Below are 267,842 nucleotides of genomic sequence, written 5' to 3' on the forward strand. Positions count from 1 at the left end.
ATTGCTGCTAGGCCACCAGACAGTAATACTTGATAGGTTTGATAGAAACCAGTTCCACCACAGAATCCCTTTCTTCCCCTTAGTCAGACATTTGTCTTTACCAAAACCCAATAACACACTGGGAGCTATTTTTCAAATGGTCAATAATTCTCTGCTACAGATAGTATAGACTTTCTCTAGAATCCTAGGAGTCTGTCTTGTAATTTTCCTACTGGGACTTACCATAAATCCCGTATCTTCCACAATCAGAGACACCTCTAATAGCATAGGCTCTGCTGATTCATATGGCCCAAGTAGCAGGAATATTTGTACCCAGCCTGGACCTGCTGCAGAGCCTTTTACTGCTCTGGGCCCACACAAAACTGGAAGCCCTCTTTGTCACTCAGTAAATGGGTTGGATGAATATTCCGATTGTGATATCCCAGTGGAACATGACGCCTCTGAAACCTGAAGAGATTACTAGGCACAGTGTTTTCTTCTTCGTGGTAGAAAATTTGAAATGCAGTAATGTGTCCTTTATTTTGGAAGAGATGTCCTGGAATGTCCAAGACTAGGGATCAAAAACATTTTCTATATAGGGCCAGAGTAAATATTTCAGGCTTTGTGGGCCAAACAGCCTGTTATAACTACTCAACTCTGCCATTGTAGCACAAAAGCCACCACGACAATATATAAGCAAATGGGCATGACTGTGTTCCAATTAAAACTTACAAAAATAGGTGGTGAGAGAGATTTGCCCTAGACCACTGGACTCCTAAAAACTTCACAAATATGGTAGGCCTGTGATGGGTTTCTCTACCATTCTCCAGAGAACAAATGTCACTTTTACTCTTCCAGTCCAATTAACATGATATTATGGAAACAATGGACCAATGTGATGTTCTGAGGAGTGTCCAGATGGTCCAGGTCACATATGCAAATAGCAAGAGAGTTAATGTAGTCCTAGGGCAAAACCATAAATGTATACAATGATCCATTCCATGCAAATGGAAACCACTTCTTTTCTTCCTTGATTGAAAGTCTGATTGATAGGTTTTATCCCATCGGCACCCTCAGTATCAAGTCCCATGTATAATCCTCCAGCTCCTGTATATATTGATCGAGTCTTTGCCACTCTTTTGGCCTATAGTCCCTTTCCTCCTGCAGCAGGCCCAGCATGTCTCTGGGTAGTGTACAATGTGAATTGATCCTATTTATAGGTCTGGTAGCCAGGAGGGGAGGTGGGGATACATCTCAAGGGGGCACGTGTTTCCTTGCCAGGCAGAAGCCTCTGCATTATCTTCAGGCAAGGAGTGCAGTGCTAGTTTTTAACAGGGAGGATTAGGTCACTTCTGCAGGTCCAGAGAGTTGAGGGAGATCTGAGGATTCAAGATTTCAGATGCATCAGTCAGGACCCTAACCTTGGGGTGGCAGATCTGTCAGGGTTGAAAACTCAATCTTTCTTGGAGCTCTGCTTTTCTTAGTTAAGTCTTGGGCCCAGTCCTAACTTTTTCTGCCATCTGGCTGTATCAGCAACATCTGAGATATTGCCCCTGCCAGTATATTCCTGGCCTCTAGTATCACATCCCAATTCAACTCCGGTAAAAGTTGTAACAATGGCATGACTACAACATTCCAGGGGCTCATTGCCAGCGGGCCAATGGGTGGCCCAGCTCCTAAAATCCCATTTTACAGACCCCTTTCTCTACCCTGCTATCACAGATAGTCTTGCCCATGAAACACATAGTGAGACCCTGAGATTTTCATGCAGGACGTTTAGTAAGGAGTGCTCTCCAGAACAATGCCTGTGAGCAGTCAGGGAAGCAGGATTGGGCAGAGGGAGAATTTGAGCTATGATGCAGTTGCTGAAGCCTCAGCCAATCAGGAGCTATGGAGCTGGAATGCCCCTGATGGGTTGTCTCGATTGAGGCAAGAGGATCAAGATTTTGTATCTCCCACATTGACCAGCACTGGATATGAGCTGCTCCCGGGGAGTGTCTCTAAACTTGGGTGAGACAACCTCCTTCAGCCAAGGGCAATTCCTGCAGAGGGAGCCAACTATAGGCCATCAGAGACCAACACTTCTGCCATCTGAGTGCTTTGGTCTCAAGGGAGACCTGGGTGGGTAATATACCACAGCATCTTTAATAGGAGCTTTATCACCCATTTTGTGTCCATGGGGGAACCATTACCACACACTGGAGACAGCAGAGCAAAAGATGGCATGAGCCCGAGTTGCCAAATCAATCCTGGATAGCTTATCTCTAAACTTAATAAGAAGACCTTTCCGTTTAAGACACTGTAAGGTATTCAGTTGCTGGCAACCAAAAGAATTCTAACCCATGCATGCATTATCTCAGTTAATCCTCAGTTACTCTCAAGTAGGTATTATTACTCCCATTTCAAAATTAGAGAATTAAAGTTCAGGGTAACTTCTCCAAGGTCATACAGCTTAGAAATTGGTGGAGCCTAGTCTAAAATATCACACTATCTAAATCCAAAGTCCATGCTCTTTTCCATTTTAGAAACATCTATGTGATCAAACTGGGAAGGGGATGTGACATCCCCAGATCTGAAAGGAACAGTATCCTGTGTGTAGCTAAAGATTCAATATTTACCAGAAGAGCTGCCCTCAGGAAGCTTACTGTTCCCTGAGTGGTGGCTGCAAAATCCTATGTCTATATCCTAATTGCCACAACCTATAAGTGTGACCTTATGTGGAAAAAAGGTCTTTGTAGTGGTCATTAAGTTAAGGATCTTGAGATGATGAGAATACGTTGGGCTCTCTGTGTGGGCCCTAAATCCTATGGCAAGTGTCCTTATAAAGGTCAAACAGTGGAGACTGACAGAAGAGGTGATGTGACTATGAAGGCAGAGCTTGGAGTGATGCAACCTCAACCAAGGAATCCCTAAAGGTACCCAAAGCTAAAAGAGTAAGGACCATCTCCTCTTAGCACCTTTAGAGAGCACAACCCTGCCAACACCTTGATTTTGGACTTCAGGCCTCCGGAACAATAAGGGAATAAATTTCTATTATTATGCACACCACCAAGTTTGTGTTACTTTGTTACAGTAGCCTCAGTAAATTCATACATCTGTGACCATTCTTTTATTCTAAACACACTTATATCCTTTCTCATATAAAGGTGATCAGTATGCCTTTCTTCTACATTTGATTGAATATATTCCTTCTGTGGTAAATTTCTAATGGAATCCTTTATACTTTAAAGACAGAGTGTAAACTTTTTCCTTAGCAGATGTTGAGCATCTGTAGAGATGTGAATGAATGTTTTGCTGAGAAGAAGGTACACAGCCATTTTATTTACAATAGGGTCTCCATAGGATCCAAAGAACATTAAGAATTTCTGAGAAAGAGTTGGGCAAATGGAAGAATGAGAGGCACCTGAACTCTGGAAGAAGCAAGAACAAAGACTATAAAAAATAAAAGATGGGGTTTCCCTGGTGGCACAGTGGTTGAGAGTCCGCCTGCTGATGCAGGGGACACAAGTTCATGCCCCCGTCTGGGAAGATCCCACATGCCGCGGAGCGGCTGGGCCCGTGAGCCATGGCCGCTGAGCCTGCGCGTTCGGAGCCTGTGCTCCACAATGGGAGAGGCCACAACAGTGAGAGACCCGCGTACCGCAAAAATAAAAATTAAAAATAAAAATAAATAAATAAAAGATGAAGATTCCAGTATTTGGAAGCAGGAATAACCCAGTGCATCTGGTTAGAAGACTGGAAATCCATGTCTTTAGAAATAAGCTTTGGTTTCCTCATACATGCAGGTGAGGAAGCAGGAGTTACAAAGGCTTTATAAAGGGGACTACAAAACGAGAAGTCCAGACAGCCCCAAGTCCAAAGGAAAGAGAGTGCTTTCTCTGAATAGAGGGTTAGGAGGTTAGAGAAATTCAGATTTCTGTAGTTGAATCTTGCAGGTGATTGAAAAGGGTATATTCTGTTTCAATGACAAAGTAAAATGTTGTCTCAAGATCTATTTATATTATATTGGGGGGGGAAAAGGGAGAAAAAGCAGGTTACTAAGGGTAAAGAATGGTATGAACTTAAGTCTAACTGTAAAAAGGAAAGGAAGGGACATTTTCTGAGCCTGTCTTTATGAAAACCTATGAGATGAGATTTAGAGGATTTGCAATAATTCTTAGCCAGAATCTTGGCTGCCAAAACCCCAAGCCCCATGTGACAGCTGCTCCACAGGTACCATGCAGACTGCCTGCCAGGTAGTGAATGGGCTAGAATCGCCTGCTTTATTCCTCTATGAAAGTACTTGAGCGGTTGGGCTAAACATGCGGAGATCAGAGGGAAAAGTGCTGTGAGAGCAGCTCTGCTTCCCAGAAAACTGGAATAGAGTCCATGTGACCCTCCATAACAAAATTACAAAGTGTTTTGATACAAATTACCTCACAGGTGTTTGCAGCTCAGGACAGCCTGCTCCTCTGCCAGTGCTGAGAGAAGCAGGTGAAACAGGAAGCCTAGTTTTCTGCATATAATTTACAATCCTAACCACAAAAAGACATCTATGGGGCTGCACCCTGCAGGCCTGCAAGCCTTGTAATTGCCCGGCCTTGAGACTGAGGAAAGAGCCCGGAGACAGTGACAGAGGCATCAGTGGCTTATTGGATAAGGGGTCTTACACATCCAAAACAAAGGGTCCACCGCGTCCGTCAGACGGCAGGCAGGACATGGCAGCGATCTTTGCTTCTTGGGGGAGAAGAAGACTACCACTTATAGGGGGAATTGACGTCAGGTTGGCTCATCACTTACCTGGGAAACCAGCAGCTGGGGCAGGGGGCAAGCATGTAGGCAGTTACTGATTAAGCCTTATGATTCATAGGATTGGATAGTCACAGGAGTGAAGCAGGGGCTGGCTGAGCAGGGGACACACAGAGAGCAAGAGAACAGCCATTTGGAGGGGCTGACCACACGCTCCATCCCCACGCACCCTGCACGGCCCTAACCATCTGGGTCTGCCCCTCTTCCGCAATACCCCTGGGGTCAGGTGTGTAGAGATGCACTGCAACCAGGTGCCGCAAATGCAGCACACACACCAGCAGCTAAGGAGTATCCATAGGAAGCCCGGTGCTTATGTCAGGTGTCCATGAAGTTCAGAGGAGAACGACAACAACATCTCACTGTCGACCCAGAAATCAGACTCGTTTTCAGTGAGGCCACCACTGCTGCCCAGTAGGAACAGATTCCCTCTGCTCAGACTAGGGACGAAATGTGAGATGTTTGACAGGCACAATACCGGGAAGGTCATGACCGTTAAGCGAACTACAAGCAGTAACAGCGTTCTAGATGACACCACCCCCGCCTGTGCTCTTGTCCTGGCCGGCAGCACCATCCCACCTGTCCGCCCTCAGTACCCATAGCCGGTGCCGAGGCCGGGAGGGGCAGTGTAACAGCAGACCCCAGGGTTAACACAGCGGTGCCTTTCTCAGTAGGGCCCGGATTAGTTACCTCCGTAGTCTCGGCTGGGGCCCAGCAGAAGACAGGTGAAACCAGCAAGTCCCTTCCTAATACTGTTGCCCACAGGGCAGCAAACTCAAACCACCGGGGACTTACCTGCCAGTCCCAGGGCCTTTCCGTGGTGAGTTCCCCTGGGCATAGATCCTGTGGCCAGGGCAGAAGCAAGTTATTGTCCTGACCAATAGCTGGCAGTGGTCCTTCCATGGTCAACAGTTGAACTTGGATGATGTGGACTAGTTGCCTCTGGGTTAACATGGCGTAGGCACTGGGACAATTGCTCCTGGGGTGTGTCCCTGTGTTGGGAGCCTCAATTGTTGTTGAAGTTGCCCATTCCTCCTCTCCATTAGCCCGGCAGCGGTGTGGTCTTAAGGCAGGTGGAAACACCAGTGTATGGTATTTTTATCAGCCCATTTCTGAACTTCATGGCCAGTAAAGTGGGTTCCTTGGTCACTCTCAATGTCCATGGGCATCCTGTATAGCGTGCATAGCTGTTCTAGACCACAAAACGTGTTTTTTCTTGTTGATGACTCGGGTAGGCCTTTTGTAATGTCTCCCACCTGTTGTAAGGCACTGTAGGCTGCATACGGCTGCTGTTCCATGACACTGTATCCTGGCTCTGCCCACTTCCAGAGCTGGGGCCAGAAGTCCAAGGGCACTCTACTCTTTTGCTGTTACCACAGACCCCAACCAAACCCTTCCAGGTAACTGACCACGTTCATTTCACAAGCCTGTCCCTGAGTTAATATCTCTGAAGCCTGTGTCAATGGCTTATTGTTTAGGGGTGGTGGGCTGGGGCTATGTTTGTCTTACCCGACCAGATAACACCCAAGTATTTGACAGATAGTCCAGGTCCTTGTGTTTTGTCTGTATTCACCAGCCACCCCCATGCAGTCAGATGAGCCACAGGCACAGGGCTGCTACTTTTAAACTGGAAAAAACTCTAAGGTTAATGGAATATCATCAATATAATCGGAGAGAAAGACATGGTGCTCAGCTGCCACAGGACCCCACATGCTAGTGGACAGCCACCTCCGGGGTACCCCCTCAACTTTCCATTCCCAGTCCTTAGTTCCTGACATCTTGGTGCTCACAGGAGTCTCCTTGGTCTCTTGGCTGACTCGCCAATTGTTAGGCTGCACCAGCAGGACTGCAAGCCTTGTAGTTGCCCAGGCTTGATACCAAAGAAAGAGCCCAGGACAGAGACAGAGACATCAATGGCTTACTGGACAGGAGATCTTACACATCCAAAACAAAGGGTCCTGGAGCAACACCCTACTGTGTGTGGCAGACGACAGACAGGACATGACAACAATCCTCACTACTTAGGGGAGGAGAAGGCTACCATTTATAGGGGGAATTGACGTCAGGTTGGCTCATCAGTTACCAGGGAGACCATCAGCTGGGGCAGGGGGCAAGCACATAGGCAATTACTGATTAAGCCTTATGATTCAGAGAATTGGATAGTCATGTGAGTGAAGCAGGGACTGGTAGAGCAGGGGACGCACAGAGAGCAAGAGAACAGCCATCTTGAGTGGCCTGACCATACAACATCCTTCACAAAACAGTAACCTGGTCCTTGAAATTTTCACAGACTACAGGCTTTCCTGCCACACACCTAGGATATAATTTCCAATAGCTCATTTGCAACTCATTACAATCAATGTTTTAAGAACTCAGGAGAAGCAAAATGCATATATGTATAAAATAAGCCACAATTTCTAAGAATTCTGCTCTTCTCCTCTGAAACAAATACAGTGTTTCTAAAATTTATATGACTAAAAAATATTGAATAAAAAGGGCCTAATTAAGTTTTTTGGTTTTTTGTTTTTCTTTTAGGAAAAATCATGTTAGAGTCTAAATTCCTTTTTGCAGAGAATTATCAAATCAGCAGAGGAATAAAATGTACTAGCCATTTGGCCATGCAAGTTACATGATGTAGAAGCACATTTTGTACATGAGTAGTCAATATAGCACAAAACATTCCTTATCACATTACTTCATCCTTCTTATCTCATGTTCTTTGCAAGTAGGCAGCAGCAGCTTGAGAATGGCCTGTGGCACCTTCTACGGTTTGCTGCTCTCAGACCTCCCATCTCTCATCTCACCCATAAAGTCCAGTGATGACTTTCCATGTAGGTCTAACAACAAATGAAAAGAAGGCAGGATTTTTCATTTAACAAACACAGAAATTTCTGTGTGTCAGACATAAATACTACCATTGCTCTTTACAAACATTAATTCATTTAATCCTCAAAAAAACCTCTGAGGTAGGTTCTATTTTCATATCCATTTTACAGATGAGGAATCTTGTCATAGAGCTAGTTAGAGTTGGGGGCCAGGATTTAAATGAGTTTGTGCAATCAAACACGGCACCATACTGCCTTAAGTAGCAGTATCATAAAGGTGAATGCAGAATTATCATATAATACTAAGTACTCTTAGGTAAGTATTTATTAAAAATGGAGACAAAAAGTTTAAATAAATAGATTTTTAAATGGAGGAAGGTTATCTAGAATGTTCATGTACACAAGTTTTTGTCATGGATTGCTAAAATTATAGTTTATGAAGCTTTATGGTATATATACAACAGTAGTGTTAGTTAACTGATACAAAGATAACCACCACTCAAATATGCATACATCTTTAAATCATCAGTTAAATTTATTTCCCTGATTATAAAAGTAATAAATGTTCATATCTGGAAGATTCAAAAAATCACATGACAAAAAAAAAATCGCTCATAATCCCACCATCCAGAAATCATCATTGCTGATATTTTCATAAATATAGTCTCTAGTCTTTCTATATGTATATTCAACCACCTGGGTATTGACTTACCACTTATTAAATGTGGCTCTTTGTGCCAAAGTGATGCATTATTCAAAGAAAAGCCATTTACACTTTTTTCAGTGCCTCAGTGTATACTAAATATTCTTTAAGGGTTGTAAAAGTCATAAAACCAATACATTAAGATTAAAGAGTACTTTTAGAGTGGAAATATACTCCCAATGATACATATGCTAGAGCATTCTTAAGAACTCAAGTATTTAGTCTAATTGAAGTCACAATGGTGATATTTTTCAAAATATGATATTGTCATTAATATCATTGCATTACCAAGGAGCAAGTTTTAGCATCAGTAGGATGAAAACAATGCTAGCTTCTTAAACTTGTGCACAAAATTAACTGGTATCACACCTCCATTGATTCATGATTATCTTCTTAATGAATGGATTCTAAAGCTTCTCTAAGATAGGAAGGAACAAGACCACTGAAATGAAACATTGATTTATGATTATTCTAATACTGCTCAGCATTTGTAAAGTAAACTGTGTCCACAAAGCATGTTATAATTACTAATTCTGAAACACTTTGCTGAGCTAGGTGTAGAAGAATTCTTTCATATAGGCGCAAAATGAACACTATAACTCAACATACTAGGTTGAAATTTTGCATGGCTACACACTATGATTTCCAGCATCACAAGTGGCTTAAGGAATGTCTCAACTGAGAATGGACTCCCACTGGTGGCCACAATGTTACAGCTTTGAAGTCAGCTTCCTCTTGACTGTACCAGTAATTCTGCCATATGGATTGTCTAATGGTAGCAAGACCTGTAGAAAAACCACATGGTAAATTCAGAGGCATTAAAACAGACCTACCCTTTTTTCTACAAATCAATAAGAAATCAACAACAAAAAACAACTTGCTAAACAGGAAAATGCATAGGCCCTACAGTAGTTACTTCAAGCAAGGTAATACCTTACTTTTCTGGCAATAGTTGAGACCTGAGGCGATTTTCCAGAAAATTAAAGAGTTTTTTGAAAAATTTTAATCATCAGGATATAAATGTTTCTCAAATTCATTACATTTCCCTGCTTTTTAAACAGAGTGTGGTGAACATAATTTGGCCTTTGCTTGATGACTCGCTCTGAACGCCAATCATTGTCAATGCTAAATACTGCCGTGCCCTCAGGAACATCTGAGGTCCTCAGGGCTCTTAGCCCAATGCTAAATGGCTCCAGACAGCTGTGCATTTACAGTTCTTCTGTCTTCCCACCCTGTCATTTGTCATTTCTCTGCTGTTTTCAGTGTGTCCTGACTCACTGAGGGCTTCTCATATGTTGCCCTCACTATGTACACACTTGCTGAGTGAGGGCCCAAGAGTGGCTCCAGCCAGCCCCAGAGAGCAGACACAGACGTGGGGACAGCTTGTTCGGTCACTCGGGTGCCTTTATGCGGAGCCCTGGCCCAAAGGGACTCGGGCCTTCCTGCCTCCAGATCTCCAGAGGAAGCTTCGCGTCTTACTTCTTGAGCAAAAGACACTGTGGCCTCAGTCTGCTGGCACACCTTCGAGCTAGGATCACTGCAGGCCCGAGGCATCAGGGGGCCCTGGGAGACCCTCCTCTCTCCATCTGGGCTCCTGAGCTAAGCACTGCTCTATTCATGATGCCTGACCCTTTCTCTGTTTGGGGCCCATTGGTTTCACCTTTGTTGAACATGCCCAGGTCCCTTTCCTGCCCTTTAGAAAGTAATCAGTCGGGACTTCCCTGGTGGTGCAGTGGTTAAGAATCCACCTGCCAAAGGAGGGGACATGGGTTCGAGCCCTGGTCTGGGAAGATCCCACATGCTACGGAGCGACAAAGCCCGTGCACCACAACTACTGAGACTGCTCTCTAGAGCCCACGCACCACAACTACTGAGCCTGCTCTCTAGAGCCTGCGCACCACAACTACTGAAGCCCACGTGCTCTAGGGCCCTGTGCTGCAACTACTGAAGCCGAAATGCCTAGAGCCCATGCTCAGCAACAAGAGAAGCCACTGCAATGAGAAGCGCGCTCACCGCAACTAGAGAAAGCCAGCGTGCAGCAATGAAGACCCAATGCGGGAAAAAAAAAAAAAGTTCTGGAAACGTATAGTGGTAAAAAAAAAAAAAAGTAATCAGTCAAAAAAGTCTTTACATTCTAATTAACAGCATTCTGGGAATCTACATCCTCTCCTTCCTCTGAAGTAAATAGTGCTGCCTCTCCTTTCAGCTGAGTGGACAGCGAGTGGGACCAAGATTGCACTCCTCTTTAACTCAGGGCCCTATACCAACTACACCTGGCAACCGAGCATGACCTTAGTTACCCAGCACTGCTCCCCAGCCTCCAGCTCCAGCTGTAGTGGTACAAAGCCTGATGGAGCCCTCAACATAATTTGTAGAACAGAAACAAGGTACCTGGCCAGAGGGGCTGTGACTAATAAGGCTCCTGGATCAGCAGGCCCAGAATGTAGGACCTTTTGGACTCCCTTCATTGGCCATTATCCACCAAAGGATATGAGCAGCAGGGCCATGGTAATAGATAGTCCCTTCCTATCTCACTCTCCCTACACACTAAAAGCAGCCAATAGAATGGTGTTTTTTAGCATTCTAGAAGCCCATGGGAAGATGGATCAAATAGAGAAAACCTGCCATTCTGAGAGTGGTCCAAGTGGGGAAGGGACAGTTCTGATCTCCCAGGACTGACCACAGCAGGCTACCTGTTGGGACTTCAGGCTGGCTAGTCAGACACACTGACTTGGCTTAACCTTTTGCATGGCTGAAAACAAGTCAGGGTAAGTGCTTTCTTCAAGGCAAGGTTTCCTTTCAAAAAATGAACTTCCTCATCTTGCCTGCTGTAATTGCAACTAGAAACACAAATATCTTCATTTTTTGTGTGTATATTGTATTCCACTTAAATTGACTACTTAAAAGTTAGAGATGATAGAAGAAAATGAAAATAGAATCTTTCTTTTCCTCCTCATCGCTTCATGATAGAAGAATAATGGAGCTGTGTCCTTCTGTGGCAATTTTCGGAGAAGTAGATCTCAAAGCTATTTCCTTGGGCACACGCTGTTCTTTATTTGTCTTTTACTGTCTACAACTTCCAACCTTCCTTTATAAGTATTCATCCACTTCTAGCATGCTCCAGCCTCAGATAGTGAAAGGCCAGAGTCTAAGAGGGCTCTAAGCAGTGGCAACTATAAATATTCCAAAAACAACAGCTGTTAGGAGTTGTGACAGGGGATAGTATCATCCCAAGTTTATAAAGAGGGGTAAAGAGTGGGTGGGGGGAAATGTGCTTTAAATATGTTTGAAGTTCTCTTACCTCTTCCCTGTTGATCAGTCCCATCTGGGACATGTCTATGGTAAAGTAGTGAATGTTTGGCAGGCTGATTTCCATAGTTTCTATCTGAAATCCACAACAATATGCATTACATGGGGAAACTGTGAATCTGTCTCTCTTACTCCTTCCCCCCAACCCCCAACTACCCACTAGCTCATTACTCAGATTCTACCTGTCTCTGAGATGTTCCTCTGATGTTCCTCTACTGCTTGACACTGTTCTCTCCTGCTAGTACTATTATTAAATGATGGACCCACTCTTCTCTCTGTGTACGAAATCCGTTTCTCAGAAAAGTAAAATCTCCTTGGGTCAGAAACCTGGGACATCTGCAGCATCCAACTGGCCTCCTGGTGCTGGCTCGTCAACCTCTTAAATTCCCCCTCCATCCATTCCCTCCTCTCCAGGCTTGTCTCTAACATTTGCAGACCCTGGAGTAAGACTACAATTGGACGACCCCATACCAGATGTTTAAAGATTTAAAAGTTATGAATCAAGCTAAAGCACTTTCAAGTGAAATATATTCTGTCCCTCTAACTTGACAAATATTCCTTCTTCACAATCTGGAAGGTCAGGATCGAATTTAAAATTTTCTGATTCCTTGCAGCATCATGCCAGAACCTGGCATCATGGGAAGAGCCAGCCATCGGCCCTGGCCATCCCATCTTCTCTCTTGGACTCATGTGGGTGGTTACCCCAGCTTGCATGTCAAGTCCCATTCATACCTCTAGCAAACATTTGCCCCTTTTCTCACTCTCGGGCTTAAGGGTACACTGATGGCATGACCTGCACTCTAGGGGCTAGATCTGGGGAACAGGCTTGCACAGGTTCTAGGAGAAGTCTCGGGGTTATTTGGGCAGGATATTCTGGGATGTAAACATCCAGAGAATGGTCTAGAAGGGGAAGCATGGGCTCCTGAAGTGTTTGTTGCCTTGGTCCCATGGACTCCTCACCCAGCGGAGAGAGGCATAGCTAGAGGAGGGCTTGGAGGGTGTGTGTGGGCCGTGGCAGGAGTCCCTTGTGCCCAGGTCTAAGGATGGCACTGTTCCTCTCCATCCCATCATGGCCTTAGTTCACATCCTCATTGCCAGTTTTCTGCCACAGCCTCCCAACAGTTCTCCTTGTCTATGGCCCATGATCCCTTCAATCTATCACATGTCTTTCAGAGTGGTCTTTCTAGAGTGCAAATCTGGTAGCGCCACACCTTGCTTAGATCCCTCAGTGGCTCCTAAGAGTTTTCAGGGTAAAATACAGACTCTACAGAGAAGCCCACAAAGGGCTTCCCAATCTGCTTCCCAACTCGTCTCTAGGCACATGGAAAGGCTTTCACTCCTGGAGCTTCACTTGTGGCAGAGCCTCAGCAGTAAATGACTGTTCCATGCTGCTTCCTGTCTCCACCCCTACCCGCTCTCTCACCCTTGAGTATGAACTCAGATAACCCCTACCTGTCCCTTAAGACTCAGCTCAAATACCTCTTCCTCCAGAAAGCCTGGCTTGCACTATCCCCTACACCGGAGTTAGGTGACTTCCTCTGAATTTCCATAATATTGTATTCTTTATTGAACTGTTAGTTTACTTATTTTCTCCTTTCACTTAATGATGAACTGCTTGAGGGTAGGGACGATGTCTAATTTATCTCTGATTTCCTCATGTGCTGACAGAGACATAATAACCATTCAATAATATCGAATGGATGGATGGATGAAATCTCTCTGCATTTATCCTTCATTCTCTGGCTCTCCTGAAACATAGACCCTTGGGATAATTACCCCTCTTTCAGGGCATTTGAGTGTCCTAAATTGTGCAGGTTGAAGAGACTCAGAATTTTCAACAAAACTAAAGAACAACAGCAGTGGCCTGTGTTTTCAGGTCAGAAAGATTTTTACATTTTTTTATTCTCTTCTCACTTGCTATAACAAGCTTTTGAGCAACAACAGATGTCATTTTTCATGTGTCTTCCACTTTCTTATTTTAACTCTCTTTCTCAGAGCTGACAGGAGACACAAGTTCTCTCAGTCCTCGGAATGGCAAGTGACAAAACCTACCTCAGGAACCTGGCTCAGGGAGAGCACCTGGATGTCATAGAGGGTCTTCTGGATAGAGGGCGAGTACTCGCCTTTGTCATAGGGTCCAGCAAATTTCTTCAGGAAAATGTCCCTAAGAGTGTCCCTAAAACACAGAAAAGAGAACTGAGGGCTCTCACCGGGTGGTCTTTGGGGAACGTATTATGAAGCTAAGAAGTGGTACCCTCTCTGTCTGTCTCCCCAAAAACAATTTTATTGCTGGTTTTAGAGAGGATTAATATCCTGTAATACCAAAAAGAAAAAAAAAAAACCCTAACTTCCCATTTCCCTACACACACACACACACACATGCACACAAGTCAATAAACCTATTGAGCATAACTAGGTTATCTTCATAATCTGGCACCAGGGCCCAGTGGGGCTTCCAGGGTAAGTTTCCCTCCATGCTTGAAGAATTTTTGAAGGGACTTCCTAGTATTCTAATCTGCTTGGCTTGGCCCGTTGCTTGAATTGCTGCATTTTCAGGGGTATTACCATGTCAGGCTGTGTGCTAAGTATTTTATGTAATTACTTCATTAAATTCCCTCAATATACCTGAGGCAGGTACTATTATTATCTCCAATTTAGAGATGAGGAATCTGAGCTAAAAGTTAAATGATCTACTCAGTCCCCCTCCTTAGTGGGAGGCCCAGCTTGTACCCCGACTGGCTCAATTTCGTGCCATTTTCAACATAAATACATCAGACTTCTGCCCATGGGGAACACTTGAAAAAAGGAGAAAAAATATTGAGGTGAGGTTCTCTTCAAGCATTTCCAACTTATCACATAATAAAAGGAGTGGAGTAACACTCTGCCAGTGGGAGGAAGCTACCAGGGGGCAGATTTCAGCTTATCACAGGGTAGAAGTTTCTAACAATTAGAGCTTCAGCAAAGGAATGAGATACCTGCTCAAAAAGCAAACTGGGATTCAGAGGCCTAATCACTGATTGTTGAGGATGTTAAAATAAGAGTCATACCTTACAATGCTAAAGAATTTATCATTTATAAATGCTTCTGTAACTTCATCTCATTTTGAGTTTAGCCTAGGGTGGTCACTTGTCCCAGTTTGCCTGGGACCAAGGGGTTTCCTAGGACATAGGACTTTCAGTGTTAAAATCAGGAAAGTCCTTGACAAACTGGGACACGTTGGTCAGCCTGGTTTAGCCCTCTCTGCATCTGCCATGAAGTAACAAGGCCATTATCCTCATTTGATCCCGTGTTTCTTAAAGTGTGGCCTTTGGTCCAGCAGCATGAGCATCACCTGGGAGTTTGTTAGAAATGCACGTTCTCAGGCCCCATTCCGGGCCACAGAATTAGAACCTTTGGGGTTGGGCTCAGTGACCTGCAGTTTAATAAGCCCTCCAGGTGATTCTGATACACAATCATGTTTGAGTACTACTGATTTAGTCAATTAAAAAACAGAGGATCAGGGAAATCAGGTGGTCCGCTCAAGGTCATTATATCTAATAGCATCTTAGCTAATAGTGCAGATTTACTAACTCAAAGTAAGACCAGTATTCTTCCTGTTATCCATCAGAAGGGATGTCTTCCAAAGGGGAGGCGGAATTGAATGGCTTCCAAGTTTCCCTTTCAGATGGAAGACTCCATGAACTCTGGGCCCCTGGAAAAGAGGGCGGACACTACCTCCACCAGCGCCAGGCCCTAGCACTTGTTCATACCAGGTGGCCTCAAAGTCCACGTCTCTGCCCTGGTGGTAGCGCCACTTGCAGTACACTTGGGTAGCAAAGCACCGGTCCTTCACCTCAGGGAGGGTGGTGAACTGGTCCCTGATGAATCCTTCAAATCCGGACTGGGTTGTTTTCAAGATTTTGAGGTCTTTTATTCCAGAATTAATGACTGGAGGTCCTGTTTTACATCAAAAGGTAAGAGGGGATGAGGTCATAAAGAAAACAGTGCCTTCTTACTGCCTAGCCCTGAGGATCCTGGTCATTAAAACATGGCACATTACATTTGTACAAAGAGCTACATCACTGCCTGTGTTTTCTCTCTCCCTGTCTCCTCTGAAGTCCATATGATGAAGACGGTGTGCCTTGCCCTCTCTCTGAATTCCACAACTCCCTGCCTTCTCATGCCCTAGGAGGACTGAAGGTCAGAGGTTAAACGTCCATGCTGTGTTGAAGCCCACAGGAACAAATACCTTTTTCTCAGCTATGTGCAGAGGTATCTTCTAGGCCAATTACCTTCCACATTTTGAGCTCCATCTCATTCAGCAGGCAGTCATGCTGGAATGAGTTAATAAACTCCTCAAAAGCAGCTCCTCTGCCTGCTATTGTGACGTCCTTTACTGGGGGTGGTCCTCATGTGGATTGTCTACACTGCTGATGGCTCCAATCACCACCAGACCCCTCAGTTTCCTTGCGTTTATGAACTCAGCAACACCCGAAAATTTCATGAATAGGTAGCATCATGGGCCTGGATGAGCCTAAATAGAGACTGGGAAGATGAGGTCAGTGACCCATGAGGTATAGATTGCCTATGTGGATACTCATAAAGGTCTTTGTTTTTTGGCTGAACTGAGAAGGCGCAAAGTTGGCTTGTGGGGACCTGGGCAGGGTGGGCAGAGTTGAAAACAATGGAGGAGATGACATGTCTCTCCGGCCGTCCCTACATTACCTCATGAGGTGCATCAGGGAGGTGAAGGGGAGAGAGGCATAATCTGAAAAAGCTGTTTACTTATGCCTGGCAGTTCTAGGTCAGGGCCCAGATGACAGGTAGGGTACCGAGTTAGTGAGGGGAAGATTCTCTCTTTGTTTTTCTATGTGGAACACACTGTAGTTCCAGCAGTTTGGTGAAGCCTGAAGAACACATGGCACCAGGTGACATGCTGGGAAGCCCCAGGGTACAATGTCTGTGGAAAGCAGCCTTCTTCCCAAGGAGGAGTGGCAACTGGCACAGCAAATGCTGGGCAGAGCCAGTGAGGCAGCAGTTGTACTCAGTGGATGCAAACTTCTCCCTGAGCACGTGTGAGACAGCCCTCCAGGCTGGGAGAAGGTAGGAAAGTTTGGCTGCAGAGGTACAGCAGTTTTGTAATGAGAGAGCAACAAGGTCAAGGTCATGGGAATTAACTTCACCATGGCCTTATTTGTATGTGCAGGCTGGTGAGGCCAGGACACTCAGGGGGCACTTGGGTGCAAACTCCCAAAAGCATAGTCAAGGCAGAATGACTTAGATCACCTCTTTTCAGTCTTGAAATTAGTCCAGACTAATATCTATGCTTTTTGACCTGTTGAATCTTAAGCCAAGAGCTGGAGGTATCAGGCATCACTATGTTGTGCATGGTCTTAGTTGAAGAATAAGAATGTAACCCACAATCCTCAATTAAAATCCAGGGCAGGGCTTCCCTGGTGGCGCAGCGGTTGAGTCCACCTGCCAACGCAGGGGACACGGGTTCGTGCCCCGGTCCGGGAAGATCCCACATGCCACGGAGCGGCTAGGCCCGTGAGCCATGGCCACTGAGCCTGTGCGTCCGGAACCTGTGCTCCACAAAGGGAGAGGCCACAGCAGTGAGAGGCCTGCATACCACACACACACACACACACACACACACACCCAAAAATCCAGGGCAGCTCTTAATAATCCAATGGTTTACATCATCTTGTGTGATTTCTATTGCTGTGGTTAACTCAGGAGCTGTGGACTTTCAGAAGTAGGTAAATAATGACTATATTTTGATATTTTCCCAACCACATGTGTGTGCCTACCAGAGAGAGCAGTGGCCATAGTTAGTGGTAGATTTGCTGATTAAATATGTGCTGATTAAATAAGCTGTTCTGGTCACAGTGTTCTAGGATAATGTGGTAAGAGAGAAAATGGTATTTTCTCAATTGGAAAATACTGAAGTTCTCATTGGAAGCTATATCTGAATCAGGATCAAGAGAAAGATACCAGCAATGATTTCATGCCTTAGGTTGGCTGGGTTTATCAGATTCTAAGTGTTATCAAGACACGATTCTGCAAAATCAGCATTTCTAACAGTGTACAGCTGACCCAAGTGAGTCGTAAGTCTCAGACCCAAGAGAATTACAGAAGCAATCAATAAGTATCCGTTAAATGAATGAATGAGTGCAGTAAAATTGACTCACCTTAACAACTTAGCCTTACAACTTAGTGTCTTTTTCTTCTAGACAGTTCTCCTCCATCAATCTTTACCATTTCCCTTCCTGATCTGCCCCCTCCCCTCAACCCTCACACACAGACAGTGTGACAGTGTGAGAAGGGGAGGACATCAACACTGAATGAGAAGGTCCTGACTGCCAGCATGCGTTCTAGTCATATGGCTAGACACTGGCAGAGGTGGAGTTTGAACTCAGCACCCCATTATGAGATTTCATGCTTTTCTTCCCCCTTTTTGGATCACTCCCCATCCTCAAAATGTTTCTTCCTTCCTTGAACTCTCTCTTCCCATTTCTGTAATAAAAGAGGACTTTCCAAGCGACAAGAAAGTTGACACCGCCATTCTGCAATGTGCATTCAGGGCTCAGACAGAGCCCCCAGTTGAAAAATATCATCCCCGTTGGTTTGAAATGAAGATTGAAGCAACACTTTTAGAAATGACCCCATGTGTCTTGAAAACATTTTATCATTTTAAAAATTCCTATTGAAATACCAAGACCCCTTAGAGGAGTGACTCCTTAAGCCTTTATAAACTAATATCATAATTTCCTTCCAACAGTAATCCCTTCTAGAAAAAAAAATCCTATAGAAATGAAACTTGAATTTGCAATCAGAAGTGGGGTTAGGGCAAGTAGTGGGAATCCTCGAAGGGGGATAAAGAGAAGTCAAGGGAAACGAAAGGCAAACGTTATCTATTTCTGCTTTTCCTATACAGCTGGCCTTGATCACCAGCATCTATGTGAGCCAACCAGACTTTGAATCCTCAGTAGTCTCAATCATAAAAGGATTTCCAGATGCAGGGTTACATATGTTTGAGTCCACAGTCTTGGGACTCAGGTTCCTTGAATTCAGCCTTAGTACTCTCCATGCCTCTCCTCCCCTATTTATGGGCAGTATTTCCTTGATAGAATTACTTAACCTCTCTTTACCTTAATTTTCTCATCTGCAGGAGAAGATAATCATAACTATTTCCTAGAGATGAGAGATGTCTAAGATAATACACATAAAGGACTTAGTAACTTAGTAAAATGGCTGTCCAGGAGGAAATGCTCTATAAAATTATTTTGATGATTTTGTCCTAATTGACCTTTTCTTCTTGAAGTCAACCCCCTGTAAATACTTCCCATGTTTCACAAAGGCTCATTGGGTCTGAAAACTCCTTCTGACATGCCATCCCTATCCACCTCCAGCCCTGTGATGAGATTTATTGATCTTTGGGGAGTGTCAGTCTGCTAGCAGCTTTGAAATGATCTACTTTCTTGCTAGAATCTGAAAACGGAGAAAGCAGTTGCATTTTCTAATGTGTTTTGACCTCAGTTTCACATGGAATAAAACATCTCCCGTTCTCAAAGACAGTTCACTACTGCCACAGTTTAGGCAGAATGCAAAACATCTACTCTGGTGTGCTCATCATTCTATGAACAACGACAAAAACCTATTCTCTTTGAATTTGAAAAATACATTTTCTTGGCACGCATCAGACACCCTGGATGAAATCTGGGAGCTTATTTTATCTTCTCTGTTGGCGGTGCCCCAGCTTTCTGAACACTGGTAAGAACCTGAGCCTTTCAAATTCATGGGCCCATCAACTAAAAATATGATGCTTCACACATTCTTAAAAAGATTCCAGTTTAGACTAACAAGAAGTAATTCAACCCAAAAGACTGTCCTTTTCTAGGTTACTTCCCATGAAACCACTTAATCAGCTCTTTTTTGCCTTTCTGCCATGGTTATGGAGTAACGCAAAAGGAAGATTTTCACATTTTATTTTGCTAGAACATAATCTTTTCTAACTTTCAGTGTCCTCCTACACACTTAACAGATTGTGGTTTATCTCTCAGAGAAGCATACATCCTACCCCTTCAGGTCTCTAAGGGAAAGAAACTGCAAATTAATAGAAACTAAGCCTGATTCCTTACCTACGCATCAGGTGTCACAAAGCACAAAGCTTTACTGAGCCAAGAAAAAAAATTCCTGTCATGAAGGGGATAATTGCTTCCACATTTAACACCTCCAAAAAGGACACAAATAGCTAAAAGGAGGATATTTTAAAACTATATTAAATCATTCTTGTAGAAAACCTCAAATTTGTAAAGTGCTAGAAAAAGTGAAGATCAATTAAATATCATTTGCCTTTGAGAGTCCATTTAGCTCATAGAGGTAGGATGAAAGCTCCCTGTGTGCAATTCTGGATGGGGAGAGATGACGTCCCCCAATAGAAAGAAGTTAACTGGGTTTTTGTACAATGAGGTGATGATCAAGATGATTTTTAAGCCATCTTGTGCTTGCCAAGAACTTTTCTTTTGGAATAACTGAAGACTGTCTTAGTCTTGATATCAAAATGACACAAGCAGCCTTTTTGGCAGTGGCCATCTCTGTCCTGAGTCTCCCACTTTCCCCACCTCATTTCTTCCATCTGCCCTGCTTGACACCTCTTAAATCTCTTCTCCTCCAGGACTTTAGTTTTATCAACCCTCTTCCTAAATTCTTCCTCCTACCCCTACTCGTCTCCATGTCAATAGATTTTTTTTTTTCACCACTACAAGACAGTATCTCTTATTCAAAATCTCTATCTTCCATTCCTCTATTTGGTTATGCTTTAGTTGAATTTTTATAATTAGTGTCAGATTGGGAGAAATTTGATGCTTAAAGAATTATGGGGGCCTCCCTGGTGGCGCAGTGGTTGAGAGTCCGCCTGCCGATGCAGGGGATACGGGTTCGTGCCCCGGTCTGGGAGGATCCCATATGCCGCGGAGCGGCTGGGCCCGTGAGCCATGGCCGCTGGGCCTGCGCATCCGGAGCCTGCGCTCCGCAACGGGAGGGGCCCCAGCAGTGAGAGGCCCGCATACCGCAAAGAAAAAAAAAAAAAAAAAGAATTATGAATTATAATTCAAATTGTGTGTGTGTGTTGGGGGGAGGTGTTGGGGAGATTCTCTGCTTAGTTCAACTAGTTTAAATCAGTGACTCAACCATCCTAGTGACTTTAAGGCTTGGCTAAGCTTGTAGTTCACAGAGACTCACAGAGAAACACTTTGGAAGATCGAGGTTCTATATAACACCTACATCAACAGCCTGTACCACACATGCAGAGCCTAGCTCTCCTCTTGGAGCAGGGAAGTCACAAAAATAACACCAGCCCTCATCTCTTCAGTGAAAAAATTTCTCTCTCTCTGCCAGATTCTCCCATGGAACTAGCAGACTTTGAAACAGCTAAAAGAACACTTAATGATGTAGCTTTAAAAGATACCCTAGGAAAAAAATAGTGTAATGGGAGTTTTATAGCAATTCTCAGGGCCTAAAGTGGGTGCTTCAGATTCAGCAGGCTTTCTATAAATGTTTGTTCAATTAATAAGAATGAATCCAGTCCACCAGGAGAAACCCAGTTACATATCCTGATGGGAAAATTTACAGGCTGAATGGGTGATTAAGTACATGTGTTTGAGGAGGCAGAATTCTGACTATCCTAGCCAGCCCCCCACAAAAAGCCCTACTTAGAGGTTTGTAACAACAGCCTTCAGCATGTGAATTGGGGTGTGTGTGTTTGTGTAAGATGATTATTTTCTTTAGTTAAGCCTATGCAAGGGCATTTCTTATGACAGTGATTGTACACTGAATCACCTCATGATATCTGCAGTTTTAGCTCCTGGAAAATAAGCAAATTAAGAATTAAACTTTGTTACCAAAAATAAACGGCATAGACCCCTACTCTCCAAAGAGGGACAGAGTACAAATGTCATCTTCAAATAGACAAAACAGGAAGATACACACACTCAGGAATGTGTGCACACATACCGCACACACCCAAGGCAGCAGATGCCTCCTTCCCTGCTGACCCCTGCCAGCCCCCGCGGGAGGGGGGGAGGTGCTGGACTCCAGACAAGTCAAGCTGGAGCTCTGGGAACACTGCCACAATGATCACAACACCCTGAAGTTTCCTGCAGAAAGAGAAAGCTTTGGCCTGATTCTGTTGATTAGTTTCCACCCTGTAGCAGCCAGGTGACTAGAATTCAGGCTGATGATAGCTCCTGCTAATTCCTGGAAAGAACAAGGGTGTGAAGAGCAGCCCGCTTTCTTCCTATGATCAGCTGAGCCCTATATTTGGCTCCTGCACTTCCACCTCCAGGGGTCTGCTAAATATTCTTGCAGAGGGAGGTCACCAATGATGCCTACTTGCCAAACTGCACACTCTCTTCAGTTTTCTTTTAAACCAAACTTCTTAACCTTCCTGTGGTGTAGACAACTAGCAGGTCCTCTTCCTCCTGGGTCCCCGGCTAGACTACATTTCCTGGCCTTACTTGCAGTTAGGTGTGGCTGTGTGATTGGGTTCTCTTCATTTGATGTGCTCTGTGCTACTTCAGGCCTTGAGCAGTTTTGCCTCCTCCTTTTTTTCTTGAAGCTCTTTTCTTCTCCTCATTGTCTGGTATGGGGAATCTACTCTCAAGGTGATCCCAGAAAGTGAGGATCAAAACTGTCTGGTTGCATCAACCTGGATTCCTGAATAACTTCCTGGAGTGGAGCATCCTCCCAACACACACACACACACACACACACACACACACACACACACACACACTGAACTTGACTTTTACAAAAATCTGTAAACTTCATGTGTGAAGCCACTACATATAAGCCTACTTATTATGCATTCTATTATCTCAATAACTATCCCTCATTTCTTGAAATGTATTTTCCCTTTGCTTCCATGACACCACTCTCTCCAAGCCTCCTCCTGGTCCCTCTGACCATTCTTCTCTCTCACTTTTTAAACTGTCCAACACTTAAACTGGGGAATTTTCCCCCAGGCCCTCTCATCTTTCCTCTTCTCACTTTATATGTTTTTCTGGATTGTTCCTTCTTCCCCATGGCTTCACCAACCAATTTGGAAATAGATAGTCTCCAAATCCATCCCTTATTCCCAAACTTACCAGCTTCCTCTGGAAACTTCCTCATTATATGTATTATTCTTAATCAACACCCACAGGCCCCTGACTTCAGGATAACTTTAACCCCTCCTTCTCTCTAACCTTCCATCCTTACACAAATACTCAGACTTATAAGCACACTTCAGAAATGCCTCACATAATGTCTCTCCCCAACCTCTGTAGTCTTTTCATCTCTACCTCTTCTTCCTTAGTTCAGACTCCATCATTTCTTCATCTCTGCAACAAGTCTCCAAATGTCTCACTACTGCCTGTATCTCCAGCCAGTTTACCATAACCTTGGTCAGAATTACTAAACAGTACACACATACACATAAAGACCTTTCCTGGATCTCTATTATCATTCAAAATAATAATAATAACAGCTTTCTTTCAAGGAGTGCTTCTTATGTGCCAGGTACTGTGCTAAATGTTAAATTAACATTTATCTCCTTTCATTCTCTGGGTAATTGCCGAGGTAGGCACTGTTATTCTCATGTTAGAAATTTAAAAATCACTGAAGTAGTACATTTAATGTGCTCACAGTCACAAAGTTATTAAGTAGAGAAGCTCAAATTCAAAAACAGTTCAGTCTTCATACAATAAATGTAGGAAATCATCCACATGCAATGCTAGTAGGGAGGTTAAAAGACAAAAGGAGTCAATTCATTTGTATCCATGATAAGCAGTTAAGGGATACACAAAACAATTAGATGTAAAATATAATATCAAAAACAGTAATCATGAAGGGAGCAGAGTACAAATGCAAGGTATCTATATATAGAGAGATTGCTATACAAAAACCTCACGGTAAACACAAAACAAAAATACCCACAAAAAAGAAAAAGAAATCCAAACATAATACTAAAGATAGTCATCAAATCATAAGAGAAGGGAACAAAAGAAGAAAGGGGAAAAAAGAAGAACTACCAAAACAAATCCAAAACATTAACAAAATGACAATAGGAACATACATATTGATAATTATCCTAAACATAAATGGACTAAATGGTTCAACCAAAAGACATAGACTGGTTAATGGATAAAAAAGCAGCATCCATATATGTACTGCCTACAAGAGACTCACTTCAGACCTAGAGAAACACCAGACTGAAAGTGAGGGGATAGAAAAAGGTATTCCATGCAAATGGAAATCAAAACAAAGCTGAAGTAGCAATACTTATATCAGACGAAATAGACTTTAAAATAAAGACTGTCACAAGAGACAAAGGACACTACATAATAATCAAAGGATCAATCTGAAAAGAAGATATAACAATTGTAGATATATATGAACCCAACATAGGAGTACCTTAATATATAAGGCAAATGTGAACAGACAGAAAAGGAGAAATTGACAGTAACCAAATAATAGAGGGGGACATTAGCTCTCCATTACATCAATGGACAGATCATCCAGATAGAAAATCAATAAGGAAACACAGACCTTAAATGATACATTAGATCAGCTGGCCTTACTTGATATTTATAGAACATTCCATCTGAAAGCAGCAGAATACACATTCTTTTCAAGTGCACATGGAACATTCTCCAGGATAGATCACACACTGAGCAATAAAGCAAGCCTCGGTAAATTTAAGAAAATTGAAATCATATCAAGATCTTTTCCAGCTGCAACCCTATGAGACTAGAAATCAACTACAAGAAAAAAACTGCAAAAAAACACAAACATGTGGAGGTTAAACAATATGTTGCTAAACAGCCAATGGATCACTGAAGAAGTCAAAGAAGAAATCAAAAAATACCTAGAGACAAATGAAAATGAAAACACAAGGATCCAAAACCTATGGGACACAGAAAAAGCAGTTCTAAGAGGGACGTTTATAGCAATACAAGCTTACCTTAGGAAACAAGAAAAATCTCAAATAAACAACCTAATCCTATGCATAAAGCAACTAGAGAAAGAAGAATAAACAAAACCCAAAGTTAGTAGAAGGAAAGAAATAATAAAGATCAGAGCAGAAATAAATGAAATAGAAACTAAAAAAAAACAACAATAGAAAAGATCAATGAAACTAAAACTGGTTCCTTGAAAAGATAAACAAAATTGATAAACCTTTAGCCAGACTCATGAAGACAAAAAGATAGAGGGCCCAAATCAAAATCAGAAATGAAGAAGGAGAAGTTACAACTGACACCACAGAAATACAATATGCCAATAAATTGGACAACCTATAAGAAATGGACAAATTCTTAGAAAGGTACAATCTCCCAAGACCGAACCAGGGAGAAATAGAAAATATGCACAGAACAATTAACAGTATTGGAATGGAATCAGTAATTTAAAAACTCCCAATGAATAAAATTGCTGGACCAGATGGCATCACAGGTGAATTCTATGAAACATTTAGATAAGAGTTAACACCTACCCTTCTGAAACTATTCCAAAAAATTGCAGAGGAAGGAACACTTCCAAATTCGTTCTATAAGGCCACCATCACCCTGATACCAAAACCAGACAAAGATAGCACAAAAAAAGAAAATTGTAGGTCAATAACACTGATGAACATAAATGCAAAAATCTTCAACAAAATACTAGCAAACTGAATCCAACAGTACATTAAAAGGCTCATACAGCATAATCAAGTGGGATTTATCCCAGGGATGCAAGGATTTTTCAAAATCCACAAATCCATCAGTGTGATACACCACATTAACAAATTGAAGGATAAAAACCATACGGTCATCTCAATTGATGCAGAAAAAGCTTTTGATAAAATTCAGTGTCCACTTATGATAAAAACTCTCCAGAAAGTGAGCATAGAGAGAACATACCTCAACATAATAAAGGCCATATATGACAAACCCACAGCTAACATCATACTCAATGGTGCGAAGCTGAAAGCATTTCCTCTAAGATAGGAACAAAACAAGGATGCTCACTCTAGCCACTTTTATTCAACATAGTTCTGGAAGTCCTAGTCACATAAATCAGAGAAGCAAAAGAAATAAAAGGAATCCAAACTGGAAAAGAAGTAAAACTGTCACCGTTTGCCAATGACATGATGCTATACATAGAACATCCTAAAGATCTACCAGAAAACTACTAAGCTCATCAATGAGTTTGGTAAAGTTGCTGGATGCAAAATTAATACACAGAAATCTGTTGCATTTCTATACACTAACAATGAAAGATCAGAAAGAGAAATTAAGGAACAATCCCATTTACCATCACATCAAAAGGAATAAAATACCTAGAAATAAACCTACCTAAGGAGGCAAAAGACCTGTACTCCAAAAACTGTAAGACACCGATGAAAGAACTACAAGATGACACAAACACATGGAAACATATACCATATTCTTGGATTGGAAGAATCAATATTGTTAAAATGACCATACTACCCAAGGCAATCTACAGATTCAATACAATCCCTATCAAATTACCAATGGCATTTTTCACAAAAATAGAACAAAAAACATTTTAAATTCATATGGAAACACAAAAGACCCTGAATAGCAAAAGCAATCTTGAGACAGAAGAAGAGAGCTGGAGACATCAGGCTCCCTGACTTCAGACTATACTACAAAGCTACAGTAATCAAAACAGTATGGTACTGGCACAAAAACAGACATATAGATCAATGTTACAGGATAGAAATCTCAGAAATAAACCCATGCACTCATGGTAAATTAATCTATGACAAAGAGGCAAGAATTTACAATGGAGAAAAGACAGTCTCTTCAATAAGTGGTGCTGGGAAAAGAGGATAGCTACATGTAAAAGAATGAACATAGAACATTCTCTAATACCATATACAAAAATAAACTCAAAATGGATTAAAGACCTAAATGTAAGACTGGATAGTATAAAATTCCTAGAGGAAAACATTGGCAGAACACTGTTTGACATAAATCTCAGAAATACTTTTTTGGATTCATCTCCTAGAGTAATAGAAATAAAAACAGAAATAAACAAATGGGACCTAACTAAACTTAAAAGTTTTGTATAGCAAAAGTAACCATAAACAAAATGAATAGACAACCTATGGACTGGGAGAAAATATTTGCAAACAATGCTACTGACGAGGGATTAATTTCCAAAATATACAAACAGCTCATACAGCTTAATATCAAAAAAACAAAGAACCGGAACAACTCCTACAGAACACCTACTGAACGCTGGCAGAAGACCCCAGAACTCCCAAAAGGCAAGAAACTCCCCACATACCTGGGTAGGGCAAAGTGGAGAGATTCCCGCACAGAGGATCGGTGCCGAGCGGCACTCACCAGCCCGAGAGGCTTGTCTGCTCGCCCCGGCGGCGCTGGAAGCTGAAGCTCGGGCTTCGGTCAGAGCGCAGGGAGAGGACTGGGGCTGGCGGCGAGAACTCAGCCGGAAGGGGGCTAATGAGCCACAGCTAGCCGGCAGGGAGTCCGGGAAAACTCTGGAGCTGCCGAAGAGGCAAGAGACTTTTTCTTCCCTCTTGGTTTCCTGGTGCGCGAGGAGAGGGGATTAAGAGCGCTGCTTAAAGGGGCTCCACAGACGGGCGCGAGTCACGACTGAAAGCGCGGAGCCCAGTGACGGGCGTGGGACGCTGGGGCTGCTGCTGCCGCCGCCAAGAAGCCTGTGTGCGAGCGCAGGTCACTGTCCACACCGCCCTTCCGGGAGCCTGTGCAGCCCGCCACTGCCGGGGTCCCGGGATCCAGGGGCGGCTTCCCTGGGAGAACGCACGGCGCGCCTCGGGCTGGTGCAACGTCACGCCGACATCTGCCGCTGCAGGCTCGCCCCGCACTCCGTGCCCCGCCCTCCCGCCCGGCCTGAGTGAGCCAGAGTCCCCGAAGAGGCTGCTCCTTTAACCCTGTCCTGTCTGAGCGAAGAACAGACGCCCTCCGGCGACCTACACGCAGAGGCGGGGCCAAATCCAAAGCTGAGACCCAGGAGCTGTGAGAACAAAGAAGAGAAAGGGAAACCTCTCCCAGCAGCCTCAGAAGCAGCAGATTAAAGCTCCACAATCAACTTGATGTACCCTGCATCTGTGGAATACATGAATAGACAACAAATCATCCCAAATTGAGGAGCCAGGAGTCAGTGCTGTGCCTCTGAGGTGGGAGAGCCAACTTCAGGACACTGGTCCACAAGAGACCTCCCAGCTCCACATAATATCAAACGGCGAAAATCTTCCAGAGATCTCCATCTCAACACCAGCACCCAGCTTCACTCAATGACCAGCAAGCTACAGTGCTGGACACCCTATGCCAAACAACTAGCAAGACAGGAACACAACGCCACCCATTAGCAGAGAGGTGGCCTAAAATCATAAAAAGTCCGCAGACACCCCAAAACACACCACCAGACGTGGACCTGCACACCAGAAAGACAAGATCCAGCCTCACCCACCAGAACACAGGCACTAGTCCCCTCCACCAGGAAGCCTACACAACCCACTAAACCAACCTTAGCCACTGGGGACAGACACCAAAAATAACGGGAACTACGAACCTGCAGCCTGCAAAAAGGAGACCCCAAACACAGTAACATAAGCAAAATGAGAAGACAGAAAAACACATAGCAGGAGAAGGAGCAAGATAAAAACCCACCAGACCTAACAAATGAAGAGGTAATAGGCAGTCTACCTGAAAAAGAATTCAGAATAATGATGGTAAAGATGATCCAAGATTCTATTTCCCAGATCCAAAATCTTAGAAATAGAATAGACAAAATGCAAGAAACAGTTAACAAGGACCTAGAAGAAGTAAAGATGAATCAAGCATCGATTAAAAACACAATAAATGAAATAAAAAATACCCTAGATGGGATCAATAGCAGAATAACTGAGGCAGAAGAACGGATAAGTGAGGTGGAAGATAAAATAGTGGAAATAACTGCTGCACAGCAAAATAAAGAAAAAAGAATGAAAAGAACAGAGGACAGTCTCAGAGACCTCTGGGACAACACTAAACGCACCAACATTCGAATTATAGGGGTTCCAGAAGAAGAAGAGAAAAAGAAAGGGACTGAGAAAATATTTGAAGAGATTATAGTTGAAAACTTCCCTAATATGGGAAAGGAAATAGTTAATCAAGTCCAGGAGGCACAGAGAGTCCCATACAGAATAAATCCAAGGAGAAATATGCCAAGACACATATTAATCAAACTGTCAAAAATTAAACACAAAGAAATCATATTAAAAGCAGCAAGGCAAAAACAACAAATAACACACAAGGGAATCCCCATCAGGATAACAGCTGATCTCTCAGCAGAAACTCTACAAGCCACAAGGGAGTGGCAGGACATAATTAAAGTGATGAAGGAGAAAAACCTGCAACCAAGATTACTCTACCCAGCAAGGATCTCATTCAGATTTGATGGAGAAATTAAAACGTTTACAGACAAGCAAAAGCTGAGAGAGTTCAGCACCACCAAACCAGCTTTACAACAAATGCTAAAGGAACTTCTCTAGGCAAGAAACACAACACAAGGAAAAGACCTACAATAACGAACCCAAAACAATTAAGAAAATGGGAATAGGAACATACATATCGATAATTACCTTAAATGTAAATGGACTAAATGCTCCCACCAAAAGACACAGATGGACTGAATGGATACAAAAACAAGACCCATATATATGCTGTCTGCAAGAGACCCACTTCAGACCTAGAGACACATACAGACTGAAAGTAAGGGGATGGAAAAAGATATTCCATGCAAATGGAAACCAAAAGAAAGCTAGAGTAGCAATTCTCATATCAGACAAAATAGACTTTAAAATAAAGACTACTAGAAGAGACAAAGAAGGACACTACATAATGATCAAGGGATCGATCCAAGAAGAAGATATAACAATTGTAAATATTTATGCACCCAACATAGGAGCACCTCAATACATAAGGCAAATACTAACAGCCATAAAAGGAGAAATCGACAGTAACACACTCATAGTAGGGGACTTTAACACCCCACTTTCACCAATGGACAGGTCATCCAAAATGAAAATAAATAAGGAAACACAAGCTTTAAATGATACATTAAACAAGAGGGACTTAATTGATATTTATAGGACATTCCATCCAAAAACAACAGAATACACATTTTTCTCAAGTGCTCATGGAACATTCTCCAGGATAGATCATATCTTGGGTCACAAATCAAGCCTTGATAAATTTAAGAAAATTGAAATTGTATCAAGTATCTTTTCCGACCACAATGCTATGAGACTAGACCTCAATTACAGGAAAAGAGCTGTAAAAAATACAAACACATGGAGGCTAAACAATACACTACTTAATAACAAAGTGATCACTGAAGAAATCAAAGGTGAAATTTAAAAATACCTAGAAACAAATGACAATGGAGACACGACGACCCAAAACCTATGGGATGCAGCAAAAGCAGTTCTAAGAGGGAAGTTTATAGCAATACAATCCCACCTTAAGAAACAGGAAACATCTCGAATAAACAACCTAACTTTGCACCTAAAGCAATTAGAGAAAGAAGAACAAAAACATCCCAAAGTTAGCAGAAGGAAAGAAATCATAAAAATCAGATCAGAAATAAATGAAAAAGAAATGAAGGAAACGATAGCAAAGATCAATAAAACTAAAAGCTGGTTCTTTGAGAAGATAAACAAAATTGATAAACCATTAGCCAGACTCATCAAGAAAAAAAGGGAGAAGACTCAAATCAATAGAATTAGAAATGAAAAAGGAGAAGTAACAACAGACACTGCAGAAATACAAAAGATCATGAGAGATTACTACAAGCAACTCTATGCCAATAAAATGGACAACCTGGAAGAAATGGACCAATTCTTAGAAATGCACAACCTGCCAAGACTGAATCAGGAAGAAATAGAATATATGAACAGACCAATTACAAGCACTGAAATTGAAACTGTGATTAAAAATCTTCCAACAAACAAAAGCCCAGGACCAGATGGCTTCACAGGTGAATTCTATCCAGCATTTAGAGAAGAGCTAACACCTATCCTTCTCAAACTCTTCCAAAGTATAGCAGAGGGAGGAACACTCCCAAACTCATTCTACGAGGCCACCATCACCTTGATACCAAAACCAGACAAGGATGTCACAAAGAAAGAAAACTACAGGCCAATATCACTGATGAACATAGATGCAAAAATCCTCAACAAAATACTAGCAAAGAGAATCCAACAGCACATTAAAAGGATCATACACCATAATCAAGTGGGGTTTATTCCAGGAATGCAAGGATTCTTCAATATACGCAAATCAATCAACGTGATACACCATATTAACAAATTGAAGGAGAAAAACCATATGATCATCTCAATAGATGCAGAGAAAGCTTTCGACAAAATTCAACACCCATTTATGATAAAAACCCTGCAGAAAGTAGGCATAGAGGGAACTTTCCTCAACATAATAAAGGCCATATATGACAAACCCACAGCCAGCATCGTCCTCAATGGTGAAAAACTGAAACCATTTCCACTAAGATCAGGAACAAGACAAGGTTGCCCACTCTCACCACTCTTATTCAACATAGTTTTGGAAGTTTTAGCCACAGCAATCAGAGAAGAAAAGGAAATAAAAGGAATCCAAATTGGAAAAGAAGAAGTAAAGCTGTCACTGTTTGCAGATGACATGATACTATACATAGAGAATCCTAAAGATGCTACCAGAAAACTACTAGAGCTAATCAATGAATTTGGTAAAGTTACAGGATACAAAATTAATGCACAGAAATCTCTGGCATGCCTATACACTAATGATGAAAAATCTGAAAGTGAAATCAAGAAAACACTCCCATTTACCATTGCAACAAAAAGAATAAAATATCTAGGAATAAACCTACCTAAGGAGACAAAAGACCTGTATGCAGAAAATTATAAGACACTGATGAAAGAAATTAAAGATGATACAAATAGATGGAGAGATGTACCATGTTTTTGGATTGGAAGAATCAACATTGTGAAAATGACTCTACTACCCAAAGCAATCTACAGATTCAATGCAATCCCTATCAAACTACCACTGGCATTTTTCACAGAACTAAAGCAAAAAATTTCACAATTTGTATGGAAACACAAAAGACTCTGAATAGCCAAAGCAATCTTGAGAACGAAAAATGGAGCTGGAGGAATCAGGCTCCCTGACTTCAGACTAGACTACAAAGCTACAGTAATCAAGACAGTATGGTACTGGCACAAAAACAGAAAGATAGATCAATGGAACAGGATAGAAAGCCCAGAGATAAACCCACGGACATATGGTCACCTTATCTTTGATAAAGGAGGCAGGAATGTACAGTGGAGAAAGGACAGTCTCTTCAATAAGTGGTGCTGGGAAAACTGGACTGGGACATGTAAAAGTATGAGATTAGATCACTCCCTAACACCATACACAAAAATAAGCTCAAAATGGATTAAAGACCTAAATATAAGGCCAGACACTCTCAAACTCTTAGAGGAAAACATAGGCAGAACACTCTATGACATAAATCACAGCAAGATCCTTTTTGACCCACCTCCTAGAGAAATGGAAATAAAGACAAAAATAAACACATGGGACCTAATGAAGCTTAAAAGCTTTTGCACAGCAAAGGAAACCATAAACAAGACCAAAAGACAACCCTCAGAATGGGAGAAAATATTTGTAAATGAAGCAACTGACAAAGGATTAATCTCCAAAATTTATAAACAGCTCATGCAGCTCAATAACAAAAAAACAAACAACCCAATCCAAAAATGGGCAGAAGACCTAAATAGACATTTCTCCACAGAAGATATACAGACTGCCAACAAACACTTGAAAGGATGCTCAACATCTTTGCTCATTAGAGAAATGCAAATCAAATCTACAATGAGATATCATCTCACAGCAGTCAGAATGGCCATCATCAAAAAAGCTAGAAACAATAAATGCTGGAGAGGGTGTGGAAAAAAAGGAACACTCTTGCATTGCTGGTGGGAATGTGAATTGGTACAGCCACTATGGAGAACGGTATGGAGGTTCCTTAAAAAACTACAAATAGAGCTACCATATGACCCAGCAATCCCACTACTGGGCATATACCCTGAGAAAACCATAATTCAAAAAGAGACATGTACTAAAATGTTCATAGCAGCCCTATTTACAATAGCCCGGAGCTGGAAACAACCTAAGTGTGCATCATCAGATGAATGGGTAAAGAAGATGTGGCACATATATACAATGGAATATTACTCAGCCATAAAAAGAAATGAAATTGAGCTATTTGTAATGAGGTGGATGGACCTAGAGTCTGTCATACAGAGTGAAGTAAGTCAGAAAGAGAAAGACAAATACTGTATGCTGACACATATATATGGAATTTAAGAAAAAAAAATGTCATGAAGAACATAGGGGTAAGACAGGAATAAAGACACAGACCTACTAGAGAATGGACTTGAAGATATGGGGAGGGGGAAGGGTAAGCTGTGACAAAGTGAAAGAGTGGCATGGACACATATACACTACCAAACGTAAGGTAGATAGCTAGTGGGAGGCAGCCGCATAGCACAGGGAGATCAGCTCGGTGCTTTGTGACCGCCTGGAGGGGTGGGATAGTGAGGGTGGGAGGGAGACGCAAAAGGGAGGGGATATGGGAACATATGTATATGTATAACTGATTAAATTTGTTATAAAGCAAAAAATTAAAAAATAAAATTAAAAAAAAAGAACCCAATAAAAAAAATGGGCAGAAGACCTAAATAGACATTTTTCCAAAGAAGACATACAAATGGCCAACAGGCACTTGAACAGGTGCTCAATATTGCTAATTATTAGAGAAATGTACATGAAAACTACAATGAGGTATCACTCTCACAGTTCAGAATGGCCATTTTTAAAATGTCTATTAATACTAAAAGCTGGAGAGGGTGTGGAGAAAAAGGAACCCTCCTGCACTGTTGGTGGGAATGTAATTTGGTGCAGCCACTATGGAGAACAGTATGGAAGTTCCTTAAAAATTAAAAATAGCGTTAATCATATGATCCTGCAATCCCACTCCTGGGCATATATCCAGAAAAAATTCTGATTTGAAAAGATACATACATGCATCCCAATGTTCACAGCTGCACTGTTTACAGTAGCCAAGACATGGAAGCAACCTAAATGTCCATCAACAGATGAATGGATAAAGAATATTACTCAGCCATAAAAAAGTGTGAAATAATGACATCTGCAGCAATATGGATGGACCTAGAGATTATTATATTAAGTGAAGTAAATCAGACAGAGAAAGACAAATATCATGATATCACTTGCATGTGGAATCTAAAAAAAATGATACAAATGGACTTATTTACAAAATAGAAATTGACCCACAGAAATAGAAAACAAACTTATGGTTACCAAAGGGGATAGAAGGAGTGGGGTGGAGATAAATTAGGAATTTGGGATTAACATATACACACTACTATATATAAAATAGATAAACAACAAGGACCTACTGTATAGTACATGGAACTATATTCAGTATCTTGTAATAATCTCTAGTGGAAAAGAATCTGAAAAAGAATATATATATACACATACATGTATGTATGTGTGTGTGTGTATAACTGAATCACTTTACTGTACACCTGAAACTAACACAACATTGTAAATTAACTATACTTCAATTTAAAAAATGGTTTTAGAAAATCTGTTAATAACAATAGCAAAGCAGTAAAAAAAAAAAAAAAAGAATACAGTTTAGTCTGACAAGACCTATGGACTTAACTACCATGCAAAAACTGCCTCCTAGTTACACCAATTTTCTTTTTTTCTGGCCATGCTACACGGCTTGAAAGATCTTAGTCCCCTGACCAGAGATCAAACCCGGGCCCTCAACAGTGAAAGTGCAGAGTCCTAACCACTGGACCGCCAGGAATTCCCTAGTTAGGTCAATCTTGCTAGTATGGTACATTAGGCCCAAACCAAGCTCTTCATCCTCATCTCTGCTCCTTACATTCTAAAAACTGAACCCTTCAACCCTGCTACCGTTGCTCAAATTCTTTGCCCTTTCAACACTAAAATCATTTGCTTAGTATGGTGATCTACATAAGGCAGATGCTTGAAATATTTGTTTCCCTCTTCCACTCTTCATGACTCCTACCCATGTACATTCTTTTTCTTCTGCCTGTAATTTCCTTTCCCCTTTCTATGTCCAGCACATTCTGAATCATTTTTCAAAAGTCAGTTGGAATATTTCCTCCTACCTCATCAAGCCTTCCAGTCTGCCCTAGGAAGAGTTAGTTTTCTGCACCTCTTTACTCCCATAGCATACCTTTAATTTCTTCATAGTGGTCTTTAGCCCCTCATATTGCAATAAATCTATTTATAAGTCTATCTCCTACTATTCATCTACTGTGAACTCACTAGGGTCAGAGAATGTCGTATTCACATCTGAATCTACCACCACTAGTATACCTAACAAGTCCTCAAAATCATTATTGAATGAATAGTATTTCAATCAATGAGATAAATATATTTTATACAGGCTCTTATCTTTTTAGTTAGCTCTCCTGAAATTTAATTCTAGCCCCTGCTACTATTTTACATAATTAAAAGTAGAATGAGAAACATGTTAAGCATTGCAAAAATCACTCAAAATGGTTTAGAGCTAACCAATATGGCAGCCACTAGCCACATGTGGTTATGAAGCCCTTGGAATATGGTAAATGGGAAATGAGACATCCTGTAAATATAAAATACACACAGAAATTCAAATATTAAATATTTCATTAATAATTTTTATATTTATTACAAATGTAAGTGGCATTTTGGAAATATTAGGTTAAATAAAAAGTATTATTAAAATTAATTTGTTTCTACTTTTCTAATGTGACTACTAGGAAAATTTTAAATTAGATATGTGGCTTGCATTATATTTCTGCTGGGAAGTGCCAGTTTAGAGTTTATAATTTTACAGGGGTATTCACACTGTGATTTGGGTAGGAAAACACTGGCCTGGGGAATCAGGAACCTCTCTCCTCCAAAGTCACATACATAAAGCAAGAAAGAAGGAAGGAAAGAAAGGAAGTTACATTTTAACTAACAAACAGCTCAGTAAACAAGTTAATATACCACATGACTACATATTTGGAGGATTAAAAAAATCATTATCTTTTCAACTTAACAACTAGTTATTCAGTCTTCTTTATATAGTAATAATTTCATAATTGTTAATCAAACACTGAGAAGGCCCTGGCTGTGTCTTGAATTTAATACAGATAGGGAAAAATATAAAATGATAGCTAAAACACTAGGACTTCCTAAGGGAAGGCATTAGCCAATAGAACTTAGAATGAGAGGAACTTATATTTTATTGACCTTTTAATATTTCTGACGTTTATGAGACGTCACCTCAAATTCTTACTGAAGAGAGCTAGAGAAGAAAGAAAAAGAGATACAGAAAGGAAAATAAATGAAATGAAAGAAACAAGCAGGAAAGGGAAGGAAAAGAGAAGAAAAAAGAGAAAAGGAAAATAGAAAAGAAAAATTTCAGAGTCCACACTCTCAATTTATAATGATCATTGAAGTTTATTTTTTATTAGAATAGAGACATTTCTACTATGGTGGTTCTATGGTTATTAGAGGTCTTCTAGTCTAAGTCTTAGTCAATTATTGAACTCTGCTCTGATAACCTCAACAAATCAGTGGAAGACACACTTTGCTAAGTTCAATAATCAGTACTAATAAGGTCTATATTGTAATTATGTTCCACAGTTAATTTTTAGATTTCTTGGTAAATAGAAAGAATTATATAATTGTCACTGCTATTTTTAAATGAGGTTTATTTTATGGTAGCTATAATAATATCAGTGGTTTTATTATTATGACAAAATTTCAAGGAAATGTGATTGTTATTTTCTAGGTATTTCCTATAAAGGTTATTATAATCATAGCATGGTATGGTACAAAAATTACTGGTCAGAAAATTCAGAGATTTGAGCTTTTGTCAGCCTGTCCCTTTTTTTCCCCTCACTTCAAAATCATTCAATAAAAATGATCTACTCCACTCAACCTACAGATTTGTTGCAAAAGGTATTATTTCATTTTTATATTTTTAAGATAAAAAGCAGATAGTTCTTTAATGTAATCCAAGTTTACACTGTTCATTCCCATCTCAGATTTAAAAGACTTCAAAATTCTCTACAGTTTTCCTTGGTGTTAATAAACAGAGTTGTTTAGAAGAAAAAAAAAAAGATTGAAATTGCTATTGCAGAATCAAAACATGAAAAACATTTTCTCACCACTCCTCAACTGTTCAACCTCACAGAAGTGCGTTCCAGTGGGAGTATGAATAAATGCATGGGCATGCTTAACTCCATTCTGAAAATTAGGGAAAAAAAATTATTTCCAGTAAAATTTCAACATATGTCATAAAGCCAATTTCTTTAATTAAACTGAGCGCACGAAAAAGTGAGGTAACCTTTTCAAAACGCTTCCAAGGGACTTCTTCCACATAGACTTGAACTCGAATAACATGGTTAAAGGAAGAAAGGAAATGCTCACAGATATTCACAGCAAAACTTTCTATGCTTTTGATCTGTAAAAAGAAAAAAATGTGAATGATTAGAAATACTTGTCCCACTTAAAAATCATTTTAAAATATCCATGGGACTCTCTTTCCTGATAAAGTGTTTTTTAGAATCAGAGAAGCAAAGAATTAGAGATGAATTGGTCCTAATCCCAATTTTTCACAAGGGCTCCTAAGTGTAGTTAATGGATCACCATCACCAGGTCAGACTATCCTGTTTTTAAAAGAAAACTGTGTGCAGGAGAGGATGTGTCTATCCATCAGTGGATGAGCAAAAAGGAACTTAACGTTCAGATTCTCCTCACGGTGAGCTCAGTCATCACCCATGCCAGCTAAAGTACTGCAGGATACTTCAAAACACTCTGCTGTCTTCATGAGGCTGGGAAACAGGCCTCCCAGTTTCCCAAAGAAAAATGTTAATGAAGGGTCACTTCAGCTTCCTTGCCTTGCAAACAGGCCTTCTATTGACCATTCCCAGCTCTCCACCCCCATAAAGCAGCTCCCTACTTCCATCCAAATTCTTCAGGTTAATTTCTACGCAATGTTTTATGGTCCTAGTACAGTCTACAGATTATTTATGGCTTTGCCTATAATTAAGGTAGACTGTATAGGTTTCCCAAGGATAGTTTTGTTTTATACCTGTTGTCTCAGAATAATTATTAATAAGCATCCTTAATTATTAATAATTATTAATAAAAATTAATAATTATTAATAAGCATCCTTATTAATAAGCATAATTATTAATAAGCATCCTATTTCACTCTGAAAAGTATCCTGGTTTGGATAAGAAATTATACAGTTACTCTATCTACAATGAATAAATTTAAATTGGTTTTAAGATCCAGGTCCATTCTTTCACTTTTCTTAACTTCTCACATAGTTCAGGAAATATAAGAATTTGTGTTATATAGAGACCCTCTTCTTTAACACAATACAGAGCTTATTTTCAATTCATTTTTAAAGAAAGCAATGCCTTTTTCCATAGCCCTGCCTATACTTGCTGGACCATTCTGATTAACAAGAGAAAGATTCAGACCTTGCAGAAATAATATTTCAATTAGTTTGTTCGGGTTTCCCTGGTGGCACAGTGGTTAAGAATCCGCCTGCCAAATGAGGGGACATGGGTTCAAGCCCTGGTCTGGGAAGATCCCAAATGCTGTGGAGCAACTAAGCCCGTGTGCCACAACTACTGAAGCCCGCGTGCTTAGAGCTCGTGCTCCACAACAAGAGAAGCCACCACAATGAGAAGCCTGCGCACCACAACGAAGAGTAGAACCCGCTTGCCGCAACTAGAGAAAGCCGCATGCAGCAACGAAGATGCAATGCAGCCATAAATAAATAAATAAATAAATTTCTAAAAAAAAAATTAGTTTGTTCATTTTGTGCATTATGGGTGTGAATTCTCATGCAAAAGCACGAGAAAAGAAGCTTTCCAGTCTACATTTCTTGCCTTTCTAGACTTCTTAGCAAATAAAAAATTTATCTTGAATTGCCCAGAAATCTGCTGGTCGTCCAGCACAGTTTCACTCACACTTAGAGAAACCTGAGGTAAAAGTGCTAAGAGATTAGAGTCTATCAGTTCCAAGACCCTTCTGAAAAGTACAGCTACCATCAAATGTGCACACTAAGTGGTCACGGAGTTGGGAAAATCAGGAAGGTATTAAAAGTTGGACAGATCTCGAAATGTATCTTATACTTGATTTTCTTCTAGAGTAATACCAAGAAGAGAAATGGTACTTTCTTCTATAAATGCACACCATTCTAAAAGAAAAAAATAATAGGACTCAAATAATTGCATGACAAAAATGTGTAAAATTCTATTTGGAAATCTTCTCAGGGCCTTGATTTGCAAATGATCCTAATTAAGAGATAACATGTAAATTTGTCAAGTAGGATTCTCTGCCTAAAAAATGTTGTAGTGAGTTGAGAACCAAGAAAAGAGAAAAAATGGGAAAAAAAGAAGAAAAGAAAAGAGAATAAAGAGGTGAGTTTTTTTTTTAAAAAAAAGCAAGATTTTCTGTAAAGCTGAGACTTTAGAATAGAATATGAATTTTTTCAATGGTTTAAATGTAAAAATAGGGTTAAAAAGTACAGGGTACTTGAAATAAGCAAGTAGTATCCTCATAATATAGTACGGTGATTTCTGCATCCAGATGGGCAGCAGCTAAGAAGTAGAATGACACATACGCCTTTGAACTTTGCCAGGACGTGAACTGTGTTCTTGATGGTGTCTGTAGGGATGAGGTCTGAATTGTCTCCATGCAGGTAATCTTTTATGGAGCTCAGAGTAAGTTGCACTGAAGTTGCCACTTCTTTAATGCTGTGATATTTTCCATCTCGCTGAATATGGAGAATTTTTACCATATCCTTCCCATAGCCAGTTCGGACAAGCTCCATCTCATCATTCTGCAATGAAAACAGTCATCTTAATGAAGAAGGCTAAATGAAAACAAGAAGTCAACTGCAATTTCTTTAAACTTTAGTTATATCATGTAATCATGAAAGGTAAGAGTCAGAGTATTCCTGAAAGAAAGATCATGCCCTACCTTTGAAGGAGAATGAGAATTTTTATGGAGAAAAGAGAATCACATGGAAAAGATGAAAATATATCAGATTGGCCTGAAGAGAGACAGGTAGATGGCTTTCTTGATAATAATAAGAACAACAATAATAATCATACCTCCTGAGCCAAACTATTTACTCTTATTTAATCTCTACTAACTTAATCCTTATATCAGCCCTATGAACTAATATTATTCCCATTTTGCAGAGGGAGAAACTGAGGTTCAAAGAATTTAAGTGACTTACCCCAGTTAGTAAAGGATAGAGCCAAGGATTCACCCTCAGTTCTGTTGGCTTCAAATTGTGTACTTCTAACTACTACATAAACCGCCTTCCTCTATAAAATCTTTTGACTATGTTAACTGGAAATAATTATATCCCCTTTTTTTTTTTTTTTGCGGTATGCGGGCCTCTCACTGTTGTGGCCTCCCCCATTGCGGAGCACAGGCTCCGGACGCGCAGGCTCCGGACGCGCAGGCTCAGCGGCCATGGCTCACGGGCCCAGCCGCTCCGCGGCATATGGGATCCTCCCAGACCGGGGCACGAACCCGTATCCCCTGCATCGGCAGGCAGACTCTCAACCACTTGCGCCACCAGGGAGGCCCGATATATCCCCTTTTTTATAGAGAGTAGTATTCTGGAAAAACTGCCCTGTGATCAATAAAAACAATTTGAACATTGCTTCTTCTACTTGCTGCCAGGAAGAAGAGTAATTAGTGACGGGGTCTAGACTACCTTCAGCAGTACAGAGCCAGAGCCAAATGGCTGCAAGGAAAGCTATGCTTTTAGTGAAGAAACACTTAATAAAAACCTGTGACTGATTAATTATATCCCTGTCTGAAGCTGGAGCCCTCGTTAGTGAATACGTCCATCTCCACTGCTAGACTCTATAAGACTTGTCCCTGGGCTGTATTGGTGTTTGAGAGAAGAGGCAGGAGGGAGCAGAGGGACAGGAAAACCTATTTTATTTAGCATGAAAATTAACATTAAAATGGTAATGAGGAAAGGTGACAAAAATAAAAGTAAACCAAAAACAACATTCAGTGAGAATCTGGGGAGGGTCGCAAAGAAGAAACCTCATCTGCGAATCCCACATAGGCGATGTGCTCAGATAGGCCAAGGGCTGCCTAAATATCTACCCTCATAAAAAAAATCACCAACTCCCTTGAGAGGAAATTAAAAATGTTAGCCAACAGCAGAAATTATTGTCATATTCTTAATCAAAGTGGGGTAGTGAAGGTTGTCTTAAATCTTGGGGATAGAGCCTGGTAGGGCATGCTGCTGTTGGTTATTGAACATACCCTGGAGGTCTGTGGTGTCTGAATTCAGTGCCTCCTCTGTAGCAGGGACACATGTAAGGGACAACTCTTGGAAAGGCCCCTTGGATGCATCTGACCCAATCTTTGGGGGACTCATCTTCCAGAAAAGTATCAATAAGAAAACCTAAAGAGCAGATTTAAAGGATCCTAATAAGAACTATAATGCTGACAGGGAAAGAGGCACAGTTGTGTGATTGTAGTGGCTTTGAAATCAGACCAGTTCCAAATTCTGCCTTACCACTTATAGCTTTGTGGCTTGTGACAAATAATTTGATGTCCCTGAGCCTCAGTTTCCTGCTTTGTACAAATGGAGATAACTGCCCCTACAAGTAGAGTTGCTGGTGAATGTGAAAGGGCTGGCTCAGTCCCTGGTACCTGGTGGTGCAGTGAGGTCAACCCCAGTAAGAGTGGCCATGTCAGGCCTGGCTGTGGATGTAGCAGCAGAAGAGATAACAGAGGGGAACTTGATTAAGGGCACTAGTTTTTAGAGTGGGAAGCACTGCTGGAAACAGCAGAAGGAAGACACTGGCATGTCTCGAACTGCAAGGGATTCTACCTGGGCCAGGGAGGCACTTGGCTGGCTTGGGGTCCCTGGATGGTATGGGCTGAGGTCCAGGACCAAAGGTCTCTGAGACCTTCCATCATTCTTGGCACACAGCAGGACTTAACAAATGTTATTCCTCAGTCCCATCCCCTGCCACTAAATACCCAAGTAGGTTATTCTGTTAAAAGCAAGTGATACCCATGAGATAGAGAGTAAGATTAAATGATAGCTACCATTCATTTCCCTACCCCTGCTCATCAGTTCAGCTTCATATCTTGCCACACCCTATTTCAAACTCCACTTCAGCTATCCTGAGCTAATTGTGGTCACCCAGGCCCTGCATGTGTTCTTCTTTGCCTGTAGGCCTTTGAATTTGCTATTACTTCTTTCTTGAACATTCTTTCTCTTCCTTGCTACCCAACTACCAATCTCTTTACCTGCCTAACTTATTCTGACTCAACTTTTTTAAGTCTCAGATGTCACTTCCACTAGGTAATTTGCCCCAGCCCTTCAAGTCTGGAGTAGGTGCCCCTTCTATGTGCTCTCAAAATGCTCTGTTATTGCCTTATCAGAGTCTTTATCAAATCACATTACAATAGCCTCTTCATGGGTCTGATTTGTTCAAAAACAGTAAACTATGAAAGCAGAAACAATTTCTATCTTGGTCGCCATGGCAACCCCAGTGCTCAGCAGAATGCTTGGAACACAATTGGTGCTTAATAAATGTATCATGGCTCTCTCGGCCTTAGCGCCATCTTCGGAGAAACCTCCGCGCCATGAGAGCGAAGTGGAGGAAGAAGCGAATGCGCAGGTTGAAGCGCAAAAGAAGAAAGATGAGGCAGAGGTCCAAGTAAACTTGTACACCCATGGAAGCCACAGGAGCAGAAACAAGGGAAGCCAGAGGCCAGGGTCGCTGGTACAAATTGTTGGACTGCTTGGCTACTGTCTAGAACTTGTCTCAGTGGATCTGGAACATCGATGGCCATTCTGATCACCTCTACCGCCTTTGAGAGACCCACCTTGCTCATATCAAAACGGTCCCTTTTGGTCCTTTGCCCTGGACCTTTGACATACTGGACTAGTTCTATTCTCAGTTGTGGCTGAATGTAACATGTAACAATAAATCATCTCTTTTGCTGTCTTAGCTGAAGAAAAAAAAATAAAAAAAAAATAAATGTATCATGAATGACCAAATGCTGCCCCACCACCTGCACCTCTCGTGTAGTGACATGGAATAGTTCATGAAAATCCCCCAAAGATTGCAATACAGGAAAAGGTGCTTCAGCTCAGACCCCAATCGGGAAGTTCCTCTTCCTGGGAAAGTGAGGAAAGCAACTTCTGCCCTCTGGTCACCACAGCCTGGAGATCACAGGCACAGCTGGCTGGAGAATAAAGGGCCAGGAAGGGCAGAATTGCAGGTAGACAAAGTTAGTGACACAGCACAAAGTGTTCACATTGCTAATAAGACAGAGCATTCTAGCACTGTGCAGCTATCCTGGAGTTCATGCATGACACACGTGGGAGAGGTCAGCACTCTTTAGCAAGCTCCCACCTGGACTGTGATGCTCTGGCAAAAGCTGAGTAATCATGTGTACTGAGAAAAGAGTCAGAATAAAGAGGACATAACCATCTGAGACTGGAGCAGGATGGAACAAGAACGGTGTGGGACACCCAAGAGTCCCTCAGCAGGACCTGACAGAACAGATAATGGCCCAGGCCAGACTGAGGCTGTTCTCATCAATAAGACCTCCCTAGTCCTGCAGTCTGAGAAACAGGAAGTAGGTGCCAGAATCCTATTGTGTATAATGCACAGTGTAGGGCAGGGATCCATGTCCAAGATAACCATACAGTAAAATCCCAACCATACAGTAAAATCTCATCTGGAGGGTGGGCAGGTAGCTGAGAGGATGGAGTCAGACAGGCCCAGTGTGAGTCTCTGTTCCCCCACCTATTAGCTCTGTGAATGGTGGCAAATTTCTTCATTTATAAAATTAATAATAGTAGTGCCCATCTAGCAGGATTGCTGTGAGGATTATAGGACAAAAAACCATAAAGCACTTAGAAAAGTGCCTGGCAAATAAGAAATGTTCAATAAATGTAGCTATGATTATCATTGATAAATAATAATTATATGTCATATTTTGCATCAAAGGGTCCTTCCAGTTACTGTTAGAGAGCAATAGTCAGACTGTATACCAATCCAGAGCTAGGGTGGCTAAAATCAAAGACTGCTGCTATGATATGGCCTACTTCTGCCTTCATACTTTTGTTGTCTTTCCTCAGGCTTGTGTGGCTTGAGGGAACAAAGTCATAAAAGGAAACAATTTCCTAGAGTAATACTCTGGACAAAATGTCAGTAGGAGTAAATCTATACTTGGCTCTACACAAGAAAAATTCCCTTTTCTTAGACATGTCTTGAAATATAAAGAGATAGAGAATCATTGATTGCCTGCAAGTAATGTTGGAAGAACTCTCAGAGATTTTAAATGAATCTTACGCATTTTCGCTTAGATACTGAGTGTTCTCTTATTTCCACGTCATATTGAAAGTGATGTAGGTTGTCACTACAGGTCTAGGAGTTCTTAGCCTGGAGTCTGTTAAGCTCCATAAGGCCCAGTGGATGGATTTGAGGTGGAAAATATATTAGGAAAGATAAGGGAAAACCTTTATAAATTTTAATTTTAAAATGACTAGAATTTTCTCTCAAGTATTAGAAGAGCTTTTGTAAGCATATCTCTACCCTCCATAACAGAGGGAAATACAGAAGTGCTAGCTATTTTGGACCCATCACACATATTTAAACAACAGTTCAGTTGCAGTGTGCAGTGATAGATGGAAGAAGTATGCATGGAGACATGCCTCCTTCTTTATCTTTGGAATGTGCTAGAGAAGTTCTTTCAATTTTCCACCTAGATTTTTCCTTTGCCTGGCTATTTTCTTGGGTATCTGTGAACAAGAAGACTTCTGAGAAAAACGCTGAACTAATATGAGAAAAAGCGTCACTCATATGAACCATCTTAATATCACTTTGTTGGATCTTAATAATACATAAATATAAGAACAATAATGATGAATAATAATCTTAGAGGCATCTGGTATTTTTTGGCTGCTTAGAATCAACTAAATCTCAGATGGAAAAATATTGATATCTGCTAGCAAATGTCATGTTGCTTTAGGCTGTAGAGTGGCTTATTTTTACTATCAAGGGGGGATATGCCTTGAGTTATGTTCAAAGTGTGGCTCCAAAGGGATTTGTCAAGCAGATGTTTCAAGCACAATGTAACGACTCATATGCATAATTATTGCAGAAAGGGCAACCTGTCACCTAATGAAGACTCCATCTACAGGTGCTCCGTTATTTTCATACTTCTGCCTATTAGAAAGGATGAGAGACTCATCACTAAATGTCAAGGGAAATGCTAATTTTCTTCTTGCCAGCCTCTCCATAGTGCCAATACCCTTAGGGCAGGGAACTGGAACAAGGCCTCAGGAGCCTCTAGGAATAGGAGCAGAGAACCTCACAACGAAGAATTGATGGAGACCTCCAAACATGCAGTTGGAAGGAAATTCTACTGAAATGCATACACTGAAAGATTTCTCTTTCCTAATGTATAAGACTTGAAAATAAAAATAATAGTAGCAACAATTTAGTGAGGGTTTGATGGGAAATTTCTATATATGAGTTCCTCTAACCCTTTACAAGAACCCTGTGAAGCAGATATCCTTAACCAAGTTTTACAAAGGAAGACACTAGGATTAGGTAACTTGCCAAGGTCACACAGTTACTGGGTGACAGAGGGAAGAGGAGTACCTCGACCATTTGCCCCAAAGTGACATGTTCTTTCTCACTACATCAGAGTCCCTACATTCATTAGGGAGAGAAAGGAAGTATTCTGATCCCGCCCAGAAGGAGGGAAGTGGGCATGCTACTGCAGAAACTTGCATTTCTATACCATTTAAAAATTTTTCTATCCACTAAAGACCTATATTATCTTATCTATTCCTTATAAAAACCCTGTGATTTGGTGGGAAGGACCCTTATTTTAATATAAACTAGATCAGTGATGTTAAGTGAGCTTCCCAAAGTCACACAGCTGACAGGCAGACTGGTATAGTGTAAAGGGCCCTATTGAGACTGAACAGTGTTATTCTACCTACACTATACTAGGCAGAACTTACCCAAAACTGGGAGATGCCCCCTGCTCAAACCATTGGTTTTTCTAGCACTTCAGTCATTTTTCTAAATTACAGATAAATTCTAAGCTCAGATGAATTCTGTGTTTACTGCAGGTTTGTTTAAACTGTGAAATAAGGGAAGGAAAGAAGGGTGCTTGTCCTCTGGGGCAGGATTAAAATTCAGCTTCATGCCTTCAACAATGGGACACAACTTTTGAGTTGAACATTGACTTTTTTCTGGATCAGGACCATTGAAAACACGAGTAATGGATGCTTCTTTGTGGTCAATAGAACCATATCACTAAAGGACTCTTTTCAGTCCATCTGCAAGGACAAAGAAATAACTGCATCATAATAGAAAAGAAACAAGGTAAGAAGGAACCAACATTTAATGAGCACCACTTATGTGCTGGAGGCTATGTACACAGCATCTCACCGAATCCTGATAGCATTTTGTAAAGGTGCAGCTCATGAGTTCCACCTTTAGAAAAGGAAGCTGACACTCATGAGGTTAAATAGTTTGGTCAAAACCTCATGGCTAATGAGAGGTAGGACCAGGCATGGAACCCAGGTTTGCCTGCTTATTTTTATGATACTCAGCTATCTCCCTGATATAACATTATAGTGAAGTTCTTTATAATGGGATTTTACCTACATACTCACATTTATTTGTTTCTCTGATTAGATTTAATTCATTGTAAAATCTGCATAACCCCAAAACTGAAGTCTCTGATACATTTTTCATTCAATCCATACGTTCATCTCTATTTATTTAATTCCTTCTAGTGACAAGCACCGTGGTAAGTGCTGGAGATAAACAGCAAACGAGGCAGTCACTATTCTGCCCTGATAGAGATTAGAACAAAATTTAGAGTAGAATAAACTTTTCTGGTAAAGAATCAAAGAGTATTTTAGGTTTTACAGGCTGTATAATCTCTGTTGCAACTACTTAGCTCTGCCATTATGGCATAAAGTAGCTATACATAGTACATAAATGAATGAGTGTGACTGTATTCCAATAAAACTTTATTTACAGGAACAGACAGTGGGCCAGATTTGACCCACAGGAGTTTGCTGACCTCTGCTTTCTAGAGGAACTTCAGAAAAGAAACCAAGTGTTTAGAACACATTGTGATAATTACTCTAATTGAAAAAATACAGTGGGTTTTGGGACTATATTGTAAGGGACACCTAAGCTGGATTGAGAGAGATGGGGGATGGCTCCCAGAAGGAACTGGTATCCACAAAGCCCCCTAAGTGATGAGTAGGAATTAACCAAATAAAACTGTCTGGTCCTCTTCCACTTATTCTACTTATATTTCCCTTTAACCACATTTTTCATGAACAATTCTTTATTTTACAAACACCTGAGTCATTTTGTTTGTCTCATCCTATTTCATCAAAATAATGATGCAACAAGCATTCAACTTTCTGTCACATTCTAGATTTTACTCTGTATATTAAGTCTTTTAACAGTTTGAACAAAAATAAAGTTGAACTTAAATATGAAAATTTTATGGTATGTAAACCATACCTCAAAAAGTTATTGAGGATGAATAAATAAAGCCAACAGTCTAACTCCCAGGAGTCCTCACAGGATGACTGCACTTTGATGAAGCCAGCACAGACCAGGGTCTGGAGAAACCCAACTTTATCTCAACCTCAAATTCTCACACATAAATCTTTAAGGAACATGAACTCATAACCAAAAATCAAAGGTACACATGGTAGCAAAGTATTATGAGAAAGAGTCATAGAAATAACAGGTAGCAAAGTCTGACTGGCAAAGATTGGAATTATCAGACACAAAATAAAAGTCATATATTTAATATTTTTGCAGAAATGAAAGAGAAGGTTGAATAGCTTCTCTCAAGCAAGAAATAAGGCACTATAAAAAAGACAAAGAAAATTTGAAAAATAACCCAACAGAACTTCTAGAACTGAATTAATAAGTGGATTAAGAAACAGATTGAACACAACTGAAGAAAGAACTAGTTATTTGTAAGAGGTAAAGTAACAGATTAATCTTGCCAAAGAGAGAATTAGAGAACTGAAAGACTGATCCAAATAAAGAATCAGGGACTAATGCAGACACACATGAGATAGAATATATGAAAGAGACATAAAATGTACTAGAAATCAACTTACTTACAGAACAGAAACAGACTCAAAGACATACAAAACAAACTTATGGTTACCAAAGTGGAAAGGTTGGGGAGAGGGATAAACTAGGAATTTGGGAGTAACATATATACACTACTATATATAAAATAGATAAACAATAAGGACCTGTTGTATAGCACAGGAACTCTACTCAATAATTTGTAATATAACCTACATGGGAAAAGAATCTGAAAAAGAATATATATATTCAGCTACTTTTGAGTTGAACATTTTTTATCTGGATCAGAATATATATATTATTTTTCAGATTCTTTTCCCATGTAGGTTAGTACAAAATATTGAGTAGAGTTCCCTGTGCTATACAGTAGGTCCATGTTGTACACTGAGAAAACAATAATTCATAAAGAGACATGTACCACAATGTTCACTGCAGCACTACTTACGGTAGCCAGGACATGGAACCAACCTAAGTGTCCATCAACACATGAATGGATAAAGAAGATGTGGCACATATATACAATGGAATATTACTCAGCCATAAAACGAAACAAAATTGAGTTATTTATAGTGAGGTGGACGGACATAGAGTCTGTCATACAGAGTGAAGTAAGTCAGAAAGAGAAAAACAAATACCATATGCTAACACATATATATGGAATCTAAAAAGGAAAAAAAATGGTTCTGATGAACTTAGGGGCAGGACAGGAATAAAGATGCAGACATAGAGAATGGACTTGAATACATGGGGAGGAGGAAGGGTAAGCTGGGACGAGCTGAGAGAGTGGCATTGACATATATACACTACCAAATGTAAAATAGATAGATAGTGGGAAGCAGCCGCATAGCACAGGGAGTTCAGCTCGGTGCTTTGTGACCACATAGAGGGGTGGGATAGGGTGGGTGGGAGGGAGATGCAAGAGGGAGGGGATATGGGGTTATATGTATACATATAGATGAAACTAATACAACATTGTAAAGCAATTATACTTCAATAAAGATGTTTAAAAAAAGGAGATATAGATATATAGATATATAGATATATTCTTTACTGTGCACCTGAAACTAACACAACATTGTAAATCAACTACAATTAAAAAAATTTTTTAAGAATAGTATTAAAAATGTACTAGAAAGATATGATAGAGAGAATGTGGAAGAGGCAAAATTTGAAGAGATCAAGACTGAGATTTTCACAACTAGAGATTATCATACTAAGAGAAGTAAGTCAGAAAGAGAAAGGCAAATGCCATATGATATCACTTATATGTGTGGAATCTAAAATATGATACAAATGAACCTATCTATGAAATGGAAACAGAAACATGGACATAGAGAACAGACTGGTGGTTGCCAAGGGGGAGAGGGTTGAGGGACGGATAGAGTGGGAGGTTTGGATTAGCAGATGTAAGCTTTTATATAGAGAATGGATAAACAACAAGGTCCCACTGTATAACACAGAGAACTATATTCACTATCTTATGATAAACCATAATGGAAAAGACTATAAAAGAAAAGAATATGTATGTATAACTGAATTACTTTGCTGTACAGCAGTAATTAACACAACATTATAAACTGTAATTAAATTTTAAAAAAATACTGAGATTTTCTAGGATTATTGGATGAATGAATGCAAACTTTCAACCATTAAAAAAGAAGCCCATTACCAAGTAAAGTACTCGTCTTTGTTCACTATACTTGGTCAAATTACAATGAAGGGATTTTTTACTATTTCTACTATATAGAGGTAATCATATTGTGAAGGAGACATGATATTTTCATAATATTGTACTAATTGGGTTTCAAAAGTGGGTAATGTGAAAAACATTCTGCTCAGTTTGCATTTTCTCCATTCACCGAATTCACTGTGCTTCCTTCCACGACATTACTTTGCTGTTTTTAGTAAAAACCCAGGACTGGAATCTAGGCTTTAGGGTAATGTTGAAATCCCTGGAACCCCTCAACCACTGGTACAGTGTTTGACACCTAGTGATTGCATAAGGAAAGTTGTTGACTGACAATCAGAATGATCAGTTCAGCAACAACGAGAGATAAGAAAGCTTACTGAAAGTGACACCTGAAAGGAAAGAACCTAATTGCATTTTTCCAAATCTTGAAATAAAATTGGCTTTAGCAAAACCATCCTAATACAGATATCCTGCAGCTCAATCACAGGAAGGGCTCAGGTTGTAGTAAAAATAATCTTAGCTAACACTTATGGATCATTTACTATTTGCCAGGCACTGTGCTAAGCGTGTAATGAAGAGAAAACGGGAATTATTTTATATCCTATTCAACAAATGTTCGTTAGCCTACGTAAATGAAAACAAGTTGCTTGCATTCTGTATATGAATTAATGAATCCTAAGCCTAGTGTACTCACCTATTACCATTATAATACCAAAAGTTATCACAAGATAAAATTAAATTTATTTCACTTTAACTTAGAAAACTAAACTTCATGCTATGAAATTTTTTAAAAAACTGATGAGGGCTTCCCTGGTGGTGCAGTGGTTGAGAGTCCGCCTGCCGATGCAGGGGACACGGGTTCGTGCCCCGGTCGGGGAAGATCCCACATGCTGCGGAGCAGCTAGGCCCGTGAGCCATGGCCGCTGAGCCTGCGTGTCTGGAGCCTGTGCTCCGCAGCGGGAGAGGCCACAGCGGTGAGAGGCCCACGTACCACAAAAAACAAAAACAAACAACAAAAACTGATGAAATTTTGGGGTTGCTGAAATCCTTTTTTTCTGAGTGCAGTAAACACATACATTAAATAAAATGATACCCATGGAGGAATAGTCAGAAAAATGCTTCTCGGTTTACCAGTTTGGTAGGTTGTGAAACCAGATACAGCACAACGTTGGCCTCAGGGCAGTAAGTCTCAAAGTTTAGGGTGCAGCAGCATCACCAGAAAACTTGTAAATAATGTAGATTCTTGAGCCCAACTGGAAGAATTCTTATTTGGCAGGTTTGGTTTGAGGTCCCTTTTTGCCAGCACCACAGGAAAATGTGGGCAGGTGGTCCATAACATTCCTCACAAAATTCTGTTTTAGGAGAAAGAGCTCTAAGCCCTTTGTTTTTTATGAACACCAAGGATCCTGAACAACACCAGCTCAACCATAGAAGTGATCCAGTTTGCAAGGGTCCAATTTAGTCTGAATCCCTAAGTGACTCTGACCTGGATCCATAAGCAAAGGGACAGATCAGAACCATAATGACTTTCAGGCATAAAGTAAACTGCTATTTATTATTATAGCATCTTTAATAATTGATTCAAAGGCATCATGCACTTAAAGAAATGTTTTCATATGCCTATCTACTTCTTCCCTCCTCCAAAAAGAGAATGGTCTCACCTTTTTATAGTCATGGAAATGAGCCATTTTCCCTTTGCCTTCAACTTCAGATTCAGTTTCAAGAATGGGAAAGAATAATTTGGGCAAAACAGATGCCTGTAACATTTTTATTTGATCTGAAGCATGAGCGGTCAATATGTTTACCTGATTGCACTGCAACCAATTGGACACCAAGGCCTCTTTGAAGTAAAGCACCATGCTGAGTGGCTAAAACCAGGAGGTGGAGAGGCTATGTAAACATCTTCAGTAAAATACAACTGAATTTGCTCTTTCTTTGAAGCAAGCCTTTGAAGTACCCTTTAGGAAATGTTTCCTTAAGATAGAGAATATTACAGGTGATAGATCCTAATTATTACTAAGATACAAAGTTTTGTCATTTCTGTGTAATGTCTGAACCACAAAAATTTGCTCTCACTCATAGAGAGACAATCTTAAGGGAAAAAACATGAAACAGATTTTATTCAACATCTATTTATCAGTACAGAGTTCTGTCCACTGAATTTCATACTACATGATGTTTACTCCCAAGAGTTAACTATACATCCCTTTTTTCTTGCCAGGACTTTTTGATGACATTGCAAACTATTCAGCAGTCAACAATTCAGCACAAAGGCATTCAGAGTCACGCCGGCATGTTGTGACAGAATCACACAATTACATGGGATTCGTCCCATTCTGAAAATGCCTAAACAGCAAATGGCAGAAGTAAATAGAATCAAATGTCAGAGCCAGCACAGTCTGAGAGACTTGAAACTCAGACTCCACGATCCATGGGGAAAGTTTCCTGCTGTGCCATGGAATAAAGGTGCCAGATAGAAAATGACAGCAAGACTTCTAAGAACACCCCTGGCTTTGCTCTTCCTTGGCCTCTTTGGGATCCTGAAGGCGATAAAAATATCGTGCAGAAATGAGGAAGGTGAAGCTGTGGATTGGTAGGTAAATGAAATGTAAGGCTTGGTGCGTGCAGATAGAAAGCCAGAGTACTGGTGGCTAACTTGTGCACTGTGAAGTTCAGGAGACTTCCACTCCACCTCTCCCCTTAAAAAGAAAGCAAGTTGAAGTGTGTAAATGAGCCATGTATCCAGATAGGGGTAGGCTTCTGAATGAGAGAGCTTCCCTTTGAGAAAGAGCTTAGCAGCCCCTCGTGGGTCTGATTCATGCTCTCAGCAGGGCAAGGCTGGTGGCCACAGAGGTGCATTAGAGCTGACAGCTTCTCTCAGTTGGCAATTTCCTTTAATTTCATTGTGGCTTTCCTAACAGAACCCTTCCAACGTCCTTTTAGAGTTGATGAAGGAGAGAGGTTAATTTTTCCCTGACACTGGAGCATCTCCTTATGTGAAGGAGAAAGAGGGCTTGATGGTACAGAGCACTGTTTGGATAACCTTGTTTATTGGACAGCACAGGCAGCAGTTGGAATGGGTGGTAGGTCACCAGTCTCCTGCAGTGTCAAAGAGATGATACACAGCTTTGCGTTACAGTCATGGATTCTCCGAAATCAAAAATTTGATCACCTTTTCACTCTTTCATTAGGGTGTTTAGGTTCGTCTTTATGGTTGGCATCAAGCTTTGTGTAAACTTCAGGCTAGAGAACGTAGATCCACTCAATCAGTCTCTCAGCAAACAGTTACTGAGCTCACAACAACCCTGTGCTGAGTTTTGAAAATACAAATATGAACAAAACATAGTTCTTACCCTCGAGGAGCTCATCGTTATGTGGTAAGGACATATATGGGGCATTAGATGGGGCATTGGGGAAGATAGAGCCCAGAAGACTTCTCTGGGGAAGTATTGGGCTGGCCAAAAAGTTCGTTCAGGTTTTCCATACCATCACATGGAAAAACCCAAACAAATTTTTTGGCCAACCCAATAGTTTTGAGCTAAGTTTTGAGAACAATTATGAGTTAGTTAGAAAAACAAGGGAGATGCAAGGGCATCTCAGGCCAATGAAGAAGCAATGAGGAGGTCCAGAGGCAATAAGCAATGGGGAGAGTTTGGAAGCAGTTAAGTAAAGTTGGTGCTTTGGGAGAATGTGGGGAAATGGCAGGAAGGGAGAGGGGAGCTTAGAGAGATAGGTGAGAGCCAGGTCATGAGGGGCTTCAGGTGCTGAACTGCTGAGTCTGAAGTTGACCATGAAAGGGAGCTACTGAGAGGCTTCAAGTGGGGACTTGATAAAGTCAGATTTGCATTTTAGAAAGCCCACTGGCAGTACTCTGAAGGCCAACTGGCTGGGGACTAGTCTAGAGTCATGGAAACCAATAGGACTTCGGCAGTGTTACAGGTGAGAAGAAGTATGGACCCAAGTTAAAGAAGAGGAAATAGAGAGGAAGAACACCCTGAGAAGACTTGGTAATGGATAGGCACAGGGTAGTAGGAGAGAGGAAGAAGTTAAGAAAGACTTGCAGGTTGCTGGCTTCTGTGACTGTGTCGATGTGTTCCCTAACAGCAGGGGATGAGTAGGGTTGTCGCAAAATATTGTGAACTTGGTTTTGAAAATATGGAGTTGGAGGACTCTGAGACATCTTTGTATTCGGGTTTATCTAGACCTCAGCATAGAGATCTGGGCTAGAAATAGATTCAGAAATCTTCAGATTATAATTGGAGATGGTCACCCAAGGAAAATGTTTAAAAGTACTAGTCCTTAATTGGTGTGCCATGATAGTTGACAAACATTTCACTGGTGGGCCACCAAATTGTGATCAATATATAAAATTTATTTTTGCCACAACCAAATGGACATATTACTTAGCAATATCTGTCAGAGAGAATGCTGAGCTAAGCAGACAGGGAGGCACAGTCTAGAGCTGCTACAACTACCTGTGAGTTAAAGGGCAGAGGAACATATGGTCAGCATCAAAGAATAATTTCATGTTTTCTGCCATGTGTGAGGACATGGCCCTGAGAGTAAGAGAGCCTGGACAGGGCAGGAAAGAGCATAAATGGAAGCATAAGACTGATGAGACCCAAGTGAACGTTGAAGCTTTTCTCAGCAGTGTGAGACACTGTTGTGTGGTAATAGTGAATGCATTACAATGTTTGGTCCAGTGTGAGTATTTGAGGGTTAATCGTGGGGTTTGTGCTATTAAAGAGTGTTTGGCTAGACTGGGTCAATTTTGCTTTCCAGGTACTTTTGACAATGTCTGGAGACATTTTTGATTGGCACGACTTGGGGAGTACTATTGACATCTAATAGGAAGAGGCCAGGGACAGGCACAGAACAGGCTCCCAGAGAAAAATGGGGCTCAAAATGTGAATACAGCACATTGAGAAACCCTGGGTTAGATGATCCAAGAATGGCTGAATGCCGTGCGGGTATAACAACCTCTCCTCCCTGTGAGATAACCAAAGGAGATATACAGATAGGAGACAATAGTAAAGAAAGCAAGGCATTTACTTAATTGGCTGGTCTTGGACCTGAATCCTCAATGCAGAGCATTCTGATAAACTGAGCTGAAGAATGTGGCTTAGGCCAGAGGCTCAAGAAAGCCTCCACTGACTCTGATGACTAAACCCAAATCTCAGACCCAACCAGCCCCCTACAAAGAGATGAGCATGCCAAGCGCCTAAAGGCAGCAGAGAAAAACATATCTAAAACCTCTCTAGTCCAGGACTGGGCCTTGACATTCTCCCCACTGCAGCCTTATAGACTGTGGAAAAAACAGAGAAGCCATTCTCAAAGTATGCGAACTTCTACTACGGGGATCCCACCCCCCAGGCCAGTAAATGTTTTTAGAACATGTACAGACAGATTTGCATTTCCTTATTGGGAAGGAGCAACAGTAAGAGTGGAAAAAGAGGCAGAGAGCTTGCGCAGATCCCATTCCTTAGACTTAGAGACCTTCTGTGAAACATAAGTGACATGATACATTTAAGTGCTTGACACAGTGGCTGCCATCAGGGAAACAGTTAGTAAATGTTAGTAATTCATAATTATTTCCTTTGTTAGGTTTACATTTTATAAGTTGCCTAAAAGGCAAGACAAGGAAAGTACAGAGACTGGGGTAGAGTACCTATACCTAGACTCTGCAACCAGAAGCTGGAGAAGGAGTAAGCAACTAATGAACACCACCAAGAGTGTTTTGGGAAGGACATTACAACAGCTATATGAAGCATATGCTTCCGAGGTATGTTATAGTTATCATTTATTTGAATCATATAAAACGCATAATACAGACTCCAAGGCTTCCAAAAGATTTTAACTCCTTGTCTACCCAGTGCCCAAACCTAGCAACTGGAAATAAGCTAGCTCAGAATCTGAATCAATCTAACTAAGACCTTAGGGAATACATCAACATACTCCATAGCAATGCCAAATCGTTGATACGTTCGGCACTATGTCCAATGGCATCACTGGGCAAAGTGTGAACTAATTACATATTGAAATCTTTTGGCTGCCAAACTCTGCCAATGTGCTCAGTACTTGCTATCTTACTCCTTTAATGGAAATAGAGAGAAGAGCCCTCTCCTATTACAGTGCAATATAGATCTGTGATCAATATGCCATGAGTTATGGGTTGTTTAAGCCACGGTGGGATGAGTTTGGTGGGAAAAGTAAAGGGTTCCACTTGGTCTTCCTTTTAATTAATCATTTTTAAAATAGTAGGTTGAGAGCTAGGGCTCTAGTTCAAGGCCCTGGAACTAACTTGCCTGAATATGGAGCTTAAACCTGCTATCAGGACTCCATCAGGCAATGAGTTAATTGCCTCAATGTGGGCAGTCTCCCAACATTCCAGGCACCATCTGCTTGCTGTTCAGTGACAAGATACTGCTTTTCAACCAGGGGTGACAAGTAAAATCGAACAATAATTAACATCCAATTATACTCATCTATGCATTTCCTAACAATAATTTATAGAGAAGTAAATATGTAAAATAACTCAGCACTTACAATGTGCTGGGTCTTTACATATGTCAACTAATTTGATCCCCACAACAATACTGAGTTAGACTCTAGTACCACTATTTGAGCATTTACTGAAAATATGCAGAGAGCTGTCACCTTGTGCACAAATATCCACTTTATTCACCTGTCATTAAGACCAGGCTTCGGAGCCAAGTTACAAAGTCAAAACTTATTTGTAAGCTGTTTGAGTACATGTGATGTTCCAAACACTGTCCTAGAGGCTTTTAGAAATTGTTCATTCTCAGCAACATCCCTGTTTTGAATTAATAGATTATTGTGTAAAAGCAAAACTACCTGTAGCTGCTTCTGCTTTCCAAGGTTGGGGATGGAAAACCTGGAGTATAACCCATCAGTGAGAAAATAAACACATTCTTCCCCTTCCAATCACAGACTGCCCAAGAAGAGAAAGGCAAAAGCAACATTGCAAAGCCTCTGTCATTTATCTTATTTGGGGAAGATGGGTCTTCGTTTGGCAAACTATAATAATGATCTTTAGAAGTGTAAAAGTAGCCCCAGAGCCTAGGAGGGTGTGAGAGCTAAACTGCTCTGCAAAATAAAGCAGGTGTAGATGGGAGCTAGGAATTAAAAAGTATACAGAACATGGAGGGAGATTGGAGGCAGGTCAGCTTGGTGATGTAAAACCATTCAATGTTTCATACCTTCAGTAAAACCTGCTCACATGCAATGTCTTGAGTAGTGGATTCTGGGAAGAAAATGACAGTAAAGGGGCTGATTTCCTTGTCTGATTGGCATGGAGCCCAAAGAAGAACAACCAAAAAGACTGAGTGTTCTTTGGAAGTTGGAACTATGTGCCAGAAGTGACTATGAGAACACAACTTCCCCACCTTCTGATCTGGAATTGAACTTCTGACAGAGAGTAGAATGCAAGATCAGACCAACTGGTTTTAAATCTCAAATGTCAAGTTATGCCAATATCGGGGTTATGTTGGAAAATATCCCTTCTTTTGCCTTTGTAATGGGAACCTTCCATATACCTTGATAATAACACTTATCAAACTATATCACAGTTGCCTATATTTACCTGACTATTCCCTGCTAGACTGGGGGCAGAGACCGTACCCTTCTTATTCAACATCCAGTAGTCAAAATAATACCCAGCATAAGTGTTAAAGGAATAAAGATGTCCTGGGAATTCGCTGGTGGTCCAGTGGTTAGGACTCCATGCTTCCACTGCCGGGGGCCTGGGTTGGACCCCAAACCCTGGTGGGGAACTAAGATCCTGCAAGCCATGAGGCCAAAAAAAAAAAAAAAAAAAAGGTCTAGAGGCACAAGCCTAGGTCTGCCTATTCTTTTTTTTTTAATTTTTATTTTATATTGGACCATAGTTGATTAACAATATTGTGTTAGTTTCAGATGTACCGCAAAGTGATTCAGTTATACATATACATGCATCCTTTTCCAAATTCTTTTCCCATTTAGGTTATTACAGAATATTGAGCAGAGTTCCCTGTGCTACACAGTAGGTCCTTGTTGGTTATCTATCTTAAATATAGCAGTGTGTACATGTCAATCCCAAACTCCCAATCTATCCCTCCCCCCATCCTTCCCCCTCTGGTAACCACAAGTTTGTTCTCTAAGTCTGTGAGTCTGTTTCTGTTTTGTAAATAAGTTCATTAGTATCAATTTTTTTAGATTCTGCGTATAAGCGATATCATATGATATTGTCTTTCTCTGTCTGACTTACTTCATTTAGTATGATAATCTCCAGGTCCTATTCTTAGTTCATTATTTTTTCCCTTTATGAGAGAGCCTCTTTTCACTAGAGCTACATCCCATTTACCTTAGCTGGCTGTTATACCTCTGGTTAGAATGATAAACTTCATCTATTAGAAGAATTAAGTTCCTTACTGAATTTTCCCAGAGGCCTTCCACATTGTACCCCAAAGGCACACAATGGCCTTGTTACCGCATTCCATACAGGCTATAGAATAAATAACTGTCAGAGTTCTCCAGTGGAGAATCTGAATGCCAACGGTAGCGATGGTCAATTACAGATAATGCAGGTAAGAAACAGCTTACTTTCCTAAATATTCCTAAACATAGTAGCCAAGAATGCTGTAGAGACTATGTTGTGCCTTTTTTTAAAAAATGATTTTAGATTATATCAAATAATGAAGCAACTGTAAGAAACTCAGTTATTGATTTTTTTTTCTGAGAGACAAGCAAGGGTCTTTTTTTAAGGGGATGGGTTGTCCTTTCCTGCTTTTAATTATGTCACTGAGACTTTTTAATATTGACATAATTGGCTTCATTAAAAGTCACTGCATCATGACACAACTGAAATGGAATGACACAGAACAAATATAATCAAGTTTCCAAAACATGACAAAGAGATACTATCAAAATAATAGCTTCATTTTGACTCAGAGATTTGACCAACTATTCGGGGAATGTACTCACATGTTGTCTTACCAGAGGAAATCCATTATCACATTCAATTATACCACTTTTTTTAAGCAGGAAAATGTCAAGTTGAAAAGGTGAAGTGACAGGAGAAATGGATTGAAGAAAAATCCTCCCCTATCAGGGAGGTAGTAGAAGCAGAGAATGAGGAATCCTGATTAAACAGGAAGCTATGACCCAGCAGCGAAGCACAAAGTAGGCAGAGGAAATCAGACCCTGACAGCCAATTCTGCATTGTGCCTATAATATCAATGGAGAAAACTTAGCTGTAATCCTTGGCTGGTTGTTCCTACTGCATTTCCTGAACGAATATTTAAGTACCCCTTTATTATACACTAGTTGCCCGATCAGAAACATGGGTCCAAAATAATTGAAATAGGAATATTGCCCTCACACACACATCACAATGCACAGGGCTCCTGTCACACAAGACAAAACCATGTGTGGTTGAGAATGGACTTCTTGTCCCTTGTCTTGCACGTCACAGAATTCATATCGATGGGAAAGCTGCCTATTAGGGGAATGGATGACTTCTCATGTGTATTAATGAAAGTTCCGTATTGCAGGCTCACGTTGTGAGCATTTATGAGTGAAAGATTTATGCCATTATAACCCTAAAATGTTCCTGCAGGATAACAACACAGCCTATCTAATATACAATGATGGAGTCCCTAAATCCATGAATTACAGCAGAAAGTATGGACACACCAAAGGTATGACAAAGGCTCTTATTTTCTCTTTCCTACTGGAAATCAGTATTTTCGTAATCATTCCATCTTCAGTAGTCTTATACTCCATACTAAAAATATAGCTTTTCTTTTTAATGGTCTGAGTTATCAAAATGAGTGATTTCTGTATCACAGGTTATAATGATACACTTTGACTTTGCAATATCCTTCTCACAAATCACATTTTATTTCTTAATGTATCTTTTAATATATACTTTAAAGAAGAAATCCAATATTGACTACTGGGAATACCAGCCAGACTATATATGTGTGTGTGTGTATACTGTACACACATTTTAGTCAGGTTTATAGAGGTATAATTTGCATAGAGTAAAATTCACCCTTCTTAGTGTCAAGTTCCATTTGAAATACAGTAAACATTTTTGAAAAAGTATTTTAAAATAATTTTTATATTATAGTAATTTTTGTTATATATTTTGTTCTATAATTATAATAATTTTTATTATAGTGATTTTTGGTATTTTTCAATTTATAAACTATGTATATATATATGTGTGTGTGTTATTGAAAAATTCAAAATGATAGTAAACAAAAAATCTGTAATCCTAATACTCATTAGATAATTACACTTAATACTTTCTACTATTTCTATGATACATATTTTGAAACATTTTTATAAAACTGTTGTAATGACTACTTCAAATTTTTTTCAACTTAATATACCGTGAATAACTTTCCATGGCAACAAGTATTCTTCAGAAGGTTCCAAACTCAAATGCCTTCAGAGGTAGGCAAGTGATGTCAGCAAGCCAAGGGGGCTGAACTGGCAGGTAACTAGAGAACTGGAGAGTATATACTTGCTCTAAGGAAGCAATTACTACTCAGCTTCCCTTATGGGAATGCAATTTTTCCAGAGCAAATTAGAGTTTGTGGGAAATCTCCCCAGTTTTTAAATGTTGGTAATAAATTCAAAGTTTTAAAAAATACTCTGCAAGCATAATAATATGTATCTGAAGGCTAGATTTGGCCTGTGGGCTGCCTGTTTGCAACCTCTGATTAAGAATATAATTTGTAATGGCTGTCAAATGTCATGAGCATTGAAAGCCTTTGATTCAACTAAGTTGCCTTCCTGATGGTCCTATTTGCATGGAACCCAACAATTTTTATAACATGCCGCATTCTGCAAACTCTCCTTTACCAACCTCCCACCACCCTTTTCGCTCCACCCTGTTAGTTGATACAAGGGTTTAGAAAAAAGGCTGGAAAAGGAGTGGGACCTGATGTCACACTGGGGAGTTCCCTGCCAACAGGTGTCCCGACATCCTGTGGCATTTGTACCAGGAAGTTAGGATTTCAGACAAACAACAATACTCATCTGGGCTGAAGAGAGTCCCTGAAGATCATCCAGCTCTGTGAGGCAACTGAACTTTGAACATTTTCCGTCTCGACACAGGTATTGATTCCATAGCCACTGACAAAGTCACTGACAAATACTCTGCTTCCTTAAAGCGTGTTATTTGAAAAAGAAATAACTGGAAGGCATTTGGTTTCTGCTCTAACACTAAGGCAAACATGACTTTTATGTCTCCATGGTCATATGCAAACTGGAAAGTCTAGTTAGCATACCAAAACTGTCTTGATATATTTATAAACACAGAAATAGTCAGAGATGCCTGTTGCACAGGGTTCTTTGTGCCATGTCACAAGATGATGAAAATCTTTCTGTTTTCTTCTTTTCCGGCTTTCATGTTAGTCTGCTCTAGAGATTTTTACTAAATACAATTAACTGGGGTGCTTTAGAACATGGCTTCCCTGTTTTTTTTTCTCTCTGCCTCCTTTTTCAAACTTGTGGAACTGGGTGAATTCTGCACATAAATGAGCATCAGTTTCTCACAATAAATTACTGCAAGTACATGTTTTCATTTGATATTTTCTGTTTCAACTCTGCTTTTTAGCTGGCTTTTGAAAATAGCTTAGCTGCTCAGCAGTAAAGACATTATCTGAAGCTTGCCAGGTGACTACATAGTCTAACAAGGTCAAATTCCAATTTAGCAAATTTGCATTCTGCCAAAACAAATTTTCCTTGTAGTTTCAACATGAAATACCTCTCAACTCTTCACAGGGTGGCTGCCCTGACTCCCTTTTGTGGTGGGTTATTAATAGTAATGGGGCAATGTGATGTGTACCTGAATTGGTTTTGAAATTATTGCAAGAGAGCGTGATCCTTGTAATTATTAGCCTAATAAAAAATTAGCCTGAAGTATAAAGGGCTTAAATGTTGTATCTTTGAACTCTGTTTTTTTAAAGGAACTTTGTTTTTCTAATTTATCTGTATCTACTGTATCTTTGGTAGGTTTACTTCTGTGGAACAGAGTCCAGGGGTTCTGGTTGATTCATTCCATTCCCCATTTTCCTCCAATTCCTGAAGAAGGCTATGATTATCCACCCACAGGGAGACGAAATGGACAAACTGGCATCTGCATAACTTTCAAATACAACCAGTATGAAGCAATAGGTAACACTAGAGTGTGTAAAAAAAGAGAGAGAGAGAGAAAGAGAGATAACAATATTGAAGAAGGGATTTGGAAATATATTAATAAATTTATCACTTCATTTGCTTCTCTATTCATAAACCCTCTGATACCTAGATTCTAATATTGGCTTTGGTGAGATCTCAGGCAGGCTCACTTACTGGACCTTGGTTTCCTGGTCCACCAATTAAGTCTTTGAACTTGATCAGAGGCAGTAGTTTCAAATGTCTACAGGGGCCAGGCAGGTAACAAAAATGGGTGACACAGGTGGACATTGCATGGGCAGTGGGGACAGTGACAAACTGGGTTGTTGACTCTCCCCTAGCTTCCCTCAAAAGTTTCAGCTCCATTATACTGTGGTTCTGTGGGAATACAGACCTACATCTTCATATTTTTTAGAGGAAGCGGAAACCTAGGAGAGGATGTAAGAATAGAAGAGAGGGAAGGAAAGAGAGAGATAGATCCTCTGATTTTCAAATATGGTCTCAATCTTATTTATTTTTTAAATTGTGTAGACATCATGTTGCCTATAGGCCACCAATGTGACACTTCTGAGCCTAAACCAGATGACCATCCCTTAAGATCTCAAGCTCAAAGGGCCAAAAATACTTGGATTTGGAAAATCCAAAATAGGAATAGGGAAGAGAAGTAGGAATGGTATTTTACCAATCACTTTTTACTGAGGAAGCTGCTAAATAGTAAAGAGTGATTATTTGCCTCTGGATATAGGAGGTTTAGAATATTTTTTTAAATCAAATTTCCATCTTATGGAAAGGATTACTGAGCCTCTCACCCAAATTAAGCCCTAGTCTAACTAGCTGAGTTCCTGTAACGATTAGAGAGCTTAATAGCATAGAGATTAGGTGTGCGTGCTGATGAGTTGGTCATTCTTGGAGCTGGATGATCAGTACATGGGTGTTCTCTACTTTTGTATGTGTACACATGGGAGAAAAAACACATGGCCTACAAGGCCAGACTGCCTGGGCTTGAATACCAACTCCTTCAGTTACAAGCTTTATAACCTTGAGCATGTGACATAAATTCTCCATTAATTTATCTATAAAATGAGGATAATGATAAAAGAACTTACCTAATAATAAGGTTGTTCTTATGATTAAATTAGTAAACCCACATAATAATGCCTGGAAAGTAGGGAGTGTCAACTATTTTAACCAAAAGTTTGAAGGCTATTGGCTTAAAGAAGGGAATACTTTCGTTTTTGTTTTTCATTCTGTTTAGTTTTTTAATTCACAAAAAGATCTAAAATACCAACAAGCATTTCCATTTGTGCCTTAATTCTCAACTTTTCTTTATTGTTTCTTGATTCAGATTCTCAGCTCTTGGTCTGCAACCCAAATGTTTATAGCTGTTCCATCCCAGTAACCTTTCACCAGGAGCTCATTCACATGCCCCAGCTGTGTGCCAGATCCAGCTCATCAGAGATCCCTGGCCGGCATCTCACCACACTTCAGTCAGCCCAGGGACAAAAGTTCCTCCATTTTGCAAAGTCTGATTCTTTTCTTGACGGTATGAAAGGCCATCATCAAACAATATGCTATTACACTGCTGCTGGACTCACTTTGGATTGCAAAGAGGAAATATTCTGATTATTTAGGGGAGTAGAAGTAGAAAAGGAGGGAGGACAAAGAAAGGAAAGGGAGAAGGGACACCAAGGGCCAATTAAAATATTAGCCACTTGAATAGAAGGGTTGCTGATCCAACCACAAAAGTATCTCACAACCATCTAGCCAGAGGCCAGTAAAAACTCAGTCTCCAGTCTCAGCTGGGCACAGAACCAAGCTGTCTCCTTTTTCTTTCACTCCCTATGTAGTTATTTTAAGCCTTCCTTACCCTCAAGTCCTGCCTCTTCACCTTTTCCTTCATAGAGAGAATAGAAATCACCAGGAAGAAACCACTTCAAGAGCACACGCCACCCTCAACAATCTAAGCTATTTTCATTCTTTTTTCCTTTTTTTTACCAGTTTTCTCTCATCCAAACAGAAGCAGTGCACCCCGTGCCCTGGAACCTATCCCAGCCTCAGAATACTTTCATAAACTCAACCTGTTCTCCCTCTTCTACTTCAACTCTCCTGCTCTACAAGCCCCTTAGAATATAAACATTCCTAAAAACCCTCCCTCAATTCTAGATTCCCTATATCTCTGTTTTTTTTCTTCTAAGTTTACTTTTAGAAAACCCTTCAGGGTCTTTACTTGCTCACTGCTCGTTGACTGCAGTCTTGCTTCTCTGTCTGTAGACCTTACAGTCTCTCCCCAGTCACCAATGGCCATCTTAATTGACCTCACTGTCTTCCTTCCTTCCTTCCTTCCTTCTTTCCTTCCAACTTCCTTCCTAACTTCTTTCCTTCCTTCCTAACTTCTTACCTTCCTTCCTTCCTAACTTCCTTCCTTCCTTCCTCCCTAACTTCCTTCCTTTCTTCCTTCCTAACCTCCTGCCTTCCTTCCTAACTTCCTTCCTTCCTTTAATATTGAATAAAATTTACTGAACGCCTACTACTTGCCTGTGTTAGGCATTAGAGATCCCAAAATTAACAGGACAGAAATAGCTTCCACAGAATTTGGCACAGTTGGAACCCTTTCTTTTTTGAAACATTCTCCTCCCTGAGTTTTGGAAGTATACAGTCTTTTGGTCTTCCTCCCACTTCTTATAAGTCTCTTCTGCCAGGTCCTCCTCCTCTGCATACTCCTTACGTGACTAGGTTGCCCTGTGGTCTTCTACTCACCCTTAACGCATATACATATTCCTGCTAGGCGATTCCCAAGTCTATATCTCCACCCTAGACCTCTGTTCTGACAGATGTATTCATCAGTGAGTGGGACATTTCTGCTCGCAGGGTGGCACAGCCACACAAAATTCAACATGCCAAACTCATCTCATCATTATTCCTAACATATCTCACTCTTTTTCTCATATTCTGCATGGTCCCCTAGAACTCTTGATCCCTCTTTTTTTCTCTTCCCCCTTATCAAATCATCAAATTAAATCAGTTTCCAGTCCTTAATAACTCTCACATTTATCTTACCCCCTCTAAACTTTCTGCCATGGCCACGGTTCGCACCTGTGTTTGTTACCACACTTATTGTGACAAGCTGGTATTTTTCCTCTCTCCAATCTAATGTAGCCTTCCCAATTCATCCTGCACATTGCTTCTCAATTGATATTTATGGTCATAAATCAGTTTCTATTAATCCCCAAATAACACTCCTTAAACAATTTCCCATTGATTTCAGGAAAATTCAGACACTTTGGCATGGTTTATAAAGATCTCTAGACGCTGGCCTCTGGTTACTGCTCTATCCTTATTCTTCCCAAAGGTCTTTTCAGGACAAAAACCTATATTGCTCTCTTGTATGTGTGGAATAGAAGACGTTTTCAGAGACCAATATCATCCTAGTAATAATGATAATAACTTTTATTTGCATATCACATTAACGTTTACAAAACGTTCTCCTATCCACTCTCTCAGTCACGTTGTTATTATTGTGCTTGTGACACCCACATATCAGGGATGAGTGATGATTCTATTCCTGAGGATATTTTCAGGGATTTATCTAAGTTTAAATACTAACCTCACTATTTTTCTCTTTATAAACTCTAGACATCTTTGCAGCCTGGATGGCTCAACGGTTGAAGACGCACTTGCTAACAGAAACCTGGCAGCGAAAGAGACAAGAGCTTCCTTCAAACTGCTCCCTTCCTTACCATGTCTACAATGTCAAAGCAATTAAGTTATCTAGACAATCTTATTTCAGCTCTTATCAAGATCATGCCAAATGGTGTATTTCCCAAAAGGGCACCAAAAATCGCTGGACATGTATTGGAGACCTAAATCGGAGCCCACACCAAGCCTTCAGAAGTGGAGGATTCATTTGTACCCAGAATCAGCATATTTACCAAGCATTCCAAGGATTAGTTTTATATTATGAGAACTGTAACTAAACTTGGTGAAAGGACATATGTACTATCATTTTCAACACTGATATGGGATCTTCTTATACTAGATCTATTCTTCATATTAAAAGCCTGTGAATTTACTTATGGTCCACATATCATCAACTAAAATGTTTTTCTCCCATGCTTACCATTCTGTCTTCCAAATAGTGGCAATTTATTTACTTAGCATGTATTTATTTATTTATTTATTTTACATCCTTTTTGGAGTATAATTTCTTTACAATGGTGTGTTAGTTTCTGCTTTATAACAAAGTGAATCAGCTATACATATACCTTTATCCCTGTATCTCCTCCCTCTTGCATCTCCCTCTCACCCTCCCTATCCCACCTCTCTACTTAGCATTTATATGCCATAAACACACTCTGTTATGTATATCTAAAGTGAGACTAGAAGGAGTGAAAGGAAAAATTTTGTTCCAGATTAGTCAGCTCTCAATTGTCCATGGATTGACTGGCCATCTCTTAGAGTAATTTCATCTTCACAAAGAATTCCTTGACTCTCCTCCTCACCCCTTTTTGAAGAAAAAAACATTTCTATCTCTCTGTACATCAAACGACTTAGTCATATTCCTCCTAGATTTCTTTTCAATGGTTTATGGTCAAGTCTAATTGGTCATTCTTGAGCTACTACTTACTAACTGTATGATCTTGGACCATACACCTGAACTCTCTGAGCCTTGGTTTTCTTCTCTATGAAATGGAGATAATATCTAGGTATCTTCAAGCAAATAGCACAGAGCCTGGCCCAGTTGACACTTAAAAGACTGATGGAATTTGAATGTGAATCCCCCTACAGTGAGAAAAGACAAAAGAAAGTTTAGAAATGAGTAATATTTTTCCAAAAAGAAAAAATAAGTCAGGGACTTCTCTGGTGGTGCAGTAGTTAAGACTCCATGCTCTCAATGCAGGGGGTCCAGGTTCGATCCCTGGTCAGGGAAGTAGATCCCACATGCATGCCGCAACTAAGAGTTCTCATGTGACAACTAAGGAGCTCGCCCGCTGCAACTAAGGCAACCAGATAAACAAAATTTAAAAAATAAATAAATAAAATAAAATACTTTATAAAAAAATAAAATAAGTGACAGCCCAAAAAAGAAGTCAGATTAGGAGAAAGAAATAAAACAACCCACCAACCTGGGGGGAAATAAAGAAGTGTAACATAGGGGACACGGGTTCGTGCCCCAGTCTGGGAAGATCCCACATGCCGCGGAGTGGCTGGGCCCGTGAGCCATGGCCGCTGAGCCTGCACGTCCGGAACCTGTGCTCCACAACGGGAGAGGCCACAACAGTGAGAGGCCCGTGTACCGCAAAAAAAAAAAAAAAAAAAAAAAAAAAGAAGTGTAACATAAGGAAATCAAAATCAAATCTAGTAATTTTTTTTTTTTTTTTTTTTACGGTACGCGGGCCTCTCACTGTTGTGGCCTCTCCTGTTGTGGAGCACAGGCTCCAGACGCGCAGGCTCAGCGGCCATGGCTCATGGGCCCAGCTGCTCCGCGGCACGTGGGATCCTCCCAGACCGGGGCACGAACCCGTGTCCCCTGCATCGGCAGGCAGACTCTCAACCACTGTGCCACCAGGGAAGCCCCCAAATCTAGTAATCTTAATTCCAGTGTGTTTCATTTTCTGGAATTCTTATCACTAAATATAACTATTATATAAGTGAATAATAATAAATTTGTATTAAGCACTCGTTGTTTACTAAAATTTGAAACATGGTTCCTAACTTCAAGAAGCTTACAATCTAACAAAAGTAATCATAAGAATAACTAAAGCTAGCGCTTATTGAGCGTTTACTATCCAGTAAACAGTCAACCCACATTTTCTAATTTGATCTTCATAACAGTGCTATGCAGTAGGAACTGTTATAATCTTTATTTTACTGACAAGGAAACTGAGGCCTACAGAGTTTCAGTAACTTGTCCACTATCACAGAGGTCTATCTGACCTCTAAGACTATGCTCTTAACTTCTATCTCAAGAGACAAGTTTTTAAAAATGATGTGATGTAGGATAATACATATCTTGAGGTCTTAATCAACCAAAATTCATAGGACATAATGGCACTGGTTCAGTGGAAAGCAGAGGAAAAAAAACAAAGTTTGTCTTCCTGTCAGAAGCAAGCATAAGTGATGGGAATGTTGAATACTAGCTAACTAACTTACATGCTTGAAAACATAAGGAGGTTTGAAAAATATGTTTTCGCTTTGCAGAGAGCATCTGAGCATAAATAATCCCAATAAAATCAGATTAGAAGAGTGTAAAATCCTGACTTTAAAAATGAAGAGGATAAAAATGTTACTGATCCCAAGCTTGGTAACAAATTTTGGCGAAGCCACCAGGAGCGCTGCTGCTTGTGGCCTGCCAGCCCTGGTTGGGGAATTTTCATGTAAGGCCCTAGCAGCTGCCAGGACCACTTGTCCTGAGGATTTTCCCTTCGAAATTCCTTGAAGTGGCACCAGCTGCCCCAGCACTTGGCAGTTGGAGCAAGGAATCAACATTTGGGAGCCAATGGGCTCCATATAGTAGGGTAAGTCACTCCGGTATGTCCAACTGGGAACATTTTCTCCTCTCAGTTAAGGCTTTTCCTTTAAGGGAAAAGCCAATTTGTTCATTTGATTGGGGTACCCTGTTGGAGGGGGGAATTATTGTTGGACTCTACCTGATTTGTAAACCGGTTTGTTGGCTTTTGTTTTGCATTCATTCATGATGGAATCTGTTTGTGTTTTTGGTATTAGAATTTGCTTATGCTTTTTGTGTTTTGTTGTTCTTGAACTTATAAATATGGGAAATATTCCATCTGTCCCTAAGGAAAGCCCTTTGGTGTGTATCTTAAATAAATGGGCAAAATATAGCTGTGGGCCTATGACTAAGGAAGAGAGGATATTCTATTGTAATTGTGTGTGGGCCCAATATATGTTAGGATGAGGAGAGTGATGGCCCTTGAATGGCTCACTTAATTATTATACAATCTTGCAATTAGAATTGTTTTGTGAAAGAGCGGGTAAAAATGATGGGATTCCTTACATAGAAGCATTTATGCTGTTGCATCAGGAGGAAAAGAAGTCAGAAGGCTCCCGCCTTATGGTACAGCAGTCTAAAAGGAAAACCAAGGGAAACCCTGCTCTTCAAGAGGGAGAGGGTGAAAGTGAGAGTGAGGACATGTTATTCCAAAACTTAAACGCCCCCTCCGGCCAACCAGACTCCCACACTGGCCAAGCAGGCTGCACCAGCAGTTGTTCCGACCACCCCCATGTCACCAGCATATTCACTGCCTCCTGTTTCCCCTACTTATGGACATCAGTTAGAAGTTTCTATGTTAACCCCAGGGGCACAGGGACCTGGTTTGATTTTACCATATAAGACCCGACAGGGCATCCAATTTGGACTGGGAGTCACTTCTGGAGCAGGGCAATTTCCCTTGTGCTGATATCCTGTGGGAGGCCTTAATGCAGATGGCCAACCAGCTGGGTTTCTATGGATGCACAAGCCATTGTCAACTTCAGATCTGTTTAACTGGAAAAACCATAACCTTACGTACTGAGAGGTCCCCCTCCATATGACTGAACTTTTCACTTCTATCTTTGCCATTCACCATCCCTCTTAGGCAGACATTCACACTCTTATGAATATGATGCTTACTGGGGATGAAAGAAGGATGGTCATTGACAAGGCTAGAGAGGAAGCATACTAGCTTCATCTAGCAGATCCAGATGGAGCTCCAGAAGCAAATTTGGCAGTTCTTATTGCTGAGCCTGACTGGGATCTTAATAATGGAGATATGCCACTCCTAAAACATTATAGGAAGTGTATCTTAGTGGGTCTTTGAAAAGGAGTACCTAGGCAAAAGAGCTTAAACAAAATTCAGGAGACACACCAAAAACCCAATGAGGATCCATCAGAGTCTCTAGAAAGAATTTATCAAGCTTATAGGTGCTACACTGATACAGACCCTGAGTCCCCAGAAAATATGAGAATGGTAAATATGACCTTCACTGGGCAAAGCGCCCCAGATATAAGAAGAAAATTGCAAAAGTTAGATGGTGCATTTTGAATGAACCCTTCTCAATTGGTAGATGCTGCTTTTACAGTGATCAACAACAGGGAACAACGACAGAAGCAAGAGGATGCAAGATGGAACGCCACTTTTCTGGCAGCAGCACTGGATTCCCGGAAAGCAAGTAATCCAAAGAGAGGTAAGCCACCATCATGGAGGGACCAATGTGCTTACTCTAAGGAGGACAGGCATTGGAAAAAAAGATTGACCTAGCCTAAAGAATAAGAAAGAAAACAATAAAAGAAAGATGGGAGCCTCTCATATGTTAGAAAAAAAGGAACACTCTCATGATGAATGAAGAGGCCTGGGGGCTCCTTTGGACTTGAGGTGTCCAATTCCAATTTCCCCACAGGAGCCCTGGGTAACTTTTGATAGTGGGGGACAAGTTGATTGACTTTCCGATAGATACGGGTATAACATACTCCCATGGTAAACACCAAGGTGGCACAGAAAACATCTCAATCCATCCCGGTCATGGGAGTTTCTGGAGAAATACAAAATTGTTATTTCTTACCACTTCTGGAATGCCAATTAGGGGACCTCACCCTTAAACACAGTTTCTTATCTATGCCAGCGTGTCCAATCCCTCTTTTGGGCCGAGACCTCCTTTGTAAATTAAATGTTCAAGTAACTTTTTTGCCAGGACAGCTTGACATCAGGTTCTCACCAGAGCATGCTATAAGCCTACATATGGCACTCATGGACACCCCAGAAAAGGAGACAGAGCTCTCCCCCAACCTCCAAGGTCTATGAAAAGGTAAGGCCAGAAGTGTGGGTTGATGGCACCCCAGAGAAGGCCAAAAACACATGGCCAATACAAATCCCATTAAAAAAAGGATGTTGGGGGACTTCCCTGGTGGTCCAGTGGTTAAGCAGGGGACACGGGTTCAATTCCTGGTCAGGGAACTAAGATCCCACATGCTGCAGGGCAACTAAGCCCGCGTGCCACAGCTACTGAGCCCACAAGCCACAGCTAGAGAACCCGCGTACCGCAATGAAGATCCTGTGTGCTGCAACTAAGACCCAATGCAGCCAAATTAATTAATTAATTAATTATTTTAAAAGGGTTGTTGGTACACCTAATCTAAAACAATACCCTCTAAGGCAAGAGGCCCAAAAGGAATTCAGCCAATTCTCGAAAAGTTGTTTAAAACAGGACTGATTATACCTTGCAGGTTCCCATATAACACCCCTATCCTCCCAGTCAAAAAGCCAAACTCAGCAGAGTATCGCTTTGTCCAAGACCTGAGGGCTGTTAATGAAATAGTCCAAGATTTGTACCCTGTGGCACCTAATCCATACACTCTGCTTACAACTATTCTGGGAGAATACAGCTGATTCTCAGTTTTGGACTTGAAGAATGCTTTTATCTGCATTCCTATTGCAGAAGAATCACAGCAGCTGTTTGCTTTTGAATGGCAGGACCCAGAAGCACAGGTAGTCCAACAGTATTGTTGGACAGTCCTGCCTCAAGGATTTAAGAATTCCCCTACTTTGTCTGGGGAAATGTTGGCTAGGGACCTTAGAAACTTAATATTGGATGAAGGACTCTTACTCCAATATGTGGACGATTTGCTCATAACAAGTCCTACATATGATAAGTGTCTACAAAACACCATAAGAACCCTGAATTATTTGCCCATTTGTGGATATAAGTTCTCCCAGAAAAAGGCCCAAGTATGTAAGCAACAAGTCACATATTTGGGTTTTGTCCTTTCCCAAGGACAACGGGGTCTTTTGCCTGATAGAAAACGGGCAATGGCAGGCTTGAGAACACCCAAGACTCACAGACTACTGAGGGGACTTCTGGGAATGGCAGGATTCTGTCGGATTTGGATCCCGAACTATGGGCTCATAGTAAAGCCCCTCTATGAGGCTTTAAAAGAGGCATGAGAACTTCCCTGGTGGTGCAGTGGTTGAGAATCTGCCTGCCAATGCAGCGGACACGGGTTCGAGCCTGGTCTGGGAAGATCCCACATGCCGCGGAGCAACTAGGCCCGTGAGCCTGCGTGTCTGGAGCCTGCGTGTCTGGAGGCTGCACTCCGCAACAAGAGAGGCCACGATAGTGAGAGGCTCGTGCACCGCGATGAAGAGTGGCCCCCACTTGCCGCAACTAGAGAAAGCCCTCGCACAGAAACGAAGACCCAACACAACCAAAAATAAATATAAAAATAAATAAATAAATTTTAAAAATAAATAAATAAATAAAGAGGCATGATTTTGAGCCCCTTACTTGGACCACAGAGTGCCAAACAGCCTTTGAAATAATAAAAACAAGGTTAGTCCCAGTCCCGGCTTTGGGACTACCAGACTTAAAGAAACCTTTCAAATTTTATGTCCATGAGAGACAAGGCATAAATCTCTGGGTGTTAATTCAAACTCTGGGAAATTCTCAAAACAACTAGAACAGACTGTTAAGGGATGGCCTCCTTGCCTTCGAGCTGTAGCAGCTACTTGTGACATACTTCAGGAAGCTGAGCAGTTTACCCTGGGGCAACCCACCACTGTGTATGTCCCTCACCATGTCCTTTCTTTACTGGCACTAAAAGGGGGCAATTGGCTGACTTCTGGGAGAATGGGAAAGTACCAAGCCATTCTCTTAGACAATCTCAATGTAGGACTTCAGGTCACTTCAGCCCTAAATCCTGCTGCATTGTTCCCAATTGATGCTGCACAATCCCCAGAGCAGGACTGCCTATGGGTCATTGAGCTTGTGTATTCTAGCAGACCAGACTTAACAATCCTTGGCCAAGCCAGAACATGGAACTGTTCACTGATGGAAGCAGCTTCATGGACCAAGGTAAGTGGTACGTTGGGTATGCCGTGGTGATAACCCTTAAAAAGATTGTTGAAGCAAAAGCCCTGCCCCCAGGGAGCTCAGCCCAGAAGGCAGAAATCATTGCTCTGACAAGAGCCCTACTTCTCACTGAAGGCAGGCAAGTAAATATATTCACAGACTCTTGCTATGCACTCTCCGTGGTACCTGCTCATGGGGCAATCCAGAAAGAAAGGGGGTGCCTCACTTTGAACAATAAACACATAAAACATGTTTCTGAATCCTGTCATTCTTAGAAACAGTCCATAAGCCCTCACAAGTGGCCCTAATGCACCGCCCAGGCCACCAAAAGGGTGAAACTCATATAATGAAAGGCAACCAGTTAGCTTACCAAGCTGCAAAGAAAGCAGCAAAGGAAGGGGATTGTCAAGCCATGAAAGGGTCACTTCTACCACAGGTCAGCTTGTCAAAATACCAGATAGTGTATTCAGAGAAGGACAAGGAGAAGACCAAAGAGTGGGGATTCACTCTTGATCACACCTCACCTGGCTGGAAATGTAGTGCACAAAGAATTGTTTTGATTCCTGAGGCCCTCTTGGACACTGTGCTGCAGCACACTCATAATAGTACCCATTATGGGAGCGATGCCACCCTACAATGGATTCAGAAATACATAATGGGGCCTAACCTACAAAGGACCATCCAGAAAGTCACGCAAAATTGTATGATTTGTGCTGAAAATAACCCAAAGACTGCTCTCAGAGTTCCCCAGATGGGGACCCAACACAGAGGAACCTGCCCCACTGAGGACTGGCAAACAGACTTTATTCAAATGCCTCGAGCCACAGGAAATTTCAGATATCTGCTAGTATTTGTGGACACTTTTTCAGGATGGGTGGAGGCATATCCTACCAGAACAGAAAAAGCCTCCAAAGTGGTAAAAGTCCTCCTTAAGAAAATTATCCCCCAATTTGGAATGCCTAACTGCCTTCAAAGTGATAACGGGCCTGCTTTTGTCTCTAGCATAACCCAACAAGTGTCTAAAGCACTGCAAATTAATTGGAAGCTACATTCATCGTGGAGACCACAATAAATAGGAAAAACTGAGAAAATGAATTATACATTTCAAAGGAGCCTTGCTAAAATATGTCAAGAGACTAATTTTACTTGGGCTAAGGCCTTGTCAGTTGCCCTGCTATGGATCAGAATGGCTCCCAGAAGCAGGCTTAAATTAAGCCCCTTCGAAATATTGTATGGTAGGCCACTCCAGGTGTCTGCCCGGGTGGGATAATCTATAAACGCTCTGAAAGATCCAGCAGTTGCCAATTATGTTAAAACTCTGGGCACAATACTAACCTCTGTTCATGAGTTTGCTTCCAGCAGGTCTGCCTATCCAACAGAGGTAGCCTTACATCCTTTCTGGCCTGGAGACCGAGTCCTCCTTAAAATCTGAAGAGAACAAGGGCCTGAGCACCAGTTGAGTGCAAGGTGGACAGGACCACATGTGGTATTACTCACCACGCATTCATCTGTCAAGTTAGCTGGAGTAAAGCCATGGATTCATCACACTTGGGTTAACGTAGCCCCACTGTCATCAGAAAATGACCCAACTCCTGAGAGGCCTAGAGAGCAATGGGTTTGTGAACCCTTAGAGGGGTTAAGTTTGCTCTTCAAAAATAATAAGAATTGAAATTAAAATTTCATTGTAGAAGGAATTTCATTAGGTTCAAATAGTTGTAGATAAAGAAAGAGAATTGTATTGCTTACTAAAAAATTTAAGCAACATTCCTGACTCAAAACTGATCAATTCCATTTCACGATCACACCCTCATTGCCCCTGTTCAGTGGGAAGAAGCCAGAAAGATCATCATCCCTTTTCCCACAAGATTGTCGAATGGACATTGACAGTGGGGAATTGTAATAGGGATGGGGCAGGCATGAGCTATAGCAGCCCCATTAAGCCATTGGTCGGCGCCGAAGTGGGCTCCTCCCCAAAGTGAGCAACTGTCAATGAGCAACAGTTAGTGGTCCTGCTAAGCCATTGGTAACACAGTGGGCCCCTTTCTCTCCTCTGCATAAAAGGAGCCAGAATTTAGACTGGGACAAGATGGGTGTTTTTTTTTTTGAGACGCTAGTCTGCCATCTTCTCGGTCTGCTAGCTTTCTGATTAAAGTCGTTCTTCCTTGCCCCAACAACTTGTCTCCTGATTTATTGGCCTGTTGTGCAGCCAGAAGAGTGAGCTTGGGCTCGGTAACAAAAACTTGATCCAATAGTATAACAAGGAATGAATGGGAAGGAAAAAGAGAAAGCAAACGTGAAGAAATTCTACTGAACTAAACATACACAATAGGTATGAGCTTACTCTCAAAAGTATTGATAAACCAAGACCTTCTAGAAAAGTTGTTTCATCCCAAGCTCAACAGAAAAATCTGAAGGAGAAGAGAATTAAAATCAGAATCCATAGAATAAAGAGTATAGGAATGTGACAGAGAAAGAAAAAGAAGATACTGGTCTGCTGGAAATGCACGTAAAGATGTGTTTCCCATTGAAGGAGAGAGAGGAAGTGGTTAGACCTCCCTTGAGGATGGGAAAAAATGCCATAATTGAACAGTCCTGGTAATTCAAGAATATCAAATACTGACCCTGGGATGAAGGAATGTATCTTGGTATTGGTAGTTCCCTGTGGTGGAGCTTAGAGGTAGCTACAATAAACCAAAGGACAGCTAGTATTGCTATCTTTCTTAAGCATATGCCCAGCATTGCTACCCAGTCATTCTGACTCCCGTAAAGACAATGGGGACATATCTTTAGGGTAATAACATCATTGAAAGGAAACTGAAATACTTGAGAACATAGGGGACATTTTAATTGATTCTCTTTGGGAGAAAGAGGAAAATATGGGAGATATCAATAGATGAAATTTAAGTCCTAAACCATGATTTAAAACACTGAAATTAAAGAACCATGTCTAAGATGGGAATGTATCTTTCAAAGAAGTGCAAGACTGTGTTTGTCTATAAACTACTTAATGTAATTGTGAAGAAAATAAATTAAAAACAGAAATAAACCTGTGGCAATAATAATTAGAGTAGAGGATGGCAGTTCTAACATGGAAACTCCAAGCCATTTTTCTGCTGTGCCCTCACACTCCCTCCTAGAAAACCTATTTTCCCCAGTTTGTGGTATCAAGTGACCCTTTCTTCTCTAGCTCCAAATGGAAGGACTGAGTGAGTTTGTGATACCAAAGAACATAAGTCAAAGGCCATTCCAAGACGATTAGATATAGAGAGTTTACAGTAGGGGTACCAAGACAGAGTTTGGGGGGTTGGACACTTGATCTGGAGGGTCATGTCCACTGGAGATAGCATCACCATTTTCTGCCTTGTACACACTGAAGCAGAGAATGTTGGGCTGCAGAAGCTGGAGAATGGTGCAAATGAACCTCAAAATCAAAGAAGCACAGAGCGGTATCAATTCCTAAGTGTCCAGATGTCAGCTGAGTTCCTTGTGGAGCCAGCTATACTCCATGGTCACATATCCTATGACACACCCTTACATTCTGTCATTAACTCCCCTGTTTTCAGTTTAGGTTAGTTTTGAGTAGGTACCTAATTCTTGCAAGCAAACAATTCTTATCTAAATTATGTAGAAAAAAAGCATGACAGTGTGAGTGTGGTGCCAAATCATTTCAACAAAAATAATAGAGAAATGTGTCCTAAACAAGTCTCACAGTCTCAAAATCTCAGGTGTTTTATATACTAACACAGAATATGGGTTATAAAGGAGAGAAATTTGATATTGTAGCATGGTATGGTAAATAGGCTTTCACAGGAAGCAATAGAAAGCATTTGATGGGATGGAATAAGAAAGAGTTATGGTGTAGCTTCAAATATTCAGACATTTACTAAGGGTCTCATCCAGCTAAAATAATTATTGATTAACTTTTGGCTTAATACACAGACAATTACATCTCCCAAAGAGTAGACAAAATGTCTAGAGGAATTTCAACTCTGAACCTAAGACTTGCCAGAAAAGAGGAGTTTGCTGGTGAAATGAAAGTAATGGTATCCCAGGAGAAAAACATCCCTGGGAATGTTTTCATTTTCTTTTCATCAGGGAAAGAAAAGTTGAATATACTCCAAGATTAAAAAGTCTGAGATCAAGGTACAGAAGAAAATATGATTCCATGGCAGAAGATTCTTAAAGGGAATATAGCTCAAGAGGTTAAGAAGTTATCAAAAGTGAAATTCTGACTATGTGATTTCTCTATGAAGAAGAAAGGGAAAAAGCAATGTAATTACAGTCAGTTTTCTCATGAGCTTATGTATAACAGTTGCATACAAAGCATAAAAGAAAAAGGCCAATGAACAAAGAAGAATAAAAGAATGGCACCAATCTGTATACAGAATTACATGAAACAGCAAAGGCTACTTGTTGCAAAAAATGTTAAGGTTAACAAAAAATATTTTATAGTTATATTTGATCAGGATTATATTGGAAAAAATAGTAGTTTGTGAATGCCAAAAAAACTTTCTCTCTTTTATTTCTGTCTTTTCAGTAAAGATGAATGGTATTCAAACTGAGAAGGTAGGGAAAAAATGGTCAGGGATAACTAAATCAAGACTTCTGCAAAACAATTTTAAGAGCACACACGGCTCCCTACAATGAGTTCATGTTTCCAGGCCCAAAGAATGATAGTGAAAACTACTGGAAGACCAGAGATCTTTGAGGAAACATGGAAGACAGACAAATATCATCTTACTTTCCAAAACTGAATGGGAGGTGTGGTCTGAAATTTAATCCCCAGAATGATCCTGTAGTGGATCTTTAAAGGTCCATATTGTAAGCACTTAGAAAATGATCAACTAGACAATCTGCAGGTGTCAGCCTGAACCAGGCTCTCTACAAGACAGGCATCTCTGACTACCTTATTTCCATTTAGACAAGAGTCACAAGACTGGTGGATCATGAAACTGTATTAGGTAGGGAATTCTTGAGCAGCAACAAAACAAAGGTCTCTCTTGATATCCTGTGGTCAAGATGATAACATTGGGTGAATGTGAATATAGTCCAATGAATTTATATGTTATTCAAAGAGTAGTCAAGGTGGATTTGTGTCAATTTGAAAGAAGGTTCTTGATGTCATACCAAAGAGCATGAGCACTTTTTCCAATTTAATCCATCAAACATAGTCTGTACTAGACACTGTGATGAGCAAAAGGAACAACAATGAACAAGACAGACAGTCTCTGCCCTTAAAGATCTTATGCTTGAGTTCTGCCCTTAGCCCTATTCCATAAACCTTTTTAGATGACTTTGATGAGTAACCACAAAATATGTTCATTAAATTTGTATATGACAAACAGGTAAAAAAATAGCAGATCCAGCAGATGATGAAATTTATTCCCAAGGAATCTTGAAAGGCTGGTGTAATAGATTAAATAATACTAAATATAATAAAGATAAATGTAGGTCTCTTCCCTTGAATCCAAAATTGACAACAAAAACCCACAATGACCATGACAGAGGTACAGGTTGAAGAAAAATATAATTTAACAGCAGATGATGTAGAAAATGATTCAGAGGTTTTGGCAGAAAACTCAATATGACTAAACAGTGTGATTGGCTAAAAGAAAAAAGAAGATACTATAATATTGAGATGTATGGATAGAACATACATTATAAAGAGTAAGGAAATAGGCATACTCTATCCTATGTTAGTGGCCCAGGTATCATTTTTATGAGGAATATAGAAAGAGTGAAGGATGTATAGAAGAAATTAGCCAGAATAAATATGGCTTCTGTGATAGAAGAGGGAACAGTAGAAAGAAATGGAAATGTCTATCCCCAAAAAGGTTCACTGGGGACAGGATACATATCTTCAAATATATAAAAGACTATTCTGTGGAGGAAGTTCTACACTTGTTCTATATGACATCTAGAGGCTGAGGTAGGATAAAGGAATAGAAAATAGAGTGAACCACATTCAGCTCAAATTAAGTACAAACCATGTTGTCTAAATATTTTGCCATGGCTAATGATCTCTACAGGATCTACCGTGGACTTTCTTTCCGGCCACTGTCCCGCAGCTCTCCCACCCACTCATTACACTTCACCTACTGCTATTCTTCCTATTCCTCAAACTCACCAACCCCACCTCAAAGTCATGCAACTGCTAGTCCTGCTGACTGAAAAACTCTTCCCCCAGATGTGTACATGGTTGACCTCTTACCATTAAGGGCCTCAGCATTAAGGTAATTTCTTTTAAGAGGCCTTTTCTGGTCATGCAATTTAAGTTAGCATCTCCAGCACTTTCCAATGCAACACTCTATTTTATTTTAGCATTTATCACTATATGATATTATCTTCATGGTGGTACATGGATTTTTGCATCCTGTTCACTGTCAAATCCCCAGTCCCTGTGCAATTCCTGGAACATTGAATGCTCGGTGAATATTAGTTGAATGTATGAATGAATGAATGTATAGTTGGCAAGATCTGCCAAGATATGTGTTTGAGTGAAGAGCAAAACTCATTGGGAAGGCTGTCGTAGGGGAGATTCACACATAGACTGAGAAGTATAACTGGATGATCTTAAAGCCATTTTCAATCCTGAAGTTCTATAATTAATCACGAATTTATGGGATGCATTATAATTTCACTATTGGTTCACAGAGAGCTGACAAATGAGACTGGAACAGCCAAGAAGGCTTCATTGAAGATGTAGAGATAGGTGGAATTTAGACAGTTGGAATGGGAGAAAAGATGTTTGAGTAGAAAGAAATAGCATGAGAAAAGTCTCAGAGGCAGACCTAAGTATCATATGAGGAGGAGACAACTGTTAAGAAGTTAGGCTCATCCAAAGGAGAGGATGTGCTTTGGGAACTTGAGAAAAATGAGACAACAGGTAGAATAGGGCCACAATGCATGGTTGGACTTTAAAGCCAAACTATGAATTGAACTCAATGGGCAATCCTTGAGTATCCTGAGAAGATAGAGGAACACCATGATAAAGGCAATGATTTAAGAGAAGGTAATCTTTGGTAGAATCTAAGCCTTGTAACTGATTTAAACTAAATTATATCCCTTCGACTATAAAACAACTTATTCATTGCTATGCTATGCCATTTTAGGAGGCTCTGACAATAATTCTGATGTGAGATATGAAGTCCTGAACTAAGATAGTAACAAGTGAAACAGGAAAAGATCAATGTGAGAGACTTAAAAAAAAAAACACATAGAAAAATGAAAAGGCAGAGGGCTATGTACCAGATGAAGGAACAAGATAAAACCCCAGAAAAACAACTAAATAAAGTGGAGATAGGCAAACTTCCTGAAAAATAATTCAGAATAATGATAGTGAAGATGATCCAGGACCTTAGAAAAAGAATGGAGGCAAAGATCGAGAAGATGCAAGAAATGTTCAACAAAGACCTAGAAGAATTAAAGAACAAACAAACAGAGATGAACAATACAATAACTGAAATGAAAAATACACTAGAAGGAATCAGTAGCAGAATACCTGAGGCAGAAGAACGGATAAGTGACCTGGAAGACACAATGGTGGAATTCACTGTCATGGAACAGAATAAAGAGAAAAGAATGAAAAGAAATGAAGACAGCCTAAGAGACCTCTGGGACAACATTAAACGCAACAACATTTGCATTGTAGGGGTCCCAGAAGGAGAAGAGAGAGAGAAAGGACCCAAGAAAATATTTGAAGAGATTATAGTCAAAAACTTCCCTAACATGGGAAAGGAAATAGTCACCCAAGTAAGGAAGTTCAGAGAGTCCCATACAGAAAAAATCCAAGGAGAAACATGCCAAGACACATAGTAATGAAATTAGCCAAAATTAAAGACAAAGAAAAATTATTGAAAGCAGTAAGGGAAAAATGACTGATAACATACAAGGGAACTCCCATAAGGTTAACAGCTGATTTCTCAGCAGAAACTCTACAAGCCAGAAGGGAGTGCTATGACATATTTAAAGGGATGAAAGGGAAGAACCTACAACCAAGATTACTCTGCCCAGCAAGGATCTCATTCAGATTCAATGGAGAAATCAAAAGCTTTATAGACAAGCAAAAGCTAAAAGAATTCAGCAACACCAAACCAGTTCTACAACAAATGCTAAAGGAACTTCTCTAAGTGGGAAACACAAGAGGAGAAAAGGACCTACAAAAACAAACACAAAACAATTAAGAAAATGGTAATAGGAGCATACATATCAATAATTACCTTAAAAGTGAATGGAATAAATGCTCCAACCAAAAGACAAAGCCTCGCTGAATGGATACAAAAACAAGACCCATATATATGCTGCCTACAAGAGACCAACTTCAGACCTAGGGACACATACAGACTGAAAGTGAGGGGATGGAAAAAGATATTCCATGCAAATGGAAATGAAAAGAAAGCTGGAGTAGCAATACTCATATCAGATAGAATACACTTTAAAATAAAGACTATTACAAGAGACAAAGAAGGACACTATATAATGATAAAAGGATCAATCCAAGAAGAAGATATAACAATTATAAATATGTATGCACCCAACATAGGAGCACATCAATACATAAGACAACTGCTAACACCTATAAAAGAGGAAATAGACAGTAACACAATAATACTGGGGAATTTTAACATCTCACTTACACCAATGGACAGGTCATCGAAACAGAAAATTAATAAGGAAACACAAGCTTTAAATGACACAATAGACCAGATAGATTTAATTGATATTTATAGGACATTCCATCCAAAAACAGCAGATTATACTTTCTTCTCAAGTGCACATGGAACATTCTCCAGGACAGATCATATCTTGGGTCACAAATCAAGCCTCAGTAAATTTAAGAAAATTGAAATCATATCAAGCATCTTTTCTGACCACAACGCTATGAGATTAGAAATCAATTACAGGGGAAAAACCCATAAAAAACACAAACACATGGAGGCTAAACAATACATTACTAAATAAGCAAGAGATCACTGAAGAAAACAAAGAGGAAATCAAAAAATACCTAGAGACAAATGACAATGAAAACATGATGATCCAAAACCTATGGGATGAAGCAAAAGCAGTTCTAAGAGGGAAGTTTATAGCTATACAAGCTTACCTCAGGAAACAAGAAAAATCTCAAATAAACAATCTAACCTTACACCTAAAGGAACTACAGCAAGAAGAACAAACAAAACCCAAAGTTAGCAGAAGGAAAGAAATCATAAAGATGAGAGCAGAAATAAATGAAATAGAAACAAAGAAAACAATAGCAGAGATCAATAAAACTAAAAGCTGGTTGTTTGAGAAGATAAACAAAATTGATAAACCATTAGCCAGACTCATCAAGAAAAAGAGGGAGAGAACTCAATTCAATAAAATTCGAAATGAAAAAGGAGAAGTTACAACAGACACCATAGAAATACAAAGCATCCTAAGAGACCACTACAAGCAACTCTATGTCAAAAAAAATGGACAACCTGGAAGAAATGGACAAATTCTTAGAAAGGTATAACCTTCCAAGACTGAACCAGGAAGAAATAGAAAATATGAACAGACCAATCACAAGTAATGAAATTGAAACTGTGATTAAAAATCTTCCAACAAACAGAAGTCCAGGACCAGATGGCTTCCCAGGTGAATTCTATCAAACATTTGGAGAAGAGCTAACACCTATGCTTCCCAAACTCTTCCAAAACACTGCAGAGGAAGGAACACTCCTGAACTCATTCTATGAGGCCACCATCACCCCGATACCAAAACGAGACAAAGATACTACAAAAAAAGAAAATTACAGACCAATAACACTGATGAATATAGATGCAAAAATCCTCAGCAAAATACTAGCAAGCAGAACCCAACAACACATTAAAAGGATCACACACCACGATCAAGTGACATTTATCCCAGGGATGCAAGGATTCTTCAATATATACAAATCAATCAATGTGATACACCATATTAACAAATTGAAGAAGAAAAACCATATGATCATCTCAATAGATGCAGAAAAAGCTTTTGACAAAATTCAACACCCATTTATGATAAAAACTCTTCAGAAAGTGGCCATAGAGGGAACCTCTCTCAACATAATAAAGGCCATATATGACAATCCCACAACATCATTCTCAATGATGAAAAACTGAAAGCATTTCCTCTAAGTTCAGGAACAAGACAAGGATGTCCACTCTCACCACTATTATTCAACACAGCTTTGGAAGTCCTAGCCACGGCAATCAGAGAAGGAAAAGAAATAAAAGGAATACAAGTTGGAATAGAAGTAAAACTGTCATTCTTTGTAGATGACATGATCCTATACATAGAGAATCTTAAAGATGCCACCAGAAAACTACTAGAGCTAATCAATGAATTTGGTAATGTAGCAGGATACAAAATTAATGCACAGAAATCTCTTACATTCTTATACACTAATGATGAAATATCTGAAAGAGAAATTAAGGAAACACTCCCATTTACCATTGCAACAAAAAGAATAAAATACCTAGTAATAAACCTGCCTAAGGAGACAAAATTCCTGTATGCAGAAAACTATAAGACACTGTTGAAAGAAATTAAAGATGGTACCAACAGATGGAGAGATATACCATGTTCTTGGATCAGAAGAATCAATATTGTGAAAATGACTATACTACCCAAAGCAATCTACAGATTCAGTGCAACCCCTATCAAATTACCAATGACATTTTTTACAGAACTAGAACAAAAAACCTTAAAATTTGTATGGAGACACAAAAGACCCCGAATAGCCAAAGCAGTCTTGAGGGAAAAAAAAACAGTGCTGCAGGCATCAGATTCCCTGACTTCAGACTATACTACAAAGCTAAAGTTATCAAGACAATATGATACTGGCACAAAAACTGAAATACAGATCAATGGAACAAGTAGAAAGCCCAGAGATAAACCCACACACTTATGGTCAACTAATCTATGCCAAAGGAGGCAAGACTATACAATGGAGAAAAGACAGTGTCTTCAATAAGTGGTGCTGGGAAAACTGGACAGCTACACGTAAAAGAATGAAATTAGAACACTCCCTGACACCATACACAAAAATAAACTCAAAATGGATTAGAGACCTAAATGTAAGACTGGGCACTATAAAACTCTTAGAGGAAAACACAGGAAGAACACTCTTTGACATAAATCACAGCAAAATATTTTTTGATCCATCTCCTAGAGTAATGGAAATAAAAACAAAAATAAACAAATGGAACCTAATGAAACTTAAAGCTTTTGCACAGCAAAGGAAACCATAAAGAAGATGAAAAGATAACCCTCAGAATGGGAGAAAATATTTGTAAACAAATCAACAGACAAAAGATTAATTTCCAAAATATATAAACAGCTCATGCAGCTCAATATTAAAAAAACAAACAACCCAATCCAAAAATGGGCAGAAGATCTAAATAGACATTTCTCCAAAGAAGACATACGGATGGCCAAGAGACACATGAAAAGCTGCTCAACATCACTAATTATTAGAGAAATGGACATCAAAATGACAATGTGTTATCACCTCACACCAGTTGGAATGGGTATCATCAGAAAATTTACAAACAACAAATGCTGGAGAGGGTGTGGAGAAAAGGGAACCCTCTTGCACTGTTGGTGGGAATGTAAATTGATACAGTAACTATGGAGAACAGTATGGAAGTTTCTTAAAAAACTAAAAATAGAATTACCATACAACCCAGCAATCCCACTACTGGGCATATACCCAGAGAAAACCATAATTCAAAAAGACACATGCATCCTAATGTTCATTGCAGCACTATTTACAATAGCCAGGTCAGAGAAGCAACCTAAATGCCCATCGACAGACGAATGGATAAAGAAGATGTGGTACATATACACAATGGAATATTACTCAGCCATAAAAAGAAACGAAATTGGGTCATTTGTAGAGATGTGGTTGCATCTAGAGACTGTCATACAGAGTGAAGTAAGTCAGAAAGAGAAAAACAAATATCATATATTAACGCTCATATGTGGAACCTAGAAAATGGTACAGATGAACCGGTTTGCAGAGCAGAAATTGAGACACAGAAGTAGAAAAAAAAATATGGACACCAAGGGGGGAAAGCGGTGGGGGATGGGGGTGGGGGTGTGATGAATTGGGTGATTGGGCTTGACACGTATATACTGATGGGTATAAAATAAAGTGGATGACTAATAAGAACCTGCTGTATAAAAAAATTAATTAAATTAAATTAAAAAAAAACTATCAGGATTTCATGCCTAAATTAATAATAACTGTAGTTATTTCCATAATGGGAACACAAAATATAGTAGATGCTCAATACATATTTGCTTTCGTACCATAAAAAGATTCTATTACTGAACATTTGCAAGATATCTAGAAGTCTTTGTGTAACAATGGCAATGAATTTGCACATATTCTCTAACTCAGAATCCGTTGTCACCAGCATCCTGCAGGTGGCTGGGTGAGCATGGTCAGGTAAAAAATATGTCCTCTACTGTAGACAGTCCCTATGACTTATTATATGACTGTTATTATTATTATATGACATATTATTATATGACTGTGATCTTTTTAGAACCATGCTCTATTCAGACCAGTTGTTATAACCTTATGTTAACAGGCCTCGTGAGGCAGCATCATAAAGGGATTAAAATGATTTCTCTTCCATCTTGCCAGTACTTATACATTCAAATGAATATATTCCTTTCCAATTGATCATTTTAAAAGACCATCCCTTTAGTCTCATTCTTCCCACACTTTCTGACATTTCTCTTTACAAAAGAAGAAGCCACACACCAGCCAAACAATTAAAATAACTCATTACTCTATAGGCATTGGCTCATGCCATGTAACTTTCTGCCTAACATCCTTTAAAGCATTGACACAACTCCTTGCCTTAGGCAGTGCTGGTTAGAGATCAAGATCCCCGTTGTCCCTAACCCCATTTTACTCCTTCTCCCTTGTTAACAGGCCCCTCTTTTCTTCTGTTTCCATTTGACTCATTTATTTCTAATATTGCTTGAATTTTTGTTGTTTTTCCCCACACACACACATTATTTTTGCAATGCTCTTTGAAGGAAATGTCAAATGTATTCGTGTTACATGAATGAATTCAGTATGCCGTCCTATGAGAGCCCAGCTGAATTTGGGAAGAGGCACAGTACAGTGTAACAGCTCTGGAATCACACAGCCTGCATTTGAAACCTGTCTCTGTTGATCTTGAGCAATCACCAGCTGTATGACCTTCAACAAATTATTTAACCTTTCTAAGCCACTTTCTAAACTGAAAAACAAGACTGTTAAGAATAGAAATAAGATAATCTTTGTAAAACACTTAGTGCTTAGCACATAAAAAATATCCCCACCTTCCATTTAAAACTATCAGAACAAAAATAAAGATTTACTATATTAATTTATCTTATTAATTCAGAGGTTGAAGGAAAAGCAATTGTTCTGTCTATACCACATTCTAATAACTACTCAATCCCATGAAGAAATCAGTCTAACAGATTGGTGTAAATAAAGTAAAGGAACTGAGAATGCCATTTATTTGAATTGTTCCCTTTCTCCATGGTGATAGTGTTTTCTCAATAACAAATAGACAAATAAATAAAAGCCAGTCATTTTTTACTTTATCTCACACTTGAGGAATCACGATGAAATGAATATAAGAAATATTCTCAGAGAAGAGGAAGGTGCATGCATAAGCCTTACAAACATCCATGAGAATTCTTTGCAAATGCTTTCAATACAAGATTAATAAGTAGACTAAAGGGCGCTGCTGTCATTATTTGCAGAGCAAACAGGCATGAGTCCCTTCCTGAGAGCAGGGCTTTGGAGGTTTAAATTTCAGTTCTGCTGCTTTCCATGCAGCCTCAAACAATTCAGTTAAGCCTTCAAAGTCTTGATTTCCTCATCTGTGAAATGGAGAAAATTAAGAAAAATAATATATGTAAAGTTCTTATACAAGATAAGCATCAGTGTTTATTGTATCCCTACCCGCTTAGGGCAATGTTAGCTAAATAAAATCATTTGTTCTGATCAGGGTTACTAGGCTGCATCACTTCAAGTATACATGGTACAAAGGAGGACTTTGTATCTGGATATTAGGCAGGCAGGTATTCAATAAATATTTGATCATTTGTTTTGGTTTTAATGGAAGTACTTTGTGTACCCGATACCTAATCTTGGATCTTCTTCATAACCTTTGTAGGTAGAGAAGCCACCAGGTTCCTAGGTCTGGAGCATCCTTACCTAATCCCAAGATCCTGTCTATTTCATTCACCACTGTTTCTTCATTTCCTGTAGTCTCAGAATGTTTCCGGTGGTTTGGCAGAAGAGCTATCCATGGAAGGCAATCTTTTTGACATATCTAGAGTGTGTTAAGCTTCCGCTATGTTTAATTATCATTCTATGGTTGGGAGGTATTTCAAAGAGAATTGAAGGAAAAGGAGTAATTTAAATGATTGTCCCATGCAATAAATTATATCAATGTCATATATCTACAACCTTCTGAAAAAGGAGCTATCTCCCTTTTTACCGTTTTGGGTGAGAAGATTGTTATAACCCCTAGAGGCTACTGAATCATGAAAGGGGTGGGGCAGGCTTGGGCTGAGTGACTCTGGCTCAGCTAAATGACTGGACTGTGGGTGGGTGCGTGGATGCGGGAAGTCCTTTAGAGTCAGGGGGCAAAGAAGGACAATGAAAATCCTACCTTTTGGTGCATATGTTATGCAGGAGAAATATATAAATCAATTTGGAAATAACTTTATCTCATAGATTAATTTTTTGCATTTCTTTTTTAACATAGTTTCTAAATTGTTTTTAAATTTTAAAATAGCTTTTTTTTCTTTATTAAAAAAAGATAGATGTTCACTGAAGGATATTATACAGATAAGCAAAAGGAAGAAAATTCAAAGTACTTCTGCAAAGAAAGCAGATCAGTGATGGCCTGGGCCTGGAGGGTGGGGGAGGTAGAAGTGATTAAAAGGGACATGGACAAACTTTTTGTGGTGATAGTGATTACAAATGCGTATACATTGTCAGAATTCATCGAACTGTATACTACATGGATGTATTTTTTCATATGCAAATTATACCTCTATAAAGCCAATTAATACTTTTCAAAGTACTTCCTCCATTACCCATACAAAACTACTGTTAACATTCTTATGTACGTTTTTTCAAATGATTTTTCTATGTATCTATGAATACACACATTTATTGGTTTACACAAAAAGGTGTTTTTTTTGATCAAATGTGACTGTTTTTTATCAATTTCAATTTTTTATTCTCTTACTTGGAAGTAGATTTTACCACCGTAACCAACTGCTCCCACAAAGCTTATTACATAACACCAAAGGGGGAAAATTACTTTGGAGCAAGAGAAGCAGGAAGCTATTTTGACTTTTACAGCCTCCAGGATCTCATTATTGACGATTCAATAATCATTGCACACCTAATAGGTGCTATATAAGTGCTGGATAGCAACATTTGCCATTGGTAATGTCATGGCAAGTGACTGCTGAGAAACCTATTGACAGCCCCTGCAAATACCACTGACTACATCACATCTGCCTCTGAAAATGTGAGTCCACCTGTATGTTTATGCCTGATGTACAGCTACACAACCCTCTGCTTCTACAGATTTACTAGACATTCTAAAGGAGAGGACAATAGAAAATTCTGACCACTTCTTCCAGAGGCAAAGCTATAATTTTCCAGAAGTAACTGTAAGGGAAGCAAAACTTTACCCTTTTAGAGTTTCCAGCCAGGTCTAAGAATTAAACTGACATAAGACAGATTTAACAGGAGAAAATCATACGAGTTTTATTTAATATAAGTTTTACGTGACACCGGGACCTTCATAAGGAAATGAAGACCCAAAGAAGTGGCGAAACCTAAATGCTTTTACACGAGGTTGAACAGCCAGAGGCAACTGTAGAAAAGTAACTCAAAAATATGGGGAGGTTAAGAAAGAAAAGAGTCATTTTAACAAGGTCTGTTTGTACAGAATTCTCTCAGCCTCAACTCCCCACTTCGGATGATAAGAATGTTTCTTTCCTCCTGGTAGAGGGAGGACATCTTTCACATGGAAGCTTTATCCCCTGCTTTTAGGAAGAAAAGGGGAAGTCAGAGCACCCTTCTTGTACTTGCTGTTTTTTCAAGTGCCTTTGGCTTAAAATAATCCTTCTGCCAAAGTGGTATATCTTGGAGTAACGTTCTGGTTTCCTTCATAACTCTGAACCCCCAGGGGCCAACTCCCTCTTATCTATGCAAGACCTTAGGAATGGGGAAGGAACTGGAAGAATTAGTCAAAACCATCCAGGCAGTTAATATGGATGTTGGTGTACAAGCCCGATTGCAGGGAAGGAGCAGCAATTACCACCTGGTTTCTGCCTCTGCTTTTGTAGATACCTGTGTGTGTAGAGGGGCTACTCAGTCAAAGAGAGAGAGAGGTATATCTCCTACCAGGGATATTAGACAAAGATTCTAACTATCGGGTAATCTGTCTCTGGAGTAGATTTTTCCTAAAGAATAGGAAAAGAAGCTATTAAAATCCAGCCACTTTTACCAGGGCCAAAATAATTTGGCCTCACTGACAGAAAAACAAAAACAAAACACTGGTCAGGTTTTGTGACTCATTTACAGCAGTACCATATGCAAATGAGGGTTTAATCAGAGCCTCCCGATGACTCAGGTGTACACACCTCCAGGAGAAGGAAGAGTGCCTGGTGACCAAGGACAGGCTGGGCCCAGCTGGAGGGCTTGCCAGTTGTGTCTCTATCCAAGAAGTCAGACTTGCAGTGCCCTCAGCTCCCAACTGAAGCTTCCTCTGGAGACCTGGAGGCAGGAAGGCCCGAGTCCCTTTGGGCCAGGTCTCCGCATAAAGGCACCCAAGTGGCTGAACAAGCTGTCCCCACATCTGTGTCTGCTCTCTGAGGACGGCCAGAGCCACTCTCGGGCCCTCACTCAGCAGGTGCATACATAGTGAGGGTAATATATGAGAAGCCCTCAGTGAGTCAGGACACACTGAAAACAGCAGAGAAGTGACAAATGACAGGGTGAGAAGACAGAAGAACTGTAAATGCACAGCTGTCTGGAGCCATTTAGCATTGGGCTAAGAGCCCTGAGGACCTCAAATGTTCCTGAGGGCACGGCAGTATTATAGCATTGGACAATGACTGATGTTCAGAGAGAGTCATCAAGCAAAGGTCAAATTATGTTCAGAACATTTTGTTTAAGAAGGCAAAGTAAAGCATTTTGGAAAATCACTTTCCAAAGTAAAGTTTTAAAGGTGGCATTTAAGTTTGGGTTATATCATGTTGGCTGCTAATAGCACCTCCACTTAAAATATTAGGTATATTCCATATCATTATATTAAAAATCCCATCCAGATAATTGATTCTTATCTATATAGTCTTATTGATATATAAGTATATACATACAGACAATATATACTTATTTTTAAACCAAATCCCATATCTTCCTATTTCTTCTGGGAACTGAAGCCATTATTTACCTTATCCCACATTTTCAGCCCCTTGCTCTCTACTAGATCTTTGTCTTCAGCATATAAGCATGTTCAAGTCTCTCCCAGCTTGAAAACGAAACAAACCAAAAAACCTGCCTAGGTCCTACAGTACCCCACCCTCTCCCAGCACTGACCTATGTATGCCTTCCCTTCCCTTCATAATCAAACTTTTAGGAATAGCCCTGAATCTTGTGGCCACTTCTCCAAGAAATTCCTTGCTACTTTCCAATGTTTTCTTTTTTTTAAGTTTTAATCTTATTTTTTTCATATTCGCATTTGCACAGTTGACTGTGCCCCATTTCTTAAGCCATGCTTTCCTCCAGACTCCTGTGATACTTCTTTGCTTTATTTTCTTGCTACCTCTGTCCTACCTGGGTCCCTTTTCAAGTTTATCTTTCCCATCTGAACTCTCAAATGTCAATATTTCTTAGGGTTCTATCTCTGGCTATCGTCTCATTTGAAACATTCTCCACTATATCTTTGATGACACCTATATCTATATTTCTGACAAAGTTCTTACTTGTGTTTATTTATGTGCATGTGAGTCTGTAAACCAATGTGAGTGAACTTCTCCACTTGGATGGTACTGAAAATGTCCCATATTCAAGTCTTGTTCTTCAGACCTCTTCCTCCTTGGTTTTTCCCTGTCTAGGAACCACTCATCAATAACCCAACATTGGAGACACCATAGATTCTTCCCTTTCCTTCATTCACTTATCCAAACAACCACCATCTCTTCTTGATTCTGCTTCCTTAATATCTCTCAAATATATGCCCTCCAGCCTGCCTCCTGTGTGCTGCTTTGTTGGATCAGGGTAAGTCTTCAGTCCTCACCTTCACACGTCAGTTACTGATTCCTGAACTTTTTGCTTGTACTCCTTGGCTCTTCTTTGGAATTTTGTATTTGGTGATCTGGATTTATTCTCACTCACAATTCAGGTCATGAGGGCCTGGTCCTGTTGTACAGTCCAAAGATCATTCTTCCATTTAACTTACCAGCACCCTCCATGAAATGGAGAGAAACAGGATAATTTCTCTTGAGTGAGGACATTCCCCCACAAACCATAGATCAATCATAAGTGATTGTTACTCTGTATTAAAATTGTTGATGCCTTTGTTGGCCTCCTCTTTATGCTCTGAATTATTTTATAGTTCTTGACTGCTGATTTTGATATCTAGATCATTAATGGGCCTACTTCTATTATCTGCATTTTCTCTTGATTATTAGTCACATTTTATTGCCTTATCAAATGTCCACTAATTTTATATTATATACCAGACATTAGGCATAAAAATATCATGAAGATTCCAAATGTTACCTTCTACCAAAGAGGGCCTCGCCTTTCCTCTGTTAGGCAGAGAGAGTAAGGAGTTGGTCACTTTCATTATATTGAGAAATTGAGGTGCATTGAGCCTGAATTGTAGTTTTACTAAGACTTGCTCTACCTCTGATCTGCCATCCTAGCATATGGCTCTCCTGGGCTTGTGATTGTAAACCTAAGGATCTTCAATTCCTCAGCCCTGAAAGACTACAAGAGATCCAGCTCTGCCCTTCAGAAATTCCAGCCCAGCTCTTCAGCTTTCTGTCCTGCACAGCTTAAAAGTCTGGTAAATGTCTTGAGGAGATACTGGAGGCAAAGTCTTCCTCAGAGGGCCTTTGTTTCCTAAGCATTTCAAGACTAAGGGAGGTAGATTTCACTCTGCCTTTTGAAGCTTTTGCCCTAGCTCTGTAGCCTCCTGTGCAGTACCAGAATTCAGCAAATATGTTATGGGGGAAATATGCCATGTGTTTGAGTCTTCTCCTTCCTATTTGTCCCATCATCCTGTTATACTTGCTAAGAACTTTACTGCTTTTTCTCTGCCCCAGCAGAGGTTCTCTGCCTAAACAAACCTCTCATCCCACACTCAGAATCAGCAAACAGCTTTGGGAACAAATATCACACAGAGTCAACTCACTTTAGAAAGGACTCTACTCTCTCTGAAATTTTAGTTCATCTAATCCTTATTGCTTCCATAGCAACTTGATGTCTTTAAAATATAATTTTTGTCATTTATCCAGATTACCCTAGTTGTTGTACTGGGAGGAGTGTTGGCCTGCCATGGCGTACTATATCTTACCCAAAAGAGAAAGTCTCATATGAGACTTTTTGATCCTTATCCAAGTATTTTGTGCATAATACACAATAACTTGCCAAATGAACTTTTAATTAATGAACAAAGGAATCATTTAACTTTTCTTAGCATCATTTCCTTCTAGTGAGATAGATTTTACATGAATTTAATGCTTAATGGTATATAAAATATTTTCAGTTCAAGAAAGAATTCATTTAATTCTTACAATATCTCTTTGATAAGAGCTATAATAATGATGAGGTGGATAAAGATGGCTACTATTTACTGAGTACTTACTCTTTGCCAAGCCTTATGCTTAGTACTTTACATATATTATCTTATTTAATCCCTTCAATAAGCTGGGAGATAGGTATTTCTCTCCCTTCTTCCATGAGAAAATTGAGGCTGGAAAATGCTAAGTGACTTGTCTAAGTGCTCAAAAGTGGTAAATGGAAGAGTTGGGATTCAAATACAGTATGTCCGGTTCCCAGTCCAGGATATTTTTCACTGCATTTCAGCTTTTTGTCTGAGGTGATATCAGTTTTCCTAAAGGGTTCAAGTAAAATACCTGGAATTCTTCAACCTATAACCTTTCCTAAGCACTACATAAATACAACATATAATTGTGAATGAACTGTCCCAAAATGACACTGAAAACACTTAGAAGTAGGGTAAAGGACTTTAGTTGGTTACCTCTTATTGATGAAGATAGTTTTGCCTTATATAGATGACATTTCATTGTCTGGTCTCAGTTCTGGAGGGCAATAATTATTTGTAGCACGAATGACTAGTTAGGATTAGGGATGTGTATGTCTGTGGCCACAGTAATGCATAAACATAAACCACATAGGAATTAAATTTATTACTTTGACTTCATTAGCACCTCACTTGGAACCACTCAGTTAACTAGTCACAGATCAAATTAGATCCAACTGCATTTAAAATGGAGGAATATATTGGTAAAAATGAAAGCTATTCCTTTTGTTTCTCTAAAATACACTACTTTAAAAAGCAACAATTCTAATGTTACATATTAAATTATTTGTTGTCATTTGGAAAAAGAGAAAGATTTATTGAAAAAAAATCAGCTATTTTAGAAACTAAGTGAAGGACTTACCTGGTGGCACAGGGGTTAAGAATCTGCCTGCCCATGCAGGGGACACAGGTTTGAGCCCTGATCTGGGAAAATCCCACATGTCGCGGGGCAACTGAGCCCGTGCGCCACAACTACTGAGCCTGTGCTCTAGAGCCTACGAGTCACAACTACTGAGCCCGTGCACTACAACTACTGAAGCCTGAGTGTCTAGAGCCCATGTTCTGCAACAAGAGAAGCCACTGCAATGAGAAGCCCACACACCGCAACAAAGAGTAGCCCCTCTCGCCACAACTAGAGAAAGCAGGCGCAGCAACGAACACCCAATGCAGCCAAAAATATAAATAAATAAATAAATTTATATATATAAAAAGAAACTAAGTGAATAAGGTGAACACTTTTCATCATACTGAACTAGATTTCTCTTTATTAGGAATCATGTATATTTTTTAATCGTTTATTTCTCTCAAAATGCTTACAAAAATATTTTGATGCCATGCTTCTTTTCAGGGTACAAATGAGACAAGGGAAAAGTGAACTGGCAAAGTGTCTAATCAGGTATATTATCAGATAAGGATGGGTGTATATTATAAGCTTTAGTTAAAGCATCATCTCTAACTTTTTCCTTGTAAAATGTGCATGGGAAATAAGAGATACAAACTTCTCCTCACCAAATAAGAATTTTAGGAAGTAAATGATTATCTATAGGAGTCCTGGATTCTTTATTATTTCTACCTGTAAGCTATTATTATTCTGAATGAGTGGAATGATTATTATAAACAGTACAATACTTTCAGAAAGTATTGCCCTTACCTCTTTACCTCCTATATGTGTATAGACTTCATATTTATGTATACACATATATACACAAATCTATACACATATATTTGTGTATATATACATTTCATATATATACATATATATCTTATACAGATATATCTATTTAGCTATATATATGTATATATATACACACATACATATATGCACATAGGGTATATATGCATTATGTATGCACCTATAGCCTATATGCATACAGATATATATGTGTCAAACTAGATCTCTGTGTAAATTACTACATAGATGTTTCCTGATCTTTCAAGGTATTTTCAAATATATTATGTTATTTCCTCTTCATAAAAGTGTGTGAAGTTAATAAAAGAAGAAATCATGGTACAAAGGGTTAAGTTAAATGTTTTGTCCACGATCACAGAGCAGAATCCAGATGAGAGCCTGGTCTCCTGACTCTTTTTTCACAATGCTGCCAAGCTTGCCTGATAGGCTTCACTCCAGCTGAGTCTGAGAAGGACACTATGTCCCCATTTCAATATCCTTGTATCAACTCGCTTAAACAAAAGGTCATTTTTAGACAGAAATCTGGTTTGACCGATTTCTTTCACTGTATTGACCAGTTTAAATAAAATGAGCAAGTCAGTGTGTTTGTTTCTGTGTCACATAGACACAGCTAAATACTCACTAGGTGCTGTTACACTAGTCTCCATGACCCATTTTAAACCCTGTCTCCTGGATTAAATAAACACATCTCTCTCTAATTAGAATGTGACTGAAAGGCAGGACAGAGAAGATGAAAAGACAGCAGATGACACCTTCCTAAGCAAACACTATTGAATTACAAAGGCAGAAAAAGCTATTTTTAAAAATTGCAACCACAAGGGAGCAAATTTATCTATCATATCATTGTGTTTTCCCTCCTCGTTGCTAGGATGTGATCTATATTAAAGATAGTCGTTGCCTTGGTGAAAAGCTTCCCAGAGCAAAGCAGTAGTGCTCCCCCTGCTGACCGAGATGCCCAGGTTAGTTTTTGTTTTTTCATTTTAAAACAAAACAAAAAATAAGGCAATTGGATGTAGCTAGTAAATAGCTTTAGACCTTACCTGAAAAATTGTATACCAAGGATATTAGAAACTTATTTAAACAACACTGGAAATTTCCTTTCCTGCTGCACATGACGAGACATAAGGCAAATCCTGACTAAGTGCCAGGTTTCTCACTTCTTAGGGCCATTTCTTTGTTTTGTCTCTTCAACTCAGGTGAACCTGGTGATTGACTTTTCCCACCTTGATAATTTAAATTCTGGGTGCAATTTGAATTTTTGAAAAGTCCAGGGGTAGGAAATTGCTTATAATATTAACTAGTAAATTTTTGCTAATTACTAGTTACTTGTAATGGTGGAGAGGGAGAAAGAAAGAGAATTCTACAAAGATCTTAGTTTATTTCACCATGGAAATTACTGAAAGCATCTAACATTAAAACTGAGAAGTGGTAGGGATGGGGTGATCAGATTATGGAGGGGCAGGTAAGCTCCACTGAATTTGAAGGGCCTACAACTTATCCACTTAGCTATTACCACAAAGAGTAGAGTTTAGGAGAGGGATTTAGAAATGGAGTCACAGATTTAAAAATCACCAGCCTACATATCAGAGTTAAAATCGTAGATATGGGTGAGATCATCCAAAGAGAAAATAAAGAAAATGAAGAGAAGAGGGCTGAAAATGGAAACTTGGGGAGCATCACCAAAATTTAAAGAATGGTCAGAAAAGGAACCATTAGTGGAAACTGAGACAGAATCCTCTGATATTTTGGAGGAAAACTAAAAGAAATTATTATCAGATTGACCAAAGTAGGAGAAAATTTCAAGAAGAAGTCAACAGTGTCATAAACCAAAGAGAAGCCAAGAAGGATGATAACTTAAAGAAACCATTGGCTTTGTTATTTAGAAGATCCCTGGTGACCCCAAGGGAGTATAGTGATGAAGGCCAAACTCAATTTTAGTGACTGTTTAAATGACAGATAAAAAAGTAAAAGTGATGAGGATAAACAACACTATTGAGAAATCTGGCATTGAAGTAGAAGAGAGAAACAGGGTTGTGCCCAGAGGAGAGAGTGGGGCAGGAGAAACTTTCCTAAGACAGGCTGACTTGAACATGTTTGAAGGTTAATGAGGAAGAACCAATGAAGAGGGAGAGACAGATGAGAGAAGAAGTGATTGGTTCAGACAGGCTCAAGAGAAGTTGGGAGGGGAAAGAATGAAGAGCACAGGCTGAGTCTTAGAAAACAGTGAGAGTACATGTTCTTCTTGTACAGCTGGACAGTTAAGAAAGGAAGTACAAATGACTTTCAGATGGTGATGGGGGTGGTGTTTTCAGGAGGACAGCATTGAAATGAGGGTTTAAGGAGAACAGTAAAGATTTTATGCTGGAGTAGTTCTGTAGGAGGAAAGGAAAGTCAAACCAACCAAAAGTTTGTAAAAGAATCCCTGGGCAGTATTGAGAGGACAGTAAGACTGGAAATATAAACTGAAGGAGATGAGTGGCAGCATGGTTGAGTGCTTTTCTCCAGCAGCAACGGGTAAACCAAAGGTATGGGAAGAAAAAACCAAGTAATTGGGCTGATTAAGAGTGACAGATTGCCACGGCCAATGCAATGAGTAATGTCCTGGTGAGACTGGGCAGTGAATGTTTGGCTGTGGTGTGCAGGAAGAACATGAAAGGAAATGGAGCTGGCAGAGAGAAGGGATGGGGTGGAGTGTGGAAGGCTGACAGTTTGGGAAGCTGAGATGAGATCCAGAGATCAGAGATGTCAAAGGAACTGAAAATCCCATTTAGTGTGAGAGTGAACTTGGAGAGAGAGGTTGAAGGACAGAAGCTGGAGTATGGAAGGGGCTTTGAGAATTCAGCATCTCTGGGATGCCATTGTTGGCCTATGAATTGCTGACTGAGGCAGAATGAAATTTAGAGCCAGACGTCAAAACCCTCAGAGAATTCCTCATAGAATGTGGGAAGATGAACCTAAATATCAGGTTATAATGACTATAAAAATGGGAATCTATAATGGGCTCCCATTTTTTGAAGCCCTAGTCTGTGCCAGGTACTCTGGGGAGGTAATTTGCACATGTTATCTCATATAATTATTTGGTTGTTGCTACTCTGTGAAAATCTACTATTACTCCCATTTCACAAAAGATGAAACTGAAGCTCAGAGACGTTAAGTGATTTGACAAAGGTTGCTCAGTTATTAAATGGCAAAGATGGAATGGGAATCCTCCCCAGGCCGTAAGCACCGTACTGTGTAATTTAGTGTTGTGACCCCAGGAGCTGACAACACCAAGCACATTTTAGGAGCTTAAAAGTACCGTCAAGAGAAGAAAGAGGGACTTCCCTGGTGGTGCAGTAGTTAAGAACCCACCCGCCAATGCAGGGGACGTGGGTTCAATCCCTGGTCCGGGAAGATCCCACATGCCGCAGAGCAACTAAGCCCGTGCTCTAGAGCCTGTGAGCCACAACTACTGAGCCCGTGCGCCTAGAGCCCGTGCTCCACAACAAAAGAAGCCACCGCGCACCACAACGAAGAGTAGCCCCCGCTGGCCACGCACAGCAACAAAGACCCAATGCAGCCAAAAATAAATAAAATAAATAAATTAGAAAGAGAGAGAAGAAATAAAGAAGGGCGGGGGGAAGCATAGATCAATGACCAAAAAAAAAAAAAAAAAAAAAAATGAAGGACTTGAAAGCTCCTGAACTTTCCTCTATACCCCATTGCCTCCCCAGAAGGGTGTGGTCTGATATGATGGCAAAATCTAATTACCAGCAATAAAAAAGAAAGAAGCCTTCTATTTGCTCCCCTCCCCTTCCCTCAACATTAAACATGGGGTTTTATTTCTAAATCAGAAGCCTAAACGAAATTAAGTTGCCTACGTCAAGCTTCCTGATTATCTTCTATCTGTCCCAAATTGTCCTGTAGGTCAAGTAAATAAAACAATGTGTTCTCAAACATGGACTTTTCCAAAATATGATCACCGCTATCAGCCTCGTGCTAATCCTCCCTCCACTTCCATTAAAGTAATGAAAATGGGCTTAGATTCCTCCAGGGACAGAGATTATTGATATGAATGGAAATTCAGCTGGATTTTGCTGGTCAAAAGCTGAAGTGAGAATGAGAAATGTTTTGTGCCTTTGCAAACTCACAGGGAAGTACTTTCTCATCACAGTCACTGTAAAGGAGAACATTTTCACAAGTCTCTATTCTTGTTAAATATTTTTAATCGTGCAATGTTGTAATAAGAGAAAACTTAGCACTTGTATCTAGGCTCTTGGAATAGTTTCCAGGACCCTTATCCATCAAATACAGCCTCATGACACTCCCCACGAGGGTGAAGTGTTGTTAAGACTGTGACTGCCAGGGGGCTGGCACCTCACCCTCCAAGCAGGTTGAGGGCAGGTAAATAACAGCCTCAAGTTTATGAGAATAGAGATCAGACCTCCAAGAGGCAGGAGGGAGTATACAAAATGAAGCTCTTGGGCAATCCTCATCTAGCAAATCAGGTGGTTTTCAGAGGTCTCTGTGGGAGAGTGTTTCTACGGTGTCTCTGGGGTGCTCTGGGGATGTGGAGAGTGAGAAGCTGGTGGATGTGGGAACCCATTATTCCTCCATCTAGCTCAGCTCTACTCTTGCTTGTTTTATATGCTGGATTTCCAAATAAGGTTTCTTGGAAGCAAAGATCATGATTATTAAAAAACAAACAAACACACAAAACCAGAAAAGTGCTAAGGTTCATTCTAGTTCTAAAAATATACTACGGTTATAAATCTACAGAGCAGCTACCCCAAAGGTGGAATGCTGTGATTTACTGTGGTTTGAGGAGATCCATGAGGACTTGTTTGCTTAAAAATTTATCCTATAAAATTCGAGACAAAAGATTGAAGAAGGAAAGGCAGCTAGGAGAGGTTCAGATTGCTCTGGGGAGGAAGGAGACCTATCAAGTGATCCTGAGGGGACCACCAAGAGCCTTAGGGACATCACAGGGGCCCTGAAGGCCTACAGTGGAGAAGGGTCTTGAACAAGGCTATGAGCACCTAGTAAATTCCATGCTTTAGCAAGACTGGCCCTAAACACAGCTTAGGCAAAGAGCTTGAGTTTTTTTCTGGTATCCAGGGAAACATAATTGAGGGAACAGAGGTGGTAATCCATCCTAGAATTGACAGAGAAATTCCTCAAAGGCTTGAATACTGGGTTTGTGTCAAACAAGCTTGGCTAATCAGAGGGAATCAGCAACTGTGATCAGACAAGATGAAATAAATGTTTAAGAACTTTAGGCATGGGTAGCAGGATGCGGGACAATAGATCCTTCTCTATTCTAAGCCTGAGGAGAAAAGACAGTGATTCTCAAATCCAGGGTCAATAAAAATATGTAATGTTCTGTATTTGTATGTTTTATGTGATTAAGATTCATTTTCAGTTTATGAATAGTAATGTCTAAGGACAGAGTAAAGTTGTTTTTAGTAGGAAAGTATAAGTTGAAGATAATGCATACATTTACAAGGCTATTTCTTTTGATTCTTGAATATCTGTATCCTCCCACATCAACTTGCACATAGTAGGTGTCCAGTAAATATATGTCAAATGAACAAATAATGAAAGATTTTTGTGAGTATTAAGTCATGGGATCATTGAAGGCTTTTCTTACCTCAGACCACTGATACAGTCTTTTAGGGGGCATGAGGTGTGTCCCTGATAGTTGCCACATCAGTGTTAGCTGAACATCATCAACACTATTAAAGACTTTATTGCTCAAATTAATGATTCCTGAGTAGAAGGGTTATTTATATAAGGGATCTCTGCAAATTTAAAAATGTGTTAAGCCCTTACAAACAGTGTATACAGAAACCACGGTTTGCTTTCAGGGACTAGCTTTTGGGTAAAAATATTAAAGTTTTCCAAACATTAATTTTTTAAAAAGTGAATTGAGTACAATGGTGATGCAGTGCATTTAAAGTAATTCTGGGAAAAAAGAAACAGCTGCAATGTAAACAAAGACTGCTGGGAAGTAGAACTGGTGCGAAGGCTGAGTGCCTGTATATAAAAGAAAAGAGAGCAAGTTTTTATTCTGTTTCTCATCAAAAGACCTGCATAGCTGAAATTTAGACTAGATTAACACATTCAGGAAAGGGTTGCTCTTTTAGAGGATGAACTATTCCTAAGTGCCCTAAGTTTCTTTCTATATAAGGCACAATTTTATTAAATGGGGTAGGTTTCTACAAACACAGAGAATATTAATTAGAATCATATTTGCATGTCTATTCCCAAATCTAATCATTTGCTTGTTCAAACAAAACTCTCCTTGTTGATTACTGTTGAGAATTCTAAAAATTATTCCCTACTCAGTATTCAACTTTATTATATGGTAACTTGTTATTAATAACAAACCCTTGATCATGAGAAGTATCCTGTATATTACTAACAAATTATTGGTTCATGAAGGTATGCATGTTCCAGAATAGATGATGGAATGATTACAAAATCAAAATCCAGTCTTCTAACCTTCCACTCTACTTTCACTCTTACCTGTTTTCATTCTATTCTATTAAAAAATAAGTCAAAAAATCTCACTCCTCTGCTCAAAACCCCACATGGCCTAAAACCCCAAACCCTTACAAAGGCTATAAGATTCTGTCTGGTCTCATCTTCTATGACTCTACTGCTTATTCACTCAGCTCCAGCCATGCTGGCCTTCTTGTTGTCACTCAGATAAGCCAGGCACACATTCCCTTCTCAGGACCTATACACTTGCTATTACCTGTGCTTAGAACAGTCTTCTCCCAAATATCCTCATGGTGTGGTTTGCTCTTTCTGCTCTTCCCCTCACTTCACTCTAATATCACTTCCTCAGTAAGGCCTTCCCTGCTGCCCTAGCTAACACTGAAGGTCACTTCTCACTCTGGACCTTCACTACCCCCTTTCTCTGTTTTATTTTTTCTCCTTAGCACTTACCACCATCTAAAATAAAAGACTGTTGGCCCTTGAAAAATAAGGGGGTTAGGGAAGCCAACTCTCTGTGCAGTCAAAAATCAGTGTGTAACACATAATTCCTCTGTATCCACAGATTCAACCAACCATGGATCCTGTAGTATGATAGTATTTACTACTGAAAAAAAATCCGAATAAAAGTGGATCCATGCAGCTCAAACCCATGTGGTTCAAGGGTCAACTATATATTTTACTTTAGTATCTTTCTTATCTATTCCTCCACTAGAAGATAATTTCTATGAGGGCAGGATTTTTCTCTGTTTTATTCTCCACAGAATCTCCAGCATCTAAAAGAGAGCCTGGTACCCAACAGATGCACATAGATATTTGTTGAATGAATTGCATGGAGCCAAATAGCACCAATCCCCTGAACCAAGAATAAGTAGGAAAAGGTGAGAAAATATATAACTTAAATGCATCAGACTTTACTACTTTGGATCAACTGCTTTTGATAAAGTTAGAATACCTGTATAATTTGAATCTTCTAATTAGTGGATTGTTTCATTTATCCAAAGGTTTCTATCTTCTTTCCAATGAAAACTTCCAAAGATGATGTAATGAGTAGCAAAAATATTGCTTTGTATTTCATCCACTCTATTGCTTTCTACCAGTTTAAAGTCATAATGAGAGGGATTAGGAGTAAGAGCAAAAAATATAGATAATATTGAATTGGGCAAAGAGTCCCTGAAAACAAGACAGTTGGTCTTATCAATGGAAATTATCAAATGTGGGCACAAAGAGATTTTCTTCAGTGAGGCACCCTATCTGGTTTGGGTTGTTTAAGCATCTAAATTCAAATGGAAATACATTTTTTTAATTATATAGATTAATGGACTAGAAGGTAATTCTCATTACACAAGGAGGCAGTGTTGCTCTGAAAAACTAAAGATTCCACTTCATTAGCTAAATCATGGCTATGAATCATCATCATACACCCAAAACCACTATGGAAAGATCCAGAATAATTTTCCATTTGACTACTGGTCCAACTTCTCTAAAATTCATTACCTTCAAACCGAAGTTGCGAGAAACCCAACACAAATGCATTTATAAAACTCCACTGGAAGGTGCTCTGTTTGAATATTCACTCAATACAACCTTGTTTCAGATCAGGATTTTGCTTTCCATAGGAAGATTTTCTTTCAAGAGTGCTTTTAAAAAGGTAACTTTAAATGAAAAAGGTAGTCATTTAAATTCTACAGCTTTTGAATTCTACAACTTCTTTCAGCTGGAATTGAAATCTTACTTCATTTAAATTAAGTCTGCAGGTATCCACGGCTTTGTTGGCAGTGCCAGTGTTGAGGATTACGATTTCCCTTCTCCTTCTCTATCAGTATCTTATTAACTCACTCTTAGAGATAAAGGTACTGATTAGGTATGCCATGGAGATTAGAGTCACAGCAGAACTAAATCACAACTCAACTAGAGTAATGAGTTTTGCTTGTAAAACTAACTCTCAATTATCCCCTATGTGGATTACTATTTGGTAGATTTTCCACATGGAATGTTAATACCAAGAGGACTCTCTCCTGCTATTAGCATTCTCTCAAACCCGCTCTGCCTACCCCCAGCTGGTGAGTGTAAAGTCATTTTAAATGCCACTCACCTAAAGCAAATCATAGCCCGCGTGACACAACTACTGAAACCCGCGCACCTAGAGCCCGTGCTCCACAACAAGAGGAGCCACTGCAATGAGAAGCCCACGTGCCACAACAAAGAGTAGCCCCTACTTGCCGCAACTAGAGAAAGCACACGTGTAGCAACGAAGACCCAATGCAGCCAAAAATAAATAAATTAATTAATTAAAGAAAAATAAAGTAAATCATAAATGGGAAAGGAAATCCTCTACAGGTCAAGAATGCAATGCATCCCAAGGCCAAATAAGCTACTCACTCAAAGTTTTGAATAATTAGCACCACAGTCCTGCTTCCTATAGTACAGAAAAACTGGTTGCTAGTAGAACTGTACCTTTCTTGAAGACAGATGATATTTTGGAAGCATACTTCTAAAAGTCTAATCTAGGACCTTGGGTGACCCAATACTTGCATTTTCACAAGTGGATTCTGGAGAAGAACAGGGCATGTTTAGGGCCCTCATTGTATTCTGAGAAGTAAATCCAAGGAGCGTTCTTCCAATGTTGCTTATCTTCTCCTTTTCAGTTTTCCCTCTATTCCAAACCAAAGTTGTGTAAAAGGAAAATCAAGATGGTGTTGGTATTGCTAATAGAGCTCTCTAAAATAGATCTGGGAGGCCATTGAGGAAGTGTGACTTAATGTATGTCTCAGCCCAGATGAAATCTGAACTTTGACCACTTATTGTCTTAACACAGGCATCCAGAACATCTTCCCCATGTTCCAGAAACTCAAAATACTTATTGGACCCTTACCCTAAAATAACTCATGACAGCTTATCCCTTAAAGATAATATTTCCTTTCTTGTGTCATAGTTGATCATAATTCCTGCCAGACAATTTTAACAACATTGTGGCTTTTGCCTTTGTAAGCCCCTAACTCTTTCTCTTTCCTGGAACACTCTTTTGGTTCTACCAAATCTGTGCCTCCTGAACTGCAATCCTTGAGACCCCAAATAAAGCTCTTTGTTCTTTGCAGCCTTGGTGTTGATTACTGTTGGACATTTGACACATGTCTTAACTTAATGGAAAGTAGTAAATTTTTCCAATCTCAGGATAATCTGGGCATGGCTTACTATTAAAAAGCAGGATTTAAAAAAAATTTTTTGAACAGTCAAGGGACTTCCCTGGTGGTCCAGTGGTTAGGACTTTGCCTTCCAATGCAAGGGGTGCGGGTTCGATCCCTGGTCAGGGAGCTAAGATTCCACATGCCTCGCGGCCAAAAACCCAAAACATAAAACAGAAGCAGTATTGTAACAAATTCAATAAAGACTTTAAAAATGGGCCACATCAAAAAAAATATTTAAAAAATAAATAAATAGAATTTAAAAATTGAACACTCAAAATACTACAAAATTCATTGAGGCCAGATATAATTTTTTTCTATTATGCATGAGTTAAGAGAGCTTAAACATGCACTCTTTTTTTTTTTTTTTTTTTTTTTTTTTGCGGTACGCGGGCCTCTCACTGTTGTGGCCTCTCTTGCTGCGGAGCACAGGCTACGGACGTGCAGGCTCAGCGGCCATGTCTCACGGGCCCAGCCGCTCTGCGGCATGTGGGATCTTCCCGGACCAGGGCACGAACCCGTGTCCCCTGCATCGGCAGGTGGACTCTCAATCACTGCGCCACCAGGGAAGCCCTAAACATGCACTCTTGACTAACAATGAAGACAAGGAAACTGGGGCAGTGGGGAGGCGAAATGAGGGGGAAGTTTATAAGGATACCTAATGCTTTGCTTCAACATATAAATCACTAAAATTCAAGAAATGAGCCATTGAGTACAGGAGTATCCTAGTGACTATTATGTGAGTTTAGGTTGAATGCTTTTGTTAGAGAATACTACTGTTGCCCTTTGTGCCACTGACCATTAATGTGTGTATCTGACCGTAGCTGCAACATTATTTGCACTCCAGGTTCTTTCCAGAAGTATAATTTTGCACATGCTGCTGCCAAATTCACATTGGCAGCTCACTGACCAGAAATAATACTGAATAAGAGTTGTCCCCCAAAATATGCTGTCCATTCATTTCCCTTGATTAGTGATTTTTCACTTTTTAAAGGCAAAGATCTTTCTTCAAAACAAATCTTATTTAGAATCCCAATTTTTAAATAGATAAAATAAGGCTACTCTGGTTGAAATGAGAGTGGAGGCTCAGAGCCACTTTTACACCCACCACTTCCCAGCCCTCAGACCCCAGAAAACATCTGTGCAACCCTAGGCTTCTGCAAGCAGTGGTTTGAATCCATTGCTCAAGATACTCTCAATTTTATTACTGGATTAAACCAATGTTCAGAGAGATACATATTCGAAAAGTGATTTGGGCCTTTGTAGAATTGTCTGAAAGTACGGAATTAAATTTATACAAATTACATTGTTACCTTATTGTTTAATTAAATTAGATTTACTTAAAAAGTAACCCAAGGACCAAGAGTCATATTTAGTATAGTGGCCAAAATTGTAGACTTTGGAACTAGACTGACCAGTTTTCAAATCCTGGCACTCCCATTTACTAATTGCATGATCTTTTGCAAGTTCCTTGACTTCCCATTGCCTTTGTTTCCTCATCTGTAAAAAGGAGATGAGGACAATAATAGTATCCACCTCAGAAAATGCTGTATTATAATGCTGTATATAAATGAGGAATAAATGAATTCGAGTATATAAAGAAATCAGAAGAATGCTATAAAATGAAATAAAGTGAAGAGCCATGGAAAATTCTTTTCTTTAGCCCTCAGTATTAAGAAAATTTATCTTTCACCATAAACTGTATATTTATATTATGAAAACATTGTGATTCTTATAAATGACTATGACTTCTTTATTGTGGCAAAATACAAGGATGTCTCTACTTCTCCCTTCAGGGCCCATGGGAGACAAAACTAGATGACTTCTCACTGAACCATATTAAGCCTCAGAGTATTTTACAAGTAATCCACGTAACCACTACTAAGTCAAAGCTGGCGTGTAAGTAAAACCTACTACTCTTCCTGGGTTACAAGTGCTCTTTCCATTAAACCACCCTGCATTCTAGGTGGAAGGAACAGCAAGAGCAAAGAAATAAATATAAATGGTGAAAAATTGAAACCATTTCCACTAAGATCAGGAACAAGACAAGGTTGCCCACTCTCACCACTATTATTCAACATAATTTTGGAATTGTTAACCACACCAATCAGAGAAGAAAAAGAAAAAAAAAGAATCCAAATCGGAAAAGAAGAAGTAAAGCTGTCACTGTTTGCAGATGACATGATACTGTACATAGAGAATCCTAAAGATGCTACCAGAAAACTACTAGAGCTAATCAATGAATTTGGTAAAGTAGCAGGATACAAAATTAATGAACAGAAATCCTTGCATTCCTATACACTAATGATGAAAAATCTGAAAGTGAAATTAAGAAAACACTCCCATTTACCACTACAACAAAAAGAATAAAATATCTAGGAATAAACATACCTAAGGAGACAAAAGACCTGTATGCAGAAAATTATAAGACACTGATGAAAGAAATCAAAGATGATACAAATAGATAGAGAGATATACTGTGTTCTTGGATTGGAAGAATCAACAATAAAAACAAAAATAAACAAATGGGACCTAATGAAACTTAAAAGCTTTTGCACAGCAAAGGAAACCATAAACAAGATGAAAAGACGACCCTCAGAATGGGAGAAAATATTTGCAAATGAAGCAGGTGACAAAGGATTAATCTGCAAAATTTACAAGCAGCTCATGTAGCTCAATATCAGAGAAACAAACAACCCAACCCAAAAATGGGTAGAAGACTAAATAGACATTTCTCCAAATGTTGGCAATATACAGATTGCCAACAAACACATGAAAGAATGGTCAACATCATTAATAATTAGAGAAATGCAGATCAAAACTACAATGAGATATCATCTCACACCAGTCAGAATGGCCAATGTCAAAAAGTCTACAAACAATAAATGCTGGAGAGGGTGTGGAGAAAAGGGAACCCTCCTGCACTGTTGGTGGGAATGTAAATTGATACAGCCACTATGGAGAACAGTATGGAGGTTCCTTAAAAAACTAAAAATAGAACTACCATACAACCCAGCAATCCCACTACTGGGCATATACCCTGAGAAAACCATAAATCAAAAAGAGTCATGTACCACAATGTTCATTGCAGCTGTATTTACAGTAGCTAGGTCATGGAAGCAACCTAAGTGTCCATCATCAGATGAATGGAAAAAGAAGATGTGGCACATATATACAATGGAATATTACTCAGCCATAAAAAAAATGAAATTGAGTTATTTGTAGTAAGGTGGATGGATCTAGAGTCTGTCATACAGAGTGAAGTAAGTCAGAAAGAGAAAAACAAATACCATATGCTAACACGTATATATGGAATCTAAGAAAAAAAAATCATGAAGAACCTAGGGGCAAGGGGCAAGGCGAGAATAAAGATACAGACCTATTAAAGAATGGACTTGAGGATATGGGGAGGGGGAAGGGTAAGCTGTGACAAAGTGAGAGAGTGGCATGGACATATATTACACTACCAAATGTAAAATAGATAGCTAGTGGGAAGCAGCCGCATAGCACAGGGAGATCAGCTCGGTGCTTTGTGACCACCTGGAGGGTGGGATAGGGAGGGTGAGAGGGAGGGAGATGCAAGAGGGAAGAGATATGGGGATATATGTATATGTATAGCTGGTTCACTTTGTTATAAAGCAGAAACTAACACACCATTGGAAAGCAATTATACTCCAATAAAGATGTTTAAAAAATAAATAAATAAGTAAATTTATCAAAGGCAAAAAAAAAAGGAATACAGAGCATGTTTATAAAATAGTAAATAAAAGACAACATAGGTTTTATTTATCAAAATTAATATTAACTTGTACACCAGTACTTTAAAATATTAACTATTAATATTAAATAATATAAACTTCATAATAACCCTTTGAGGTAGATTCTATTATCCCTATTTCACAGATAAGGAAACTGAGGCAGAAAGAAGTTAGTAAACATGCTCAAGAGCACACAGCTAGTAAATGGTTACTCAGGCAGTCCAGCTGCAGATGAGGCCGCTCTTCAGGAGTAAGGAAGAGAGAATGTCACAGCCGGGCTTTAAGAGGATTAATCTGCTAGCAGGAAGTAGGATGGACAGGAAGGGGTAAACAGTAATAATTACTATTATGTGTTGAATACCTATATGCTAGGCACTCTACTGAGTATTTTATATACATTCTGTCATTTAATTTTCACAACAAATCTTTGGGGCCAGTAAAATTATGATTCCCATTTTACAGATAAGGTAACTAAGAGTCAGGGAGATTAAGCAATGACACATAGATACTAAGTGGCAGAGCTAGGACTCAAACCAGTTTTGCCTGACTCCAAACCTGTGTTCTTAACTACTCACAAAATATGACTTTATGTGACATATATGAAAAACAGGAGTGAAGAAGGAACACTGATGTAAGATATATTGCAAAGAAGGAATCCATGGAGTTTAGCAACTGCTCCAATGTATCAGAGAAGTGTGGGGAGGGAAGTCAAAGATGACTCAAATTTGAAGTGTGAGTAACATAGAGAATAGGGACAGTGTTCAAAGAGAATGGAAAGTCAGGAAGAGCCGGCCTCTGACAGCAGGATGAGTTCATACTTAGACAACACTGCTTCCAGAGCAGGAAAACAGTGTGTAGAGCACAGTGTTATTATTTTCACATTAGGTTATATTACTCATCCATCAGATTTTCCAAAAACCCATGCAGAGGCAGGACTGGAACTCCTGCTTCTTGACTGAACAGATTTTTCTAAACTCCTTTACCATTTGAACAATAAGCATGATTTTAAAAGTGGTCAGAAGGAAAAGAAATTAAAGAAAGGTGTTAATTTCTTAAGGAACAGGGTAGCCTTTTTCTCGAGGAGTCTCCGGTCTGTGTTCAATCCTAAAGCAACTAACACATGCTTCTGCACAACAGCTACCAATACTTTGGCAAGAGATATGCAGGGAATATCAAAATGGGCAGTGCCACCACAGCAGAAATAGAAGTTCCACTTTTTTGTGAAAACTTCTGTTTCTTCTACACCCACCAACACCACGACCACCATCACCAGCACCACCACCACAAGATAATGAGGGGAATTTTTCTGAGAAAAAAATTCATGATTGATAAAAATGTCAGGTTTCTGCTCTTAATTAGTTGTTGACCTAGGCAAGTAACTTGACTTTTCTGTGCTCACCTAGTTCCCTCCTCTGTAGACTAGGTAGGTTGTCTAGATTCTATTTAGCTCAGACTTAACTTTTACTGAACTGATGCTACAGTTCTTTCCAATGCTTTATATTCCGTTGTTCAAAAAAGGTAGAAAGGAGGGACCAGAGGTCTTGAGCCTAAATAGAACATTAAAGCTCAAAGTACTGCTACTGTTCATTTCATGCAATTCCCTCAGTTTATAAACCAAAAAAATGAGACACAGGGTCTTGATTCAGCTGGTCAGCAACAAAGTCCACTTTAGAAATGAGATCCTGATTCGCAGTCTTGTGCTTTTCCCACTACACCACCGTGTCCTTTCTAACCGGCTGCTTTAGAAATATTTGCCTTGGATGAACTCAGAGTAAGTTACTGGGAAAAAAACAAACAACAAACAAAAAAAGGCAAAGCCTCACTGACTGACCAGAGAGAGGTTTATGTGTAGGACTTAAAGTTCTTATAAAATGAAATCTCATAACACTTCGACCGAGACATAAAAGTATTAGACTGTGTTATGCAAGGTTTTTTGGTGGAGTAAAATGGTAAAGGCCTCAGACAGAACTCCTGGTCTCACCGCTGCAGGCATTGCATAACCTCGGAAAAGTTGCACTGAAGTCTCAGCTCCTGTGACTACAAAAGGAAAGAGATGGTACCTCTCTACCTCAGAGTGCCCACAGCCAAATCTGCAGTTGGTTCCCACTTTGACTTTGCTGCTGGAAAAGCAAACGAGAAAAAAAAAAAGATGTTCTGAGCTAGGCAGACAGGAAAGAAAGTGGGTGACAGAAGGTGCCAGCTAAGTCCTCCACCAGATCCCCATCTTCAATTCCCTCTTTCTTTACTGCTGACCCTAAGAAGCATACAGAAATAGAGGAACAGCAAATAGAAAATTCAAAAATGGAAACTCTAGTGAGAGTCAGCTGGCACTGGCTAAGGAGCTGTCTGCAGAAGTACATGCTGCCTGCCCCAAGGGCTAGCTCTGCTCACAACCTCTGTGCTGAGCTGTGAGGCTTAATACAACCATCTGGTGGACACGTTGGAATTCCTTAGAGATAGGCACTAAATGAGCACAGAAAAGACTAATAAAACTAATTCATTGTTTTTATAGATGAGAGTCTTTTTATCTTCTAAACAAGAGTGAAGATGAAAAGATGAAATTAACTACATATCTCCTTTCAGGTAAAAACAGTCTGGAACATAAAATAGCTGCCCACTCTGAACACAAAGGAATATTCCTCCTCTGGCACTTGGGTGCTTCAAGTCTTCTAAGGGGTCCTTTTCTTAATGATGGTCTTTATGCTGTTCACAATCCCAGATCCAATATACTTAGTATATCCCTTACCCTAAAATGAATTTTTCAAAAAAATCACACTAATATTCATTTATTCATTCACCAACAAATATTTATGAGTGCCTCCAATGTGCCAGGCACTGTTTTGGGTGCTAGGGATATAGCAGTGAACGAAATAGACTAAAATCCTGCGGTCATGGAGTTTATATTCTGGTTGAAATTTCTCCCACTTTATTTTCAAAATGCCCAATTTGATAGATGTTTGTTGAATAAATGAATGATAAATAGTATTGGGGATAACCTATGAGAATTAGATGAATTACAGTATAAAGATGGGCTGTGAGCTATATAAACCTAAGATAAATATATATATATATAAAAGAACTACAGGAACACCAAAGCACATAACATTTGCTAGCATAAATAATGCTACCTTCATCTCATGGTAGCCTCTCCTTAGAAGGCAAACCTATAGTAAAAGGAATGAACTAGGCTTTCTTTACCATCACTCTTGAACAAAATACCATTTATATTACTATTGGCTACATTCATATCCAAGAAAAGAGCTAAAGCCAAACAAAAGTTTTCAAATAATACCAAGGAGATGCAGGTAAAAAAAATCCTAATAAAACAAAATATAAACATGAACAAGGCTAGAAAATGACTTTATGAGGTCCAGATTACCAGCTACCTCCATCCTGAGGAGAGTAGTAAGAGGTGGGTTCAAATCCTGATTCCCACCTTGGGTCATCCTCTCAGGCAGTCCCTGGCAAGAAGGATAACTTCATTACCAGTAATGATATAGTAGCTAGAAGCAGTTCTTGTTTAATTAGAGGATCCCAAGTACTGATGAGCTATAGATCTAATATATATATATTTAAAGAACATGTACAAAACCATCATTACTTTTGTGAAATGCCCTGTGTCCACTGAAATGTCCTGTATCAGAAAGGCTTGGGGAGGGGGAGAAAGATGGGGGAGGGGGCAGATGAGAGGAGAGGATAAAAGGATGAGAGGAGGCATAAGTGACGCTGGTAAAATTTTTTGTTGACGAACTCTAATCTTTTGCTTTTTAAAACTTTCAAAATATTTTGAGTATTGGTTCTCTTCTTCTTCTCTTGCAAGTTTTCATTCTTCTCTCCAGCTTTCTTTATTGCTTTTTTTTCCTTTTGGTGCCTTTTCCTTCTACTTTGTCTCCATCCTCTACATATTGCAAAGCTCCAAGTTTCTGTGGCTAGGAAAGGAATGATACGAGAAGAGAGACTAAGAGTGTGACCAGGATTAAAGGCTGAACAATTTATTGCCCTTGAGCCTTGCTTCTATGAGAATGTCTATATAACCTGGTAAAAAATATCACAGAATGTGGCAGAGATAGAGACTTAGGAAAGAAAGTCCACCATTATAAAGACCAGTCATGAAAAATGTTAAGGAACACTCACAGTCATTTGTTGCGCCTCCGTACATTCCACCATCTGGATTTGATATTACATAAAAGCATACATGAAGCTTTGAATGCCAGAAGGTGTGCATGAAGGATCTGACTAAGAACAACACCTTGCCAAAAGCCAATCTTTAAGATGGACAGGCTGTGCCCCATACATTATGACAAGAAGTGTGGCTTCCCAGAGCTCTTTCCAATGATTTGGAAAATGCATGAATATTGTTCATCTTGTGACACAGACATAATCATTGCTGGCAGTACAGTGACTAAAAACAGTCACTATGTACCCAGGAAAACAACCCGATCCACCTAGTAATAAATCTACAATCTCCATCCATTAATAAAATATAAAATGAAGCAAAATACACAAACAGAAAAAAATAATAAAGAATAATGAAGCTAGCTTGAAAGGTACCATTGTTTTTATTGTGAAACTACTGGAATATTTCAAAGTGTTAATTTCTTTTCTTTTCCTCCTTTCTTTTCTTTTCCTCCTTTGTGTCTTTTCATTTTTCTTTTACCTTCAACCTGCTTCCCAATTCAGGCACGTAGAAAATGATGCATTTATTGCCTCCTAGTAGCTTTGGGACAAGATGGAAAGCAGAAGAGGTCTGCAAATCTTTTTCATTATTCTTTCAGGATCTTAAGAGAACACAATGGCTTTGTGAAGGGGATGAATGTTTCTGTGCTAAACATAGAAAAAGTGTTTTGGCCAGAAATAAAAAGGGAAGAAGACTGTCACATACAGAGATTTCCTCTGTTCTAGGTTGGTGGCTGAGGGGAGAAGAGAGAGAGAGGGAGCTCTGCAGGTACTGAGAGCAAAGCAAACCTGAGCCCACGTCCTGCCAGCATACTAATGCAGCAGCGAGACCCAGAGAGAAAAGGGCTGCTTGCTGTGTCTAGGCTGGGAAGAGCACAACAACCTAAGTACAAAATTTCCAGCTAATGTCAGCAGGTAAAGGTAAAGCATATCATCCCTGCAGGTGATGTATAAACTAAGGTTTTTAGCTTGGAAGCAAACTGCACCTGGTTTGAGCAAGAAAAGAATGTATTATCTCAAAAGTGGAATTTACTGGAAGATTATAGGGAAGTTTAAGGAACCAAAAGCAATCTGGGAAGATCTAGCTTCAGAAAGGGGAAGATTGTGGTGATTTTGATGACCTGAGTAACAGGAAGTACAGGCTTCCTTCAGGGTGCTGACACCAAGTAAACAGCTACAATCTTTTCCCATCCTGAGTCACTCCTCACAAAATTTAAATTCCTGGAGGAGTTGGAGGAAACTTACTCAGATCCCTTGCTCAACTTTCAGCTAAGGAAGGTAGAATAACTTGTCTGATAATTGCAGGAAGTGGGAGGCATTGGAAGGGTTAACCGCTGAAAGGAAAATCAAATGCTATTACAGAAAATGACAGAAAGAAAGAATGGATGCTGGGCAGGTATAAACAATATTTGCCAACTACAGATGGCCACTTTATATGTATATATATATATATATAAATTTCATATACATGGTTACTTTTTAAGACATTGTTCATGTGTGGCAATCAGCTGGAAGAAGTTGAAGTTCAATTTGTCTGAGTACTAACTTCATCGTGTCACTCCCCTGCTTACAACTATTCATTGACTCTTCATTCTCTCCAATAAAGCTCTAAATTCCTTTATATTTCTCTAGTCCTTGCCTATCCCTCCACCTTCAATTCCTTTCCTTCAGGGCACCATACGTTCCCATAACACTGCAAGGAACTTGCCTTTCCTTGAATACATTATCTTATTCATATCCACGAGTCTTTACACGTGCCACTCCCTGTGTTTGGAAAGGCCTTCCCTATCCCTTGTCTGCCTGCAGAGTCCATTCACCCAATTTGAAAACTTCCTCTTTAGGGATACCTTCTTCTCCCTATCATCCTTTCCCCACCACTTCTCTTCTTCATCTTGGTATCCCCAGATAACTTTATTTTACTGTTGTAATTATTTGTTTATATGTTTGACTCCCCTACAGATACGTGAGCTTTTAGCGGGGGTAGATTCTGAATAAATGGTCATTGAATGAACAAATGAACTTCCCAATCAGACAACAAAATTCACCCAGGGCCCACTCTGTTTGTAGTCACATACGGGAGGTGTAGTAGGGAGTCACACAGAATGTTTACTACCACATTAATTCTCCATTAGGGGTATGCAGACTACCAGTGGGGAAGGAAAAATGTTCTAGGTAGGACACAGGTTTTCACTAGAATCTCTGAATATTCACTCTTCCTTAATCCCCATATCCACTTGCAAGCACAATGCACCATTTTCTGCCTAGTTTACTTGCTGATATTACTTCTTTAAATTTTATTTGTCTTCATTTCTGCAGTGGGAAAGTTCAGAATTCAAATTATTTATATATTTTTAATTACTAGTGAAACATTGGTTTTATATGGTGGATCATTTTATAGCAGTGTCCCTAAGAATGTGGGTACAGGAGCCAGATTGTCTGGGTGTGGATCCTGGTCCTGGTCAGGTGACTCTGGGCAAGAATATTTTAACTTCTCTGTGCCTCAGACACCTAATCTATAAAAGTGAGGTCCATAATAGTACCCGACGCATTGAATAGTTGAGAGGATAAATGGGTCACAGATGTAAAGTACTTAGAACTCTGCTTAGCACGTAAAAAGTGCTAAATAAATGTTAGCTACCATTTTTTTTAACATCTTTATTGGAGTATGATTGCTTTACAATGGTGTGTTAGTTTCTGCTTTATAACAAAGTGAATCAGTTATACATATATTCCCGTATCTCTTCCCTCTTGTGTCTCCCTTCCTCCCACCCTCCCTATCCCACCCCTCTAGGTGGTCACAAACCACCAAGCTGATCTCCCTATGCTATGCGATTAGCCACCATTCTTATTGCAATAAAATGTACACCCTAACGTATAACCACAATTTTTTTGGCCATTAAAATAATACAGTAAATGAGAAGTATAATAAAAAGTGCATGAAAACATGAGTTTGTTTCTATGATAGTAGGATTCAGATTCTTTGGTGAAGTAATCATCAGGACATAACAAACAATTCAAAACCACTGCGAATGACCCTTAAGGAACTGATAAATGAATGGAGGAAATAGGGTAAACACAAATCCAAATCCACCCAGGGACACTTGAACATACTTTCTCACGCAAGAGCTTAGTAACTGGGAAATAACCAAATATGAGTCCAATGAGGTTATTTAATTTGAAGTGGCTGAGAGAGGAGGGGCATTGCCTTTTAATTTGGGAAAAAGGCAGGAGTTTAAAAAATCTTGAACTTTGTGAAAAACAATTTTGTCCAATTTAGCATAGGGAACTAGAACTAATTAATGAATCTAGTCAATTCATGAGTCAGTATTTATATTTTCAGTCAGTCTTGTTTCCTAGATCAGAGCTACAAAGTTTACTAACCTGTAGTCATGTATCAGAGAATCCCAACTCATTTACTCTGAAGCTGACTTTTGTTAAAGGAAATTTAAATAACTTATCGACTCACTGTAAGTCCAGTTGAAATGAAGTTGGTTCCATATAAAACTGGCTTTCCTGATTTTCTAAGCATTTGGGTCACTCAGTAAAAGTTATATAATAAAATATACTGTAAGTTTGTTCAGGAGTTTCCAAATTGTTTATATGGGAAGATGCTCGGAAATCCAAACTTATTTCTGTAGTGTGTGCTTATTACAAGTTGACTAAGGACATTGTATGTTTTGGTAGTTATGAAAATAAGCATTGGCCCTAAAGTCCAGGGTCAAAGCCTATTGATTTTAATGATAATCAAGCCTTAAGACTACTGAAATCCTAAAATATTACCTTTCCTCCTCCCTAATCTCTTATGGCTTAGCTTTTGATGGGATGTGTATTAATGAGTAAAATCAGATTACTGGCTAGAGAAAAATAACTGTGCTGTTTCAGCATGTTTGGAACAATATGTGAGGATGCCTTGGCGGGTGAGAGAGATATGTTACCTTGGAAAATGCCTTAAGTCAAATGGAATTTGGAACCTAAGGGCTCCTACAGATGATGGTAAAGCAGTAATAATGAATACTCGTTTTCAGTTTAGCTAAAATCTCCCCCTATGACCTTACTTCTACTACTCAAAATGGTCAAAAACTCCCTCAATTTTCCCAAACTGAAGCCTACACATCTACATAAAATTATACCAATCCATTCTTACTTTCATTTTTCCTAAGGCCATTGCTCTTCCTGCGCTCTGGATCCCACCTGAAATGCCTTCTCTCTTGTATGTTCATTTCCTAACGCCCCTGTGTACTCGCTCTTTTCCATCAGCTTTCAAATACACTGTCTCGGGCTTCCCTGGTGGCGCAGTGGTTGAGAGTCCGCCTGCCGATGCAGGGGACACGGGTTCGTGCCCCGATCCCGGAAGATCCCACATGCCGCGGAGTGGCTGGGCCCGCGAGCCATGGCCGCGGAGCCTGTGTGTCCGGAGCCTGTGCTCCGCAACGGGAGAGGCCACAGCAGTGAGAGGCCCGCGTACAGCAAAAAAAAAAAAAAAAAAAAAAAAAAAAAAAATACACTGTCTCTTTACCTCTAAAAAATCCTCCCTCAATCCCACCTCCTCTACTCTATACCACCCTATCACTGTCCTGCCCCCCACAGACTGATAAAAGATCTGTCTACTCTCTGTCTTCCTTTTCTCACTATACACTCCTTTTTAAACTTCTATGACCTACCTTCCATTTTCACTCCCCTGAAATGACAGTCACTAAGGTCACCAATGTTCTCTATGTTGTTAAATCCAATGGACATTTTAGTCCTCAGTGTACCTGATCTCACAGGAGTATTCAACATGTTGATGACTCTCTCCTCTTTGAAACACTCTCTTCTCTTGGATTCTATTCCACCGCATAATCTTTTTGCTTGTTTGTTTTGGAATTTTTAAATTTAATTTATTTTTTTATATAGCAGGTTCTTATTAGTCATCCATTTTATACACATCAGTGTATACATGTCAATCCCAATCTCCCAATTCATCACACCACCACCACCCCCACTGCCGCTTTCCCCACTTTGTGCCCATATGTTTGTTCTCTACATCTGTGTCTCTACTTCTGCCATGCAAACCAGTTCATCTGTACTATTTTTCTAGGTTCCACATATATGCGTTAATATACGATATTTGTTTTTCTCTGACTTACTTCACTCTGTATGACCGTCTCTAGATCCATCCACATCTCTACAAATGACCCAATATCACTTCTTCTTATGGCTAAGTAATACTCCATTGTATCTGTGTACCACATCTTCTTTATCCATTCGTCTGTCGATGAGCATTTACGTTGCTTCCATGACCTGCCTATTGTAAATAGTGCTGCAATGGACATTGGGGTGCATGTATCTTTTAGAATTATGGTTTTCTCTGCGTATATACCCAGTAGTGGGATTGCTGGGTTGTATGGCAGTTCTATTTTTAGTTTTTTAAGAAACCTCCATACTGTTTGCCATAGTGGCTGTATCAGTTTACATTCCCACCAACAGGGCAAGAGGGTACCCTTTTCTCCACACCCTTTCCAGCACTTGTTGTTTGTAGATTTTCTGATGATGCCCATTCTAACGGTGTGAGGTGATACCTCATTGTAGTTTTGATTTGCATTTCTCTAATAATTAGTAATGTTGAGAAGCTTTTCATGTACTTCTTGGTCATCTGTATGTCTTCTTTGGACAAATGCCTATTTCAGTCTTCTGCCCATTTTTGGATTGGGTTGTTTGTTTTTTTAATATTGAGCTGCACAAGCTGTTTATATATTTTGGAGATCAATCCTTTGTCCGTTGATTCATCGGCAAAAATTTTCTCTCAGGCTGAGGGTTGTTTTTTCATTTTGTTTACGGTTTCCTTTGCTGTGCAAAAGCTTTTAAGTTTCATTAGGTACTATTTGTTTATTTTTGCTTTTATTTCCATTATTCTAGGAGGTGAATCAAAAAAGATCTTGCTGTGATTTATGTCAAAGAGTGTTCTTCCTATGTTTTCCTCTAAGATTTTTATAGTGTCCATTCTTACACTTAGATCTCTAATAGATTTTGAGTTTATTTTTGTGTATGGTGTTAGGGAGTGTTCTAATTTCATTCTTTTACATGTAGCTGTCCAGTTTTCCCACCAGCATTTATTGAAGAGACTGTCTTTTCTCCATTGTATATCCTTGCCTCCTTTGTCATAGACTAGTTGACCATAGGTGTGTGGGTTTATCTCTGAGCTTTCTACCTTGTTCCATTGATCTATATTTCTGTTTTTGTGCCAGTACCATATTGTCTTGATTACTGTAGGTTTGTACTATAGTCTGAAGTCAGGGAGTCTGATTCCTCCAACTCTGCTTTTTTCCCTAAAGACTGCTTTGGTTATTCGGGGTCTTTTGTGTCTCCATACAAATTTTTTGTTCTAGCTGTGTAAACAATGCCATTAGTAACTTGACAGGGTTTGCAGTGAATCTGTAGATTGCTTTGGGTAGTATAGTCATTTTCACAATATTGATTCTTCCAATCCAAGAACATGGTATATCTCTCCATCTGTTTGTATCACCTTTAATTTCTTTCATCAGTGTCTTATAATTTTCTGCATACAGGTCTTTTGTCTCCCTAGGGAGGTTTATTCCTAGGTATTTTATTTGTTTTGTTGCAATGGTAAATGAGAGTGTTTCCATAATTTCTCTTTCAGATGTTTCATCATTAGTGTATAGGAATGCAAGAGATTTCTGTGCATTAATTTTGTATCCTTCAACTTTACCAAATTCATTGATTAGCTCTAGTAGTTTTCTGGTGGCAACTTTAGGATTCTCTATGTATAGTATCATGTTATCTGCAAACAGTGACAGTTTTACTTCTTCTTTTCCAATCTGTATTCCTTTTATTTTTTTCTTCTCTGATGGCCAGGGCTGGGACTTCCAAAACTATGTTGAATAGTAGTGGTGAGAGTGGACATCTTTGTCTTCTTCCTGATCTTAGAGGAAATGCTTTCAGTTTTTCACCATTGAGAATGATGTTTGCTGTGGGTTTGTCGTATATGGCCTTTATTATGTTGAGGTAGGTTCCCTCTATGCCCACTTTCTGGAGAGTTTTTATCATAAATGGGTGTTGAATTTTGTCTAAAGCTTTTTCTGCATCTATTCAGATGATCATATGGTTTTTCTTCTTCAATTAGTTAACATGGTGTATCACATTGATTGATTTCCGTATACTGAAGAATCCTTGCAACCCTAGGATAAATCCCATTTGATCATGGTGTACAATCCTTTTAATATCTTTTTGGATTCTTTTTGCTAGTATTTTGCTGAGGATTTCTGCATCTATATTCATCAGTGATATTGTTCTGTAATTTTCTTTTTTTGTAGTATCTTGTCTTGTTTTGGTATCAGGGTGATGGTGGCCTCATAGAATGAGTTTGGGAGTGTTCCTTCCTTTGTGGTTTTTTGGAAGAGTTTGAGAAGGACGGGTGTCAGCTCTTCTCTAAATGTTTGATAGAATTCACCTGTGAAGCCATCTGGTCCTGGGCTTTTGTTTGTTGGAAGATTTTTTTTTTTTTTTTTTTGTGGTATGTGGGCCTCTCACTGTTGTGGCCTCTCCCATTGTGGAGCACAGGCTCCAGATGCACAGGCTCATTGGCCATGGCTCACGGGCCCAGCCGCTCCGCGGCATGTGGGATCTTCCTGGACCAGGGCACGAACCCGCGTTCCCTGCATCGGCAGGCAGACTCTCAACCACTGCGCCACCAGGGAAGCCCTGTTGGAAGATTTTTAATCACAGTTTCAATTTCATTACTTGTGATTGGTCTGTTCGTATCTTCTGTCTTCCTGGTTCAGTCTTGGAAGGTTATACCTTTCTAAGAATTTGTCCATTTCTTCCAGGTTGTCCAATTTATTGGCATAGATTTGCTTGTAGTAGTCTCTTAGGATGCTTTGTATTTCTGCAGTGTCTGTTGTAACCTCTCCTTTTTCATTTCTAATTTTATTGAATTGACTCCTCTCCCTCTTTTTCTTGATGCGTCTGGCTAATGGCTTATCAATTTTGTTTATCTTCTCAAACAACCAGCTTTTAGTTTTATTAGTCTGTGCTACTGTCTTCTTTGTTTCTATTTCATTTATTACTGCTCTGATCTTTAAGATTTCTTTCCTTCTGCTAACTGTGGGTTTTGTTTGTTCTTTTTTCTCTAGTTCCTTTAGGTGTAAGGTTAGATTGTTTATTTGAGATTTTCCTTGTTTCTTGAGGTAGGCTTGTATAGCTATAAACTTACCTCTTAGAATTGCTTTTGCTGCATCCCATAGGTTTTGGATCATCATGTTTTCATTGTCATTTGTATCTAGGTATTTGCTGATTTCCTTTTTGATTTCTTCAGTGATCTCTTGGTTATTTAGTAACATATTGTTTAGCCTCCGTGTGTTTGTGTTTTTTACATTTTTTCCCTGTAATTAATTTCTAATCTCATAGCGTTGTGGTCAGAAAAGATGCTTGATATGATTTCAATTTTCTCAAATTTACTGAGTCTTGATTTGTGACCCAAGATGTGATCTATCCTGGAGAATGTTCTGTGCACACTTGAGAAGAAAGTGTAATCAACTGTGTTTGGATGGAATGTCCTATAAATATCAATTAAATCTATCTGGTCTATTGTGTCATTTAAAGCTCGTGTTTCCTTATTAATTTTCTGTTTGTATGATCTATCGATTGGTGCAAGTGAGGTGTTAAAGTCCCCCCTATTATTGTGTTACTGTCAATTTCCTCTTTTATAGGTGTTAGCAGTTGCCTTATGTATTGAGCTGTCCTATGTTGGGTGCATATATATTTATAATTGTTATATCTTCTTCTTGGATTGATCCCTTGATCATTATGTAGTGTCCTTCCTTGTCTCTTGTGGCATTCTTTATTTTAAAGTCTATTTTATCTGATATGAGTATTGCTACTCCAGCTTTCTTTTGATTTCCATTTGCATGGAATATCTTTTTCCATCCCCTCATTTTCAGTCAGAGTGTGTCCCTAGGTCTGAAGTGGGTTTCTTGTAGACAGCATATATATGGGGCTTGTTTTTGTATCCATTCAGCAAGCCTGTGTCTTTTCATTGGAGCATTTAATCCATTCACGTTTAAGGTAATTATCGATATGTATCTTCCTATTACCATTTTCTTAATTGGTTTGGATTTGTTTTTGTAGGTCCTTTTCTTCTCTTGTGTTTTGCACTTAGAGAAGTTCCTTTAGCATTTGTTGTAGAGCTGGTTTGGTGGTGCTGAATTCTCTTAGCTTTTGCTTGTCTGTAAAGCTTTTGATTTCTCCATGAATCTGAATGAGATCCTTGCTGGGTAGAGTAATCTTGGTTGTAGGTTCTTCCCTTTCATCACTTTAAGTATATCATGCCACTCCCTTTTGGCTTGTAGAGGTTCTGCTGAGAAATCAGCTGTTAACTTTATGGGAGTTCCCTTGCATGTTATTGGTCATTTTTCCCTTGCTGCTTTCAATAATTTTTCTTTGTCTTTAATTTTGGCTAATTTCATTACTATGTGTCTCGGCGTGTTTCTCCTTGGGTTTATCCTGTATGGGACTTTCTATGCTTCCTGGACTTGGGTGGCTATTTCCTTTCTCATGTTAGGGAAGTTTTCGACTATAATGTCTTCAAATATTTTCTTGGGTCCTTGCTCTCCCTCTTCTCCTTCTGGGACTCCTATAATGTGAATATTTTTGCGTTTAATGTTGTCCCAGAGGTCTCTTAGGCTGTCTTCACTTCTTTTCATTCTTTTTTCTTTATTCTGTTCCGCAGCAGTGAATTCCACCATTCTGTCTTCCAGGTCACTTATCCGTTCTTCTGCCTCAGTCATTCTGCTATTGATTCCTTCTAGTGTGTTTTTCATTTCAGTTATTGTACTGTTCATCTCTGTTTGTTTATTCTTTAATTCTTCTAGGTCTTTGCTGAACATTTCTTGCATCTTCTTGATCTTTGCCTCCATTCTTTTTTTTTTTTTTTTTTGCGGTACACGGGCCTCTCACTGTTGTGGCCTCTCCCGTTGTGGAGCACAGGCTCCGGACATGCAGGCCCAGCGGCCATGGCTCACGGGCCCAGCCGCTCCGCGGCATGTGGGATCTTCCCGGACCGGGGCACGAACCCGTGTCGCCTGCATTGGCAGGTGGATTCTCAACCACTGCACCACCAGGGAAGCCCTGCCTCCATTCTTTTTCTGAGGTCCTGGATCATCTTCCCTATCATTATTCTGAATTCTTTTTCTGGAAGGTTGCCTATCTCCACTTCATTTAGTTGTTTTTCTGGAGTTTTATCTTGTTCCTTCATCTGGTACATATCTCTCTGCCTTTTCATCTTGTCTATCTTTCTGTGAATGTGGTTTCTGTTCCACAGGCTGCAGGAGTTTCTTGCTTCTGCTGTCTGCCCTCTGGTGGATGAGGCTCTCTACGAGGCTTGTGCAAGTTTCCTGATGGGAGGGACTGGTGGTGGGTAGAGCTGGCTGTTGCCCTGGTGGGCAGAGCTCAGTAAAACTTTAATTCACTTGACTGCTGATGGGTGGGGCTGTGTTCCCTCCCTGTTGGTTGTTTGGTCTGAGGCGACCCAACACTGGAGCCTACCTGGGATCTTTGGTGGTGCTAATGGCTGACTCTGGGAAGGCTCACGCCAAGGAATAGTTCCCAAAACTTCTGCTGCCAGTGTCCTTGTCCTCATGGTGAGCCAGAGCCACCCCCTGCATCTGCCGGAGACCTTCCAACACTCGCAGGTAGGTCTGGTTCAGTCTCCTATGGGGTCACTGCTCCTTCCCCCGGGTCCTGATATGCACAGAACTTTGTGTGTGCCCTCCAAGAGTGGAGTCTCTGTTTCCCCCCGTCCTGCCAAAGTCCTGCAATCAAATCCCACTAGCCTTCAAAGACTGATTCTCTTGGAATTCCTCCTCCCGTTGCTGGACCCCCAGGTTGGGAAGCCTGACATGTGGCTCAGAACCTTCACTCCAGTGGGTGGACTTCTGTGGTATAAGTGTTCTCAAGTTTGTGAGTTACCCACCCAACAGTTATGGGATTTGATTTTATTGTGATTTTGCCCCTCTTACCTTCTCATTGTGGCTTCTCCTTTGTCTTTGGATGTGGGGCATCTTTTTTGGTGAGTTCCAGTGTCTTCCTGTCGATGACTGCTCAGCAGTTAGTTGTGATTCTGGTGTTCTTGCAGGAGGGAGTGAGAGCACGTCTTTCTACTCCATTATCTTGAACCAATCTACAGTCGCATACTCCTTTTTTTAATTCTACTATTCTTTTTCAGTCTCTTTTGCCAAACTTATTTTTTGTCCTCCTCTATTCACCCTTTACTGTTGGTGTTCCTCAAAATCAATCTTAGACCTACCATTCTTCTTATACTATAACCTCCCTACTTGTTTACATGCATATGAATGCTTTCAGTTATTATCTATACACAAATGACTCCAAAATTTATACCTCCAGCTCAGACTTCTGAGGTCCAGGCCATATGTCTAACTGCCTACTTGAAAACTCCAGTTAGATGTTCAAAAGGCACCTCACACTTGAAATGTGCAAAATCAAACTCAGGGCCTGCCCTCTACCCTGACTACTTGGTCTTTTTTTTGCTTTAACCTTTCCCTGTCTCACTATCCATCCATTTTCTAGGTCAGAAATGGGGAATCATCCTTGACTCTTTTCCCTCTGACTTCCCATATTCAATATTTTGGGCTGGTAAATTGTTCTCTCCCTGTATTCTCAGAATTGCCACCAAAGTTCCAAAGCTAACAACAACAGGCTCCAAGGAACCCCTATCATCTAAAGAGTGGGTTAATGAGAAGCAGCATAACTAGCTTTGCAAATGTAAGCATCAGTCTCCCCCACCCTCCCTTTGCATTTTATACACACACACACACTAGAGTAATATAAAGAGAGTCCCTTGGGATAAATTATATGTCTCTTTCCCTCCCCATATGCCGAGGTAAGAAAACCAATCAAATTTCTTGTAAAGACAAGAAACGTGTGGAAGAAGGAAATACAAGCATCTTCTTGCTGGGTTGGACATCTACTTAGGCAGTGGACTCGTTAATTTGCTCTCAGCACCACCCTGAGCAGCAGAAAAACAAAACTGGAGAATAAAGGAAGGTGACATCAGTTCGAGTGGCACAGTGGTTGGATTTCCCAGAATACACTGAAGAAGAAAGCCACACTTGAAGGGAATTGCTGGTAGGTGTCCAAAAGGGCCACAGCCCAAGTGAGCGTGCCCCAACACCAAGAGGTTGTGGTGTACATTGCTAAAGTAGGGTGGCAAAAGAGGTGGCCCCTCCCACATCAGAGATCTATGCAGAGGACCTTGCAGAACCCTGTGAAGAATGCCTCATCAGGGCCTCCCTGGTGGCGCAAGTGGTTGAGAGTCTGCCTGCCGATGCAGGGGATACGGGTTCGTGCCCCGGTCTGGGAGGATCCCATATGCCGCGGAGCGGCTGGGCCCGTGAGCCATGGCCGCTGAGCCTGCGCGTCCGGAGCCTGCGCGTCCGGAGCCTGTGCTCCGCAACGGGGGAGGCCACAACAGTGAGAGGCCCGCATACCGCAAAAAAAAAAAAAAAAAGAATGCCTCATCAGACAGAGGCAGCATTGAATGCCTACCAAACAGAGTATATCATCAGCAGCTCCAATTAAGTGGGAGACATTTGTAACCTTTCCCCAGCTCTACACTCAGGCCCCATAGGCCAGGGAACAGAGAAAACCAATAATAGAGAAGGTAAGAAAACAGACCACATGGCAACACAACTTCCAGAGACATCTCTCAGTCCTTGGGTTATAACTGGACTGAGTGGGGGTGGGTAGAGAAAGGTTTGAATTGGGTATAAGATTGGACTAGGCCAGACAGGACTTTTTTTTTTTTTTTTTTTTGTGGAACGCGGGCCTCTCACTGTTGTGGCCTCTCCCATTGCGGAGCACAGGCTCCGGACGCGCAGGCCCAGCAGCCATGGCTCACAGGCCTAGCTGCTCCGTGGCATGTGGGATCTTCCTGGACTGGGGCACAAACCCGTGTCCCCTGCATTGGCAGGCAGATTCTCAACCACTGCACCACCAGGGAAGCCCCAGGACTTTTAATAACAGTAAATGATCTTCAAACTATGATAATCTGCTAGAGATGTCATTAAGGAATTTGAAAGGAAACAGGATCAGCACATGTGAAGACAGTGGTTAGCAACAAAAGTAGAATCTTTTCATGTTTATATCCCACTGAATTCAGTCCCTTCAATCACCTGGTACACAAGCAATCATAGAGACTCCTCTCTGTTTCCAGCACTCTTGGCCCTCTCCACAGAGCAGCCACAGTGCTCTCGCAAAACACAGATCTGGTCACATAACACTCCTGGTTAAACTCTTTAGTGGCTTATCATTAACACACTTGGGATACAGATCTAACTAACTCCTTAACACTGCCCACAAAGCCCTGATTCCAGTCTCACCTGCCCCACCTCCCTGCTCTGTAATCCACCCACTCTGGTCTGTCCAGGCCTAAGGCACACCAAGATCAGCCTTCACATATGCTGTTCCTCTGGCCCAAACACCCTTCCCCACCCCTCCTTTCCCACTTGCCACTCGTCTAGAGTTCCATTCATTTGTCACTTCCTCAGGAAACTTTTCCTTAAACTAGGCAGGTATTCCCTTGTTACACATTCTCAGAGCACAGTATACATCTTCATAACGCTTATTGTAATAATTACATATATTTATGTATTTGTTCAATGAAAAAAGAGCCTGAGTAGTTTTATTTACCTTTGTACTCCTGACACTTAGCACAGTAGCTAGCAATGAGAAGGCACACAAGAAATATTTGATGAATAAATGAATGAATGAGTGAATGAATGAATGAATTTCCATGCATTTACCAATGCCATTGAGTACATCTCCAACTAGTCATCACTGATCATATTTTATCCTCAGTAACAGTAACAAATGAGGTGGGCTTACCCTCAACACAAACATTGAGCAAGTCCACCTTAGCTCTAGTCCTCTCTGGGAAATCTTCTCTGATTACAATAATAGACTACTAGTAGTAATATGAGGTACTTAGTGAGAGCACACTGAGTGCTAGATAGATTGTGTTAAAGTTTCTTTATCGATCTTATCTAATCATCACAAAAATACCACGGGCTAGTTGCTTTTATTATCCACTTTTTTTTTAAAGAGAAGGAAATAGAGGCTTAGAGAAGTTAAGGGACTTGCCCCAAACCACACAGCTAATGTGCATTAAGATGGGACTGGAACCCAGATATGGCTGACTCTAAGACCTATGTTCCTCAATAGTCAAGATATGGAAACAATCCAAATGCCCACCAATAGATGAATGCATTAAAAAAAGATGCAGAAGGAGCTTCAAGATGGCAGAACAGCAAGGCGTGGAGATCAACTTCCACCCAACAAATACATCAGAAACACAACTACATGTGGAACAACTCCTACAGAATAGCTACTGAACACTGGCAGAAGACCTCACAACTCCCAAAAGGCAAGAAACTCCCCCACGTACCTGGGTAGGGCAAAAGAAAAAAAGAAAAAACACAGACAAAAGAATAGGGACAGGACCCGCACCAGTGGGAGGGAGCTGTTAAGGAGGAAAGGTTTCCACACACTAGGAGCCCCTTCGCGGGCGGAGACTGCGGGTGGCGGATGGGGAAAGCTTCGGAGCCACAGAGGAGAGCAACAGGGGTGCGGAGGGCAAAGCAGAGAGATTCCCACACAGAGGATCGGTGCCGACCAGCACTCACCAGCCCGAGAGGCATGTCTGCTCACCCGCCAGGGCGGGTGGGGGCTGGGAGCTGAGGATCTGGCTTCGGCTTCCGTCGGATCCGTGAACACAGCCTGAAGGGGGCTAGTGCACCACGGCTAGCCGGGAGGGAGTCTGGGAGAAAGTCTGGAGCTGCCGAAGACGCAAGAGACTTTTTCTTGTCCCCTTGTTTTGCGGTGCGCGAGGAGGGGGGTTTAAGGGCACCACTTAAAGGAGCTCCAGAGACGGGCGCGAGCCGTGGCTATCAGCGCAGACCGCAGAGATGGGCATGAGACACTAAGGCTGCTGCAGCAGCCACCAAGAAGCCTGTGTGCAAGCACAGGTCACTCTCCACACTGCCCCTCCCGGGAGCCTGTGCAGCCCGCCATTGCCAGGGTCCCGTGATCCAGGGACAACTTCCCCGGGAGAACGCATGGCGCGCCTCAGGCTGGTGCAACGTCACACCGACCTCTGCTGCCGCAGGCTCGCCCCGCACTCCGTACCCCTCCCTCCCTCCAGCCTGAGTGAGCCAGAGACCCCGAATCAGCTGCTCCTTTAACCTCGTCCTGTCTGAGCAAAGAACAGACACCCTCAGGCGACCTACACGCAGAGGCGGGGCCAAATGCAAAGCTAAACCCCAGGAGCTGTGCTAACAAAGAAGAGAAAGGGAAATCTCTCCCAGCAGCCTCAGGAGCAGTGGATTATATCTCCACAATCTATTTGATGTACCCTGCATCTGTTGAATGCCTTAATAGACAACAAACCATCCCAATTTGAGGAGGTGCACTTTGGGAGCAACAATATATATATATTTTTTTTTCCATTTTTCTCTTTTTATGATTGTGTATGTGCATGTTTCTGTGTGTGACTTTGTCTGTATAGCTTTGCTTTTGCCATTTGTCCTAGGGTACGATCTGTCCTTTTTTTTGTTTTTCATTTTTTTTAGTATACCTTCTGGCGCTTGTTATCATTGGTGGATTTGTTTTTTTGGTTTGGTTGCTTTCTTCTTTCTTTCCTTCTTTTTTTATTACTTAAAATTTTTTTAATAATTATTATTTATTTTAAATAACATTATTTTATTTTATTTTCTTGTATGTCTTTCTTTCTTTCTTTCTTTCTTTTTTTCTCCCTTTTATTCTGAGCCATGTGGATAACAGGCTCTTGGTGCTCTGGCCAGGCATCAGGGCAATACCTCTGAGATGGGAGAGCCAAGTTCAGGAAATTTGTCCACCAGAGACCTCCCAACTCCACATAATATCAAACAGTGAAAATCTCCCAAAGATATCCATCTCAATGCCAAGACCCAGCTCCACTCAGTGACCAGCAAGCTACACCCTATGCCAAACAACTGGCAAGACAGGAACACAACCCCACCCATTAGCAGAGAGGCTGCCTAAAAGCATAATAAGGTCACAGACACCCCAAAACACAGCACCAGACATGGACCTGCCTACCAGAAAGACAAGATGCAGCCTCATCCACCAAACACAGGCACTAGTCCCCTCCACCAGGAAGCCTACACAACCCACTGCACCAACCTTACCCACTGGGGAGAGACACCAAAAAAAACGGGAACTAAGAACATGCAGCCTGCAAAAAAGAGACCCAAAACACAGTAAGTTAAGCAAAATAAGAAGACAGAGAAACACACAGCAGATGAAGGAGCAAGGTAAAAACTCACCAGACCTAACAAATGAAGAGGAACTAGGCAGTTTACCTGAAAAAGAATTCAGAATAATGATAGTAAAGATGATCCAAAATCTTGGAAATAGAACGGAGAAAATACAAGAAACGTTTAACAAGGACCTAGAAGAACTAAAGAGCAAACAAACAATGATGAACAACACAATAAATGAAATTAAAAATTCTCCAGAAGGGATCAATAGCAGAATAACTCAGGCAGAAAAATGGATAACTGACTGGAAGATAAAATAGTGGAAATAACTACTGCAGAGCAGAATAAAGAAAAAAACAATGAAAAGAATTGAGGACAGTCTCGGAGACCTCTGGGACAATATTAACTACACCAACATTCAAATTATAGGGGTCCCAGAAGAACAAGAGAAATAAAAAGGGGCTGAGGAAATATTTGAAGAGATTATAGTTGAAAACTTCCCTAATATGGGAAAGGAAACAGTTGATCAAGTCCAGGAAGCACAGAGCGTCCCATACAGGATAAATCCAAGGAGAAACACGCCAAGACACATATTAATCAAACTATCAAAAATTAAATACAAAGAAAAAATATTAAAAGCAGCAAGGGAAAAACAGTACATAACATACAAGGGAATCCCCATAAGTTTAACAGTTGACCTTTCAGCAGAAACTCTGCAAGCCAGAAGGGAGTGGCAGGACATATTTAAAGTGATGAAAGGGAAAAACATAAAACCAAGATTACTCTACCCAGCAAGGATCTCATTCAGATTTGACAGATAAATTAAAACCTTTACAAATAAGCAAAAGCTAAGAGAATTAAGCACCACCAAACAACCTTTACAACAAATGCTAAAAGCACTTCTCTAGGCAGGCAACACAAGAGAAGGAAAAGACCTCCGATAACAAACCCAAAACAATTAAGAAAATGGTAATAGGAACATACATATCAATAATTACCTTAAATGTAAATGGATTAAAGGCTCCAAACAAAAGACATAGACTGGCTGAATGGATACAAAAACAAGACACGTATATATGCTATCTACAAGAGACTCATTTCAGCCATAGGGACACATACAAACTGAAAGTGAGGGGATGGAAAAAGATATTCCATGCAAACAGAAATCAAAAGATAGCTGGAGTAGCAATTCTCATATCAGACAAAATAGACTTTAAAATAAAGACTATTACAAGAGACAAAGAAGGGCACTACATAATGACCAAGGGATCAATCCAAGAAGAAGATATAACAATGGTAAATATTTATGCACCCAATATAGGAGCACCTCACTATGTAAGGCAAATGTTAAGAACCAAAAGGGGAAATCGACAGTAACACAATCATAGTAGGGGACTTTAACACCCCACTTTCACCAATGGACAGATCATCCAAAATGAAAATAAATAAGGAAACACAAGCTTTAAATGATATATTAAACAAGATAGACTTAATTGATATTTATAGGACATTCCATCCAAAAACTACAGAATACACTTTCTTCTCAAGTGCTTATGGAACATTCTCCAGGATAGATCATATCTTGGGTCACAAATCTAGCCTTGGAAAATTTAAGAAAATTGAGATCGTATCAAGTATCTTTTCTGACCACAACGCTATGAGACTAGATATCAATTACAGGAAAAAATCTGTAAAAAATACAAACACATTGAGGCTGAACAATACAATACTTAATAACCAAGAGATCACTAAAAGACTCAAAGAGGAAATGATAAAATACCTAGGAACAAATGACAATGAAAATACGATGACACAAAACCTATGGTATGCAGCAAAAGCAGTTCTAAGGTGGAAGTTTATAGCAATACAATCCTACCTTAAGAAACAAGAAACATCTCAAATAAACAACCTAACCTTACACCTAAAGCAATTAGAGAGAGAAGAACAAAAGAGGCCCAAAGTTAGCAGAGGGAAAGAAATCATAAAGATCATATCAGAAATAAATGAAAAAGAAATGAAGGAAATGATAGCAAAGATCAATAAAACTAAAAGCTGGTTCTTTAAGAAGATAAACAAAACTGATAAACCATTAGCCAGACTCATCAAGAAAAAAAGGGAGAAGACTCAAATCAATAGAATTAGAAATGAAAAACGTGAAGTAACAACTGACACTACAGAAATACAAAAGATCATGAGAGATTGCTACAAGCAACTCTATGCCAATAAAATGGACAACCTGGAAGAAATGGACAAATTCTTTAAAATGCACAACATTCCGAAACTGAACCAGGAAGAAATAGAAAATATAAACAGACCGATCACAAGCACTGAAATTGAAACTGTGATTAAAAATCTTCCAACAGGGCCTCCCTGGTGGTGTAGTGGTTGAGAGTCTGCCTGTTGATGCAGGGGACATGGGTTCATGCCCCGGTCTGGGAAGAACCCACATGCCGCGGAGCAACTGGGCCCATGCACCATGGCCGCTGATCCTGCGCGTCTGGAGCCTGTGCTCCGCAACGGGAGAGGCCACAACAGTGAGAGGCCCATGTACCGCAAAAAAAAAAAAAAAATCTTCCAACAGACAAAAGCCCAGGACCAGATGGCTTCACAGGCGAATTCTATCAAACATTTAGAGAAGAGCTAACACCTATCCTTCTCAAACTCTTCCAAAATATAGCAGAGGGAGGAACACTCCCAAACTCATTCTACAAGGCCACCATCACCCTGGCTACCAAACAGACAAAAATTTCACAAAGAAAGACAACTACAGGCCTACATCACTGAGGAACACATACGCAAAAATCCTTAACAAAATACCAGCAAACAGAATCCAACAGCACATTAAAAGGATCATACACCATGATCAAGTGGGGTTTATCCCAGATTGCAAGGATTCTTCAATATACACAGATCAATCAATGTGATACACCATATTAACAAATTGAAGGAGAAAAACCATATGATCATCTCAACAGATGCAGAGAAAGCTTTTGACAAAATTCAACACTTATTTATGATAAAAACCCTCCAGAAAGTAGGCATAGAGGGAACTTACCTCAACATAATAAAGGCCATATATGACCAACCCACAGCTATCATCGTCCTCAATGGTGAAAAACTGAAACCATTTCCACTAAAATCAGGAACAAGACAAGGTTGCCCACTCTCACCACTATTATTCAACATAATTTTGGAATTGTTAGCCACAGCAATCAGAGAAGAAAAAGAAATAAAAGGAATCCAAATCGGAAAATTAGAAGTAAAGCTGTCACTGTTTGCAGATGACATACTATATACAGAGAATCCTAAAGATGCTACCAGAAAACTACTAGAGCTAATCAATGAATTTGGTAAAGTAGCAGGATACAAAATTAATGAACAGAAATCCTTGCATTCCTATACACTAATGATGAAAAATCTGAAAGTGAAATTAAGAAAACACTCCCATTTACCACTACAACAAAAAGAATAAAATATCTAGGAATAAACATACCTAAGGAGACAAAAGACCTGTATGCAGAAAATTATAAGACACTGATGAAAGAAATCAAAGATGATACAAATAGATAGAGAGATATACTGTGTTCTTGGATTGGAAGAATCAACAATAAAAACAAAAATAAACAAATGGGACCTAATGAAACTTAAAAGCTTTTGCACAGCAAAGGAAACCATAAACAAGATGAAAAGACGACCCTCAGAATGGGAGAAAATATTTGCAAATGAAGCAGGTGACAAAGGATTAATCTGCAAAATTTACAAGCAGCTCATGCAGCTCAATATCAGAAAAACAAACAACCCAATCCAAAAATGGGTAGAAGACTAAATAGACATTTCTCCAAAGAAGATACACAGATCGCCAGCAAACACATGAAAGCATGCTCAACATCATTAATCATTAGAGAAATGCAAATCAAAACTACAATGAGATATCATCTCACACCAGTCAGAATGGCCAACGTCAAAAAATCTAGAAACAATAAATGCTGGAGAGGGTGTGGAGAAAAGGGAACCCTCTTGCACTGTTGGTGGGAATGTAAATTGATACAGCCACTATGGAGAACAGTATGGAGGTTCCTTAAAAAACTAAAAATAGAACTACCACACGACCCAGCAATCCCACTACTGGGCATATACCCTGAGAAAACCATAAATCAAAAAGAGTCATGTACCACAATGTTCATTGCAGCTGTATTTACAATAGCCAGGACATGGAAGCAACCTAAGTGTCCATCATCAGATGAATGGAAAAAGAAGATGTGGCACATATATACAATGGAATATTACTCAGCCATAAAAAGAAATGAAATTGAGTTATTTGTAGTGAGGTGGATGGACATAGAGTCTGTCATACAGAGTGAAGTAAGTCGGAAAGAGAAAAACAAATACCATATGCTAACACATATATATGGAATCTAAAAAAAAAAAAGAAAAAAATGGTCATGAAGAACCTAGGGGCACGATAGGAATAAAGACACAGACCTACTAGAGAATGGACTTGAGGATATGTTAAGGGGGAAGAGTAAGCTAGGGGGAAGAGTAAGCTGGGAGAAAGTAAGAGAGTCGCATGGACATATATACACTACCAAACGTAAAATAGATAGCTAGTGGGAAGCAGCCACATAGCACAGGGAGATCAGTTTGGTGCTTTGTGACCAACTAGAGGGGTGGCATAGGGAGGGTGGGAGGGAGGGAGATGCAAGAGGGAAGAGATATGGGGATATATATATATATATAACTGATTCACTTTGTTATAAAGCAGAAACTAACACACTATTGTAAAGCAATTATACTCCAATAAAGATGTTAAAAAAAAAAGGTGTGGTACATATACACTATGGAATATTATTCAGCCATGAGAAAGGAGGATATCCTCCCATTTATGACAACATGGATAGACCTTGAGCACATTATGCTATGGGAGATAAGTCAGAAAGAAAGACAAGTACTGTATGGTACCACTTGTTTGTGGAATCTAAAAAAGTTACACCTATTAAAAACAGAGAGTAAAATGGTGGTTACCAGGGCATGGGGGGAGGAGCTTCTGTTAAGAGAGATGGTGTTCAAGGGTACAAACTTACAATGAGTAGTAAATAAGCCTCAGAGATCTAAGCACAGTAGAATGATTTTAGGTAATAATGTTTTCCAAAAAAATTTTTTAGAAATTTATGTTCCTAACCACTGTAATACATTGTTTCCAAAACACAGGGCTTTCCCCTCATTTAATATTTGAGAATGTATCTGGAGATATAATCTTCTAATCCTTACAGTACTGTTCTTTTCCAGTGCTATTTAACACATGGATTGAGATATAAGACTTCATGTTTCTATGTTTTGATTTTTCATTAAATTTTAAGTTACTGGCAGAGAGGGGCCTTTTATTGTGTTTTGCTTCTCTGCCTTCCTCATATGGCCCATGCTTCGTTGTGAGGGCTGAGAAATATTTATATAGAATGAATGAATAAATGAGTACTGGAACCACCTTACTTAATAGTTTATATGGACTAAATGTGCTATGTTCATTAAACACAATTCCAAGTTTTGGGAGACATATTTTTAATAAAGATGCCTATGGATCAATGCCATGACTCCTATTTAAGTGTTTGATATAACAATATAATGTTCCTCCGGAAAAGTTAACACACCGTATTTTCTTATCTAGAACATCAAACCTGACCACTTTGTTAGATGTTAGTTTCAAAACAATTGCAGAAATGTTTATGTTAATTTGAGATAAAATATTAAATAGACAATACCTTTTATCAGCTATGTAAAGTACATTAGGTGCATCTTCATTTTGTATAAGGCTAGAAGGCACCATTCAGATAGTAAACCTGCTCAAATATTAAATCTCCCCATGAATGGTGTGAATGTAAAATCTTATTCAGGTATTTGAAAACTATTTTGTTACTGAGAAAGAAACCTGGAAGAGAAATCAATAATTCTCCTGGCTTCTGACCAACAATTCTGTAATTGTGTCAACCAAATAATTTTCAATTTATTACCTCACATCAGGAAATCATAAAGATAATTCTTTCCCACTTACTACAACTGGGAACCCCTGAGGTAAATCTCCCCATTTAGTCATAGATATGGGAAACTATACATCAAATATATATATTCTTGCTTAAATTCATTTTGTCAAAATTGTATGAAGCTCTATCATCTCCACAATAGGGAACATGGGTTGAAATAATTAAATGAAAAACAAATACTGCTCTCACATTCACTGCTTCAAACTTCATCTGCTTCTTTTAAAGGATCCACACTTTACTTCATCAAGTGCTTTGCTTCTGAACATTCACTGCAGAGTCAAGAAAAGAAAATGAGTTATATGCAGCTATATGAGGTTGTGTTCACTTAGTCATTTACTCTAAGTAATATGGACCTAAGGGCATGACACATTGTAAGTTAAACGAGCAATGGCCTAAGAACTACAATTTGTAGTTTAATCTGGATGCTGTTCTAAGTCTCTTTGAATTTCCGTTTTCCCACTGGAAAAATGGTGAAATTCCTGCCTTGCATCTACTTATAGGAATTTTAGGAGGACTGAGATGATATATCAGAAACACTTTGAGAATATCTAAGGTTAGCTGTATCATAATTCTTGGTATTTTTAAGTAGCTTTGGCTTTATTTTACATAGATACTACTGAGGAAGACTGGAGAGATAAATGGTTCCTTCTATTTCAAGCCTTTTTCAGAATTTCTCAACACATATCAACAACCAGAGCAAAATAATATTTGTGATCCTTGATTACTTTAAAAAACAAAATACAGTTTTTAAAAAGCACGAAAGAAGTAAGACTGGTAACTTCCTATTCAGCTCAAAATTTATTTTAAAAATGTTAACTTCACCATGAACTATTCACCTTCAGTCTTAAGTGTATTTCATAGGGATGATTTAAATTTCTGATATTCTGGTTTCCACTGATGAATTCTGCATTTTGACAAGTTTTGATGAAGTCTATTCATTCTAGACAATTAATACAAACCTAACTTGAATAGTTGATTCTGACTTTATCCCCTTGAGTTCCTAGAACTGCCTTGATTAAATTTTAAAATATAATTACAGGTAGCACATTGAGTCAGTCAGTTAGTCAGAGAAATCTGAGCTCTGAATGCCGACTTCCTGTAGCACACTGCATTAAGTGCTCTGGAGGAGGGTGGCGGTAGATGGGAACAGTCATCATGAAATGATTTAAGGATTATTATTAACACAACATATCACCAAGTACAAAGTACTCAAGTGGAAACTGTATACACAAAAGTTCAAGAAATGGAGAATAAAGGAAGCACCTTTCCTGCTTTAACTGCCTGTCCTATATATTTAGTAAATGTGTTTTGTGACTGCTAGTAGATTTGCTGGCATCCCAAGAAAACAAATTAAACAATGTTGGTCTACTTACAAATGGGCAGCCTGGGTTGGTGCAGAGCAGTTCTTTAATTTATTTAACCTGGTAATACTGCAACAGTTTTGTTAAGTGAAGGGTCAGGGAGAGATTTTTTAAAGAAACTTTTTGTTTTGGAATAATTTTAGATTTACAGAAATGTTGCAAAAATAATACAGAGTTCCTATATACCCTTACCCAGTTTCCCCTAATGTTAACATTTTGCATTGCCATAGTACATTTTTCAAAACTTAGAACCAACATTGGTACATTACTATTGACTAAACTTTGGAATTTATTCTAATTACATTCATTTTCCACTAATGTCTTTTTCTGTTTCAGGATTCAATCCATATATTGCATTGCATTTAGCAGGAGTGTCTAATGTCTTGCTGCTGCGATTTAAAAAATCAGCCATTTCTGGACAATGAGGCTAATCAGTCAAAATATTAATGTGAGCATTAATAAAAATGAATTGAGTGTCCAAGAGCCACCTGGGCACACCATAGTATCAGATTCTTAAATAACTTTGGAAAAAAATAAATATGATTTTGTAGGCAGTCATTAATCTCTTTTATTTACCTAAAGGTGTCGATTGTATCAATACAAGCTCTATCTTCATTTCTAGAGGGGGTTTTTTTGTTTGTTTTTTGTTCTGGGGGCTTTTTTTTTTTTTTTTTTTTTTTTAGTATATCCATGAGAACATTTTGATGTGATCATTCTTTTGGTATCACCTAGTGTAGGCACCTAGATTTTCCAAACGAAGACATGGGAAGAGGCTGATTTGGTTCTCAGTTAAGGAAGCTTACCTTAGACACTAGAGAAAAAAAACCTTAAATGGTCGGCTTATATGTATCAGAAGATAATTATGGATCAAGACCAGTGGGTCTCCAGTTTGGGCATGCACCAGGATCACCTAGAGGGCTTATTAAAATACAGATTTCTGAGTTCCATCCCCAGAGCCTGACTCAGAGGGTCTTGGCTAGCCCAGGCATTCGCACTTCTAACAAGTTCCCAGGTGATGTGATGCTGCTGGTCCTGGTACTAAACTTTGGGAATCACTTTTGTTGATAGTTGCATGAAAGAAAAATAAAGCTATTTTGTTCTGACGAGGTATAATCATAGGTCCCTGGATTTATCTGTTGCCTACCAGTCAGATAAGGGGTCTATTAAATCTCATTTCATGTCTGTGCAAGGACTAAGTTAGAAAAATAAAACAAATATATTAGCTTTCCGCAGTAGTTCCACCAGTCTGTCTTCCTTTCAAGCAATGTAATCATTTAAAAAATAATATTGTTTTTAACAATAATATTATAAACCAACCATAAATTTTTGGCCTGAAACAAGGCCTCTGACTGATCAATGGAAATTAATATGGGTGGGGGATGTAACGCACATCTTCTCAGTGTTTCTAAAGTGTTTCTCAGACTTTAATGTGTTTACGGATCACCTGGGGATCTTTCGGTTGGCCTGGGTGTGGACCCCGAGATTCTGCATTTCTGTCGAGCTTCCAGATAATGCCACTGCTACCGGGCCATGGATCATACTTCAAGTTAGCTCTATATACCTTCTGAAGGTTTTAGCAAATACAAGATATTCTAGCATCTAGTGCTCCCTGGAGAACCCTGGAACTTCCTAGCATGTCTCTGTCATAGGAATAGTGCCTTTGACTAAGGCAAATTTTGGAATATACTAATCTGCCTCTGAACTCTAGACTTTAGAATAATGAAGGGATAATTGTAGGGAAACTAAATCAACAAAATCTTCCTGGAGGGTACTGGTACATGGTGGAAACTTTTGGAACCTGGTCACTTACTGAGGGGTCTTTTATCTCTAATCTCCACTTTTTTACCCTAGTTAATCTAGTAAGTAGGAGTGACCTAGTGAAAATATAGAGAAGAGTATAATCCAGTTCTGCAGTTTCTGCCCACATCACTGCTGTGAATGCTGATCTTATGAACACGTCTTCAGTTCCTCAAACTGTTCTTCCATCTCCTTACCTCTCTGTCCCAGAGGTCCTACTGGCTCTTATGATAGAAATTCCAGGGAAGCTACCGACTTTTGTTATTTCCCCTATATGAAGCTTAGCTTTCTTTCAATTTTTGTGGAGCCAAAGGCCAACATTATGTAAGACCTTATCATCCCTATTAGAGTGTAAAGGGATAAAAGATAAGGAGTCTTTTATCTCTATTTCAACTGGTTGCTATAAGAAAAAAAAAAAAAGGAAACTTCAGAAAAATTGAAAAGGTTTGTTGATTGCCTCAAGAAGAAGAGTGGCTATGAGAATGCATTCTTTTCCATCGTGGGTTGGAAAAGAAGAAAAACCTTAGTCAGAAACCACTAATAGTATAAACTTTGGCCCTCCCAAGATGCTGCCTAATGATGCATCATAGGGCGGGATGGTGGCGTGCATCTTGCACAAATGAACAGGGTAGAAGGACCCCCACAAAGCACCCTTCAGACTGTCTCTATAAGTAGACTCCCAAAATATTTTCAAGTTAATGATAAGGTGGCTCTAGCTAACTAATGGTGGCAATGGAAAAGTCAGGTAATTTTCAGGGGTCCATAGATGAAAAAGGTAACAGTGAGATGGCCTAGCCTGAGAAATAGCCATGGGAAATATATACCAACAAGAGGCCCTCACTACTCACAAATCTAATTCCCTGCTTCCATCCCCTGCATTGCATTATAGGTACTACCATCAGTGACCTGGAGCCAAAGGAAGTCCCTATTCAAGAAAATCAGAATTTCAGAAAACTTCTATCCCCCATTGTAAGCTTGGCAGCTTACTAGTACCTGAAGACTTTTCTGATGAGACTAGTAGTGATTTTAACAAATGTGATTTTTTGATATTGTAAAATATAGTGTGTCAACTTTTAGAAGAAATGCATAACTCAGTGAACCAACATTTTCCAGATGACCAATGAATGCATGATATTACAAAAATCATGCGTGGGTAAAAGATCCATTAAAAATGCAAAATGGACTATTAGATTTTAATGTAACAGAGCATAAAGAGCTGCTTAATATGAATTCAGATTGTACACTGCAACTAATCTTTAAAAAACTTACAACTAGTCAAATTTTAATGTAATATCAAAGACGAACATCCATGGCTATCTGAAGAAGTTCTTAAATACTCCTCCCTTTTCCAACCACGTACCTGTTTGAGGCCAGATTTTTCTTTATATACTTCAACCAAAATGGTATGTCACAACAGGTTAAACACAGAAGTAGATATAAACCCAGCTATCTCCTATTAAGCCAGACATAAAAGGGATTTGCAAAGCATGTAAAATAATGTCACTCTTCTCATTAGCTTTTTTGTTTGGAAAATTACAGTCATTTTCATAAAGTGTGTATGTTATCACATAATGGGTTTATTGTGATTATTTTTAAGTAAAATATATTTTTTCTCAGTTTTAATTTCTACATGGTAAATATTGATAGATAGAAACCACATAAATGAAAGTTCTTTGGGGTCCCCAATAATTTTTTTTTTGTGTGTGTGTGGTACACGGGCCTCTCACTTTTGTGGCCTCTCCCGTTGGGGAGCACAGTCTCCGGACGCGTAGGCTCAGTGGCCATGGCTCACGGGCCTAGCCGCTCTGCGGCATGTGGGATCTTCCCGGACTGGGGCACGAACCCATGTCCCCTGCATCGGCAGGCGGACTCTCAACCACTGCGCCACCAGGGAAGCCCCCCAATAATTTTTAAGGACATAAAGTTCTAAAACAAAAAGTTTGAAAACTGCTAGCCTAAGCTAAGGACTATGCTTCATTAGCTTTCATTTTTAATATTGTGTCTCTGATAATTGTACAGAATGTTTGCTATATTTTATGCTCATGAAATGATATGGTAGAGAATATTTTATTTCACATAGTAATTCTTTCTATGATTATGGAAAATTAAGACAAATATGGGGAAAATAAACAGTATCGGTTGAAAACAAATAAATGAATGAGTATCTGTGTCTCTGGTCTGAGTGATCTAATCACTACATGCAGGTTAATATCGATGGGAAATACATCCTGAGCTACCAACAAGGGACTTACAAACACACGTAATCTGGCTCTTTGAAGAAGACATGAGAAGAAACTTGGTCTTCATTATAAAACAAGGTAGTGGTTATAGAACCTCTCATACTTTTGGGATTTGCTTCCTTACTTGGGCTCTCCCCACTGGAGTTCTTTGAAGGCAGGGAGTTAGGTTTGTTTGTTTTTTACTTCTATAGCCAGAGGTGTGTGTATTTCTTTAATGTACATTATCTCAACAACCTATGTGGTAATATAATTAGCCCAGTTTACAGATGAAGAAAATGAGGCTCACAGAGATTATGTGATTTAACTGAGATTTTATAGCATCTGAGTCAAAATCTGAACACAGATCTGAATATAGAGCCCACTGTTTCCATCATACTTACCCTATTCATTTATTGAGTAGCATTAAATACACATTTGCTGAATTGATCAATGCTTTTGTGATTTCTTCTGAATAAGAATTTTATTCTGATCATAGAAATCATCTTATTCAACCCACACAACTATTATTACCAGTAAGCCATGAAGGCAGTCTCTATAAACAGTTTTTGGTCTCATTTGTATGGCACCACTGAATAAATTTAAGACAGTTATCTAGTTCAGGATTATTTTCTATTCTTATAAGGAAAGAATGTATTATATGTAGGGAGATAAAATATTAAGGCTAGAAGAGACTTCCAAAATACTTTTTCAGTCTATGTTTTTTAGATAAAGGTTGGTTTGTCTCCTCCTGCTGCCCCTCCTCCTCCTCCTCCTCCAACTCCTTGCTTTTGATCTGATTTTTCCTCTTTAAATAAACTGCATAATATTTTATAAATTATTGCAGCCAAACCTGTATGTCAGTGATTTTTTAGCTCAACACTATTTGTTCCTTTCTATTGTATTGTACAATTCAAATCCAGTTTTGGATCTAAACATGATAGGTTTTGTCTTCTAATCACAATTTTGCAGTTGTGGCTTGGTAGTAAGTTTTGATGGGACTCGTATTCTAAAAGACAGTTTTGGTGTTTTTAATGTCCTGTTTAAAATAATTTAAAAAGATGAAAAATGCAGTATAGACACCAAAATGTTGGATTATCAAAACACCCAATGTCAATATTGAAATATATAACTTGAAATTAATACAATTTCTGGAAAATCAAGTGCTGACCATAAACCAAAAGGAATTCTGTTTGGAGGGCATTTTCATAAAAAATTAAAATGAGAAATACAGCAAAATTTAACCACTGGGGAAACACTTTCTTCACTTGGCTTCCATGACACTCTACTCTCTTGTTTTTCCCTTCTCATTCTCCTTTACTAGGTCCTCCTTTTCTCTCCAGCTCTTCATGTGGGACTGCTCCAGGGTTCAGTCCTTCATCCTCTTCTATTTTTCAGTTCTTTATCTACACTCATTATAATGGTTTGAAATACTATCCGTTTGCTGATGACTTCCTAGTTTTGCTCTCTAGCCCACAGCTCTCTCTCCTGCTGCAGAATCACACATCCCATCTGAAACATGATGACGAGTAAGCATCTCAAACTTAACATTCCGTTACTGAAGTCTTGATCTTACCCTTCAAACTTGCTCCACCTGATGTCTCTCCCATCTCAACCAATGGTAACTCCATCCTTCCAGTCACTCAGTTAAAAAATCTTGGAATCGGGCCTCCCTGGTGGCGCAGTGGTTGAGAGTCCGCCTGCCGATGCAGGGGACACGGGTTCGTGCCCCGATCCCGGAGGATCCCACATGCCGCGGAGCGGCTGGGCCCGCGAGCCATGGCCGCGGAGCCTGTGTGTCCGGAGCCTGTGCTCCGCAACGGGAGAGGCCACAGCAGTGAGAGGCCCGCGTACAGCAAAAAAAAAAAAAAAAAAAAAAAAAAATCTTGGAATCATCCAAGATTCTTCTCTTTCTCTCATGCCTTTTATTCAATCGTAGGAAGAATCTGATCACTTCTTACCACCTCCACTAGAACCACCCTGGTTCATGACATTCATTTCGCCCCTCCTGTCACTTTCCCTCCCCTACAGTCCTTTCTCAAGAGAAGAGTCTGAGTGATGCTTTTAAAATGCGTCAGGTCACGCCATTCCTTTTCTCAAAATCCTCCAAGAAATCTTCACGTCACATAAAAGCCAAAGTCCTTACAAAACCCTACACAATCTGGCACCCTAACCCCCACCCCACCCCCGCCAGCACTTACTCTCCTCCTTTCTCTTTTGACTCCTGCCTTCCGCGGTGTTTCCTGAACAAGCTAGGCTTGCTACTGACTAGGAGCCTTGGAGCTGTAAGTTTCTTTTGCCTGGACAGCTTTTCTCAGATTAACAGATCTTCTCCCAGTTAACTGCATAGTATGCCCCCTTACTTCCTTCAAATCTCTGCTCAATAATGAAGCCCACTCTGAGAATCCTATTTAAGAGTTGTAATCTGCCCCTCTATCCCCTCATCTTCTTTTATCCTGTTCTATTCTTTCCACACCGTGCACTACTTAATATTAATAGCTTACCACACTAATTATTTGGGAGCTCATTTTAGTCTCTAGTAGAATGTAAACTCTATATACTTCAAATATTGTTTTGTTCTTAGGTTTTAGGGGCTCAGCACATGGAAAACGCTCAATAACGGATTCCACCAACTCATAATTTCATTGTTCACACGGCTGGGCAAGCTCCCTAAACTCTCCTTAACCCTAAATGTCAGCATCTTCTTAAGCCGCTAAACTCACGAAACTATACATTTTCCTTTAAGAACTTTCCGACCCCGGAAGTAATACCTTAAGGACGGGGGTCGGAGGAGAAAGCTACTTCCGTTTCCGTACAGACCACAAGGAGCAGAAATACCATGGCGAAGGCCGGGCATAAGAGCGGCGGCAGCGGAAACAAAGGCTTGAAACGCAAAGCCGCCACTGAAGAACCTCAGGAGGCTGCAGTCGCTGAGGATGGGACGACGGAAAGTGGGGTCCAACCCTCGAAGGCGGCTGCCTTTCCTCCAGGCTTCAGCGTTTCGGAGATTAAGAACAAACAGCGGCGACACTTAATGTTCACGCGGTGGAAACAGCAGCAGCGGAAGGTATGAGGCGCGGAGGCGCCAGAGCGCATGAGCGATGTCCCTTTAGCTCCCCTGGGGTGGAAGTTGGGGGGTGGAGGGGATGTAGAAGGAGCATCCAACCCATTCTGGTGTGCAAGTATGGGGGAAGGGTGTCCTAGAAGACTTCTTGGGACTATAATTTCTAATCCGAGATCTGATGGATTGAGGGTCAACAGGCGCTGAGGGGAAAAAAAGCTATTTTATATTGTGTGTTAAGCATTCTGTTCAGAAGTCGCCTGAAGTTACAGATTTGCGGTACATCTTGCCGGTTCTTGATCATTTTAAAAGCATACTTTGTTTATAAAATATTTGAGTAACTAGTGATGGTTTTATTGGAAACAACCTGAAAACTCCTCTCTCATTACCATTTATTTTTAGTACTTTTCAAAACTAGCAACCAGCATGGCCACGGTTTTCTTTAGGATGCAACTTGCTAGGAATGCAAAACAAAACAACAAAAACTATTTAACTTGTTTAGATGTACATTTTGCACTTTCACTTAATTTGAGGCTTTATAGTAAAAGATAAAGCTAGTGAAATTTGAAACATTTAAACTTGTCAATTTAGATTAGTGTTTCGAAGGAGCAGAATCTTTGTTAGAGAAATCTTATTGATTGGCTAGCTCATTTGGTTTACAATAACAGCTATGAACATCTAAGTCAGGATGTTTATTTTATATATTTCTAAGATTGCTCAGTTTAAATATTCATAGCATTAGTAATTTGTAGCTTCAGTATGTGTTTGTGATATAACTGGTGGTTTCTCAATATTGTTCTTCTCTTTTTCAAATCCTTTAGGAAAAGTTGGCAGCTAAGAAAAAACTTAAAAAAGAGAGAGAGGCTCTTGGTGATAAGGTAAATGAGACTTTTAGTCCTCTGCTTTCTGTCTGGTATTAAGGAGTGCTCCCGGATACTTACATTGAATCACTTTCTTTTAAAATTTATTATGAAATATTTTGAATATATAAAATGCTATAAAAATAATGCAGCATACCCCTTTCTTTTACTCAGCTTAAGAAATTATGCATTAGTAGATAGTGTTCAAGTTCTTGTGTACTTTTTTCTGATTGCTTTCCCCTCCAAAGAAACACTCATTTGGACTTCCCTGGTGGTCCCGTGGTTAAGAGGGTTAAGACACCGTGCTTCCACTGCAGGGGGCACCGGTTTCGAACTTAGATCCCTCTTGACATGTAGTATGGCCAAAAAAAAAGATAAGCACTCATGAAATTTCTCTTTATTGTTCCCATGCACTTCCTTTATTACCTTTACTATGTTTGTGTCCCTAAACAGTAAACCGAGTAGTGGTGTTTTGCATGTTTTCAAAATTTCAAAATGGTGTGTCTACTTCAACTTGCTTATTTTACTAAACTTTATGTGTTTGAGAGGCAGAGACACATCTCCCTGACTGGGAATGGGGAGCTCTTCTGACTTGATGCACTTTGTTATACAAGGCTGGGGAATGGCTGGGCACAGCCTCTTCTGTTGTAGGGTTGGGGCCTGTAAGAATGAGAGCTGACTCTGAGGTTAGGAACCTGCGAAGAGTGAGAATGGGGAGTGGGAGGAAGGTGAGATACCTGAGTGGATTATGGCAAAGAAGAGAGCAGAGATATGCATCAAGAAAGGATTTGGCTATTTTTGTGATATTAACAAAAAGTGAAATCTTTCTATTGAAAACTTTTAAAAGAACTACTAAATACTTCTGCATTATTGCACAGCTAAGTTATTTTCATTTTAGTTTCATTTTATTTGTAGTTAGTTCTAGGTTACAATTTATACTTGCAAAATTTTAAAAATGTTCAGCTTTTCCCCCCTCCCATCTCTTAAGATGAGGGACCAAGAAATGATAAGCATTTTTTAGAAAGGGAAAAATAATAGACTATATATATATATATACAAACTAAATACTTCTTTTTCATGAATTCTCTTTATAGTATTAGGTTAAATCACAGGAAGTTGCCAATATTAGACTGTTTTGACCTGCGAAATCCTATCAAGCAATGTTAGTCTTTTTTAAACTCTCAATAATCAGTCAGGTATAGCAAATTAATATGCTGATCACCATTTGAAAATATCACCTTTCTTGTTTTTTGGATTGAAAGATGACTTCCTAGAACTGCCTCTTTTAAAAAAATTACTTAAAATTTAATATTCATTTCATAGAATAATAAAAAAAATCCTAGTTTGTCAGTTCATATTCATCTCTGTTAGTGTACATATATTTTGGATTAGTTTTAGTCAGTATATGGTTACAGTTCTGTGTTCCTGCTCCTTAAAATTCCATTTACACAATATTTTGGTCTAAGCAAACAATACTGTGCATGATTGCTGATTCTCATGGTATTCCATTATGCTGGAAATGCTGTAGTCATTATCCTGTTGTTGGACATCTGCCCTATTTATCGTTCATTTCCACTAACCATAGTGATAATACATATTTCTTTGTATAAATTGCTCCCCCTTTTCATTCCTTACCATAAATCCCCCAAACTGGAATTACTAGTTCAGCAGATGGAAACAGATTTATAGCTTTTCTTATATATTTCTGAATAGCTTTCTGAAAGTATTGAAACAAAGCTACATATATAGGTACCTTTGTAATTTTTTCCCATTTGATATTTTTCTTCTTCATGAATAATTATTTTGATTCCAGTTTCTTCTCTCTGCTACTTCTGCCTGGTTTTAAGCCATTTTATTTAGTGTCAGCAATTCTTCCAGTATGTGCGTGTGTCTGCTCAGAGAATTAAAAAGCCTCTTACTCAATATTGTTATTAGGATTGATGTAGCAGTGGGTTGAAATGAGGAACAGATTGAGTTTTTGGATTATTTGCAGATTTCTGTTATTCTTCCCCAATCACAGTTCAAAATTATTAATGTAAAATGCTCCTAAGACTTAACCCTTTTTCTTTTATTTAGGCTCCACCAAAGCCTATACCGAAGACCATTGACAACCAGCGAGTGTATGATGAAACCACAGTAGACCCTAATGATGAAGAGGTAATGTTAGAAGTCTTAAATGAATTTGGATGACCACACTTGATAAATTGTCTATTCGTATGTCAGTGTTTAAATTAAAGTACTAGCTGGTGAAGATGTATAATGGACTGATTCAACTGTAATGTTGGCATATTATCATTATTTATTGTAGATTATTTCATAATTGAGTTTCCCAACAATGCTGTAGAAAAAGGGAGTAATTATTTATTTTCTAGAAAGATATTGTATTTTATGCCTAGGTAAACTTATTTGTCATTTAATCTCTATAATAGTTCCAGTGTTTTTTAATGTCATTTGAAAAGCATTCCTCATACTATAGATTTTTGTAGTATTTGTTATACATTTTGACACCTAAGGATAACATTTGATGGTATTTTTGGTTCCTCATATAACTCTTGGTTTCAAGATAATCTTCCACTTTTCACATTTTCCCTTTAAATAGTTTGCAACAGTACAGTGAGAGAATCAAGGTTTTAAAACTTTGTATATATATGTATTCTTTGATTTGTGTATGGGAAACTTGTTTTTGTTATATTTATTTGCTTTCAAACAATGCTGTTACCAACATTCTTTCACATATTTCCTGGTATAGCTATTCATTCATTCAGTTTGTCTGTCAGTTTTCCAGCAAATGCTTCGTGATTGCCTGCTATGTATGGAGATCTGTTTTAGGGACATGGGATTTATCAGTGCACAAAATACACATATACACACAAAATTTCTGCCCACCCAGAGCTTACTTTCTAGGAAGAGAGACAAACAATGAACATAATAAAATAAATTATCATAGGTTAGCAGATGGTAGATTACTAAAGTTAAATAGGGTAAAGGAGATTCAGGACAACTTGGTGTAGAGCAAGTTTGCAATTTTACATATAGGGGGTGTACATGAGAGAGAGTATCTCTGTGTGTGTGTGTGCCTGCATTTTATTTATTGTGACATAATTTCAGACTTAATAGAAAAGTAAGAATTCATGTATACACTTCACCTGGATTTCCTAAATGTTATATTGTATCACACTTCATTTTCATTTATGTTCTCTCTGAAATGCTTGAGAGTAAGTGGCAGACATAAGCCCCTTTACTCATACATGCTTATTGTGTTTTACCTATAAACTGTTTTTTTAATAAGCACAGTGTAGTTTCCAAAATTAGACAATTAACATTGATATACATTATTATCTGATCTGTACAGCTTACTCAGATGTCACAATGATGTCATTTTTCATAAAAGAAAAATCCCAGTTCTTGCATTTCATCCCATTACAATGACTCTAACCTTCTTTAGTTTAGAACAGTTCCTCAGAATTTGCTTTTAATGACATTGACATTTTTGAAGAGTACAGACCAGGTATACTTGTAGAATGTCACTTAATATGAGTTTGATGTTTGCTCATGATTATATTCAGCTTATGTACTTTTGACAGGAGTACCACAGTTGTGACGTTATGTTCTTTTCAGTGCTCTTAGCAGGAGTCACATATTGTTGATTTTCCCATTACTGGTTATATTAACTTTCATCACATGATTAAAATGCTGTCTGTCAGGTTTCTCTACTATAACTACTATTTTCCCCTTTGAATTTAATAAATATTTTGGGAGGGAGATACTTTGAGATTATATAAATAAATATATGTTACTCTTTAAACTCTCACTCAAGGTTTTGCAATTATAAATAATTTTTTCCAGTCTGATAGGTGAGAAATTGTATTTCCATGTAGTTTTAATTTGCTGTTCTTTCGTTATGAATGAGGTTGGACATCTTTTCATGTTTTCTTCCTAATCAATTGTTTGTTCATGTCTCTTGCCCAGTTTTCTGTTGGTTAGGGTTGCAATTTTTATACAATGGTTAGGGTAGGCTTCATTGAGGAGATGACCTTTTAGCAAAGACTTGAAGGATGTGAAGAAATTAGCCATCTTTGGGCAGAAAGTAATCCAGGATAAGGGGACACGGCCAGTGCAAAAGCTCTAAGGCAGGAACATGCTTAGTTTATTTTTGAGAATCAATAAGGAAGCCAGTATGCTGAAATTAAGTGAGCAAGAGGGAGGGTTGTAGAAGAGGTGCCAGGAAAATACAGGGAAGGGAAGAGGCCAGATCAGTGACTTTGCTGGCCATTGTGAGGACTTTGGCTTTTATACTTAGTGAAATGAAGAGCCATTGGATGGTTTTGAACAGGGGAATGATGTGATTTTTTTTAAGTAATTGGTTGCTTTACTGAGATAGCAGTCAGAGAGGTAAACAGACTAGTTAGGAAGCTAATCTAGGAAAGAGATGATGATAATGATGGTGTTGGTGGTGATGATGATGATGATGATTGAGACCACAGTGGTTACAGTGAATGTTGAGAATCAGTCTGATTCTGAGGTTTGAGTTTTTGGCTTTGGTGTATTTTGAAATTAGAGCCACTAAGAATTTCTTGATATGAGATGTAAGAGAAAGAGTATTCAAAGATGGCATTGAGGTTTTTAGCCTGAGCAATTAGAAGGATAGAATGATGGAATTATCATTGACAAGGTATGGAACAGGCCTTGGCTGGAGATAAATTGGGGATTAAAGACATGTAATGTAAAAGTTTCCCTAAATATTTACATAGGGGAAAATTTGTTAGGTCATGGGGTGTATAAATGTTCAACTTCACATGAAAGTGCCAAAATGTTTTCCAAAGTAATGGTTGTATCATTTTGCACTCCCATGGTGTAAGAGCAATATTCCTGGTCATCCACGTTCTGACTATTGCTTGGTATATTCAGGTTAGTGATAAAGGGCTATCTCATTGTGGCTTGAGTTTGCACTTCCCTGATTCCTAAAGTGGTTGAGCATCTTTTTGTGCATGTACTGTGGTTTTGGTAGAGATAAGCCAGCTCATGTCTTTTGCCCTATTTTCTTACCTGTAGTGTATTTTACTGATTTGTAGAATTTCTCTAATTTCTACTAATCCTTTACATGTATTATAAGTATCTTCCAATTTATGGATTCTCTTTTTACTTTCTTCTTTGGTGTCTTTTGATGAACAAAAGTCCTTAATATAGTTGGGTTTAATTTTTTTTTTGTAGTGAATGCTTTTTTGTCATTTTTAAGAAATCTGTCTCTATCCTGTAATCATATGATATCATTTTTTTTCCTAAAAGAACTGGAGAGCTACTTTTCACATTTATGTACTTAATTATCAGGAATGGATTTCTCTGTTTGGTGTGAGAAAGGAAACCAATTTCTTTCTTCCACTGCTCCCTCCTTCCCCCTCATACGTAACCAGTTTCCCCAGCACCATTTTTGGAGCAGTACAACCTTTTCCCTTAGTAAATTGTAGTGCTGTGTCATATATTAGGTATCCATATATGCTTAGTCTTTTTCTGGGCTATTTTTTTGATAGTTTGTTGCTGGATCAGTTCTTTACTTTCCTAATTATTTAGCTTCGTGATAAGTTTTGATACCTGTTAGAGCAAGATGCCCCTCCCCATTACCATCCTCAAATCCCTCTGTTCAGGAGTGTTCTCTTCCTGGACCTTTGGTCTTCCATATAAAATTATAAATTGTATTAAATCAGATCAGTTTGAGGATATATATATATATATTGCTTAATTAGGTCTTGTTTAAATACTGAAAATGTATTTCAGTGAATTTCATTGTTTTCTTAATACAAGTTGTACACATGAATCTTGTTAGAGCTATTCCTGGGTATCTTACATTTTTTCTTATTAGTGTAAAGCACATCTCTTTGAAAACTGTTTAAATTGCTGATTTACAAAAATGCAGTTGATTTTTTTAATACATTAAAAAAAATACCTATCTATCTTTGGCTCCGTTGGGTCTTTGTTGCTGCGTGTGGGCTTTCTCTAGTTGCTGTGCATGGGCTTTCTCTAGTTGCTGCAAGCGGAGGCTACTCTTCGTTGTAGTGCACAGGCTTCTCATCACGGTGGCTTCTCTTGCTGTGGAGCACAGGTTCTAGGCCTGCAGGCTTTAGTAGTTGTGGCACGCAGGCTCAGTAGTTGTGGCTTGTGGGCTCCAGAGTGCAGGCTCAGTAGTTGTGGCGCACGAACTTAGTTGCTCCACGGCATGCGGGATCTTCCTGGACCAGGGATCGAACCTATGTCCCCTGCATTGGCAGGCGGATTCTTAACCACTGCACCACCAGGGAAGTCCCTGCAATTGATTTTTGGATCGTGATCTTCTAACAAGTAGTTTACCTAAATTCATTTCTAATAATTTGTCTGAATGTTGTTTTCATTTCATGTTTAATCATTTCTGCAAATAAGTTTTTGTTTCTTGCTTTCAATCCATTAACAGTTTCTTTCGTTCTTACTTAGAACCTCCAGCATGTCAAATAAATTGAAAAAGCAATATTAGCATCTGTGCCATGTTACTGATTTTAAAGAGAATACTTCGTGTGTCGTTATTAATGTTTGTGTCATTAATGGTAGATTCTCCTTATGAGTTATGGAAATTCCATTTATTCTTTTTTTGCTGGATTTTTTGTTTAATGAATGAATGTAGAAAGTTAGATGCTTTTCCTGCAAATATTAAGATAATTTATGCACTTTTTCTGCAGATATTGAGATGAATGTGCAGTTTTCTCCTTTATCGCACTAATGTAGTAAATGAAATAGATTTTCTAATCTTAAACCTCTTGTATTCATGGGATAAATCCAATTTAGTTAGGATGACACAGACCTACTAGAGAATGGACTTGAGGATATGGGGAGGGGGAAGGGGAAGCTGGGACAAAGTGAGAGAGTGGCATGGACATGTTTACACAACCAAACATAAAATAGATAGCTAGTGGGAAGCAGCCACATAGCACAGGGAGATCAGCTCGGTGCTTTGTGACCACCTCGAGGGGTCGGATCGGGAGGGTGGGAGGGAGGGAGACGCAAGAGGGAAGAGATATGGGGACATATGTATATGTATAACTGATTCACTTTGTTATAAAGCAGAAACTAACACACCATTGTAAAGCAATTATACTCCAATAAAGATGTTTTTTAAAAAAAGATGTTTTATCTTCTTAACATATTGTTTTGGTTTGTTAATACTTTGTTTAGAACATGTATATATGTGTTCATGAGTGAGACTACAGTAATGTCCTATTTTCATTTCTAATTTTATTTATTTGGGCTTTTCACCAGAGATGTATCTGTTTTGTTTTTCTTTTCAAACTACTGTTTTCTTTAATCTTCTCTATTGAATCTTTGTTTTCTAATTCATTTATATCTACTCTTACCTTTATTTCTTTTACACTCTGAGTTTATTGTTTTTATTTTTTGATTAGCTTATTTTCATCTTTTTTATTATGAGCAACTAAGGTCATAAAATTCACTTTTGCTATAGCCCCCAAGTTTTAAGATGCATTTCTTTCATTATTGTTTAAATCTGAGTACCTCTTTTAATGAAAGATGATTTCTTCTTGCTTGCTGTATTTTTAAATTTCATTAGTTTTCCCCTGATCCTTGTTATTTCTTTCCTTCTGCTTACCTGGAAGAGCAAATGAAAGCTCTTCCATTTGTTCTTTTTCTAGCTTCCTAAGATGGAAGCTTAGATTATTGATTTTATAGTTTTTTCCTAGTATAAGCATATAAAGCTCTGGTTTTCCCCTAAGTACTGCTTTAGCCACATCCCATACATTTTGGTATGCTTGTTGTGTTTTCATTTTCATTCTGTTCAAGATATTTTCTAACTTCTCTTGTGATTTCTTCTTTGGCTTATGATTTTCAAGAAGTGTCCTGTTTAATTTCCAAATATTTGAGGATTTCCCAGATTCCTTTCTGCTGTTGATTTCTAATTCAATTTTATTGTGGTTTGGGACATATTTTGTTTGATTTCAGTCCTCTTCAATTAAAGAAATGTCCTAGCATTTATGTCCTAGCATAAATAAGATCTATTCTGAAGAATGATTTATCACAATCTACTTCAAGTAAATATACTGACACGATTCTGGTAAAATACAGCAAGTTTGCACCAGTATAGCTTCATGACCCTCCACTCTTACTCATGCTATTATTGTCAGCACATGTTATATATTACATCTGTCTATGTTATAAACCCAGTGTTGTAATTACTGCTTTAAACATCCTGTTTTTTTAAAGAAATTAAGAGCATACACACACAGCACACCCACAAAGTCTTTTATGTTTACCTTCATCGTTACCTATTTACAGTGCTCTTCTTTCCTGCCTCTGGATCAGAGTTACCATCTGGTATCATTCTCTTTCAGCTTCTAGGACTTTCTTAAGCCTTTGTTTTTATAGCAGGTCTGATGGCTAATTATCTCAGTTTTTGTTTACCTGAAAGTGTGCTTATTTTGCCTTCATTTTTGAAAGAATTTTATGGGATATAGAATCCTTGGTTGACTTTTTCTTTCTTCTGGTACTTTGAACTTGTTCCATTGCATTTTGACCTTCATTATTTCTCTTGAGAAAGCAGCCATTAATAATCATTGTTCCCATGTACATGATTTATTTTTTTCTTCTTTCAAAATTTCCTGTTTTTTGGCTCTTACCAGTTTGACACTGATGTGTTTAGGTGTTCTTTCTTTTTATTCTACTTAAGGTTTTCTGAGTTTGGACCTTAAGTTACAGTTTTTCATCCTTTATTTCTTCGAATATTTTTTTTCTGCACTCTTCTCTCCTTCAGGGACTTCCTTTTCACACACACTGTTGAAATGGTTAAGAGTGTTCTAAAAGTTCTGCAGCTTTGCTCCTTTTGCAATGATTGTGTTCTCCATTCTTCGGATTGGATACTTATTAATCTATTTTCAAGTTTATTGATTATTCTGTATCTTAGATCTGCTGTTAAGCCTGTATTTTTCCTTAATTCCTTGAGTATATCTGTTATAGCTGCTTTGAAATTTTCACTAAATGCAACATCTGGGCCCACTCAGTCAGTTTTTATTGACTTCTCTTTTCCTGATTATAAGTCATACTTTTCTGTTTCTTTGTATATCTGATATTTTGGTTGAAAATTGGACATTTTAGAAAACATTGCAATAACTCTGGATTGTTTTATTTTTTTAAGGGTTATTGATTCTTTTTGTTTTAGTAACTTGTCTGGACTTAAACTGGAATCTGTCTGACAGTAGCATTATGTTACTACTCAGTTTGTTATTTTTAACATGCCTCCCTAGGGACTGTCCCTGTGTTTGTGTGGCTTAATGGTCAGCCAGTGATTTGGGTAGAGGTTGTGGTGTGACACCATGAACCCCTAAGACATACATACCCTCTGCCAGCTGAGCTGTGTGTGGATTGAGGAATGCATTCAGAGTTGCAGCCATTTCTCAAGTCTCCCTTGCCTTTCAGGTGCACTGGATTCTCAGGTCTCTCTCGTGTAGTTTAGCTGTCAGTCAGAGATTTTGGGAGAGATTATGTCAGTCCCTCTATGATTTTTACTTCCAGAGCTCTCATTAAATTTTTGGCTGGTCCACATCTACCCTGAACTGGGCCTGTAACCTTGGGTTGGCAAAGCTAGGGTCTTCACACCTGCCCCTCCTTGAATCTGGTCCACCACCTCTGGATTCAGGATTGCTGGTTCTCGCCTACTATCAGTCCTGAAGTTGGCAAAGTTACTGTTTTCACCAACCAGGTTGATAGAGGAAATGGAATAGCTCTAGGCAAGATTCTTGACGTTCTTGCCCACAGATGTATCCATTTTTCAAGAATAAACGCATCTCAGTGTGTGTCTTGAAATTGTTTTTGACAGTTTTTTTCCAGCTTTATATTAGTATTCTTCAGATAGGAAATTACCCAACCTCTTCATGTTGCCATTAATTAACCTAAGTCCCTCCTGGGCCCTCTTTAAAAATCACCAGTCAGCTAGGTAGTCAGTGTTATAGAATCCCTACTGTAACTACTTTTAAAATGCTGGCCCAGTAGAATGTTTGATGTAAAATTTTCTCTCTTTCTGTTTTCAGGTTGCTTATGATGAAGCTACGGATGAATTTGCTTCTTACTTCAACAGACAAACTTCTCCCAAGATTCTCATCACTACCTCAGATAGACCTCATGGGGTAAACATATCAATTAGTTTAGCTCTTGGATTCTTAATTTTCTTACATTACTTAGAGTATTTAAAAGAACTGTGTTCAGAAGAGTTAAATTATTAGTAATTGCCTTAGATTATGCCTGTAAATAAGCTAAATAAAATGTAATGGTGATGTGATATAGGTTCACTAAGCATGATTCTTCAGGATAGGCTTTCTCAGCCTCAGCACTGTTAGTATTTTAGGCTGGATAATTTTTTATTATGCAGATTGTCCTGTTCATTATAGGATGTTCAGCAGCATCTCTGGTCTCTATGCACTAGGTATCAGTAGCAGCCAAACCCCACACTACCACCAGTCATAACCACCAAGAATGCTTCCAGATGTTGCCAAACATCCCTTGATGGCAAAATTGTCCCTAGTTGAGAACCACTGCTTTAGGTTGATCAGCCTTTGATGGATGAAACATTGTTTAGGTTTCACTCTTTCCCTAGCCTTGCTCTCTTTTAATAACATTATCTTATAATAATTACTTCTTTGCTTATAAATATATGCTACACAGATTTGTATTCTTTTTCACTTTTGAGGATTTTTGTTTTGTTTTATAGAGAACAGTACGACTCTGTGAACAGCTCTCCACAGTTATACCAAACTCACATGTTTATTACAGAAGAGGACTGGCTCTGAAAAAAATTATTCCACAGTGCATCTCAAGAGATTTCACAGACCTGATTGTTATTAATGAAGATCGTAAAATGCCAAGTATCCTTTGTTTTTTATGGAAGTTTTCCTGTCTAAACAAGAGACAGCTTCAGGAAATTCATAATCTAGTAGGAGAAAAGAAACATGTAAACAAACAAAAATATAGTGTGGATAGTACAATTAAAAGAGAAATACAGGAGACAGTGCAAACTCTGGTAAAATCTGCCCTGGGGATATCAGGGAGGAAGTACTTGATAGAAAAAAATGCTTAAACCCCATCAGGGTGGATATGGGTGAATGAGGTAAGGAAGAGGAAGAGTACCCACTGCAGAAATAACCATTTGGAAAGATAGAGGCGTGAAGGTGCTGACCCAGTTGGGGATCTGCAACTGTCATTTGATATGACTAGATTTTATGGTGCCAGAGGTGGTATCACAGGATTGCATTTTTGAAGTAGGTATTTGGGCCCATGTTATGTATTAACTAGTATATCAGATGCCAAGAATAATCTATCCTTTTACCATGAATCACAGATCTGAGGTGAATGTGTTCCCTAAACCCTAGGTGTTCCTTCCTGTTGTGAGGTAAGAGATCATATAAAGGATGCCTAGATTTTTTGTCATTGCTGTTGTTTTACTTACTCACCTCATGGTGGCCTGTGAACTCAGTAACTTTAAAGATGGCCAGTTGAATGAGTCAAAATTATTAAAACAAGATTATTGAGGACTTATAAACAATGGGGACAGTACTTCTCTGCTGCCAGGGTAACATTTTTTTTTCTTAAATCAATGAACACTTTTTAAAAAATAATGGTTTACAAGCTTTTTTTAATCTAAATTTTATGGCTTTTATTGTTTTCAATATAAGTTAAAGACTTTACCCACTTGTACAGGTTGCTTTTCAGAGACTTTTAAGACTAAAACTAGCTTTGTATTGTGGTACATTGTTGGTCATTTTATAATTTGGCCGGATCGTGAGTTACTGTAACAAAGTAACAAAAATCTCTTGAATACTTAACTATTCCAGAAGAGATCTGTTTTAAGCTAGTTGTTGCCTTTTTAAAACTACCCTCCCAGCATAAGGTGGCAAGGTCTGCGTTCCTATATTTTTGGCAGTTAAAAACCCATCATCAATCATTTCATTACTAGCAAGCCTGCTAGTAACTCTTTGCTAAGAAGCAAGCATTTATCAATTCAATAAACATTCTATCCATCTCTTGCCTTTAGAAAGCTTATATTCTCTTTACTTTATAATACTGTGTTGTCTTTTTACCCAAAATGTATTAATATTTTTCTGTTTACCATATTGGACACCCTAGAGGGTAAGTTAACCATCAGGTAATTAAGGTACCATCAGTACACAGACCTGATTTAAGGAAATAATTAGGCTACTTAAGTAATCCAAATGTGAAACTGCTTACTCCTATTCATATAAACATATATATACAGTCTGCCCTCCCTGTCCACGGGTTCTGCATCTGCGGATTCAACCAACCATATTGAAAGTTGGAGGGCTTACTCTACTATGCCAATTTATATAAGGGACTTGAGCATCTTTGGATCTGCCCTCCATGGTGGGTCCCAGAACCAGTTCCCCACAGATACTGAGGGAAAATTACCCAAGACTTTAATTTTTAGATACAGAATCATGCAGCAGTTTCTAAAAGTCCTCATGATTGGAAGTTTTATAAGTATAATCCTGCCTGGATGTTAATTTTTATAATTTCAAAGATGTTTCATTTTCTTGTCTGATTAACATCTAGTAATGCAGCTGATGTCAGAGTATCAGTGAAAGACACTAGGAAAACAAATCTCTTGATTTGCTTGATCACATAGAATGATCTTCAGACTAATGCACATTGGTAAGCCGGACTGGAAGTCTATCTTGGATAAGAGATTGTAAGATAAGGCAAAGAATATCTGCAGTAACTTGTAAATGAGACTTGCTCTGAGGAAGATATGAGACAGGTAAATGGAGGAAGGACAGTGGCTAATCTTTGCCATGATCCCCCCCCAAAATGTAGAATTAAAGGGAGAATAATTTGTAAGCACCTAATAGAAATAGTGATTCCTGGAGACTTAACATGGGCTCACAAATAACAAATCATGACTCCTAATGATGGCACTTGGAGAAAAGTTGAAAGAATTGAAGATATCCAGCCTGGAAATAAGAAAGTGGGAACATGACAGCTGTCTAAAAATATATTGACAGTAGGAAGGGCTACTGTGTGCCATATGGTGGAAATTTATAGGGGTATACATTTTTGACTTATTCTAGAAAAGAACTTTGTTATCCTACCAGTAGCCTTGTGGCTTTGGGTCAGGCAGATGTGATATCAAATTCAGAGTTCATTACTTGCTATTTTTGTGAATTTAGTCAAGTTTCTTAGTCAGTTTCCTCATATTTTAAATGTAGGAAATAATACCTATCTTTGGGGTTCCCACAAGGATCACATTAAATGTATTATGTTTCAGAGGCATAGTGCCTGGCCTGTACTAGGCATTTTATTAATTGTGGTGAAGTGGGAAGCATGAAGGCTTTTTCTGGAGAGAGACAGACTTCCTCTGTTCATTATTTCTAAATGGAAATTTGAGGTAGGATAAGTCTTTGTGCTTTTGGCAGCTTATAGGGTGTTTTACATTCTTAGCCTTTGTATCAATCTTAACAAAATGCCTCTATACATTTCTAAATGGAAATTACCAGTCAAGAGTTTGGGCTCAGGTGTAACACCACCCCAGTTGAGATCTACTGCCATGTAGCACTGAAACTTGGGTTGAATCTACCTGACCCTTCTCAAACTCTTCCTCATTGCTAAAATCAGTATGACTCCTATTTTACATGGTTTGGGTTGGAGATTAGCAATAACATAAATAAAGCCTTTTGTACAATGCAGGTACTCAGGAATTGATACGTCTGGATTCTGTAGTTTCTTTTGACACAAACCACAATTTAGTGGGAATGTTCTGGAAAGGATTCAAGCCTTGATTTAGGTTGAAAGAAATGACTTCTACCTCTCTTAACCCCCTCAAGATTTTATGATTTTTTTCAATGTGCAAATGATACAGAAATACTTTTGCCTGTACCTCGTGAGGTTGAACTTTTGGTGAGTCCTTGAAGGGAAGGAAAGAATTCAAACATTTACTGATAATCTGCTATGTAGTAGGCACTAGGATCTGTCAGAAATTAGTTATTAGATTTTTGGGAAGAAAGGCATTTTACATGACTGTTAACTCAAATGACAAGTGCTGTAGTAAGTAACAGTGAGATCGAGACTATTTAGAGCTTAATTTTGACTGTAAAGAGGTGGCATTTGAAGTGGATCTTAATGGATGAGTAAAATATTGTAGCTATTTGAAATAGCATGAGCAAAAATCCCATGATAGGATTAATGTGTATGGTGTGTGAGAGACTGTGTCAGTGTCTACCAGCGGGGAAGCAATATGGGGAGACAACAGGTTAGAAAGGTAGTTTGGAGCCACAGTATGACTGCTATGACGCTGTCTTAAATCTATAGATGAGTCTGGGGTGAGAGTAGTTTGAAATTAGCTACAGCTGTCAAACTCTCAACAGTATCCAGTTTTTCACATAGCACACGAGGAGCTATGGTACAGATACAGTGACACAGCCGAGTCCCATAGCTTAGTAACTGTAGAACCAAGGCCTGAATCCATCTTGATTTAGTCTATATTAGAAGATGTACTTGAAATGGTGAGAGAGGTCAAACCAAGCAAAATACTGTTTTCCTAATCTGGGTGGAAAATCTCAAGGACCTCAATTAAGACAGTAACAATTGGGGTAAAGAGGAAGCTATAGAAGTGAGGAATTTAGGAAGGTAAAAGCAGTAGATAGGATTTGATGGGAGGAGGAAGGTGATGATGATAACCACCATAGTTTTTCAGTAGATGAATGGGATAATGTCGATGGCTTTTTTTTTTAATCTTGAATTTTATTTTTTTATACAGCAGGTTCTTATTAGTCATCCATTTTATACACATCAGTGTATACAGGTCAATCCCAATCTCCCAATTCATCATGTTGATGGCTTTTAAATATGGCAACATGTTTTATAAAACTCATATTGTGTGCAGATAGACTTAAAACAGTTTAATTCTGACCTCCTTTTAAGGTTAAGTATTTGAAAGAATCAAGTTGTGCTACAAAGACTTGAGGTGTGTTGTGTAGTTTAGCCACATTCCAAACTTTTAAAGCTTTTGGGCTGCTAATCCTGCTGATTGTAGGTAGTTGTCTTATACTTCATTTGTAGTTTAGAGTGTCTAGCCTAATTCTGTTTGTGGTAGGGTCAGTAAGTGGTTAATTAATTGGTTGATTTTAAATTGTGGTACAGTAATCCCAAGAATTAAGACCATGTCTCTTGAGAACACTAATAACTTTGATTTCCAGAAGACAGTTTGTCTCTGGTCTTGTAGGATGATATTCAAAACTGCATATCCTGACCTTAACAAATGTGTAAGACATATATATATGTATGAAAGTGTGCCTTTTAAGGGTTATAAAGCCTCTGAACATAGAGGTAAACTTATATTCCATTTGCAGTGCTACAGTTATGCTAGAATCTCATCCTTTTAGAGTATTAGAGTAGTGGATTTTAGCTCTTTTCACCTACTTCAGTTGAATGCCGAACATATCCTATAGCTATTTACCATATTGTGAAAAGAAAAAGTAGGACTGCTATAGGTTAATCTATTTTTCTGAAAGATTTAGGTTGACTTCTGTCTTGAGTTTTGGGTATGGTAAGAAAATGTTAAGCCAGAGGAATACATGCACCCACCTGTTTACCTAGCTACAGATTTTAGGAGGCTTTGGGCATACAAAGGACTAGTTATTTAAACAATTTAAGACTTAGATTACAGAATGTAATCTAAATGTGTTCTTAGCTTTGTGAACAGATGGATTAATTCTGAGTCACTTGCCAAATGGCCCAACTGCTCATTTTAAAATGAGCAGTGTTCGTCTGCGTAAAGAAATTAAGGTAAGTTTTATGCATTCCTTGATTGGCATTCGTCTCCTCACAGTATTTGATCAGTAAATGCTATAACCTATATAGATATAATTGATTTTAATAATGGTATTTGCTCTTCTGGTTAAAGGGATAGTTTTGTGTACTGACCGTTTTCTTGTGAGATTATAACTGAGTTACGGCAGACAAGCAATAGCCTTCGTTACTATGAAACATGTCACTTTTTAGTAGAACTTTCTTTTTGGTGCATTCACTGCATATTAAATAATTTTAGATAAATCTTATTTCATGGGTTTGACTAAGCCATTAAGATAACTAGAATGTTTCAATGTCATGTAAATTCCAGAACTTGAAATTGCAGTGAGATCGTTATTGTGACTTTTCATTTTTCTAGAGAAGAGGCAAGGACCCCACAGAACACATACCTGAAATAATTTTAAACAATTTTACAACACGGCTGGGTCATTCTGTTGGACGTATGTTTGCATCTCTCTTTCCCCATAATCCTCAATTCATTGGAAGGCAGGTTGCCACATTCCACAATCAACGGGATTATATCTTCTTCAGATTTCACAGGTGAGAAACTCCTTGGAATTCCAATGATTAAATACATTTTACACACAAACCTGTTTTCTAATGTATTGTGACAAGTATTGTAGATGAGAAATTATCTTTCAAACTGTCATATTAAAGAAATAACAGTTTGGGTTCATTCACACTAATTTCCTTAACTCTATTTTATCTTTGAAGATACATATTCAAGAGTGAAAAGAAAGTGGGAATTCAGGAACTTGGACCACGTTTTACCTTAAAATTAAGATCTCTTCAGAAAGGAACCTTTGATTCTAAATATGGAGAATATGAATGGGTCCATAAGGTATGTGCTTACTCTATGAAAAGCCATTTAGATAATTTTAAAAGGATGGAATGAGAATAAAACCACGTACTTTAAGCTTTGGGTGTTTATACCTTAAGTTAGGCTTCTGAATTTCTTCCCAGGAGCTAGCAATAACCAATCTCTGATACAGTGTTCTGGTCTAGAGATTAACCCTGGTTCATCTGAAATATCCCTAAAGATCAGTGGTTCTCAAAGTGGGACCAGTAGCATCACCTAAGAACCTGTTACGAAGGCAGACTGTTGGGCTACAGACCTGCTGAATCAGTAACTTAGGGAGTGGGCCAGCAGTCTGTTTATGAGCCTGTGTTATAATGATTCTGCAGCATGCTTGGAAATTATTTTATAGAAGTTATATAAAAGTTATGTAGAAGTTATATTAAAGTTAAAATTATTTTATAGAGGGTTTTATAGAAGTTTGGAGATGATTTTAAATCATAAATGAAAACTTTAATACTTTAAAACACATAATTTTTCAACCTAATAAGAAATATTTCACTTAAGTATGACTAAAATTTTATATATATTATACACACACATACTGGAGCAGTAATTTCCAATACTTTTTATATTAGAGCTAAAGACTTAAATTGTCTCAGAGACAAACCTAGAGGTCCTTTTTTTATAGCACTGTTACAGATTGTTTACTTTTGTTGTTGTTGTTTTTTCTAATTTTCAGCCCCGGGAAATGGATACAAGTAGAAGAAAATTCCATTTATAAAGTACTGAGGGGATAGTATTGGATTGTGCTGAACAGGATTGAATTTATGAAAGAAGACCCTTTTCAAAATGGCATTTACTGATTTCATAAGCCTTCTGTCATGTCTGGATAAAGTACCAAGTGCCATGAATTGCCACTCACTATTTATGTAGCAAATAAAAGGTCATTTTGGTAAGAGTTTATAAATTCAAGTTTCCTAAAGCTTAATTCTCTTATTTTTAGGTAATTGTTAATAGTTGAAATTGGGATCAGCATTCAAACTAACATTCCTGTTTGTACTTGCATGGAACCTGTGGGCTGGAGAGAAATACAGTGCTTGGTAGATACTGTGTAGCCCACTGTTTTCTATCAGACTGTTCTTCATAGTTTTAATTGTTTCCCGAAAATACATATATTTGGGGGTGAGGTTTCTAGGATGTTTTAACATTTCCTTAAGCCTTTCAAGAAGGGTAGAAATTTTTAAAACAAAGTGGTTTGCCAAGGACTTAAAGCAGAAGTTGCAAATTATTGATGCTAATCTTTGGTTCCCTTTTCCTTGGTACTTCTTTACCTCATTACATTGTACTGTAGTGCTCCACTCAGGAATTACCTCGGGCTCTTAAATTTTTCTCTTCCATCTTGTAATGGAATTCTTATATATCTAGTCTTTACTATCCTTACGTAAGGAGAGCCATCTGTTATGAAGTAAATAACTTCTAGGTGTAATGGTAATACCCCACAAAGTAGTTCATTAGAAAACAAAGTTAACCCTGTAAATACCTCATCAATAGAAACTAGTATTATTAGCAGCCTCCTCCTGACCTTAAAAGAACAAATTTGCAACTTAACTTTAATTCTCTAACAGTCTTGCAAATGTATGGCCTAAAGTTATGTGAGATGAGTTGCTGGAACAAACACTAAAAATTTTAACCCCTTAAAGATGATGGGAAAATTGTCATTTTGTTCTTAGATGTTCAAAACAGATTAATATTATACATAGTATATTTAATACCAGTAATTAATCCAAAAACTTTTATACTAAGTATTTTATTGTATGCTGCCACCAGTGTATATAAAATAATTACCCTTGTGAAACAGAAATTCATGAATATTCAGAGAGGTAGACTGACAAAAGTAGAAGTTTGTATAGTATGGCACATGTTATAGAGACAGGCTTTTGTACAGGCTTCAGATTTAGCTTTCCTTTGAATATTCACCGGTTTATGAAAAGTGGTTTAAAAACCTGAAATGAAAAAACAAAAAAAAAACAGTAAATTAGGGTAAAGTATCATAAGAACAATAGCTTTCTTTCCGAATAGCAGTACATCTTACATTACATTTAAGGCATTCATCTGAGTGTCAGCTTATAAAATGCTTTCAATTAAACTAAGCCTGTTTAAAAAAGAAAAAAAAAAAAAAAACAGACATCACAGGGTTTCTAGGGAAAAAAATGAGAAACAGGATAGAAATGCCTGTGGTGTAAAATGTAACTTTCTCTTAACCACTCTCAAGTATATATAACTTATGATTTATAACCAATCTCAAGTATATATAACTTAGGGTTTAGAAATAAACAGACTTAAAGTTTGACTTGCCAATATCATTGCCAAAATACACTCTGGATCCTAACGTTAAAAAAGGTTAATATAAAAATCTCTTAAGTTGAGGAAAATCTGAACACCCCTAGGAAATGAGCAATAGTATCAAGGAGAGCAAGATGCAATCCCTTCTATTTACCCACATAAGCCTATATACAAAGAGAAATGTGTACATGGATATTGACTATAGTAATAGTTTAACAGCAGAGGACTGGAAGTAGCCTAAATGCAACTCAATAAGGCAATGGATAAATAAACTAAGGTTCACACACATGACAATACTATACAGCAATTAAAATGACACAATCTGTGGATTAACACAAATCTCAAAAGTAATGCAGTAATAGTTGTTCCTTAAAAATAATAGCTATGTTTTAAAACTATAAAACAATAAATATATATAAAAAGTAAAAACAGGGGCATAATAATTTCAGGATAAGTCATCTATATGGAAAGGTAGGAAAAGTATCTTTTATTTCTTGAAAGTTGGGAATTCCCTGGCAGTCCAGTGGTTAGGACGTGGCACTTTCACTGCCAAGGGCCAGGGTTCAATCCCTGATCTGGGAACTAAGATCCCACAAGCCACACAGGGCAACCAAAAAAAAAAAAAGGTAAATAAACCATTTAATTCAGGAGAGTAGACACCTGGTTTTTTATACTTATTTAAAACTTTGTTACTTCATTACAAAAATGTTCAAGAAGCATAAACAAAATCAGTGGTGAAAAAAACAATGTTTAGCCTTAGTTAATCAGTGTAAATTACAAAAATGAGATAAGCAGAAGAAAGTAGCAAAGAATTTGAGATCTGTTTGGCAAGGGCTCAGCAAAAAAGTACTCTTAAGCTCCAGGTGGAATAGCAAAGTTTAATTTGGGAGTTTTCAAGGTTATTACATTTTAAATGTCATTCCTTATTGTTACTTCTGGGAATTTATCTTAAAGAAATGGGTAAAGTATACAGTGGGTACCAAGATCTTCACCTCAGTGTATCCTCAAATTTGGAAACCTCAATATTCGATGAAGTATAATTTAAGTTATAGTACAACCACATTTACAAGGACTATTAAATGAGAGCACCAAATCCTAACCTCTAGACCACGAGGGAACTTACAAAGACTATTAAATGAAATAAGAAAATTCAAGTGTAGAAAAAAACTGTGCATACTATGATCACTATTTTTCAATGATTGTTTTTTCTCTTAAAAGGAAGTATCTGTTAACAGTGGTTATATCTAGGTATGTGGATCATGGTAACTTCTATTTTAATACCTTGTACTATCTGTTGCTAAATTATCTATGCTTTTAAAAAAATTATATAAATATATATATATTTTTAAAAGCTATGAGTATAAAGACTTAAATACGTACTCTTTGCATCCATGCCACTCAGTGTGCCTAGAACAACCAACATCAGCATAACATCCCAGACCTACTTCCAAGTTTAAGAAGAAATGCTTTTACATCCAAATATTCTTTTCCTAGCCAAAAGTGTTTCAAATCATAATATCCACAAAGCTAAGGGCTTATTACACTGCCAGAATTAACAGCCATTATTTTACTTTGAAATCTGGATTCTTATCCCAACCATATTTTAACCTTGAGCAACTCATTAAACACTTGTCTGCAGACTCCTATGAAATGAAACTATTAACAGCCAATTAAGAAGCCAGGCTTAACAGTATTTGAAATGAAAATAAACACTTTGTGAAGAGAATACAAGAGGAACCGTAAAAATATGAAATTTCCCAAAACTGCCATGAAGAATTAATACTGCCAGGAGCAAACGACTTTTAACCTGTTAAATATGAAGGGTGCTAGACTCTGAAAAAGAATTACTTCCCTTAAACTCAAAGGCGGGTTTTTTTTTTCTCCTGTGTTTCGAAAATCTTAACCAATTCAACCAATCATTGTATTTACTGGAAACATGTACTTACAGAAACTTCCTGGACACTCCCAAGTCTACAAAGTTTAATTAGGGAGGGCACAACTATGTAACATGGTATTTTAGGAAGCAGCTTCCTGCACTTGGAGGAGTCAGAATGTCTGTAGATGGTGTGTGCCATACACAGTCTTTTTTTTTTTCTGAAGCACTATTTAAGTTTGCTTCTCGTAGGTCAATATGAATAAATGCTCTGACAAAAGTCCTATGGATTTATGAAGGGAGTACCCTTGGATTACATTTTCAGTTATCCACATCATGTTTTCTTGTCACATCTCTTTTGGATTAACTTATGTTTTTGCATACACTGACATTTGTTCTGTAAGTTACAAGTTAACATATAAAAGTATGCTTTAAACCAGCCCAAAATTTAGTTTCTTAATCCTCTGAAAACCAATCCACTGTCTGCCACCATGAACATATTTACTTCATTTCTCTCATTTTATCTTTACCTAACAACAATAAAATTAAAACCTGTTGTTCCCCATTCCAAACGCCAACACCGTGTCAGCTTATTCGGCTATCTCTTCAGTTTCTCTTGCATTCACAACTCCCAATTATTTTCTATGCTGTTCTATTAGATCCTCATTAATCCAAATCAGTTGATAGTACTTCAAAAGCCACCACCATGAACACTGCAGATTTTTTTTTAATGTCTAAATTTTTTTTTTAATAATGTGCTGTTATTTACTCATTTATCCTCTTTTTTGTTTTTTGACCGCACAGCATGTGGGATCTTAGTTTCCAGACCAGGGATCAAACCAGTGCCCCCTGCGTTGGAAGCACGGAGTCTTAACCACTGGACCAGCCAGGGTAGTCCAATGTCTAAATATTTGCTAGATACACAAAAATAAAACTAAACTAGTGTCTGGGGACACCAGAATACACCATTAGGCCAATGCTATAAAAGGTAACATGACTTGTCACAGCAGTGAAATTTTCTAGTAACTCCTATATCCTCTTTATGGTTATTAAATCCTCTACTTAACCCTCTACGGTAAAATAGAAACAACTAGTCTTTACAACAACTAAATCAGCAAATTTCATCAATCCTCACAAAACAAAGGCTGGAAACTCTAAGTGCCAAACAAAAGTGTATGGGATGGGGGCTTCCCTGGTGGCGCAGTGGTTGAGAGTCCGCCTGCCGATGCAGGGGACACGGGTTCGTGCCCCGGGCTGGGAAGATCCCACATGCCGCAGAGCGGCTGGGCCCCTGAGCCATGGCCTTTGAGCCTGCGCATCCGGAGCCTGTGCCCCGCAATGGGAGAGGCCACGACAGTGAGAGGCCCACATACCGCAAACAAACAAACAAACAAAAAAAGTGTATGGGATGATTTTGCTCAACTTATAAGTGCTGCAAAGAAAGAAACTTGACTAGTTATCCCTACTGTGTGGGGCTTTGTTGTTTTAATTTAAGGAAACTTACCTTGCAAAGATTCATTTTACTACAAAAAGGAACAGACTTTCTGAGGTCTGAAGGGATTTGTACTTGAAGATACTCCAGTCAGCAGGGGGTCATGTTGAGCATTCTGCAGACAGAATTGTTTCAAGTCTGCAGCTGCCTGGGAAACCTGTATATAACAAAGGGTGGGGGAAGTGGGTGGGAGGTGGTGACAATGTTTTAATGAAGTTTTTCTCAAATCTTCAAAAATACCTGCCAATAAACAACTTAACTCAAAAAAGATATATACTAATGGAAGCTCAACAGTCATATACTGAGCTTTTACACTTAAAACACTGCATGTAAATAAGTACGAACAGTACAGTTCTGTTTATTTGGAAAGCATAGCACATCCTGCTAGTTTATTAATAAACAGGTTGTTCTAGTGCAACCTTGAGGGTACTCAACATCTTGTCTTTTATTAAAAGCAGTACACAGGATATTATAGGTTAAAAAGTGTTAAATGCTAGTAAACTATCACTCTGTCTTGAAAGCAGTATGGGAAATGGGAAAATGCTACTCTGAGTGAAGATCATGTTCAAAATCTGAACCATTCAGTTTATTATTTTGGTATATGTACCATCAGCTGTTTAATGTTACAAAACTGGACAGTGACAGTTTCTGCTCAGTGTCATGTGACTGAAAGGCTGATTAGCAAACTTCAGTTTATTTTAACAACTTTACCAAGCAGCCTGCCTTTAAGAAACTGTGTATGCCTTAAATGTGATTTAATAATTTTCATATATGTATGCAAAGTCATTTAAACAGGACTTAAGGAACTTCTGTGGCTTCATAGTTAAAATAACTTTATTATATCATGTATCACTTAAACATCTACTATTTGTATATATTCTGGTAAGGTGTGATACAGGACACCAAAACAATAAATTGAATAGTTCAGATATATAACATGAATGACTAAAGGATGCCTCAAATACATACAATATCCTAACTCTTGAATTGAGGTTTAAGAAGATGGAGAAGATAATCATTTATTTTATTGTTTTAACTTCCCTTAAGGAGGGTGAGAACAGGTGTCCAGTCTGGCTGGGCAATATTTAGCCTTTGAAAGGGAGCTTAGGGCATCACAAATGCTCTCTACAAAGAATTTCTGCACATGACAGCTGTACCCCAGACATTAACCTGATAAAAGGATCCATCATCATGAGATAAATCTAAACTCTTCTTGGAATCTAATTTATATGTTTGGCTTATATACCAATCCAGGGTAATGAGTTCCATAACTTTATTTAGCAACTGTGTGAGTAAACAGTTTATAAATACCTGGTACCAAGTACTATAACAAATGGGTACCCTGCTCCCCTAAAAGGTGTAGCTACAGTGGGGGAATGGTGGTATAATTTTTCACTGTCGTATAACATGGTTTCATTCATTCACATTAACCAGCAGTAAAGAATGTGTTAATTATCTGCCTAAAGTGTAGGTAGGCTCCAGCTTAACTCCCTTTCACAGACTTCTCATCACCTCTATGTGCCAAATATAATTTTAGGCACTGAGAATATGTAAGAACAGCCAGATCCCTGCTGTTATGGAGCTAACAGTTCAGATGAAAAGAGACAAGGTGCTCTGCAGAAAAAAGAGTGGTTTTTTTAGATCAGGACCTAAGAGAAAGTGTCTTTGAGAAGGTGACATTTAAATTGAGATCTCAGTGACAAGAGATCCAGCCAAGTGACCATCAGTGAGAAAATGATCAGTGAGAATTCCAATCAGTGGGGAAAATGGACACAAAGGCTTAAAACTCTAACAAGCTTCTAGCCCCTATGGCGCTGTAATAATCACCATCCAGGAGGCCGAAACGCTATAATCCTGGCATAATAATCAGCGCCCTCTTTCAAAAGTGCCCTGGGTTAAGTGTATGGTTACCCAACAGTGGGAGAGTCTGTCAAGCATTTGTGATAATTTCTATCAACTACTCAAACATAAAGGTTTAAAAAGTAAAGCTGTGGTAATTCAAAAGTAAAATATCACTACAAAAACATCTAGCATAGAGTCATGGGTAAAACAGAAGCACAAAATGAAATCGAACTAACCACATTTTGCAACATGTCTAATGAAAAGCTCATTTAAAGTCCCAAGGTGTGATGCCTCCTCTCCTTGCTACACACAGCCCTGGCATCAGACAAACTGAGATTTCTAAAACCAAATCACTTGTGGTGCCTTTAATGATTCCGACGAAAACCCTCCTAAGAATAGGAGGAAGGCATCATGCTGGGGAGTTATTGGAGGGGCTAGAGTTTTCATGGGAAAGCCCTCAGAGTACTTGAGCCTGAGGACTTCAACTCATTTTCTTTGGCGATTAGGGCTAAATACCCCCACTTAACACTTTCTGCTTTCAACCAGCATTTTTCCCCTCCCCCAATTTTTTTCTTTCCCGGGCCACTCCAATCTATGATAAAGACACGCCTGAATGATAAGATAGTGATTTCAAAGTTAAATCCAGCCAAGACTAACTATAAATCACTGGGATGAGGTAAGAATCTGGAGATTAGAGAAATGGATTCGAAACAGCAATGGAGTTTACAACACTTAAAGGACAGGAAGAGAGGAGAATCCCACCCCAAGACTGATGGGAATTTCCCTTCCCTCCCGAGATGACCACAACTGAGTAAACTAGGTCCCTGACATTTCTACTTAAGGAAATGGGTAAATAGGAGACCATCTTACTCCACAAAACATTTCAGGGGGAAGTAAAAACTAGCCTAATGAGTACAGAATCAAATCATCTTGGAAACTGGCTTTTTCTTTCAACAGAGTGCATGCTTTATACTCTTCTCTGTTTCTTTTTTAATTACAAGTGTTTCACACGTAAAATGACCTGCACCAGAAAAAAGCCAATCCACGCAGGATTTAAAGAATCAGGAAACTCGAAATAGCACTTGAATGTCAGGCTGTCATATCACCACACACAAAAGGCTTTTTCCCCAAAGTAAATACCCCAGGACAAGATCAATGCTAACCAGATGCCAAAATAAATAACACTGGTCAACCCTAATTACTTTTTTGGGTACGCGCGGACCGGTAGATATACCCAAAGTCACAACACAGCAAACGGTGCCAAACAGATACGAAATGCACGCTTTGTACGAGGTTGTACAGGGCACCAGTGGTAACCTTAGACATTGCGAACGTTTCCAAAACAGGCTTCTTGAACCTACAGTTAAAGTTATGCAAGAATTCGTTTTCAAGTGTGTGTTCGGTGAATGAGAGGAGCTGGAAGTAAGACTCTACTACTAAAAGGAGTGGATTTGGGAAAGTTCTGAAATGCAAAGACAAAATACTTCTGAATCAAAAGTCGGATAAAACCCCGTCGGGTGACAAAAAACAGAGGAGCTGGTCGAGAGCGCCGGGAAGGGTGCGGACTGCGCGCGGAGGAACAGCTGTTAGCGAGCACGGCCGCGGAGTCACTACGGAGGGAGGGAGACGGGGAGGAGGACCGGAATGCGGAAAGCCGCTGTTCAAGCCAGGGCCAGCTCGCCTTGGAAAGTCTTGGGGCGGAAGGGCACACTAACCTGCCCCCCAAACCACAGCGCCGACCCGCGCCGCTACTTTTCTAAAGCTGGCCGCCGAGATCGCCGCCGCCGACGCCGAGAGCGCGTACTCCCTAGGGGTGGCGAGAGCCGGACGCGAGCCTCGCCCGCCGCGCCAGCTCGCCTGCCGGATCCCCCCCGCCACCTACCCCGCCCTCCCCTCCCCCTCAGCCGCCCGCCACCGCTCACCTTCACGCGGTTGAGCCCGGCCTCCAGCCGGAGTTGTTGAACCACTTTCTTCATAGCGGCGACGCTGGAGGAACCAGACATGGCGCACGCGAGAGCTGGGCAGATCGGCAATCCGTCGGTGGATCGGTGGTGGGTCCGCAGAGCCAGACGGCGGGACGGCGGAGCGGCGGGTCTGCGGAGCGGGGGGCGGGGCTCGGAACTTTGTCTCTAAGTTTCCGGTTCTTTGCCCCGTGGCTCCACCCGCGGCGCGCATGCGCGCCCTCCTACGCCTTCTGTTTCAGCTCCTCACTCGGGCGAGAGCCCGAGCCTCAGGGGGGTGAGGGGAGAGCTGGGAGCGAGAAGGGGCGGAGCGGATGGTGGGCGCGCCAGCTGCGGGATGCTAACGCGACCAGACACCCATCCTCTCCGCTCTCCCTCTGTGGAGAGGACGATTTGGGAGAGGTAAGGAAAGAGCTTGTCGTTATCCTCCAAGACCCGAGGGGACCGGTGAGAGAAGTCAGATATTGAGGGACTTTGTAAAAGGCCTGGTGGCGGGGCGACGAGGCGGTTCCTGTTTTCCTGACGGAGTTGGCGGCAGAGGTTGAGGGAAGGGGAGGGGAGATCCTTACCGAGGCGTAAGAGCTAGAAATACGGGCTTGAGTCACTGGTACCCTGTCCCCTTAGAGACGCATCCCTAAGTGACCCGAGTTTGTCCAACGGGCGGCCCATCCGCAGCCCGCTTCCCCATCGTCGGACCCCAATAGGAGTAGATGCAAGGTTAGGGACCTCAACAGCAAAAAAATTTTGACTCTCCTCTCTAGTGCTTAGCTATAAACATGAATTACCTATGTATCTCCTCAGCTGGCATCTCAGTACTGGTTCAATCAGTCATTCTCTCTAGTCTTTATCTCTTTTTCTATTGTGGTTTACAAATAATTACAGCTTTCTCATAACATGGGCTTGCTTCATGGATATGATACTGCTTCATGACTTCCCTTTATACATTCATTTTGCTTCAGTCTCTACTAACTACATACTTGAATCTTGAGTTCTTCTCCCAATTCTAATTCCTAAGGGCTCATCTTTTCATGCCAGGCCACTTTGTCTCTGGCCAGCCAGGATTTGGTCTTTAGTATTGACACAGTCGGTAATGACAGAGGGAATTTTAGCTCAAAACACGGCTTGTTTGCTGTTCCTTTAGAAGGAATACTATAGGCGGGGCAGTAAAGCAGGTCTTGATTGCTCTATCTTGAGTTCACTTAATGAAAAATTTGTTCTCAGTTAGAATATCCAGTTTTTAATGCATCCAGAAAAATTGAAAGTTGTAGTCTCCCAGTTGGCATACTAGTTAATGAATGCCATTATGCTGTATTTAATATAGATTATTACCATTAATTCTTATCTAATAAAGAAGTTGAGTTGTGCTTTGTTAGGTTCATAATTGAGACTAATAGTAGTACAATGTCAGAAAGAGCCTTTGGATAGATACAGAAATAGAAATATCTTAATGTTTCCTTAAAGTACTAATGTATTTAAAATAGCATTTGAGATGGTTAAAATGACAAATCACATTTTGTTTTAATTGTTGTAAAAAATTTATATAGGAAGTAATATGTGGAAATAATTTGATTTGAAAGATTGTGTGTCCCAGAATATAATCTTTTAATTTTGATACCATTAGAACAATTAGTGGAGTCTGATAGGATTTCATAGAGATATAATCAGTACTAGATCACAGACATTTTAAGTTCTGTCAGATTTAAATCACTATCTTAACATAAAGCAAAGCTTTGGAATCTTTTTTTTTTAAGAGAAAGAAGGTTTATTCAGGGAGATAAACACTCCGTAGACAGTGTGGGCCATCTCAGAAGGTGAAAGGCACCAGGGTATGGGGCTTGTCAGTTTTTATAGGGGTGGGTAATTTCATAGGCTAATGAGTGGGAGGAGTATTCTAGCTGTTTTGGGGGAGGGGTGAGGATTTCCAGGAATTGGGCCATGGCCCACTTTTTGAGCTTTATGGTCAGCCTAGGACCTGTCATGGTGCCTGTGGGTGTGTCATTTAGCTTGCTGATGTGTTACACTGGAAGTCAACTCATCCACCATCTTGGACCTATTTGGTTCTAATGAGTTTATGTCGTGTCCTCCAGTTATGTCATTCTTTTTAAACGTTGTGCCCTGCCCCCTTCCTGTCTCATTCCCCGTTCAGAGATTTTACTCCCATAATCTTATGGGAAGCAGATGGGTGATGGTCTGTCTTCTGTAGCTGCTTCAGGGCTGAGTAGGGGCGTCAACCCTGCCTGTCAGGGAGTAAAAAATCTCTGGATGCCTGATCTAGAGACCTCAGGGGGCAGGACAGCTTCTTGTTTTGAGTTGGTATGGACTGGAATCCTTGCATAGTCATCTTATGTGGGACTATTGTAACTACTTCTGTAGCCTTCCTGTAAATCTTCTTCTTTTTCTGAATTTTTGAATTTTATTCTATTTATTTTTTCATACAGCAGGTTCTTATTAGTCATCCATTTTATACACATCAGTGTATACATGTCAATCCCAATCTCCCAATTCATCACAACCCCCACCCCCTGCCGCTTTCCCCCCTTGGTGTCCATACGTTTGTTCTCTACATCTGTGTCTCAATTTCTGCCCTGCAAACTGGTTCCTCTGTACCATTTTTCTAGGTTCCACATATATGTGTTAATATACAGTATTTGTTTTTCTCTTTCTGACTTACTTCACTCTGTATGACAGTCTCTAGATTCATCCACGTCTCTACAAATGACCCAATCTTCTTTTTTTTTTTTTTTTTTTTTTGTGGTACGCAGGCCTCTCACTGTTGTGGCCTCTCCCGTTGCGGAGCGCAGGCTCAGCGGCCATGGCTCACGGGCCCAGCCGCTCCGCGGCATGTGGGATCTTCCCGGACCGGGGCACGAACCCGTGACCTCTGCATCGGCAGGCAGACTCTCAACCACTGCACCACCAGGGAAGCCTGACCCAATCTTCTTGAAGAGGAAGTACTTTTGTAACAGCGTCAGAGTACAAGGATAACTGTCTATAAATGACAAGACTTAAAAGGCATGGTTAAACATCTGATTACAGTGTAATCCATAAAGAAGTGACAGACAACATTTTAATATGACAACTAGAACTATAGCATTATACCAGGACATATCCAAATTCCAGAAGCTATATAATTTTTAGAATGTCGATGTTAATAACATTCATCTATACAGTATATCTTAAGTAGGTTAATCATTCATGTGATAATGCTCTCTATGTAATTTAACATACCAAATAATACTGGTTAAATATTTCTCTCTGAGATGCCTCAGGGGCCCTCCAAAACATCCCAAAGTTAGCTGAAAGTCAAAAGAACTTTGATTAAAATTTGATATTTGGGAAGTTTCTCAAAGTTTCAACACTTGATGAAATAAGGTCATTGGTCACTGTGAGACAATACTTATTTGTTAACCAAAGTTACAAGAGATCTCAAAAGCAAATACAGATCACTTAAAGGCAAAGAAACTCACACAATATGTTATCAGAAACGTCATACCAGGGACTTCCCTGTTGGCACAGTGGTTAAGAATCCGTCTGCCAATGCAGGGGACACAAGTTTGAGCCCTGGTTTGGGAAGATCCCACATGCCGCGGATCAACTAAGCTCATGCGCCACAACTACTGAGCCTGCGCTCTAGAGCCCACGAGCCACAACTACTGAGTCCATACACTGCAACTACTAAAGCCCGCGCACCAAGAGCCCGTGCTCCGCAACAAGAGAAGCCACCGCAATGAGAAGCCTGCGCACTGCAACAAAGACTAGCCCCTGCTCTCTGCAACTAGAGAAAGCCCGCGCGCAGCAAGGAAGACCCAGTGCAGCCAAAAATAAATACATAAAATAAATAAATTTATTTAAAAAAAACCAGTATTCCAAGAAAACCTTGTTCTTGGGACTTCCCTGGTGGCTCAGTTGTTGAGAATCCACCTGCCAACGCAGGGGACATGGGTCCAATTCCCTGGTCTGGGAAGATCCCACATGCCGCGGAGCAACTAAGCCACAACTACTGAGCCCGTGTGCCTAGAGCCCATGCTCCGCAGCAAGAGAAGCCCGTGCACCACAACAAAAAGTAGCCGCGGCTCAGTGCAACTAGAGAAAGCCCACGTGCAGCAATGAAGACCCAATGCAACCCAAAATAAATAAATAAATAAATAAGATTGTTTTAAAAAGGAAAACCTTGTTCTCTTAACGGAAAGAGAAACCAAATCCAAGTCTTACCTTAGCTTACTCCCAACAAAATCCATTTACCCACCTAAATTCAATCCAATCTTAGAAAATCCTGATCATGCATAACTCTTCAGTATTTTTTCATCCTCACGCCTTTTTAAAAAAATTTATTTATTTTTGCTGTGTTGGGTCTTTGTTTCTGTGCGAGGGCTTTCTCTAGTTGTGGCAAGCGGGGGCCACTCTTCATCGCAGTGTGCGGGCCTCTAACTATCGCGGCCTCTCCTGTGGAGCACAGGCTCCAGACGCGCAGGCTCAGTAGTTGTGGCTCACTGGCCTAGTTGCTCCGCGGCATGTGGGGTCCTCCCAGACCAGGGCTGGAACCCGTGTCCCCTGCATTAGCAGGCAGATTCTCAACCACTGCGCCACCAGGGAAGCCCCCTCATGCCTTCTTTTACTGAAGACACATATCTAACTTTGCTTTACAAATTTTCCACATTGGATTACTTTTCTTACTGACAAATTTGCAATAGATATAATAAAGTCTAGTAAACCTAAGTACAACAGAAATATTGTACAATATTATACTTAACACTGATGACTCTAAAGACGTGTCCATATTAATGAAGCCAACAAGCTTAAGCCACCTTCAATACCAGATAACAGTTTAGCACTGAATATTTTCCAGTACTACTGGGGCTACTCTTTGTTGCAGTGCGCGGGCTTCTCATTGCGGTGGCTTTTCTTGTTGCAGAGCACGGGCTTTAGGTGCGCGGGCTTCAGTAGTTGCGGCGCGTGGGCTCTAGAGCGCAGGCTCAGTAGTTGTGGCGCATGGGCTTAGTTGCTCCTCGGCGTGTGGTATCTTCCCAGACCAGGGCTCAAACTTGTGTTCCCTGCATTGCCAGACGGATTCATAACCACTGCCCCACCAGGTGAGATTCATTCTGGCCAGATTATTTTCTATTTCTGAGTATATAAGCGCTAATTTCCTTTAAGTCAGTGAAAGAGAGCTCTTTTACTAATTACTTTTCGGCAATACCATACATCTACGACACACATAGATACGTACGAACACACAAACAAACACAGAGGCCTTATTGTTCCCATTTCACAATTTCAGCCATGAGCCAGGTACAGCAATGTAAAACCCATCAGTCTGCAAAAGAGGTTGGATTAAAATTGGGTTTCTGGAAGATGTAACAAATCAAGCTCACTTGTCTAGATGGCTAAACCCTTGTTAATATATATTTATGGAAAAGATGCTTAAGGTTTTTATTTGTCCTTGACAAGTTCTAATTTACCCCCTTTTTCAAAATCTGCATTTTAAAACGATGGCGGAGATTAGGGTTCCTGGAGAAAACTAGGTCAGATATTTGCATCTCAAAGGCACAGGCAAATTCCTCCTAGGATGACTCTGTTTCCCCTTTAATACTTACAAGTCTCTTAAGATAAATAGGGAAGCTTTGGGGAGTGATAAAAGGATTGGTGGGCTTTGGATTATTTTTGGAGCCATGCCTCTGATCCTGTAGAGACCAGATTTGTAAAACAAGGATAGTTTTGGGTTTTTTTTTTCTTTTTTTAAATAATTGGGTGGCTACCTCAATGATACTGAAGGACTGATACACCAATTAACCTATGTTGGAATGTTTTACTTTCCTCATTTAGCTTAGGGGAGAACGCCTCCCCCAAAATTTCTGTCAGGTATGGTTAGCTTAGTGGCTTCCCAGTGGCTTCCCATTTTGGTATGCTATTTACAACACTTTTGGGGATCCTCCCTAGGTTTTAGAAAATTTTTAATTATAGCCCTCAGTCAGGCCTTTGAGGGAGGAGGCTTGCCTACAGCCTCATGTGATCTCATTTTTTAAAGGTAGCCAGACAATTTTCTTTTTTTTCTCCATTCCATTCCTATCCTGCAGGCACCCTCAGCTTGAATTTTAAGTTTTGTCAGATTTAAATCACTATCTTAATATAAAGCAAAGCTTTGGAATCTTGAAAAAACTTCTCTACTATTGGTATTATAGTATATCCCTAAGGATTGTGTCACTTTGATAATTCTTTTTTAGAGTAATAATTCTGCTACCTTATTTTTTAACTTTTATTATATATTTATATACTTTAAATTTTATTGTGTATTCTTGTAAACTGTCATACATTTTCTGAGGGAAAACACAAGAAATAATACACAAACATAGGTACATAAACCTGATATACTTAAAGACTGATATTTTCATCTGGAATAATTGTTCACATTTATTATTATTGAGGATCCAAGGCCAGGAAGAAATGTAAAGGGTAAAACAATTTTCATCATTCTACAGCCTTTTGTATAAGTTTGGTCTTTCTACTTCCAAAAGTATATTTCTACTTTGTGTAAAATACTATATATATTTAACCTTAATTTTTGACCAAGAGAAAATGAATTGTTTAGAATAGTAAAAAATGTTCTAGTCACAAGTCTATTATAATTTACCACTTTACTTAGTTGTATGGGATATATGTTCATTTCATTGCAGTTACCAGCCCTACTTGCTATAGTATATCTTTTTGAATTATTATAATAAGATTGTATACTTATCAAGCTTTCATTTTGAGTCTAAAGCCTTTTGTGTTTTTCTGTTTATTTTTTGAATGAATCAAAGACCAGAAATGAGTGGAATACTATCTTAAACAAGCCAAAAATCTGTTATAACCTTTTTTAAATACTACTTCAATGAAGAAAGATTAAAAAAACCCTACAAAATTCCAACTGACAATTACCCCATTCAAACGTTGGTGAATATGTCCCTCAGTCCAAGTCGACCTTCCTCATCAGAGGTAAGAAAATCTTTTTTACACTAAAATATAAGAAAAACCTGCTTATCATTGGTTTTGAAAAGTTTTGATAAAGCAAAACTATGGATTATATAAAGTATTAGATACCAACTCCACTGTGAACCCAACTTTGTGTATCCCAGTACTTGATTACAGTTCTTGTATCTCTAAGGACCCCAATTATACTGGGACCTCCAATGCATTGATCCTATCACCTTTTTTTGTTTATTTGTTTATTCCTTTTCTCAGGATGCCTTCCATGGCTGGCTTAAATATCACGGAGCACTCTTTTTTTTTTTGAATTTTTGAATTTTATTTTATTTTTTTAGACAGCAGGTTCTTATTAGTTATCTATTTTATACATATTATTGTATACATGTCAATCCCAATCTCCCAGTTCATCCCACCCCCACTCCCACCCCCTGCCACTTTCCCCCCATGGTGTCCATACGTTTGTTCTCTACATCTTTGTCTCTATTTCTGCCCTGCAAACTCACGGAGCATTCTTGATCACTCTCTTGCACATACTTTTAACTCCTTGCCCTCTCTCATTTCATTGTACTCCTTGACAAAACAAAAACCCTGCTTAATTTTCTTCACCTGTTCTTCACATATACCTACAGTGGAGCATGGCTGGAGAAAAATATACCAGTATAGGACTATTCTCATTTTAAATTAATGACCATGAATCTCAAGTGGAACTTTTTGCTAGTAGGCAATAAGACTGTCTCCCACTCACTCGTTCACTCTTCCACTATTCTAGATATCTATTTCATACCTTCTCAAACCCCCAATACCTTCTTCTCATTTTCACTTTAAATCAACTCCAGTCAAGCTTTCACTCTACTATTCCACCAAAACTGCTCTGTTAAATTCACCTTTACATTACTAAATCTATTGCTTAATTCTTATTCCACATATGCTTGATCTGTGTGTGCACAGTAGTTGACACTGTTGATCACTCTGTCTTCCTTGACATAATTCCTTCACTTGGCTTTTAGCATACACATTGTCTTGGTTTTCCTTCTACATTCCTTGTTATTCATTTTCAGTCTTCTTTTTTGTGTCTTTTCCTTGATCTCTTGATATTGGGGAATTTCACGGGTCAGCTCTTTGTTCTCTTCTCTGTTTGCACTCATTGTGATCTCATCCAGTCTAGGAGCTTTAAATACCAACTTTATGCTAAGTATTCTCAAATTTATATCCCCATCCCAGCCCTCTTTCCCAAACTCCAGATTGATATTTTCAGCTGCCTACTTGAAATCTCTGCTTGGATAACCAATAGACAGCTGAAACTCAGTATGTCTGAAACTGAACTACATTTCTCCCCCCAGCCCAAACCCGTACTAACCATGACCGTACCCATCTCAGTTGATGGCAAATCCATCCTTTCGATATCTAAGGCCAAACACATCACACCTTACTCAAACTTCACTTCTTGGACTCTAGCTTCAAATTATATACAAAATCTGACCACTTCCCATCACCTATATTGCTAGCATGTCTGAGCCACTATCACCTCACACTTTAATTATTCAAATAACTCTATAACAGGTTCCATTTTCTTGTCCCTTATAGTCTGTTCTATTATCCCTTTAATAATTATTAAATATACAAATATTTGGAAGTAGAGCATTATGTATGCCCAAATGTGAAGTAATATGTAATACAGGGTATTATGAAGTGTTCTTACCCCAGTTGATTAACACGTGTCAATTGAGGGCTATAAAGTCAACTGTTTACAAGAGAGAGAAGGATTGGAGAAATAAGTTAAATGACACCTTAGGAGTTAATAAGGTAAATTCAGAATGCAGAACAGCCTGTTAAACAATTGGTCCAGTCTCTTTAAAAAGTGCCATGAAGAGAAAAAAAAGCAAGTCTGGAAAACTCTTCCAAATTAAGCTTTTTAAAAGTTGTGACAAAGGGGAGAAGGAGAGAGGGAAGGACAAATTAGGAATACGGGATTAATAGATGCACACTAGTATACATAAGATAAATAAGCAACAAGGATTACTGTATAGCACAGGGAATTATATTCAATGTCTTATAATAACCTATAATGGAATATAATCTGAAAAAAAATAACTGAATCACTTTGCTGTATACCTGAAACTAACACAAATTGTAAATCAACTATACTTCAATTAAAAAAAAGACATAACAACCAAATGCAATATGTTATCCTTGATTGAATTCTAGATTGAAAAAACATTCTGAGGACAGTTGGACAGTTGGCAAAATTTGTATATGGACTAGATATTAGTTGACGTTAAGGAATTGTTAATTTTCTTAGATTTGTATCCGGACTATTCCATTTAAAACTGAAAACTACTCCCTCTTTTATCTTCCCGATTTCCTTGCTCTGCTCTATTTATTCTCTTTTCCCAGTACTGCCCACTTTCTGATTTGCTATATCACTTACCAGTGTTTTATATTTAATGTTTATTGTCTATGTCCCTCACAGGACTGAGAATAGTCTGAGGAAAATGAGTCACTTGCCTTTGGTGCAAAACTTAAGCAGGCACCAAAAAATTAAGTAATTAAGATAAATATTTTAAGAAAAGATTTTTAAAATGAAAAATTAATGCAAAAACCTGTGACAAACAAGATATCAGCATTTTAAATAGAAACAGGATCTAATAATGCTATGCCTAGCCATTTTGGAGCCTGAGGCAAAAGGCAAAATATGTGCCCGTCTGTATACCTTTTAATGTATTTTTATTATTTATTTATTGTAAAATAGTTATTTTTATTTTTACTTATTTAAAAAAATTTTTTTAATCAAAGTATAGTTAATTTACAATATCATGTAAGTTTCAGGTATACAGCACAGCGATTCAGAGATATATATATATATGAATATATATATAGATATATATATATATTCTTTTTCAGATTCTTTTCTCTTATAGGTTATTGCATAATATTGACTATATTGACTATAGTTCCCTGTTTAATGTCCTGTTTAATGTATTTTTATTATTATTATTATTATTTTTTTTTTGTGGTATGCGGGCCTCTCACTGCTGCGGAGCACAGGCTCCGGATGCGCAGGCTCCGGATGCGCAGGCCCAGCGGCCATGGCTCACGGGCCCAGCCGCTCCGCGGCATATGGGATCCTCCCAGACCGGGGCACGAACCCGTATCCCCTGCATCGGCAGGCGGACTCTCAACCACTGCGCCACCAGGGAGGCCCTATTTTTAAAATAATAGTTTTAATAAGAATATTATTGATGGATTTACTTCCATTAAAGCCAGGATAAAGTTGGGTTTTGATATAAATAGAATGTTTAACCTTAAAATGATGTTGTGAGTTTTAATACAGGCTTTCAGAATTTTCAGTATTTTTTCAACTATGTTGTTCTGGAAAAGTTAACCATTAAGAAATGTATTTTTTAAAAAAACATGTATATAGCCTGTGCTCCGCAACGGGAGAGGCCACAACAGTGAGAGGCCCACCCACGTACCGCAAAAAAAAAAAAAAAAAAGATGTTAAGAGCCATTGTCATTTCCTATAAAAATTATTAATATTAATATAAGGTCATATTTACTTAAAATTTAAAAATTTTTTCTCACTTAATATCAGAGTATAATCATTTCAATGCTTTGACTTTTAATATACATGAATAGCAAACTTTCATTAGACTAAAAGATAAGCCTTTATTTGCTGTAATTGTTCTGTTGTAGTAATCTAAATATTCTTCTCAATAGATGAATTCTAATTGAGGTCATAAAACACTAATAGGAAAAAAAGATAGTACATATAAGCACAGACAAGCGAAGCTTACAGACATGCCCTATGTGAAAACAACCATTCCTTTCCCCATCACTGGTCAGGAATAGGTTCTTCCTTGAATTCTGGGAAACAGAAATATTCCCCAAGCCCTAGTATTCACACTTTAGCAGGTGCTGAGAACTAGCACTCATCACAGCTGTGTTAGGGGGACAATATGTAAAGGATAAGGATTCCACAAGATAACACCAATGAAACTGTATAGGTAGAGGTCAGGGAAGAGGGAAAGGTTGGTAATAAGAAAACTGATCTTGGCAATCTGGTATCCTTACTGCAAGCCACAAAACAAGCATTGTATGTCAGTATGTTAAGGAACTCTAGAACCACAGCTATGACATTGTTTCCAAGGGAAAATGTGCTCCAAGTGCCAAGTAGCCAACCTAACAAATTTTTGGCTCTTCATTTTGTTTTTTTGTGTTTGTTCAGAAGGATACGTGTATTCCATGTTTATTTCAAGTATGTTTATTAAACTTCTAGAGGACATCAGTTGATTTTTTTCACTTTAAAAGTATTTTAACTGATTTTATTCTCAATTTATTCAGTTAGTGGAACTTCATGTTTTTTATGTCCCTGAAGGATCTTGGAACTATCAGTTAAATACCATTTCAATAGAAGTTGTTAACTAATTTTAGCTGGATTTATAAGGCAAATATTTTGTAGTCATGTTACAATGTGCCTGAAAAAGCAATCTTTTTTTTTTTCTGCAGAGAAAAATGCTTTCTGGAAATTCAAAAATTCTAAGTGAAAAATATCTTATTCATATGATGGATCCAGTCCCTGACTTAATGAATACTATAAATAGGTAGTGCTATATAACAGTTAAAAAGTACTATAGGAACAGATGTCACTTAGCCATAGTACTGCCACCTAGAAAACAGAGTATAACCTGTGTATTACTATGGCTATACCCAAAGAGAATTAAGAGAGAAATTATCTGAAATTAGAAACCTGTTGAAGAGCTGTGAATACCGATTAAACCAGTATATCTACAATGACTGTTTCACTTAACTATTTAAAAATAGAAACAGAATACACACACGTGTGTGTGTGTGTGTGTGTATATATATATATATATATATATATATATATACATTTTTTTTCACATTCACAGAAACACACATGACACTGTGTGATCTAACTGCCTGTTGTTATTTTTCTTGAGGACACCTCAGTCTTCCTAATTTTCCCCATCATTTTCTTCAAGCACACTAACCTCCTTTCTGTTCTGGAACACATTAGACATGATCCTACCTCAGAACCCTTGTATTTCCTGTTTATTTTGTCTAAAATGCTTTTTTTGCCTTTACATATGCTATCTCATCTCCTTCACGTCTTTGCTCCAATATTACTTTTTTGTGTATATCTTCTCTGATCAGTGTATTTTAAATTGCGGGTACTCTCCCTTCCCTGCTTTATGTTTCTCTATAGTACTTAGCAGTGTCTTATGAATTAAATTTTTTCTTACTTATTTTGTTAATTTTTCACTCCCACCATTAGATTGTACGGTCTGTAAGGGCAAAGATATTTGTTTTGTTGATTGCCTTATCCCCAGCCCTTAGAACAATGTCTGACACAAAGAGGGGCTCAATATATATTTGTTAATTGAATGAATTAATTATATAATATTCCCATAAGATCCTAGAAAAATAAGAACTCATAACAAGAGCATAAGTGATGGCTTTAAATTTTAGATGTTGAGGAATGACATATCCCCAGTGAGCAAAGATGTGGAATCTGACAACATTTGATCATCAAAGAAAATTTTAAGCACTAGCTAATCCTGTCAAACTTCCAAAATATCTGTGGCTAAATCCTTCTTTAATATATGTATAAAATTATGTAAATTTTATTGCCAAGTTTTATTTTAACAAAAAATATGAAGGTAGATGAGAAAAGTAGACAAGCATTTTCCTTTTTAGTACAAAAAGGACTTTTATAAACTGTTCATTTGCATAATTTTAAAACAATGATTTTATTGATTAAATGACTTTTAGTCATTTATTTAAAAAAATATTTACAGGCTTCAGGCCTACAAAGTACCAGGAAATGTAGAAACACAATATATTAAGTTATATATGATACATAAAATTAGTCTTAGTTCACAATAAGTGACTAAAGTTATTAAATCTTTAGTACAGCTGAAATATATTTCATTTTACATTATAAGGCAATGTCATGATATTTCAGAGTATCTCCTCACCTTACTTTACAAGCGCTGAGGGAGCAACTTGGTGAGTTCCTTGGTGAAGATCCTGTTGCAGAAAAATTTTTATTTCTGAAAGGCATTGGAAATAATCTAGCTGTAGTAAGTTTTCTTAATTTTTTTCCTTTTGATTAAAGAAAAGCATACCTTAACAAATTTTATTTCTTAAATGCTTATCAACTCAACTCTTTAACATACTGTGCAATATGTGATCTCAATCATAATGAAATGGAAATATCATTAAGCACACAGGTCATCAAAGAAAAGATGGTCCTTTCTGGCATATTATGGGGCACTAAAATATGGGAGTATTTTTTTGTGTGAATTTCCTTGGGAAGAAAAGAAAGACTAATTTTAAATGTGATCATGTATTTTTAAATTTAAATAATAGCGTTTAAAAACTTTTTAAACAAGTACTTAGGTTGTGGAAAAAAATGGATTCTCATTGAGGTCACAACTAGCCTTATTTGATATGAAATGATATGACTCCAACGTACTGTATTTGAGGGGGTGGGAACCAGCTATTCTCTATTGAATACTCCTATTTGTAGCTTGAGTGGCAGGATTCTCTAAATAGAGAGTTTTCCAAGCTGAAATTCTCAATCCAGCAAACCATTAGATCTCAAAGCTTCTGGTTTTTCATATTTATATAAGGTTTATTTCTTTAATCAAGATTTTTCCATATTTAAACCCTTTAAAATGCAGTATGTTCCTATTCTATGCTAGTTAACATATCATTATTAGGTATTTGCTTATGCGATTATTTGTTTAACATAACTCTGCCATTAGACTGTAGCTCCCTGTGAGCAGGGACTTTATGTTATTCACTACTGTATTTACAACCAGTGCCTAACAAGGTGTTTAGCACTTAGAGACATTTAAATGTTTATTGAAAAAATTAAATAATGAATGACAATGGGAAAAAAAAATTTCCCCCCAAAATAGAACTATAAAGGAATTTGCTATGTGGAATTCTTGGGCTCAGTAGGTAGATTTAAAGTTTTTGTCGTTAGAGTTCTGTTTAGTATAGCAGAATATTAATTTACTGATCATTAAGTTAGTTTTCCTTAATCAGGGAAGGAAAGGAACAACCCTCATAACTTTTTGTTCTTTTTCATGATAAGTAAAATTGCAAAATACCAATCACAGAATTCTAGATTGGAAGGGACCTAATGGCAATTTAAGCCAACTTCTAAAATGCTTCTAATATCAATATTTTATTATAATATTTTCAACAAATATTTATTGATGTTTTTCTGTATACAAAATGAGAAAAAAGAATTGACTATGGATCCTGCTCTTAAAGAATATTCAGTATAGTGGTGAAGATAAAATACATAAATAATTAAAATAGCATATTCTGTATATTTAGAAGAAAAAGAGACTGCTTCCAGCAGGACAAGGAGGGAGATGGAGAACTTTAAGGAAAAAGTGATCATCAGTTTAGATTTTGACAGATAAATGTTTGATCTTGCAAAGATGTTGGGTGGGAGAAGCTTTCTGAGCAGAGAAAATAGAATGAGCACAGAAGTCGCAAAGGAGGCAACTCTAGGGAAAAGTGAGTGGTTCGGTTTTTACTAGAGCATTGACTGTGTGAAAGGGAATAGTAGACAACAAGTTGTAAAAGTTGTTTATTGAAGGTCTTGAATGCCAGATTAATGAATTTGGATTTTTTTTTTTTCTGAAGCTTTGGAGTTTTTGAGCAAAAGATGACATGATGAGAGCCTTAAGAAACTAGAGACAGGAATTGTAACCAGGAGACTTTTGCAGTGGTTAGGCAAGAGATAAGGAGAGTCTCAGGAACAGGCTGCCTCTCAGATTTCATCTACTACTATTTTCTCCTTGGTTCTACACTTTAGCCACAAAAATCTTCCTTTGGTCCTCACATACAGCAAACTCATTTCTATTTTATCATCTTTGTACTTGCCTGGAAATCACTTCCCCCGATTTTCAAATAGCTTGCTTCTTGTTTTCATAATTCAGTTCTCAGCCCAATTACTATCTTTCAAAAATGGCCTTCTCTGACCACCTAGTTTTCAGATACTCTTTCTCTGAATTCCTCTCTATTACATCACTCTGTTTTATTTTCATAAATCATATATCACTATCTTTTTTTTTTTTTTTTTTTTTTGCTTTTTTTTGTGGTATGCGGGCCTCTCACTGTTGTGGCCTCTCCCGTTGCGGGGCACAGGCTCCGGACGCGCAGGCTCAGCAGCCATGGCTCACAGGCCCAGCCGCTCCGCGGCATGTGGGATCTTCCCGAACCGGGGCATGAACCCGTGTCCCCTGCATCGGAGATGGACTCTCAACCACTGCACCACCAGGGAAGCCCACATATCACTATCTTAAATCACATTTATTTAACATCTGCTCTCCCAAGTAGAATATAAGCTACATGAGAGCAGGGACTTTGCATTATTTACAGTTGTATCCCCACCATGTAGAACACTACCTGACACATAGTATACCTCAATATTTGTTGAAAGAATGAATGAATAACAAATTACCTCTATGGGCTGAATATTTAGGAAATAAAGTTTACAAAGTTGGATTCTAGAACCAGATTACCTGGTTTTGAATCCCAACTTGAAAACTTCCTATTTATAAAATCTTGGGCAAGATGCTTAACCTCTCTTTGCCTCATTCTTGTCTGTGAACTACGGACAATATGTGTGCCTATCACATGGAATTGTGAGGATTAACTGAGCTTTATATGTAAAGCATTTAGAATAATGCCTGGCACATAGTAAGTCCATGCAAGTGATAGCCATAATTATTATTATTAAATGACATAGAATTTCTATTATGTTTAGTACAGTGAATAGAAATAGGATTATATTCTACGTTTTCTAGAATATAGCCTTAGTTACTAGCTTTTTAATTGGATTTTTATGTCACAGAAGTATGCCGTCTGCAAAAAAGTGAGGGTAAAAGTAATTGAAAAACGTTACAGAAGCTTTAATTATCTCCTCATTTATTTCCAGGTGAAGGCAAATCAAGAATCAGAACTGAAACTCAAATCATTTGCTCCTCCATATGTATGTAATGTGACATTTTAAACTTATACTAATTTTTTAACTTATTTTTTAATGTATAAACTAATTCTTTTAAATTTCCTGTATGTTTTAGGCTCTTCAATCAGAATTATATTTGCTTCCTATAATGGATCATTTAGGAAATATGTATTCAGCATCATCAGCAGTTTCTTTAGATGTGCAGCAGACTAATAATGGTGTTGCTGAGGCTGATGGAATAATACACAGACCACTTAGTGTAACTTTGTCAAAGGAAGAACCTGGAACAGATCCCAGTTGTTTAGAAAACACTTTGAAAAAGCTTCTTAACAAGGATCAGGAAGAAGGTGATTTCAACTGGAATGGGAAAGACAAAGAAGTTGTTATAGTACATTTTAACAGTCAGGTCTGGGCAAATTCTGGGCAAATCTAGCCTTACGAATATAGGCAGTATAAAAGGAAAGCTACAATTCAATATGGGGATTTTAAAAAATAGTTTCACCAGTTGGGAGGAAAAAAAGACAATTTAAGTATTGTTCAAAAATAAAAATAAAATCAGGGCTTCCCTAGTGGCGCAGTGGTTAAGAATCCGCCTGCCAATGCAGGGGACACGGGTTCAAGCCCTGTTCTGGGAAGATCCCACATGCCGCAGAGCAACTAAGCCCATGCGCCACAACTACTGACCTGTGCTCTAGAGCCTGCAAAAAAAAATAAATAAAATTTAAAAATCAAGTAAAGTCAAAATACTTACAGCACTTAAATAAAGTCTACCACCTTTTATAATAGTTTCAGATAAACTTAAGGCTAAAGGAGAGAAGAAGTTATTGTTTCATAAAATCTTGGTATTATAGTAGTTCAGAAGCATCTTAGCCAGGAAAACAGTATCAAACCAAAGCAAAACAACTTTAATGTTGGGAGACATTTGTATTTCAAAGACTTTAAAATTTTTTATATGGTTACACCCACCAATTTACTGATAATTCAGTTCTTAAAAAGTGGTAGGTAATTAAAGAAATCAAAATTAAACTTATAAACATATAAATAAAGCTGGAACTACACTCTAAGAATCGATTGAAAAAAAGTTAGTTGAATTTTTTTACCTTACTGCATACAGCAAATAAATTGTGATGGAAAAGCAAATATACTAAACATTTATGAATTAAATGAATTCTCCCCCAAAATAATGACAACATTCATTACAGATGCAAACTACACTTATTCTTAACCAGTTGCATTTTTCTTCATCTTCAATTATAAATTATTACATTCTAAGTTTATACTATACCTAGTGATATTCCAAACCTACCCCTTCTTTAACCTTATGTACATTTAATATGCTCAGTGAGAGTCTTTACCTCCTTCTTTATCTAGGTATGTCCCTGCAATGTTAAATATGGCTTTCTAGTCATGGTATCAATTAGAGATTAAATGAAAAAACACCTGGGAAAAAATTCAGAGTAGAATCCCACTAGTCCTGAAAAGTACAAGATGAGGTAGCTAATGAAGTAGGCAATTACCCTACATAAAGTTGTGAGTAGTATCATATTTTATACCCGGGGCTACTGGCCAAGTCCTTGAACTATGCTATTGATACTTGCACAAAACCCCAAAAAATATTTGGTTGAGAGTATTTAATCCTATGAATTTTGTGTAAGTGTAATTTTTAAATAGTATTAATTTCTTGGTGCTTCACACCAAAAAAAAGTATAATTTAAGTGAGAGCCTAGTGTATGCTCATTTTTAAAAGTTCTAGAATGATCAATGAGTATTAAGAAGAAAGTAAGGATTAACAATAATTCCACCATCCAGAGATAGCTGTTAGTATCTGTTAGTATTTTGGTGTATATTTTTCCAATTTTTTTCAGTTCTTGCTCATATAACTATTTTTTAATTTTTAAAAAATGGGGACACAGGGCTTCCCTGGTGGCGCAGTGGTTGAGAGTCCGCCTGCCGATGCAGGGGACACGGGTTCGTGCCCCGGTCCGGGAAGATCCCACATGCCGTGGAGCAGCTGGGTCCGTGAGCCATGGCCACTGAGCCTGCGCTCCACAACGGGAGAGGCCACAACAGTGAGAGGCCCGTGTACCGCCAAAAAAAAAAAAAAAAAAAAAAAATGGGGACACATACAAACTCTTTTAAATCCTCTTATTTTAGAATATATCATAAACATTTCATACCAATAAATATAGATCTACATCATTATAGAATTCCTTTGTGGTATATTTGTTTATATAACCTTGTATTAATGTTCTTGCTATTATGAATAGTGCTGCAGCAACATTTTTCTAAATACAGCTTCATGCATTTATCCTGTTATTTTTTTTAGAAGTTTAGTGGCTGTTTCTAATGTAATGTGTTTGTTTGTTTGTTATTCTTATATTCATTAGTTTTATTTTTTAAATTCCACATATAAATGACAACATACAGTATTTGTCTTTCTCTGACTGGCATATTTCACTATGCTTCTTATAAGAACTTTCCAACCTTGTGTGTCTCTTTCTGGTCACATCTTCCTCCTTCCCCAATAGAGATAACTACCACTTTGATTCGCTGAGATAATTATTTTCTTACTTTTCTTTATAGTTTTACAACCTGGATATGTATTCCTTAACAATAATTTAGTTTTGTCTCTTTTGAATTTTATTTAGACAGAATCATATTGAAAGCATTTTATTTGAGACTTTTTTACTTGATACTGTAATTGTAAGATTCAATCATGTTGTCATGTATAATACTATTTCATTTCTTTTTACTGTTGTATAACATTTTATTGTATGACTGTATCATAATTTATTTACCTATTTTGCTAATGGACAGTTGGTTTACAATTTGGGGATATTACAAATACGCTATTTACTACATTCTTATATATGACTCCTAAATGTACATGTGCAAGAGGGTCTCAAGAGAGTGTACCTAGGATTAGCATTGTATGCACATGTATAATTTCCATGTGTTTTCCAAAGTGGTTGTACCCAGCAGCAATGTCTGAATGTTCCTGTTGAACCATAATCTCGCCATTGTATCAGACTACATTCTGGCTAATTTGTTCAGATCTTTCTTCCAAACCTACCTTACTCATTCTCTCTTTAGCTGTGTCTAATCTGCTATTAAACGCTTACACTGAATTTTTAATTCCAAATATTTTATTTTTCTTTTCTAGTGGTTCTCTTTGCTGGAACATTTTTTCATACATTTCATGACCATTTGGATTTATTTTCATTCACGTGTTTTGCCCATTTTATATTCTTTTAAATATTGATTCATTTTATGTACAGATGTTTTTTCTAGTGTGTGTGTGTGTGTGTGTGTATTTGTTTATAATTCACTCTAGATTTTAGTTTGTGGCTTGTCTTTTTTTTTAATTGGGGTATAGTTTTTTATAATGTTGTGTTAGTTTCTATGTGGCTTGTCTTTTTATTCTCATTATGATTATTTTGATGAAAGGAATTCTTTTTTTTTTTTTTTTTTTTGCGGTAGGCGGGCCTCTCACTGTTGTGGCCTCTCCCGTTGCGGAGCACAGGCTCTGGACGCGCAGGCCCAGCGGCCATGGCTCACAGGCCCAGCCGCTCCACGGCATGTGGGATCCTCCCGGACCAGGGCACGAACCCGTATCCCCTCCATCGGCAGGCAGACTCTCAACCACTGCGCCACCAGGGAAGCCCTGAAAGGAATTCTTAAATTTTGTCAACATGCTCTAACACTTACAGAGATAAGAGTGTTGACATGTTCAACTATCAGTTTTGTCTTATGTATTTTGAAGATCTGTTATGAGATGTATGCACATTTAGGATTATTATGTTTTCTTGATGAATTGACCCCTATATTGTTATGTAATGTTTCTCTTTATCTCTGGTAATGATCTTTATTTTGAAGTTCACTTAGTCTGATATTAATATAGTCATTCTAGTTTTCTTTTTTTTTTTTTTTTCGGTATGCGGGCCTCTCACTGTTGTGGCCTCCCCCGTTGCGGAGCACAGGCTCCGGACGCGCAGGCTCCGGACGCGCAGGCTCAGCGGCCATGGCTCACGGGCCCAGCCGCTCCACGGCATATGGGATCCTCCCAGACCGGGGCACGAACCCGTATCCCCTGCATCGGCAGGCGGACTCTCAACCACTTGCGCCACCAGGGAGGCCCCTAGTTTTCTTTTGACTGGTGTTTGCATGGTATATCTTTCTCCATTCTTTCACTTTTGTCTGACTTTATATTCAAAATGGGTTTCCTGTAGACAGCATGTTTTTAGATCTTAATTTTTAATCCAGTTTGACAATCTATGCCTTTTAATAGGGGTCTTTAGACCATTTACATTTAACGTAATTATTGGTTTTAAATCTACCATTTTATTATTTGTTTTCTATTTGTCTCATCTCTTCTATTTTCTCTGTTTTTCTTGTTTTCTTGGCTTTTTTTTTTGATAGAGTAGTTTTTTATGATTCAATTTTATCTCCCCCATTGGCTCATTAGTTATTCCTCATTTTAAAAAGCATTTAGTGGTTACCATAGGGTGGAGGTCAGCAAACACCTATTTTTTTTTTTGCTTTATTTTAATCCATACGCTATGGCTTGTTTTTTATAAATAAACTTTTACTGGAACACAGCCATGCATGCACTTTCACTTACATATTGTCAGTGACTGCTTTTGCACTACAATGGCAGAGTTGAGTAGTTGTGACAAAGACTGTAATGGTCTACAAGCCTGAAATATTTACTGTCTAGCCCTTTAAGAAAAAGTTTCTCCAGGATATACATTATACAACTTTAATTTGAAGTACACTTTCAAATTATATACAACTTCATATATAGTATAAGAACATTACAGCAGTATACTTCTAATTTCTCCTCAAATCTTTTGTGCTACTGTTGTTCTACATCTTACCTCTATATATGTTACAAACTCCATAATACATTTTTACCATTTTTACTTTATACTGTGAGTTATCTTTTAAAGGAATTAAAAATAAGGGAAACATGGACTTCCCTGGTGACACAGTGGTTAAGAATCCACCTGCCAATGCAGGGGACACGGGTTCGATCCCTGGTCTGGGAAGATCCCACATGCCATGGAGCAATTAAGCCCGTGTGCCACAACTACTGAGCCTGCTCTCTAGGGCCTGTGTGCCACAACTACTGAGCCTGCGTGCTGCAACTACTGAAGCCTGCGTACCTAGAGCCCATGCTCCACAACGAGAAGCCATTGCAATGAGAAGCCTGTGCCCTGCAACGAAGAGTAGCCCCTGCTTACTGCAGCTAGAGAAAGCCCACGTGCAGCAATGAAGACCCAACACAGCCAAAAAAAAAATTTAATTAAAATTTTAAAAAATAAGGGAAAAATGACTTTTTTATATTTAGGAGAGAATTTCTTTCCCCTAACCCAATGGTTGTAAACCCATGATGTATACGTTTGTGATCCTGGGCTCACAATGATCCTGCCAGCTTTTGTTTCTACCCTTCCTTAGCCTTTGCCTAAGACTGGCGGTGGGAGGGTTTCCTAACCCCCTCCTCAATAGTAAGACTTTACAAGGCTAAGATTGGTGGGAGGGGAGTTACCTGCTTTTTTGATGGCTTTTGCTTCTATTCCTCCTTCAAAGCCAGTGGATTTTTGTCTGGGCCCTGCAATGGGAGAGTTTCCTGCTCCTTCCCCATTGGCTTAAAACTCTTGCTTTGTGTGAGAGAGTGTTAAGAAGGATGGGGTTTCATACCTGTGTGTCATTGTTGGTTCTTTTGAGTCTCCTGCCCTGTCCCCAGTCTTTCTCGAGAGCATATGATACAGGTACATGGAAAGGAGCTTGCTGTTAAGTATTGACTGCCTTTTGTGTCTGGGGATCCTAGAGATTCCAGACTATCTTGGTAGCCTACATTAGCCTTTAGAATTCCTTAAAATTTTAGGTGTTTTCTTCTTACTTCTTTTAATGGAGTTACCTCTTCCTCCTATGCTCTGCCGAAGATGAAACAATTAATTTATTTTCTCCTTGAAGGGAATTGGTATCTGATTCCTTGTAACCTCAACTCTCTGATGAGTTCAAGAATTATTATTATTTTATAGAATATTTATGTTTTTCTCTTTGTTTGGGTGGGTGCACTGTTTTGTCTTTCTACATCCTCAGCAAAAGTAGAACTGCAATTCTTTAATATTGTCAAGTTTGCTGGCATTTTCTTTTATGGTTAGTGCTATTTATGTCTTCTTTAAAAATCCCTTTTCTACCCTGAGATCATGAAAATAGGGCCCTGTATTATATTAAAAATATGTTATGGTTAGCTTTTCACATTTAGTTCATTAATATACCAGGAATTAATTTTTATGTGTGATGTGAGATAGAGTTACTTAATTTTTTCCATATGTACACTACCATTTATTGATGACAGTTGTGCAGTTTCTTAAAATTGTCAGATTGCTCTTTAGTAATGCATGAAAATACAAAATATCTGAGCTCTAACATTGTGGTATTATCAAATATGACTGGTAAAAATATGCACAATATGTTTTACAGGTCCTTTAATGAAGAAGAAAAGAAGTATTGTGTTACTTATTTTTATGTATTAAAATTGATAGTCCCTTTCATTAGTTATCTTTTGTTCTTTCCCAGTGCTACGCATCTCTACGTTTTTGACATGCCTCAACTTTAACATGTTTAATCCTTGACTCTGTTGTTGCCTCCAAACCAGTATACTTTCTTGACTTATTTCTTTGGTTTCATCATTCTTCCAGGTGTTCAGACTTCAAGCTTTGAAACTTTCCTTACTGTATAATAGAATGATAGATTCTTAGGTTAAAAGAACCTTAAAAACCACCTCAAGTAGCCTCCTTGCTTATATTTTTTCTAATCTGTCCTCTAGAATGCTGTCAGCATCATTCTTCTTGTTACGAGTTAGATTATTTATCTCCCTACTTAAAAACCCTTGAAAGATTCACTGATTACTACTTAAAGCCCACATCCTTAAGATGGCATAGAGAGCTCTTCATACTCTGACTTCAGACCCAGAGTTGCAAATGTTGGGACATGTATGTTGTTCACTGCCTAACTCCAGAAGACTTTCTTCACGTAGATTATGATATGAATGGAGCTTTCAGGATTTGCTCAATGTGGTAGCTGGTTCAATAATTTCTAGCTGTTATTAGTAAGAGTACTATTATTATTATAGTTAGGTGGTAGGAGGGGGAGGAAGAAGTACCAGGTAGTACAACTGGAGGTAGGTAGGGATTTAACTGCAAGATCCTTGTTTGCAAAGCTAAAATGTAGGCAGTGGGAAGCCATCTGAATTTTTTAACAGGAGTGGCTTGATTGGATTTCAGTTCTAGAGAAACAATGTAGGTGACAATATGGAGACTAGACTGAGGTAATAAAGACCTGAATTAGGAAATGCAATGGAATGGAAATCAGAACTTGAAGTCTAGAGACTTCTAAGGATTGGGTACTGTGCTGAAAGCGTTTTACATGCACTATGCCATTTTAGAGATAAGGAAACTGAAGCGAGAGAAATAACTTACCTGAGATCACACCCACTGTGATAATGCCAGGACCTGAATTCTTGTGTATTTGACTGAAGCCCATACTTTACAACACTGTTCTAGAGTAATACTGAACTTTTCACTATTGTCAAAAATGCTATATACATTAGTACAATACTTTGTCTTGCAAATGCCATTTTCTTTGCTTAAATTTCTCTTTCTCTCTTCTTTGCCAGGCAAACATCTCACAGTTAAAAACATAGTTTCACAGTTATCACTCCTCCTTCTGTGAATCTATAACATTTTATATGTATATCTACTCTAGCTCTCAAAACACTGTATTTTTTTCAAAAGTAAATAGACCTGCTTTCTTATTAAGTTGCATAGGTATTGAATGGTGCATTGCATCATTCTCTAAACTTATTAGGAATAAGAGATACATGTCATATATTCCTATCAAAATGTCACTCAGAATCTACTGAGTTTTCCGTTGTTGCTTCTTTTTAGGGGCAGGTCGGGGAGTGGTATTTTACTATCAGTTTTAAACAGCTGATATATCTATTTTTTGTTCCTTTGCCTTGAATATATCTTTTAGAAAATCCCTATTTGTTGTCTTTATATGACTAAGTCCAGTGCCAGATAGGAAATAAGTGGTAGCAACCTGACTAAAACTAAACCAGTGTGGGCTTCAGGTTGCAAAATACTGTGGCAACTCTTGTAAAATGACTTTTCAAACACTAATATGACTCCAATTTTTTCTAAATTAAAAAAAATTGATTTCCCCAAGGGAAAAAATCTGCATTAATACTACCAGGTTCATGGATCTCTTGTTCATGTAGATCATGTGGAACATTAGTGTTAATGTTTTAAAGACATTGTGTGGCTTTCTTATATGGAGAAATTCTGTTAAAATGAAGGGAGATTTTATAAATGAAAATGTATGTGAAATAACAAATGGCATTATATGCTCTGTATTTATACCCAGCACTTTCCAGAGAAGGATCCTCAGAATACTCCTAAAAGATGCTTTTGGCAAAAGCTTTATGAAGACAACAAAGTTTGAATAAAACCCAACTTACCCCCTCTTGCAGATTCATATTGTACATAAAAACAGAGAAGTCCTGCCATAGGGGTGTGTGGGTGGGGGAATTTGTGTTCTGTTAGGATTGCTTAATCCAATTTTTCCCAAACTGAATTTACCAAAGAATTCTCCTTTTGCATAAACTGAAGTTTCATGAAATTCAGTTTGGAAGAGTAAAGTTCATAGAGATTCTGAAACATGGGATAAGAGTATATAGTATGTACATAAAAAAACAAAATTTTATTCTAGTATTAATATTATGAACTTTCTTTGCTATGGATGGGCATCAACATCAGCTGGGGGAAAAGCCAGTCCAAATGAAAGTCAGACTGGAAATAATCAAATTGGAAATTCTGAATTGCCAGGCTCACAGGAAGATTCAGATAATGATTATTTTAGTGGCAAAAAAGGTAATTAATATGGATGTTGATTCTACGTGTCATAATCTAGAGTGAGATATCCAGGGTACTATTATAAAGACTTCTAATTAGAACAAAGACATGAGTGAAGTTAGTGACATTTTTAATTAAAATTACCTTGATTCTGATGTTTACTGTTATATACTAATATTCCCTTCCAACATAATGAGGGATAATTTATTGCTTAAATTTATTCTGTTACAATCCTTTTGTCATCAGGGGCAACCTAATGACAGAAAAATTTCTGTCTTCATTTGCCTTTCTTAGAATTAATTTTTCTGCCTCTTTTATCTTCCTGGTTTTGAGTAAACTAATCATGCTTGAGTTTCACATTGGTATCATTTCATTCAAAATTATAGTACTTAGACAACAGTTTTGCATATAGTCTTCTGAAATTAAGATAATGAATTTTATAAACAATTATTCACAAAAGAACTATAAGCAAAGTATATTTACAAAATTTCCAGTTATTTTACCTTGCTATAGACATTGGACTATGATTTGAATTTAGCTATAATATAGTGAAATATTGTTTTATAACTCATGCTAAATGTAGTTTATGTTGATCATTAACAAGTTTGAAAGATAATATAATGGTTTCAAGCAGACTTTTAAAATTTTTAATGTTATATTTGTGTTTATAGAATATCAAATAAAAAATATGAAAAGTTAATATTCATGGAATCATTTTTTAATGTGACTTTCAAATCTGTCATTCCCCTTTAAGTCAGTTTCTTTGGAAAAATGAAGATGATAGAACTAATATCATTAGAAGAGAGGACAATCAGGTATGATTTTTAAATTTAAAAAAATTTTTTTATTTTTTTATACAGCAGGTTCTTATTAGTTAGCTACTTTATACATGTTAGTGTATATATGTCAATCCCAATCTCCCAATTCATCCCACCACCACCACCACCCCCGCCACTTTCCTCCTTTTGTGTCCATACGTTTGTTCTCTACATCTATGTCTCTATTTCTGCCTTACAAACCAGTTCATCTGTACCATTTTTCTAGATTCCACATATATGCATTAATATATGGTATTTGTTTTTTTTCTCTTTCTGACTTCACTCTGTATGACAGTCTCTAGGTCCATCCATATCTCTACAAATGATCCAATTTTCATTCCTTTTTATGGCTGAGTGATATTCCATTGTATACATGTACCACATCTTCTTTATCCATTCGTCTGTTGATGGGCATTTAGGTTGCTTCCATGACCTGGCTATTGTAAATAGTGCTGAATTTTTTTAGATGTGGTATTGCACCATAATATTTATACTGAAATTGAAATGGAACTGCAGATTAAAATGTCTTAAATTTTCTAACCTTAAATGTTAGAGTAGGGGAGATAAACCTCAAAATTCAGGACCCTGCCAATTCAGTGAAATTTCTGGGAGTTTCATGATCTGGGACATGTTGAGGTATGCCCTTTAAAGGAAAAACCAGGTTTTTGTATCTTGCCCCAGCTACCATGAAGAATGAGTCACTTGATGGACCTGTTTGGAATTTGGAGATTTACTGCATTCAGATGCATGGCTCCAATCTTTTTTTTTTTTTAATCAAGTAATCTAAAAGACTGCCAACTTTGAGTGGGCCCAGAGCAAGAGAAGGCTCACAAGGTGATCCAAGAGGCACAGCAAGCAGTGCTGCCAGTTGTGTGCTAATATCCATCTGGTCCAGTGATGCTTGATATGTTAGAATACATATGTTGGTTGTTGGTTATATATGATATGTTGGTTGGAATGCTGAATGGAGTCTGAGACAAGTCCTGAGAGGAGAATCACAGCTCAGAGCCTTTGAGTTTTGGAGCAGAAGCATGCCATATTCAGCAAATAATTGTTTTATTGATGCTAGATATTAATAAAATATGCTGTCTTCACACTTTAAAAATTTTCCAGCTGGTGGGTGCTTAATGCTATTTCACTGTGGCTTGAATTTTCATTTCCCAGATTACCCATACAGTTGATCATATTTTTATATTTTATAGACTCCATTTTGATAACTTTTTTGGAGAACTACCTTTTCAAGTATTTCTATTGTGTTGCCTGCCATATATTTCTGATTAGTAGGAGTTTTTAATACACTTTGGAGGGTAGTCCTTTGATGCTTATATGCATTGCAAATATCTTCCCCTACTCTGTGCCTTGTCTATAATCTACATTGTTTAATATGTTGTTTAAGTGTTCCATATCCTTATTTTTTTTCTACATTTTTCTTTCTATGTCTTGGACTGAGAATAGTATATTAGAATCTTCTGTTATTAGTATGTTACTGTTTATCCTTACATCTCCTGTGGTTTTTGATTTATTTAGATTTCTATGTATTATTTGGCACAAAGTTGTTCTCATGCAAATAGTAATATTATCACTTTTGCATTATGAAGTGCCCTTCTTTGACTCATTAAATGCTTTTTTGACCTGAATTCTCCCTTACTGCATATCAAGATATTAACCTCTCCTTTCTTTTTGTTTACATTTATTTGGTATACCCCTATACTCCTCCCCTACTTTTTTTCCCAACTTTTCTGAATTGCTTTGTTTTAGGTATGTCTTTATAACAGACACGCTAGAGTTGGGTTTCCCTTTGTAAGCCAGTCTGAAAGTCGTTTTCATTTAGTAGATGAGTTATGTCCACTTATGTTTTTGATAGGACTGATATATTTGACCTCAGATTTCTCATTTTACTTTATGTTATAGTTACTATGTGTTACTATGTGGTTTATTTGCACTCCCCCCGCCACTCCTGGTACTTAGGAAATCTGAATCTCATTCTAGTGTTTACCTTTATGCTGATACAAATTTATGCTAATATTCCTAACCCTCCTTTTTCCTTTTTTTAAAATTTATGCTTCTGATTTTGATTTGTTACCTCTAAAATTATCCTCTGACTCCTATCTTTAAATTCAAGGCAATTAAAAAGTCATCTTTCCCCCTCCTTTCTCCTCTCATATACTTTTAGTTGTGTTATTTCTACTTTGTTAAAGAACAGAACATTTATGGGCTGTGCTTCTTGTCTTATCCTCCTCACCTTTGTTTTAGTCTTAGATCTATAATTAAATATGTTCAACACTTACTGCCAGTTCTTTTACACAAGATTTTTCAATCATTTCTTCGTTGGGTAAAGCTCTACTTATAAAAAAAAAAAGCTCCCAGGTATGATATTTCCTTACGTCTTACATATTTAAAATTTTGTCTAGAGCAGGAATAGGCAGACAAGGCCCACAGCTTGTTTTGTGAAGCATGGGACCTAAAAATGTTTTTTACATTTTTAAAAAGTTGAAAAAAAGAATTATGACAAATACCATATGTGGCCCACAAAACCTCAATTATTTACTCTGAGGCCTTTTACAGAAGAAGTTTGCTCATCCCTGCTTTAGAGCCTTGATACTTGAAGGATAGCTTGATTGGCTGTAACATCCTTGGCTTACACAATTTTTCCTTGAGTTTATTAAAATGTTGCTCTACTGATGTTTTGTTTTATATGTTACTGTTAAGAAGTATGATGCCAAACTGATTTTCTTTTCTTTGTAAATTGGCTTGGTTATTTTTGTCTGGAAGGCCAGAGGATTCCTTTAATATGTAGTAGTTTTATCAGGCTATATTTCAGTTGAGAGTTCTAGGTCTGGTTTTTATGGGTACCCAGTGGGCCCTTTCAGTATGGAAATCAGGACTTCTTTTATTTCAAGAAATTATAACTCTAGAAAACAATATAAATAGCAGATCCATTCCATGGTTTTTTTTGTTGTTGTTTTTTTTCAAAGACCTCAACTGATCTTATCCTAGTTCTTCTTTACCTTTTATCTCTACTGCTTTCTCTCTGATCTAGTTTACTATTTTATTTATCTTTAATTTTCTTTACTCCTTTTATTTCTGTTCTCTATTATGCTTACTATATTTTTGGTCATATCTGTTCCTTTGTGGATACCTGTTTTTCATTTCTGAGACAGTTTTGTTTTTTCTTTAATTTCTTTCTTCAGTTTGGTCAATTTCCATTTTACATCTTCCTGTTATTTTTCCATTTTTATTCTGAGTTTCTTAATTTGTGATTTGTGGTGTTCATTAATACCTAAAATGATATGATTTAATTTAATTTAATCTATGTTGGGAATATTGTTAATTTTTCCTCTGCTTCTTGGCTGCTGGTTTTGTTTTGTTTTAGTTCTCAGTTTTCAGGGTTTTCAAAAAGTAACTTTGTATGGATGCTATATTATGTTGTAGATTTTGTGTATGTTTATTTGTGTTGGATTTTTCTGAATCAGTAACAGGTGTTCTTGTAGAGAAACAGGTGTTCTGGTGGTTTATTTTAGCTTGTATCAATAGATTAGGAAAGCTATCTCCTGTTGTTATAGTGAAATGCAGTTATTTATTTATGTATTTTAAAATAAATGGGGCCTTAAGGGAAGTGGTCTTTTTTCTTTGTATTCTTTCCTGCTAATTTAATTCAGCAGAGCTCTTAACTTGACCACCTTCTTTTCTCTTACCACCTAGCCCTGACGAACATCTCTTGCTTCCAAAGATTTTTCCTCTCACCCAGTAGCTATGTTTTCCCATAATTACCACCTCTGGCCCCCTACATTTTAAAAGCCCCTTTCTTTTAGATTCCTCATAGAAAGAGCTTTGATTTACCATTTGGTACACTTACTCAGTATTCTTCCACCACATGCAGGACCTTCTCCTTTAAGACTAAATTGTGGTTGATGCTTACTGTGTTATCTGTGTATTGTGCTCTTTAATGCATAGTTCCCATCAGACTCTGCTCAGGTGTGAGCTCCTAAGCACACTCTGCTGGTCTAGGGTGTTTATTTTCCCCACTTACATGTAAATTAAAGTATATGTAAATTAGAGGATTCTGTGTCCTAGTTATTCTACAGACATAAATTATGGGTGATTGTATTTGCTTTCTTTTTATAGTAGTTGAGAGCATGCGTGGAGAGATTTTAGTGGCTGCCATTATCCTGTGGGAACCTGACCTTGTAAGTTAAGGTCAATGCAATAAAATAGAAAAAGAATAATAAAACAAAGTAGGGGTAAGGGATTAATGAAGATAAAAGTAGAAGCTAATAAGTTACAGAAGTTATAAGCCTGGTAGAATTGAAAACAATTCAAGGTCTATAAAGTGGTAGTGGCAGAAACATTAACATTGGTAAGGCTTGAGGTAGTTCATCAAAAAAGGGTAGAAACACAAAAATTAGGTGAGATGAAGGCAATATAACACAAATACAGAGGTGATAAAATTTATCAGAATAAAATGTATGCTAAAGTTTAAAAATGTGCTAGGATCTCCAATTTTCTAAGCAAATATACATGATCAAAATTGGCTCAAAATGAAAAAAATTCAATAGCCATCTTACAAACATTTCAAAGTTGCCATAACAAGTAACTGAAATCAGAAATCTTGGAAGAAAATCATGTTTAGAAAGGAATATGGATTCTTTTTTTTTCTTCTTTTTGAATTTTAAGTTTGAAGCTCCTGTGGTATAATGTCCAAGTAATGTCCAGTGGAATGGAGAAGCTAGAGCACAAGAGAGGGTCTATAGTTATAAAGACAGATTTGGGAGTTCATCACCATACAAGTAAAAAAATGCATTACTGTTGTGCATTACCAGATGTTTACAAATAGGTGAAAAACAATGTGTAACCCTACCAGATCTTACTGATTATCATGTTTGCTTACAGCTAGCTAAAAAAGAGTACATCAGCCTACCAGACCTTATTGATTTTACTTCAGTTCCTTGTCAACCTGCTCTTTCTCCAGGAATAACTGATATATCGTTATTACAGATTGAGAGTAAGTATGATGATACCATAATTACAGATGTAAGTACAGATGATTCTGTGAGGTAAAGTTAAATAATGTTAATGAGAAGTTAATTGTTTAATGCATACAGAGTTTCAGTTTGGGAAGATAAAGTTTTGGCGATAAAGGGGTGGTGATTGTTGTGGAACATTATGAATGCATGCAGCGCCATTGAACTGTACATTTAAATATGGTTAAAATGGTCAATTATGTATGTTTTACCACAAGAAGTTAAAGTATTTTAAAGTCTACGACTGTTATGTTGATTAGTGCATATGTGTGTCACTAATATTATTTCTGCTTTTTAAATATGTACTCTAAAATATACATTTTTCCATGTAAGATTTAAGTACAATAACTTCGGTCCCAAGATAAATTTACTTAAAGAATTAAAACAAGAGGTATAACTACATGAGCTTTGCCTAGTTTCCATACATGTATATAAATGCAGAAGAGACATACTGTTTTGTTTACATATATATAAATCCCCTATAGATACTGAAATGACTCCTCAGTGTTTTCCATCATGGCACATGCTGTACTGCAGCCAGAAAACCAGAGTTTGGGGTAAAATTCAGACTTGCTGTTGTAAGCATTTTTTAGTTTTATACTCTATATTTTAGGATATGAGCCGTCTTTTAGCTTTTAGACATTGATGAGTATGGGTTATAATCTTCTAGGAGAGAATATTATTGAAAAAATGAAACAAGTAAAGGAAGAAAGAAGATATCTGGAAAGAATTAGAGAAGAACTAATAAAAAAGGTTGAAAGGCTATTGGAACAAGGCAAATTAAAGCGATATCATGGTAAAGTTTATTACATATCTTTTATCACTATAAAGGAAACTCGTTTTACAGAATTTATGCCTTTGGAATAAATGATAAAATGATAATATTTACTATTTTACTGGTTTAAGTGGTACACTACTTATATAAATTCACTATAGGAAAGATGAAATCATTGTTCAACTCTATACAATAAATGCACCATGCTTTTTATTAAAATTCAATTATTTTTTAAAATGGACATTTGTTTATTCATTTCAACATTCATTTATTAAATAAGTATTTATTAAGGGCCTACTGATCTTAGTCACTGTTCCAGGGGCTGAGGTGATACTAATAGGCCAACATAATCTTGTCTCTGCCTTCAAAGTGCTTATGGTCCAGTGGGGAAATGATGATCAAGTTAAGCAGTAGTGATACGTACTGATGACTGCTATGATAAAGGAATTACAAATTCTATGCATAGGAGTACAGAGGAAGAACACCTAAATTAGATGGAAGAGGTCAAGAAAGGCTTGCAGGAAAAGGTAGATGAACTAGAATCTGAAGTGTGCCTCCTCTTGGCTGTAGGCCTTCAGGCATTCTTTCCCCTCTGCCACCTAAATCTTCTTTTCCTATCTTCTCCTTCTACCCCCTTCTTCCCAGTTCCTGGTTATTTCCTACCAGTCATTCAATCTCAGCTAAGATACCACTCTTGAAGCCTTCTTTGTGCCCCTTAGTGTCCCCTAGATGCTCAATTTTTGTGGTATGTGTGTGTGTCTGCTTTGCTAAACTGACTGGATGAGTGAATGAATGAGAGAAATGAGGTAGGAAAAATAGACAGTTTCCTTGCAATAGAATTAGAAACAATGTTGTTAGAACTGGTAGAAATGGAAAAATGAGCCAGGGTGGAGAAAGTATAGGATAATGGTTTGAGCGATGTTAAATAATTTGAGAGGCCTGCATTTTGGGTTGTATTTGAGGATAAAAAGGGTAAAAGGTATATATGGAATTAACTGCTTTTAGGATTCTCAATTTACAGCAAAATTATTGCTTCAGTACTAGATCTGACTAGAGGTTATAGACAGCGTCAGGAGGTATTTCTTAATGTTCTACCTCATAATATTAGTGTTGTCCCAGAAGTGGTGGCAATGATTTGGCCTTGTTGTGCTGTTTAAAAGAGCAATTTTATCAGACAGATTTGAGCAATGGATTAGAAATCACAGGACAAGGATTCTAATACTAGAATAATCTTATACTTAGGCAAGTTATTTCTCCTCTTTTTGCCTCACTCCTTCTATTTATAAAATGAGAATCATCGGTCACTTTCTATTTCAACAGGAATGTTTCATGATAAAAGGTATGTATCAGCCGTCAAATATTTATTGAGCCTACTATATACCTCAGTTCTCAGCATTGTTTTAAATGCTGAGGATACAGCAGTAAACAAGACAAACATAGCCCTGCCCTTAAGGAGCTTGCCTCTAATGGGAGGAGACCAACAATAAATAAGTAAGACAATGTCAGCTACTGATTAGAGCTGAAAAGTCAACTAAAAGAGTACAGTAAAGAGTGGTGGGGCAGGAGAGATGGTTTAGCTGCGGTTTTCAAGGAAGGCTTCTTTGAGGAGATATCACTAAGATTTGATTAATAAAATGGTAAGCACGTGAAGAGACAGGGTAAAAAGAGTCCAAACAGGAGGAACACTAAAAATCAAGGTACAGAGATAGAAATAAGCTTGCAGAATTAAGGACCTGAACTAAGACCAATACGGCTGGAGTGTGATAAATAAGGAGGAATGTAGAGGGAGAAAATCAAAAGATCAGCAAGGAACAGATAGGCCAAGTCAAGGAGTTTGGGTTTTATTATCAATACAAGTAATATCGGAAGACATCAGAGGATTTTTAAACTAAGGATTTATGTGATTTTTTAAATATCTTAGATCAGGATGACTGCGGTATGGAATAGCCTGTAGAGGGGCAAGAATGGAAGCAGAGAGACCGTTAGAAAGATAATACAGCTTTCAAAAGATGATAGTGGATTGCCTAGGAATGTAGCACTGAAGAAGGGAGAATGTGGTAGATGCTCAAAGTATTTTGGCAGTGGTACCAGTAAAACTTGCAGAGGGATTGGATATAGGGCTGAGGAAAATAGTTAAAATCTTGAGTTAAAAGTTCCATATAGTTTTATATTTTTAATTAAATCACTTTATAATATAGAATTTTAAAATTTGGTGTTTTCATTTCTTCGATAATCTTAAAAAAAGAAATAAAAGCATATTCTGGTATACTAGCATGCAGTTTGTGTTTATATTTAGTTTAAGTTTATATTTAGTTTATATTTAGAATCTCATTGGTGTCAAAGTGATTCCCTAAACTGGCAGAGTTTAATTTCTAATTTTCTAAACCAGAAGTCTCAGGTTTAAGAAATTCTGCCCTACAGAAGTTTGGGGATATACCTGGAATAATGTTGATAAATGATGAATCAGAATCAGCTGATTTCACAAAACAAGTCATTTTGGGGCTGAAAAATAAGGAAAATCTGAAAAAATATATTTTGCCTTTTCTTTCATAGCTTTAATTATATAAATAGTGGATTCAAATCAGATTATAGATAAAAGTAATTGAAATAAAAAATATACACTTCTTGCTGTAGGTAGTATTTTGAAGAAAGATTTTCTAAACAAATTACAAGCTTAAAGAAGAACTTGATTTTGGTTCCTGGATTTATCAGTATTTTACTATATTTATAAGCAAGTTCTTTTATTATCCAATAAACATTTTACTCTTTTTTTTTTTTTTTTTTTTTTTTTTTTTTTTTTTTTGCAGTACGCAGGCCTCTCACTGCTGCGGCCTCTCCCGCTGCGGAGCACAGGCTCCAGACGCGCAGGCTCAGCGGCCATGGCCCATGGGCCCAGCTGCTCCGTGGCATGTGGGATCTTCCTGGACCGGGGCACGAACCTGCGTCCCCTGCATCGGCAGGCGGGCTCTCAACCACTGCGCCACCAGGGAAGCCCCAGAAGTACTCTTAATTCTAATAGGAATATAATTTTTAATGTAGCATGGGTACTAATAGTAAATGCCAAATAAGATAAAGCCAATCCTATCAATCATGTATAATAGGTACTCACATTATAGCTACCTTTACTATTAAATTATTTAACATTGGTTATTTCAACAAAAATATTCCATCAAATTCTAAGTCAGCAAATATCTTCTTTGTGTAACTTTCTGACAAGTGTTGACTTGAAGTTAGAACACCTGCTTGAGTTCCAACCATATAATACTTAATAGCTGTGCAATCATGAGAACTTAACACCCTTCATCTTATCTATAATAGAGGGTTAATATAATACACCTACCTCCCAAGATTTTTTAGAGGTAATTGAAAACTTCAGAACTTTAAAACTTTGTAAACTTTAAAGCTCTCAAATTAAGAGGTTTTTATATGTTTCAAGAAAGCATTACAAATGGAAAGGTATACAAATGACTTAGAAATACTAAAATATTATCTTAATGTTTGAGGTTATAGAATTAATATTGCTGATAAATGATTGTTTTGTGAATTCTTACCAGTTAATGTCTTAGTATAGGGAGAATTGGCTCCTGCAATACATTGTGACCAGACCAGACTTCGTTCACCATAAGACATCACAAAGAGAAAGTCACAAGCATCTGCAATTCCAGTATAATTATAGCACCTCCTACCTACACAGTTTGGAGACCAAGATACATCAAAGGTTACCTGTGGGAAAACCATTTTATGTAACATGATCAAATATGCATATTATGGCAGATGTTTTGTTGATTATATATTCTCTTGCCTCATATTACTCCACCCCCCAAAAAGAACCACTTATGTGTCTGACATAAGTTTTGACATGTATGGAACTAGAACAATTCTAAGAAATATATTTTTTGCTTACACAGACTGACCCAGACATATATTTTGGACAATGTTTTGGACATATATTTAGATAATGGACATATATTTGGATGCAGGCATATTTGGACATACACAATGACCAGGAGAAGGCACTGTGTAGAAGAGGAATTTTAAAGTCACATGCCTTCAAAGGACAGACTAGCAATTCAACTGATTGAAGGAAACTGGTATAATCACAGTAGGGTGTGGTAGGGCCCATAAGCAACTAGAGAGTAAAAGCACACTAAAAGAATTCAAATACAAAAGTTTTTTTAAAATATTGTGCAAGCTAAATAGGTCATCTCTTGGCACAAGCTTACTGGACTGTGTTGGCAGTTTGAGCCCTTGATTTACAATTACTTTACATGGTAAGTTTAGTCCAACATTACAGTTAAAGAGTAGTGGTGTTTTATGGCTACAAGTATAAATTAATCAACTCAAAATGTTGAACAAATCACTTAAATGGTCTTATTTTATGGAAATATTCAAATAAAACTTGAGTGTTAAATTATCTTTCATTTTGAATAGTGAGCCAGTCCTCAATAAGGATGAATCTCTTTAAAAGATTTATTGCCGGGCTTCCCTGGTGGCGCAGTGGTTAAGAGTCCACCTGCCAATGCAGGGGACACGGGTTCGTGCCCCGGTCCGGGAAGATCCCACATGCCGCGGAGCGGCTGGGCCCGTGAGCCATGGCCACTGAGCCTGCGCGTCCGGAGCCTGTGCTCTGCAACGGGAGAGGCCGCAACAGTGAGAGGTCCGCGTACCAAAAAAAAAAAAAAAAAAAAAAAAAGATTTATTGCCTTAAGATGTTGGTCAAAGGGTCAGACTTTCAGTTATAAAATAAATAAGTTCCGACACCTAATGTAAAAGAAAAAAGATTTATTGCCTTAACTGAATATTAGTTAGCTTTATTTTATTAATATAGGTCTGCAAACATTCTAAAGCTTCATTAAAAGTTTTCTTCTTAATTAGGCTCTCAATAAATGTATTGATTAATATTACAAAAAATTGAGGTATTTTAGTTAAATTTTTACACTTTGGCTAATTTACTCTACTTTAACTCTTTTTAGGACTTTCTCAAAATTCTCTCTCTAATTCTTTCTTATTAACACTAAAGGAAGCTCTGCTTTGTAAGTATAGGCTTTCCCCAAAGCTCTCCAGCAAAATAGGTTATAAAGTGAAATTTTTACATATTGGACTTCATTTTATCGCTGTGCCCTCTTACAAAATGGAAGTATAATAAGGTAATAGAGAAAGTGATTCCCTCTAAGCAGGTAAATTTCAAATCCATTTTGTAAGTCCTTACCTCTCTCCTGAGCAGTGAGAATATTTCCACCTGGGTTTCCTCCTGAGTAGTGAGAATATTTTCATCTAGGTTTGCTGTCATGGTTAATCTCATATTTTTGAGAAGGCAGCATTAGTATATTAGAAAAGAAATCAAAAGACTTTGGTTCTTATCTTGGCTCTCTTATAACTAGGTTATTTCATTTTAAATATCTGATCTGTTTTCCCACATGTAACAATGAAGGTGTAGAAAGAATTCTTCAAGAGCACTTCTAGCTCTTTAATTCTGTGATCACAAATTCTATAATCCTAAATTATAATCTTTTCCCAGAAACTCATTTCTCCTTCCTGGGGCTCTATATTAGTCATTTTTTTCTGGTCACCAGTTTAAGAACCTTTGGGCCATTTTCTGACTCTTCTTCCCTCACACCCCATAACTAATCTCACATTTTCCTTTGGGTGGCCTCTCACAGTTGTTCTGCCCATTCCTTTCCATTAATTAATTAATTCAGTGAATACTGAACACTTGCTGAGTGTTAGGGTTATGCCATCATCCCAATTCAAACCATAAATTCCAAGTTATTGGATTACTGGGTTAGTCCTTACAGGTTTCTCTTTCTCCTCTAGACTTTTTTACGTACTACCATAAATAATCTTCCCCAAATACTTTCTATACACATTACCCATTACATACAGAATAAAATGCATACTCTTCAGTGTCACATCCTGGATCTTCCACAATCTGGTTCATCTTGGCAACTGTACTTCCCACTAACTTAACTAACATGAACTTGACATAGTAGCCCAAATTGCTCTACTTGCCCCTCAAACATGGAAATAGACATTCCTACTGCAAAGTCTTTGCTCAGTCTCTTCCCCCTTGCTCTTTCACTATAGCTTAATCAGGACTAGCAAGTAAGTTCCCATACATTAATTCTACCCTATTAACAACAGCAATCTAGAGAATGAAGGAAAAGTTTCTGAGACCAAAATGTATGAGGAGAGGAGTATGGTGGCTTGCATACCAGGTATTTGCTATTCTTGATCTAGATTGTACTCATCTGAAAAGCTGAATTCCACACTGACAAACCTACCCTACTTGTATAAAGCCACAGAGATGTTGATCGTTACATCATTTATTATTTTTCCAGTGATTCTCAAACTCATGTTGACCAACTACACCAGAATCACCTATCACAGTTGGCAAAAATACAGTTCCTAGAATCTATGCCAGAATCAACTTCTGGGCATATTTTTAACAAGCACTCCCAGGTGATTCTGAGATAGATTTAGAGTCATTAGTTTATATTATATATATCCTACTTAACTAGATTTAAAATTTTGAAAGGCAGGTATCATTCATATATTCAATAAGTAATTTTTAAACATTGTGTTAGACATCAAGGAACTGGTCCCTGCCTTCAAAAAACTCACTGTCTAGCCTAGCATTTTTTTCTCAGCTTTACTGAGGTATAATAGACAAGTAAAATTGTAATGTATTTTAAGTGTACAATATGATGATATTCATATATATGCAAAAGTATTCCCATCAAGTTAATTAACATAGCCGTCACCTTATTTATTTATTTATTTTGGTGATAACACTAAAATTCTACTCTTAGCAAATTTCAAATTATACAATACAGTACAATCAACTGTAGTCATCATGTTATGCACTAAATCCTCAGACCTTATTCATCTCACAATAAAGTTTATACCTTTTACCAGCCTAACTGTATCTAACTACAGTTTCCTTATTGATGTTTCCCTATTGATTATGTCTGAATAATCTGTCCATTGCTGAAAGTGGAGTATTAAAGTCCTCTACTAATTATATTGCTGTCCGTTTCTCCCTTCAGATATCTTAGTGTTTATTTAATACATTTGGGTGCTCTAATGTGGAGCACCCACAATAAATATTTAAAATTGTTACATCTTCTTGGTGAACTGACCCTTTTATAATTATATAATGAACTTTGTCTCTTGTTACCATTTTTTGCTTAAAGTCTATTTTGTCTGATATAAATATAGCTAACCCTGCTCACTTTTGGTTTCCATTTGCCTGGAACTAGTTTTTCAATCCTTTCATTTTTAGTCTATTTGTGTCCTTAAAGCTGAAGTGAGTCTCTTATAGGCGGCGTATAGTTGGATCTTGTTTTTTTTAATCCATTCAGCCACTCTGTGTCTTTTGATTCAAGAATTTAGTCCATTTCCATTTAAAGTAATTACTGATAGGTTTCTATGTAATATTGCCATTTTGTTAATTGTTTTCTGGCTATTTTCTAATTCCTTTTTTCCTTTCTTCTTTTCTTGCTCTCTTCCTTTGGGATTTGTGATTCCCTGTAGTGGCATGCTTGATTCCTTTCTGATTTTCTTTTGTATATCTAATGTAGGTTTTTGCTTTGTGGTTATCATGTGGCTTACATTAAAAAAAAATTTTGTAACTATGTATGGTGATGGATGTTAACTAGACTTATTGTGGTGATCATTTTGCAATATATACAAATATCAAATCATTATGTTGTACACCTGAAAAAATAATTTTTAAAACATCTTATAGTTACAACAGTCTATTTTAAACTGTTAACAACTTAGACCACATACAAAAGCTCTACATTTTTATACTCCACCATCCGACATCTTATGTTTTGGATGTCAAAATTTACATCATTTTTTATGTGTCCACTAACAAATTATTGTATAGTTTTTTTTAAAGAAGGAAACATCCTAATGTGTTCCTTTATAATTTCTATAATATACTTTTTTATTGACATATAGTTAATTTACAGTGTTGTGTTAGTTTCAGGTGTACAGTGAAGTGATTCAGTTGTACATATATATATACCTATTCTTTTTCAGATTCTTTTCCATTATAGGTTATTACAAGATATTGAATATAGTTCCCTGTGCCATACAGTAGGTCCTTTTTGTTTATCTGTTTTGTATATAGTAGTGTGTATATGTTAATCCCAAACTACTAATTTATCTCCCCCCTACCTTAATTTGGAAAAATTTAAGTTTTCCAAATGAAGAAATAATATATCAAGATCACAGAAAATCATTAGTCACTAATCTTCTAAATAACCATTATGAATAATTAGTAATATTCTCAAATTAAAAGAAGAAATCATGGACTATGGCTAGCTAAGGGTCATCATGCTAATTAGGATTCATATTTTGCTCAAAACCATACAGTAGTTTACTTAATTCTTTAAAAATATCTCTACCCGAGAAATGAATTAAACAGTATCTAAGATTAATTTTAGGATGCTAAAAATATAAACATGAAAAGAATTTTTTGGAAATTCAAGATAACAGATGATGTAAGTATAACTTACCAATTGGCTTAGACACATCTGGTAAAAACTGTAACTCACCTTTTAGCACTACCCTGGCTCCTTTTGAATGAGCATAGCACATAAGTTCTGAGTCATAATTTGAAAAAAGTACGACAGTTGTAGTCTGTGACCAGTCATAATATTTCCAAGTTTTATGTCCAACATCAAACACAAAGACCTGCCAAAACAACAGGGATAAGCACCCTCACTTAAACCAAGAAGAATATCATGCTGACCACCCAAAGTAACAATTAAACGTTGATCATATGCCAGGCACTGAGAGTACAACAGTGAATAAGACATAGGGGTCCCAATTAATTGGTGGCAGAGGAAATTAGTGGGGCCTGGAAAGTAGGAGAGGGTAGGCTAGGAAGAAATAGGGGCAAGTGTCAAGGCCTGGAGGCAGAGCATGGAGGTTTGTATGGCTGACGCCTAAAATTTGGAGGGAGACAACAGTGAAGAACCTGAGGGTGGTAGGCAGGGTTAAATCATGAAAGGACTTGAAGCCTTCTTGAGAAATTATCCCAAGGGAAAGGGTTTTAAAAAGAGAATATACATATTTTAGGTGTGCATTTTAGAAAAATCCCTTCAGCTGAAGTGGGAAATGGTTTAAAGAGACAAAACTGGAGGCAGAATATCTAATAGGAAAGCTTTGGAAGAATGCAGGCAAGAGATGATGGTGACCTCAACTAAAGTTGTGGAGCAGCGGAGACTATGAGATAAATGAATAAATCTGGAAGATCCTAAGAAGGCAAAATTAACAGGACTCTGACCCACTGAGTGAGTAAGGTAAGAGAAAGGGAGGAGGTTGAAAATACTCAAGTTTCTGGCCACTGCAGATGGACTCATAGGTACTGCATTTACTATGAATGATTTCTGGTGAACCTTACTACTTAGACTAGTACTCAAGTTAAATACTAAGGTGGTTGATGTTATGTTTCTCCTGTATTTTTTTCTCCACATGATACTAGAAGCACTGATCATTTTTACTTTATCCCAAATAAGGTGTTAATTCATTGATTTAGCAAATATTTATTGAATCCCAATAAGGTATAGGCAGGGTATATTGTTAGGCATTAGTGACACAGACCAGGTCCATTGGTTATTTAATGCAATAGTGTTAAGGGCTACATGGAAATGCAGGGCGCCATGACAGCATATAAAGGGGACCTGCGACCCTGGTAGGGCAGAAAAACTTCCCTGAGGACTACACTCTTTAGGGGAGGACTGAAATCTGGGCAATGACCTAGACAGGACAGAGGGGTACCAATGCACAAAAAGGATCATTCTCAGAAGAGGGAACGAAAAAGGGTAAAGGTCTCAATACCTCAGGAGAATTCTGAATTTCTGGAGCCAAAAGAAGGTCAGTGAGGCTGGAGCACAGAAATCCTGAAAGTACGTGGAAACAGATGAAACTGATAAAACTACTGAGGTAGGTGGTGGCAGGATCAAGTAGGGCTTTGTAGACCACTGAGGAGTTTCTGTTTTCTCCTGAGATGAATGGGAAGCATTAAAGTATTTTAAGCAGAGGATCATAAGATTTGCATTAAAAAATGAGAGAGACAGACACACAGGGAGAGGGGGAGAGAGAAAGGGAGAGTGATATCTATGATCACTGGGCCACTGTGAAGAGAATAGATGGGTGAGGGTGGGGAGAGCTAGCTATAAAAATTAAACCAGGCTTTTCCTAATTTTCTGTCTCCTTTTTGGTTTTTTGTTTATTGTTCAGAATTAACTATGCATAACCCATTTTTCTACTAGGCAGTTACCCACTGAAATAACAAAAATTACAAAATGTGAAACTGAACAACCCATTGTTTTTAGACTTCTTAGAATCATATTTATGTCACAAACCTTACCCCTATTTCAATTCTGATAACAAAGATTTAATATGTTAAAAATATACAGAGAGCTTGTGATATAAAAGAAATACTAAAAAATAGCTTGATGAACCAATTGAATATATAAGGGAAAAAGTAATGCAGTCTAGTCTTTGTCTTTGAAAAATATAGGTCAGTAGAGAGAAAAGACCATTAACCACCAGCATACAAATGAACAAAATTTGGCTTCTTTGCATAATTGGTTTTCTAAATGCCCCCAGATGCCACCTAACTGACTAAGAGCTATTGGGTGCTACAGAAAGTCTTTCAGATGTTAGGCTTACACACTAGGCAGGTTCTCCATAAACACTTCCGCCATTTTTACTCCTTCTAAGCAATTTATATTACTTTTTTTAACTGACATTTAAATGTCCCTGCCTCAAACGTAATCTGCGTGATTAAGAACTGGCAATTGGGGCTTCCCTGGTGGCGCAAGTGGTTGAGAGTCCGCCTGCCGATGCAGGGGACATGGGTTCGTGCCCCGGTCTGGGAGGATCCCACATGCCGCGGAGCGGCTGCGCCCGTGAGCCATGGCCGCTGAGCCTGCGCGTCCGGAGCCTGTACGCCGCAACGGGAGAGGCCACAACAGTGAGAAGCCCGCGTACTGAAAAAAAAAAAAAAAAAAAAAAGAACTGGCAATTGTCGCTATGTTTACACAAGAATTGCTCTTTTGGACTGAACTTTTCCACCTGCCTGATGTGTCCAGTTCCTGGTGCAGTCATCAAACTCTAGGCAGGCAAGTGGTCTTCATATTACCTCCGAAAGGGTGTTTGCTTAAAGCTGCCCAAGGCCTTATAAATTCTTAGGTGGGTAGATGGAATTTTTACTTAAAGACCTATTTTTATGCCCTTCTTGTGTGGCAGGTATAGAAAAGCAAAGTAAGCAGAACATTCAGTCTTCCACTGGACCGTGGGAGTGCTGAGATTCTTTCAAACTCATCTTCGATTCTCTTGGAAAGCAACAGGTGTTGCTACTTAGGGAGTATCTCCTTACCAGCCTCCTTGCTTGTCTGGTCAGACTGCCTGGGGAGAGGCACAGCAGGGCAATGCAAGGAACTTGCACTTGGAGTCAGATCTGGGTTGGAATACTGTGAGACCTGGGAGGAGTTACTCAATCTCTCTGAGCCAAAATTTCCTCATCTTTAAGGCTGAAGGAAATCCGTGGACAGAAAGGCCCCTCCGCGAGTGGTCAAAGCTGGTTTTGCGCCCCCAACACCTCTTTCTCGGGCTCGGTTATTCTACTGTAACTCCTCTTAGGGCCTTGAAGACCAGACCCGGAGCGTCAGGGGAGAGAGAGGCCACTGACCTCGAAGTCGGGGCGATGGGCGATGGGTGATGGGACGGCACAGCGCTGGGGCCTGGCACTGGCAGTCGGCCCCGAGCCAGACGCGCACTGCCAGGAGCAGCAGCAGCAGCAGAGGAGCGAGCCCCGGGGCCCCGTGCAGTGTGGGAACGAGGCGCCGGCTCCGGAGCTGCGGCCAGGCCATGCCAGCGGCTCACCAATCACCAGAGCTGTCCAGGATTCCCGGGCGGCGCCTGCTTTATGGAGGGGAGATGGAGGGGAGGGGAGGGGCCGGGCCGAGCTCCCCGGCTGGGCAGGGGAGGAGCTGGGCGGTCGCCGAGTCCGGGGGATCTGGGGCTGCGGGAGAGAGGGACAGAGGCCGCGGTGCCCCTAGCACGTCAAGCCCAGGGAGCCGGGGCCTCGGTGCCCGGCAGACAGTTGACTCAAGTGTATATCGCCTACCATCTATGTGCCTCTCTTTGGCTCTGTGTCATAGTTGTTTGTGTCCTCCTTGTGGAGTCTGAAACTGGAGGGAGTCCTCAAAATGGAGAAGTAGGATGCCTTGGAAAGGATGACTGTGCTACATGGTTGGAATGGCCCAAAGATTTTGAAGACACAGATATCTGTTGAATTAAGACAGCGGTTCGAATACGGCCTCTAATTTCGCCTCCTCCCATGCTTAAACTCCAGTGAAAACGTCAACCCACAAGGGAAAGGAGATGACAGCAACATTTTGCAAGCTTGAAAGCACAAGCATGAGGGGTAAGTGCCCCAGGCCCCAACAGTGCGGAAACTTGAGAAACAATGCAATTTAAACCTCAGAATCTTCAAAAGGTTCTGGAACTACAAGAGGTGCCTCAGGAATTAGGGGTGAAGGGGAGATGGAGGTTAAGATGTCCGAAAATAAAGGGGAATAGGTGAAAGCTGCTTGAGAAGCAGTGAAATCTCTAGATCCTTTCTCCAGCCTTATGTCTCTGGGCAGCTGCCCCTCTCCCACCCAGGCTGAAGTTTGGAGGTTTAATGCTCTGGGGAGGGTGAATTATCTGGTACTTGCCCAGGTACCATACCTAAAATAGGATATAACTGACTTTGTGCCTAACCAAAGATATTGACAACATGCCCGCAGATCATCCTATAGCAAAATTTAGTCAGAAACACCAGGCACCCACTCAGAGCTCCCTCTTTACTTTTTATCTCTTACTTTTAATCATGGACACAAACAAGACAATTGAATAATATAAAAGGAACAACAGAAAAAGGAATATGGAGGAAACAAACATTGTAGGGAGGACATTAAAAAAAAAAAAAAAAACTCTCAGTAATATCCCCAGAAAGGCAAGAGAAGATGAAGCCACAACAGGATGAAATTTTTTAAAAAGCAGGGTGGGACTAGAAAGAGTTCTTGGAAATTAGAAAGAAGATCACAGAAATGAGGAAAAAATCACAGAAGATTTGAGCAAAGTAACACAAAAATACTCTTCAAAAAGAAAGAAAATCAGGGCTTCCCTGGTGGCACAGTGGTTGAGAGTCCACCTGCTGATGCAAGGGACACGGGTATGTGCCCCGGTCCGGGAAGATCCCACATGCCGCGGAGTGGCTGGGCCCGTGAGCCATGGCCGCTGAGCCTGCGCGTCTGGAGCCTGTGCTCCGCACCGGGAAGAAAATTGGAAGAGCAGTCCAGATGGGAAGAAATCATCAATTAAGTAATTCAAGAAAAATTCCAGGAATGAAGGACAGGAGTTTTCAGAAGGAAAGGGCAAAGAATAGGTGCTAAGAGCTTCCAGAGAGAAAAAAAATCACAAAGTATTAAGAATCAGAATGTCATCAGATTTCTCAACAGCAACATCTAAAGCTCAAAGACAATGAAACAATGTGTTTGAAATTCTGAAAGAATACGCTTTCCACATAAAATTCTGCAGAATTATCAATCAAGTGGGAAAGTCATGTAAAATTTCAAAATATTGACCTATCATATACTCCAAATGGAGTGTTCTAGGCCCTGCCCCCAGAGATTCTGGTTCACTGAGTCTGGATGGGGGCTATGAATGTGAATTTGAAACAAGAGCCCCAGGTGACTGTGATGCAGGTGGTTGTGGTATGTAATCTGAGAGTCACTGCCATAATTAGTGATTTTATAATCTCTCTAAAGTACAGCTTTTCGATTTTACATTTCACCACTATTTCAGAAGCCTTCCCCATTTAGTAGGGCAGTATTTCTTATTATGGGAACTCACAGTTTTGTTTTGTTTTGTTTTTGAGGATCTGTGAATAGCTATGAACTCTCTCCAGAAAACAGCATATACATATTCATACAAATTTTGTGAACCAGTTTTTAGTTTATCTGTGGACCACTAGATTGCTCTTAGGTATAAGGCTAAGAAGTGATGTTTTACATTTACATTCCTGGAGTGGAATTCATATTTCTTTTACTGCCACAATTCACTCATGCCCCATTTTTAAAACCTCCTCAGTTCAGCTCCTTCCCATTCTCCTTACCTACTGCTATCTTGTCACTCCTGCTGGTAACTCTGCATATAAAAGTATCGAATTTTCCTGAACCAAATCAGGATGACACTTGATACCAATGACAGAAAACTCGACTTGAGCAATAAAAGTGGGAATTTATTATCTTAAGGAACTGAACTTCCATGGGTAAATCTTCAGGACCCCGAGACATTAATCATATCACTAGTTCTCAGTCTCATTCTCCAGTTCTTCAGTTCTTGGCTCTGCTTTTCTCTGAGTTGGCTCTGTTGTCGGGTAGATTTTCTCCTTATGGTGCCAAGATGGTTTCCAACATCACAGGCTTAATTTTTTTTTCCCCTAGAGATTTTACTTTTCAACAGGAAGCCAAAGTGAAATGAGTGCAAAACTGAGACTAGAAGTCTCAATATAGTTTTCCACTGATTAGTATCTCATTTTCTGCCTACAAATCGGTTTAAGGACACTAAGTTTTAACTCACGAAGTTGCTGGGAGGATACAATCTGACAGTTAATATCAACATCTTTTGGTAGTGTTTGCAAATGCTTGGCATTCTCGTCATTAGTAATGCAATGTTTTTGCATTCTTATTAGTAACATGTTTGTCATAGAATATTGTAGAGTTAACATTCTGAGAAGATCAAACAATATTCAAATTTTTTATTATGTGCTGGTGAAAAATTAAAGAACACATTGCTTAGTGTTACACATAATTTTTGAGAGGGGGCCTATGCTTTCAACTAATTAACAACTTCCATATCACGTCAGGTTATTTGGGTACACAGAGTGATTTTTTTTTAACCCAGAGAAATTGTGGTAAATTGACTCCCAAACTGATCACGAGAGACTTCATTTATTCTTGTGTTGTATTATTTAACAAATATATATTGAGTGTCTTCCACTTTCCAGGCACTCTGCTAGGCAGGGATGTAACAGTAAACAAAGCCAGTCCATCTATTATGGAGGTTGATCCAACAAGGGCTGGAAAGGGAGCCAGTACAACAGAGTCAGGGAGGTACCACAGGAGAAGCACAGCAGACTGGGCACTCAGAAGAACACCTAATTCAGTCTTAGGTGGTCAGTGAAGGAAAAGAATATTAATAAACATCTCTTAAATAGTGTTCACTGTATGCCAGACATCATTCCAATTGCTTTATACCACTGTTTAATTCATTTAAGGATTCCAATGATGCTAAGTGAAGAGCCAATTTGCAAAGTGAGGAGAGAGGTCACTGGAGCATTACAGGCAAAAAGAACAGCAGGTGCAAAGGCCCAGAGGTAAAAGAGCATGAAAGAGAAATAGATACAGTGGTGCCCCAGAAGCAGCTCATGCCAGTTCACCAGATCTAACTGTTAAGTATTCAGGAATTTTGTAAGCTAGTAACTGTTGGTAGCTCAAAATTGGCCACAACAGAAGTATTTATATTATGGAAGATGGCAAATATTACAAATCAATCAGCATTGTTTTCGTGTTTTGTTTTATGTATTTTTTGAGAACCATTTATCAGTGCATCACTGATCCTGAGGTACAGGAAATAATAACCTGAAATTCTTTGTTTGCATGTTTATCTTGGCATCAAATTCTATGCGCAGTTATTTGCATTTTTTAATGGAGTTCAAGGTCATTTTGTTGACAGACATGATTACAATGGTGTGCCAATATCATCTTCAAAAGAGAAAAAAGATGGCATGTTAAAATATCATATGAACATCATTTACATTTCACTGGCATTTTGACCCAATTTAAACTGAACAATTAGATCCCTACGTTGTATCTCAAATATACATAACATCTTCTATCTCAGTAGCTTAAGCTAATCTAGCCCTCTCAAATTATAAAAAACCCTCTTGTTGTCATGATGCATAGATAATAGCAATTTTTACATCCAGATTAGATGTAGAGTCTATGCATAAAGCACAATGATCTTAAAACTCTTAGGAAATCATTTAGGACAAGGAGGTAAATGCCCCCAATTCTCCTCACCATGAAGTAACATTAAAATGCACATCCAAGGCAGATGAAAGCAGCCCTGAGAGGAAGAAGCTTTCGCTGATCAAGAGCAATGTTTTAAGTTTAATTGAGGAAAAAAAACACTGTCTAAAAGTGGCAACATTCAGTAGCAAAGAAATGCTGTGTTTCTCGTGAATATCTCTGTTTACCCGTTGCTGAGACCTAGAATATGACGAGGGGGTGTAAGCTTTGCTGCAGGGGAAACCCTGAAACGTAGAAATCATATGGTCGAGCATGAAGAATGGCTGGGTCCAGAGCAAGGAGAAGCTTCTACCGAGAAGGGAGATCACTTTTTTCTGCTTTTCTATGGCTTCCATGCTTTTCCCTGGGTCTGCAGCGAGTTCATACACCAGGTTATTTATGTGTTCATATATTTATTCAGATTTTTAAAAATTGCTGAGCAAATCCTCCACTCAAAGTTCCCAGAAATACATTTACAGATTTTAAAAACAACTCACTGAAAGACATTTTTTGGCGGTATAGTTGATTTACATTATATTAGTTTTAGGTATACAACATAGTAATTCAGCATTTTTATAGATTATACTTCATTTATAATTATTATAAAATATTGGCTGTATTTCCTGTGCTATACATTATCCTTGTAGTTTATTTATTTTATACATATTAGCTGTACCTCTTAACCCTCTACCTCTATCTTGCCCCTCCCCCTTGCCCCTCCCCCTTGCCTCTTCTCTCTAGTAACCACTAGTGAGTTACTAGTTATAAGTCTGTCTGACTTAGTTCACTTAGCATAATACCCTCCAGGTCCATCCATGTTGTTACAAATGGCAAAATTTCATTCTTTTATATGGCTGAGTAGTATTCCATTGTGTGTGTGTGTGTGTGTGTGTGTGTGTGTGTGTGTGTGTGTATACCATGTCTTCTTTATCCATTCATCTGTTGATAGACACTTGGGTTGCTTCCATATCTTGGCTATCGTAAATAGTGCTGCTGTGAACACTGGGGTGCCTATACCTTTTGGAATTAGTGTTTTTGTTTTCTTCAGATTTATACCCAAGAGTGGAATTGCTGGATCATATGGTAGGTCTATATTTAGTTGTTTGAGGAACCTCCATACTGTTTTCCATAGTGGCTGTACCAATTTACATTTCCTCCAACAATGTACAAGGGTTCCCTTTTCTCTACCTCCTTGCCAACATTTGTTATTTGTGGTCTTTTTGATGATGGCCATTCTGACATGTGCGAGATGATATCATCATTTTGATTTGCATTTCTCTGATGATTAGTGATGTTCAGTATCTTTTCAAGTGCCTGTTGGCCATCTGTATGCTGAAAGACAACTTTTGTCTTGTCTACCATCTTTCCCATTCAGAGCTCACTTTTTTTTTTTACAGGATCATTCTGGGCAGTCTTCCTGATGCCATCACAGCCTCTGCCTGAACCCCAACAGGAAGGTCCAAAGCAGCAGATGCAAACCCAGACAGGGCAAACTGGTGGATTACTCTGTGTCCAGAAAAATGGAGCTCAAGGCCATGAACAGATACACCATCCCAGGGAACCTGGCTGTCTTCCCCTATCTGACCATGGGGTTGCTGGCTATTGGCTGGTTCTTCACTCGCTGGTACTTTGTTTATGAAGCCACCTCCACCAAGCACACTCATGATATGTACAAAAAGCTTCTCATCTCCTTGGTGGCCTTGCTATTCATTGACTTTGGAGTTCTCTTCCTGTTACTCTGGGTTGGCATCTACATATGAGCTCCAAGGGATCCAACCAGGTAGAGTCATTGAATCTTGGTTTTTGTAAATTAATTTTTTTAACTGTTGCTGTAAGTGTCCCATCTGCTGCTCACAGTAAAGGCAGATGTGGAAAGAGAAAGAAAGAAGGAAGAAGAAGAGGAAGAAGAAGAAGGAGAAGGAGAAGGAGAAGAAAGAAGAAAGAAAGAAAGAAAGAAAGAGAGAACGAAGAAAGAAAGAGGAGGAAGGGAGGGAGGGAAGGAGGAAGGAAGGAAGGAAAGAAGGAAGGAAGGAAGGAAGGAAGAAGGAAGGAAAGAAATCCTGAATAGGAACGTCAGAATAAGTTTGATGCTGGTAAACTGCTCAGCATTGCCCCTGACCTTCAGAACTAGGACCATGTCATCCTCATAGCATTTACTCAGGGCCACAGCTGCAAAGTCATGGAAACCTGCAAAGCAAGCCCATCATCAGGCAATAAAAATCATAATAGCACTTACTATGTGCCAGGCACTGTTGATTGAGTCATTAAAAAAAAACAAAAACAGGGCTTCCCTGGTGGCGCAGTGGTTGAGAGTCCGCCTGCCGATGCAGGGGACGCGGGTTCGTGCCCCAGTCCGGGAAGATCCCACATGCTGTGGAGCGGCTGGGCCCGTGAAGCGGCTGGGCCCGTGAGCCATGGCCGCTGAGCCAGCGCGTCCGGAGCCTGTGCTCCGCAACAGGAGAGGCCACAACGGTGAGAGGCCCACGTACCACACAAAAGCAAACAAAAAACAAACAAAAACAAAAGCAAAACTACCTTTTGTGGTAATGCTATTATTATCCCCCATTAGAATTCTCTAAAAAGGCCCCCCAAATACCCATAAGTAATACATGGATCAGAGTTTATCCAAAATAAATGTCATAAGCTTCCGGCTAGCCCTAATCTGCACTCCATTAAATATGGCCTTGCCTGTGCTGATGACACTAGTTGTTAGTTAATTCTAAGGGAAGGAAACCAAGTCAGTGTTTAGGGTGTGAACTGACAGATGGGTTAGCAATTCAAATCTTTCTCAAGTCAGGGGTTTTTATTTTATCTCCATAGCCACAGCCTAGGTACAGCACCCCACCTCTCAGTCCCCCATTTCTAGAGGTCTTCTGTGGCTTAATTTTGAATGACTTGTCTTGGGTCATCTGTCTTGAGTAGTATTTGTATATTATCAGCATCTACCAGCAGGTGTCTCTAGGTCGCTGAAGGAGCTTGATTAGATTTTGGAGAAGGAAAGAATAAAAAGGGTATTTGGGACACAACAAGGCATGAAGCAAATACCAAGTGATGCCCTACTCCAGGACCAACCCCATACCTCCAGGTGGCAATTATAAGTGAGTGAATGTGTGTGTGTGTGTGTGCACACACACATCCACCCTTCCCCTTCAATGCACATATAAGGAAAAAATATAACTTGGAACATTAGGAAACATTTAGAGCAGCCATAGAACAAATTGCAGAAATATGGATAGATGCAATACAAATCATCTTAAAGCCTTCAAATGCCCTGCTTTTGTTTGATGTCTGTAGAAATTTGCATTTATAAACGAGAGTCTGAATGAGTATGTTAGGCTAAACCCTGCTTTCTCTGATCTTCTTGGCATGGACAGCTAAAGATAGACTCAAAAATTAGTTAAAAATCAGGGACTGTGCCTTGGCTACACAGGGTGAGCACTGTACAGATTTGGTAGTACAGAGATCATTCTGTGAGCTTCAAGTCTCTGGAAACTCAGAGTAAAGACCCTGGAGATGAAGCAATTTCTGGACTCTACATCTGGATTTCTGAAGGCTCACAACCACTTTTAAAAATCTGTGATTGATATCTGAATGATACCAATCACCCAAAGAATAGTGTTAGGACAGGATGAAGTCACCTTACAATACTTGAACATAGAGGATCCATATCCTACAAGAGCCAGTGGAGTCTTTCCAAATTAGTGGGGTAGTCGCCAGTTCCCACCAAAGAGGGAGTGGGGTGGTGGAAAGAAGGGCCTTGAGTGGCTCACTCATGGTCACTCTTAACTAGATAACACAGATAATTTGATTGAAACACTAGCTTTTCCGACCAATACTTAACAATGATGCCTATGAACTGATACTATTTTATTGTTTCATGGTAGTTAGCAATGTACAGTCAGAACCAGAAAGACTCGGTTGAATTGCAGATGGCTCATTTGGTAAAGCACGAATGACAAGAAGGTGGATCTGAGAAGACAAGTGAATGGACGTGTTTCTAAGGAAATTCACTGGTACATCCATCAGGAAGGCTTCACACCGAACTTCAGGTGGAGGGAAAGAAAGCTGGACGAGCAGGTACAGTGGAGGAGGTGATATGACAGAGGTCAAGGGCCAAACAATTGCCCCAGGTTTCTGAACAGAGACGGTGTAGTGTAAAGGCTCACCTTATAGGATCCAGCACCAGATTGCCTGGGTTCAAATATTTGCTTTACTTATTATTGATACCTGTGTGCCTTTGGGCAAGTTTTATATACTATGTGCTTCATACACTACGTGACTCATCTATAAAATGGGGACAATAATAGTACCTAGTTCACAGGGTTAAATATGTTAATAGTGTATTAAGCTTTTAAAACAGGACTCGGCTTCTATTAAGAACTCAATATGCACTAAGCTATTGTTAGTGATCTTATGTAAAGGATGACGAACCACTGTTGGTGAGCTTTTAAGAAATCACGGGAGCATAAGCTGTGCCAGAGGCAGCAAATATCACAAATATTTTTAAGTAATAAAAGATAGAGTTTGGGAGATTTAATAGATCAATGAAAAATTAATCAACAGTCAATCTAAAAAACAAATGGAAAATTTTATTCACATCAACCTGAGGATTATAACCAAGGAGACAATCTTTCAGAAAGCTCTGAGGACTGTTCCAAAGATGTAAAGGGGGAGGCTAGTATATATGTGATTTCAGAGAAGGGGTATGTACGATCAAGCACACCTCTTGGTAGAAGGTTACTGCTATTCGCAAGGAACAGATATCTTCTTTAAAGGTTTTAGTGCTTTTCTAAGTATAGGAAGATGCAAGAAACTGGGTTCATAAAATTTTCTCCTGAATATATCTATGTGAGGGCTAGTTCTTCCATTTTTCCCAGAACACAAATTGCCTCGTCCTGATCTTCGCTCTGAATTCTTTCAGGATATACTGTAGGTCAGTGACTGCAGTGGCTAATGACTTGATTCTTGTAGAACTGGATGGTGGGCAATAGTCTTTATTTTACAGTTTCTTCCTTTTCGGTCTTAATTTCAATCAAGGCTTGGGAAACATTTTATGACAGGTTTGTCCCACAGTGCTAAGAATGCTTATTCCCAGGTCAGGCGAGGATTTCACTGATAGGTCATTCAATGTGCTGTTACTAGACTAGGCCCTATTAACAGTAACTAAAAGCCCCTGGACAGCCTGTTTTCCTAGCCTGTTTTGGTCCAGGAAATGTTTCCCTCTTGTTGCTTCTTCCCATAACTAGAGGTACACTGTTAAAATCATTGATCTTATAGAACTCTATATTTGGTCAATTGTTTCAAGTCCTCTAGTCATTACTTTTTTATCGGTGGTTCAGTCACACAGCTGATATATGCAAGGAGCAATAATCTTGCAAAATAGGCAGAATACAAGTAATATAGCTAGTGACATCAATAAGGTCATAAGTATTTAAGCTAAGACCATCCAAAAGATGTGGCCCCGTGTCTCCCCAGGTCATCTGACCCGTCTGTTCTGCACCAATCACTATCTTTAAGGGAAGTGAGATGTTGGCATTGTACATAAAGTTCACCAAAGAGTCTGCACGCACAAGGTGAGTGTTGGGTCATCGTGACCCCTTACAGGATTGAGAAAGGAATGTTATCTTCTAAGGAGTTACATGGCTGGCGAAAGGAGAAAGTTGATCTTTGTGGCAGAGCAGGTATTTCTGCCATTGGGGAAGTCTGGTTAATGAATAATGCAGATGAACAATGCACACTGTAGGGAAGGGAGGAGGCCCAAATGGGCGGAGAAAAAATTTCTGTTTAGATTTCTCGTCTTGTTTTAAAATATGAATTTATTTCATCAAGCACAACATCCATCCCTCACAAAAAATCTGGATTATGGTTTCAGAGCATTTCAGAGATAATCACTCAAAACCAGCAGGGGTCCACTGGCTGCAGTTCATAGGCGGTCTGCTCATTTCCACTTCTGATGGGGTTTCTAAGTCAGGAGGATGAAGGACACAGGGTGCACCTGGCTCTCAGCAAGGCACTTGACAGTTTTTTATATTCACAGGGACAATCTGGAAAGACGTTAGCACAATTAGGTAAATGTGTCAGAGAAAGGTTGGTCTGAACAACTCTACATCTGTCCCCTCTCTTTAGTTCTTTGTAAAATTTTTCAAACAATAATCTTCTCCCAACATTGCAACCTCAATACCTCCAAAATTCAAAGCACAGCATAACTTATCCTCATAAAGATGTAGTGTCCTTTGGAATAGAGTATGATTTTAAAGAGTTAGCTAGAAAACATATTTTGTCCACTTGGCTTTGAACTCTCATTTAAAAACCATTTCAAAGCTAAAAGAACTATTGGGTTCCCTGTTAGCCTATACTTTTTTGAAAAGGTGCCTAATTAGGATTTTATCCACTGTGGCCACTTGTAGCAGTTGATCATCAGCCTTGACAAGATCGTAGGTCATGGAGAAGAGCAAACTTGTTTCCATGTTGTTAAGTTTACCACCATGTAGCTTAACTTTCAAAGCTTTGAATGGGTCCCCAATTCCTGCTATTAGCTGTGCACTCAGCTGTCAATGCCTCCACATCTGTAGAATTCTGTTAATTTATCCCATCATGGTCCATTACAAGAATCCCTGATCAAGTGATATAACCCTAATCTAGTTTTACCTATATTGAATCTTATCCCCAAACTGCTTCTAAATATTATCTAAGGTCTCCCAGGTAGATCTGTGAGTGAGAAGTACCAATTCTAGGTAATTATGTACAACATCTTTATGGATTCCATGGTGGTTATTCTCATCTAAATGTTGTAAGGTTTCCACCATCTATTTTTTTAAATGAAGAAAAGTAATTAAATTTCTTTATTGCTGTGGTATTACATGATAACTTTCCATCATCAAAGTAATCACTCAAAGATCTTATGTAACCCAAACTTGTACAGTATTTCAGTATATTTATTAGTTACATTGGCATCTGGCCAAGTTCTGTATGGACAGAAATCTGAAGGCTAGGCCTCCTACCCTGTTTATGGAAATCAGATGTGATTGGTCCATCAATTATTTCCATCAGATTAAGTGATTTCCTGGCAGGAAAAGAGGGTCAAAGAGAATAAGGTCGGGGCTTCCCTGGTGGCACAGTGGCTGAGAGTCCGCCTGCCGATGCAGGGGACACGGTTTCGTGCCCCGGTCCGGGAAGATCCCACATGCCGCAGAGTGGCTGGGCCCGTGAGCCATGGCCGCTCAGCCTGCGAGTCCGGAGCCTGTGCTCCGCAACGGGAGAGGCCACAGCAGTGAGAGGCCCGCGTACAGGAAAAAAAAAAAAAAAAAGAGCGAGAATAAGGTCTACTGTTTACATGAAGGGGAAGAGAATAAAGTGAATATTTGTTGATCCTACTGTGTGATAAACAATTTACCCATCTTTTTTCATTATATCTTCACCATACACTGCAAAAAAAGGTGGATTTAGGCTCATTTTACAGTTGAGGGCAAGTAACTTATGCAGGATCACACATCATTCATTTAGTCATTTATCCATTCAACAACATGCATTGAGTGCTTACTATAAGCTAGGTGTTTGGTAAACAACAGGTGATGATTTGGGTAAACAACAGCAGAAAGACATGGTTGACTTCAGGTTCTTTTCAGTTTTCCTACAGTGAGTCACAGGAATGGAAACTCAGTCCCAAATGTTTCAATTTGGAAATGAAGTTCAGAGAAGGCAGTGCCTCTAAAATTGAATGAGCATGTGTTAAGTGCCTATAGGAAGGAGAGTCCCATGTTAGAACCATTAGAACCCTAATCTTTGGCCTCGTGAGCTATCATTGTTGTTTGAAGAATGGAGCATTACCTTCCCATAAAACAGTAGAAAGCTAACATACAAAATCAATTAAAAAACAAAAAGTAGGGCTGTTCAATTTAGAACAGGGAATGCTTGAATTTTTGCTCACACACCATCCTTCACCATGGTTCTTGGGCAGAACATCTCAGATTGTGTAGGACAAAGTTTGAAAACCACTGATCAAATCAGTACAACATTGATTAAGGAGAGTGGGCACTGAGTGCCATGCCCCCTGGGGTGCTGGTCCAGGGAAGGTGCTGGGAAGCTCTTGTCCTGGGACCCCCGGAGTGTAGACTGAGAAGCCATGTTCCAGTCCCACTGGTCTTCACAACCTTCTGTTGGCAAAGGCTGAGGTCGTATCATCTGATCATCTCCATCTCACAGCTGGGAGGAAGGTCAGCAAGTACGGGGAAGCATTCACACCCACCTCTGTAGTTCACAGACTGTTTTCTTGGTGGTCACGTGCAGCAGGTAGAGAGCCCTGAGAATATTATAGTGTTCGACATATTTTCAGGGGCATAAATATTTCCAACCTTCCCACTGGTATGCTCAAAGTTAACAGGGGCAGAGAGACGGGATGCCATCATAGCAGTCAGCTTTGATGGTATGAAGCTTTGATGGTATGAAGGGGTCTTTGGGCCAGTAACTGTCATGTTCATCAACTTGGGGAGACTGAATCTGGAAACAAGATGGGGGAAATGGCTAAGACATTTTTCAAATCAAAACATTTGAAAGAAAATATAAAGAACATCCCTAGTATTTATGTTTAGTTCATTCTAGCAGTGTGTCTATTCATTCATCCTATAAGTATTTATCAGTATCTCTCTGGTACCAGGCCCTAATGTGCTAACCTTGGGATAGCTCTCAGAGAGCTGGAGAACATTTCCATGTTATACCTGAGGACATTCAGGTCATTTTAGGTCTTCACTTACCATAGTTTCCTCCCCAATTCCCTACCACTGAAGTTCTGAAAAACTATGAGCTTCAGGAAGCACCAGGCCCCGGGCAGCAGCCTAATTGCTCTTTGGGATCATCCCCGTGTTCCCGTAGTCACCCTTGCTTTCAGCCAGCCTCCCAACCTGGACTAGGAGGACAGATCTGGTGTGGACATGGGGCAGGGTTTTATCATCTGTAGGCAGAAATCCGACTGGGTTCCTCCCAGATGAAAAGAGAGAACTGAGAAAGCCAATTTCAAGTTGGCAGGAACCAGTGTTAAGGAGAAAATATTCCAGTGGCTTTTAAATGACCACTAAAGATTTTGCACTTGAGAAAGCAACGAAACCAGTAAGACAAAGGCCTGGAGTTCACTGAATTGCCTCAAGTGTAAAAATAACACAGCCAATTTTCTCTTTTGGCTTGGGGGTGATTGCTGGATTTGGGGGCACAGAGAGGCCTCCTCTTCTCCTTTTCCTGACCCTCCCCCAGCTCCATCTCACTGGGCGTTTTGGGCTCCTTCAGGAATGCGGCACAGGCTCGGCTCTACCTGCACACTGGGGGTTAGTCTCCGGGGAGTTCGGGGAAGGGGAGCATGGGAGTTAAGATCACAGGCTTTCTGCTCTGTGCCCCCAATCAAGTCAAGTAAATGGACCTGGAACTATGTTTAGTCAGTACTTTTTTTTTTTTTTTTTTTTTTTTTTGCGGTACGCGGGCCTCTCACTGTTGTGGCCTCTCCCGTTGTGGTGCACAGGCTCCGGAGGCGCAGGCTCAGCGGCCATGGCTCACGGGCCCAGCCTCTCCGCGGCATGTGGGATCTTCCCGGACCGGGGCACGAACCCGTGTCCCCTGCATCGGCAGGCGGACCCTCAACCACTGCGCCACCAGGGAAGCCTGTGTACTCTTCTCTTTAAGTGTTGTTGTCATTGTTTATAAAATCTACACGCCTGAGCTAGCTTGTGAAGCCCAGCTCTCCTTTTCACTATACCCTGATCCCCACTCCCCCATCATGCTCTGGCCCCCCAGTGCTCTCAGAGTGTGGTCCTGGACCAGCAACGCGAATACCACCTGGGAACTTGCTAGACATGCAAGACCTCAGGCCCAACCCCAGATTTAGTGAAGCAGAAACTCTGGGAGAGGAGCCCAGCAATCTGCATATTATCCAGGCTTCCTGGGGATTCCGATGGAAGCTCAAGTGTGAGAACCATTGGTCTAGTTTTACTGGTAGTCCTCTAAGCCACACTGTGTGTTGGACATCTCCCTGCCTTTACACACGCTATTCTCTCTGCCCAGAAGTCTCCTCTTCCTCCCATGCCTCTTTTAAAAGCCATCGCAAGAATCACCATCCCCCTCTGTAAATCATTTCCTGACCAGTCCTCCCCCCACCCCGACCCCCTATCCACAGCGGCGACTGCCTCTCTCCCCTGCGCTTCCATGGAAACTGGTGAAAACTCCTCTTATTCAAGTGCCATGCTTTGCTGGGGCTCATGGTTTGTGTCTGCCTCCCTAAAAGCCAGCATGCTCCCCAAGGCTGTGTTTGTCCTGGCACAGTGCTGGGGCTCGGAAAATGTTCGTTGTGTCGAAATGTTACTGATAAGCAAAGTACAGAGAGAGGAGAAAAAAAGGGAAAGTGAAGAGCATGCAAGAGAGAGATACCCACAAAATGATACTAGCTGATGTTTTAGTTCCATGTGTGTGCTGGGTGCTGTACCACGTGCTTCACAGGCACCGTCGTTTAATCCTCCCAACAACCCTGTGGGTGTTATTGAACTCATGTCACAGAGAAGGAAACTAACGCACAGAGATGTCACATAGTGTGCCCGGGATGCCCCAGCTGGGACCCGGCAGAGCTGAGATTCACACACAGCTGGTTCTACTCTGGAGTCCACTTTTTTTTTTAACATTTTATTTTATATTGGAGTATAGCTGATTAACAATGCTGTGATAGTTTCAGGTGCACAGCAAAATGACTCAGCCATACATATACATGTTCTGGAATCTACTCTGAACGCTGCAGTCTGAGGGAGGAGGTAGCTTAGTTTGGAGCCATTGTCAATGTTCACTAGTTCAACAAACATTTCCTCAGTGCGTCTGCCAGACTGGGATAGAAGTAGGAGGCAGAAGAGGGCACAGATGCGACAGTCGCTTATCATTCGGTCCTTGAGAAGCTCACCTTTTAGTGGAGAAGAGGGATCTGTGAGCCAATAATATATTTCACTTAAGGACAGTGACTGGATTATTCCAAGCACTGCACAGATCCCAAAGCAGGCAGGATGGATCTGCTCTGCCAGGGGTTGAGAGATAAGCATAAACTCACAGGGGCAGAGGAGTGAGGGAGGGGGAAAGGCAAGATTCAAGGCAGAAGGAATTGCAGAAATGATGGAAAGAAGGCAAGCACGTCCTGGCAAGTCTGCTGAAGAAGAGCTGTCAAGCGGGGCTGGATTGAGGGACACGTGCAGAATGAACAGTCTGGACTGATGCATTCCACATGCCTTCCCAGGGTGCTGGCTGCTCTGCAGAACTGGAAATAAAGCCATATTTCCAGAATGCCTTGAAGGTATGGTTCTGGATGTGATTCTGCCAAATAGATGCACTTGCAAAACCTACCAGTGTGTGGTATACAGCAGCGGAACAGTTACAGAAATTATCACTGTGCTCGCCTGGGGAAAAAAGTATCTATGCAACCAGAAGGTTGGAAGACCAAGCGGCTATGGTAATAAGAGAGTGAAGACTTTAAACACTGGGGTGTTGGCTGGCTCCTTGAGTCCCTCTGGAGCATAAAGAAAGAAAAAGATAAGCATGGAGTTACCTGCAGCATCCCCTATCAGGTACCAAATTCTAGGTCAGCTATGTTTAGTTTCAGCATCAAAGGACAGAGACTCAAAATGACAATGGCTTAACCACGTTAGAAGTTTATTTCTGGCAGAAAATTCCAGAGGTTGGTAGTCAGAGCTCTGGCACGGGCACATGTCACTCTAATTCCCATCAGGAAGAAGAATTAACCAAAGGCTCAGCCTGCCCCCCAGAACCAGTATAGCATTTGAAGCAATCCTGCGGTTTTGTAGCCAGCCTCCTAAAAGGCGATTTGAAAAATGGAGCTCAGGGCCACTGAAATTCACAAACCTGCAGGGTTATAAATGATTACTATCATCCAAAAATATATTGAAGTAAGGCAACAAAGAGGATTTGAATGCAATGCAGAATTGCAGGAATCAGTTTTCAAGAGGTAGATTGGACTCGCCTTTAAATCACATGAAAAGCGGTAGAACTTCAACAATGATGCAGTTGGCCAAATTTTCATATGCGTTTTTTCCTGAATATATTCAGGAAAAAAATGCATACGTTCTTTTTGGACAACCAAACAAGTGGGCACTGCAAATCAGCACTAAAAGAAGTCTCACTTCGCATGGGTCAAAAGGCCCATCCTGCAAAAGTGTAAAAACCAGAAATGCAGGACAGGCCATGGAGAAGAGGGAGCCTTGTTAGGCTTACGGGCAGGATGTAAATTGCCAGCAGCCACTCTGGAGAACTGTATGATGTTTCCTAAAACATCTAAAAAAACAGACCTACAGCGCATAGGGCACTTCCACTCATGGGCGTATATTTTCCGAAAACCAAAAATGGAGAGGACTCAGGCACCCCAAAATTTATGGCTGTTCTGTTTACAAGAACCTCAACTTCTCTACACCTTACACATCCCAGGAAAGAGAAAAATGGATAAAGAAGTTGTGGTACTTATGTACAATGGAATATCACTCAGCCATGAAATAATGTCATAAGGCTAGTAGCATCATAATGACTGGATTTATGTATGATGATTCTAAGTGAAATGAGTCACACAGAAAAAGAAACTTATCATAAGATATCACTTATAGAAGGAACGTAAAAATCGCTACACATGAACTGAATTACAAAACAGAACAGATTCACACATTTAGAAAACACACTTATGCCTGCTTAAGGGGAAAGGTGATGTGGGGTGATGCATAAAATTAGAGTTTGAAATTAGCACAGATACCATTCCATAAACCAAATATATGAGTGAAGAGCTACTCGTTGCTCAATGAACTGGACTCAACACACCGTATTCACCGCAGAAGAGTATATCTGACTAGTAAGAATCTTAAAATGTATTTATTGATATCTCTCTTAAGTGAATCAAGTGGGTGTAAAGCGGCATAAACACAGCAGTGGAAATCAGCTAAACCTCATCATAAAAATAAATATATTCAGGAAAAACGCATACGCCCTTTTGGCCATCCAAACAAGCGCGAAATGCAAATCAGCACTACAAAGAATTCTCTCTTCACATTCGACGAAGGGGCCATCCTCGAAAAGTGTAAAACCAGAAATGCAGCACAGGACATGGAGAAAAAGGAGCCTTGTTACGCTGATGGAGGGGTGGGGGTATGTAAATAGCCAACGGCCACTCTGGAGAATTGTATGGTGTTTCCTAAAATATCTAAAAAACAGAGCTACAGAGCATATGGCACTTCCACTCTTGGGCGTATATCATGGGAAAACCAAAAATCGACAGGACACAGGCACCCCTACGTTTCATGCTGCTCTGTTTAGAAATGCCTCGACTTGGGTACAACTTACATGTCCTTGGAAGTAAAAAATTTATAAAGAAGATGTGGTATTTATGTACAATGGAATATTACTGAGCAATTAAATCAGTGAAATAAGGCCAGGTGCAGCAACTCGTGGAAGCTGAGGTACGATCATTCTAAGTGACATAAGTCAGACATAAAAAAGAGACTTATCATAAGGTACCACTTATAGATGCTATCTAAAAATGGCTATACATGAACTCAATTACAAAACAGAAACAGAGTCACACATCTAGAAAACACACTTATGGCTGCTAAAGGAGAATCATGGGGTGGGGTGATGCATAAACCAGGAGGTTGGAATTAGCATAGATACGGTTCCAGAAACAAAATAGGTAATCAACAGGACCTACTATATAGCTCAAACAGCTGGACTCAGCATACTGTTGTCACCGGAAAAGGATATTATAAGACTGGTAAGAATCTGTAAAAGAATTTATTGATGTCTCTCTTTAAGTGAATTAAGTGGATAGATGTAGAGCAGGAAGAAACACAGTATTGAAAATCAGCTATACCCCATTATAAAATTAAATAACAAGAACAACAACAACAAAAAAAGACAGTGAGAGAGAGAGAAATTCTTAAAAATTTGTTCAAGGGCTGTGATGCAACCTGGACTGAACACATCTAGACACACAGCTGGATGGGACCTAAGGCTCTACACTCATGGGTCTGAGAGGCTTGGTGAGGATGGGATAGCAAATGTTGCACTTTTAGAGTAATACTGCCTGGCCCCCATTCCATGGGTCCCATATCACCAGGTGCAGGAGACCCTTCCTACAGCTAAAATATGAATGGGACATCCAGAGGGTGGTACACCTTCTGTTCGGGAAGAGTTTGGGAAAGTCACATCATCTCCACTTCTCCTGGTATTCGGGTTCCCCAGCTCCTTTCCTTAGAGTGTCCTCACTTTGGGAAGGCAGCACACTCAACAGCCGGTTTTGCACAGCTTGGAATTTTCTGTGTGAAGGGGAATGGGAGGATGGACTGAGACAAAAGCCCTAGATGTTTGGACAGGCATATGCCACTCTAGTTTCCTAATCTGGAAGAAGAATTCCCCTATCCTTCAGGTGCCCCAGTAACTGGAATGGGTCTGGAGAAATCCTGCCCCTTTGTGGCTGCTTCCCTAAACAAGTTGAAAACTGGTGCTCAGGGGCACTGCAATTCAAAAACATGCAGGGTTGTAATTGACAACTCTAATGGAGTCATTTCTTGAGCCAAGTATTCGTAAAGGCCTTGTAAGCAAGGCCGAATTGCAGGAAAGGGATTTCAAGAGGTAGTTTGCACTCGCCATTAAAGCACTTGCAAAGCTGCTGAACATCGCCAATGATGCAGTTTGCCAAAAAGGCCGTATGCGTTATTCCTTAATATATTCAGAAAAAACCCTTACTCCATTTTTGGCCAATAAAACAGGCGGCAATGTAAATTAATACTACAAAGAGGTATCACTTCGCACCAGTCAGAATGGCCAAGCTCACAAAGTGTAAAACCTGAATTGCAGGACAGGGCGTGGAGAAAAGGGAACCCTGACAAGCTGATGGTGGGAATGTAAATTTCTAACAGCCACTGTGGAGAAGTGGGTGGTGATTCCTTAAAAATCTAAAAAACAGAGCTTAAGAGCATACGCTGCTTCCACTCCTGGGCCTGTATCTTGGAAATAAACGTAAATTGATAGGACCCAGGCACTCCAAGATGTATGCAACCCTGTTTACAAGAGCCTCTACTTGGAAGCTACCTAAAAGTCCTTGGAAGGAAGACTGGATAAAGAAATTATGGTAGACATGTACAACGGAACATTACTCAGCCATGAAATGGATGGAATAAGGCCATTTGTAGCCCCTCGGAAGGACACAGATACATTCATACTAAGTGTCATAAGTCAGACAATGATAAATATCATATAATATTACTTATTGGTGTAATCTAACAATTGATACAAAGGTACTATCTTACAACACAGAAACAGAGTCCCAGACTTAGAACACAAACTTATGGTTACCAAACTGGAAAGGTGTGTTGGAGGCATAAATCATGAGGTTGGAGTTAGTATATACATATTTACAGAGAGAAAACTTGTAATCAACATGGACCTGCTGTAGAGCACTTGGAACTCTTCTCAACACCCTTTACTAACCTCAATGGGAAAATAATTCCAAAAAGAATATATAGTCATCTCTGTATAAATGAATCATGTTGGTGTATATCAAAAATGAACACAACATGGTAAATCAACTATACTCCATTATAAATTTAAAATTAAATTATAGAAATGAAAACTGATCACTAAATTCGTTTAGTTGCTGTGAACGTGCTAGTGTCACATACCTGGACACAGACCCAATTTGGTCCCAAGGCTGGACTGTTGTGGGCCTGAGGACCTTGGGAGGATATGCCAGCTAATTCGACCCCTTGAACATGTAGTACCTGGTCCCCTCTGCATGGGATCACAATCTCCAGATCTAAGTGTGCCCTCATACTACTAAACCAACCCTCTGACACCCAAAGGATGGTGGACTCTCTGGGCTGGATGACATTTGGAAAATCACCTGGTCTCAACATATCCTGATGTTTGGGTTCGGACCTCCCGACTCCTTCGTTAGGGTCATCCCACTCTACAAGACAGCACCCTCAACAGGTGATTTTGCAGGGGTTTATACTTGTTCAGGGGATGAAGGGTAAGGGGGGGAGAAGGAATGGGACAGAAGCCCTTACATGTTTGGTCGGGCACATTCCACTCTAATTTAAAACCCAGGAACAGGACTTTCCCTACATCTAAGGTTGTGTCAGTAACCAGACAGGGACAGTAGAAATCCTGCAGCCTTCTGTTTCCCATAACAACAATTCTAAAACTGGACGTTATAGGCACTTCATATTCACAATGCCTGGGGAGCTGTAAATGACAACAGCCCTCAAAAAATGTCTTGGCGTAGGTAATCGAAATAGACTTCAAAACAAGGCAACCTTTCAATAACCCTTTTTCAAGGGGTAAATTTTACTCACACTGTTCAAAAAAAAAAGCACATATGAAGATGCTCACCATTGCTTTATGTTAGACAAACGCAAATCAGATGTACAAAGATGTATCACCTGGAACCACTCAGAATAGCCATCCTCAGAATGTCTAGAAACAATAAATGCTTCAGAGGGTGTGGAAAAAAGAGAAACCTACTACTTATTATTATTATTATTTTTTAATCTGCGTTGGGTCTTCGTTGCTGCGTGCGGCTTTTCTATAGTTGCAGCAAGCAGGGGCTACTCATCGTTGTGGTACGCAGCCTTCTGTTTGTGGTGGCTTCTCTTGTGGAGCACAGGCTCTAGGCACATAGGCTTCGGTAGTTGTGGCACGTGAGCTCAGTAGTTGTGGCTCGTGGGCTCTAGAGCACAGACTCAGTAGTTGTGGTGCATGGGCTTAGTTGCTCTGCGGCGTGTGGGATCTTCCTGGGCCAGGGCTCGAACCTGTGTGCCCTGCACTGGCAGGCGGATTCTTAACCACTGCACCACCAATACTATGTTACTGGTGGCAATGCCAATTGGTAACAGCCACTGTGGAGCACAGAATGGAGGTTACCAGAGTAAGCGGAAGTGGGAGGGATAAACTGGAAATTGGGATTGACATATACATACCACTATATATAAAAGAGATAACAAATAATGGCCTGCTGTATAGCACAGGGAACTCAATACTCTGTAATGACCTGTATGGGAAAGGAATCCAGAAAGGATTGGGTATATGTACAGCTGCTTCACTCTGCTATGCAGCAGAAAGTAACACACCATTGTAAATCAACTATACTCCAAAAAAATTGAAATTGAAATGAAATAAAATAAAATAAAATAGAGCTACCAGATGATGCAGCAAGTTCACTCCTGTGTGCATATCTGGAGGAAAGCATAAATCGAAAAGACACATCTTCCCCAATGTTCACTGCAACACTCTTTACAATAGCAAAGACATGGAAGCAACCAAAATGTCCATCAACATATGAATATAGGTAAAGAATATGTGATACATATATATATTATGGAATATGACTCAGCCATAAAATAGAAGAAAATAATTCCAATTGCAGTAACATGGATGGACCTAGAGATGATTGTACTAAGTGAAGTAAGTCAGACAAAGTAAGACAAATATTGTACGATATCACTTCTAGGTGGAAGCTAAAAATTGATACAAATGAACTAACTTACAAAACAGAGGCAGACTCACAGACTTGGAAAACAAACTTATGGTTACCAAAGGGGAAAGGTGGGGGTAGGGATAAATCAGGAACTTGGGGTAAGCATACGAATACTATTCTATATAACATAGATAAGCAACAAGGACCTACTGTATAGCACAGTGAACTCTACTCAATATTGTGGGAATACCTTTATCAGAAAAGAATCTGAAAAAGAATGAATATATGCATATGTGTAACTGAATCACTTGCTGTACAGCTGAAATGAACACAACATTGTAAATCAACTATACTCCAATAAAATTTAAATTACAAACTAAAGAAAATCACCTATATTTCAAAAGAAAAAAAATTCCCATATATTTTTATGGCTTGATAGCTTACATTTTTAGTGCTCAATATTATCCCATTCCCAGAATATATTAATACTATATCATTTCATTCACCTATTGGAGGACACCTTAGTTTCATTCACATTTTGGCAATATTGAATTAGGTGCTATAAATATCCATATGCAAGCTTTCATCTGGAAGTATGTTTTAAACTACTTTCAGTAAATATCCATGAGAACACTTGCCAGATTGTACAGTAACGGAATGTTCAATATTATAGCATGTGTCAATCAGATTACCAAAGTAGCTGTATTATTTTTCATTTCCACCAATAACAAATGACATTTCCTATTGTGCCAGATCCCCTACAGAATTTGTTCTTGTCATTGTTCACATTTTAGCCATTCTAATGGCTAAAATCATATGTAATTGTATCAGTAATTTGATTTTTCATGACAGCATATAATCTGGATTATTCTTCTGTATACTTATATGCATAGTGTCTATTTCCTTTGGTGAGGTGTCCTTAAAGTATATTGGTCCACATTTTATTTAGGCGGCTTTCATTTTTTTCTACCCAATCTGTGTTTGTTTTATTTATTTTTGTGCCTTATTGCATTAGCAAGGACTTGGAGTAAAATATGGAAAAGGAGTCATGAAAGGGGACATCCTTGCTTTTACCTGAACTTAGTGGAAAAGCTTCATGTTTTTGACTATTAATCATGATGTAAGATAAAGTTTCCTGTAGATCTTTGTTATCAACTTGAGAAAGTTCCAGTCTATTTCTTTAACTGAGAGCTTTTATGAAGAATGGGTGTTAGATTTTTTCAAAGGTCTTCTGAATCTATTGATATGCTAATGATTGTCTTTAGGGTGTTGATATGATGGATATAATTATTTGATTTTAGAATGTTGAATCAGCCTTGCATTCCTGGGATTATTCCCTCTCATTCATGATATAAAATTCTCTCAAAATATTGTTGGATTCGATTTGTTAATATTTTGTTGAGGATTTTTGCATTGATGTTCCTGAGAGATATTGGTCAGTTTCCTTTACTATTCATATGTTCCTCTAAGTTGGGATGTTGTGGATTTAGTGTCAGACATTCATTTGGGGAGATTCTCAGTCATTTTTTAAAAAATATTTTCTGTTCTTTGTTATCTTTATTCTCCTCCTGCTATACCCATTATGTATAGGTCACAGCATTTTCATTGTTCCACAATTATTGACTACTCTGTTCTGTTGATTTCTTTCCTGCCCATTTTCTCTTTTCTTTTGAGATTTAAAGGTTTCTCTTGATATGTCTTCAAGCTCACAGATATTTCTCCTCAGCCAGCTCTTTGACTGCTAAAACAAAATATGAGAGACTTGGTATTTTATAAACAACAGAATATTTTTTGCTTTCTCATAATTGCTGAGGCTGAAAAGTTCAAGAACAAGTTACCAGGGGCTTCTCTGGTGGCACAGTGGTTAAGAATCTGCCTACCAATAAAGGGGACATGGGTTCGAGCCCTGGTCCAGGAAGATCCCACATGCCAAGGAACAACTAAGCCCATGCACCACAAATACTGAGCCTGTACTCTAGAGCTCACAGGCCACAACTACTGAGCCCGTGTGCCACAACTACTGAAAACCGCATGCCTAGAGCCCATGCTCCGCAACAACAGAAGCCACGCAATGAGAATCCCGCACACTGCAACAAAGAGCCAATGCAGCCAAAAATTAACTAATTAATTAATTAATTAGTTAATTTTTTTAAAAAAGAACAAGTTGCCAGCTGACTTAGTGTCTGGTGAGGGAACAATATCTGGTTCATAATGTGGGTCTTCTCGCTCGGCAATGAAATCATGTGATGGGCATGAGATCTTCTGTGTGCTACATTTATTAGGTCACTAATCCCATGTTTCAGGTCTCTGGCCTCATGACCTAATAACCTCCCAAAAGCCCCACCTCCTAATACTATCAACATGGGAGCTTTGTTTCAAAATTTTAAAATTAGAGGTACAAAATGTTTACACCATAACAGGGACCACAGAGTTAACTGATTTTCCTTTCATGTTAAAGGTTTGCACATTTATATTTATTTTATAATCCCAAAACCCTTGTTGCTGTTTTTTTAAGATTCTTTTCCCATATATGCCAGTACACACCACTGTTCCCTGTGCTATAAAGCAGGTCCTTACCAATACTTATCTATTTTATACATACTAGTGTGTATAGGTCAGTCCCAATCTCCCAATTTATCCCTTCCCCACTTATCCCCTGGTAACCATAAGTTTGTTTTCTATATCCATGACTCTATTTCTGTTGTGTAAATTAGTTCATTTTTACCTTTTTTTTCTTTTTTAGATTCCCCATATATGCACTATCAAATGATACCTATCTTACTGTGTCTGACTTGCTTCATTCAGTATAACAATCTCTAGGTCCAACCATGTTGCTACAAAACCCTTAATTGTTAAGGCTAACTCTCAATTTTTTCCAGTATCATCAGCAATTCTTTCTGGCAGACATGTGATAACACTTTTCAAACAGGAATATTGAGACCAAGTCTCCTGGCCTGCAAACAAACAAAACATCATTCATATAGTGAAAACTTTGCACATCAAAGGATGAAAGCACTTGGTCTAAATCCCTTTGCACCCACTGCTGACAGAGGGCAGAGGAGTTTGACTCACTAATCTTCCTTACATGCACTTCTTCCTAATGAGGTATTCCATCTAAAACTTATAAGAAGCGGGAATGCATCATGGAACACACCAATCTCTACTACAGATTCTGAAGCAGCAAAAAAACAAACAAAAAAAACCATGATGAATCCATCCAAAGATTCGGTCCACATTGTTACAATAGTTTCCCCCGCACTGTGAACCCTTTTCAAACCCTATCACTTGAAGCTACTTTTATTTTTTTCAACAAAAATAATGTTAATCTGCAGTCACACACTCCAGTAATATTACACTATCCCTTGTGCAAGTATGTAGGGATTCGAGGAGCTATGGGAGGCTATCATGAGAGGTTGCCTAGAGTAATTAGGACATTTCATTTAATGTTGGCTTTTCTCCCTAAGATGTCTGCTGTCCTCTTCTTTTTGTAGCTACTAGCATTGAGAAAGTGACCAAGATAAGGCCCTTCTCTTTTACTGCCCATGAATGCCGCTGTGATTAACCCCACAGATGTTCGTGCTTCCAGAAACCCCTGAACCTACTGACCCCCTATGCATGGCATGACATAGATAAGGATGGTGACATGTAGACTTGCATAGAACATGCTATAAAATTTTCCAGTCTTCCCTTCCTCATAATTCCAAAGAATAGATTTATTTGGGTTTCTGCTTAATGATGATGGAGTTGGTACATAAGTTGAGGGAGGTATCAGGGCACACCAAAAGAGAGGGTAACTGCACAGAAAATACAAGCAGGTATATTTCTGTGTACTTTCAAGCAGCTTATTTGCTATATCAACCATGATGACATGTTGACCCTCTTTCTACTAGTACTACAACATACATAAAGGATATTTAGGCTGCTTGTTTTTATCCCAACCACTCTCAATTGATCTGCATTCACACAACGGACAATGAAGGGCCCTTTCTACCATCTTAACCAATACTTGAGAAATAGAAAATGTCCAGATTTTTCCAGGGATTATTTTCATATTCCCCAATCAGGCCTATGAAGGAATCTTACCTATTTTGTTTAATGAAGTCATATCTCTGACAGCACCCCATCATCAACAAAACTGGAAAGAAATTTGAAGGGTCTTAGATTTTACCATATTTGAAATTCCAATATTTTAGCCTGACACGTTTTTGGATTTTAGAAAAAAAATATTTTAAATGAGACAAAAAATCATTTTTATGACACAAAAAGACAGCAAGAGTTTTATATTTTTATCTGTTCCACTTGCACACAAAAGTCTCATGGGGTTATGTAAAGCAGTCCTGTTGTGTGCTGTGCATGGTGCAAGTATGGATTAAAGCTTAGGAATCTTAAGCTTCAGTCACTTGAAACTTTTAAATTAGGATGCAAGCAATCCTGTCCAACATTTGAACAGAGCAAGACACTGTCTTTATTTTATTTGTCAGGTAATTAATCTGTCTTTTGCCCCAAGGACAGAAACAACTGGCATCTTCCATTGATGTGTTGTACAAAAATCTTTGAACACAGAGTGCAAGCAGAGGCTGATACAAGATGTGAAAAAAAAATGAGAGACCCTTGTGGCATTTTCTCCTAACTTATTGCAATCTCCCATTTAAAATGTGGGAATAGTCAATCTTCTGAGAGAAAAGGCCCAAGGAAGGTTTTTGCTTCTGTGGAATAATGGGATTGCTAAAGATTTCAGGAGGCAAGACGAATTAGTGAGAATGACCATGAGAAATCAGAGAAAACTCAGATCCATGGATGAAGTGATGTTTACCTCTGTGAATCAATGAGAAGTAGGAGCAAATTAAAAGAATGCTGAAATGCACACTGTAGTCACCCCCAAGCCTGGCTTAGGGGAAGGATATAAGGTAAGGGGATGGGCGTTCACTCATGTTGATGAGCGTGTACTTCATGTACCAGAAGGGTCTAGGCACTCTGGGGTACAGCAAGCAGTGCACGATACAGCAGCTCCCTGGCAAAGCTGGTGATGCACAGGGAGAGCAGGCACACCCATGCGTGCAGAGGTTCCAGGACGGGAGCTGGGGCACAGCCAGCCAGGAGGGTGTGAAAGCGGAGGATCTGAGCCTTCTTGAGAAAGGCAGACACAGAGGATGGATGAGAAACAAAGACCAGATGAAATATGGATTTGAAAAACACACCCTGCTCTTGAAATTGGGGTGGGAGGCACCCCAGATTTGAGTCTTCTTACTCCCCAGTACCTAGTGCTTTGGCATTTGCCCAATTACTTATAAAATTTACTGATAATATCTAACCCATAGAATACTGCATTTGTAGTGGCATTGCGTGTTAATGCTTCTATAGTGGAAAAATCTTTTCTACAAGAAAAATGTACACTATCTGAAATAAATTAAAACCCCTCTTTATAATGTACTATATCGGACTTCCCTGGTGGCGCAGTAGTTAAGAATATGCCTGCCAACGCAGGGGACATGGGTTCGAGGCCTGGTCAGGGAAGATCCCACATGTCGTGGTGTAGCTATGCCCATGCGCCACAGCTACTGAGCCTGCAGGCCACAACTACTGAAGCCCGCGCACCTAGAGCCGGTGCTCCACAACAAGCGCAGCAAGAGAAGCCACCGCAATGAGAAGCCCACACACCGCAACAAAGAGTAGACCCCGCTCGCCACAGCTAGAGAAAGCCCGCGCATAGCAACGAAGACCCAACGCAGCCACAATTTAATTAATTAATTAATTAATTATTTTTAAAAAGTACTATATCCTTCTGTACAACTTCTCTGAGAAGAACAGAGAGATGGTGTGGGAGAGTGAGAAAGACCAATATTTAGTGCACATCTCTCATGCAGGTGCTCTGCTGGCTCAGATATATTTATCCCCACTTTACAAAGGAGGAAATAAGCTCAGAGAGGTTTTGTAATTTTCCCAAAGCCAAACAGCTATTGAGTGGCAGAACCAAGATCTGAACCAAGTCTGTTACCTTCAAAGCCTAAGTCCTCATCACAACAAAACTCAATTAATATTTACATTTATCGAATTACATTGCAACCTGGGGAGTACTTGGCACAATCCTGAATAAGAGTGAGAAAGAAAGAAATAGCATTGTTCCTACAGTCAACCAAAATTTTTGGAGCAGCTGCTAAATGCCTGGCCCTTTTTGGGGTTCAGCAGTGATCACGACAGGAAGAGTCCTGCTTTCATGAACCAAGTAGGGGGGAGGAGAAACGGGTGCAACTTGGGTAAGGGATTTCACCTTGCTAGGCCTCTGTTTTCTCATCTGGAAAATGGGATGGGTGTTCCTCATTTTCTGGGATTGTCCAGCTGGACACTGTCTGATTCCATAAGAAGCATTTGTTTTCCTGTTTCTTTAAAATTCATTCAGGCCATGAGCCATGATGAATGTTGTTAGCTGCTCCCCAAATCACTCTATTCCCACCCTCTTCCTGTGATCAGGTCTTTCCCGAAACATGACTCACAATCAGTCAAGTCACAGAACCTAAGGGGCACCGAGCAGAAAAATCCCAACCCTTGCTTCTCAGGAGCTCTGCGGTCTACCTGCCAGGTAAACTTAACTCACCTGGCAAAAGGTGGCCATCCCTGGTTTCACATCAACATGGTCTCAGGCACAAACCTCCTTTTTTTTCCATTTTGTCTTTAAGTTACTTGTTGAAACAACTGTACAAATATGACAAAGGTATAAAATCAGGCATCTTCTGTCCCCAGTGCCTACTAATACATGATTTTCTGCCACTTTAATGATAAAGATAGAACATTTCAACATTCTGCTGCCCTTATTATTTGTCATTTTTGTTGATATTTCTATTGAATACATCTTTCAATATTTTAACAATGGAACATTTATTTAGGTTGTTCCAGACCCAGCCTTTAGTGGTAAAGGATGTGTTGTTATATTTCTGTTTCCCTTAAAAATCATTATCCTATTTAAATGGATTAAGTCAATTCTATAGGCATTTATCTTATGATATTGATGAAATGAATACAGAGGGCAGTAGTACAAGTTGATTGCACTTGAGAACCTCTATTAGCACAGTTAAGTATAAATATTACCTATATGTAAACCAAAGTACATGCTGAGTGAGATTCTCCGACTCTTTTTCACTGTCTGCCCCTCAAGCCTGTGAGAAATGGAATATTTCTTGCCATCTCAGTAAACAAAGGATGTCACAGTCATCAGTCCTTGAAGCCTTCCAGTGGGAGCCGCGGGCCCTGAGGAACTCAGGATATGCAAATACAGAAGGCAGGCCCCAGAGCGCTGAGGTGCATATGAAAGGAAGGAATTCAGTGAGCCCAGACTCTGGCATCTTCTCAAACAAAGAAAAGCGCTACATTCCTCAGGTCGGAGAGCTGGTTTTCCTTAGTTCACAATCACCTTTTGATACTCCCCATTACCTGCTCCAGTCCCCTGCCCTGTCCCCTCCCCCCGGTACTTTAGCTCAGGGAGGAAGGAGCGCAGAGGGACTCGGCTGAATAAGGGGCCTGCGAGCCTCGGGAGGAGTTTTCAGCCGCTTGCCCTGCAGTCGGGAGGAGGGGCGCTGACGCTGCAGCTGGACCCTGCGCCTCCCTTGCCCCGTTTCCCCTCAGGACGCTCAGGCCAACCACCTCCCCACGCCCCCCAGGCCCCGCGAGCCAGGCCGAGGGCAGGGGTGAGAGGAGGGACCGAAGTTCCCCGGGGCCAGACACTGGGGGCCGCTCTTTCTGCACAGCAGCGGTGGGTGGCAGCGAACCCCTGCCCCTCAGAAGCTGGTCTTGCGCTGCCGCCCGGGAACCGGACCAGGCGGAGGGTAGGCGCCCACTTACCCGGCCCGCCATCCGCACGACTGTCGCGGCTTCGGCCGCCGGGGCCCCTCCACAGCCGGCAGCCTCAGTGAGGCCGCCCTCCCTTCGGGCTCCGGGGCAGTTCCGTGACGGCGGAGGGAAGAGACCCCGAGCCGAGGGTTCCAGCTCTGCGGAAACGCGGGCTCCGTTCTGGGCGCAGGGGGTGGGACGGCTTTACACCGAGGCCTTCCGGGAGGGAGGGGACGCCAGGGGAGGGAGCAGCCGGGAGCGCAGGGCCCCAGCGGGGTTCCTGGAGGGGCGGCCCGGCCTGGGGGCCCCGCCCACTGCGACCGCAGCCCAGGCCTGTTTCCTGGAATCCTACACAAAAATGTTAGAAAGATACACGGTCTATAGTAAATATTCACAAATGATTGTTGCTGCTGTGTTTACTATCCTATTAAAGGTGTAAAATCCATAAAACACTTTAAGTTCAAAAGTAAATATGAATTTTTACCTTTCTAATTATGTCTCTGCTATTCACAGTTGTCGTTAATGAATCAGAGACTGTGGCATCGCTAGTTAAAAATGAGCTTGTTAAAAAAAATAGAACTCAGGCCCACCGGACCTACTGAATCACAATCTGAACTTTTACAATCTTCCCAGTGTACTTGTGTACCCATGAAGAGTTGAAAGGTACATTTCTACCTCGACATGTATTTTCTGTCTGAGCCGTATGCACATTTTATCCAATTTGATATAAATAAAACACTCAAAAATGCATATGCCTGTGTTGAAACCATCATTTTACCATTTCTTTTCCAGATAAGTATAGTCTCTATACTGGTTTTGTGGATCACATGCCACACTCTTTTCTTGTAGTTAGAAATAAGGTAGAGAAAGTTACTTTGTAATATTTATTTATTTATTTATTTATTTATTTATTTATTAGTGGATAATTGAAGACACTTTTCTAAATTAAAACCAGTTTTCTTAACTTGCTGTTTTCTTCTTGGGTCACATTATGAATTCTTCCCGTGGCCACATGGCATGTGTATTTTTAATTTCAGGGACTGCTGACATTCCAGGATATGGCCGTAGACTTCTCTCAAGAGGAGTGAGAATGCCTGGACCAAGATCAGTGTAAATTGTACAGGAATGTGATGTTAGAGAAGTATAGGAACCTACTCTCCTTGGGTGAGGATACCTTCCTTCCAGAATTCCTTATCCAACCACAGGGTTTAGAGTCCTTCATTTGTAGAATGTCTCCTGGAATCTTCTGCTTCCTACAGTAGGGTTCCAGATTGCAATGTTTCAGGAAAGATTGGGAGTTTGTGGGTATAATTTATCTTATTCTTTTAAAATTGCAGCCTCCCTCAGCCGCATAGCACAGGGAGAGCAGCTTGGTGCTTTGTGACCACCTAGGGTGGGGGATAGGGAGGGTGGGAGGAAGGGAGATGCAAGAGGGAAGAAATATGGGAACATATGCATATGTATAACTGATTCACTTTGTTAAAAAGCAGAAAATAACACATCATTGTAAAGCAATTATACTCCAATAAAGATGTTAAGAAAATAATTTTAAAAATAATAAAATTGCAGCCTCCATTTTAATATACTTTGTAACTGCTTGGGATGTGTCTATAGGAACTGTGTACTATACGCTTCTGTTATAGTCCTTACAGTATTTTATTTTCTTATTTTCTGTAACAATTTTCCATGGAATCTTTGGGCTTAAGGTATACTAAAAGGGAGACTTCGATTCTGGGACTTCCCTGGTGATGCAATGGTTAAGAATTCGCCTGCCAATGCAGGGGACACGGGTTCGATCCCCAGTCTGGGAAGATCCCACGTGCCACGGAACAACTAAGCCAGTGGGCCACAACTACTGAGCCTGTGCGCCAAAACTACTGAAGCCGGTGCGCCTTGAGCCCGTGTGCCATTTAGTTTTTGGAGAATAAAACCACCTCTGAGTGATGAAAATTTAGACCAGCTAGTCAAAATGCTTTATCACCTGTTCTTCTAAAACACTGATCAATGGAACAAGTTTTACGAGGGATAACAGTATAATTGTATTCTGGAGTTCATTTGGGCAATATGGTTTATGACCTTGATGCTGCATCACGACATTTCAATAGCATAACTGCTATTAATTATCTGTTTGTTCAACAATTAAAGTCACATGTGATCTGAGTTCAGACTGGAGTCATCCTGGTTGCTTGCTGTCTAATGCAGATTTCTTCCAGTGTGAAAGGACAAGAGCAATATGGCTTACTTTACAAAATGCCTGCAAGCTAAATGATGGTATAATCTACATTCAATTAATTTATACATACACTACTGTAGAACCGGGTTTGTTACGCTGGCAGTGCCCGGTAATTATGTAAAACTGAAACCTTTATCTGCACTGGTTCAAGTCCTCTTCCTAAGAATACATTTATAATCAACATTCTTTCACAAGTGACCCATTTTAATTCACCATAGCATTCCTCATATTAACTTAATGGAAAAGCCTAGGCTATATACAAATCCAGAAAGGGCCAAAATTCATCAGCCCCCATGGATTATTGCAACCCATTGCTGAGGCATTTAAATTTCTTATTAAAGAACCATTATGTCCATTAACATCATCAATTTATATATTATTGCCCCAATGCTAGCCTTAACCCTGGCTCTCACAACATGAATTCCTCTTCCCATATCTTATCCACTAATTAATATAAATGTAGGCATATTATTTATATTAGCCATATCACACCTAGCCATTTATTCCATCCTCAGATCTGGATGAGCTTCACATTCAAAATACTCACTCACTGGAGCCCTAGGGACAGTAGAACATACAATCTCATATGAAGTAATGTAGCAGTTATTCTATTCTCAGTCTTACTGATAAATGGATCATTTACACTTTCAACAGTAATTATTACACGAGAACACCTATGACTAATTTTCTCCGGACCCCTACCCAGAATTTGATGATCTCCGCAGTAGCAGAAATCCAATGAAGCCCCACTTGATTTAACAGAAGTAGAATCAAAACCTGTATATGTCTTCAATGTAGAAAATGTAGCAGGCCCACTCACCCCGTCCTTCCTAGAGAATAAGTCAATTTCCTTACAATAAACATTTCCACAACAATCTATTTTTAGGAGCATTCGACAATCCCTAGGTGCCAGAATTATAGATTCTTTCATCTTGTGAATATAGTTTTTTTAAAAAAATAATTTTTATAGTTTTACTACCTTTAAACAAAATGTACTCCATTGCTGTGGAATATTCTTCATAGGAGTGTGCATAGTTCATTTCTGCATTCACTTGTGATGGCCTTCAGGTTCTTTCAGGTTTGGCTCCTGTGGCTACAGAGTCCATGTCCGTGTGTCCTGGTGCAGGGCTGTGGGGTTTGTGTTCACCTGGGAGGAACTGTGTGGGTCGGTGTGCACGGACTTCGTTCTCTGAGGCCCGATTGTTTCAGAAGTGGTTGCACCACCCGCTGCGCACCAGGCTCTCCATTGCTCCACATCCTGGTCATATTTGGTACTGTGTCTTCATGTCTGCCATTCTGGTAGGTGTGTGCACAGTAGTTTTCTTATGGTTTTAATCCGTCGGTTGTTAGTGATGTATCCATGGACTACTTCCTGTTGTTTTTTAAAAAGTTTTAAAAATTGTGGTCAAATACACAAAACATAAACTTTACTATCTTAACCATTTTTAAGTGCACATTTCAGGGTCAAGAAGTAATTCACACTGTTGTGCAAACCTGACCGCTATCGTCCTCCAGAACTTTTCCATCTTGCAAAATTGAAACAGTCCCCATTAAACACTCAGTCCCCATTGTCCCTCCCTCAGCCCCTGGCACTCAACATCTTACATTCTGTCTCTATGTTTCCGACTGCTCTAGGGGCCTTGTATGAGTGGATCAAGCACTGTTTGTTTTTTTGTGTCTAGCTTACATCACTGAGCATAATGCCCTCAAGGTTCATCCCTGCTGCAGCCTGTGTCAGAATTGCCTTCCTTTTTAGGCTGAATAACATTCCCTTGTATTGATGGACCATGTTTTTCTTCTCCATTTGTCCATTAGTGGACACATGTAATATCTACATTCATTTCTCCTGTCATAATATTTGTGGAATAACGTCAGAAAGTCCTATGAATCAAAAGTCATTTGCCATTAACTTTTTTCTTAAGCTTTTTATTGTGAAAAACATCAAAGCTAAGAAAAGGGAAAAATACATGTCAGCTTCACTTGTGTTCAGGACTTAATGCTTTACAGATTCACTTTATGGATTCACTTTATTCCCTGTGTGTGTGCTATGTATATGCGTGTGTATGTGCCTGTTTGCATACATATGCTGTGCATTCTGGGTAGGGGTCCAGAGAAAATTAGTCATAGGTGTTCTCGTGCATAGGTATGAGCACTTGCACACGTTAGTTAGTGTGCACTTGCTCATGTTAATGTGTTCATGGGCATATGCGTGCATGTGTGTTCATATGCTAGTGTGTGAATATATTTGTGCTGTGCACCTGCACATGTTTGTGTGTGTGCTGTGCCTGCCTGTGTGCACAACTGTGTGTGTGCTGGAACCACTTGCAGATATATCCACATGCAGCTGCTCTAACAATCCTGCGTAGCCACGTAAAGGTCACAGATCTCGGGGATTTAAATGGATGGAGCAGGATGTCCTGACACAGAGTCTGTCTTCCAATGACTGTCACTGTCTCAGTAACATCCTTCACACCTTGTTTAAGCCCCATTCAGGGTCCAGTTTAGACACGCATTACATTCAGTCACCTGACCCAGGTCCCCTAAATCTACAATGTCACAGTTGGAGAGCCCGGCCAAGGCTGGGGGTGCTTCTCCTATTGACCTGGCCTCCAGGCCCTGCACTTGGCTCCTGTGTTCCCATCTCTCAGCCAGGCCCTGACTTGGATGGGGCCACCGCCTCTTTCCTCACAGGGTCCCATCGCCCAGTCAAGGGGGCTCATTCTCCCAATCTCAGCATCAGGAGTGGGGGCGTGACCGACCCCACTGGGTCTCCTTCATGTGAGACCTTGTGCTTTTGAAAGAGCAGGTGCCCTGCCCTCGTGGGTGGGGGCTGGGTGGTGACATGTGGCCCACGATGGGCAGGCGGGTCACCAGGTGGGGGGAGCCAGTTTGCCAGGAGTTCCACGGTGGGTTCTCCTCTCCAACGGCTTCTGTGCCCCTACCTCTCCCCGTGCCTCCCCTCGAAGACAGCGCAGTGCCCGGGACCAGAGCCATTGGAACCGTCAGCCACCGCCCCCTCTACACACACAAACACGCACATGCACACACACACGCACACACTGCAGAGAAGCAGGACCTGAGTGCAGGGCTCTCAGCAGCCCTGAGCGCCGCCCCCGGAATCAGCCAGCGGAATGGACAGACAGGATCTCCCGGCCCGGACCATGCAGGACTGTCCTGCCTGGGCTTCTAGTGCGGCCGCCTCCTTCTGGAAGCCTGGGAGGCTGGAATCAGGCCACTTCTTGTCTGTCCTGGCAGCAGACAGGGCTGCACTCTAAGAAGTTCGTGGCTCACCCGTGGATCCTGACCATCAGGTGGCCAGAGATATTGGTAACATTTCGGTTTTGCCTGTTGAAATGTTTAATGAGAAAGATTTGGTTCAGTTTCCTGGTGTGGGTGTCCAAAGATGAGAGACCCATGTGTGTGATCTGTACCTCCTATGAAATCAGCCCTAAGCTAGTTTAAACATAATCAAGTTCTGTCTACACGGTAGATTTAGACCTCTGCATGTCCTGTCTATTGATCATGTTTAGAGCTGACCATGTGTTGTCTATAATAAGAAGATTTAGACCTGACCATATTCTGTGTATGCTAGGACTCTGGGAACCTGGGTAGAAACCCGGCCTGGCCTCAGGACTGGGAAGCTCCATGCCTGCATCTGAAGGTCAGTGCTTAGATGTCTGGGGTCTGGAGCTGAGGTGGGCTTGTCTTCGTAACAGCCTCTCTTCTGAGTGTGGTTACCTGGTCCTCCCAAGGGTCAGTGCTATTGTCAGGGCCTTAGTCTTAATCCCTGCAAGTTTCACCTTCCCTGGGGCTCATGGAGAATCCACAGGAGGGCTACCTGGCAATAATTCCAATTCACCAGCACGTGCATGGTGCGTAGGGAGGCAGGTTTAGCTGGTGAATTGATTGCAGGGCACGCAGATCGGGCAAAAGACCAATGGGTAACAGCTGAAGCTGCTGTTGAGCTCTCCTTCCAGTCTACCGTCCCCACTCAGCAGAGTCCAGAGCTGCCCCTCGGCTTTCAGCCCTGCTGTCCTGTGAGTTTTCTCAACATGTAAGTGAGATGAGAAAGGACTGAGCCTGCCAGAACAAAGGTCATGTGTTCAAGTCTAGCATGAAACCTTTAAAAACAGGTAAAATCAACAGAACCAAAGTGAAAAGAGGAGGACTTCTCTGGTACAAGTGTGGGGAGAGGAGACCCACCTGCCACTTTTTCCCATCCCAGGAGGTCCCAGGAACACAGCATGTTTCCACATTAGGGGAGCCACCAGCAGAGCCATGGTGTCCTGACCAAGGGGACACGTCACACCAGGTGCAGGTTCTGGGGAGGTGAGGTCACCCTGGAGACTGTGCATGTGTGACCCAAGTTGGGGGAGTCTGGGGAGGGTGGTTCCCCCTGGGACTGTGGACATGTGACTCAGGTGGAGGGGTCTGAGTAGAAGGGGTCACCTGTTGAGAGACAACGTGTGACTTTAGGTGCAGGGTCTGGGGAGGTGGGTCACCCTGGTGAGTGTGGATGTGTGACCCAGGTATAGGGTGTGGGAACTGTGTGGGTCTCACCACATCTGCAAGTGTCAGAATCACATGTATGGGAAGACTACATATGTGCTCTATGCCTGCAGTATACCCCGTTCCCTTTGAGATTTCCAACCTCTGCATTAAGGGTGTTGCCCTGATTAACCTGTGGTTCCTTTTCTTCTCTTAATCTTGTCACGTTCATATGAGGTCAGGCATGTTTCAGTGGGTTGCTGCTCTGTGTTCTGGTGAGTAACAACACTTGGTTGTATCATATTAATATCATCACATGTCATAAGTCTAATATATGGGGGTCACCACTGCCTGGGTCCCCCTGGACAGAGGTCAGGTGTGCACAGACTAACCCCCCCCCAAGAATGGTCTCCCACATGCTCTGTGAGGGTACCGTGATGGCCCCTAAGGTAGGGGACTGTGTCTGGGCCTCCGACATTTGTGATGAAGGGGAGTCGAAATGGAATCTCAATTAACAAGACATATTTTAAGAATTTATTTTAAGTGAAATAAAACACACGTCACATACCCTTTACCATCATCACCATTTTAAGTGCACGTTTCTGAGGCATCAGATCTATTCACTTTCTCGTGGAGCCATCACCACCATTCCTAGAACTTTTCATCTTGCAAAACTAAAATTCCACAACCATGAACGTCTCACTCCCCATTCCCTCCCACTGCCCCTGGCACCGATATCCACTTCAGTCCCTGAGTTGTCGACTCCAGGGTACCCACTGGAGTGGAATCCTGCAGTGTTTGCTGATGGGTCACTTTGGAAGAGCTGACTTTCAGTCTGAAGTTCTGCCTGTTTGCATCTGAAGAAGCTGCATTTAAGGAGAGGGTGTATGAGAAAGGGGGTGTATGAGGGACAAAGGTGTCCGAGGTGCATATGAGCCAGGACCTGACCAGCTGCTTTTTGGGTCCTCTGGTTCCATCTCTTGGTCTGTGCCTCATCTGCATCATCACTGTCCCCTCTGGCACCCCTGGGGTGTTGTTGTCTGAGTGAGATTCCCCTGGTGCCCCTGCTCTCCTCCCCTCCTCCTGCTGGTTGGGGAGGGAACTGCTTGCTGTGTGGTCTCTACTCCTGAGGCACGAAGGACCCTGCAGCGTGGACCTGCAGAGTGTGGGTGTGGGCCCAAGAGCATGGGGCCCACACAGGACACTACATCGGGGCATGACAAATGCTAGGGCTGCCTCCTCACTGACAGGGAATGTTGCCAAGATGCTGCTTGGGAGGGCGTGGTGGGTGTCCTGGGACCCTAGAGGCCCCATTCCTATCGTGGAGCTTGGAGGGTGCATCCCCATGGGCTCCAGATTCACCCCATATCTCAGCCTCTGTCCTGTCTTTGAACTCAGGAAAACGAGCTCTCTTGTCCACAACATAGGCCTGGTCCTGTTGGTATTAGGATTCTTTAATTTAGGCGTCCTGGGATAGCAGTTCATTTTAGGCCTGAGAAGGAAGAGCTCAGGAGTGTACAACAATTTCAGATGAAACTAATATTCAATGACTATCTCTAACTACTCAGTTGTTGACTTCTATTAGTCAGTATTCCCCTGGTTTTAGCTCTGATGTGGGGATTACAGAGCAGTCAACATTTAAATCTTCATGATCTGTGTATTTGTAGCTTCAGTATCATTACTGATCCATGTTTTTTTATGGTTTAGGAAGAGTTATTGATTTCATGTATCATATAAATGATTCACAATGATGATAGAGCAGCTAAGATTACAATAATGGTTAGTAAATTGTTCACATTTTCTCTACCTGTGCATCTATTGTATATATATGAGTTAGTTTAGATGTCAATATTAGTGAAAATATAGAGGACTAGAGAACTTACTTTAAAAATCACTATTGTGTGCTGATGAAAATGTGCAAGTTCTTCCACAATCGTTGATGTTGTGTCTTGAGAGCCTAGATGAAATTGATATACCTTAGTGATATACAGGATTTTAGCCTGTGATTTAACTTTGACAAAGCTACATCACTTTTTACTTTTATCTCATTTATTGAGAAAGACATAATTGTTATGCTGTTGGCTTGAAACTGGTTGAAAAGGACTTGAGTCCTTCCTTACTTTACATTTACATAGGTAGGATCCTGAAACATAGGATATGGTGGAGGGCATCCGTGTAACCATTCTAGGTTAGGAGTAGCAGTTTCCACTGCTAAGACTTCTTGTTTAGACGCAAATGGTTTTCAAAGTATGAAGATTAATAGCATGACTGCTGCTACTGAGATGAATGAGCCTAAAGACAAAACACTTCATGTTGTGTGTGCCTCAGGGTACTCAGACTAATGTAGTGACATCCCTGAGAGGCCAAGAAAGTGCTGCAGGAAGTCATATTTACTACTACAAATATACCTGTGAAGTGAATTTTTGCTCATGCTGAGTTAACTGTATAAGCCGAGAATTGTGGGAATCGGTGTAGGAAGCCTCCTATAATAGTGAAGACTGCTCCCATGGACATTAGGTCATGGAAGTGTGCTACTACATAGTATGTATCCTGGAGGACAATGTCTGGGGATGAGTTGGCTAAGATGATTCCTGTCAAACCACCTACTATAAAAAGAAAAACTAAAGCCTAAAACTCATAATATAGTGGGAGGTCATATAATATTACCTCCATGAACAGTTGCTAACCAGGGACTTCCCTTGTGACACAGTGGTTAAGATTTCGCCTGCCAATGCAGGGGACACGTGTTCGAGCCCCCGTCTGGGAAGATTCCACATGCCATGGAGCAAAAAGCCCATGCGATGCAACTACTGAGCCTGCCCTCTAGAGCCCACAACCCACAACTACTGAAGCCCACGCGCCTAGAGGACATGCTCTGCAACAAGAGAAGCCACTGCAATGAAAAGGCCGCGCACCACAATGAAGAGTAGCTTCAAGTCATCGCAAGCAGAGAAAGCCCACGTGCAGCAACCAAGACACAGCGCAGCCAGAAAAAAAAAATTAAAAATAAAAAATTGAAGAAAGAGTCGCTAATCAGCTAGATACTTTTACTCCTGTAGGGATAGAAGTAATTACGGTAGCTGATGCAAAGTATGCTCCTGAGTTGACAGCTATCCCTATGGTAAATATATGATGGGCCAACAAGAGAAATCCTAAAAAGCCAGTAGACATGACTCATACTATTCCTAAATAGCTGAAAGGCAATTTTTGTCCTAAATAGTATGTAATGATATGCGAGTTTATAACAAACCCTTGTAGGCCATGAATACAGACTTCAGGGTGACGAAAGAATCAAAATAGGTGTTGGTATAGGATTCTGTCTCCTCCTGAAGGGTCAAAGAAAGTAATGTTTAGATTTCTATCTCTTAACAGTATGGCAATTCTGGCTGCTCGGACTGACATTGGTAATTATAGTAATATGGCTATAGTTGGGGAAGATTAAACTAATAGTGGTGTTTGGTATTGGGATATGACTGCTGGCTTTATATGAAAGACTATAGTAATAAAAGTAATAATACCAAGAATTGAAGAGATACCTGCTAAATGTAAGGAGAAAATGGTTAGGTCGAAAGAGGCTCCTGCGTGGGCCAGATTGCAGGCTAGAGCTGAATATACGGTTCCACTGGTACCAGAACCAACTTCTACTATTGGTGATATGAGTAGGAGTAAGAATGATGGGGGAAGTAGTCAAAAGTTTACATGATCTTTTTGGGGAAATGCTACCTCAGGTGTCCGAGTTATTAGTGGTCCAAGTCAGTTTTCAAACCCTGCAATCATAATGGATACAACTATAAAGGAAATTATTACAAGTACAGAGACTGTTATGACTACATTACAGATTTGGACATCTACAAGTAGTGCTCCAGGTTAGCATAGCTCAGCCTGGATTAATATACTTAAGGTGCTGTCTGCTACTCCAGCTCAAGCACCAAATAGTAAATATAAAATGCCAATAACTTTGTGATTTGTTGAAAATAATCAGCAGTGTATGAACAGAGGTAAAATGACTGAGTTAGCATTCGACTGTAAATCTAAAGACAGAGATTGAGCCCTCTTTCTGGCAAACCCTGTGGTGAATCAACAAATTGAATTGTAACTTCAGAGAAGCAGCTTCAATTATGCCAGTGATTTTCCTGCCTCTTTTTTCTTTCTCAAATGAAGGAGAAGAAGACTGAAGCCAGTTGACTAGAGGATTTGCCTGTTAACTAAAGTTTCCTGGGGTTAAAACTCATCAATCTTGTAAAGATTTGGTTTAATTACAATGTTTGCTTTACATTCAATTGATGTAGGATAAAGTCTTGTAATCCTTATTTTTAGGAATTAAGTAAATTTTACTTGTTTAGGGTTATGAAAGCTCTTGGTCTGAACTAACCTAAATTCCTAGTCCAGCACTGATAGAATGGGTGTTATGTGTAGTAATCATGTGGGTATTATGATTGGTAATGATAGGAAGGTTATTTCTTTGTATGTTCAAATTGTTTGTTTTTGTGTTGTTTCATGAAGAGAATATAGTTAGTGATGTGGAGTATGTTAGCTGCAAGTAGAAATATATGTTGAGGACTGCTATGATGGCTATTAGTGTTGGTAGAATGATGCTGTCATTTTTGTTATCTCTTGGATAATTATTCATTTGGGTAAAAGCCCTGAGAGTGATGGGTGAAGTCCTAATGATACTATAATGGTGAGGAAAAGGATTGTGATGGGAGGTGTCTTATCTCATGTGTGTGATAATGATACCATTGTAGTACATGATCTGGGCATAAATAATAAGAAGAGAGTGTTGTTATGATATAAATTAGTATGTTTAGGATTGTTATAATAGGAATATACATTATAATAGCTGTTATTCATCCTATATGGGCAATTGATGAGGAGGGTGTAATTTTTTCCAGGTGAGTATGGCTAAGTCGGCCTCAGCCTCCAGCTATGATTTATAATATCACTATGATTAATAGTATATTTAGCTTGATGGATGGTGACATGTGATATAAAACTGATAGGGGTACAATTTTGTCAGGCTGATAGCATAAGGCCTGCTGTTCATGGGATACCTTGTGTGACTTCAGGCACTCAGAAGTGAAATGGAGAAACTCCTACTTTTGTGACAAGGGCGATTGTCATGAGGGTGGATGCTGCTGGATTAAAGATTGTTGTTATTCATTGTGTGCTTTGACCAGAGTATATTAGATTGATGATAATAGCCATTATAAGTAGTATTGATGTGGTGGATTGTTTTAGGAAATATTTGTTGGATGCTTCTGTAGCTTATGGGTTCATGTTTTTTATTAGAATGGGGATACCATTAACCAGTGTGACCTTGTTATACAATTATATTTCCTGAGAAAATGGTCAGTAGAATGATAGTAAAAACAATGAGAGTTTATTAGTACAGGAAGAATATACGACAACATTTTGGGGGTATGGGACTGAAGCTTACTTAGAGAACCTTACTATATAGCATGTGGTATAATGTGGTAGCATGGAGAATGTAAAATTCTTAGGAAGAATTCAATTCCAGGAAGAAGAGCATTGACCTCTATGATTTACACTATCAAAGTAACTCTTTTTTCAGACATATTTCTTAAGTTTGCAGTGGGTTGCCTGGTATGATGATGGGTAGTGAAAACTCTCATATACATAGGGCTAATATTAGTAGTAAAAAATTTTTTATAAGAGATGTATATATTGATCATATCAAACTTCTGGGTAGGATGCTCAAATTCATAGAAAGGAGATTGTTAGATGTGTTTTATTTTTATTTTTTTTCTTTTTGCGGTATGCGGGCCTCTCACTGTTGTGGCCTCTCCCGTTGCGGAGCACAGGCTCCGGACGCGCAGGCCCAGCGGCCATGGCTCACGGGCCCAGTAGATGTGTTTTAATGATGACTTGGGCTGTATATAATTCTGGCACCTAGGGACTGTTGAATGCTCCTAAAAATAGATTGTTGTGGAAATGTTTATTATGAGGAAATTGACATATTCTCTAGGAAGGACGGGGTGAATGGGCCTGCTACATTTTCTACATTGAAGACATATACAGGTTTTGATTCTACTTCTGTTAAATCAAGTGGGGTTTCATTGGATTTCTGCTACTGCGGAGATCATCAAATTCTGGGTAGGGGTCCGGAGAAAATTAGTCATAGGTGTTCTTGTGTAATAATTACTGTTGAAAGTGTAAATGATCCATTTATCAGTAAGACTGAGAATAGAATAACTACTACATTACTTCATATGAGATTGTGTGTGCTACTGTCTCTAGAGCTCCAGTGAGTGGGTATTTTGAATGTGAAGCTCATTCAGATCTGAGGATGGAATAAATGGCTAGGTGTGATATGGCTAATATAAATAATATGCCTACATTTGTATTAATTAGTGGATAAGTTATGGGAAGAGGAATTCATGTTGTGAGAGCCAGGGTTAAGGCTAGCATTGGGGCAATAATATATAAATTGATGATGTTGATGGACATAGTGTTTCTTTAATAAGAAATTTAAATGCCTCAGCAATGGGTTGCAATAATCCATGGGGGCTGATGATTTTTGGCCCTTTCTGGATTTGTATATAGCCTAGGATTTTCCATTTAGTTAATATGAGGAACGCCATGGTGAATTAAAATGGGTCACTTGTGAAAGAATGTTGATTATAAATGTATTCTTAGGAAGAGGACTTGAACCAGTGCAGATAAAGGTTTCAGTTTTACATAATTACCGGGCACTGCCAGCGTAACAAACCTGGTTCTACAGTAGCGTATGTATAAATTAATTGAATGTACATTATATCATCATTTAGTTTGCAGACATTTTGTAAAGTAAGCCATATTACTCTTGTTCTTTCATACTGGAAGAAATCTGCAATAGACAGAAAGCAACCAGGATGACTCCAGTCTGAACTCAGATCACGTGAGACTTTAATCGTTGAACAAACAGAGAATTAATAGCAGTTATACCATTGAAATGTCGTGATCCAGCATCAAGGTCATAAACCATATTGCCCAAATGAACTCCAGAATACAATTACACTGTTATCCCTAGTAGAACTTGTTCCGTTGATCAGTGTTTTAGAAGAATAGGTGATCAAGCATTTTGACTAGCTGGTCTAAATTTTCATCACTCAGAGGTGGTTTTATTCTCCAAAAAATAAATGGCACACGAGCTCAAGGTGCACCGGCTTCAGTAGTTGTGGCCCACTGGCTTAGTTGCTCTGTGGCACGTGGGATCTTCCCGGACCAGGGATCGAACCCGTGTCCCCTGCATTGGCAAGTGAATTCTTAACCAGTGTATCACCAGAGAAGTCCCAGAATCGCAGTCTCTCTTATAATATACCTTAAGCCCAAAGAATCCATGGAAAATTATTACAGAGAATAACACAGTAATATATTGTAAGGACTATAACAGAAGCATATAGTACACAGTTCATATAGACACATCCCAAGCAGTTACAAAGTATATTAAAATGGAGGCTGCAATTTTATTATTTTTTTTAATTATTTTCTTAACATCTTTATTGGAGTATAATTGCTTTACAATGATGTGTTATTTTCTGCTTTTTAACAAAGTGAATCAGTTATACATATGCATATGTTCCCATATTTCTTCCCTCTTGCATCTTCCTTCCTCCCACCCTCCCTATCCCACCCCTCTAGGTGGTCACAAAGCACCAAGCTGCTCTCCCTGTGCTATGTGGCTGAGGGAGGCTGCAATTTTAAAAGAATAAGATAAATTATACCCACAAACTCCCAATCTTTCCTGAAACATTGCAATCTGGAACCCTACTGTAGGAAGCAGAAGATTCCAGGAGACATTCTACAAATGAAGGACTCTAAACCCTGTGGTTGGATAAGGAATTCTGGAAGGAAGGTATCCTCACCCAAGGAGAGTAGGTTCCTATACTTCTCCTTTTTTTTTTTTTTTTTTTTTTGTGGTACGCAGGCCTCTCACTGTTGTGGCCTCTCCCGTTGTGGAGCACAGGCTCTGGACACGCAGGCTCAGCGGCCATGGCTCACGGGCCCAGTTGCTCCGCGGCATGTGGGATCTTCCCAGACCAGGGCACGAACCCGCGTCCCCTGCATTGGCAGGCGGACTCTCAACCACTGCACCACCAGGGAAGCCCAAGATATAATGAGAGGATGGAGGTGGAAAGTAGGGAGGCCCAGAGAAAAGTGGGAAGGTCATATTGGACCAAGATGGTGGTAATATCCAGCAGAACGGATGGTAGGGCAGACTATGGATTCATCTTTTTTATTTTGGCTCCCCACCTCATCCTTAATAATTATTTGGGAATATTTCATTGCTCTGTGATGCAGGTACAGAATTCGAGTGAGCAGACTACGCCCTCAGTGTCCAGCTGTCTGAGTCCTCAGTGTGCTTCAAATGATGGAGAGCTATTGCTTCTTTATGAGAAGAGTTAGTACCTCGTAGCTAAGCTTAAGCTGGAGCTTATGCACTATTGATTCCATTTTATATATACTGTTGACATGGAGGTTCCTCCTCCTCTTTTCTTGACCATTATGAAATGAATCTATATTTCTCAATATTTGGGTATATCAGATAAATACATTAAGTAATCTTATATATTTCTCCCTGCATAGTTTGCTCTTTCTTGTTTCTCTTTTACCTTTAGTAAATTAGCACAAGGAGAGACCTTGAAATGTTCTAATCAGGAGAGATTAGAACATCATATTTCTAGAGAGGTTGGTTGGACAGAGCAGGGGTCCCAGTGAGAATCAAAGCTTCTGTTTCTATTTGGAAGTGTACCTGTATAGAGTAGAGGGCTCCAGGAAATATCCTAGAGTATTGCAATGTCCCTGCGGGAGATCATTAAGAGAGGCAGGATCTGGTACCAGATCCGTGTACTATGACATGTTTGTCAGTCATCTGATGTGAGATTCTCAGAGCCAATCCCATATGGTAGGGCTGAGTGCAGAGTGACGAAGAACCTGTGAACGCCTTTGATTGAATGTTAAAGATGAAGCTCTGATTTTGGGGAGAATTTTCTTACCTGATTGAATGTCACCCTTCTGTGGGGATGAGAGTCTGTGCTTTTCCTAGCTTGATGACCACTGACTGAAAATCATTAGAGGATCATGTCTAGACAGCATTCTTTATTTAATTTCTTAAAGAAGAAAACATTTTTATCCACTTTCACATTGAGGATCAAGGGGAATGACATCAGTGAAAATGTCAGAGTAGGGAGCTCTAGCTTGTGCCCATCACCAGAAACACTGACATACGTGGTAAAACCTGTCAGAATGATCTTATCAAAACATGTAAGTTTTCTTTTCTTTTCACCCTGTAGATTTATCTTTCACTGAAACTTAACTTATTTCTGGATGTGGAGAATAAGCAGGGAAGTAGAAACTGTATTTCCTGATGAGAGAATCATTAAGTCACATTAGCTGTTCTGAGCTATGTCTTACTCACCGTGAGTGTAATTAAAAAAAACAAACAAAACACTTTTTTTTTGTAAGTCAGTTCTGACATTTCCTCGTTAAAGACAAGGTAACAGATACAGATTTAGATCTACCAGAATTGAGCAAAAATTTAACTGTACCTGTGCTGAATATATGAGCATGACCTGGTACAAATCTTCATTATACTTATTGCCACAACTGACAAATTCCCTTTTGCCACTCCTGATATGTTGCATGTAAGGAATGCATAGGTCACTAACCCCAGCAGGTCACAGGTAAACTCTGTCACATGGATTACTGCATGTTTTCCTGCTGGAAGACCACCACAAATTCTCGAGTATCATGCCTGCAGGATATCTGGGCTCTTCTTTTTTCTGGATAAAAGTTAGATAATCACCTAACTTTATGAGAAATATATAAATTGTATTTGCATATTCTTCAGGTTTTTATTTATCCATTCTCTTTCAAGTCCTAAGTGCACATATTAAAGTGATTTCCAAGAGGGTGGTAAATAAGACAGCTATGTTTATGCTCCAAAGTTAGCAATAAAGCATAATACAACTGCAAATGCATTAATGTGTGATTAACATGTAGATACTTATGTAAATGCAATTTTAGTAATGCTTTGTGGAGAGCTTCAGAATCTAGGTATTTTAAAAAAAAGAAGAAGAAGGAGTTCTTGAAACTCTCAGGGAATTATATAGAAGTCTTTGTGTCTATAAATATCAATCTGGAATAATGCATTTTCTCAGAAATAAACTAGGCATAACATTGTAGGAAAAAACTTCATGAAATGAAAGAGCATGTGAGATGGCCATACAAGAAAAAGAATATTCTCAGAGAATAATGAACAGTGTGGAGTTCAGCAGAAGGGTAATACAGATTCAGAGAGTAATGCTTTGGAAAGACTAATTATGAGTTCCTCATATTGCATCTTTGGAGAGACAGTAGTCATTTGAAATATGATGTTATAAGATGACGTTAACATACTTAAATACTTTCGTTTAGAAATGACCACTTAGAACCAGAATAAATGAAAGAGAGCACAAAATTATGTTTTTTGTTGACTTTTAAAGACCTCAGGTGAGTGCTGATAATTTAAAAATACATGATGTCTTTCACTGCAAAGTAAAGGAGCTGTTAGAGTGGAGGATTCCTGGACTGAATGCCAATATTATGACATAGTATGAGTGTGTTTCGTGTTTGGTAATTGCAATCATTGTTACTTTTGTTGTGGTCATCCATTTACAATGCTTGGTGTCCGTTTATTTATCTCTTGTAAAAATAAAATACAGTGTGTGTGTGAAAAAAATACATGATGTCTTGACTAAAGTTGTATGGAATTTGAGATCTGGTAAAAGCATTTCTTTTCTGTAATGCTAGGATGCTAATTGGACATTTTTGCAAGAAAGAGATTTCAGGATGCAAATCTCATGTCTCTAAGGTGGGAAGTCATTTCATGGCAGAACATTCTATTAAACTTGTGTGAGTGGAGAAATATTTCTTTGGAAGGAAGAGGTCACAAATTCATTTTTAATAAAGTTAGTGGTTTATAGTATACCGAATGAGCAAAATGGCTATTTCTGAACTTTAGAAAAAAAATATAGTTTTTCTGCCTTTATATTATGAAGCTGATGTAAAATATCAAAAATTATTTATTTTGAAAAACAATATAATCGATTTGACATAATTCATATATATTGAACCTGTGGTACACACACACAGTAAAACTTGCATTCAAAAATTTTTTTGCACTAAAGAAATATTTTCAAGTGTAGTTGATTTACAATGCTGTGGGTTTTTAAAATACATGTTTATTGGAGTATAATTGCTTTATAACATTTATTAGTTTCTGCTTTACAACAAGGTGAATCAGCTATATGTATACATATATCCCCATATCACCCCCCGCCTTGAGCCTCCCTCCCACACTCCCTATCCAACCCCCTGTGGGGAACATAAAGCACCGAGCTGATCTCCCTGTGCTATGCTGCAGCTTACCACTAGCTATTTTACATTTGGTAGTGTATATATGTCAGTGCTACTCTCTCACTATGTCCCTGTCTCACCTTCCACCCTGTGTCCTGAAGTCCATTCTTTACATCTGTGTCTTTATTCCTGCCCTGTCACTAGGTTCATCAGTACCATTTTTCTAGATTCCATATATATGTGTTAGCATAGGGTATTTGTTTTTCTCTTTCTGACTTTCTTCACTCTGTATGACAGGCTCTAGGTCCAACCACCTCACTACAAATAACTCAGTTTTGTTCCTTTTTATGGCTAATACTCCATTGTATATATGTGCCACGTCTTCTTTATATATTCATCTGTGGATGGACATTTAAGTTGCTTCTATGTCCTGGCTATTGTAAATAGTGCTACAGTGAACATTGTGGTACATGTATCTTTTTGAATTATGGTTTTCTCTGGGTATATGCCCAGTAGTGGGATTGCTGTGTCATATGGTAGTTCTATTTTAGTTTTTAAGGAACCTCCATACTGTTCTCCATAGTGGCTGTATCAGTTTACATTCCCCCCAACAGTGCAGGAGGGTTCCCTTTTCTCCACACCCTCTCCAGCCTTTATGCATTGTTGTATTCATTTCTGCTGTGCAGCAAAGTGATTCAGTTATACATATATATATGTGTGTGTGTATATATATATATATATATATATATACATATATATATATATATATATATATATATATATATATACTTTTCCATTATGGTTTATCACAGGATATTGAATATAGTTTCCTCTGTTATACGGTAGGGCTTTGTGGTTTGTCCAGCCTATGTAGAATAGTTTGTTTTTGCTATTCCAAAACTCCCAATCTTTCTTTCACTCTCTCCTTGGCAACCACAACTCTGTTTTCTATATCTGTTTGTTTCTGTTTCACTGACATGTTCATTTGTGTCCTGTTTTCGATTCCACATGTGTTATTATATGCTATTTGTCTTTCTCCTTCTGACTTACTTCACTTAGTATCATTATATCGAGGTCTATCCATGTTGCTGCAAGTGGCATTATTTCATTTTTTTAATGTCTGGGTAATATCTCTTGTATACGTATACCACACCTTCTTTATACATTCATTTTTCAGTGAACATTTAGGTTGTTTCCGTGTCTTGGCTATTATAAAGTGTGCTGCTATGAACATAGGGTTTCATGTATCTTTTTGAATTATAGTTTTGTCTAGACATATGTCCACAAGTGGGATTGCTAGATCATGTGACAACTGTCTTTATAGTTTTTTTGAGGAAACTCTGTACTGTTTTCCATATTGGCTGCACTAACTTACATGGCCCCCAACAGTGTAGAAGGGTTCCCTTTTCTCCATACCCCCTCCAGCATTTGTTAATTGTAGATTTTTTTAACGATGGCCATTCTGATCAGTGTGAAGTTGTACCTCATTGTAATTTGGATTTGCATTTCTCTAATAATTAGTGATGATGAGCATCTTTTCATGTGCCTATTGGCTATCTGTATGTCTTCTTTAGAGAAATGTTTATTTAGGTCTTCTACCCATTTTTCCATTGAGTTATTTGTTATATTGTTATTGAGTTGTACAAACTGTTTGTATACTTTGTGAATTAAGCCATTGTCAGTCTCATCATTTGCTAATATTTTCTCCCAGCCCATAGGTTGTATTTTCATTTTGATTATGGTTTCCTTTGCTTGCAAAACTTCATAAGTTTGATTAGTTCCTGTTTCTTTTTTGCTTTTACAGTAAGTCCCCTACATATGAACACGTTCTGTTCCAAAAGTGCGTTTGTGAGTCCAATTTGTTTGTAAGTCCAACAGAGTTAGCCTAGGTACCCAGCTTACACAGTCGGCTATATGGTATTGTACCATAATAGGGATATAATACTTTTCACACAAACAATACATAAAAACCAAACACAAAAACAAAGAAAACATTTTTAGTCTTACAGTACAGTAACTTGAAAAGTACAGTAATAAAGTACAACAGCTGGGATACTCGGGCTGGCATCAAGGGAACAGGCGAGAAGAGTTACTGATTGGAGGAGGAAGAGGAGGTGGGAGATGGTAGAGGTGAAGGATTATCAGCAGTAGGAGACAGAGGGCAAGCTCCAATTTCACTCATACCTGACTGATGGCACAGGTTCTGGTTCCTTGCTGGATTTAATTCTGTCTACCCTCTTGAAAAAATGATCCATTGATGTCTGGGTAGTAGCTCGTTTTTTCTCATCATAGATGACGTCATGGTAGCACTGGATTGCATTCTGAATGGCTGCTGCCACCTTTGGGTACCATTGTAGGTTCGAGCCCTGTGCCTAAAAAATTAACAGTGCCTCGTCAAATAAAGAAGATTCCCTTGCCATTTTCTGTGTCGTGAATCTCTTCAGTTCTTCAGTTACTTTTTCTTCCTCCTGTCCCTCTTCATCCTTTCTCTGCGCCTCCAATTCAATCAGTAAGCTCCTCATGTTGCACAGCAAGGAGTTCAATGAAATCATCCTCTTGCAGATCTAGCTCCAGCTTCTCGCTGAGGGTCACTACGTTGCTGAAGACCTCTTCAGACTTCTGATCTACCTTCTCAAATCCACAAAAATCATGAACAAATTGTGGGCAAAGGTTCTTCCAAACCCCATTCATGGTGACCACCATACACTCAGACCATGCAAAGTCAATATTTTTTTATGGCCTTGTAGATGTTAGTCCTTCAAAATTGTCCCTAGGTTCTTCCTGATTTGTCACTTACCTTTACTGCCTGACAAAAATTGTGACATAAATAATATTTATTGAAAGTTGCTATAACTCCCTGGTCCATAGGATGGATGAGCAATGTAGTATTCAGTGACAGATGCACTACTTTGACGTTGGGAAATGTCATCCATGAATGGGGGGTGGCCCAGAGCATTGTCGAGCAGCAAAAGAGTGTTTTCCTGGGACATCCTTCTCCAAGCAATATTCCTCTACATCTGGGATAAAGTGGTGGCAAAACCAGTCCTGGAACATGACGTGTGTAATCCAGTATTAGGGGTTACACTCCAACACAACAGGAAGAGAGTCATTGGCTATGTTTTTAAGGGTTCTTGGGTTTTATGAATGATAAACTAAGAGAGACTTCAGCTTCATATCACTGGAAGAATTGCCACCAAACAACAGTTAGCCTATCCTTTGCTGCTTACAGCCCAGCATCAACTTTTCCTCCTTACTGATGTAACTTCGGTCTGGCATCCTCTTCCAGTACAGTTGTGTCTCATCCACATTAAAAACCTGGTTGGGTAAATGCACACCATTATCGATAATGCTCAAAGTGTTTCAGGAAGTTCCCGGACAGCTACCCTATCTGCACCTGCTGCCTCTCCACTTACTTTTACCTTGTTGAGGTTGGCTCTACCCTTGAACCGATGAAACCAGCCATGGCTGGCAGCAAAAAAATGTGCCCTCTGATTCTTTCCCTTCTTTCTTCTTCAAGTCTTCATAAAGGCTTTTAGCTTTGTCTTGAATCAGCATTAAGCTGAGCATGAGTTAGCGCTGATGTTGATCCTGCATCCGCACACTGAGAAGAAGTTTCTCCATCTCATCCATCACTTTTCCATGCTTCTTTGATATTTTGTCATGAACATTGAGTATTATATTGGCTGTGGGCTTGTCATAAATAGCCATTATTATGTTGAGATATGTTTCCTTTAGACCCATTTTGGTAAGCATTTTTTAAATTTTTTTTACTAGTTTCTGCTTTATAACAAAGTGAATCACTTATACATGTACATCTGTCCCCATATCCCTTCCCTCTTGTGTCTCCCTCCCTCCCACCCTCCCTATCCCACCCCTCCAGGCGGTCACAAAGCACCGAGCTGATCTCCCTGTGTTATGCGGCTGCTTCCCACTAGCTATCTACCTTACATTTGGTAGCGTATATATGTCCATGTCTCTCTCTCGCTTTGGCACAGCTTACCCTTCCCCCTCGCCATATCCTCAAGTCCATTCTCAAGTAGGTCTGTGTCTTCATTCCTGTTTTACCACTAGGTTCTTCATGACATTTTTTTCTTAAATTCCTTATATATGTGTTAGCATACGGTATTTGTCTTTCTCTTTCTGACTTAATTCACTCTGTATGAAAGACTCTAGGTCTATCCACCTCATTACAAATAGCTCAATTTCGTTTCTTTTTATGGCTGAGTAATATTCCATTGTATATATGTGCCACATCTTCTTTATCCATTCATCCGATGATGGACACTTAGGTTGTTTCCATCTCCAGGCTATTGTAAATAGGGCTGCTATGAACATTTTGGTACATGACTTTTTTGAATTATGGTTTTCTCAGGGTATATGCCCAGTAGTGGGATTGCTGGGTCATATGGTAGTTCTATTTGTAGTTTTTTAAGGAACCTCCATACTGTTCTCCATAGTGGCTGTACCAATTCACATTCCCACCAGCAGTGCAAGAGTGTTCCCTTTTCTCCACACCCTCTCCAGCATTGTTTCTAGATTTTTTGATGATGGCCATTCTGACTGGTGTGAGATGATATCTCATTGTAGTTTTGATTTGCATTTCTCTAATGATTAAAGATGTTGAGCATTCTTTCATGTGTTTGTTGGCAGTCTGTATATCTTCTGTAGATAAATCTTTATTTAGGTCTTCTGCCCATTTTTGGATTGGGTTGCTTGTTTTTTTGTTATTGAGCTGCATGAGCTGCTTATAAATTTTGGAGATTAATCCTTTGTCCGTTGCTTCATTTGCAAATATTTTCTCCCATTTTGAGGGTTGTCTTTTCGTCTTGTTTATGGTTTCCTTTGCTGTGCAAAAGCTTTTAAGTTTCATTAGGTCCCATGTGTTTATTTTTGTCTTTATTTCCATTTCTCCAGGAGGTGGGTCAAAAAGGATCTTGCTGTGATTTATGTCATAGAGTGTTCTGCCTATGTTTTCCTCTAAGAGTTTGATAGTTTCTGGACTTACATTTAGGTCTTTAATCCATTTGGAGCTTGTTTTTGTGTATGGTGTTAGGGAGTGATCTAATCTTATACTTTTACATGTCCCTGTCCAGTTTTCCCAGCACCACTTATTGAAGAGGCTGTCCTTTCTCCACTGTACATTCCAGCCTCCTTTATCAAAGATAAGGTGACCATATGTGCATGGGTTTAGCTCTGGGCTTTCTATCCTGTTCCATTGATCTATCTTTCTGTTTTTGTGCCAGTACCACACTGTCTTGATTACTGTAGCTTTGTAGTCTAGTCTGAAGTCAGGGAGCCTGATTCCTCCAGCTCCATTTTTCGTTCTCAAGATTGCTTTGGCTATTCAGGGTCTTTTGTGTTTCCATACAAATTGTGAAATTTTTTGTTCTAGTTCTGTGAAAAATGCCAGTGGTAGTTTGATAGGGATTGCATTGAATCTGTAGATTGCTTTGGGTAGTAGAGTCATTTTCACAATGTTGATTCTTCCAATCCAAAAACATGGTACATCTCTCCATCGATTTGTATCATCTTTAATTTCTTTCATCAGTGTCTTATAATTTTCTGCATACAGGTCTTTTGTCTCCTTAGGTAGGTTTATTCCTAGATATTTTATTCTTTTTGTTGCAATGGTAAATGGGAGTGTTTCCTTGATTTCACTTTCAGATTTTTCATCATTAGTATATAGGAATGCCAGAAATTTCTGTGCATTTTGTATCCTGCTACTTTACCAAATTCATTGATTAGCTCCAGTAGTTTTCTGATAGCATCTTTAGGATTCTCTAGGATTCTTCTTTTCCGATTTGGATTCCTTTTATTTCCTTTTCTTCTCTGATTGCTGTGGCTAAAACTTCCAGAACTATGTTGAATAAGAGTGGTGAGAGTGGGCAACCTTGTCTTGTTCCTGATCTTAGTGGAAATGCTTTCAGTTTTTCACCATTGAGGATGATGCTGGCTGTGTGTTTGTCATATATGGCCTTTATTATGTTGAGGAAAGTTCCCTCTATGCCTACTTTCTGGAGGGTTTTTATCATAAATGGGTGTTGAATTTTGTTGAAAGCTTTCTCTGCATCTATTGAGATGATCATATGGTTTTTCTCCTTCAGTTTGTTAATATGGTGTATCACGTTGATTGATTTGCGTATATTGAAGAATCCTTGTATTCCTGGAATAAACCCCACTTGATCATGGTGTATGATCCTTTTAATGTGCTGTTGGATTCTCTTTGCTAGAATTTTGTTGAGGATTTTGCATCTATGTTCATCAGTGATATTGGCCTGTAGTTTTCTTTTTTTGTGGCATCCTTGTCTGGTTTTGGTATCAAGGTGATGGTGGCCTCATAGAATGAGTTTGGGAGTGTTCCTTCCTCTGCTATATTTTGGAAGAGTTTGAGAAGGATAGGTGTTAGCTCTTTAAATGTTTGATAGAATTCGCCTGTGAAGCCATGTGGTCCTGGGCTTTTGTTTGTTGGAAGATTTTTTTTCACAGTTTCAATTTCAGTCCTTGTGATTGGTCTGTTCATATTTTCTATTTCTTCCTGATTCAGTCTTGGCAGGTTGTGCATGTCTAAGAATTTGTCCATTTCTTCCAGGTTGTCCATTTTATTGGCATAGAGTTGCTTGTAGCAATCTCTCATGATCTTTTGTATTTCTGCACTGTCATTTGTTACTTCTCTTTTTTCGTTTCTAATTCTATTGATTTGAGTCTTCTTGCTTTTTTTCTTGATGAGTCTGGCTAATGGTTTATCAATTTTGTTTATCTTCTCAAAGAACCAGCTTTTAGTTTTATTGCTCTTTGCTATCGTTTCCTTCATTTCTTTTTCATTAATTTCTGATCTGATTTTTATGATTTCTTTCATTCTGCTAACTTTGGGGTGTTTTTGTTCTTCTTTCTGTAATTGCTTTAGGTGCAAGGTTAGGTTGTTTATTCGAGATGTTTCCTGTTTCTTAAGGTGGGATTGTATTGATATGAACTTCCCTCTTAGAACTGCTTTTGTTGCATCCCATAGGTTTTTGGTCATCATGTCTCCATTGTCATTTGTTTCTAGGTATTTTTTGATTTCCTCTTTGATTTCTTCAGTGATCACTTCGTTATTAAGTAGTGTATTGTTTAGCCTCCATGTGTTTGTATTTTTTACAGATCTTTTCCTGTAATTGATATCTAGTCTCATAGCATTGTGGTTGGAAAAGATACTTGATATAAATTCAA

The 267,842-nt window shown here is 39.2% G+C and overlaps 6 protein-coding genes across 9 annotated transcripts; 4 read left to right on the forward strand and 2 right to left on the reverse strand.

Annotated features, from left to right (window-relative positions):
* Positions 1-8,137: 8,137 nt before the first annotated feature.
* On the reverse strand, positions 8,138-142,598 carry LOC132484008 (uricase). The gene is made up of 9 exons (XM_060090026.1): positions 142,317-142,598; positions 134,361-134,440; positions 39,401-39,619; positions 37,105-37,221; positions 36,926-37,004; positions 15,351-15,537; positions 13,654-13,777; positions 11,594-11,677; positions 8,138-9,077 (listed from the first exon to the last, which is right to left on the reverse strand). Exons 2-9 carry the CDS (start codon positions 134,379-134,381, stop codon positions 9,003-9,005), a joined length of 906 nt encoding a protein of 301 aa, XP_059946009.1. The 5' UTR covers positions 134,382-134,440; positions 142,317-142,598; the 3' UTR covers positions 8,138-9,002.
* DNASE2B (deoxyribonuclease 2 beta) lies at positions 52,107-65,789 on the forward strand. Of its 2 annotated transcripts, none has more exons than XM_060084864.1 (6): positions 52,107-52,219; positions 55,231-55,408; positions 59,243-59,324; positions 61,654-61,815; positions 63,161-63,358; positions 65,449-65,789. In XM_060084864.1, exons 1-6 carry the CDS (start codon positions 52,107-52,109, stop codon positions 65,787-65,789), a joined length of 1,074 nt encoding a protein of 357 aa, XP_059940847.1. The 2 variants fall into 2 exon arrangements, with proteins under 2 accessions (XP_059940847.1, XP_059940858.1); XM_060084875.1 differs by having other exon boundaries at positions 61,720-61,815.
* On the forward strand, positions 142,364-161,075 carry RPF1 (ribosome production factor 1 homolog). Its single transcript, XM_060090024.1, has 9 exons — positions 142,364-142,612; positions 143,428-143,484; positions 145,543-145,623; positions 153,525-153,620; positions 154,202-154,355; positions 159,203-159,285; positions 159,668-159,849; positions 160,024-160,150; positions 160,848-161,075. Exons 1-9 carry the CDS (start codon positions 142,385-142,387, stop codon positions 160,887-160,889), a joined length of 1,050 nt encoding a protein of 349 aa, XP_059946007.1. The 5' UTR covers positions 142,364-142,384; the 3' UTR covers positions 160,890-161,075.
* Positions 161,076-161,899: 824 nt separating this feature from the next.
* Positions 161,900-169,790, reverse strand: GNG5 (G protein subunit gamma 5). The gene is made up of 3 exons (XM_060090025.1): positions 169,581-169,790; positions 165,829-165,973; positions 161,900-162,111 (listed from the first exon to the last, which is right to left on the reverse strand). Exons 1-2 carry the CDS (start codon positions 169,659-169,661, stop codon positions 165,848-165,850), a joined length of 207 nt encoding a protein of 68 aa, XP_059946008.1. The 5' UTR covers positions 169,662-169,790; the 3' UTR covers positions 161,900-162,111; positions 165,829-165,847.
* Positions 169,791-169,936: 146 nt separating this feature from the next.
* On the forward strand, positions 169,937-219,534 carry LOC132480585 (transmembrane protein 258-like). 3 transcript variants are annotated; one of them, XM_060084924.1, is made up of 3 exons: positions 169,940-170,021; positions 185,569-185,622; positions 218,670-219,534. In XM_060084924.1, exon 3 carries the CDS (start codon positions 218,793-218,795, stop codon positions 219,030-219,032), a length of 240 nt encoding a protein of 79 aa, XP_059940907.1. In that variant the 5' UTR covers positions 169,940-170,021; positions 185,569-185,622; positions 218,670-218,792; the 3' UTR covers positions 219,033-219,534. The 3 variants fall into 3 exon arrangements, with proteins under 3 accessions (XP_059940898.1, XP_059940907.1, XP_059940886.1); XM_060084903.1 differs by lacking the exon at positions 169,940-170,021 and adding an exon at positions 176,514-176,591; XM_060084915.1 differs by lacking the exon at positions 185,569-185,622 and having other exon boundaries at positions 169,937-170,021.
* Positions 176,544-204,765, forward strand: SPATA1 (spermatogenesis associated 1). The gene is given in 11 exon segments (XM_060084889.1): positions 176,544-176,591; positions 180,924-181,002; positions 181,005-181,026; positions 182,569-182,686; positions 185,569-185,622; positions 185,714-185,945; positions 194,424-194,535; positions 195,271-195,334; positions 200,228-200,339; positions 201,029-201,154; positions 204,705-204,765. Coding segments are annotated over 11 exon segments (984 nt in total). The 5' UTR covers positions 176,544-176,555; the 3' UTR covers positions 204,734-204,765.
* Positions 219,535-267,842: the final 48,308 nt, after the last annotated feature.

Source organism: Mesoplodon densirostris, chromosome 2 (genome assembly GCF_025265405.1).
Source record: "Mesoplodon densirostris isolate mMesDen1 chromosome 2, mMesDen1 primary haplotype, whole genome shotgun sequence".
Lineage (NCBI taxonomy): Eukaryota > Metazoa > Chordata > Mammalia > Artiodactyla > Ziphiidae > Mesoplodon > Mesoplodon densirostris.

Coding starts and splice junctions, on each gene's coding strand:
- DNASE2B (XM_060084864.1), top strand. CDS start 52,107: ATGACAGCAAGACTTCTAAGAACACCCCTGGCTTTGCTCTTCCTTGGC. Junction 61,816..63,160: donor CAACCAGTATGAAGCAATAG/GTAACACTAGAG, acceptor TTCTTGATTCAG/ATTCTCAGCTCTTGGTCTGC. Junction 63,359..65,448: donor GTCTGATTCTTTTCTTGACG/GTATGAAAGGCC, acceptor TATAAACTCTAG/ACATCTTTGCAGCCTGGATG.
- LOC132480585 (XM_060084915.1), top strand. CDS start 218,793: ATGGAGCTCAAGGCCATGAACAGATACACCATCCCAGGGAACCTGGCT.
- LOC132484008 (XM_060090026.1), bottom strand. CDS start 134,381: ATGAAGTTTGAAGCAGTGAAT. Junction 37,222..39,400: donor TCCTGGCAAAGTTCAAAGGC/GTATGTGTCATT, acceptor TTCTTTTTACAG/ATCAAAAGCATAGAAAGTTT. Junction 15,538..36,925: donor GGTTGAACAGTTGAGGAGTG/GTGAGAAAATGT, acceptor GATGTAAAACAG/GACCTCCAGTCATTAATTCT.
- RPF1 (XM_060090024.1), top strand. CDS start 142,385: ATGGCGAAGGCCGGGCATAAGAGCGGCGGCAGCGGAAACAAAGGCTTG. Junction 153,621..154,201: donor CCTCAGATAGACCTCATGGG/GTAAACATATCA, acceptor TTTGTTTTATAG/AGAACAGTACGACTCTGTGA. Junction 159,286..159,667: donor GTCTGCGTAAAGAAATTAAG/GTAAGTTTTATG, acceptor TCATTTTTCTAG/AGAAGAGGCAAGGACCCCAC.
- GNG5 (XM_060090025.1), bottom strand. CDS start 169,661: ATGTCTGGTTCCTCCAGCGTCGCCGCTATGAAGAAAGTGGTTCAACAA. Junction 165,974..169,580: donor CCGGGCTCAACCGCGTGAAG/GTGAGCGGTGGC, acceptor TGTTATATACAG/GTTTCCCAGGCAGCTGCAGA.